Source organism: Elephas maximus, chromosome X (assembly GCF_024166365.1).
Source record: "Elephas maximus indicus isolate mEleMax1 chromosome X, mEleMax1 primary haplotype, whole genome shotgun sequence".
Classification (NCBI taxonomy): domain Eukaryota; kingdom Metazoa; phylum Chordata; class Mammalia; order Proboscidea; family Elephantidae; genus Elephas; species Elephas maximus.
The window spans coordinates 83087231-83375588 of record NC_064846.1 but is presented as its reverse complement, the minus strand read 5'-3'; the positions used below and the strand labels follow the sequence as shown (position 1 = coordinate 83375588).

At 38.7% G+C, this 288358-nt stretch overlaps 2 pseudogenes; one reads left to right on the top strand and one right to left on the bottom strand.

The window, feature by feature from the left end:
- Window positions 1-139067: 139067 nt before the first annotated feature.
- LOC126068738 (uncharacterized) lies at window positions 139068-142223 on the bottom strand (annotated as a pseudogene).
- Window positions 142224-243292: 101069 nt separating this feature from the next.
- On the top strand, window positions 243293-244339 carry LOC126069224 (archaemetzincin-2-like; annotated as a pseudogene).
- Window positions 244340-288358: the final 44019 nt, after the last annotated feature.

The window sequence follows — 288358 nt, the reverse complement described above, 5'->3', positions numbered from 1 at the left end:
TATTCATTGACTGGTGATGGCAGAAAGCACCAGTAGGAAACTTTATTTGAGGTCCTCAATGTCTTGTTACAATATGCATTAATGGAACATAGTCCTTGTCTTTGGGAATATCAAATTCATCAGAGAAAGATATAAAAAGAGAAAGGACATAAAGACCTGTCATTAGGGAATGGGGAATAAAAAGGAGAAATTTTAAGAATTATTTTGCATCTGGAGAGAGTAGGACCATAAAAGGATACGTTTTACATAAAGAAACAAGAGGAAACCAGAATATTAAATGTATCTGATGTTGTGAAGACAGAAAGGGCACCACAAAAGGCTAGTGAAAGGCAAACAGTGGAACTTTAAGGTCAGTCAATTTTATTTTCATTTCTGAATGATCTTTTAATGCCAACTTAAAGTGTAGCTCAAATGAAGAGGACACATTCCTTCTGGTTTATGAAATTCTGGGAAAGGTTTAGAAGTCTCATTGGAAATATGACCTTTGTTTATATACCATCTTCTCTTATTCACTTGCCGTCATCTTCTGCATTCTCAGTCTTTTGAAGCTGAATCATATTAAAGGAAGTAAATCCTCTTACCAGGAAAAAGGCTAAGTTTGATTACAAGTCTACTTCTCTCCAGCCAGCACTCAGAGGCTTGCCCAGCCAATAGGAGGACAGTGAAAACTTTGGATATCAATTTTAAAACATCGGTCCCTAATGAGCTGTATTCTTCTCCCTCAGAAGATGTGTGTGTGTGTGTATGTGTGTGTTTGTGTGTGTTGCTGTAGAAAAGTTTTCTGTACTGAGTTAAAGTGGAGATAGGGCAAAGGAACAGGAATGCTTGTAGGGACAAAAAGTCTGGCCTTGACTAGACCTGCCAGCTAAAATGCAAGACACTCAATTAAACTTGCATTTCAGATAAATAACAAATAATTTTTAGTATTAGTATTTTCCAAATATTTTATGGGGTACCCTTATATTAAAAATGGTTTGTTTTTCTGAAATTCAAATTTAACTAGACATACTGTATTTTTTACTCCTTAATCTGACAACCCTAGCATTGGTATAGTCGCAATGGTACATTCAGAGGGGTGGCATCTGGAGTTCTTGGTCATCTATGCTCTCAACAAAAGATGATCTGAGTGGCACATTTTCATAGCCTTCACAGTCTATCCCTTGCACCACGGAAGTCTACTTCCTCATGCATGTATAAAGAGTAGCTTCTCCATGGTTCTTGTGTGTAATGGGTTTAAACTTTTAGGGATCTTTGGATGGGGTCAATGTATTTCACATGTGGGATGAATGTAAATGTTGGGAACCAACATTATTCTGTGGTGGACAGAATAATGGCCTCCCAACCATGTCCACATGTTAATCCTCAGAACCTTGTGAATGGCAAAAGGGACTTTGTAGGTGTGATTAAATTAAAAATCTTGAGTTGGAGATATTATCCTGGGTTATCTGGGTGGGCCTGATGTAATCACAAGGATCCATTTAAGAGGGAGGCAAGAAAATTAGTGTCAGAGGAGATGTGATGATGAAAGTGGTGGGAGAGAAGGTTATATGATGGTGAAAGCGACAGCAGAGGTAGAGAGACAAAGGAAGAGATGTGACGACAAAGCACTTGAAGATGAGAAAGACTTGAAGATGCTAGGCAGCATCTAGAAGCTGGAAAAGGCAAGGACATGGATTCTCTCTTAGAGCTTCCAGAAGGAACCAGTCTTGTACATATCTTGACATTAGTTAGCCTTTTGAGATTTATTTTAGACTTCTGACCTTCAGACTGTAAGAAAATAAATTTGTGTTGTTTTAAGCCACTACATTGTCATAATTTGTTATAACAGCAACAGGAAACTACTATATTTACTGGGTTTATTATACCATGCTACCTTCTTCCTGAGGTGAGACTTAGAGGAAGGAGACGAGTGGAAGAAACTACAACTCTTGCCACTACAAGGAGCCCTGATAGTGCAGTGGTTAAGTGCTCGGCTGCTAACTGAAAGCTCAGAGGTTCGAACCCACCAGCCACTCCACAGTAGAAAGATGTGGCAATCTGCTTCTGTAAAGATTTACAGCCTCGGGAAATCCTATGGGGCAGTTCTACTCTGTCCTATAGGGTCATTATGAGTTGGATTGACTTGGTGGCAATGGATTTTGGTTTCTTGTCATTACAGTTGGTCTAAGGGCCACAAATGGTAATTCTCCTCTTCCATTATCCTAATTTCCCCCACTCTCTCAGCTATTACTTTTACAGGTTTTTGTAACTTATGTGGTGGTTTCACTGAAACTTTTATTCTGGAAGGGTCTAAACCTTGGCATTATACCTTTCTCAGGTAGGGACTATTGCACATGTCCATTCACACTTATAATTGAACGAGGGAATTTCAAGTGATTTCCTGGTGGAAATATGTGTTCTCTCTGTTCCCTTTGTGAAAAAAGTAGCTCTAGTTCCTCCTGTTGATCAGGGTCAATTACCTCTGCCTAAATGGCAAATCCTCTCCTCAACTGCTGGTCCCTAGACAGAAGGAGTCCAAAGTGCCTTGTCAGCAGCTGTGGCTTATAGTTCAATGGGGTCTTTGCCGTCTCATGGCAAACGTGTGCCCCCTTTAGGGACCAGGACCACCTACCTTTCAGAACTCGGAGTTGTAGTGATGGGAAAGCACAAAGTCCTCCAGTGAGTTATTGGGAGTGGGGATATTCCTAACCACTTTTGGTCCTATTAGGGACTTAGCACTATATAGAGGTTTCTGATTAAGTGCACATTCATCCTGAATCATGCACGATGGTGCCCAGCCTTTTCCGAGTATTATCTCTGACTGGACACTTCAACTGTCCCTGTAGTAAACTATTCTAGCACTCTATGAAGCCAGCTCCTTCTGGATGGTATGATACATGATACAACTCGTGGATTCCATGGCCATAAGTCCACTACCTTCCCTCCTTTACTATGAAGGGGGTCCCCTGATTGGATACTATATTTTGTGGCATTCTATGCTTATGGGTTAGAAACTTCATAAGCCCCAAGATAGGGATACTAGATGAATTTCTATGAGCAGAAAATGCACACCTATGCTCAGAACACGTATACATCCCTTGAGGATGAACCATTGGCACCTACAGGACAGGAGGAGCCCAATGTAGTTGACTTGCCACCAATTTGGCAGTGATCTTCTTGAGGAATAGTGTCATATTGGGGACTCAGTGTTGGTCCCTATTACTGACAGACTTGACATATAGAGGCTGCAGTAGTTAAATCATCCTTCATAAGTGGTAGTCCATGATGTTAGGACTATAAGTCGCTCCTTTCTCTGCCACTGTGGTCATTCAGTTCATGTGCCAACCATGCTAGTTCTGGTATGATCAGTGCTCAAGACTGGCAAATATAAATTGCCAGTTCTTTCTACCTGCTTGTTTGGTGCCTCTTTTATGATTTATAGTGGGCATTCATATGTGATTTTAAAAATATTCACAATTTCTGCCGACAACAATATGTCTGACCACATACCTATACCACAGACATCTTTGTCTCAAATACACCAGTCATTTTCCTTCTAGGCCCCTGACCAGATGGCCAGATCATTTAGCCACTGTCTAAGAATCCATATATATTCCCAGCATAATCCATTTATCCTTCTACACAAGATGGATGGCCACATTTATCACTTTGAAACCCAACCTTTGGGAAGCTCGTGTCTCTCTAAAGTGTTTCAAGGACACCTCTTACTGTGGCTGTAATGCAGTGGCCATCCATTTTTCATTGCACTCGTGTACTGAATTAACGCATCCATAAACCATCCTCCTACAGTCAACCTCTTAGATCCATCTTGTTTCATTATGGTAAATTAAGCAGAAATATTCATAGGACCACCACCATTGCATCATTTAGGGCATTAATGTTGACGCTAACCTCTGTCATCTCTCACGGGAGGTGATATTGTTTTGAGTTTACTATCTTGGCCAGGAGGAGGGCAATTGGAATTTCAAAGGTTTCCATTTGGCCTTCCCCACTTAGATAACTTTTACGCCAAAGGCCAAGGGCCCAATGTGGAGGATACTCCAATTGCCAAGTATATTGTCTCCAGTTATACACTTGGAGACGCATTGAGGAAATAATGACTATGTGGGTCCAGGTACACACAGTGTCCACTGTGAGCTTGACTTTAGGAAGGACTCCACTTATGACCTACCTCCTGTATACCCCACTCTTGCAAGGAGGCCATGATTATCCCTTGGGTATACAAGTACCAATGTCAACTCAAACTCTTGTCTAATACCCCTTGAAATAGCTATGCTTTCCCCTTTACTCAGGCTTCTAAGAGCCATCCTAGCTGTGAGTTTGCCACATTTCCAGGGAAATTGCTGGCTTATGATAGACAGCACTGGTAACCTCTGCAAGCCCAGAGGTCCCAGGAGAATTTACAGAATCAAAATCCTCAAGGGACTCCATCTAGATGTACCCATCCCACATTTCAGGGTCCTAATTTTTTCACAAACAGGGCTCTGGCCTTAACATAATGTACCTCTTTTACTGATAATTTAAATATCTTACTATTAAACCCAGTGTCTGCACCTTATATGTGTCCAGTCTTCCACTTCAGGAGATAAGCTTCTCTTTATAAGCTACCAAACAGATCCTCCTGCTTTTGCACTTAGTTTTTAACTGTTGGTTAACTACACTTGCTTAATCATTATCCCTCTGCAGGGTGTTACAACTTAGCAATAAGCAGCTAACTCCTCTGTACTGGTAGTCATTGTTTCTCTCAATTCTTCTAAATGTCTTAATCATTGCCACTACAAGGGTATTCTCTTACCCTGGGGAAAGTTTACTAGGTCACTACCAGTGAAATTGTCAGCAATTAAGCAGCCACTTTTCCCCAAAGACTGACACGTCCGCATATATCAGTAAGAATGGTATCCTTTTTGCCAGCTGGGTAGTAAGCAAGTCTCCCACACTACATCTTACTGGTACTACATATATAAGTTTGGGTCCTCTGAGAAGCAAGATGAGATTAGAGGTGCAAGAGATTTATGGGGGAGGTAAGCACCCATGATGGATAAAAGGGAGGGGGCAGGAGTAGGAAGCAAAGTTTTCACACTGCGATGTGTGTCTGACACCTGTGAAAGGAGAGGGGAAAAGGAGAACTGGGTAGGAGGAGTCTCAGAATGAAGAATTGTTCTGAGAAAGTTTGGGCAAGTCTGATGAGGAAAACTCAAAGTTGCCTCATAGAGGAATCCTACAGAAATAGCCCTGTACTAGCACACCTACCATGATAAGACATTGGCTGGGAGGTAACTTAGAGGAACTGTCACCTTAATGTGAATAAGGCAGTTATCCAGAAGTGTAGCAGTTAGGGCTTTTAGTCAAATACGCTTCCCACAGCATAAGATCTGAATGATGCATTTCTATAGCTGCCGCATGTGGTTAAAAGCATTTTTGTCAAACAGACTAAAGTCCAATTTCTTCACTTATCAGCTATTACATATTATCTGACCGCACCTTGCTTCACCTCCCAGTTTCCTTAAACATAACGTAAAAATTTCATTCTCATAGAACTATTTTGAAAAATGATAAAATACAAGTAAAAATATAAGTGCATATAAAATATATTTATAAGAAATAAAAAAATATAAGTTTTAGATACTACATAGATATTAGGATATTTATTTTCCTATATAATAACATTAGGTAAATTAAAGGAAGACTCCTATAATGCACATATTTACCTTTAAACCACAGAATTTAAATGACCAGTTATATCTCAGATGTAGCATCCATGTACCAATGAACCAGTTCATAGCTCAATGAAGAGATCTTAGTGGAATGGTGTATAATCCTGTGTTTTCTGTTCCAGGTTCTTGATTGAATTGAGCCTGTCCACTAACATTCTTCCTGGAACCAGAAAACATTCAGCCAATGGAATTAACCCTCTGTTTCTGGTGTTTATCCAGACTGCTCTTCTGCTCACTCATTTCAATTGGTTCTGCCTTACTCTCGTTTTATTCTGGCTTGCTCTCCTACCCCTTGACTTCACATCCTACCTCCAATTATTTGCCTTTGGGCCACCTTATTTTCATGGCTCATTTGGACAGGATTTTCTGGCTCTGATCTGCACTATCCATTAGTTTCCATTTAGCATTCACCCACTAGCTTCACATACCAACATCTTTGGAATGATATGTACTTCCTACTTCTGCATTGGCTCTGCACAGCTCATACTATACATACATTTATCCTTCAATGAAAAAATGGTAATCAGAAATTTGTTGGCTTGTGATTTCTGTCTTACACATATGTTAAAATTAAACAAGTTCCCAGAAGCCTGGACAATGCTCCAAAACTTCTAGGTGTTTCATCTTTAAGTATACCTTTGCAAACCAACATCGTTAATCCTTCAAGGGTGCCCCTTCTTTTTCCCAAGGAAAAAAGTAACAGATGGTAGATGTTTAACTTAAAAGTTTCTTTTTTCCAAGACCTGTATCTCTAGGATTTTGTGTATTCCATGTGACTTGTTCTTCTACACTACTGTATAACCTTCGAAGAACTAACTGTACATTCTTTGTTTTATCACAAGATTGTAAATGGCATATAAGCAAAAACCGCTTTGCAATAGCTACAGCAGTTTCTTTAGAACTGACTGCCCATTTACAAACATCTCTTTCTCTCTCATTATTAATAATTGATCTCTTTAATTTTGAAGTCTTATTGTTTCTAACATGTCTGTTTCTAACCCCTAATATAGTAAATGTGCAATGATTGTTTCTTAAGTGAATAAATGAATAATCAATTATCTTTCTCATATTTTGGGTGCTTTAATTAATAGGCACCATATCGGCCTCCCCAGTATCTACTTTTCCAGTTTTTTCTCAGTCTTACTTCTGCTAGCTGTCATTATGACATCCTTGCTTTAACTTTCCGTGTCTACCTGCTGACTTCAAAATTAAGAAAAGAGACCTCTTGTTATATAAATGAACCAAAGATGGCCTCTGTATTGGCCCCAGGTTGTTTATTTGATTATAGCAAGTTGAGGCCTGTTAGTCCCAAAAATCCCACTGGCACCAAACTCAAATTTATGCACACCAAATTGTTTTAAATAGAACCCAAATAAAGAGATTTTTAGCCATGTAGAGCCTGTTTGCTTTACATACCCTGTGACTCTGCACCCAACATTTGCCAGCCACAGATAAGACAAAACCCTAAGTAATAAGGAGCCCCAAGTTATTGCTATCCTCGGAGGCCTCTGACCCAGAGACCTCCCACCTTGTTGCAGAAGGACATTGCATAGACATGCATGAGCTTTACCTCCTCCTTCTCCTCTTCCCTGCGGGGTTTCATTGCCCTCTTCCCCTTCTGGTGGGTCCTTGTGCCCACTTGCCCCTGGGAGGCCTCCTGATGTGGGGGACAGTCCTCTGTATGCAGCAATTAATGCATTGACCCCAATAAATAGCTGGTTGTGCAATGCTGCTATCTTGTGGCCATATATTCTCCTTGATGAGCTCCAAACTCTCTTCAACGCACTACACCTCCATACTCAGAATTAGAATTTTATTTTTGATAGACACTGTCCTACTTCTATGCCTTTGTTAGTGCTGTCTTTTTCACCTGGAACAACCTCTCAAATATATAAAACTGTCTTACTTACATTTTTAAGACCTATGCCAAATGCCATATTCTTCATTATTCCCTTTTAATAATAAAGAAAAATGTTTTCGATATTCCTTCCTAAGGAGGGAATATTCATAAGGACCTTTGTTTGCTAAGCAGGGTGCATAATGGGTATGGGGAATAGAAGACTGGAGGAGCCTGGATAGAGTTTTGCTCTGCAAAATAAAACAGTGTTATATAGATATACCTTTTGCATTCCTCAGAGGAACTTGGGGGTGAACAGGAGGGCCTGAAATAAGGAATGTTTGAGGCTTTTAGGGGCAAGTGTATATAAAGGGAGACCTGGAGTCGTGTAGTTGAACTTAAGGAATATTCTGAAGGAAAGTAAAGACATCTATTTGAGAATTATTAAAAGAATTGCTGCATGATGTACAATGTAAACTATTTCCTTTTTACTCATAAAATATCAAATAAAATCTCCATTGTGTATACACAGAATAAATTGTCTTGAAAGAGTTAGCTGGAGGGTAATATGGGGTAGGGTGGAATACAACCAAGAATGGATTTCTGTTTCAGGGGTCTGTTAACCCTGGAATCAGTGGCTATCCACATGTAGGTTAAACAAGATCATCCAGTTGCATGTAATTTCTTCCTTCTTTGAACATCTCTAACATTATTTATATCTCTTGTTGGATTTGCCACATTCTGCCTTATGTTTTGAAACCCTGGTGGCGTCGTAGTTTCGTGCTAATGCTGCTAACCAAGAGTTCAGCAGTTCGAATCTGCCAGGCACTCCTTGGAAATTCTGTGGAGCAGTTCTACTCTGTCCTATAGGGTCACTATGAGTCGGAATAGACTTGACGGCAGTGGGTTTGGTTTTTGGTTTGGCCTTATGTTTGAACTTTGTTTTCTTGTCTTAGACTCTTTTCTCTACTACTAGGCTAAAAGCATTTTGAGTGCAGGAACTACATGTAACCCTTTGTATCCCTCAGAGAAATCCATTTTATGCAATGTACAACATATTTCCTTGATGCTACATGGACAACTCACAGGTGTGCTATGAAGGTTGGGAGAAATTTTTTCAAAATTAATTTTTATTATTGAAATTGATAAAAGGTTATGTTTTCATTTCTATGCCACTTAAATAAATTATTTTGATGTTTCTGAGTATTTTATTGTTTCATGTTTGTTTGACCATATCTGGAGGGGTAGAACATTTTGTTTTCCCACAAAAAATATTGCTTAATATTCTATGGTAATTTAGACTGTGGCTTGGCAGTCAGCATGGTTTGACTCCTATTTCTGCCACTCTCTAGATGTGACTGTGGTGTGATGGATAGCTTTTATATGGCCTTTCTTGCCATGATCTTGTAACTCCCACCTGACTGAATAAAAAAAAAAGAGATTTTTTTTTTACTGAATAGGACTATGCAAATAAGGTGCTTGTGTCCCACCAAATGGATTGGACAGTTTGCTAATAATACAAATAAGGTGTATGGCACCCTTACGGAGGTGGTACCACGCAAATAAGGTGTATGAAGCCCAAATGAGGGGATTGGTCAGTTTTACCATCCCACTAGGCTTAAAATGAGCCCTCCCAGAGGTGGAAAGAAGGGGATCTCAGTGCCACCAAGAAAGAAGAGTTAGGAGTGGAGCACATCCTTTGGGCCCAGGTTCTTTATTGAGACCCTCCTAGATCCAGGACAGAGACACAAAGAGGGAGAGCTGTAACACTGGAGACTGCACAAGGTGGTGAGAAGCAGTGGCAAAGAAGTGGTGGTAACAGAATCAGGAGACTGGCATGAGATGGTGCTGTGAGCTTCCTGGCCCACAGAGTATGGCAGTTACAGTGGGTGCGCTAACCCACAGAACTAGATTGCTGGGCACCTTTGGGTAGGAGGCTTCATGGCAGAGTGGGGTGCCTCTGGGCACTTGTCAGCAGAGCTAGACTTACTGACCCATGGAGTGAGAAAGCTGAGCACCTTTGGGCTGAGGCTTACTGGTTGAGTAGGGTGACCCTGGGCACTTATTGGCAGAGCTAAAAAGCTTTGTAACACTTGCATGAGCAGCGCAGAGGCTGAGCTGACCCAAGAGGCTGAGGACCAGAGAGAGTCCTCCCTGTGGGTATAGCTGAGAAGAGTCTGTCCTGATTGAAGAACAGTATCCTGACTCATCTCTGATCCTGAATTGTAACCTGTTACTTCCCTAATAAACTCCAGAACTGTGAGAATGGCCTGTGAGTTCTGTGTGGCTATTGAAATGAATTATCAGACCCAACAGAGAGGTAGGGAGAGCCATGGGAGGGATGGTTGGTGTCTGAATTGGTAAAAAGGTTAGAGAGAGGAGGTATGTCTGACCTCTACCTCATAGCGATCAGCCTTGGGCTATTGATGTTGATCTTGATTCTCCTTTTCCATTGTGAAGTTAGAGGAGATCTGATGCTACTGCCACATCATTTTCACAGTGACACTGGGCAAATTATTTACCCTCTCTTTGTTTTAGTGCCCTAATCTATAAATAAAATTGAAATGGTAGAAATACCTATCTTATACAGAAGCTTTGATGATGAGATGAGCTAGTCTTTGTAAATGGCAACCTAGCTAATTATTATTTTAAAATGCTGCATTACTGAACAAAGTGCCAGGCTTTGAACATACAGTACGTAAACAATGGACATTAGGAAATATATTTTGTGAGGAATTAAAATAAGGGAGAAGAATACTCACTACTTTTCATCTGCTCTCTCCCTTAAACTCCAGGGCCAACTTCTCAGGCATCGACCTCTCTCTCTCCATCTTACCCCTTTTGCATTCATTGCACTCTGTCCTCCCTTACTAACATTGTAGCAGCATATCAGAGAGGGAGCCAGGCAGTGCTAGGAGATATGGTCAGGACTAGGGGGTCCATACAGGACCAGGAGAATAATTTCAGCTTCCCCACCCTCAAATCTTTCTTGATTGCCTACATGGTAACCATTGAAAACACTCCTTAGTTACTTCATGTGACTGAGTATTTAACTAATGCAAAGTGTGTATAATTCCTCATAGCATTTGTCACTTCAGTAAAAATATCTCTATGAACATGAATACATAGTTCGAAGGAGAAAATCATCTACATTTTATTGTGAAGGTGTGTTATTTCAAAAGGCTACATGCAAATATCCATCTCTGTGTGGCACAGTTCTACTTTACCTTTACTACATATGTTCAAGTAATAAGAATACTTGGTTTCTAATTTTCTTTCCCCCAGTTACATAAAAAGCCCCACAAAACTAGCGGAAGAGGATAATGAGATACATATTGTCTTATTCTAGCCGTGAGAAATCCCAGAGCTTCATGGCTACAGTCCAATAGGAGGTTTTGAGAGGGTAGGGAGTATATGCACATATGGAATTCTTTGATAGGCTCTAGTGAAATAATCCTAACTAGGGAAACATGTTACATACAGCATAAGAGCACATCAGAAAATATTTACCTAAAGGATAGGCAGGCATCCATGGTGACAAGGAGCTGTTTTTATCTAGGGCAAGCTCTTACTTGAGAATAAAGATGTTATTTCTGCTACATGTCCTTGCAATAATAATTCTTCAAGTTGCATCCTCTGACCAAGGAACCATAATGAAGCAAATGATCCTCACTGAGGTAATCATAGCTGTGATTTTTGTGCCTTGTATTAACCCAGTGGATCTCAAACTGGAGTATGCATAAGCATCACCCAAAGGGCTTCTTAAAACACAGATGCTAGATCCCATCCCAAGAGATTCTGGTTCAGTAAACCTGCGGTTGTTGTTGTTAGGTGCAACAACACCACTGAGTCAGTGCTGAGTAATCTCAATTTCCAAATCCACCTTTTACTTGCTGAGGAAAATGAGGCCCTAAGAATGGAAGAGACTCTCCGAGGGACACAGTATGAGTTGGTGGGGAAACTGAGATCCAAATCTCCTTATTCCTGGTTCACTTTTTTCTGTTTCGTTTGTCATTCTTACTCTAAGTTATTGTGTCTCAAAATGCGGGGCACAGAACAACTCTCAACTTGTGAAATTCAGATACTTGGGCTCCACAGCAGCCATACTGAATGAGAAACCCTTGACACAGAGCCCTGGCATGTGCATATTTACTGAGTTTCTCTCTTGATTCTTAAAATCACTAGTTAAAAAAACAAAAAACTGAGTTTTCACATTTGAATGCTACATTACTACATTATTTTAATACCTGTGCTTTGGGGTGTTAAATCACAACAGACTACTTGGCACTGTGTTCTAAGTGGTTCTTTTGGGAGCAGCGTGGGCTTTGGAAGAACTGCTGCTAATGTGGCTGCTATTGCTGTCACTGCTGCTGCACAGGTGGAGTCTATGTTTTGCTAAGTTTCTGCTTTGTCGCCTCCTTGATTGGATAAAAACTACAATTTGGTGAAATGAAACTTTTACACTGGGACCTTGCTTCAAAACTGAGTCATTTAAAGCTGACAAAGGTGCTGATTTCAAAATATAATAGGGTATATACGTGAAAGTGAATTGTTTTTGTTGTGGTATAAAACATTTGCCATTTCAACATTTTTTGCATGTATAATTCAGTGACATTGATTACAATCTTCATATTGTGCAACATTTATCAATATCCTTTTCAGAATTATTCCACTACCATTAAAATAAATTCTGTGGCCCATACTCTTAGTTTTCCACTCCCCCTCACACCTGGTAAGCTCTAATAAGCTTTAGATTCCATATATTTGCCTTTTTCATATAAGTGAGATCATACAGCATTTGTCCTTTTAGACTGACTTATTTCATTCAGCATAATATTTTCAAAATTCATCCATTTGTGACATGTATCAGGGCTTTATTTCTCTTTACACTGAGTAATATTCCATTGTAAGTATATACCACATTTTGTTTATTCATTCATCTGTTGATGGATATTTAGGTTGTTTCCACGTTTGGGTTATTGTGAATAGTGTCACAATGAACTCTCGTGTACAGGTTTCTGTTTGCATTGCTACTTTCAAAGCTTTTGGGTATATACCCAGCTTTGGTATTGGTGGATCATGTGGTAGTTCTATGTTCAACTTTTAGAGGAACTGCCAAAATGTTTTCCATAGTGGCTGTACCATTTTGCATTCACCAGCAATGAATGTGGGTTCCAATTTGTCCATGTCCTCACCCACATTAGTTGTTTTCCTTTCTATTTTTTTTTAATTTTTATTGTGCTTTAGGTGGAAGTTTACAAATCAAGTCTGTCTCTTACACAAAAACTTATACACACCTTGCTACATACCCCCAATTGCTCTCCCCCTAATGAGACAGCCTGCTCCCTCCCTCCACTCTCTCTTTTTGTGTCTATTTCGCCAGCTTCTAACCCCCACTACCCTCTCATCTCCCCTCCAGGGAGGAGGTGCCAACATAGTCTCAAGTGTCCACCTGATCCAAGAAGCTCACTCCTCACCAGCATCCCTCTCCAACCCATTGTCCAGTCCAATCCATGTCTGAAGAGTTGGCTTCGGGAATGGTTCCTATCCTGGGTGAACAGAAGGTCTGGGGGCCATGACCACCGGGATTCTTCTAGTCTCAGTCAGACCATTAAGTCCTATCTTTTTATGAGAATTTGGGTTTTTTTTTTTTTTTTTTTATCCCACTGCTCTCCTGCTCCCTCAGGGGTTCTCTGTTGTGTTCCCTGTCAGGGCAGTCATCGGTTGTAGCCAGGCACCATCTAGTTCTTCTGGTCTCAGGATGATGTAGTCTCTGGTTCATGTGGCCCTTTCTGTCTCTTGGGCTCGTAATTACATTGTGTCCTCGGTGTTCTTCATTCTCCTTTGATCCAGGTGGGTTGAGACCAATTAATGCATCTTAGATGGCCACTTGCTAGCATTTAAGACTCCAGACGCCTCTCTCGAAGGGGGGATGGAGAATGTTTTCTTAATAGATTTTATTACGCCAAATGACTTAGATGTCCCCTGAAACCATGGTTCTCAAACCCCCGCCCCTGTTACACTGGACTTTGAAGTATTCATTTTATTTAGGAAACATCTTTGCTTTTGGTTTAGGCCAGTTGTGTTGACCTCGCCTGTATTGTGTGTTGTCCTTCCCGTCACCTAAAGTGTTCTTATCTACTATCTAATTAGTGAATACCTCTCTCCCACCCTCCCTCCCTCCCCCCTCATAATCATCAAAGAATATTTTCTTCTCTGTTTAAACTATTTCTTGAGATTTTATAGTAGTGGTCTTATACAATATTCGTCCTTTTGCATCTTACTAATTTCACTCAGCATAATGTCTTCCCGATTCCTCTATGTTATGAAATGTTGCACAGATTCATCACTGTTCTTTATCGATGCGTAGTATTCCATTGTGTGAATATACCGTAATTTATTTATCCATTCATCCTTTGATGGGCACCTTGGTTACTTCCATTTTTTGCTATTGTAAACTGCTACAATGAACATGGGTCTGCATATTTCTGTTCGTGTAAAGGCTCTTATTTCTCTAGGATATATTCCAAGGAGTGGGATTGCTGGGTCCGTATGGCAGTTCTGTTTATAGCTTTTTATGGGAGCACCAAAATGATTTCCAAAGTTGTGGTACCATTTTACATTCCCACCAGCAGTGTAGAAGTGTTTCAATCTCTCCACAGCCTCTCCAACATTTATTATTTTGTGTTTTTTGGATTAATGCCAACCTTGTTGGAGTGAGATGAAATCTCATTGTAGTTTTGATTTGCACTTCTCTAAAGGCTGATGATCGTGAGCATTTTCTCATGTATCTGTTAGCTACCTAATGTCTTCTTTAGTGAAGTGTCTGTTCATATCTGTTGCCCAGTTTTTAACTGGGTTATTTGTCTTTTTGCAGTTGAGTTTTTGCAGTATCATGTAGATTTCAGAGATCAGCTGCTGATCAGAAATGTCACAGCTAAAAACTTTTCCCCAGTCTGTAGGTAGTCTTTTTAATCTTTTGGTGAAGTCTTTGGATGAGCATAGGTGTTTGATTTTTAGGAACTCCCTGTTATCTAGTTTTTCTTTGGCATTGTTAGTAATGTTTTGTATACTGTTTATGCCATGTATTAGGGCTCCTAACATTGTCCCTATATTTTCTTCCATGATATTTATTGTTTTAGATTTTATATTTAGGTCTTTGACACATTTTGAGCTCATTTTTGTGCATGGAGTGAGGTATGGATCTTGTTTCATTTTTTTACAGATGGATATTCAGTAATGCCAGCACTATTTGTTGAAAAGATTGTCTTTTCCCCATTTAACTGTTTTGGGGCCTTTGTCAAATATCAACTGCTCATATGTGGATGGATTTATGTCTGGATTCTCAATTCTGTTCCATTGGTCTATGTATCTCTTGTTGTACCAGTACCAGGCTGTTTTGACTAATGTGGCAGTATAATAGGTTCTAAAATCAGGTAGAGTAAGGCCTCCCACTTTGTTCTTCTTTTTCAGTAATGCTTTACTTATCTGGGGCCTCTTTCCCTTCCATATGAAGTTGGTGATTTTTTTCTCCATCTCATTAAAGAATGTCATCGGAATTTGGATTGGAATTGCATTAAATGTATTGATTGCTTTTGGTAGAATAGGCATTTTTATAACGTTAAGTCTTCCTATCCATGAGCAAGGTATGTTTTTCCACTTATGTAGGTCTCTTTTGGTTTCTTGCAGAAGTGTATTGTAGTTTTCTTTGTATAGGCCTTTTACATCTCTGGTAAGATTTATTCCTAAGTATTTTTTCTTCTTCTGGGCTACTGTAAATGGTATTGATTTGGTGATTTTCTCTTCGCAGTTCTTTTTGCTGGTGTAGAGGAATCCAACTGATTTTTGTGTGTTTATATTGTATCCCGATACTCAGCTGAACTCTTCTATTAGTTTCAGTAGTTTTCTTGAGAATTTCTTAGGGTTTTCTGTGTATAAGATCATGTCGTCTGCAAATAGAGATACTTTTCCTTCTTCCTCGCCTATTTGGATGCCCTTTATTTCTTTATCTAGCCTAATTGCTCTGGCTAGGACCTCCAGCACAATGCTGAATAAAAGTGGCCATAAAAGGCATCCTTGTCTGGTTCCCAGTCTCAAGGGGAATGTTTTCAGGCTCTGTCCATTTAGGGTGGTGTTTGCTGTTGGCTTTGTATAAATGCCCTTTATTATGTTGAGGAATTTTCCTACTATTCCTATTTTGCTGAGAGGTTTTATCATGAATGGGTGTTGAACTTTGTCAAATGCCTTTTCTGCATCAATTGATAAAATCATGTGATTCTTTTGTTTTATATATGTGATAAAATGGATTTCATTAATTATTTTTCTAATGTTGAACCATCCCTGCATATCTGGTCTGAGTCCCACTTGGTCATGGTGAATTATTTTTTTGATATGTTGTTGATATCTATTGGCTAGAATTTTGTTGAGAATTTTTGCATCTAAGTTCATTAGGAATATAGGTCTGTAATTTTCATTTTCTGTGCTATCTGTACCCGGTTTTGGTACCAGGGATATGGTGGCTTCATAGAATGAGTTTGGTAGTATTCCGTCCTTTTCTATGCTCTGAAATATCTTTAGTATTAGTGGTGTTAACTCTTCCGTGAAAGTTTCGTAGAAATCTGCAGTGAAGCCATCCAGGCCAGGGTTTTTTTTTTTGGTGGGATTTTTTTTTTTTCCTCTTTCCAAGTTTTGGATTTTTTTTTCTTTTTCTTTTTTTTTAATAACTTTTATTAAACTTCAAGTGAACGTTTACAAATCCAATCAGTCTGTCACATATAAGTTTACATACATCTCACTCCCTACTCCCACTTACTCTCCCCCTCTTGAGTCAGCCCTTTCAGTCTCTCCTTTCTTGACAATTTTGCCTGCTTCCCTCTCTCTCTATCCTCCCATCCCCCCTCCAGACAAGAGTTGCCAACACAATCTCAAGTGTCCACCTGATATAATTAGCTCACTCTTCATCAGCGTCTCTCTCCCACCCGCTGACCAGTCCCTTTCATGTCTGATGAGTTGTCTTCGGGGATGGTTCCTGTCCTGTGTCAACAGAAGGTCTGGGGAGCATGGCCGCCGGGATTCCTCCAGTCTCAGTCAGACCATTAAGTTTGGTCTTTTTATGAGAATTTGGGGTCTGCATCCCACTGATCTCCTGCTCCCTCAGGGGTCCTCTGCTGTGCTCCCTGTCAGGGCAGTCATCGATTGTGGCCGGGCACCAACTAGTTCTTCTGGTCTCAGGATGATGTAGGTCTCTGGTTCATGTGGCCCTTTCTGTCTCTTGGGCTCTTAGTTGTCGTGTGGCCTTGGTGTTCTTCATTCTCCTTTGATCCAGGTGGGTTGAGACCAATTGCTGCATCTTAGATGGCCGCTTGTTAGCATTTAAGAGCCCAGACACCACATTTCAAAGTGGGATGCAGAATGATTTCATAATAGAATTATTTTGCCAATTGACTTAGAAGTCCCCACAAACCATGTTCCCCAGGCCCCCGCGCTTGCTCCGCTGACCTTTGAAGCATTCATTTTATCCCGGAAACTGCTTTGCTTTTGGTCCAGTCCAATTGAGCTGACCTTCCATGTATTGAGTGTTGTCTTTCCCTTCACCTAAAGCAGTTCTTATCTACTGATTAATCAATAAAAAACCCTCTCCCACCCTCCCTCCCTCCCCCCCTCGTAACCACAAAAGTATGTGTTCTTCTCAGGTTTACTATTTCTCAAGATCTTATAATAGTGGTCTTATACAATATTTGTCCTTTTGCCTCTGACTAATTTGGCTCAGCATAATGCCTTCCAGGTTCCTCCATGTTATGAAATGTTTCAGAGATTCGTCACTGTTCTTTATCGATGCGTAGTATTCCATTGTGTGAATATACCACAATTTATTTACCCATTCATCCATTGATGGACACCTTGGTTGCTTCCAACTTTTTGCTATTGTAAACAGAGCTGCAATAAACATGGGTGTGCATATATCTGTTTGTATGAAGGCTCTTGTATCTCTAGGGTATATTCCGAGGAGTGGGATTTCTGGGTTGTATGGTAGTTCTATTTCTAACTGTTTAAGATAACGCCAGATAGATTTCCAAAGTGGTTGTACCATTTTACATTCCCACCAGCAGTGTATGAGAGTTCCAATCTCTCCGCAGCCTCTCCAACATTTATTATTTTGTGTTTTTTGGATTAATGCCAGCCTTGCTGGTGTGAGATGGAATCTCATCGTAGTTTTAATTTGCATTTCTCTAATGGCTAATGATCGAGAGAATTTTCTCATGTATCTGTTGGCTGCCTGAATATCTTCTTTAGTGAAATGTGTGTTCATATCCTTTGCCCACTTCTTGATTGGGTTGTTTGTCTTTTTGTGGGTGAGTTTTGACAGAATCATGTAGATTTTAGAGATCAGGCGCTGGTCGGAGATGTCATAGCTGAAAATTCTTTCCCAATCTGTAGGTGGTCTTTTTACTCTTTTGGTTAAGTCTTTCGATGAGCATAGGTGTTTGATTTTTAGGAGCTCCCAGTTATCGGGTTTCTCTTCATCATTTTTGGTAATGTTTTGTATTCTGTTTCTACCTTGTATTAGGGCTCCTAGGGTTGTCCCAATTTTTTCTTCCATGATCTTTATCGTTTTAGTCTTTATGTTTAGGTCTTTGATCCACTTGGAGTTAGTTTTTGTGCATGGTGTGAGGTATGAGTCCTGTTTCATTTTTTTGCAAATGGATATCCAGTTATGCCAGCACCATTTGTTAAAAAGGCTATCTTTTCCCCAGTTAATTGACACTGGTCCTTTGTCAGATATCAGCTGTTCATACGTGGATGGATCTATGTCTGGGTTCTCAATTCTGTTCCATTGGTCTATGTGTCTGTTGTTGTACCAATACCAGGCTGTTTTGACTACTGTGGCTGTATAATAGGTTCTGAAGTCAGGTAAGGTGAGGCCTCCCACTTTCTTCTTCTTTTTCAGTAGTGCTTTGCTTATCCGGGGCTTCTTTCCCTTCCATATGAAATTGGTGATTTGTTTCTCCATCCCCTTAAAATATGACGTTGGAATTTGGATCGGAAGTGCGTTAAATGTATAGATGGCTTTTGGTAGAATAGACATTTTTACTATGTTAAGTCTTCCTATCCATGAGCAAGGTATGTTTTTCCACTTAAGTATGTCTTTTTGAATTACTTGTAGTAGAGCTTTGTAGTTTTCTTTGTATAGGTCTTTTACATTCTTGGTAAGATTTATTCCTAAGTATCTTATCTTCTTGGGGGCTACTGTGAATGGTATTGATTTGGTGATTTCCTCTTCGGTGTTCTTTTTGTTGATGTAGAGGAATCCAAGTGATTTTTGTATGTTTATTTTATAAGCTGAGACTCTGCCAAACTCTTCTATTAGTTTCAGTAGTTTTCTGGAGGATTCCTTAGGGTTTTCTGTGTATATAATCATGTCATCTGCAAATAGTGATAACTTTACTTCTTCCTTGCCAATCCGGATACCTTTTATTTCTTTGTCTAGCCTAATTGCCCTGGCTAAGACTTCCAACACGATGTTGAATAAGAGCGGTGATAAAGGGCATCCTTGTCTGGTTCCCGTTCTCAAGGGAAATGCTTTCAGGTTCTCTCCATTTAGAGTGATATTGGCTGTTGGCTTTGCATAGATGCCCTTTATTATGTTGAGGAATTTTCCTTCAATTCCTATTTTGGTAAGAGTTTTTATCATGAATGGGTGTTGGACTTTGTCAAATGCCTTTTCTGCATCAATTGATAAGATCATGTGGTTTTTGTCTTTTGTTTTATTTATGTGATGGATTACATTAATGGTTTTTCTGATATTAAACCAGCCTTGCATGCCTGGTATAAATCCCACTTGATCAGGGTGAATTATTTTTTTGATGTGTTGTTGGATTCTATTGGCCAGAATTTTGTTGAGGATTTTTGCATCAATGTTCATGAGGGATATAGGTCTATAATTTTCTTTTTTTGTAATGTCTTTACCTGGTTTTGGTATCAGGGAGATGGTGGCTTCATAGAATGAGTTGGGTAGTATTCCGTCATTTTCTATGCTTTGGAATACCTTTAGTAGTAGTGGTCTTAACTCTTCTCTGAAAGTTTGGTAGAACTCTGCAGTGAAGCTGTCCGGGCCAGGGCTTTTTTTTGTTGGGAGTTTTTTGATTACCGTTTCAATCTCTTTTTTTGCTATGGGTCTATTTAGTTGTTCTACTTCTGAATGTGTTAGTTTAGGTAGGTAGTGTTTTTCCAGGAATTCATCCATTTCTTCTAGGTTTGCAAATTTGTTAGAGTACAATTTTTCATAATAATCTGAAATGATTCTTTTAATTTCATTTGGTTCTGTTGTGATGTGGTCCTTCTCATTTCTTATTCGGGTTATTTGTTTCCTTTCCTGTATTTCTTTAGTCAGTCTAGCCAATGGTTTATCAATTTTGTTAATTTTTTCAAAGAACCAGCTTTTGGCTTTGTTAATTCTTTCGATTGTTTTTCTGTTCTCTAATTCATTTAGTTCAGCTCTAATTTTTATTGTTTTCTTCTGGTGCCTGATGGATTCTTTTGTTGCTCACTTTCTATTTGTTCAAGTTGTCGGGACAGTTCTCTGATTTTGGCTCTTTCTTCTTTTTGTATGTGTGCATTTATTGATATAAATTGGCCTCTGAGCACTGCTTTTGCTGTGTCCCAGAGGTTTTGATAGGAAGTATTTTCATTCTCGTTGCTTTCTATGAATTTCCTTATTCCCTCCTTGATGTCTTCTATAACCCAGTCTTTTTTCAGGAGGGTATTGTTCATTTTCCAAGTATTTGATTTCTTTTCCCTAGTTTTTCTGTTATTGATCTCTAGTTTTATTGCCTTGTGGTCTGAGAAGATGCTTTGTAATATTTCGATGTTTTGGACTCTGCAAAGGTTTGTTTTATGACCTAATATGTGGTCTATTCTAGAGAATGTTCCATGTGCGCTAGAAAAAAAAGTATATTTTGCAGCAGTTGGGTGGAGAGTTCTGTATAAGTCAATGAGGTCAAGTTGGTTGATTGTTGTAATTAGATCTTCCGTGTCTCTGTTGAGCTTCTTACTGGATGTCCTGTCCTTCTCCGAAAGTGGTGCGTTGAAGTCTCCTACTATAATTGTGGAGGTATCTATCTCGCTTTTCAATTCTGTTAAAATTTGATTTATGTATCTTGCAGCCCTGTCATTGGGTGCATAAATATTTAATATGGTTATGTCTTCCTGATCAATTGTCCCTTTTATCATTATATAGTGTCCTTCTTTATCCTTTGTGGTGGATTTAAGTCTAAAGTCTATTTTGTCAGAAATTAATATTGCTACTCCTCTTCTTTTTTGCTTATTGTTTGCTTGATATACTTTTTTCCATTCTTTGAGTTTTAGTTTGTTTGTGTCTCTAAGTCTAAGGTGTGTCTCTTGTAGGCAGCATATAGATGGATCGTGTTTCTTTATCCAGTCTGTGACTCTCTGTCTCTTTATTGGTGCATTTAGTCCATTGACATTCAGGGTAATTATAGATAAATAAGTTTTTAGTGCTGTCATTTTGATGCCTTTTTATGTGTGTTGTTGACAATTTCATTTTTCCACATACTTTTTTGTGCTGAGGCGTTTTTCTTAGTAAATTGTGAGATCCTCATTTTCATAGTGCTTGACTTTATGTTAGTTGAGTCGTTACGTTTTTCTTGGTTTTTATCTTGAGTTATAGAGTTGTTATACCTTTTTGTGGTTACCTTATTATTTACCCTTATTTTTCTAAGTAAAAACCTAACTTGTATTGTTCTATATCGCCTTGTATCACTCTCCATATGGCAGTTCAATGCCTCCTGTATTTAGTCCCTCTTTTTGATTATTGTGATCTTTTACCTATTGACTTCCATGATTCCCTGTTATGTGTATTGTTATTTTTTAATTAATCTTAATTTGTTTGTTTTTGTGATTTCTCTATTTGAGTTCATATCAGGACGTTCTGTTTTGTGACCTTGTGTTGTGCTGATATCTGATATTATTGGTTCTCTGACCAAACAATATCCTTTAGTATTTCTTGTAGCTTTGGTTTGGTTTTTGCAAATTCTCTAAACTTGTGTTTGTCTGTAAATATCTTAATTTCGCCTTCATATTTCAGAGAGAGTTTTGCTGGATATATGATCCTTGGCTGGCAGTTTTTCTCCTTCAGTGTTCTGTATATGTCGTCCCATTCTCTTCTTGCCTGCATGGTTTCTGCTGAGTAGTCAGAACATATTCTTATTGATTCTCCCTTGAAGGAAACCTTTCTTTTCTCCCTGGCTGCTTTTAAAATTTTCTGTTTATCTTTGGTTTTGGTGAGTTTGATGATAATATGTCTTGGTGTTTTTCTTTTTGGATCAATCTTAAATGGGGTTCGATGAGCATCTTGGATAGCTATCCTTTCGTCTTTCATGATGTCAGGGAAGTTTTCTGTCAGGAGTTCTTCAACTATTTCCTCTGTGTTTTCTGTCCCCCCTCCCTGTTCTGGGACTCCAATCATCCGCAGGTTATCCTTCTTGATAGAGTCCCACATAATTCTTAGGGTTTCTTCATTTTTTTTAATTCTTTTATCCGATTTTTTTTCAGCTATGTTGGTGTTAATTCCCTGGTCCTCCAGATGTCCCAGTCTGCATTCTAATTGCTCGAGTCTGCTCCTCTGACTTCCTAGTGCGTTGTCTAATTCTGTAATTTTATTGTTAATCTTTTGGATTTCTACATGTTGTCTGTCTATGGATTCTTGCAACTTATTAATTTTTCCAGTATGTTCTTGAATAATCTTTTTGAGCTCTTCAACAGTTTTATCAGTGTGTTCCTTGGCTTTTTCTGCAGTTATCCTAATTTCATTTGTGATATCATTAAGCATTCTGTAAATTAGTTTTTTATATTCCATACCTGATAATTCCAAGATTGTATCTTCATTTGGGAAAGGTTTTGATTCTTTTGTTTGGGGGGTTGGAGAAGCTGTCACGGTCTGCTTCTTTAAGTGGTTTGATATGGATTGTTGTCTCCGAGCCATCACTGGGAAACTAGTTTTTCCAGAAAATCCGCTGCGTCCAGTCCAAATCCCTGCGGGACGGTTCCCCGGCTCGGATGCTGCTCTTTCTGCTCCAAGACCAGTCACTGCCTCCCGGGGACTTCTCCTACCGGCTGCGTCCCACGCCGCCCGTGGAACCGGCTGGTCCCCCTCCCGGGGTTAGTTCAGGAGGGTGGAGCAGGTCTCTGTGCTTGTGCCGTACCTGACTGGTACGCTGGCTCCAGGCTCTGGAAACAATCGCTGCTTCCCCATATTAGTTCGTTCTCCGTCTCTAAATCTGTGTTTGTTGTTCAGGGTTCGTAGATTGTTATGTATGTGATCGATTCACTTGTTTTTCCGTGTCTTTGTTGTAAGAGGGATCCGAGGTAGCGTCTGCCTAGTCCGCCATCTTGGCTCCACCCCCCTCGGGATTTTTTGTTACCTTTTCAATCTCTTCTTTTGTTATGGGTCTGTTTAGTTGTTCTACTTCTATTTGTGTTAGTTTAGGTAGGTAGTGCGTTTCTAGGAATTCATTCAGTTCTTCTAGGTTTTCAAATTCGTTAGAGTACAATTTTTCATAGTAATGTGATATGATTCTTTTAATTTCAGTTGGGTCTGTCGTAATATACCCCATCTCATCTCTTATTCGGGTTATTTGCTTCCTCTCCTGTTTTTCCTTTGTCAGTTTGACGAATGGTTTCTCGATTTTGTTGATTTTTTCAAAGAACTAGCTTTTGGTATTTTTAATTCTTACAATTATTTTTCTGTTTTCTATTTCATTTAGTTCTGCTCTAATTTTTATTATTTGTTTTCTTCTGGTGCCTGTGGGATACTTTCATTGCTCTCTTTCTATTTATTCAAGTTGTAGGGATAATTCTTTAATTTTGGCCCTTTCTTCTGTTTGATGTGTGCATCTATTGATAAAAATTGGCCTCTGAGCACTGCTTATGCTGCATCGCAAATGTTCTGATAGGAAGTGTTTTCATTCTCATGGTATTCTCTGAATTTCTTTATTCCATCCTTAATGTCTTCTATAATCCAGTCTTTTTTGAGCAGGGTATTGTTCAGTTTCCAAGTGTTTGATTTCTTTTCCCTGCTTTTCCTGTTATTGATTTCCACTTTTATGGCCTTATGATCAGAGAGGATGCTTTGTAATATTTCAATGTTTTAGATTCTGCTAAGGCTTGCTTTATGATCTAATATTTGGTCTATTCTAGATAATGTTCCATGTGTACTAAAAAAGAAAGTGTACTTGGTTGCTGTTGGGTGGAGTGTTCCGTGTATGTCTATGAGGTTAAGTTGGTTGATTGTGGCAATTAAATCTTCCGTGTCTTTATTGAGCTTCTTTCTGGATGACCTGTCCTTCACCGAAAGTGGTGTGTTGGAGTCTCCTACTATTATTGTGGAGCTGTGTATCTCATTTTTTAATGCTGATAGAGTTTGTTTTATGTATCTTGCAGTCCTGTCATTGGGTGCATAAATATTTAATGTGATATATCTTCTTGGTATATTGTCCTTTTTATCATTATATAGTGTCCTTCCTTATCTTTTATGGTGGATTTAACTTTAAAGTCTATTTTGTCAGAAATTAATATTGCCACTCCCACTCTTTTTAGATTGTTTTTTCCTTGATATACTTTTTCCATCCTTTGAGTTTTAATTGGTTTGTGTCTCTAAGTCTAAGTTGTGTCTCTTGTAGGCAGCATATAGATGGATCTTGTTTTTTAATCCATTCTGGCACTCTCTGTCTCTTTATTGGTGCATTTAGTCCATTTACATTCAGCGCAGTTATGGATAGGTATGAATTTAGTGCTATCGTTTTAATGACTTTTTTTTGTGTGTTGTTGACAGTTTTTTATCCACTTAATTTTATGCACTGAGTAGATTATCTTTATATATTATCCTTTCCTCATATTAGTTGTTGTTGATTTTGTTCCTGGTGAGTCTCTATTTTTTTCTTGTATTTTCTTTTGATTAATAGGATAGTTTGTCTCCTTTGTGGTTACCTTATTATTTACCTGTATTTTTCTAAATATAAACCTTATTTTTATTTCTTTGTATCGCTGTGCCTTCCTCTTCATATGGAAGATTTATAATTACATTTCTTAGTCCCTCTTTATTGCTTTAATATTGTCTTCTTTTATATAACAACATCGCTATTACACTGTTTTGAGCTTTTTTTTTTTTTAATCTTGCTTTGTTTTTTTTTATTTCCCTGTCTAGGTTGACTTCTGATTGCTCTGCCCAGTGTTCTAGTCTTGGGTTGATACCTGATATTATTTATTTTCTAACCAAAGGACTCTCTTTGTATTTCGTATAGTTTTTGTTTGGTTTTTACGAATTCCATAAACTTCTATTTATCTGGAAGTGTCTTAATTTCATCTTCGTATTTAAGAGACAGTTTTGCTGGATGTATGATCTTGGCTGGCAATTTTTTTAGCTCAATTTATTTTCAATAAGTCATCCCATTGCTTTCTCGCCTGCATGGTTTCTGCTGAGTAGTCTGAGCTAATTCTTACTGGCTCTCAAAAAAATTTTTTTTTTCTTTTCTCCTTTATAGGTGACTTTTTATTTATCCCTAGCTGCTCTTAAAATTCTCTCTTTAACTTTGGTTTTGGCAGATTTGATTATAATATGTCTTTGTGATTTTCTTTTAATATTTACCTTATGTGGGGTTTGATGAGCATCTTGGATAGATATCTTCTCATCTTTCACGGTATCAGGGAAGTTTTCTGCCAACAAATCTTCAACAATTCTCTGTATTTTCTGTTATCCCTCCCTGTTCTTGTACTCCAGTCACTCGTAGGTTATTTCTCTTGATAGAGTCCCACATGATTCTTAAGGTTTCTTCTTTTTTTTTAATACTTTTATCTAATTTTTTCTTCAAATATGTTAGTGCCAAGTGATTTATCTTCGAGTTCAGAAATTCTGGCTTCTACTTGCTCAGTTCTGCTCCTCTGACGTTCTATTGAGTTGCCTACTTCTGTAATTTTATTGTTAATCTTCTGAATTTCTGATTGCTGTCTATGGATTTTTCCAGCTTATGAAATTTTTCCTTATGTTGCTGAATAATCTTTTGAATTTCTTCAGTTGCTTTATCTGTGTGTTCTTTGGCTTGTTCTGTGTATTGCCTCCTTTCCTTCCTGATGTATTCAAGGATTCTGTATATTAATCTTTTGTACTCTTGTTCTGGTAATTCCAGGAATGCGCTTTCATCTAGAAGATCCCTGGATTCTTTGTTTTGAGAGCCTGTTGAAGTGATCATGGTCTGTTTCTTTATGTGACTTGATATTGACTGTTTTCTCTAAGCCATCTATAAGTTATTGTATTAGTTTTTGCTTGCTTACTGTGTTGTAGCTTCTTGCTTTGTTTTGTTTTGATATACCCAAATGGGTTGCTTGAGTGAGCTAGCTTATTTTCGCCTCTGGAGCTCTGATGTCCTGTCCCCAGATGGCTAGAGCTGTTATCGGGTATATCAGTCTAGAAATACATTTACTTTTCTCATATGAATTCTGCTCAGGTGTCCAGGTAGCTAATCATCAACTGTGTGGTACAGGCTCTGTCCTACAGTCTTAGAGGGGCAGGGGTGATTGGTGTATGTACTGGTATCTGATTGCAGCAGGGGTGTCATGCTCTGAACAAGGCAGGGGGCTGAGAACCAACCCCGAGTGTCTCTGAGGAAAGTGCATCCCTGTTCCTTTAGCATGCATGTGGGTGGGTTCTGCAGATGGACAATGGGCACCCAAAGTTTTTGGTTGTAAGGACTGGGAGGTACTGCTTATCCTTGGACCCCCTATCGTGGGTGGCTGGGTCACCTGAGTGGAGCTACCAGTCCTTAGGTCCTTGATGTGGGCAGGTGAGGACCTTGTTCAATAGGCAAAGCTATGTCAAACATCAAACACCCACTTCTCCACTGCACAGCTGAAATGGTTGGAGTCTGCCAACAAGGGCCTGTTCTCCCAGAATAGGCCCTCACAGGTCCATGCAGAAGGAAAAGATGCTCAAAGTCCATGGACCGTTTATGCCTGGACAGGAGCCGCTTCTGTCCTGAGCTCCCCCAATTAGTGGAGCTGGCAAATTATCTTTTCCCCCTATTGCAATTTTTTTCCTTCTCCAAGGCTGGGAGGATGGCTCTAGGCGCTCAACAGGGCCTATCTCAGGCCCAGGGAATTCACCTGCGAAGCCCGCTTGGGGGTTCAAGGGCACAGTGAAATATATGCAAGTATTTAGCTTTTGCCAAGAGAGCCATTATTCTCTGGTTCCAGATGGGTAAGTAGGCTGTGTGTCTGGCTGCTTCTCTCTGAGGAAACTGCGGCCAAAAGCTAGGACCAGCCCACTGCCGCTGCTCCGGGAATGGTGTCCCCAGGTACTCCCGTCATTGCCTAATGGGCTCATGACTAAAGTGATCATGGTGGCAAGGAAGGAGTTTATGCATCGATCGGATCAGCAACACAGACTTTCATTCACCATGGCTTACTTGGCTACAGGCATACTGCTAAATGTCCAATTTGCCAGCAGCAAAGACCAACACTGAGCCCCAGATATAGCACCATTCCTTGAAGTGGTCAGCCAGCAACCTGGTAGCAGGTTGATTATATTGGACAGCTTCCATCATGGAAGTGGCAGCATTTTGTTCTTACTGGGATAGACACTTACTCTGTCTACAGATTTGCGTTTTTATCCACTGTCATGTTATCCCACACAGCATTGCTTCAGATCAAGGGACTCACTTCACAGGAAATGAAGTGAGGCAATGGGGCCATACTGATGGAATTCACTAGTCTTATCATGTTCCCCAGCATACTGAAGCAGCTGGCTTGATAGAATGATGGAATGGCTTCCTAATGACGTAATTACAGCACCATCTAGGTGGCAATACATTGAAGGGTAGTGGCAACATTCTCCAGGAGGCCATGTTTGCTCTAAGCCAGCATCCAATATATGGTGCTGTTTCTTCCATAGCCAAGATTCACAATTACAGGAATCAAGGGGTGGAAATGGGAGTCACACCACTCACTATCACCACTAGTGACCCACTCACAAAATTTCTGCTTCCTATCTCTGTGACCCTATGCTCTGCTTGTCTAGAGGTCTTACTTACAAAGGGATGAGTGCTTCCACCTGGGGACACAACACAGATTCATTTGAACTGGAAGTTAAGAATGCCAACCAGCCACTATGGGCTCCTCATGACTCTGAATCAACAGGCAAAGAAGGGAGTTACCATATTGCCTGCCGTGATTTATCCTGATAAGGGGAAATTCGATTGATGTTGCATAATGGAGGTAAGGAAGAGTGTGTGTGGGATGCAGGAGATCCCTTAAGGCATCTCATAGTACTACCATGCCCTGTGATTAAAGTCAATGGAAAATTATAGTAATTCAAGTCTTACATGACTACTAATGTCCCAGAGCCTTCAGGAATAAAGGTTTGGGTCAACCCACCAGGCAAAGAACCAGGACCAGCTGAGGTGCTTGCTGAGGGTACAGGGAATACAGAATGGGTGGTAGAAGAAGGTAGTTCTAAATACCAGTTACAACCATGTGACCAGTTGCAGAAATGAGAACTGTAATTGTTATGAATATTCCTTGTATGTGTGCATCACTTTTTTTTTCTCTTCACTTATATAAGATGTAAATGGGGTTAGTGCATTTTCAGTTGTACACATGTTAAATGTATCATGTTAGGAGCAAATATGACTATAATTGTCTTTATTTAGAGACTGTGTATGGTTTAAGGAGACGTGTACAGGTGCTAAGTTGACAAGAGGTGAACTGTGATGGCTAAGGTTGTATGTCAACTTGGCTGGGCCATCATTCTCAATGGTTTGGCAGTTATCTAATGATGTGGTTTGGCAGCTTTGTAGTGATGTAATTTGGAAGTTATGTAATGATGTAGTCATCCTCTATGATGTGATCCAATATGATCAGCCAATCAGTTGTAAGGGGAGAGTCCTTGTGGGTGTGATTTGCCTCCAATATATATATATATGATCATTCTGGCAAAGCTCGCTTGCTTGCTCTGGATTCTACATCTTTCTGAAAATCATCTGACCTCTGGTTCTTGGGAATTGAGCTAGGGGTTTGAAGTATTTCCTGCTGATCTTGGAATTTGTCAGCCTCCGTGCCCTGTGAGCCAGCAGCCTGCTGTCTGATCTCTCAATCTTGGGTTCATCAGCCCCTGCAGCTACATGAGTCTGGAGAAGCCTCCAGCTTGACCCATGTACTTGGGATTTGGCAGCCTCTACAACTGTATGAGCCATTTCCCTGAGATAAATCTCTATATATTTATATAAATTACACTGGTTTTGCTTCTCTAGGGAACCCAACCTAAGACAATATCTTTCTGATATTATCTGTTTTGGGCCAAGATGTATTTGACATCAGCAGTGATATCCCTCATATCACTTCCTCTTCTGAATCCAGCTTGAACACTGGATGTTCACTGTCAATACAACCAGTCTTCAAATATATTCAGCAAAATTTTTCTAGCATGTGATATTAATGATATTGTTCAATAATTTCAGCATTCCATTTCATCTTCTTTCTTTGGAATGGGTGCAAATATGGATTTCTTTCAGTCAGCGTCCGAGGTACTTGTATTCCAAATTTCTTGATGTAGATGAGGAAGCACTTACAGTATTGCATCTGTTTGTTGATGCATCTGAATTGGCACTCCATCAATTCCTGGAGCTCTGTTTTTTGCCAATGTCTTCAGTGCAGCTTGAACTTATTTCTTTAGTGACAGTCATTCTTGATCATATGTTACCTCCTGAAATGGATGAATGTCAACAAATTCTTTATGGTGCAGTCACTCAGTGTATGTCTTCCATTCTTTTTGATGCTTCTCATGTCATTTAATTTTTCGTCCACAGAATCCTTAAATATTGCAACTTGTGGATTGAATTTTCTCTCCATTTCCTTCAGCTTGAGAAATGTTGATTCTGTTGTTTCATTTTTGGTTTTATAACTTCATACATTTACACATTTAATCATAATACTTTACCTTGTCTTCTCAAGTCGCCTTTGAAATTTTCTGTTCAGTTCTTTTCCTTCATCATTTCTTTCAATTGCTTTAGCTACTCTGTGCTTAAGAGCAAGGTTCGGAGTCTCTTCTGACATCCATTTTGGCCTTTTCCTTATTTCCTATTTTTTTTTTTTTTTTTTTTTTTAGGACTTTCTTCATGTATGATGTCCTTAATTTCATCCCAAAACTCTTCTGGTCTTCTGTCATTAGTGTTCAGCTCATCAACTCTATTCTTGAGATAGTCTCTAATTTCAGGTGAGATGAATTCAGGGACCTAATTTGACTCTCAAGGAATTGGTTTAGTTTTTTCAGCTTCAGCTCAAACTTATATGTGAGAAATTAATGGACCATTCCATAGTCATCGCCTAACTTTGTCTTGATAGATAATATTGGGCTTCTTCATTATCTCTTTCCACAGGTGGAGTTGATTTGATTCCTATATAATTCATCCAGCAAGGTCCACATGTGTAGGCATCATTTGCAATGTTTAAAAAAAATGTGTTCTGATAATTAAATCATTGGTCTTTCAGAATTCCATCATGCCATCTCTGGCATTATTCCTATCACCAAGGCCATATTTTTGAACTACTTTCCTTCTTTGTTTCCAACTTTTCCATTCTAATCACCAGTAATTATCAGTGCATTTTGATTGCATGTTTGACCAATTTCAGACTGCAGCAGTTTGTAAATATCTTCCAATTTCTTCATCTTAGGCATTAGTGGTTGGTGCCTAAATTTGAATAATAGTCACATTAACTGATCTTCTTGCAGACATATGAATATTAGCCTATAATTGACAGCATTGTACTTCAGAACAGATCCTGAAATATTCTTTTTGATGATGAATGCAATGTCACTCCTCTTCAATTTTTTTTCTCCCATCATAGTAAACTACAGAGTCTCATGTGTCTACTTGATCCAAGAAACTCATTCATCAACAGTGTCATTTCTATCCCATAGTCCGGGCCAGTCCCTTGTCTGAAGAGTTGGCTTATTGAAAGGTTCCTGTCTTGGGCTAACATAAGTCTGGGAACAATGACCTCGGAGGTCTTTCTAGTCTCAGTCAGACCTTTAAATCTGCTCTTTTATGAGAATTTGGGGTCTACATCCCACTGCTGACCTGCTCCCTCAGGGGTTCTCTGTTGTGTTCCCTGTCAGGGCAGTCATCTGTTGTACCTGGGCACCATCTAGTTCTTCTGGTCTCAGGCTGATGTAGTCTCTGGTTTATGTGGTCCTTTCTGTCTCTTGGGCTCGTAATTACATTGTGTCCTTGGTGTTCTTCATTCTCCTTTGATCCAGTGGGTTGAGACTCATTGATGCATCTTAGATGGCCACTTGCTAGCATTTAAGACCCCAGATGCCTCTCTCCAAGGTGGGATGCAGAATGTTTTCTTAATACATTATATTATGCCAACTGGCTTAGATGTCCCCTGAAACCATGGTCCTCAAACCCCCGTCCCTGCTACACTGGCCTTTGAAGTGTTCACTTTATTCAGGAAACTTCTTTGCTTTTGGTTTAGTCCAGTTGTACTGACCTCTCCTGTACTGTGTGTTGTCCTTCCCTTCACCTAAAAGAGTTCTTAACTACCATCTAGTTCGTGAAAGTCTCTCTCTCTCCCTCGCTCCCTCCCCCATCTCGTAACCATCAAAGAATATTTTCTTCTATGTTTAAACTATTTCTCAAGTTCTTATAATAGTGGTCCTATACAATATTTGTCCTTTTGCAACTGACTAATTTCACTCAGCATAATACCTTCCAGATTCCTCCATATTATGAAATGATTCACAGTTTCATCATTGTTCTTTAACGATGCGTAGTAGTCCATTGTGTGAATATACCATAATTTATTTATCCATTCATCTGTTGATGGGAACCTTGGTTGCTTCCATCTTTTTGCTATTATAAACAGTGCTGCGATGAACACGGGTGGGCATATATCTGTTCGTGTAAAGGCTACTAACCAAAGGGTCAGCTGTTCGAATCTGCCAGGCGCTCCTTGGAAACTCTATGGGGCCAGTTCTACTCTGTCCTATAGGGTCACTATAAGTTGGAATCGACTCGACGGCACTGGGTTTCTTTTTTTTTTTTTTGTATATTCCAAGAATTGGGATTGCTGGATCATACGGAAGTTCTATTTCTGATTTCCAAAGTGGTTGTACCACTTTACATTTCTACCAGCAGTGTATAAGTGTTCCAAACTCTCCATAACCTCTCCAACATTTATTATTTTGTGTTTTTTGAATTAATGCCAGCCTTGTTGGAGTGAGATGGAATCTCATTGTAGTTTTGATCTGCACTTCTCTAATGGCTAATGATCGTGAGCATTTCCTTATGTATCTGTTAGCTACCTGAATGTCTTCTTTAATGAAGTGTCTGTTCATATCTTTTGCCCATTTTTTAATGGGGTTGTTTGTCTTTTTGTAGTTGAGTTTTTGCAGTACCGTAGATTTCAGATCGGGCACTGATCAGAAATGTCATAGCTAAAAACTTCTTCTCAGTCTGTAGGTAATCTTTTTACTCTTTTGGTGAAGTCTTTGGATGAGCATAAGTGTTTGATTTTTAGGAGCTCCCAGTTATCTATTTTCTCTTCTCTATTGTTGGTAATGTTTCGTATATTGTTTATGCCATGTATTAGGGCTCCCAACATTGTCCCTAATTTTTCTTCCATGATCTTTATTGTTTTATATTTTATATTTAGGTCTTTCATCATTTTGAGTTAGTTTTTGTGCATGGAGTGAGGTATAGGTCTTGTTTCATTGTTTTGCAGATGGATATCTGGTTATGCCAGCACCATTTGTTAAAAAGACTGTCTTTTCCCCATTTAACTGACTTTGGGCCTTTGTCAAATATCAACTGCTCATATGTAGATAGATTTATGTCTGGATTCTCATTTCTGTTCCATTGGTCTATGTATCTGTTGTTGTACTAGTACCAGGCTGTTTTGACTACTGTGGCGGTATAATAGGTTCTAAAATCAGGTAGAGTGAGGCCCCCCACTCTGTTCTTCTTTTTCCGTAATGCTTTACTTATCCAGGGGCTCTTTCCCTTCCATATGAAGTTGGTGATTTGTTTCTCCATCTCATTAAAGAATGTTGTTGGGATTTGGATTGGAATTGCATTGTATCTATAGATGGCTTTTGGTAGAATAGACATTTTTGCAATGTTAAATCTTCCTATCCATGAGCAAGGTATTTTTTCCACTTATGTAGGTCTCTTTTGGTTTCTTGCAGTAGTGTCTTGTAGTTTTCTTTGTATAGGTCTTTTATATCTCTGGTAAGATTTATTCCCAAGTATCTTATCTTCTTGGGGGCTACTGTAAATGTCATTTGGTGAAGGGGCAGCAGTTTTAATGCTGTATCATAAAAGATATGTCACCAAGAAGATATTTCTCTGTATCCAGTGAAGATGTGTTTTGACTTTGGTCCACAAAATATGTGATTTAAATAAGAAGTATTTAAATGTTTGAGTGCTAGCATCAAATCCCGCAACCAAACTCGTTGCTGTTGAGTTGATTCTGACTCATAATGACCCTATAGGACAGAGTAGAACTGCCCCATAGAGTTTCCGAGGAGTTCCTGGTGGATTTGAACTGCCAACCTTTAGGTTAGCAGCCGTGGCACTTAAACACTACGCCACCAGGGTTTCCAGTGCTAACATAGTGATTAGAAATCGTGGGTAACTGCCACAAGTTAAAGGAAAGGGAAGCAGACTCTGTATGAAGTCCTCAAGGGACAGAAGGGAAGTCTAAGGCCAAAACATTAAACTGTCACTAATCCAATGCTGTTTTTTCCTAAAACACTACCATGAAAGCTACCATGATCAATTTTTTTCCTTTTCCTTCAAACTGTCCTCTTACGACCATTTATCATCTGTCAATGCTTACCTTTTCTGAGCTTGCTGATATCGCATTCCACTGATTATCTTCCTGTCTGACTGCTACTTCTCTGCCTTTTTGACACATCATTTGAAAAAAGAAATATATCAATTCTTCAGCAAAAACAAACTTTACTCTGATGCTAAAATTACAAAGTAATTTATCACGGAAGACCTTTTCCGGAAGACGTTGATTGATATAATGGAGAATGTCTCTGAAAACGGATTGACAGCAAACGCATAAACAACTTTCCAGTGGCTTTTCTTGTATCGACCTTTGATAAAGGCCAAAAGCATAACATTAAAGGATAGTTCATCGGAGGCCATTCTGAGAGAGACTAGGCAACAGAAGTTCATGCATGTAACTTTTTGTTGATCAAGCTTCAGTTAGTGAAAGGATAGCGCATGTTTTCCTTTGACTGCCTTCCTAAAATACAACCTCTCTCAGCCCAAATTTTGATTAGCATGAATTCATGTATTTGATGGACAGCGAGCACAATACTTATTCATTATATATTTGTGGGAAATGAGCAAAAGGAATAGGAAAAAATAATTTTGGAAAATTTCAGCAACTTCCCATGTTCTCCGTAGATGTAACCCTGTAAACCAAAAGAGTTTATGTTTGGCTCTCTTTTTTTTGTTATATTTTTTTCCCTTTAAGTTCCTTTTCCTTGTTTATTTCTTTTCTACTAAGGCAGGTCAAAGATATATTTGTTAGCCAATGTGCTTGAATGAGGGTGTGTCTTATACTCTGTCTCTATAATGTATAATTCATCTCTAGCATTTAACAAATGTCAAATATTAATCATCACAATAATTCAAACGTACTGAAATTTAATTTAATTAAATAAGGAAGTCATATGCTGCCTAGATGATCTTGTGTAAATGAGAAACAAGAAAAATACTGATACAGCAAGACTTGCTTTTTACTTTTAAGTAATCTAATTTTAATTTGATTTGGCTTCCTATGTACTTGATAAGCTCTTTTTGTGTCTATCCCTTTGGCAATAAGCCCATGTGTTTAAAAGGGGAAGACAGTCATTGCTACTCTCCTTTGAATTAGCTGCTCAGAAGGGACCTTAGTCAGCTGTGATTCTCTTGTCTTATGTATAACATAGTGGTTAAGAGAGCTAGGTCCATAGACAACCTGTCTAGTTCAAGACCTGGAAGTTCCATTTTTTAACTGTGTGACCTTGGAGGCCAGTTATATATCTTCTGTCATCTGTAAAATCCCTCATCTATAAAATGGGGATATCATCTACCTTGTAGGTTTTTGTGAAAATTAAATGTTTTACAACATGTAAAGTGATTCGTACAGTGCTGGTAGGCAGTTAGTGCATGATAATGAATGATCTTAGTGATCTAGTTAAGTATCAAAGGTACCTGGCATTGATGTTGGTAACACGATGAAAAGAACCATTGTCACATATTTTACCAGCTGGTGGAGCCCTGGTAGGGCTGTGGTTAAGAGCTTGGCTGCTAACCAAAAGACTGGAAGTTTGAATCCAGCAGCTGCTCCTTGAAAACCATATGGGACAGTTCTACTCTGTCCTATAGGGTTGTTATGAGTCAGAATCGACTCAATGACAACGGGTTTGGTTTGGTTTTTGGTTTTGGTGGCTCTGGACTTGATAAGGCACTGCGGCCTGATCCTGCATGGTTCTACATTGGGTATTTCCTGGAAGCTTCCTAAAAAGCAGTACCCTTAGGGATTTCACAAAACCTTAGATAAGCATACTCCAATGACCAAATAAATCAACCTTTATATTCATATCTTTTATTACTATTTTTTTCATTCACTTGTTAGACATCGGCTAGAACTTACCAGGTGTCAAGCACTTTGATAGGCTTTTGACACACAGTGATTATTAAGATATAGTTTATAAACTCCAGTTGCTCATAATCTAGTAGGGGATACAGAAAACAGTAATCATAACTACAATTTCTCATGTTCTTATTATGTGTTTAGCTCAGAGATTAAGTCCCTTCTCCAGGCAGGTCTTAAAACTAGTGTGACAATTTAGGGGAAGTGGCATGTTTGTGGTTTGAACATCAACTGTTTGACTTCAAAGCTCATGAACTTGAGCACCATTGCCATATTGCCTCCATAAACAAACAATTTCAGTGCAATGTAGTTCATCTATAAATACAGCAACAAGAGCCTTAACCTCAAAGCTTTACTCTTGCTGTTCTTTTGCCAGGAATACTCTTCATCCTACTCTTTCTATGCCTGGCTCCTTCTCATTCATCAGGTTTTACCTTAAACATTATCTCCTCAAAGGCTTTCTGTACTCATTCTATCTAAAATAGTCCCATCCTCTTATTCTGTACCTCAATATGATATTATTTTTATTTATAGTTCTTATCATAATTTATAATCATTTATGTGCTTATTTACTTTTTAATGTTATGACTACCTCACTAAACTCCAGGCTTCATGAAAAATGGGACACTGTTTATTTTGTTCACCATTGTTTTCATAATACTGCCACAGGTGTCTGGCGTGTAGTAGGTGCTCAATAAATATTAAATCAACAAATGAATAAAAAGAGACCCAAATAGCAGTAGATCTAGAAAGGGTCTTATTTTTCTAGTTTAAATCTTTTCCATCTCTGAAATCCAGAGAACAGATCAGCTCATCATATCTGGTAATCTATGATGAGTCAATTTCCAGGTTTTGTCTTTGTGATTTTGTTAGAGCTAATTCATTTTTTTTTTAATTCCACTAAAGCAGCCCTCAGCCAAGGAGGTAAGTAATTTTCAAACTTGCAAGAGAAGTGATTTAGAAATGCTTTGTAACTGCTCCCAGATGATCAATCTTCAGGTTTTTTTTACAGCAAAGACTTATAAAGAAAGTACAGAGGTATGATCTTTTAACTTACGACAACAATAAATTTTTATAACAGAATAAATAGAAGCTCCAGCTTGTGATTTTCCATTTGTCACATAAAATGAAAATTGCTCAATGGATATTCCTTCAAGATTAACATTTTCTCACTTTAAATCATGCTAATAGAAGAATTTTAGACTTACATAATTAATAGTTTAATGTCCCTAATTTTTTTCTTTCATAGATCCTTTTTGAGCAGCCTATAACAGAGTCCAGACACTTTCCTTCCAGAATACAACTTATTCCATGTTTTCCAAAGTACTCTAGCACTTGAAAACTCCTTTTAGAAGACTTTTGGAGGACAGAAACATCACCTCACAAAACTCAAGAATTTCAATATCTTTATATTTCATCCCAGTGCATTAAACACAGCATTCACCTCCTCTTCTTCCCCAAACCCCTGTAGAATGACAGGAAGAAAAAAAATTAGATAGGAAATAATCCTATAACAGAAAGAGGTAACATGACTGTAATCTAATGAGAGCATATGGAGAAAATTAGAGCACAATATGTACACAAGAGTGGAGATGGGAGCCAATCTTGCCAGAAGAACATCAGAGATGCACCAAGGAAGTACAGAAAACGTGAGTGACATGGTCATCATCCCTCCACTCTCTCCCACATACCAATTCCAGAATAATTAGCAAGTTGGTATTTACCCCGAGGCAAAATAACCTCTGGGGCTGTTTTCTACAGAATTATAATAAATTACCTGCAGAGAACTAGGGCTTCTAGTGTGAGATTTGATGCACTTAAGTAAAGATCTCCTCATTCTGTCACTTGAGTGATTCCCATGAACCTAAACAAAATCTTGCAATTTGACACACCTTATTCATGTACACAGAGCTCACACTCAAACTTTACATTCAGGAAAGAGAACTATCACAGACACAGATTTATATGCACAAAAGCAGAGGAAACCCATAACAACTACTGATTAAAAAATGAACTATTCAGTCATTATTATTAAACGTGAACAGTGAACTGAGTATCAGCAGACATAAAAAAAGGTGTAAAATATCTGACCATAAGATTCCTGTTGTTGTTAGGTGCTGTCCAGTTGGTTGCAACTCATAGTGACCCTATGTGTAACAGAATGAAACACTGCCTGCTCCTGCACCATGCTCACAAACTTTGTTATCCTTGAGCCCATTGTTGTAGCCACTACCCCAATCCATCTAATTGAGGGTCTTCCTCTTTTTCCCTTACCCTCTACTTTCTCAAGCATGATGTCCTTCTCCAGGGACTGATCCCTCCTGATAACATGTCCAAAGTATGTGAGACTAAGTCTCACCATCCTTGCTTCTAAGGAGCATTCTGGTTATACTTCCTCCAAGACAGATTTGTTCATTCTTTGGCAGTCCATAGTATAGTCTTTTGAAGCAGATTTGCCCAATGCAATGTGTCTTTTGATTTCTTGACTGCTGTTTCCAAAGGTGTTGATTGTGGATCCAAGCAAAATGAGATCCTTGACAACTTCAATCTTTTCTCCATTTATCATGGTTTTTCTTATTGGTCCAGTTGTGAGGATTTTTGTTTTCTTTATGTTGAGGTGTACTCCATACTGAAGGATATGGCCTTTGATCTTCATCAGTAAGTGCTTCAAGTCCTCTTCACTTTCAGCAAGCAAGGTTGTGTCATCTGCATAACGAAGGTTGTTAACGAGTCTTCCTCCAATCCCGATGCCCTGTTCTGCTTCATATACTCCAGCTTCCTGGATTAATTGCTCAGCATACAGATCGAATAGGTATGGCGAAAGAATACAGCCCTAACGCACACCTTTCCTGACTTTAAACCAATCAGTATCCCCTTTTTCTGTCCAAACAACTGACTCTTGATCTATGTAAAGGTTTCTCATGAGCACAATTAAGTGTTCTGGAATTCCCATCCTTCACAATGTTATCCATAATTTGTTATGTTCCACACAGTTGAATGCTTTTGCATAGTCAATAAAAACACAGGTAAACATCTTTCTGGTATAGTCTACTTTCAGCCAGGATCCATCTGACATTAGCAATGATATCCCCGGTTCCGCATCTTCTTCTTAAACCGGCCTGAATTTCTCATGATCGCAATCAAGTTTTCTGCCTTTTCAATGTTATCCATAATTTGTTATGGTCCATACAGTTGAATACCTTTGCACAGTCAATAAAACACAAGTAAACATCTTTCTGGTATTCTCTGCTCTCATCTAGGATCCATCTGACATCAGCAATGACATCCCTCATTCTATGTCCTGTTCTGAATCCAGCTTGCCTTCGAAATTTCTTGGCATAGACAAGTGAGCACTTCCAGCACTGCATCTGTTTGTTGAAACATCGCATTTGTTATTCTGTCAATTCCTGGAGCCTTGTTTTTTGCCAACGCCTTCACTGTAGCTTGGACTTGTTCCTTCAGTACCATCAGTTCCTAATCATATGTTACCTCCTGAAATGGTTGAACATCAACCAATTATTTTAGATATAGTTACGTTCTGTATTCCTTTCATCTTCTTTTGATGCTTCCTGTGTCATTTAATATTTTCCCAGTGGAGTCCTTCGATGTTGCAACTCGAGGTTTCAAATTTTTCTTCAGTTCTTTCAGTTTGAGAAATGCTGAGCATGTTCTTACTGTTTGGTTTTCTATCTCCAGGTCTTTGTGCATGTCATTATAATACTTTGCCTTCTCAAGCTGCCCTTTGAAATCTTCTGTTCAGCCCTTTTACTCCATCATTTCTTCCATTTGCTTTAGCTACTCAACATTCAAGAACAAGTTTCAGAGTCTCTTCTGACATCCATTTTGGTCTTTTCTTTTTTTCCTGTCTTTTTAAAGACCTGTTGCTTTCTTCATGTATGATGTCTTTGATGTCATTCCACAACACATCTGGTCTTTGTTCATTAGTGTGTCTAGGAAGACAAAAGAAAACAGAGGCTAAAAAAAAAATCACAGAAGTAGCAGAAAAAAATGTTCACTGACCTAAAAATGACTCAACTTTTTAGACTGAAAAATCCCACAAAGTATGGAGAGGTTGGATAAAAGGGTCAACACACTGTGTGTTATGAAACATAGGCATACTCAAGAATGAAGAGAATATCCAAAAATTTTCCTGATAGGATGAAAAGTCAATAAAAAGGAATGAAAATCACACTGGCAGAAGATTTGGTATCACCAATAATGAATACTAGAAGATAATAGATAAATATCTTTAAAATGCAGACTGCAACGTCTGATAAAAATCTTCTATTTCTTCAACCCTAGTGATTGGTGCGTAAATTTGAACAATAGTCGTATTAACTGGTCTTCCTTGTAGGCGTATGGATGTTATCCTATCACTGACAGCACTGTACTTCAGGGTAGATCATGAAACATTCTTTTTGACAATGAATGCAACACCATTCCTCTTCAAGTTACCATTCCCAGCATAGTAGACTATATGATTGTCTGATTCAAAATGACCAATACCAGTCCATTTCAGCTCACTAATGCCTAGGATATCAATGTTTATGCGATCCATCTCATTTTTGACGAATTCCAATTTTCCTAGATTCGTACTTCGTACATTCCAGGTTCCGATTATTAATGGATGTTTGCAGCTATTTCTTCTCATTTTGAGTCGTGCCACATCAGCAAATAAAGGTCCCAAAAGCTTTACTCCATCCACGTCATTAAGGTCAACTTTACTTTTAGGAGGCATCTCTTCCCCGTCATCTTTTGAGTGCCTTCTAACCTGGGGGGCTCATCTTCCAGCACTATTTCAGACAATGTTCCACTACTATTCACAAGGTTTTCACTGGCTAATGCTTTCTAGTAGTAGACTGCTGGATCCTTCTTCCTAGTCTGTCTTAGCCTGGAAGCTCAGCGAAACCTGTCCTCCATGGGTGACCCTGTTGGTATCTGAATACTGGTGGCATAGCTTCCAGCATCACAGCAACACGCAAGCCCCCACAGTACAACAAACTGACAGACACTGGCTATTAGAATGTGAAAGTTGGAAACAAAGAAGAAGGATCAATAGTTGGAAAATATGGCCTTAGTGACAGAAACAATGCCGGGGATCGAATGATAGAATTTTGCAAGACCAACAACTTCTTCATTGCAAATACCTTCTTTCACCAACATAAATGTCGACTATACACTTGGACCTCGCCAGATGGAACACACAGAAATCAAATTGACTACATCTGTGGAAAGAGACGATGGAAAAGCTCAGTATCATCAGCCAGAACAAGGCCAGGGGCCGACTGTGGATCAAACCATTAATTGCTCATATACAAGTTCAAGCTGAAACTGAAGAAAATCACAGCAAGTCCATGAAAGCCAAAATATGACCTTGAGTATATCCCACCTGAATTTAGAGACTATCCGAAGAATAGATTTGATGCATTGAACTCTAGTGACTGAAGACCAAACAAGTTGTGCAATGACATTAAGGACATCATCCATGAAGAAAGCAAGAGGACATTGAAAAGACAAAAAGAAAGAAAAGACCAAGATGAATGTCAGAGGAGACTCTGAAACTTGCTCTCGAACGTCAGGAAGCTAAAGTTAAAGGAAGAACTGATGAAGTAAAAGAACTGAAGAGAAGATTTCAAAGGGCACCTTGAGAAGACAAAGTAAAGTATTATAATGACATGTGCAAAGAGCTGGAGATGGAAAACCAAAAGGGAAGAACATGCTCGGCGTTTCTCGAGCTGAAAGAACTGAAGAAAAAATTCAAGCCTCGAGTTGCAGTAGTGAAGGATTCTATGGGGAAAATATTAAATGACACAGGAAGCATCAAAAGAAGATGGAAGGAATACACAGTCGTTATACCAAAAAGAATTAGTCAATGTTCAACAATTTCAAGAGGTGGCATATGATCAGGAACCGATGGTACTGAAGGAAGAAGTCCCAGCTGCTCTGAAGGCACTGGTGAAAAACAAGGCTCCAGGAATTGATGGAATATCAATAGAGATGTTTCAACAAACAGATGCAGTGCTGGAGGTGGACACTCGTCTATGCCAGGAAATATGGAAGACAGTTTCCTGGCCAACTGACTGGAAAAGATCCATATTTATGCCTATTCCCAAGAAAGGTGATCCAACTGAATGTGGAAATTATAGAACAATATCAGTACTATCACACGCAAGCAAAACCTTGCTGAAGATCATTCAAAAGCGGCTGCAGCAGTATATCGATGGAACTGCCAGACATTCAGGCCAGTTTCAGAAGAGGACATGGAACCGGGGATATCATTGCTGATGTCAGATGGATCCTGGCTGAAAACAAAGAATACCAGAAGGATGTTTACCTGTGTTTTATTGACTATGCAAAGGCATTTGACTGTGTGGATCATAACAAATTATGGATAACATTGCAAAGAATGGGAATTCCAGAACACTTAATTGTGCTCGTGAGGAACCTTTACATAGATCAAGAGTCAGTTGTTCGGACAGAACAAGGGGATACTGATTGGTTTAAAGTCAGGAAAGTTGTGCGTCAGGGTTGTATTCTTTCACTATACCTATTCAATCTGCATGCTGAGAAAACAATAGAAGAAGCTGGAGTATATGAAGAAGAACGGGCCATCAGGATTGGAGGAAGGCTCATTAACAACCTGTGTCATGCAGGTGACACAACCTCGCTTGCTGAAAGTGAAGAGGACTTGAAGCACTTACTAATGAAGATCAAAGACCACAACCTTCAGTATGGACTGCACCTCAACATAAAGAAAACAAAAATCTTCACAACCAGACCAATGAGCAGCATCATGATAAAGGGAGAAAAGACTGAAATTGTCAAGGATTTCGTTTTACTTGGATCCAGAATCAACAGCCACGGAAGCAGCAGTCAAGAAATCAAAAGACACATTGCATTAGGCAAATCTGCTGCAAAAGACCTCTTTAAAGTGTTGAAGAACAAAGATGTCACCTTGAAGACTAAGGTGTGCTTGACTGAAGCCATGGTTTTTTTCAATCACATTATATGCATTTGAAAGCTGGACAATGAATAAGGAAGACCGGAGAAGAATTGACGCCTTTGTATTGTGGTGTTGGCAAAGAATATTGAATATACCATGGGTTACCAAAAGAATGAACAAATCTGTCTTAGAAGAATTACAGCCAGAATGCTTCTTAGAGGCAAGGATGGCGAGACTGCATCTTACATACTTTAGACATGTTGCCAGGAGGGATCAGTCCCTGGAGAAGGACATCATGCCTGGCAGAGTACAGGGTCAGTGGAAGAGTATAGTGTCAACGAGGTGGATAGACACAGTGGCTGCAACAATGAGCTCAAGCATTACAAAAATTGTAAGGATGGCTCAGGACCAGGCAGTGTTTCGTTCTTTGTGCATAGGTTTGCTATGAGTTAGAACCAACTCGATGGCACCTAACAACATTTTCAAAATTATAAGGGAAATTTATCTTGAACTTAGAATTCTGTACCCCATCAATGAGGCTTACAGTGGCTTAGAAACTTTTCCTCATGAAAGCACCTTTCTGAGAAAGTAACCACAGGTTATTACAGAAAAATAAGGAAAGAAAGCCAACTAAAAGGGAGGCTTGGGATCCAGGAACAGTGACTCCCACAGTAGTTCATTGAAGAAAAGTAGCTGGTTGACTACTGTGCAACACACTTAGAAAACAGAGAGTAAGAAGGCTCTTTTGAATAAAGCAGATTCCATGTAATAACACACCTAAGAGTCTGAATTATTTTTGAAGATATGGTGAAAGCAAATATTCTTAAGTGCAACAGAGAGGAACAAACACAATTTGGAACTCCATAGAAACCAAGAAGTTGTACATGGGCATTGTCAAAAAGAATATGAGGGTCTAAGAAAAAAAAAATGAAATGGTAGACTAGAGGCAAGGTTTGTGTAAAAATAGCAGGGTGGGGGCTTCTGACTTCCTCCAACTCTCAAGGGGGAGAGAGAATCACCATCAGCATCAGTCCAAGGCTGATTCCTATGAGGCAAAGATCAGACATACCCCCAACCTCCAACCTTTTTACCAGTTCTGACACCAGCCATCCCTCCCGTGTCACTCTCCATATCTCTGCTACGTTTGATGATTTGTTGCAATAGCCACACAGAACCCACAGACAATACTTAAAGCTATGGGGTTTATTAGGAAAGTAATAGTTGACAATTCAGGATACAGTTCTTTGATCAGGACAGCCTTTTCTCAGCCATGCCTGGAGGCAGGCCCCTCTATGGCCTTCAGCCCCTCAGCCCACCCTCTACCCTGCTTAATCAAGTGTTGCATAGCCCTTTAGCTCTGCCAGCAAGTGACAAGAGGCATCCCACTCTGCCAGGAAGCCTCCTGCCCAAAGGCACTCAGCTCTCTTGCTTTGTGGGTTGGCACATTCACTGTAATAGCCTTACTCTTTGGGCCAGGAAGCTCAATGTATCATCTCGCACTGGTCTCCTGGTCCTGCTGCTGCCACTTCTCTGCCACTTCTTCTCACTGTCTTGCGCTATCTCTCATGCTATAGTTCTCTCTCTCTGTGTCTTCTGGGTCTAGGAGGTTCTCAATACAGCGACTCCGTGTGGAAAGGATGCTCTCTGCTCTCATCTCTTCTTCTTGGTGGTAGAGAGGCTCCCGCTTGCTACTTCTGGAATGGCTCATTTTAAGCCTAGCAGGATGGCAAAACTGACCAATCCCATCACTAGGATTCCATACATATTATTTGCACGGTCCTACCTCCCCAAGGGTGCCATACGTCTTATTTTTGTTATTAGCAAACTGTCCAATCCCCTTGGCGGGCCACAATAACCTTGTTTGCTTAGTCCCACCAAATTATTTGGTGGGAGTTACAAGATCATGGCGAGAAAGGCCATATAAAAGTGATCCATTGCACCACAGTTTGAAAACTTCTTTAAGGGCCAGAGACCTAAGGAAATCCTCCACCTTTGGCTCTGGGAATGGCTGATACTCAGCTGGAATGTAGCAATATGGCTAATAGTTGTTAAAACATGAAAACATCTCTAGGCCTGGTGCTAACTAGTCATTGTCATGAACACCTTGAATATAACCCTCTACTTCTAGCCATCTCATGCAGGATCCACCAAGCCTCCCTTAAATTCAATAATGAAAAGATTAATAGCTGAAATAGCAGAGAGTATCTAGGCCCCTAATCCAGCCCTGTGGGAAGCAACCATTCTGAATGGTCCATATTTTTAATGTCACCCTAACCCAGTGCCATCGAGTCAACTCCAACTCTTAGTGACCCTATAGAACAGAGTAGAACTACCCTATAGAGTTTCCAAGGAGTGCCTGGTGGATTCAAATGGCCAACATTTCAGTTAGCAGCCGTAGCTGTTAACCATAATGCCACCAGGGTTTCCTGATATCACTGTAGGCCCTGGGAATGCTATTTTCAAATTCCAAGAGAGAAAATAGAATTCTCCAAAGGATCTCTTTACTCTCTTTTGCTTTTCTTCCCTTTGCTTTTTCTAGTCTCTTTTCTTACTATTTATTCTTTAATCATAAGACCATCTTATGTCAGAGTTAGAATTGACCCTGGTGATTATCTGATCCCATTGTCTATTTTTATAAATGAGGATGAACAGCCCCAGAGAGGGGAAGGGACTTACATACCTGGATTCTAGGTCGCATCCTGTACTTCCTGATATTTAATATATTTTAATAAATTACTCTCTTTAAATCAATGATTATGTGTTTTAAACATGTAATTTACATGGTGACCTATTAGATCCTTGTGGTGTTTATTATGCCAGTATTTTAAACCCAAAGATATCTTTGAAAAGAATTTTTTTAAGTTGAGCATGTATTTTAAAAGTGGTTACTGTAGGAGAGGAAGACAAGGGAATATAAAGAAATAAAAGTTAGGTTTAAATTTAGAAAAATAGGGGTAAATATTAAGATAACCACAAAGGAGACAAACTATCCTACACATCAAAATAAATATAAGAAAAAAATAGAGACTCAGCAGAAAAAAATCAATAACAACAAATAAGAAGAAAAGAAAATAGATAAACTATGCAGCACAAAAAATTAAATGGAAAAAAGAACTGTCTACAACACACAAAAAAGACATCAAAATGACAACACTAAATTCATAAAAAGTAATAAATAAATACCTACCCATAATTACACTGCATGTAAATGGACTAAATGCACCAATAAAGAGACAGAGAGTGGCAGAATGGATTAAAAAAAACATGATCCGGGGCGGAACCAAGATGGAGGAATAGACAGACACTTCCAGTGAGCCCTCTTTACAGCAAAGACCTGATAAAACAAGTGAAACGACTATTCTTGTGACAAGCTGGGAGCCCTGAGCTTCAAAGGCAAGCTTAGAAAATGAACTGAGGCGCAGAGGGAGGAAGAGACCATTCAGAAGTCGAGAGGAGTTACCGAACCTGAATCACGGGGAGCCCTCAGGCACCATTCCTGGAGCGGCAGCAGTGGGCTGGTCCTAGCTTTCAGCTGCAGTCTCCTCACGGAGAAGCAGCCAGCCACACAGCCTACTCAAACCTCCGGAACCAGAGAAGAATGGCTCTCTTGGCAAAAGCTAAGTACGTGTGTATATTTTACCGTGCCCCCCCACCTCCAAGCTGGCTTCAGCAGGTGAATTCCCTGGGCCTGAGATAGGCCCTGTTGAGCGCCTAGAGCCATCCTCCCAGCCTTGGAGAAGGAAAAAATTTGCAATAGGGGGAAAAGATAATTTGCCAGCTTCACTAACTGGGGGAGCTCAGGACAGAAGCGGCTCCTGTCCAGGCATAAACGGCCTGTGGACTTTGAGCATCTTTCCCTTCTGCATGGACCTGTGAGGGCCTATTTTGGGAGAATAGGCCCTTGTTGGCAGACTCCAACCATTTCAGCTGTGCAGTGGAGAAGTGGGTGTTTGATGTCTGATATAGCTTTGCCTATTGAACAAGGTCCTCACATACGCACATCAAGGACCTAAGGACTGGTAACTCCACTCAGGTGACCCAACCACCCTCGACAGGGGTCCAAGGATAACTGGTACCTCCCAGTCCTTACAACCAAAAACTTTGGGTGCCCATTGTCTGTCTGCAGAACCCACCCAACTGCATGCTCTAGGGAACAGGGACGTGCTTTCCTCAGAGACACTTGGGGCTCAGTTCTCAGCCCACTGCCTTTTTCAGAGCATGAACCCCTGCTGCAATCAGATACTGGTACATACACCAACCACCCCTGCCCCCCTAAGACTGTAGGACAGAGCCTGTACTGCACACTTGATGATCAGCTGCCTGGACACCTGAGCTGAATTCATACAAGAAAAGCAAATGGATTTCTAGACTGATATAACCAATAACAGCTCTAGCCATCAGGGGACAGTACATCAGAGCTCCAGAGGCAAAAATAATCAAGCTAGCTCACTCAAGCAACCCATTTGGGTATGTCAAAACAAAACAAAGCAAGAAGCTACGACACAATATGCAAGCATAAATTAATGCAATAACTTATAGATGGATCAGAGACAACAGTCAATATCAAGTCACATAAAGAAACAGACCACGATCACCTCAACAAGTTCTCAAAACAAAGAATCCAGGGATCTTCTAGATGAAAGTGCATTCCTGGAATTACCAGAACCAGAGTACAAAAATTAATATACAGAATCCTTCAAGACATCAAGAAGGAAAGGAGGCAATACACAGAACAAGCCAAGGAACACACAGATAAAGCAATTGAAGAAATCAGAAAGATTATTCAGCAACATAATGAAAAATTTCATAAGCTGGAAAAATCCATAGACAGCAATCAGAAATTCAGAAGATTAACAATAAAATTACAATAGAAAGTCAGAGGAGCAGAACTGAGCAAGTAGAAGCCAGAATTTCTGAACTTGAAGATAAATCACTTGGCACTAACATATTTGAAGAAAAATCAGATAAAAGAATTTAAAAATGAAGAAACCTTAAGAATCATGTGGGACTTTATCAAGAGAAATAACCTACAAGTGATTGGAGTATGAGAACAGGGAGGGATAGCAGAAAATACAGAGAGAATTGTTGAAAATTTGTTGGCACAAAACTTCCCCGATATCATGAAAGATGAGAAAATATCTATCCAAGATGCTCATTGCACTCAGCATAAGGTAGATGTTAAAAGAAAGTCACGAAGATATTTAAAATCAAACTTGCCAAAACCAAAGATAAAGAGAGAATTTTAAGAGCAGCTAGGGATAAATGAAAAGTCATCTACAAAGGAGAGCCAATAAGAATAAACTCAGACTACTCGGCAGAAACCATGCAGGCAAGAAGGCAATGGGATCACATATTTAAAAAATTGAAGGTAAAATATTGCCAGCCAAGAATCATATACTCACCAAAACTGTCTCTTAAATATGATGGTAAAATTAGGACATTTCCAGATAAACAGAAATTTAGGGAATTCGTAAAAACCAAACCAAAACTACAAGAAATACTAAAGGGGGTTCTTTGGTTAGAAAATCAATAATATCATGTATCAACCCAAGAAAAGAACACTGGGCAGAGCAAACAGAAGTCAGCCCAGACAGGGAAATTAAAAAAACAAAGCAAGATTATTAAAAAAAGCTCAAAACAGTGTAACAGCCATGTTATTATATAAAAGAAGACAACATTAAAACAATAAAGAGGACCTAAGAAATGCAATTGCAGATCTTCCATATGGAGAGGAAGACACGGCGACACAAAGAAATAATAGTTTTAAATTTAGAAAAATTGGGGATAAATAATAAAGTAACCACAAAGGAGACAAACTATCCTACTTTTCAAAATAAAATAAAATAAAATAATACAGAGTCAGCAGAAACAAAATCAACAACAACGAATAAGAGGAAAGGAAAATATGTAAAGATAATCTACTCAGCACATAAAATTAAGAGGGAAAAAAACCATCAACCCACAAAAAAAGACATCAAAATGACAGCATTAAATTCATAAAAAAATTCATACCTATCCATAATTACGCTGAATGTAAATCGACTAAATGCACCAATAAAGAGACAGAGTGGCAGAATGGATTAAAAAACAAGATCCATCTTTATGTTGCCTACAAGAGACACACCTTAGACTTAGAGACACAAACAAACTAAAACTTAAAGGATGGAAAAAAAATATATCAAGCGAATAAAAATAACCCTGTGCCATCGAGTCAATTCCAACTCATAGTGACTCTATAAGACAGAGTAGAGCTGCCCCATTGAGTTTCCAAGGAGCGCCTGGCGGACTTGAACTGCCAACCCTTTAGTTAGCAGCAGTAGCACTTAATAATCAAAAAAGAGCAGGAGTAGCAATATTAATTTCTGACAAAATAGACTTTAAAGTTAAATCCATCACAAAGGATAAGGAAGGACACTACATAATAATTAAAGGGACAATATACCAAGAAGATATAACCATACCAAATATTTATGCACCCAATGAAGGGGCTGCAAGATACATAAAACAAACTCTATCAGCACTGAAAAGTGGGACAGACAGCTTCACAATAATAGTAGGAGACTTCAACACACCACTTTCGGTGAAAGACAGGACATCCAGAAAGAAGCTCAATAAAGACATGGAAGATCTAAATGCCACAATCAAACAACTTAACCTCATAGACATACATGGAACACTCCACACAACAGCAACCAACCATACTTTCTTTTCTAGTGCACATGGCACATTCTCCAGACTAGACCATATATTAGGTCATAAAGCAAGCCTTAGCAGAATCTAAAACATTGAAACATTACAAAGCATCTTCTCTACCATAGGGCCATAAAAGAAGAAATCAATAACAGAAAAAGCAGGGAAAAGAAATCAATGACTTGGAAAGTAAAAAATACCCAGCTAAAAAAAAAAATGGGATTATAGAAGACATTAAGGGTGGAATAAAGAAATTCATAGAATCCAATGAGAATGAAAACACTTCCTATCAGAACCTTTGGGACACAGTGAAAGCGGTGCTCAGAGGTCAATTCATATCAATAAATGCATACATACAAAAAGAAGAAAGGGCCAAAATCAAAGTATTATCCCTACAACTTGAACAAATAGAAAGAAAACAAAAAAAGAAATCCTCAGGCACCAGAAGAAAACAAATAATAAAAATTAGAGTAGAACTAAATGAAATAGAAAACAGAAAAACAATTGAAAGAACTAACAATATCAAAAGCTGGTTCTTTGAAAAAATCAACAAAATTGATAAACCACTGGCCAAACTGAAAAAGAAAAACAGGAGAGGAAGCAAATAACCCAAATAAGAAATGAGATGGGCGATATACAACAGACCCAACTGAAATTAAAAGACTCATATCAGATTACTATGAAAAATTGTACTCTAACAAATTTGAAAATCTAGAAGAAATGGATGATTTCCTAGAAACACACTACCAACCTAAACTAACACAAACAGAGGTAGAACAACTAAATAGACCCTTAACAAAAGAAGAGATTGGAAAGGTAATCAAAAAATTCCCAACAAAAAAAAAAATCCTTGGCCCCGGAGGCTTCACTGCAGAGTTCTACCAAACTTTCAGAGAAGAGTTAACACCACTACTACTAAAGGTATTTCAGAGCATAGCAAACGATGGAATATTACCAAACTCATTCTATGAAGCCACCATATCCCTGATACCAAAACCAGGTAAAGACACCAGAAGAAAAAAGAAAATTACAAGAGTATATCCCTCATGAATGTAGATGCAAAAATCCTAAACAAAATTCTAGCCAATAGAATACAACAAATCAAAAAAAAAAAAAATTCACCATGACCAAGTGGGATTCATACCAGGTATGCAGGGATGGTTCAACATTAGAAAAACAATTAATGTAATCCATCATATAAATAAAACAAAAGACAAGAATCACACAATTTTATCAACTGATGCAGAAAACCCATTTGACAAAGTTCAACACCCATTCATGATAAAAACTCTCAGCAAAACAGGAATAAGAGGAAAATTCCTCAACATAATCCAATAGCCAACATCACCCTAAATGGAGACGGCCTGAAAGCATTTCCCTTGAGAAAGGGAACCACACAAGGATGCCTTTCATCACCACTCATATTCAACATTGTGCTGGAGGTCCTAGCCAGAGCAATTAGGCTAGATAAAGAAATAAAGGGCAACTAGACTGGCAAAGAAGAAAGAAAATTATCTATATTTGCAGATGACATGATCTTATACACAGAAAACCCTAAGGAATCCTCCAGAAAACTACTGAAACTAAGAGTTCAGCTGAGTATGGGGATACAAGATAAACATACAAAAATCAGTTGGATTTCTCTACACCAACGAAAAGAACATTGAAGAGGAAATCACCAAATCAATACCATTCACAGTAGCCCCCAAGAAGATAAAATACTTTGGAATAAATCTTAGCAGAGATGTGAAAGATTTATACAAAGAAAACTACAAAACACTACTGTAAGAAACCAAAAGAGACCTACATAAGTGGAAAAACATACCCTGCTCGTGTATAGGAAGACAACATTATAAAAATGTCTATTCTACCCAAAGCAATCTATACATTTAATGCAATTCTGATCCAAATTCCAATGACATTCTTTAATGAGATGGAGAAACAAATCACCAACTTCATATGGAAGGGAAAGAGGACCTGGATAAGTAAGGCATTACTGAAAACTAAGAACAAAGTGGGAGGCCTCACTCTACCTGATTTTAGAACCTATTATACCACCACAGTAGTCAAAACAGCCTGGTACTGGTACAACAACAGATACATGGACCAATGGAAGAGAATTGAGAATGCAGACATAAATCCATCCACATATGAGCAGCTGATATTTGGCAAGGTCCCCAAAATGGTTAAATGGGGTAAAGACAATCTTTTAACAAATGGTGCTGTGATAACTGGATATCCACCTGCAAAAAAATGAAACAAGACCCATACTTCACTCTATGCACAAAAATGAGCTCAAAAATGTATCAAAGAACTAAATATAAAATCCAAAACGATAAAGATCATAGAAGAGAAAATAGGGACAACGTTAGGAGCCCTAATACATGGCATAAACAGTATAAAGAACATTATTAAAAATGCAGAAGAAAAACTAGATAACTGGGAGCTTCTAAAAATCAAACTCCTATGCTCTTCCAAAGACTTCACCAAAAGAGTAAAAAGACTACCTACAGACTGGGAAAAAGTTTTTAGCTGTGACATTTCCGACTAGAGCCCAATCTCTAAAATCTACATGATACTGCAAAAACTCAACTACAAAAAGATAAATAACCCAATTGAAAAATGGGGAAAAGATATGAACAGACACTTATGTAATGAAGACGTTCAGGTAGCTCACAGATACATGAGGAAATGCTTATGACCATTAGCCATTAGAGAAATGCAAATCAAACACTACAATGATATTCCATCTCCCTCCAACGAGGCTGGCATTAATCCAAAAAAAAATGCTGGAGTGGTTTTGGAGAGACTGGAACACTTATGCACTGCTGATGGGCATGTAAAATGGTACAACCACTTTGGAAATTGATTTGGCACATCCTTAAAAAACTAGAAATAGAACTACCAGAACTACCAGAAACCCCGCTCCTTGGAATATATCCTAGAGAAATAAGAACATTTACATGAGCACATATATGTACACCCATGTTTATTGCAGCACTGTTTACAATAGCAAAAAGATGGAAGGAACCAAAGTGCCCATCAACAGATAAATGGATAAATAAATTATGGTATAGTCACACAGTGGAATACTATGATTCAATAAAGAACAGTGATGGATCTGTGAAACATTTCATAATTTGGAATCTGGAAGACATTACACTGAGTGAAATTAGTCAGTTGCAAAAGGATGAATATTGTACAAGACCACTATTATAAGAACTCGAGAAATAGTTTGAACATAGAAGAAAATATTCTTTGATGGTTATGATGTGGGGAGGGAGAGGGACTTCCACGAATTAGATATTAGATAAAAACTATTTTAGGTGAAGGGAAAGACAACACACAGTACAGGAGAGGTCAGCACAACTGGACTAAACCAGACACAAAGAAGTTTCCTGCATAAACTGAACACTTCAAAGGACAACGTAGCCAGGGCAGAGGTTTGGGGACCATGGTTTCAGGGGACATCTAAGTCAATTGGCATAATAAGCGCTATTAAGAAAACATTCTGCATCCCACTTTGGAGAGTGGTATCTGGGGTCTTAAACGCTAGCAAACGGCCATCTAAGATGCCTCAATTCATTTCATGCCACCTGGAGCAAAGGAGAATGAGGAACACCAAAGACACAAGGTAATTATGAGCCCAAGAGACAGAAAGGGCCACATGAACCAGAGACTACATCATCCTGAGACCAGAAGAACTAGATGGTGCCCAGCTACAACCAATGACTGCCTTGACAGGGAACACAACAGATAACCCCTGAGGGAGCAGGAGGGCGGTGGGATGCAGATGCCAAATAAAAAGACCAGACTAAATTATCTGAGACTAGAAGCACACCAGTGGTCATGGTCCCCAGACCTCCTGTTAGCCCAAGACAGGAACCATTCCCAAAGCCAACTCTTCAGACAGGGATTGGACTGGACAATGGGATAGAAAATAATACTGGTGAAGAATGAGCTTCTTGATTCAAGTAAACACATGAGACTATGTTGGCATCTCCTGTCTGGAGGGGAGATGAGAGGCCAGAGGGGGTCAGAAGCTCGCCGAATGGACACGAAAAGAGAGAGTGGAGGGAAGGAGTGTGCTGTCTCATTAGGGGGAAAACAATTAGGAGTAATATATCAAGGTGTATATAAATTTTTGTATGAGAGACTGACTTGATTTGTAAACTTTCACTTAAAAAAAAGCACAATTAAAAAAAGAAAGAAACCAACATGCAGAAGCTGAAGAGAGGAGGAACACAGGAAGCTGAGCTGCCTCAGTCTCAAAAGGTATGGCCATGACCTCAGGGGTTTCAAAGGGTGGAGCCATGGCCTCTGGTGTCTCTAACGGTGGAGTTGCCACTCAGATTGACTAGGAGATTGATGGCCTAGTCCAAGGGAGTGGAGTTGCTGTCCCAGTGGGACTGCAGTGCAGGGCCGAGGAGCCTCCACGCAGAATCCGGAAAGTGGCTGACGCCTAGAGTCTGGAGGGCAGGGTCATTGTGTAAATGGTCTCAGAGAACAGGGGATTATATTCAAAGCTTTTAGGGTTAATGTAATGTGTTCTGCTTACTTGCTTGGTGCCAGTTATCCCTTCTTTTCCTCCAGTTTCTCCCATTTGTAATGAAAATGTCTAGCTTGTGCCTGTTCTGCCATTGTGCCCTTGGAAGCAGATAACTTGTATTCTAGATTTCACAGATGAAGAGGGATTTTTGGATTTTGGACTTGAAGTTAAGACTTTTGCTATGATATGATGGAATGAATATGTTTTGCATGTTGCAAGGTTGTGATTTTTTGTGGTCCAAAGAGTGGATGTCACGGATTGAATTATGTCCCCCCAAAAATGTGTGTATCAATGATTCCCAGTACTGTGTGATTTTCCTAATAATGTTGTAAATCCTGCCCCTATGATGTTAATGAGGGAGGATGGGCGGCAGTTGTGCTAGTGAGGCAGGGCTCAATCTACAAGATTGGATTGTGTCTTGAGGCAATCTCTTGAGATAGAAAGAAGTGAGCAGAGAGTTGAGGGACCTCATATAACCAAGAAAGCAGTGCTGGGAGCAGAGTGTGTCCTTTGCACCCGGGGTCCCTTTGCAGAGAAGCTCTTAGTCCAGGGGAAGATTGGTGAGAAGGCTGACAGACAGAAAGCCATCCCCTGGAGCTGATGCCCTGAATTTGGACTTTCAGCCTACTTTACTGTGAAGAAATAAATTTCTCTTTGTTAAAAAAAAAAGTGGCTACTGTAGATTTAATATTAGGGCTTATGAAAAAAAATCAGTGCCATCGAGTCGATTCCGACTCATAGTGACCCTATAGGACAGAGTAGAACTGCCCCATAGAGTTTCCAAGGATCACCTGGTGGATTTGAACTGCTGACCCCTTGGTTAGCAGCCGTAGCACTTGACCACTGTGGCTTTTTTTTTTTTTTAACACAGCTCTAAATTTGTTACATTTGGTATTTCCTTTGCCAGTAGGCTAAACATGATTCTTGAGTAATTCTGAACTGGATGAGACTGGTTTCTCACAGATATTTCTTATTTAATTAAAGTCTTTCAAGACTTTTATCCATCTAAGGTATGGTTTACAGGTGACCAAAGCTCCAAGCCAAATGATTCAACAAGAAATAGCAGGCCCACATGGGAATACACGGTGCCTCTGGGAGTAGTGAACTAGATGGGAAAAGTTGGCAAGTTTTAAAGCAAGGTTACAGATATTTCTCTTTATTCAGTTTGCATTTTCTCATTGAAGAATGTTATCCAACATCTACTCCAGAACATTTAAGTAACAGAGAATAAAAGGCTTTAGAATCAGACAGTTCCAGAAGATCTACCACTTTCTAGTGTGTGATCTTTGCAAGAGATTCTATTAATATGAGCCTCAGTTTCCTTATCTGAAATATGGTAGTAGCAAAAATTTCCTGAGAAGGTTGGTGTGTGTAGTAACTGAGGTATGATATAAAACAACTAGCATAATGAATGGATGGCACAGTGGTTAAACATTTGCTACTAACCAAAAAGTTGGCAGTTAGAATCTACCAGCAGCTTCTTGAAAACTTTGTGGGGCAGTTCTACTCTGTCCTATAGGGTCCTATGAGTCGGAATCAACTTGACAGCAATGGGTTTGGTTTTGGTATGAATAGCATCCAGAACAGTAGTAGAATCATCCTCCTTTTTCTAAGATGGCTTCTTAATCTGTCACTATGTAACACCACCAAGTTAGGAGAATTTTGTCCTTTCCAGTCATGGAAAGCAAACCCTGGTGGCTTAGTGGTTAAGAGCTATGGCTGCTAACCAAAAGGTCAGGAGGTCAAATTCCCCAGGTGCTCCTTGGCAACCCCATGGGACAGTTCTTTTCTGTCCTATAGGGTCGCCATGAATCGGAATCGACTCAACGGCAGTGGGTTTGGTTTTTGGTTTAGTCATGGAAAAGAGAGATCAAATCTGTCTTTGGTTTAACTCCTGGGGTGACTTTAAGATCTAGGGATGAAAGAGCTCAAACTTTCTGCTCCCTGGTCTGAAAGTGACTACAGTTCTGCTGAAGGTGCAATAGAGAGAGGGTCAGGGGAACCTGAGGTTAATAATAGAATGTATTCTGTATTTCAGTAACTCAAATTCCAAATTATTAACTGTGAAACAATACTTAGAAATTGTGTTTGCACATCCTTTTTTCATAATGGCTGGTATAAATAAATACATACCTGTTCTTCAAATTTCTGTGCATTTCTCACCTCCTCCAAAGTATTTTTGCTGGTCTGTCTTTTTCATACTCAAAAAATTACTTGTGTGTGTGTGTGTCTGTTGCAGTTCTTAGCATAGTTTTCCTCAGGGCAGACTTTTTTTGTGTGTTTGTGCCTATTTCCCACACTAGATAAGGAGCCCCTTGAGAGAGAAGAGCTTCCATTTTCAGACATCTCATGTATCCTGAGTAATAACTAATACAGTAGCCAGGACACATTAGACCCTTAAATGTTTGTTGAACTGCCTCTGTTGTTTAATTACCAATATAACTAATTTGCATTACAGATTTGTCTTCATTGTCTGTCTCAAAATTCTTCAGTCCCTGGGATCGCTGAAGAACAATGCTAAAATAGCTCATCCAGCAAACTCTTCACCAACTTCATGTGCTTTACAGTTGTCACAGGAACATTTGTTACTAGAAGACAAGACTTATTCCTGTTCATTCGCTGCATAATCTATTTCATGAATTTACACCTCACCCAGCCACATACTCAAGGACCTGGAAAGCTCAAACTATTTCCTGCTGTGCTTTAAGCCTCCTTGCTCCTAGATACAAGGTAAGAGTGTGAGGGCTTTGTTACTGCACTGTTTTAATATCCAGGCATAAGTTATTGATATGGCAACAGAGAGCAGAGTTTCTTTGTGCTTCTCATTGGCTTCGGTTCACTGCCTTAAACGGACTGAGTCAAGGCCATGTTTTTATGCCATAGACATGCTATTCAAATACCAGTGTGACCACATTTGAAAAGCCACCCCATACCACTTCATTGCCGCAGATGTCTTTTACATCTGGCAAGGGCCGTTTCTCTGCATGTCAACAGTAATTCAGTTTAACAGCTGTCTCTTTTGACAAGCTTAGTGTCAGACTCTAAAATGACAGGGTGACAGTTTTCCTTTTCTTGAACAGAACATAGTGCAAATTAACCATTTGAATATAGGAGCACTGAATATATTTAGAACACATTTTTTTTTTCTGAGCAAGCTGAATAGGCTTTGGGAACTTATTTGTATGATTACATGGTCTATAGAGCCATTGAGGCTGATGATTCAAGGCATTTTTTTCAGGGTGCTTCACTCTATACCTGAAATCTGCTCATGTTGAACTAAAATCCTGAAATGAAGACAAAGTAGTTATTGAAAATAAGCAGTGGAATTTCAGAAACTGGTAGAATAAGTCCTTGAGTTGCATTGTCCAAACTCACCAGAGTTTTCTGTCAATTCAGGCCACAGAGTTAAAGCACTTGCTAATATCTCGGCTTATGGTATCCTAAACTACATCTTTGCAGTTGTAGACTTGCATGCATACCATCTTCCTTAAAGAAAGCCAACTACAAGATCTGGTACTGGGTGAAATCAAGAACATGATGATAACAGTGGCCTATGGTGCTTTCTTAACCTTCTTTTATGTGTTTTTCTTGCTTATTTTTACATCTACCTCTCTCCAAGTGAGAGCCAGGCACTTTACTTGTCTCCTGTTTGATTCTCTTGAGTTCAGAAAATCTTGATTAGGCAATTACTTTCTGCCAGGCACTGAGCTACACACTAGGGATACTATGGGAAACAAAAATGGATATAATGCCTGCCTTCATGGAGTTTTCAGTCTATTAGGGTATACTAAATTTCCACTGCTGCCATGACAAATGATCACAAAGAGTGATTTAAAGCAGCACAAATTCAGGGAACATCTAGCTCAATTTGCATAACAAATCCTTTTATAAGAAAATATTCTACATTTTACTTTGGTGAGTAGCGTCTAGGGTCTTAAAAGCCTGTAAGCGGCCATCAAGGACACTCCACTGGTCTCACCCCTTTGGGAGCAAGGAAGAATGAAGAAAACTAAAGATACAAGGGAAACATTAGTCCAAAGGACTAATGGGCTACATCTACCACAGCCTCCATCAGACTGAATCCAGTACAACTAGAAGGTGTCCAGCTACTGTCACTGACTGCTCTGACAGGGATCACGATAGAGGGTCTGGGACAGAGCTGGAGAAAAACATAGAACAAAGTTCTAATTCAGAAAGAAAGACCAGACTTGCTGACCTGACAGAGACTGGAGAAACCCTGAGAGTATGGTCCTCAGACACCCTTTCAGCCCAGTAATGGAGTCACTCCTAAGGTTCACCCTTCAGCCAAAGATTGGACAGGCCCATAAAACAAAATGAGACTAAAGGGGCACAGCCCTGGGGCAAAGACTAGAAGGCAGGAGGGGACAGGAAAGCTGGTAATAGGGTTGGGATGATCAAGAAGGAAGAATGTTGACGTGTTGTGGGTTGTTAACCAATGTCATTAAACAGTGTGTATACTAACTGTTTAATGAAAAACTACTTTGTTCGGTAAACCTTCATCTAAAGTACAATAAAAAAAGAGATTTGGGGGCTCACATGAGTCAAAACAGCTTGGTACTGGTGCAATGACAGGTACATAGACCAATGGAACAGAACTGAGTAAAAAAAAAAATCCACCTATGGTCAGTTGATCTTTGACAAAGGGCCAAAGTCCATTAAATGGAGAAGAGATAGTCTTTTTAACAAATGGTGTTGGCAAAACTAGATGTCCATTTGTAAAAAAAAAAAAAAAAAAAAAAAATTAAACAGGACCCATACCTCACACCATACATAAAAACTAACTCAAAATGGATCAAAGACCTAAATATAAAACCTAAAACTATAAAGATGGTGGAAGAAAAAATAGGGACAATGCTAGGGGCCCTAATATATGGTATAAATAGAATACCAAACATAACAAAAAATGCACAAGCAGCAGACTATGAACCAGATAAATGGGACCTCCTAAAAATTAAACACTTACATTTATCAAAAGACTTCTCCAAAAGAGTAAAAAGAGAACCTACAGACTAGAAAAAAAATTTTGGCTACAGCATATCCTACAAGGGTCTAATCTCTAAAATTTATAGAAAACTTCAACACTTCAATGACAAAAAGACAAACAATCTAATTTAGAAAGGGGCAAAGGGTATGAACAGACACTTCACCAAAAAAAGACATTCAGGTAGCTAGCAAATACATGAAGAGATGCTTGTGATCATTGCCCATTAAAACCAAAAACCAAACCCAGTGCTGTCAAGTCAATTTCGACTCATAGCTACCCTATAGGACAGAGTAGAACCGCCCCATAGAGTTTCCAAGGAGCGCCTGGCAGATTCAAACTGCCAACCCTTTGGTTAACAGCGTGACACTTAACCGCTACACCACCAGGGTTTCCCATTGTCCATTATAGAGATGCAAATCAATACTGCAGTGAGATACCATCTCACCCCGTCATTACTGGAACTAAAAACAAAAAACCCAGAAAATAACAAATGCTGGAGAGGAGGGTTGTGGGGAGATTGAAACTCGTTTACACTGCTGGTAGAAATGTAAAATTGTACAACCTACAACCACTGTGGAAAACAGTATGATGCTTCCTTAAAAAGGTAAAAATAGAAATACCATATGACCCAGCAATCCCACTCCTAGGTATATACCCTAAAGAAATAAGATCCATGACACAAACAGACATATGCACACCCATGTTCATTGCAGTAGTATTCATAATAGCAAAAAGATGGAAACAACCAAAATGCTCATCAGCAGGTGAATGGATTGACAAACTGTGGTACATACACACAATGGAATACTGTGCAATGATAAAGAATAATGATGAAGTCACCAAACACCACACAACATGGATAAATTTGGAGGACATTATACTGAGTGAAATAAGTCAATCACAAATATTGTATAAGACCACTAATATAAAGAAACAAGAAAAGGTTTACACACAGAAAAAAAAAATATTTGATTGTTACCAGGAATGGGCGGAGGAGGGAGGGAAAATTATCAAAAGATAGAAGACATGTATTAATATTGGTGAAGCGAAAGGCAATACACAATGTGGGTGAAGACAGCAAAACATGGTCAAGGCAAGGACACTGAGAAGAGTGCAAGAACGAAGGGCAACAACGGTAATACTGTAACATGGACAATACTGCAATGATAGTATTAACAAACAATAATTTATGAGTGGATACATAGGTAAGTAGATATGCCAAGAAGTGTGGGAGGGTGTAAGGGAGCACATCCACTTGTGGATGTAGGTTTGGTGGTGGATATTTCTACATACGTAATTGTAGATGTTGCTTATACATTAATATAGACAATAGAGCACACAAGGGTCATAGTCAGGGCAACCTCTTAGACATAATCGAACATCTCACGGGAGGAAGTTGCTAGGCTCAAAGGCAAAGGACCATAGACTCAGGGGACATCTACCTCAATTGGCAAAGCAGAGTTCATGAAGACAAAGCTCTGCATCCTACTTTGGTAAGTAGCATCTGGGGTTTTAAAAGCTTGTGAATAGCCATTTAACATACAACTACTGGTCTCTTGCCACCCAGAGCAAAGGAGAGTAAAGAAAACCAAAGACACGAGGAAAATATTAGTCCAGAGGACTAATGAACCACATGAACCACAGCCTACATAACCTTGAGATCAGAAGAACTAGATAGTGCCCAGCTACCACTACCGATCGCTCTGACTGGGATCGTGACAGAGGGTCCCAGACAGAGTGGGAGAAAAATTGTAGAACAAAAAATCAAATCCACAAAATGACCAGACTTATGGTCTGACAGAGACTGGAGAAACCCCCAAGACTATGGCCCTAAGGACACCCTTCTGAACTAGATCTGAAGCCATTCCCAGAGACCACCTTTCAGCCAAATCATAGACAGTCCCATAAAATAAACAATAACACCCAAGAGGAACATATTCCTTAGAACAATCAATTATATGAGATCAAAAGGACAACATTTACCCAAAAGCAAAGATGAGAAGGCAGGAAGGGGTAGAAAATCAGGACTAAAGGAAAAAGGGGAACCTAGGGCAGAAATGGGGAGTGTGCTGACACATTTTGGGTAATGAAACCAATATCATGGAACACTTTCTGTACAAACTACCGAACGGGAAACAAATTTGCTCTGTAAGCTCTCACCTAATGAATAATAATAATAATAATAATAATAATAATAATAAGCAGCACAAATTTATTATCTCACATGCCTGTAGGTCAGAAAAGTCTGGGTACTCAACTGGTTACTCGGCTTAGGGTCTCAAAACTAAAATCAAGGTTTTGGCACGACTCTGTTCCCTTCTGGAGGCTGTAGTAGAGAATGTTTCTTCGATGGTTCAAGCTATTGGCAGAATTCATTTCTTTATGGTTGTAGAACTGAGGTTCTTATGTCCTTGCTGGAAACTAAGGGCTGTTTCCAACTTCTAATGGCCTGTTCCACCATCTCCAAAGCCAGTAATGGAAGGCCAAGTCCCTCTCAAACTTTCAGTGTCTCCTGATTGTTCTGCTGCTGCATCTCTGACTTCAGCAGGAAAAGGTTCTTTGCTTTTAAGGACTCATGTGATTATATTGGGAAAACCCGTATTTCTAGGATAATAACCCCATATCAAAGACCATAAACTTAATCACATCTGCCAAGTCCGCTTTGCCTTGTAATATGGCAAGATAATTAAATTTATAGGATCTAGAGATTAAGTCATGGACATATTTTTGGGAAACATTATTCTGCTAATTTCATGGGGAAAATAAAAATAAAGCAAGTTTGACAAGTGAACTAGAAATAGAAAGCAAGTGAAGGAGAAGTACAGTATGCTATTTGGAACATGTTATAAGAAGCATCTAGCCTATAGGTGAAGGAAATATCTTTCTAAAGAAGTTATTTCTATGTTGAGACCTAAAGGATGAGTAGGAGTTAGCTGGGGGAAGAAAAGTTTCAGGAAGAAAGAAATCGGGTATAAAAGCCCAGGGATAAAAAAGTGACACTGAAGATAAAGTCCATTTAAGGAATTATCTTAGTTTTCTAGTGCTGCTATAATAGAAATACCACTAGTGGATGGCTTTAACAAAGAGAAATTTATTTTTTCACTGTCTAGGAGGCTAAAAGTCTGAATTCAGGGTGCCAGCTCCAGTGGAAGGCTTTATCTGTTGGATCTGGGGGAAGGTTCTTGCCATCAACCATCCCCTGCTCTAGGAGCTTTTCAGCACAGGGACCCCAGGTCCAAAGGATGCGCTCCCCTCCTGGTTCTTCAATATTGGTGGTGTGAGGTCCCTCTGTCTGTCTGCTCACTTCTCTTTTATATCTCACGAGATTGACTCAAGATACAACCTAATCTTGTAGACTGAGTCCTGCCTTATTAACATAACTGCCTCTAATCCTGCCTTATTAACATCATAGATGTAGGATTTATAGCACATAGGAAAATCACACTGGATGGCAAACGGGTAGATAATTACACATTTACTGGGAATCATGGCCCAGCCAAGTTGACACACATTGGGGGGGGGGCACAATTCAATCTATAACAAGAACTAAAACAAAATCAGTATTGCTGCATCAGTGTGAGGAGTAGAAGAGGGTAAGGTAATGAAGCTGGACACGAACAATGTTGTATTGGGCCTTTAGATCAGTTAAAGATTTATATCTTTAACCTAAAAATATTGAAAAGTTTAGGACAATAATGACATGATCAAATTTTCCCTTTAGAGAGCAAATATTCATTTGCTGGGATGGGTATCATTGGCAGGTAGAAAAGGGGACCAATCATTCCTTATAAGAATTCTAACCAATCTGTGTTTTCAGAACTTCCCACACTCCTGCCTTCAGATACTTGAGGCCTTGAATACCTGAGCCCTTCTAGGGTTCTGTACTTCTCATCGGCTTTCTGAACCTGTATGCCCTTGGTTTTCAGCTTTCTCAGTTGTGTTAAGTCATTTTCCATTCACTCATCTACTTTATAGCTTCCAAAGTATTTATATATTTCGTAAGTGTTGTCTTCTTTTTAATAATTTTTATTGAGCTTTAAGTGAACGTTTACAAATCAAGTCAGTCTGTCACATATAAGCTTATATACACCTTACTCCTTACTCCCACTTACTCTCCCCCTAATGAGTCAGCCCTTCCAGTCTCTCCTTTCATGACAATTTTGCCAGCTTCTAACCCGCTCTACCCTCCCTTCTCCCCTCCAGACAGGAGATGCCAACAAAGTCTCAAGTGTCCACCTGATACAAGTAGCTCACTCTTCATCAGCATCTCTCTCCTACCCATTGTCCAGTCCCTTCCATGTCTGATGAGTTGTCTTCGGGAGTGGTTCCTGTCCTGGGCCAACAGAAGGTTTGGGGACCATGACTGCCGGGATTCCTCTAGTCTCAGTCAGACCATTAAGTCTGGTCTTTTTATGAGAATTTGGGGTCTGCATCCCACTGATCTCCTGCTCCCTCAGGGGTTCTCTGTTGTGCTCCCTGTCAGGGCAGTCATCGGTTGTGGCCGGGCACCATCTAGTTCTTCTGGTCTCAGGATGAAGTAAGTCTCTGGTTCCTGTGGCCCTTTCTGTCTCGGGCTCATATTTGTCGTGTGACCTTGGTATTCTTCATTCTCCTTTGATCCAGGTGGGTTGAGACCAATTGATGCATCTTAGATGGCCGCTTGTTAGCATTTAAGACCCCAGATGCCACATTTCAAAGTGGGATGCAGAATGTTTTCATAATAGTATTATTTTGCCAATTGACTTAGAAGTCCCCTTAAGCCATAGTACCCAAACCCCTGCCCTTGCTCCGCTGACCTTTGAAGCATTCAGTTTATCCCAGAAACTTCTTTGCTTTTGGTCCAGTCCATTTGAGCTGACCTTCCGTGTATTGAGTATTGTCCTTCCCTTCACCTAAAGTAGTTCTTAGCTACTAACTAATCAGTAAATAATCCTCTTCCACCCTCCCTCCCTCCCCACCTCCTAACCACAAAAGTATGTGTTCTTCTCAGTTTATACTATTTCTCAAGATCTTATAATAGTAATAGTGGTCTTATACAATATTTGTCCTTTTGTCTCTGACTAATTTCACTCAGCATAATGCCTTCCAGGTTCCTCCATGTTAAGAAATGTTTCACAGATTCGTCACTGTTCTTTATCGGTGCGTAGTATTCCATTCTGTGAATATACCACAAGTTATTTAACCATTCATCCATTGATGGACACCTTGGTTGCTTCCAGCTTTTTGCTATTGTAAACAGAGCTGCAATAAACATGGTTGTGCATATATCTGTTCGTGTGAAGGCTCTTATTTCTCTAGGGTATATTCCGAGGAGTGGGATCTGGGTTGTATGGTAGTTCTATTTCTAACTGTTTAAGAAAACACCAGATAGATTTCCAAAGTGGTTGTACCATTTGACATTCCCACCAGCAGTGTATAAGAGTTCCAATCTCTCCGCAGCCTCTCCAACATTTATTATCTTGTGTTTTTTGGATTAATGCCAGCCTTGTTGGAGTGAGATGGAATCTCATCGTGGTTTTAATTTGCATTTCTCTAATGGCTAATGATCAAGAGCATTTTCTCATGTATCTGTTAGCTGCCTGAATATCTTCTTTAGTGAAGTGTGTGTTCATATCCTTTGCCCACTTCTTGATTGGGTTGTTTGTCTTTTTTGTGGTTGAGTTTTAACAGAATCATATAGATTTTAGAGATCAGGTGCTGGTCGGAGATGTCATAGCTGAAAATTCTTTGCCAGTCTGTAGGTGGTCTTTTTACTCTTTTGGTGAAGTCTTTAGATGAGCATAGGTGTTTGATTTTTAGGAGCTCCCAATTATCTGATTTCTCTTCGTCATTTTTGGTAATATTTTGTATTCTCTTTATGCCTTGAATTTGGGCTCCTAACGTTGTCTCTATTTTTACTTCAATGATCTTTATCGTTTTAGTCTTTACGTTTAGGTCTTTGATCCACTTGGAGTTAGTTTTTGTGCATGGTGTGAGGTATGGGTCCTGTTTCATTTTTTTGCAAGTGGATATCCAGTTATGTCAGCACCATTTGTTAAAAAGGCTATCTTTTCCCCAATTAACTGACACTGGGCCTTTGTCAAATATCAGCTGCTCATATGTGGATGGATTTATATCTGGGATCTCAATTCTGTTCCATTGGTCTATGTGCCTGTTGTTGTACCAGTACCAGGCTCTTTTGACTACTGTGGCTGTATAATAGGTTCTAAAATCAGGTAGAGTGAGGCCTCCCACTTTCTTCTTCTTTTTCAGTAATGCATTACTTATCCGAGGCTTCTTTCTCTTCCATATGAAATTGGTGATTTGTTTCTCCATCACATTTAAAAATGTCACTGGAATTTGGATTGGAAGTGCATTGTATGTATAGATGGTTTTTGGTAGAATAGACATTTTTACTATGTTAATTCTTCCTATCTATGAGCAAGGTATGTTTTTCCACTTAAGTAGGTCCTTTTTAGTTTCTTGTAGTAGTACTTTGTAGTTTTCTTTGTATAGGTCTTTTACATCCTTGGTAAGATTTATTCCTAAGTATTTTATCTTCTTGGGAGCTACTATGAATGGTATTGATTTGGTGATTTCCTCTTTGATGTTCTTTTTGTTGATGTAGAGGAATCCAAGTGATTTTTGTATGTTTATCTTATAACCTGAGACTCTGCCAAACTCTTCTATTAGTTTCAGTAGTTTTCTGGAGGATTCCTTAGGGTTTTCTGTGTATAAGATCATGTCATCTGCAAATAGAGATAACTTTACTTCTTCCTTGCCAATCTGGATGGTAAGTGTTGTCTTGACCCACTTCCTTTTTGACCTTGTAGATTTATGCCTTTTCAAATTAATTGCTACTTTGGTAGAGTTTTAGAAGGAGCAGAAATACATGTAGGTATTCAAACTTCCATGTTTAACTGTAAACTGAAAATTTATATTTAACTCTGATTAAATTTAATTTGGTGCTTTCTCACTAGTCTATCTTATCCAGAGTGTATGGATCCCAATATGTAAAAATTGTTGAATTGGAAAATGTTTCGTTAGATATATTTTTATCACAATTAAAAAAAAATGTATGGATCCTCCCCCCAATTTTTTTTTCCCTTTAGAGAAATAATTCTGACTGTTACTTGGTGCATGGATTAAAAGGGCAAAAAAATGTATGCAGGGGCACTACAGAGCAAGAGGTTGTTCTGTTTAGATGGTGTGCAAAAGGAAGCTATGGAACTCTTTGTCTACACAAAGCTTCGAACAATATGCTTTACACAAAACTGTCCTCCCTAGAAAAGTCTCATGTTTAAAGCCTAGGCCCATTTCCTCACTTACACTCTTAATCTGACCTTTAACTACTTATTAAGAGAACAGTGAAGATATAATAATAATAAATCACACTTAAGATTTTAGTGACAGATAACAATGTACACCTCTCTGCCAACCCCATTGTGTAGATGTGAACCACAAAGAATGATTTCTTAATTGTGAAACCATATCCATGTAACTAGAGTGGGAGAAATATTTGGGGTTGCAGGCTGTGCCGAGCACTCCTCATTATACAACATAAGCAATTGCATACCCATGCATAGAGTAAGCTATGGGGGTTAACTAAGAGAATTCTTCCAGGCCCAAAGTGGAGATTATATAACAATGCAGTCTTGTGCAAAGAGTCTAGAATCAGGAGTCAAGAAATTTAAGTTGCATACTCAGTTCTGTTATTAACTTGCAATATGACCTTAAAAAGGTCTTTTTTCTGCATTTCAATTTTTGTATCTGGAGAAAATCCACGAGGGGGTTAGATTCAATAGTGTCTGTGATCTCATTTATTTCTGATATTTTATGATTCTACAAAGACTCATGATTAAGAATTTAAAGAGACCAACTCCCTCCTGAAGCCAAAGACAATAGCAAGAGTAGTGCAGCCTGTTGGAAAGTGGTGAGTTAACTACAGCTCCTGCTTCTATGGTACAAGAGAGAGCTGTATGTTTTCAGTTATTCAGAGCACATAGAAAAAAAAATCAGATTTTACTTTTCACCTCTTCCAATAGCACCTTAACAGGGTTACTTGTCTGCCCCTGAGTTAATGCTTGATGTGATGTGACTGTACTGCAGTAAAATGACATAATTGAGAATTCATTTATAGGATTTCTTTGCTGAATTAGAAAAACTTTAAACAATTTGCACTTTTCCCACCTTAATCAGCTTCACGTAACAGGAAAAATAATACAACAGTGAACGATGATCAGATTTCAAAGGGTCAACCCTAAATTTGCTATACATCTCTGTTTTCTACCTAAGTTCCTGCAGTTTAAAATCTGCTCAATATCAAGCATCAACTTACCTTTCTTAAACTAGGAAGCAGTAAAGCTCCCAGGAGCTGAATTTAAGGGAGCTGAACAAATAACAACCATGGGTGTTCTACATTTTTATCTATGGTGTAAAATTGTGTCATCTGTTCCTGGAATAATGCAAAAATGAATGAAGACAGACTCATGGTTAGCTCTACCCTGGACTCTCTCTAAGAGGGCATCAAGATCATGGTTGACCTCTATCACAAGAGTCTCAGTACTCAGAAATGTATCTTAACCACCATGAGCTTACCCTTTATGTGTCTGTCATCTATAGATTTTTCTAAATTCTTAGGCTTATTTATATCTTCAGCCTGTATTTCTCATTGTAGTAAGTAGGAAAATACTGAACAAGCAAGGACAAAATTCTCTTTGCAAGATGAGGGTTAAAGTTGGTAATTGTCGCTTGTAAATAAAGCTTATACCATCACATACTTTTTTCTGAAAATTTAATCATGCTACGTGTCTGTTTATAATCTTTCAATAATCCCTCATTACCTGTCCTATATAACACATCTATGCTACTGAGCTGAACACATAAGGCCCTTTAAAGCCTACCTTTTAAAGTCTACAATAAAAGGATGTCCATTCTCAGCACAGGCATCAATATCGAAAGAAAAGAAGTAAAACTACGTCTGTTTACAGATGACATGATCTTGTATATAGAATATCCTAAGTTATTACCTAAAAACTATTAGAACTAATAAAAGCCTTCAGCAAGGTTGCAGGATATAGATCAATATACAAAAATGAATTGCATTTTTACACGCTTGTAATAAACCATCCAAAAGTGGAATTGAGAAAATCAGTCTACTTAAAATAGTGTCAAAAAGAATAAAATACTTAGTAATAAACTTAACAAAAGAGTAGAAAGCTTATACACTGAAAATTACAAAACACTTTTGAAAGAAATGAAAGATCTAAATACATGGAAAGATATTGCATGTGGTTGTTGATAGGTTCAGTTGACTCGGCTCCTACTCATAGCTACCTATGTACAACTAAACTAAACACTACCTGGTCCTTCGCCATCCTCAGGATGGTTGCTATGCTTGAGCTAATGGTTGTAACCATTGTGTCAATCCATCTCATTGAGGGTCTTCCTCTTTTTCACTGACCCTCTACTTTACCAAGCATGATGTCCTTCTCCAGGGACTGAGCCCCCCTGATAACATGTCCAAAGCATGTGAGACATCTCTTGCCATCGTTGCTTCTAAGGAGCATTCTGGCTGTACTTCTTCCAAGACAAATTTGTTTGTTCTTCACCAACACCATAATTCAAAGACATCAATTCTTCTTCAGTCTTCCTTATTCGTTGTCCAGCTTTTCCATGCATATGAGGTGATTGAAAACATCATGGCTTGGTTCAGGCCCATCTTAGTCTTCAAAGTGACATCTTTGCTTTTTAACACTTTAAAGAGGTCTTTTGAAGCAAATTTGTCCAATGCAATGTGTCCTTTGATTTCTTGACTGCTGCCTCCATGGGTGTTGATTGTGAATTCAAGTAAAATGAAATCCTTGACAACTTCAATCTTTTCTCTGTTTATCATGATGTTACTTATTGGGTCATTTGTAAGGACTTTTTTGTTTTCCTTATGTTGAGGTGTAATCCATACTGAAGGCTGTAGTTTTTGATCTTCATCAATAAGTGCTTCAAGTCCTCTACACTTTTAGCAAGCAAGGTTGTGTCATTTGCATAATGCAGGTTGTTAATGAGTCTTCCTCCAATCATGATGTCCTGTTCTTCATATAGTCCAGCTTTTTGGATTATTTGCTCAGCATACAGAATGAAATAAGTATCATGAAAAGATATAACCCTGACACACACCTTTCCTGACTTTAACCATGCAGTATCTCCTTGTTCTGTTCAAACGACTGCCTCTTGATCTATGTACAGGTTCCTCATGAGCACAATGAAGTGCTCTGGAATTCCTGTTCTTCACAACGTTATCCATAATTTCTTATGATCCAAACAGTCGAATGACTTTGCACAGTCAATAAAATATAGGTAAACATCCTTGTGGTATTCTCTGCTTTTAGCCAAGATCCATTTGAAATCGCAAGACATCCTCATTCCTCTTCTGAATCTAACTTGAGTTTCTGGCAGTTCCCTGTCGATGTACTGGTTCAGTCACTTTTGAATGATCTCCAGCAAAATTTTACTTGCGTGTGATATTAATGATATTGTTCGATAATTTCCACATTTAAGTGGATCACCTTTCTTTGGAATAGGCATAAATATGGATCTCTTCCAGTCAGTTGGGCAGGCAGCTGTCTTCCAAATTGCTTGGCATAGTTGAGTGAGCACTTCCAGCACTGCATCCATTTGTTGAAACATCTCAATTGGTATTCACTCAATTCCTAGAGCCTTGTTTTTCACCAGTGCCTTCAGGGCAGATTGGACACCTACCTTCAGTACCATAGGTTCCTGGTCATAAACTACCTCCTGAAATGGATGAATGTCAACCAATTCCTTTTGGTACAGTGACTCTGTGTATTCCTTCCATCTTTTTTGATGCTTTCTGTGTCATTTGTCATTTAATATTTTCCCCTTAGAATTTTTCAATATTGCAACTCGAGGCTTGAATTTTTCCTTCAGTTCTTTCAGTTTGAGAAACGCTGAGCGTATTCTTCCCTTTGGTATCCTATCTCTAGGTCTTTGCACATGTCATTATAATATTTTACTTTGTCTTCTTCGCCACTCTTTGCAATCTTCTGTTCAGCTCCTTTATTTCATCATTTATTTCATGTGCTTTAGCTACTCTATGTTCAAGAGCAAATTTCAGATTCTCTTCTGGCATCCCTTTTGGTCTTTTCTTTCTTTCCTGTCTTTTTAATGACCTCTTTCTTTCTTCAAGTATGCTGTCCTTGATGTCATTCCACAACTCCTCTAGTCTTCCATCATTAGTGTTCAACTAGTCAGATCTATTCTTGAGATGGTATCTAAATTCAGGTGGACTATATTTAAGGTAGTACTTTGGCTCTTGTGGACTTTTTCTAATTTTCTTCAACTTCAACTAGAACTTACATATGAGCAATTGATGGTCTATTTCACAGGCAGTCCCTGACCTTGCTCTGACCAATGATATTGAGATTTTTCATTGTCTTTTTCCACAGATGTAGTCAATTTGATTCCTATGTATTCCATCTGGTGAGCTCCATGTGTATAGTTGCCGTTTATGTTGTTGGATAAAGGTATTTGCAATGAAGAAGTCATTGATCTTGCAAAATTGTATCATGCAATCTCTGGCATTGTTACTATCACCAAGGCCATATTTTCCAACTACTGATCCTTCTTCTTAGTTTCCAGCTTTCACATTCCAATCACCAGTAATTATCAGTGCATCCTGATTGCATGTTTGATTGATTTTAGACTGTAGAAGTTGGTAAAAATCTTCAATTTCTTCATCTTTGGCCTAGTGGTTGGTGAGTAAATTTGAATAATATCCATATTAACTGGTCTTCCTTGCAGGCATACAGATATTATCCTATCACTGACAGCTTTGTACTGCAGGATATATCTTGAAATGTTCTTTTTGATGATGAATGCAACACTATTCTTCTTCAAATTGTCATTCTCGACATAGTAGACCATATGACTATTCAATCCAAAATGGCCAATATCAGTCCATTTCAGCTCAGTAATGCCTAAGATATCAGTGTTAGGTGTTCCATTTCATTTTTTTTGATTGCCAATTTTCCTGGATTTATACTTCATACATTCTGTGTTCCAAATATTCATGGATGTTTGCAGTTGTTTCTTCTCATTTTGAGTCATGCCACATCAGCAAATGTAGGTCCCAAAAGCTTGACTCCTTCCATGTCCTTAAAGTTGACTCTGATTTGGCAGCTCTTCCCTAGTTGTATTTTGAGTGCCACCCAACCTGAGGGGCTCATCTTCTGGCACTATATCAGACGATGTTTTGCTGTTATCATAAGGTTTTCACTGGCTAATTCTTCTCAGAATTAGACTGCTGGGTCCTTCTTCTTAGTCTGTCTTCATCTGGAAGCTCAGCCGAAACCTGACCTCCATGGGTGACCCTGCTTGTATTTGAATCCTGGTGGCATAGCTTCCAGCATTACAGCAACACGCAAGCCCCCACAGTACAACAAACTGACAGACATGTGGGGGATGGCATGTTACTGGGTGGAAATACTTAATACTGCTAAAATAGAGGCAATCCCTAAATCGAACTACATAGTAAATACAATCCCTTTCAAGATCTCAATTTTTTTTTGTAGAAAAAAAAATACTCAAATGCATACATAATTGTAAGAATGCAGAATAGACAAAACAATCTTGAAAAAAGAAGAACAAAATCAAAGGACTCACATTTTCCAATTTCAAACTTACTACAAAGCTTCAGTAATCAACACAATGTGTTACTGGAATAAGGGTAGACTTACACATCAGTGGGATGGAACTGAGAGTCTAGAAGTAAACCCATACATTTATGATCAACTGATTTTTGACAATGCCAATAAGACATTCATTTGGGGAAAGAATATTCTTCAACAAACGATTCTGGGACAACATGGAAAAGCAGGAAGCTGGACCCATGCTTCACACTATGCACAAATATTAATTCAAAGTAAATCAAAGCCCTAAATGTAAGAATTAAAATTATAAGACTCTTAGTATAAAACATAGGTGTTCATCTTTCTGACTGTGGATTATGCAATGGTTTCTTAGATATGAAACCAAAAGCACAAGTGACAAAAGGAAAAGTAGATATTTTGGTCTACATAAAAATTAAAAACTTTTATGTTTCAAAGGACACTATCGAGACAGTGAAAATATAATTGCAGAACAGAAGAAAATATTTGTAAATCATATATCTGATAAGGTAATTGTATTCAAAATGTTTAAAAACTAAACAATAAAAAGACAATCAATTAAAAAATGGCCAAAAATTTGAATAGACATTTCTTCAAAGAAGATATACAAATGACCAGTAAACACATGAAAAGAGTAAACACAAGAAAAGACCTCCACATCGTTAGTCATTAGGAAAATGCAAAACAAAACTATGATGAGAAGCTACTATACATTCTCTGGGATGGCTGACATCAAAAACACAAACAATAACAAGTGTTGGAAAGAATGTGGAGAAATTGAAACCCTCATACATTGCTGGTGGGAATATAAAATCTTGTCATGGCTTTGAAAACAGTCTGGCAGTTTCTCAAAATGTTAAACATAGAGTTATTATATGATTCTGCAATTCTACTACTGGTATATTACCCCCCCCCAAAAATTGAAGACACATGTTCACACAAAAATTTGTACACGGATGTTCATAACAGCATTATTTTAATAGCCACAATATGGAAATTACCCAATGTGGTATATACATATTCAGCCATAAAAAGGATTGAAGTAAGGATACATAGATGAATCTTGAAAATATTAACCTAAGTGAGAGAAGTCAGACACAAAAGGTCATTGCATGATACATCCAGAATTGGCAAATCCATAGACAGAAATTAAACTCATGATTGCCAAGAGTTTGGGGCAGGAGGAATGGGAAGTGGCTGCTAATGGTTTTTAGGAGGTGATGAAAATACTCTGGAATTAAGTAGTGGTGACGGTTGCACAGAGCCCTGGTGGCGCAGTGGTTTAGAGTTCAGCTGCTAACCAAAAAGATCAGCAGTTCAAATCCACCAGCTGCTCCTTGGAAACCCTATGGGGCAGTTCTACCCTGTCCTATAGGATTTCTATGAGTCGGAATGGACTCGATGGCAATGGGTTTGGTTTGTTTTTTTTGGGTGGTTGCACAACTCTGAAAATATGCTACAAACAACTGAATGGTACACTCTAAAGGTGGTAATTTTATATATGTGTGTTTTATCTCAATAAAGCTGGTATTTAAAAGTCAAAAAAGAGGAAGAGAGTGTGGAGAGAGAGAACAAACATTGTCGTAACTAATCCAGAGATCACAAAGTCATTCTTGCTACAACCACTGTTACCACTGTGTCATGGATTGAAATGTGTCCCCTCAAAATATGTGTCAACTTGGCTAAGCCATGATTCCCGGTTTTGTGTGATTACCCACCATTTTGTCATCTGAAGTGATTTTCCAACATGTTATAAATCCTGCCTCTATGATATTGATGAAGTAGGATTAGAAGCAGTTATGATAATGAGTCAGTACTCATTCTACAAGATTAGGTTGTGTCTTAAGTCAATCTATTTTGAGATATAAAGGAGAGAAGCAAGCAGAGAGACATGGGGGCCTTTTACCACCAACAAAGCAGTGACAGGAGCAGAGTGTGTCCTTTGGACCCACGGTTTCCTGTGCAGAGAAGCTCCTAGACCAAAGGAAGACTGATGACAAGGACCTTCCCCCAGAGTCAACAGAGAGAGAATGTCTTCTCTTGGAGCTGGCACCCTGAATTCAGACTTCTAGTCTCCTAGACTGTAAAAGAATAAATTTCTCTTTGTTAAAGCCATCCAATTGTGGTATTTCTGTTACAGCAGCATTAGATAACTAAGACAACTTCCATAGTTTTTTCTTGACTCCCATGAAATTGGTGATTAGTCAATGGAAATATGAGTCCAGTCACTGCAATTCCTTTTCAACCTTCACACATCCAGTATTTTTTTATTTTTTGGTAAAAAAAATAAAATACACAACAGGAAGAGGCCTTTGTCTTCTTTTTACTTCGCAAATCCCACAGGACTGCATATAATTAGTGAAACCTCTTTCTCACCCAGGTCTTTGAGAAATACAGTGTTTTGGTTGTTTTGTTGGTTTGTTTTGCTTTCCAAAATCTGTATTACAGGAAGCTAAAAGGAGAGTATAATGGAAGTTGAATGATCTGATACTCAGTATCCACTATAGAAGGTCCCTCCAAAGATATGACATTTAAGCTATAACCTCAATAATGAGAAGTGAAGACGACAAAATATAAATAAGTAATGAAAAGGGCCGAGCCATCAGACATGAAAATAATCTGGAGAAAATGCAGTGGGAATAGCATGTATGAGAATTTTGACATTAGAAACTATTTGACTTGTTTGAGTTCAGGAAGAAGTATTTTGCATCTCTATGTCTCTTAAGGGTAGATGTCTCTTAATATTCATTGTTTTCATGTTTTTCTTCTGTGTTGCGTTGTAGAAAAATTTCTTTTGGCCTAATTTCAAGTTTACTCTTCAAGATGCCAACTCGGTTTAAATGAACGAAATCTGTTATTGCATGGTTTTATTTTCAGAAGTTTGGATTGTTTTCAAATCTCTAGGACATTTTTTAGAAACTGCCCTATTCCTTGTAATATTTTTATTTTCTCAAACATTATTTCGCATATTTGTTTTATAATCTATCTGATAATTTAAATATTTGAGGTCTTTGTGAGTCTCTTTTTGCTGCCTTTTTTTTTTTTTTTGCTTTTTCTAACTTATGGCACTTTTTTCTTGTGTTTACTTATATTTTAATGGGTGGTGCTTGTCACTGAAAAATAATTCATGGGGATTTGAGGCCTAGGATGAAATGCTCTCCTCCAGAAGGGATTTATGTGTTTTTCTAGCACATGCATAAGGATACTACCAATTCAGGATCACATTAAACTATAATCATGTATAACACAGCTTGAGCCTTTTTTTTGTCCATCTATGTGATATGAATTTAGGTTGTAAATCCACAGGAGGGCCAATTTGTAGTTACAACTTCTCAGGGGTGTCCTACTCCAACTTCTGTCAACCAAAGCAAAATATTGTGGTCTTCTTAGGACTGAGGGATGGATTTATTTCTTGGGAATATTAACCTTCTGGGAATATATTTCTTTGGGATCCAGATTTTATTGGAGGAATGTCTTCTGTTAGGCTCCTTAACCTAAGAAGATCCTGGACTTTTGTCTCTTTCTAAAAGTCCAAATTCACCAGGAACGACAAATTCTTCAGAGAGAGACCAAAAAAAAAAAAAGAAAAAGCAGCTTCAGTGCTCTGTTTTCTTCTCTGAGTTTCCACTGGGAGTTAGATTTTGGTCTTTTAATTCCTTCCTATCTTGTCTGCTTTTCAATACCTTTTTAACTTTAAAAATCAATTTTATTTAAGATATTTTAGGGGGGGTTACTGGAGGGATTCAGCTGGTGGCATATTCTGAATAACCAAAAAAAAATGTCATAACCTAGCTGTGATTATTAAGTTTGTGTATCGATTTGGCTAGGCCATGATTCTCAGTGGTTTGGCAGTTATGATGTAGTTTGGCAGTCACATAATGATGTGATCACCTCCATCATGAGATTTGATATAATGTAATCACTTCCATGATGGAATCTGCTATGAGTAGCCAATCAGCTGAAAGAGAGTTTCCTTAGGGGGGTTGCCTGCATCCAATATAGGTGGATTTTCTGGCCAGACTTTCAGGCTTTTGCTCACTCTGGATCCTGCAGGTGGCTCCTGTTCATCTGACATCTGGTTCTTATGGTTTGAGCTAGCAGCATGCCTGCCAATCTTGGGATTCTTCAGCCTCTGTGGTCTGGATCTTGGATTTGCCAGGCCCTGCAGTCACATGAATGAGGAAAAGCCTCCAGCTTGACCCAGGGACTTCAAAATTTCTAGTCTCTCTCTCTCTTTAGAGAACCCAGCCTATGACACTAGTTTATCATCTAGCTCATCCAACTCTATATTAAATCAGATCTGCTTAAAATTTGCTATTAAATTAAATACTTCTTATAAAGCTAAATTTTAAAGACTGTCTTTAAGAAAGAATAGAAGGCAGGTCCAAGATGTCTGAGTAGTCAGACACTTAGTGTCATCCCTCTTATATCAACAACAACAACAAAAAAGCCTGTTGCTGTTGAGTCAATTCTGATTCATAGCAACCCTATAGGACAGAGCAGAACTGCTCCATAGGGTTTCCAAGAAGTGCCTGGTGGATTTGAACTGCCAATATTTTGGTTAGTAGCTGTAGCTCTTAGCTACTGCACCACCAGGGTTTTCTCTTACAACAAAGACCTGATAAAACAAGTGAATTGGATATATATAACAATCTCGGAACTCCAACCATCAAAGACAAAGCTGAAGAACTGGACTGAGTGATAGGTGGTTGGAGAGACAATTCAAAAACAGTAGAAATGGGGAATTACAGATTGCCGGCATCCTGCTAGCTCAATCTGCACAACTCACACAGGTTGAGGCAAGCAACAACATTCCAAGCCAAAACTCACCCCATCTGGAGCAGCCAAGCAGCAGTAATGTGCACATATGTCCAGAACCAAACAGGAACAACACCAGAGCTGAGAAAGTTAAGCGCAAGCTCCTAAACCACCACACGTGAACCATAACCCTTCCTCCCACCATGGCTTCACAGCTGAGGAGCACCCCCTTCTCCTCATTCATTGCCCTGCCCACCCCAACACCATTCCAGAAGCATTTAACACCACCACACCCCCTAAGCCAGATACTCCTCGCCTGGTCCAGAGGTACCTGCTCCTTTGCCCAGCCACTGGCATAGGAGGTTGACAGACTTGCAGCACCCTTCACCCCTGCTGATCACCCACACCAGTGCCTTGAGGGCTGAACCAACACTGCACACCCTCATTAGGATAAAAAAGGCAGGACATCCACTTGAAGCCCATTTTCACCTGCAGCAGCCAAGTGGGAGCTACAGATTTGTGACATTTGATACCACCTCCCCCAAGGAGGGGCCTGACCATCCACACCAAAGGCTTGAGGACTGTTAGCACAACCCACTCCATCTAGCAGCCCACGACAGGGGCCTGAGAATTAGTAGTGCCTCCCAATCCTACCAGCCAATGGAAACAGGTGCAAAAGGACCAGCTGCAAAACTGCTCCCCCACTACACACTGTAGAAGACAGGAGCTTGCCCTCCATCTAGGTACTCGGGGGCAGCCGACAGCCCCTTGCCTTGCCCCACATATCACCCCCCCACTGTAACTACAGAGAACTGTGCCTGCTCTGAATACCCCCACACAGACCTACCCACCAGGGCTGTAGGTGACAGTCTCCACATCACACACTAGGTGACCATCAAGCTGGGCACCTGTGCCCTGACCAACCGGTAAGTGGTGTAACACACAAAAAACAGCCAACCCAACAACCAGGGAGAACATCCCCTGAACCCATGGCCTGGTGACCAGCAAGACAGATTCATCAACTCCCCAAAAACTTCACCTATGTCTTCAGCACCCCCACAAGAACAGTGAACCGACTTCCAGGTTCACACACCTAGTTGCTGCTCTGACTACCTAGAGACAGGAGGCGAGAGCTTGAACAATGTCAATGACCAGAGTGGCACACATGCATGGCCCACTTGGACATATCAAAACAAAAATTCAGGATGCAGTAAACAAAAATACAATAAATAAAATAACTTATTGATGCCTTAGTGACAACTGTCACTATCAAACCACATAAAGAAACAGGACAGATGGCTCCAGCAAATGACCAGAATAAAGAATCAGAAAATCTTCCAGAGGAAGATAAGGCAATGGAATTACCTGATAAAGAATTCAAAAGACTAATGTACAGACCTCTCCAAGACATCAGGAAAGAGATCAAGCAAAACACAGACCAAGCCAAGGAACACACAGATAAAGCAATAGAAAAATTCAGGAAAACAACACAAGACTAAAATGACAAAATAAACAGCTTGCAAGAAACCATACAAAATTAGCAAACAGAAATCTGAGAGATTAAAAATAAAATTTCAGTATTAGACAAATCAATAGAAGGTCATGGGAGCAGAATTGAGATAATGGAAGTCAGAATTAATAAGATTGAAAATAAATCCCTTGCCACCAATTTGTTTGAAGAAAAATCAGGGAAAGGAAAGAAGAAAAGTGAAGAGAGTCTAAGAATTATGTGGGATACTATCAAGAGAAAAAACCTACCAGTGACTGGAGTACCAGGACAGGGAAGGTTAAAAGAAAACACAGAGAAAATTGTTGAAGATTTGCTGGTAGAAAAAATCCCTAACATCACGAAAGACAAAAAGATATCTATCCAGGAAGCTTAATGAATCTTATACAGGATAGACCCCCAAATAAAGTCACCAAGACATATCATAATCAAACTTGCCAAAACCAAACACAAAGAAAGAATCTTGAGAGGACCAGGGATAAACAAAAAGTCACCTACAAAGAGAACAAATAAGACTAAGCTCTGATTAATCAGCAGAAATCACGCAGGCAAGAAAACAATGGGATGACATATACAAAGCCTTGAAGAAAACAAAATAAAAATTGTCAGCCAAGAATCATATATCCACCAGCATTGTCTCTCATATATGATGGTGAAATTAGGCCATTTCCAGATAAACAGATACTAAGGGCATTTGTGAAAACCAGATCAAAATTACAAGAAATATTAGAAGTAGTCCTCTGATTACAGAACCAAAAACATCAAACAACAATCCAAGACTAGGACACAAAACAGATCAACCAGATACCAACCCAGGTAGGGAATTAAAAAAGCAAAACCAAGCTAAAAGACAGAAAATAGGGAACCAGAGAGATCACTATGTAAATGATGACAACGTCAAAACAAAAAAGAGGAAATAAACAGTGTAGTCATAGAACTTCCACATGGAGAGAAAATCAAGAAGGTATCAAGACATAAAAGACTGATTTAAAATTAGAAGAATAAAAGTAAATTTCAAGGTAACCACAAAAGAAGCTAACAGACCTACCCATCAAAATAAAAAAGAAGAAAGACATAAAGACTCAGCAAACACAAAATCAACAAATAATGAAAGAGATGAAAAGAAAATACATAAACAAAAAGAACTCAGCACAGAAATTAACTGGAAAAAAGAAACCAACAACACCATAAAAAAAAAAAGGAGAATCAAAATGACAGCAGTAAACTCATACCTATCAATAATTACACTGAATGTAAATGGACTAAATGCACTAGTAAAGAGACAAAGAGTGGTAGAATAGACAAAAAAAACATGATTCATCTATATGCTGTCTACAAGAGACACAACTTAGACACAAAGACATAAACAAACTAAATCTCAAAGGATGGAAAAAATATATCAAGCAAACAATGGCCAAAAAAGAGCAGGAGTGGCAATATTAATCTCCAATAAAATAGACTTTAAAGCAAAATCCATCATAAAGGATAATGAAGGGCACTACAAAACTATTAAAGGGTCAATGCACCAGGAGGCCATAATCATAATAAACTATTACACACTTAATGACAGGGCTCCAAAATACATAAAACAAACTCTAACAGCATTGAAAAGAGAAACAGACAATTCCATAATAATAGTAGGAGAGGCAGCACTCCACTTTTGGTGATGGACAGAACATCTAGAAAGAAACTCAGTAAAGATACAGAAGATCTAAATGCCACAGTCAACCAACTCTACCTCACAGAAATATACAGAACACTCCACCCAACAGGAGCAAAGTATACATTCTTTTCTCATGCACGTGGAGCATACTCAAGAATAAACCACGTTTTCGGCCAAAAAGTAAGCCTCAAAAAAATCCAAAACATTGAAATAATACAAAATATCTTCTCTTATCATAATGCCATAAAAGCAGAAATCAACAACAGAAAGAGCAAGAGAAAAAAAACCAAACTCATGGAAACTATACAACACATTGCTTTAAAAACTACTGGCTACTGGGTAGTAGAAGAAATCAAAGATGAAATAAAAAAAAAAATTCATAGACTCAAATGAGAATGAAAACACATCTTACCACAACCTTTGCGACACAGCAAAAACAGTGGCTAGAGTTTAATTTATAGCAAGAAACACACACATCAAAAAAACAAAAAAGGGCCAGAATCAAAATATTAACTCTACAACTCAAACAAATATAAACAGAGCAGCAAAAGAAGATCAGTCACCAGAAGAAAGGAAATAAGATTAAAGCAGAAATAAATGAAATAGAGATCAGAAAAACAACTGAAAGAATCAACAAGGCCAAAAGTCAGTTCTTTGAAGAGATCAACTATAAATTGACAAACTATTGGCCAAACTGACAAAAGAAAAACAGGAGACGAAACAATCTGAAGAAGCAATGAAGCAGGTGATATCACAACAGACCCAACTGAAATAAAAAGGATCATAACAGAATACTATGAAAAATTGTACTCCAACAAACTTGAAAACCTAGAGAAAATGAACAAATTTCTAGGAACATACTACCTACCTAAACTAACACAGAGGTAGAAAAACTAAACAGGCCCATAACAAGAGATTAAAGAGGTAAAAAATAAATAACTAAAAAGAAGAAGACCTCCCTTCCCCACCCTCCCCCACAAAAAAGAAGCCCTGACCTGGATGGCTTCACTGGAGAATTTTACCAAACTTTCAGAGAAGACTTAACACCAGTACTACTCAAACTATTTTAGAGCACAGAAAGGGAAGAAATACTCCTAAGCTCATTCTTGGTATCAGCACAACCCTGATACCAAAGCCTGGCAAAGATATCACACAAAAAAAGGACTACAGACCAATACACCTCATGAACATAGACACAAAAATTCTCAACAAAATTCTAGCCAATAGAATTCAACAGCATATGAAAAAAATAACACATCATGACCAAGTGGGATTCATATCAGGTATGCAGAGATGGTTCAACGTTAGAAAATCAACATAACACACTATATTAAAAAAAGAACCACATGATCTTATCAATGGTTGTAGAAAAGGCATTTGACAAAGTCTAACACCCATTCTTGATTAAAAAAACTCTCAGCACAAGAAAAGAAAGGAAATTCCTGAACATAATAAGGGGCATTTATACAAAACCAACAACCAACATCATTCGAAATGGAGAGAGAACGGGAACCAGACAAGTATGCCCTTTATCACCACTTTTATTGGACATTGTGCTAGAAGTCCTGGCTTAAGCCATAGGCAAGAAAAAGAAATAAAGGGCATCCATATTGGTAAGGAAGAGGTAAAACTATCCCCAGTCATAGATGATTTGGTGTTATACACAGAAAACCCCAAAGAATTCACAAGGAAGCTACTGGAACTAATAGAAAATTTCAACAAAAATAGCAGGATACAAGATTAACAAGCAAAAATCAGTTGGATTCTTCTACATCAACAAAGAGAACTTTGAAAAAGAAAATCTCCAAATCAATACCATTTACAACAGCCTCCAAGAAGATAAACTTAGGAATAAATATAACCAGGGATGTAAAAAGCCTATACAAAGAAAACTACAGTACACTACTGCAAGAAACTGAGAGAGACCTATGTAAGTGGAAAAACATACCATGCCCATGGATAGGAAGACTCAACATTGTGAAAATGTCAATTCTACCCAAAGTGATCTACAGATACAATGCTTTCCCAATCCAAATTTCAACAGCATCCTTTAATGAGATGGAGAAACAAATCACCAACTTTATAAAGAAAGGAAAGGGGCCCTGCATAACTAAAGCATTACTGAAGAAGAAGAACAAAGTGGGAGGCTTGACACTAATTTAGAACTTATTATATAGCCATGGTAGTCAAAACAGCCTGGTACTGGTACAACAGACACACAGACCAATGGACCAATACTGAGAACCCAGTTATAAATCCATCCATCTATGAGCAGATGATATTTCACAAAGGGTCAAATCCCATTATATGAAGAAAAGACAGTCTCTTTAACAAACGGTGCTGGCATAACTGGATGTCCAACTGTAAAAAAATGAAACAAAATCCATACCATATACCATACACAAAAACTAACTCAAAATGGATCAATGACCTAAATATAAAATCTAAAATGATAAAGATCATGGAAGAAAAAATAGGGACCATAGCATACAAATAATAACTAACAGTGCACAAACACCAGAAGAGAAACTAGGTAACTGAGAGCTCCTAAAAATTAAACACTTAGGCTGATCAAAAGACTTCACCAAAGGAGTAAAAAGAGAATGTACAGATGGGAAAAAAAATGTTGGCATATTGGACAAGGGCCTAGTCTCTAAAACCTACAAAACAGCTCAAAAACAAAAAGAAAAATAATCTAATTAAAAAATTGGCAAAGAATATGAACACACTCTTCACCAAAGAAGACATTGAGGTAGCCAACAGACACTTGGGAAATGCTCATCATCATTAGCCATCAGAGAAAAGCAAATGAAAACCACAAAGAAGTACAAAAGTTGTGGAGAGATTGGAACTCTTATGCACTGCTGGTGGGAATGTAAAATGGTACAGCCACTTTGGAAAACGATATGGTACTTCCTTAAACTAGTTATTGCCTGGTACCACCAATAACCGCTCTGATAGGAATCACAACAGAATTCTGGACAGACAGGAGAAAAAAAGTAGAGCAGAATTCAAATTCACGAAAAAAGACCCAACTTATTGTTCTGACAGAGACTAGAGGAACCCCGAAGACTATGGCTCCTAGACACTCTTCTAACCCAGAACTGAAACCATTCCCGAAGCCCACTTTTCAGACAAAGATTAGACAGGCCTATAAAACAAAAATTAATGCACGTGAGGAACGTGCTTCTTAGTTCAATCAAGTAAATGAGAACAAATGGCAACTCTCTGTCCAAAAGCAAGATGAGAAGGCAGGAAGGGACAGGAACTGGATGAATGGACACAGGGAACCTGGAGTGGAAAGGCGGAGCATACTGTCACATTGTGGGGACTGCAGCCAATGTCGCAAAACAATATGTGTACTAATTGTTTAATGAGAAGCTAGTTTGTTCTGTAAACCTTCATCTAAAGTACAAAAAAAATAAGAAAAGCCAAGTTTGTAAATATGTCATAGAAAATACGCGTTTAAATTTTAAAAAATATAGAAAGAACTGAATTTCATCAGCTTACTAACTCACAAACGCTAATTTTATCCAGTTTGTGTCTTTCTCCAGTGTTTGGTTAGAATGACCCTTAATACTTTTAAAATCCCTCTGAATCTTATCTTCAGGTGTTCAGGGCTCCTCTAATCCAGTTAGTAACTTTACAAAACTTAATTTCTAATCATGTCACCATCCTACTTGTAAGCATCAATGCCTTCTCATTTCTCTTTGTATGAAGTTCACAACAGTGACCATGGCCTTCCAAAACATTGGTAATCTAAGCCAACTTTCCGAGATTCATCTCTCACCACTTCCTGTTACTCACCATGCTTTAGGCACACTGCCCTTTTTTCGTGGGAATGCCTTCTTGTCTCAGGGGAGTCTCTGGGTGGTGCAAATGGTAAAGCTCAGTACTATTAACCGAAAGGTTGTCGGCTCAAACCCACTCAGTGGTGCCTGGGAAGTAAACCTGGCTCTCTGCTTCCAAAATGTCATAGCTTTGAAAATCCTACAGAATACAGTTCTACTCTGCATTCATGCGGTCTTCATAAGTCACATGAGTCAGAACTGACTGAATGGCAACTAACAATGACAATTACCTATGACAGTCTCTCTGCCACCCGACTTTACCTGTCTAATTCCTACTTACCATTTAGGTCTCAACTAAAACTTACTTCTTCAGATAAGCCTTCCTTGACTACCCCTTATGAGTTATATATATAAATGTTTTTGTTGTTGTTGTTAGATGCTGTCAAGTCTATTTCAACTCATAGCAACCTCATATGAAAGAGCAGAACTGGCCCATATGGTTTTCTAGTTTTAATCTTTCCAGAAGCAGATCACCAGGTCTTTCTCCTGTGGAGCTGCTGGGTATGTTTAAACCGCCTACCTTTTGGTTATCAGGTGAGCACTTAACCATTGTGCCACCAGCGCTCCTTGTTCCACCCTGTAATTTTCCTTCATCAAATGCAATTAAATTATTATTTAAATGATTTTTTAACGTCTCTCTCTCCTGTCAAGCTGTAAGCTCCCTTATGGTAGGAATTCTATTTTGTTCATGAATAAATTCAGGCCAACTTGATTTCACAGTTTCTTGCACATCAACTTATCTATGACTTCTTCCTTTCAGAGCCTATTACTGAAATGATTCACCGAAGTTTTAGGTGCCATCTATTATAACTTTTAACTCTTCTTTATTCAGCTATAGCAGGAAGCACACTGACAGCATAATCCCAATGCACCTTTGTGATTAGATTCTCGCCACTCATAAGGAAAATAATTTCTATTTTTACTTAGCAGTTATGAAATCACTTGCAAAAAAAATAGTATTACTTATCAGTGACTTAGCTTTGGTATTGAAACCTGCATCTTCTACAAATTATTTCACCAAAAGTATTTTTTACAAACTGTTTTTGACAAAACCTGTTTCCTGTATACCAAGTAAACATTTTTAATAATATTTCTGAACAGCAACTGCAAAGAGTTTCATGACAATAACAGTATATTCCTGACCAGATGAGACTTTCAACTGTCTGTAAGCATCTCAGTGTTTCTCAAGGCATTTCTGTTGAAGGAACTTTTAAAAAATATATTCAATCTGTCACAAAAGTATACTTTTGTAAAATATAATAAAAATAAGTTGCTAGAAAAATGAAATTAAGAAAAAAAAGATATACAAATTCAAGCTGACTGATCATATTTGGATGTTGCAGTAATGTCAAATAGCTATAAAAATTTCTAAATGCGAGGTGGAGCCAAGATGGCGGAATACACAGATGCTTCCATCAAGCCCTCTTTACAACAAAGACCGGAAAAAACAAGTGAAACGAGTACATTTGTGACAAGCTGGGAGCCCTGAGCATCAAAGGCAAGCTTAGGCAACGAACTGAGTGGCAGGGGAAGGAAGAGACCTTTCAGAAGTGGAGAGGAGATACTGGACCTGAATCGCAGGGAGCCCTAGGGACCGTTCCAGGAGTGGCGGCGGTGGTGGCGGCAGCGATGAGCTGGTCCTAGCGTTCAGCCGCAGTTTCCACAGGGAGAAGCAGCCAGCCTCACAGCCCACTCACACCTCCGGAACCTAAGAAGGGCACTCTCAGCAAAAGCTAAATACTTGCATATATTTACCGTGCCCCCCCAACCCCCAAGCCAGCTTCAGCGGCTGAATCCCTGGGCCGGAGATAGACTCTGGTGAGCACGTAGAGCCATCCTCCTGGCCTTGGGGAAGGAAAAAATTGCAACTGGGGGGAAAAGATAATTTGCTAGCTCCATTAACTGGGGGAGCTCAGGACAGAAGCGGCTCCTGTCCAGGCATAAATTGTCCTTGGACCTTGAGCACGTTTCCCTTCTGCATGGACCTGTGTGGGCCTATTTTGGGAGAAGAGGCCCTTGCTCGCAAACTCCAACCATTTCAGCAGTGCAGGGGAGAGGTGGGTGTTTGATATTTGACATTGCTTTGCCCATTAAGCAAGATCCTCACCTACCCACAACAGGGACCTAAGGACTGGTAGCTCCACTCGGGTCATGCGGACACTTGTGACAGGGGTCCTAAGATAACTGGTACCTCCCAGTCCTTACAACCAAAAACTTTGGGTGCTCATGGTCCATCTGCAAAACCCACCTACCAGCATGCTCTAGGGAACAGAGATGCGTTTTCCTCAGAGACACTTGGGGGTCAGTTCTCAGCCCCCTGCCTTGTTCACAGCGTGACCCCCTGCTGCAATCAGATACCGGTATATGCACCAATCACCCCTGCCCCTCTAAGACTGTACGACATAGCCTGTATCACACACTTGATATCAGCTATCTGGAAACCTGAGCTGAATTCATACAAGAAAACTGAATGGACTTCTAGGCTGATATACCTGATAACAACTCTAGCCAGCTGGGGACAGGACACCAGAGCTCCAAAGGCAAAAATAATCAAGCTAACTCACTCAAGCAACCCATAGGTGTATGCCAAAACAAAACAAACCAAGCAGCTATGACACAGTAAGCAAGTATAAACTAATACAATAACTTATAGATGGCTCAGAGACAACAGTCAATATCAAGTCACATAAAAAAACAGGCCATGATCACCTCAACAGGCTCTCAAAACGAAGAATCCGGGGATCTTTTAGATGAAAATACATTCCTGGAATTGCCAGGTGCAGAATACAAAAGTTTAATATACAGAACCCTTCAAGACATCAGGAAGGAAATGAAGCAATAAGCAGAACAAGCCAAGGAACACACCGATAAAAGAACTGAAGAAATTAGAAAGATTATTCAAGAACATAATGAAAAGTTTAATAAGCTGGAAAAATCTGTAGACAGACAGCAATCAGAAATTCAGAAGGTTAACAATAAAATTACAGAATTAGACAACTCAATAGGAAGAGGAGCAGAATTGAGCAAGTAGAAGCTAGAATTTCTGAACTCGAAGATAAATCACTTGATACTAATATATTTGAAGAAAACTCAGATAAAAGAATTAAAAAAAAATGAAGAAACCTTAGGAATCATGTGGAACTCTATCAAGAGAAATAACCTACAAGTGATTGGAGTCCCAGAACGGGGAGGGATAACAGAAAATACAGAGAAAATTGTTGAGGATTTGTTGGCAGAAAACTTCCCTGATATTGAGAAAGATGAGAAGATATCTATCCAAGATGCTCATCGAACTCCACATAAGGTAGATCTTAAAAGAAAGTCACCAAGACATATTATAATCACGCTTGCCAAAAGCAAAGATAAAGAGACAATTATAAGAGCAGCGAGGGTTATAAGAAAAGTCACCTACAAAGGAGAGCCAGTAAGAATAAGCTCGGACTACTCGGAAGAAACCATGCAGGCAAGAAGGCAATGGGATGACAGGTTTAAAAAATTGAAGGACAAAAATTGCCTGCCAAGAATCACATATCCATCAAAACTGTCTCTTAAATATGAAGGTGAAATTAAGACATTTCCAGATAAACACAAGTTGAGGGAATTTGTAAAAACCAAACCAAAACTACAAGAAATACTAAAGGGAGTTCTTTCGTTAGGAAACCAATAATATCAGGTATCAACCCAAGACTAGAACACTGGGGAGAGCAACCAGAAGTCAAACCAGAAAGGGAAATCCAAAAAATACGAAGCATATTAAAAAAAAAAAAGAGCCCAACAAAGGGTAATGGCAATGTTATTATATAAAAGAAAACAACATTAAAATAATAAAGAGGGACTAAGAAATGTAATCATACATCTTCCATATAGAGAGGATCCAGATTCCTTAGGGTTTTCTGTGTATAAGATCATGTCATCTGCAAAAAGAGATACTTTGACTTCTTCCTTGCCAATCTGGATGCCTTTGTCTTTATCTAGACTAATTGCTCTGGCCAGGACTTCCAGCACGATGTTAAATAAGAGTGGTGATAAAGGGCATTCTTTTGTGTTTCCTGATATCAATGGGAATGTTTTCAGGGTCTCTCCATTTAGGGTGATGTTGGCTGTTGGCTTTGTATAAATGTCCTTTATTATGTTGAGAAATTTTCCTTCTCTTTCTATTTTGCTGAGAGTATTTATCATGAATAAGTGTTGAACTTTGTCAAATGCCATTTCTGCATCAATTGATAAAATCATGTGATTCTTGTCTTTTGTTTTATTTATGTGATGGATTACAAGAATTGTTTTTCTAATGTTGAGCCATCCCTGCATACCTGGTATGAATCTCACTTGGTCATGGTGAATTATTTTTTCGGTATGTTGTTGAAATCTATTGGTTAGAATTTTGTTGAGGATTTTTACATCTAGATTCATGAGGGATATAAGCCTATAATTTTCTTTTCTTGTGGTGTCTTTACCTGGTTTTGGTATCAGGGATATGATGGCTTCATAGAATGAGTTTGGTAGTATTCCATCCTTTTGTATGCTCTGAAATACCTTTAGTAGTAGTGGTGTTAACTCTTCTCTGAGAATCCAGACATAAATCCATCCACATATGGGCAGTTGGTATTTGACAAAGGCCCCAAAACAGTTAAATGGGGAAAAGACAGTATTTTTAACAAATGGTGCTGGCATAACTGGATATCCATCTGCAAAAAATGAAACAAGACCCAGGCCTCACTCCATGCACAAAAACTAACTCAAAATGGATCAAAGACCTAAATATAAAATCTAAAACAATAAAGATCATGGAAGAAAAAATAGGGACAACATTAGGAGCCCGAATGCATGGCATAAACAGTACACAAAACATTATAACGCATGTGCAAGAAAAACTAGATAACTGGGAGCTCCTAAAAATCAAACACTTATGCTCATCCAAAGACTTCACCAAAAGAGTAAAAAGACTACTTACAGACTGGGAAAAAGTTTTTAGCTATGACTTTTCTGATCAGCTCCTGATGTCTAAAATCTGCATGATACTGCAAAAGCTCGACTACAAAAAGACAAATAACCCAATTAAAAAATGGGCAAAAGATATGAACAGACACTTCACTAAAGAAGACATTCAGGTAGCTAACAGATATGTGAGGAAATGTTCACGATCATTAGCTATTAGAGAAATGCAGATCAAAACTACAATGAGATTTCATCTCACTCCAAAGCTGGCATTAATCCAAAAAGCACAAAACATTAAATGTTGGAGAGGCTGTGGAGAGATTGGAACACTTATACACTGCTGGTGGGAATGTAAAATGGTATAACCACTTTGGAAATCAATTTGGCACTTCCTTAAAAAGCTAGAAATAGAACTACCATACGATCCAGCAATCCCACTCCTTGGAATATATCCTGGAGAAATAAGAGCCTTTCCATGAACAGATATATGCACACCCATGTTTATTGCAGCACTATTTACAATAGCAAAAACATGGAAGCAACCAAGATGCCCATCAACGGATGAATGGATAAATAAATTATGGTATATTCACACAATGGGATACTACGCATCCATAAAGAACAGTGAGAAATCTGTGAAACATTTCATAACATGGAGGAAGCTAGAAGGCATTATGCTCAGTGAAATTATCAGTTGGAAAAGGACAAATATTGTATAAGACCACTATTATAAGAACTTGAGAAATAGTTTAAACTGAGAAGAAAACATTCTTTTGTGGTTACGAGTGGGGGGTGGGAGGGAGGGTGGGAGAGGGGTATTCACTAATTAGATAGTAGATAAGAACTACTTTAGGTGAAGGGAAAGACAGCACACAATACAGGGGAGGTCAGCACAATTGGACTAAACAAGAAGCAAAGAAGTTTCCTGAACAAACTGAATGCTTCGAAGGCCAGCGTAGCAGGGGCAGGGGTCTGGGGACCGTGGTTTCAGGGGACATCTAAGTCAATTGGCATAATAATATCTACTAAGAAAACATTCTGCATCCCACTTTGAAGAGTGGTCTCTGGGATCTTAAACGCTAGCAAGCAGCCATCTAAGATGCATCAATTGGTCAATGCCCCTGGATGAAAGGAGAATGAAGAACACCAAGGACACAAGGCGATCAGGAGCCCAAGAGACAGAAAGGGCCACATGAACCAGCGACTACATGTTCCTGAGACCAGAAGAACTAGATGGTGCCCGGCTACAACCGATGACTGCCCTGACAGGGAACACAACAGAGAACCCCTGAGGGAGCAGGAGAGCAGTGGGATCAAAAAAAAGAAACCCAATTCTCCTAAGACCAGACTTAATGGTCTGACTGAGACTGGAAGGACTCTGGTGGTCCTGGCCCCCAAACCTTCTGGTGGCCCAGGACAGGAACCGTTCCGGAAGCCAACTCTTCAGACATGGATTGGACTGGACAATGGGTTGGAGAGGGATGCTGGTGAGGAGTGAGCTTCTTGGATCAGGTGGACACTTGAGACTATGTTGGCATCTCCTGCCTGGAGGGGAGATAAGAGTTTGGAGGGGGTTAGAAACTGGTGGAATGGACACGAAAAGAGAGAGTGGAGGGAGAGAGTGGGCTGTCTCATTTGGGGGAGAGTAATTGGGAGTGTGTAGCAAGGTGTATATGGGTTTTTGTGTGAGAGACTGACTTGATTTGTAAACTTTCACTTAAAGTACAATAAAAATTATTTGAAAAAAATTCTAAATGCTTGTTCTTCATTTCTGTATTCATCTTGCCATGGACTAGTTCACACATCAGCAGCAGTCCTGGGATATTTACTGAGTAACACTGATTGAGTGCTTTAGATCAGTGCTTCTCAAATTTTAATGTGCATATGAATAACCTGGGGATCTTGTTAACATGCAGGTTCCAATAAGTCTGAAGTTGGATCTGATAATTGGTATTTCTTGTAAGTTACCCAGTAAAGCCAACAACACTGCTGGTCTGTAGATGACACTTTCAGTAACAAATCATTAGACTATTAGCTCCCTGTGGGAAAGATTGTGTATATTCATTTCTATACATCCAGTACCCACTGCAGTGCCAGACACATAGTAGATGCATAAGAAATCTTTGGTGTGGAAAGAAATGGTCTTGACAACCCTTCCACTTCCATGGATTCATGGACTTTTTTATATTAAAAACTCCATAATTTTTTTAATTCTATTTTTTTTATTGTTGTAAACAGGTAGATACAAATTTTGCTAATTCAGCATTTTTTATATGTACAATTAAGTGAGATCTATTACATTAATTATGGTGCACAGCCATCACCAATAACATTTGTCAAATTTTTAACCCCTATGAACAAAAACTCCATGGTTCCTAAACAATAATTTCCCCCATGTCCCCTCTCTCCCAACCCAAGTAACCACTAATAAGCTCTAATTAAGTATATACCGATTCTGAGTACTTCATATTAGTGAGAGCACATGATATTTGTACTTCCGTGATTGACTAATTTCACTTACCCCCACACGTCTGTCAGTTTGTAATACTGTGGGGGCTTGATTGTTGCTGTGACTCTGGAAGCTATGCCACCGGTATTCAAATACCAGCAGGGTCACCCATAGTGGACAGGTTTCAGCTCAGCTTCCAGAGTAAGAAAGACTAGGAAGAAGGACCCGGCAGTCTACTTCTGAAACTAATTACTCATTGAAAACCTTATGAACAGCAGTAGAACATTGTCTGATATAGTGCCAGAAGATGAGCCCCTCAGGTTGGAAGGCACTCAAAAGACTGTGGAAAAGCTGCCTTCTCAAAATAGAGACAACCTTAACGACTTGGATGGAAGCAAGCTTTTGAGACCTTCATTTGCTGATGTGGCAGGACTCAAAATGAGGAGAAAGAACTGCAAACATCTATTAGCAATCAGAACATGAAATGTAGGAAGTATGAAACTAGGAAAAAAGGAAATCGTAAAAATGAAACATAAACATTGATATCCTAAGCATCAGTGAGCTGAAACAGACTGATGTTGGCCCTTTAGAACTGGACAATCATATGGACTCGACGGTACTGGGTCACTGGGTTTTATGGTCTACTATGCTGGATTAACAACTTGAAGAGGAATGGTATTGCATTCATCAACAAAAAGAACATTTCAAGATCTATCCTGAAGTACAAAGCTATCAGAGATAGGATAATATACTGGGAAGACCCGTTAATACAATTATTATTCAAATTTACACACCAATCACTAAAGTCAAAGATGAAGGCATTGAAGATTTTTACTAACTTGTGAAGTCTGAAATTGATCAAACATGAAATCAGGATACATTGATAATTACTGGTGATTGGAATGTGAAACAAAAAAGGATTGGCAGTTGGAAAATATGGCCTTGGTGATAGAAAGGATGACAGAGATCCCATGATAAAATTTTGCAAGACCAATGACTTCTTCATTGCAAATACCTTTTTTAAGCAACATAAATGGCAACTGTACACGTGGACCTCACCAGATGGAATACACAGGAATCAAATTGACTACATCTGTGGAGAGAGATGATAGAAAAGCTAAGTGTCATCAATCAGAACAAAGTCAGGGGACCACTGTGGAACAGACCATCAATTGCTCATATGCAAGTTCAAGTTGAAACTGAAGAAAATTAGGATAAGTCCATGATGGCCAAAGGTATAACCCTGAGTATATCCCACATGAATTTAGAGAACATCTGAGGAATAGATTGGATATGTTGAACATTAATGACTGAAGACCAGACGAGTTGTGGAATGACATCAAGGACATCACACATGAAGAATGCAAGAGGCCATTTAAAAGGCAGGAAAGAAACAAAAGACCAAAATGGATGTCAGGAGACACTCTGAACCTTGCACTTGAACATTGAGTAGCTAAAGAGAAAGGAACAAATGATGAAGCAATAGATCTGAACAGATGATTTCAAAGGGTGGCTCAAGAAGACAAAGTAAAGTGTGATAATGATATGTACAAAGACCTGGAGATAGAAATCCAAAAGGGAAGAACATGCTCAGCATTTCTCAAGCTGAAAGAACTGAAGAAAAAATTCAAGCCTCGAGTTGTAATATTGAAGGATTCTGCAGGGAAAATATTAAGCTACGCAGGAAGCATCAAAAGAAGATGGAAGGAATACACAGAGTCACTGTACCCAAAGTAATTGATGTTCAACCATTTCAGGAGTTAGCATATGATCAGGAACTGATGGTACTGAAGGAAGAAGCTCAAACTGCACTGAAAGCACTGACAAAAAACAAGGCTACAGGAATTGACAGAATGCCAATTGAGATGTTTCCACAAACAGATGCAGCACTGGAAATGCTCACTTGTCTATGTCAAGAAATTTGGAAGACAGCTACCTGGCCAGCTGACTGGAAGACATCCATATTTATGCCTATTCTCAAGAAAGGTGATCCAACCGAATGTGGAAATTATCGAACAATGTCATTAATAGCACACGCAAGTAAAATTTTGCTAAATGTCATTCAAAAGTGGCTGCAGCAGTATATTGAAAAGGATCTGCCAGAAACTCAAGCTGGATTCAGAAGAGAACGTGGAACCAAGGATATCATTGCTGATGTCAGATAGATCCTGGTTGAAAGCAGAGAATACCAGAAAGATGTTTGCTTCTGTTTTATTGACTATGCAAGGGCATATGGCTGTGTGGATTATAAAAAATTTTGAATAACATTGCGAAGAATGGGAATTGCAGAAACCTTAATTGTGCTCATGAGGAACCTGTACATAGATCAAGAGGCAGATGTTTGAATAGAACAAGAGGATACTGCATGGTTTAAAGTCAGGAAAGGTGTGTGCCAGGGTTGTATCCTTTCACCATACCTATTCAATTTGTATGCTGAGCAAATAATCTGAGAAGCTGGACTATATGAAGAAGAATGGGGCATCAGGATTGGAGAAAGACTCAGTAACAACCTGTGTTATGCAGATGATACGACCTTGCTTGTTGAAAGTGAAGAAGACTTGAAGCACTTACTGACAGCCTTTACCATAGATTACACCTCAACATAAAGAAAACAAACATCCAAACAACTGGACCAATTAGCAACATCAAGATAAACGGAGAAAAGATTTGATGTTGTCAAGGATTTCGTTTTACTTGGAACACCACAATCAACACCCATGGAAGCAGCAGTCAAGGAACCAAAAGATGCATTCCATTGGGGAAATATGCTGCAAAAGACCTCTTTAAAGTGTTAAAAAGCAAAGATTTCACTTGAAGACTAAGGTGAACCTGACCCAAACCATGGTGTTTTCAGTCACTTCATATACATGCAAAAGCTGGAAAATGAGTAAGGAAGACCTTACTTGTGGTGTTGGTGACTTATATTGAATGTACCATGGACTGCCAAAAGAACAAAAAAATTGTCTTGAAAGAGTACAACCAGAATGCTTTTTTGAAGCAAGGATGGCAAGACAACATCCCACATATTTTGGACGTGTTATCAGGAGGGCTCAGTCCCTGGAGAAGGAATCGTGCTTGGTAGAGGGTCAGCAATAAAGAGGAAAACCCTCAATGAGATGCATTGACATTTGGCTGCAACAATGGCCTCAAGCATAACAAGGACTGTGAGGATGGCACAGGACTGGGCAGTGTTTCATTCTGTTGAACATAGGGTCACTATGATTCAGAATGGACTCAACAGCACCTAACTACAAAAACAATTTCACTTAACCTAGTGTTTTAAAGATGACTTACGCTGGGTTCTTTAGAAAAGCAAAACCAGTTATACATCTATATATAGAAAGAGGCAGAGAGGGAGAGAAAGAGAGATTTATATCAAGGAAACATCTAACACAGTTGCAGAGACTGGAAAGTTGCAAGTCCATGAGTCAGGCTGGAGGCTTCTCCTGACTCACATAGCTGCAGGGCCTGGTGAACACAAGGTCCAGACTGAGGAGGCTGATTAATTCCAAGATCAGAAGGCAAGATGCTAGATCAATTCCCAAGAACCAGAAGTCAGATGAACAGAAGCCAGCTGCAGGATCCATAGTAAGCAAAAGCCAGTGAGCCTCACCAGAAAGTCCACCTGTATTGGATACAGGCTGGACCCCCAAGGAAACTCCCTTTCAGCAGATGGGATACTCACAGCAGAGCCCATCACGGAGGCAATTACATCGTTGTATGACTGCCGAACTACATCACAACTGCTAAACCACTGAGAACCATTGCCTAGCCAAGTTGACACACACCTAAGGATCACAAAAGGTTTATCCATGTTGTGACATGTATCAGGACTTCATTTCTTTTTATGGCAGTAGTGAAGAATCTTTTGGTTGAACAACGTGATGAACATAATGTCACTGAAATATACACGTGAAGATTGGTGAAATATCAAATGCATTGTTACATATATATTTACTACAATAAAAAATTGTAAAACTATAGTTTTAAAAATATAATAAAAATGGATTATTAGAAAAGTGAAATTAAAAAGAAAAACTATACAAAATCCAAGCCAACTGATCATGCTTGGATACTGCAGCAACGTCATGTTTCCTGTATTGTAATACTATCACTTATTCTAAATTCATGGAGCTATATTTTTTATATTTCAAGGAAGGAGTCCCTGGGTGACACAACCATTAAGCGCTCAACTACTAGCCAAAAGGTTGGAGCTTTATACCCATCCAGAGGTGCCTTGGAACACAGGCCTGGTAATTTGTGTTTGTAGCCTTGAAAACCCCATGGAACAGTTCTCTGCACACATTGAGTCACCCTGAGTTGGAATCAACTGGACAGCAAAACTAACAACAGCAAAATGTTTCAAGGAGGCTGAATCTACATGGTTCACTGCAACACCGATTCTCTAACAGTGAAGATGGATGGTTTCTTTAATATATAAAGGAGTCGTTTCCAATACACTGCCAGTATGACTGTCACTTTGAATGGATGTCATTGGAATTTTTTTGTTTATTTATTTATTTAATTATTTTCCTTTTCTCCTTTCACCAAGCTGGCCACATTGACTGGATTGATTGTGAAGTTGGTTACACATGCAAAATCGATTGAGTGTGATAGACTCTGAAAAGCTAACAAGCAAAGCTCCATGAAAGCTGTTCTGAGGGCTGTCTTAATAATTTCGAAAAGACATTATCTTCTAGGTGTGGCATTTTACCAAGTTTGTGATTCATGCCGCTGTCATCAAGTTTTTTTTTTTCTGTTTTATAGCTACCTTATCTTGGCAAATTGTGACATGGTGGTTTTAGCAAAAGAAGCTTTCAAAAAGCTTATAAAAGGGCTTGTGAGTCTTCTCCAGCTTCAAATAATTCTGTCAAAATCTGATTTTGATGTGTGCCACATAAATGAAACTGTTCTTTGAATTATAGCAAATGGCTTTCAAAATGAGATGGGAGAATGGTTGAACAAAATACAATATATTTAACTAATCATGTAAGAACTCATAAATGTTTCAAAAGGCAATGCTTCATGCTTGCGTACTTGCCGGAGGTGTTCTGTAAAAGCCCTGCATGTCCTTGATGCCATGGGACTCCTCCAGCACCTTTACTGAAGCCTTTGAAATCTTCCTTACCAAGATATACTGCAGAAATCAAGAAGAATCCTAGAGAATCCTTATTGTCAACAAAAAGCATTACATTCCCATAAAGGACAATCAGGGTTTTGCCTGTGGCTATTGGGTTAATCATAGCACTTCTAGTATTTCTGACATATATGCTACCATTTTATATCAAATATTTGTAAATTCATCACTCAAGAGTCCAGTTCTTTACTTTGTCACTTTACTTTTGGGAAATGTGAAGTACTTTAAAGCATGGTAGGTGTAGTGGTCAGGTAGTCATAGAAATTATCCCAATGTGTGTATCTTTTTCCAAATTATTTCAAATCTGCCTCTCCCACTAGAAGTAAGCTCCATGATGGCATGTTTCATTTATTGCTGCAATCCCAGCACCTAGAATAGTGTCTGATTAATGAAGTATACTTAATAAATATTTGTTAAATGAATGTTCAATTATTGTTTCAAACACCAAACTCAAATGTAAAAACACGGTTAATTTATATCATTGCCTGTAACTATATTTATATCTGTATCTATAACTACAGATAAATAGATATAGAAAGAAATATAAAACCAGGGAACCTGATTTTTAACATTGCTGAACTTAAGCAATATTAAAAAAAACTGCATTTAAAAAGATGCCACTCAATGCACGTGTAGGGTATTGCTATTCAGCTATATGCATCCCCTCCTAATGGAATCAGCTTTGCTCTTCCCCAAAGCATGCTGGGGATGAATTTGGGAGGGACTCGGTACAACACCGGGAGTGGCATGACTGGGCCAGCGGCCAAGGCCAAAGAATGCCTTAGCAACAAGAGGGAAAACATCTGGGCCTGGAGGTGAAGTCCCTGGGAACATTGACTGCCCAACGATGTGGGAGAAAACAACGAGCCCTGGTCCCAGCTAGAATGGTATATAAGCTTGGGTCCCTTGCTAGGTGGCTGCGGAAAATACTCCAGCCAGCCGCCACTGGAGAGCAGCTGCTTGCCCGAGTCAGTAAATTTCCCTGAAGGCATGAATCTCGAAGGGGCTACGTGTCAGTTCTTCAGATTATCTGCCAGGACACACAGTGAGGGTCTTTCCTTGCTGAGGTTGTCCCCTGACAAGTGGCGTAGTCAACAGGAATCCAGGGAGCACACCAGGCATCCCCAGATGGGTAGGGAAAAGCGGGATCCACTGGGGGAAATCCCAGGGTGGCCAGGGATGCATGCCCTGGGACCACCAGCCCAGGCTGTTGATGCCTGGGGAACTGTGCGTGAGTACGCGGACGCGCTGAAAATGCCACAGGGATTGTTGCAGTGACTAGAGTCTTTGCATGTTGAGAAAGAAAAGAAGGATGTTTGTGTTTTCATTGCAGGAGTTGCGTGACCGCTGTTGTGGGAATGGCGATATTCATGGGAGGCCCCAAAGCGAAAGCCAGATTTCCGTGCTGAGGCGGCTTGTGTGGGGTGGCTTCTACTGGCAGCATTGAGAGGGGCGTCCGATGCAGAGCCAGCTGCTAGGGCCCTAATTAGGCAGCTGGAAGCAGAGCTGCAGCTGGAGGATTTGCGTGCAGCATATTCCTTCTCTACTGAAATATTAGTGTCCCCTTTGCTGGAGCAAGAGGCATCTTCGGGGGAAATCCCGGGGTGGCCAGTGACCTCTATGTGGGGAGGTCTGGCCTATATGCTTTTCTGTGGGAGAAATCCCAGGTTGGCCAGCGAAACCGGGCTAGCTCAGTCAGTAGAGCATGGGACTGGAGCTAGTTGGAGGGGATAAACAGGTCCCTGGCCCTGAGAACACCCTGTAACACCCAGTGCAAAGCGAGGGTTAAAACAGCAGGGGAAAAAAAGAGGAGGAAAAAGCCCTTCAAGACAGCTTGTGTTGAGCGCCCTTGAAGAGACCTCAGAATTCTCTGATAGCTTCCCCGGTCAAGATAACTGAACAGCAAACTAGCTGCTGCTGCAATGGTAAGGGGAAAACTAAAAGAGGGGGGCCTACCTCCAGGTTACCAGGCAACTGGGCTGGACCCATGCTTGCACTTAGTGTGGTGGAGGCATGGCCCCACAAATGAGTGAGGGCTCTGCCAACTTCTCCCAGATCTTCTTTCAGAAATAATTAAGATTGAGGATTAAGCCTAATTTCTCTGTCACCAGCGAGGAGCAAAGGCCTTGTGTTACAATTAAAGTCCAGTGAGGTATATTTTGGGTCTGAGGTCACTATCATTGAGACACTTGCCCCAACCTGACTATGGATAAGTCCCTTAAAAAAAGTGCCCCTACAAATCCTTATTGTATGTACTGATGGTGTTGATGTATTAATGCACACCTTTGTAAATGTTTGCCTCCAAGTCCTGATGAGAATTGCTGCCGTTAGGGCCATTTTTAGAGGGGCACAAAGAAACTGTTACATGGGCTATAGCTAACAGCCTGGCCATTCAATCTGGCCACTGACAACACTTGGACTGACAGATAAAGCAAGCCCCTATGGAGATGAAACATCTGGACGAAAAAACAAACAAAAATAACAAAATTAGTTCTGCTCCTGAGAAACTTTTGTTACTTGTGTGGATAGTCATCAGAAAAGCCCCTATGCTGAGAGTGGAAAACAGTCAACGAGCAGACCGGTCTTACCAGCTGACTGCAGAGGCTGAAGCATTGCCTGCTCCAGAGTAAAGAGATGTGCAATCGACCACCTTCTGGATTTAAGAGAGGACGGTCCATGGAGATTCACACAGCATCCTAGACTGGGCCTATACGCATGGACTGCCACTGTCATCAGAAAACGCTGGAAAGCACATGAAAGCTGACCCGCCTACGAGACCCTGGCCAAGACTAAAACCTGTGCAGGGACAGATTCCCGAGCCAACAGGCCAGGGTATTCTTGGCCGGTAAATCATATCAGGGCTTTTTATCTTATACAGAGGCTTCCACCGGATCTTGAACGACCTCTTCACACTTTTTGTCACCCCAAGACATAGGGGCAATTGAACACTTCAATGGACTGGTTTAAATGGCTGATGCGAGGGGACAAGACAACCCCAGCCTGGACCATGCAACTCAGACAAGCAGCCTGGGGTCTCAATGCAGCAGTTCTCTGCAAGAGCATTTCTTATTTGTGCTGTATGTTTGATCAAACTGTCTAGTCTATAAAATGTGTTTCTTTGGTGTAGAATTGTTCCTGACAAGAGATCTGGTTTCCACAAAGGCACTGACCAGAGCCCATGAGAGGAAGCCAAGCCTATGGCTCCCCTCACCGAGGGATGGGAATCTCCTTCACCCCTTTATTAGAGGTGTGGCCAAGGTGCATCGCAGGTGTAGGAAGACCTCTGCTGGGTGACAGGGGACCGTAAGCCACACATTGAAATGATCATACACTGGACCCCCACTAACAAGCAACATGTTTTGGATTTGGTGGACACCGGAACAGAATGCAACCTGATGTATGGTAACCCAAATAGGTTTAAAGGGCCACTAACAGCTATTGATGGGTACAGGGGTGGGGCCGTCAGGGTATGCCAAATCAAACTAGTGCTGCAGATTGGAAGGCTATGCCCAAAGGCCTACCAAGTATACATAGCTCCAATACCCTATACATTCTGGGCAGAGATATCTTGTTGGGGCTGGAGCTGCAGACCTCCAGTGAGTTCCACCCGCAAGTTAAAGCCACAAAAACTGTAGTACAAGGTAATGCTAAAATGGTCTCCTGTGCAGTTGCACTCCCCAGCTCAGGTCATGGCCCTTAAGCAGTACCGCCTCCCTGGAGGGCACCAAGAAATCACTAAGGCTGTGCAGGAGCTACACCCAGTGGGTATTCTGAGACCTGCCAAGAGCCCCTTCAATAGTCCTGTCTGGCCAATGAGCAAGCCAGATGGTTCCTGTAAAATAATGGTAGACTACTGGGAATTGAATAAGGTGACTCCCCCCCTTGTTTTCAGCTGTACCCAGCATCTCGCAGATGATGGGGCAAATAGGGGAGGCATTGGGCACTTACCACTTTGTGCTTAACCTGACTAATGCTTTCTCTAGCATCCCTCTACACTGAGACCGGCAGGACCAGTTTGCCTTCAGTTGGGAGGTGAGGCAGTGGACGTTCACTGCACTCCCACAAGGATATCTGCATGGCCCCGCCATATGCCATGGCATGTTTGCCACTGACCTCAAGCGGTGGATTCCCCCTGCTGAGGTGGCCTTATTCCACTATATTGATGATGTCATGTGACCTCTGACTCATTTGCTTCTTTGCAGACTGCAGCTGGTGATGTAGGCATGCACCTCCAGCCGTGGGGATGGGTAGTGAACAAAGGAAAAATATAAGGCCTTGTTTGTTGGTCAAGTACTTGGGTGTTATCTGGCCAGGTAAGATGCAAATGATGCCTTAAGGGTGATAGATAAAGTCCAAACCTACACAACTACAGGCAATGGTCGGGCTCCTGCAGTACTAGCACCCCTTCACACCCCATTTAGCCCAAACTCTATGGCCCCTATATAGGTTAGTGAAAAAAGGAAGTGAGACTGAAGGAGAGAGAAACAAAAAGATTGGATAAGAAAGTGATACAGGGGTCTAGAGGGGAAGAGAATGAGTGAGAGAGAGAGAGAGGTGAAACTGGGGAGAGTTCTAGAAAGTGAGGGTGTGAGAAGAGAGACAGAGACACAGAGAATGTGAAGAAAGGAGTGGTGTGGGACTGAAAGACAAAGGAAGAGGAGGCCTTCCAGCAGGCGAAGCTCACTGTTAAACAAATACAGGCTTTAGGAGTGTTAATACAAGGTCAGCCATGCGAATTGGACCGTAGCCTGTTACCTCGAGAGGTACAGGTAGGGCCTGTGGCAACAGCAAAGCAATGAGAGAGTGCCATTGAGATTTTGGTCCCAGCTGTGGCAAGTTGTGGAAGAGAGGTACAGCATGTTGGAGAAAGCCATGTGCAGTGTATAATGCCCTACTGCAAGTGGAAGCAAGTTCTTATAAAGGACCAAGTTCCCTTTTACTGGGAGCGTCAGAATGGGATTAATGACTCTCGTGCCCTTAGGGTGATGAGTTGGACCCCTGACAAGAGTGTGTTAGAACCCCGCTAGTGGCCAATAGTTGGTTAGGGAAGCAAAAGCAAAGGCTAAGGGTAGCAGCATACCCATTGCCCAAGGGGTGGCTTTGGACATGTGGCTTGCATGGGTGGCCGTAACTGCCCTATGACTGGGTGGGGTGCTGCACCTGGGGGTGGCTGTACATAGCTGCTCATATTTACACCACCCTCCCCAGTGTTCCCAGCAATTGGCAAACTGTAACAGCCCAGGACAGATACCAATGCATATCATGGTGGTTTTACCCCTTGGCCCTGCTCTTGCCCTAGGCCACCACTGTGGCTGTGGAGTGGTAGGTAGAGGTGCTAGCCAGACATACCACAGTTGCACTTAACAACACCAGGCAGGCTAACTCCCTTCTGAATATAGAGACTCAACAATATGGAAGGTCGTCCTTCAGAGTAGGACGGCCTTTGACATCTTGACCACCACCCAGGGTGGCACCTGCGCCATGATAAAAACTAAATGTTGCACGTATAGCCCTGATGCTTCTAAAAATGTATCTTTGGCTCTGCAGGACTTGCAACAACACATTACCGCTATCAAACATGACGCCACTGACCCTGTCTCCAGCTGGCTGCAATCCCTTCCATTTGCCTGGCAGACAGGTGCCTGGGTGATATTGGGACTCTTATTACTTTGTCTTTTCCTGTGTTGCTGGTTATACTGAGTATGTGATCTGGTTTTGCAATGCTCCTCTGCATACCAAGTCTGAGGGCTATCGCAGAAGAGGGGGCAGTAAGATTATAAGGGCATTAGGAGGGTATGCGGGGTGGATTGCAGGGTAATGCTATTCAGCTATATGCATCCCCTCCTAATGGAAGCAGTTTTGCTCTTCCCCAAAGCATGCTGGGGATGAATTTGAGAGGGACTCGGGCTAAGGTACAACACCAGGAGTGGCATGACTGGGCCAGTGGCCAAGGTGGAAGAATGCCTTAGCAACAAGAAGGAAAATATCTGGGCCTGAACATGAAGTCCCTGGGAACATTGACTGCCCAAGGATGTGGGAGAAAACATCCCAGCTAGAATGGTATATAAGCTGGGGTCCCTTGCTAGGTGGCTGCAGAAAACACTCCGGCTGGCCGCCATTGGAGAGTAGCTGCTTGCTCGTGTCAGTAAGTTTCCCTGAACTCATGAATCTAGAAAGGGCAATGTGTCAGTTCTTTGGATTATCTGCCAGGACGTACTGTGAGGGTCTTTCCTTGCTGGAGCTGTCCCCCGACAACATGCTTTTAAAGAAGCACTCACTTATATCTAATATGTTACTTTCCTTACTAATCCTTAACATGTCACTCACAGGTTAATCTAACCTTGGTGTTATTCACGTATTACATTACAATAGTTTATAGCTCATTTTAAAGCTTATTTTAGAGTCAAATCTTTCCCATCTGTGGTGGTACACAGCTCTGAAACTCAGCTTTTGCCTCTGGGAAAAAGAACACCCCACTGTCAGCTGTGGGTTTCTTCCGCAGAACAGATTACTTCTAGAACTCCCTGTTTTATAGCATCAACTGAAACAGACACATCAGCAGGGGAAAACTAAAGGCACACAGAAAGTACCTGTGGTATTCCATACTCCCACCACCATCCCTTCCCCTAATCAGAAAGTCGATTTCTATTCTTTTCTTAAAGAACACCATCTTTTTCCCCAAGGCAGTCTTCATTTGTAGGTACTTAATACGTGCAGGTGTTTGCAATATCCTGGCAGTGTATAATTTCTGTTTGCTATTGATACACACACTTTATGAGTCTGCATCTAATCGCCATAGAACAAACCACATTGAACAGAAATGTGAAATTATTTCAATGGCCCCTACTACCTTCCCCCCTTTCTCATTCTGCTCAAGAAATATTAACTTCCTTGTTGTTTACTAGAACACCCCAGGCACATTTGTCTTCCCTGCCTTATTTTTTCTTTACAGCACTTATCATCATCTCTAAAACTATAAAAAAAAACTATAGGTTTTATTTGTTCATTTTCTGTCTTCTCCCACTATTTTTTTATTTAACAAACACATATATTGCTCTCTATAATATTTTACAAATATTAACTCTTTAGCCCTCATAATGTTGTGGGGAGTAGGCAGTATTAATGTATCCATTTTGCAGATGAGGTAAATGATCATAAATAGATTAGGAATTTGAACAAGGTCATACAAATAGTAAATGGTAGAGTTGGATTGAAACCCAAAAAATTTGGTCCCAGACTCCAAGCCCTTTAACAGAATATAAACTTTGTAAGGGCAGATATTTTTTACTGTTTTGTTTGCTGCTGTATTCCCAGTGCATAGAGGAGTGCCTGACTCATAGTATGTTCCCAATAAATATTTGTTGAATAAATGAATGTACCACTTTGAGGGTGAAGAAACAAGTTGCAATGTCCTTAAATTCTGGAGCTTTTCCTGGTATCCTGGAAAGATCGTATTTGTCAGCTACTTCATGAAATTTACTCAGTCCTGCCAGAGATAGGTCCATCCATATGGGCTGACACTTTTAAAATACTCACTGAGTTATACAGCAGCATAGTGTTATGCAGTGGTTCTTACACCGTGCTATTAGGTTCTCATGAGGGCATTTAAGGTTGTGAATGCAGGCAGGTAGAGGCTGAGGAGTGGACAGGTTCTGAGTTTCCAAACTCTTCTTCAAACAAAATATCTCTGCTTGTATCTGCTTTTTATCTTGGTATTCTGCATAAGGTTTTATTTGAACCAAAGACTAAAAATGTTTGAAAAGAATTGGTACAGTAGAAAGAAGATTTGTGTCCAATTTTTTATTCTCTCACTTACTAACTGTAACTCAGGCCCTGTCTTCTTCAGGAGATTACTATGAACATCAAATGAGATGATGATTGCAACAAATGTCTGTTGGTATGCACAGGGCTAGCCCTATGTGTAGACAGAATAGGTGATCCCCTACCTAGATTACTTGAGAAATCCCTAATAGCCCATCCTGCCACAAAATAAAATATCTTACCATTAGCCTGCTACAATGCCTATAATTCTAAACATTAGAGTTACTCCATTGGACTTCAAGAGACTCCTGGTAAATGTGCTAATAGGGAATTTAATTCAGTGCCACCAATTGATATTTATCAAATTAGCAAATTGTCACCCAACAAAGACCCTAAAGAAATGGGAACCTGAGATAGTAAATATCAAGAAAAGAGAAAGGAAGGACTTTGAGACAGCAAAAATAATAATTCCTCATATGGCTGAAACCGTCACAGTTTCCAAAGCATTTTCATGCCTTTCAACTATTAGATCTACACAGCAAGTATACAGAGTAGATATGCACGTAGAAATTTTACAGATTAAGTGGCTTGATCAGGAAGCTTAATCTTACCTCTACCAAACTGCACCTTTAGCTTGACATGCCCTCTTCCTAATTTATATTTGACTCTCTAATTCTTCTTTGTCAAATCAACTCAGCTTATAATATTCCTCTAAAGAGCATAACTTGATCCCTGGAGACTTGGTAAGACTATACTCCCGGAATTCTGTGCTTCTCCCAACTTAGCCAAATCAAATGATACTGTGATTTTCTGCTCAATAGGGTATCTCTACCATGAGTTATTAGGTATCGCACTATTGTTTCCCAGGGCCTAGTATGGTGCCTGGCCCATATGTAGTAGTTTCCCAACAGATCCTTACTGAATAAATGAATGATTGATAAATGCTCACAGGCAGCAGTCTACACTAGTGAGTAGAAGTTTGGCTCTCGTTGAAACTGGTCACCATTCCAATGAACATAAGTGATCTTTGGATAAAATTATTTAAAACCCAAGAATTTGGCCAAATGTAAATGCCATCTCCCTTTTCTTCACGGTTTCTTTCATATTCTTTTTAAAGAAATCTGATCAAAAACAATCTCTTATTATTTATACTTGTCAAATTAAAACCAAGCAAATTGGTGTCGTATGGTAGCTTAGGTCCAGAAAATATTATGTTCCTCTAGTTTCCTTCTTTTTTTTTTTCTGGCTTCCTTCTACTGTATTTATTCACATGTAGTTGCTGTTGTTAGGTCTCCTCGAGTCAGTTCCAACTCACAGCGACCCTATGTACAACAGAATGGAACACTGCCCAGTCCTGCTCCATCCTCACAATCATTGCCATGTTTGAACCCATTGTTGCAGCCACTGTGTCAATTCATCTCTTTGAGGGCCTTCCTATTTTTCACTGATCCTCTCCTTTCCCAAACATGACATCATTCTCCAGGGACTAGTCCTTCCTGATAACGTGTTGAAAGTACTTGGGACAAAGTCCTGCCATCATCCTTCTAAGGAGCATTCTGGCTGTACTTCTTCCAAGAGAGATTTGTTCATTCTTCTGGCAGTCCGTGGTGTATTCAATATTATTTGTCAACACCATAATTCAAATGCATCAATTCTTCTTCAGTCTTCCTTATTCATTGTCCAGCTTTTGCATGCATATTTCGTTAGGTGTTGTCTAGTCAATTCCAACTCATAGTGACCCTATGTACAACAGAATGAAACACTGCCAGGTCCTCTGCCATCCTCTGAGTCATTGCTATGTTTGAGTCCATTATTGTAGCCACTGTGTCAATCCATCTCATCCAGGGTCTTCCTCTTTTTTCAGTGACACTCTACTTTACCAAGCATGTCCCTTTCTGGGGACTGGTCCCTCCTGATAACATGTCCAAGGACCACTCTTACTGTACTTCTTCCAGGACAGACTTATTCATTCTTCTGGCAATCCATGTCCTCTTCTGAATCCAGCTTGAATTTCTGGCAGTTCCCTGTCAATGTACTGCTGCAACCATTTTTGAATTATCTTCATCAAAATATTCTTCACCAACACCATAATTCAAAGGCATCAATTCTCCTTTGGTCTTTATTCGTGGTCCAGCATTCGCATGCATATGAGGCGACTGAAGATATCGTGGCTTAGGTCAGGCACACCTTAATCCTCAAAATGATATCTTTGCTTTTCAACATTTTAAAGAGGTCTTATACAGCAGATTTGCCCAATGCAATATGTCATTTGATTTCTTGAGTATGTTGATTATGGATCCAAGTATAATGAAATCCTTGACAACTTCAATATTTTCTCCATTTATCATGTTGTTGCTTATTGGCCCAGTTGTGAGGATTTTTGGTTTCTTTATGTTGAGGTGAAATCCATACTGAAGCCTGTAGTCTTTGATCTTCATCAGTGCTTCAAGTTCAAGTCCTCTTCACTTTCAGCGAGCAAAATTGTGTCATCTGCATACCACAGGTTGTTAATGAGTCATCATCCAATACTGATGTCTCATTCTTTTTCATATAGTCTGGCTTCTTGGATTATTTGCTCAGCATACAGTTTGAATAAGTATAGCAAAGAATACAACCCTGATGCCCACTCTTCCTGATTTTAAACCATGCAGTATCCCCCCGTTCTGTCTGAATGACTGTCTCTTAGTTTATGTACAGGTTCCTCATGAGCACAATTAATTGTTGGCAATTCCCATTCTTCACAATGTTATCCATAATTTGTTATGATCCACACAGTTGAATGTCTTTGCATAATCAATAAAACACAAATAAACATCTTTCTGGTATTCTCTTCTTTCAGCCAGGATACATCTGGCATCAGTGATGATATCCCTCCTTCCATGTCCTCTTCTGAATCCAGCTTGAATTTCTGGCAGTTCCCTGTCAATGTACTGCTGCAACCATTTTTGGATTATCTTCATCAAAATTTTACTTGAATGTGATACTAGTGATATTGTTCAATAATTTCTGCATTCTGTTGGATCACTTCTCTTTGGAATTGGAACTTACATGGATTTCTTCCAGTCAGTTGGCCAGGTAGCTCTCTTCCAAACTTCTTGGCCTTAAACAAGTGAGCTCTTCCAGCATTGTCTTCATTTGCTGAAATATCTCAATTGGTATTACATCAATTCTGGAGCCTTGCTTTTCACCAACGTCTTCAGTGCAAGTTGGACTTGCTTCAGTACCATTGGTTTTGGATCATATGCTGTCTCCTGAAATGGTTGAATGTTGAACCAATATTTTTGGTACAGTGTCTCTGTATTCTTTTCATCTTCTTGTGATGCTTCCTGCATTGTTCGATATTTTACCACAGAATCCTTCAATATTGAAACTTGAGGCTTAATTTTTTTGTTCAGTTTTTTCAGCTTGAGACATGCCAATCTTGTTCTTCCCTTTTGGTTTTCTAACTCCAGGTCTTTGCATATTTCATTATAATACTTTTCTTTGTCTTTTTGAGCAACCCTTTGAAATCTGTTGAGCTCTTTTGCTTCATCATTTTCTCCATTCGCTTTAAAAAAAAAAGAATTTTTTTTTTTTTTTTTTTTTTTTAGCTACTGTTTATTCAAGAGCAAGTTTTGGAGTCTCTTCTGACATCCATTTTGGTGTTTTCTTTCTTTCCTGTCTTTTTAATGACATTTTGCTTTCTTCATGTGTGACATCCTTGATGTTATTCCACAACTCCTCTGGTTCCATCATTAGTGCTCAATATGTCAAACCAATTCTTGAGATGGTCTCTAAATTCAGGCAGGATATACTTGTTATGGATTGAATTGTGTCCCCCAGAAATGTGTGTCAATTTGGCTGGTCCATGATTCCCAGTATTGTGTGATTGTTCACCATTTTGTCATCTGATGTGATTTCGTATGTGTTGTAAATCCTGCCTCTGTGATTTTAATGAGGTGGGATTAGCAGCAGTTGTGTTAATGAGGTAGGACTCAATCTACAAGATTAGGTTGTGTTTTAAGCCAATCTCTTTTGAGGTATAAAAGAGAGAAGTGAGCAGAGAGACAGGGGGACCTCATACCACCAAGAAACGAGATCTGGGAGAATAGCGCATCCTTTGGAACTGGAGTCACTGTGCTGAGAAGCTCATCGACCTGGGGAGATTGATGACAAGGACATTTCCACAGAGCCAACAGAGAGAGAAAGACTTCTGCTGGAGATAGTACCCTGAATTCAAACTTCTAGCCTCCTAGACTGTGAGAGAACAAATTTATGTTTGTTAAAACCTCTGATTGCTACCACCACATAACAGAATGCTTTTATTTTCCATTTGTTAGGCACTGCCATAAAATGAACTTCAAAAGAAAACAAAATGGATTGTGTTTGATTTTCAGATTTTCTTTTCATCTCTCTAATATCTATCTATATTAGATAATATAGATAATTAATATCTACACTAAGCTTTAACTTTTCGAGGTTTATTGTTAAGTTCCATTATATTCTCTCATATCATTCCAAGTGAAAAATCAAGTTGCAGGAAAAAAAATCTGAAAAATTCAATCCACAAATAACGATACTGATTAAATTATCTGTGTAAATGAAGCTTTAATATCTGATACTTTTCCATGTATTTGCCATTTTTTATTACCTCATTCAGATTGTGTGTTATTTTAGCATAAGGATTGTCCCTTTTAATTCTTTGGGTCACTCACTCCACCTAAACACAGTGCTAGGCACATAATAAATAACCAGAATATTCTTACTCATTGAACTCACAAAATAGTTAATCATCCTAGAGAATAGCTAACAACTAGGTATATGTATTAACAAAACTTACCAAAATTCTAATTGACTCCAAAAATTTTCAAAAGAATCTGGGAAAAACTTCTCCAATACCATATTACTTATGCACAAAAATGGAATCCATTTGTGTGCATCTTTCCTAAGTTACAAGTGGTCATGTAAAGAGTCTAGTCTCCATGCTACATTCTAGTTTACACTCTGCAAAAAAGATTATAATCTATGTTATGGTATCATAAAATTGAGTTCTTTGGTATCTATAGTTGAATAGGGTCTAACGACAATCTCAAGAAAAGAATTGCCTGCATCATGTAGTTTATATTCAATTGAAAAAATGAAAATACCACAACTATAGAATGTGATAATGCTCACAGAACCATGAAGTTTTGCATTTTCAATACTTAATGTTTTAAACTAAAATATCAAAAGCTGATGTCAATAAGTAAATGCCTGAATCACATACTAAGTAGTGATCTAGCTTTCAGATTGTTGAAATTATGTAAAATTAAATATCCAAACATTATATTTACATATATATTTCTTAGTTTAATAATGTTAACTATATAACATTTAATGTGATTATCATTTATAAAGATTGAGGGAGAAAGGGTACAGGATTATATTACTCTTCAATAAACAGTTACAGTGTAATCTATTGATATTTAAGAAAATTTGAGAAGGGTTAAAGAAACAAAAATTGCAGTACATGCAGTTTTTCTCACATTAACTTTCTGTGGCTGGAGAACACAATTTCTGGAGTGTAAGATTTGATTTTCTGATCTGGGCATTAAATATTTACTTCTAATTATAGACTTATATGCCATACAAACAAAAACTAATTTGCATCATTAATGACGTAAGTAATGTGATGTTTAGTTTCTTAAGATTGGTAATAAAGAGATAAACACATTGGAAATTTACTTTATTTCCTTTTAAAAGCAAGTTAAAATGATAAAACTAATTTAATTAACTACTTAGGAATTACATGTTTCTTCCAACTAGAATACAAAGGGTGGGGGAACTGTCTGAAATGGAGTCGAGAATACAAAGCTTCCATTTTCAGCCGCAGAATCTCAAGGGGATATTCAAAACATTTCTTCTTTCAACAGTTTGGGTGAGATGATATTTTGAGATGTTGACAGCTGCCAAACTGCAAAAACAGTAAAGGAACTCTCCCAAAGAAATTTGTTTTTATCTTTGTGAATATTTGCATTTGTTTGGTCTCTCATCTTCTTATCTTCTTTTTTCATTTACAAAAAAAAGGGGGGATGCTAAGAATAAAGAATATTTGCCAGAAGAGAGTATGTCCGGTAACCACTCACCAAGGTATGCCTTCCCCCAGTCTCTTTTTGTATATAGTTTACCTGCTTGGTGATAGACAGCCCAATATGAACCAAGCTTAAAGACTCATTGTTTTTGTTGTTTTTAGGTGCCATCGGGTCAGTTCCAGCTCATAGAGACTGTATGCACAACAGAACAAAACACTGCCCGGTCCTGAGCCATCCTTACAACCATTGTTATGCTTGAGCCCATTGTTGCAGCCACTGTGTCAATCCACCTCTTTGAGGGTCTTCCTCTTTTCTGCTGACCATGTACTTTGGCAAGCATGGTGTCCTTCTCCAGAGAATGATCCCTCCTGACAACATGTCCAAAGTATGTAAGATACAGTCTCGCCATCCTTGCTTCTAAGGAGCATTCTGGTTGTACTTCTTCCAAGATAGACTTGTTCGTTCTTCTGGCAGCCCATAGTATATTCAATATTCGTCGACAACACCATAATTCAAAAGTGTCAATTCTTCTTCAGTCTTCCTTATTCATTGTCCACCATTCACATGCATTTGATGCAATTGAAAATACCATGGCTTGAGTCAGGGGTGCCTTAGTCTTCAGGGTGAGATCTTTGCTCTTCAACACTTTAAAGAGGTCCTTTGCAGCAGATTTACCCAATGCAATGTGTCTTTTGATTTCTTGACTGCTGCTTCCATGGCTGTTGATTGTGGATCCAAGTAAAATGAAATCCTTGACAACTTCATGTTATCTCCGTTTATCATGATGTTGCTCATTGGTCCAGTTGTGAGGATTTTAGTTTTCTTTATGTTGAGGTGCAATCCATACTGAAGGCTGTGCTCTTTGATCTTTATTAGTAAGTGCTTCAAGTCCTCTTCACTTTCAGCAAACAAGGTTGTGTCATCTACATAACACAGGTTGTTAATGAGTCTTCCTCCAATCTTGATGCCCCGTTCATCTTCATATAGTCCAGCTTCTTGTATTATTTGCTCAGCATACAGATTGAATAAGTATGGTGAAAGGATACAACCCTGACACACACCTTTCCTGACTTTTAACCATGCAGTATTCCCTTGTTCTGTCTGAACAACTCTCTTGATCTATGTAAAGGTTCCTAATGAGCACAATTAAGTGTTCTGGAATTCCCATTCTTCACAATGTTATCCATAATTTGTTATGTTCCACACCTTCGAATGCCTTTGCATAGTCAATAAAACACAGGTAAACATCCTTCTGGTATTCTCTGCTTTCAGCCAGGATCCATCTGACATCAGCAATGATATCCCTGGTTCCACATCCTCTTCTGAAACCAACCTGAATGTCTGGCAGTTCCCTGTCGATATAGTGCTGCAGCCGCTTTTGAATGGTCTTCAGCAAAATTTTGCTTGCCTGTGATATTAATGATATTGTTCTATAATTTCCACATTCGGTTGGATCACCTTTCTTGGGAATAGGCATAAATATGGATCTCTTCCAGTCAGTTGGCCAGGAAGCTGTTTTCTGTATTTCTTGGCATAGAGGAGTGAGCACCTCTAGCACTGCATCCGTTTGTTGAAACATCTCAATTGATATTCCATCAATTCCTGGAGCCTTGTTTTTCTCCAGTGCCTTCAGAGCAACTTGGACTTCTTCCTTCAGTGCCATCGGTTCGTGATCATATGCTTCCTCTTGAAATGGTTGAACATCGACTAATTCTTTTTGGTATGATGACTCTGTATATTCCTTCCATCTTCTTTTGATGATTCCTGCATCATTTAATATTTTCCCCATGGAATCCTTCACTATTGCACTATTCTTCCTAGTCTGTCTTAGTCTGGAAGCTCAGCTGAAACCTGTCCTCCATGGGTGACCCTGTTGGTATCTGAATACCGGTGGCACAGCTTCCAGCATCAGCAACACACAAGCCCCCACAGTACGACAAACTGACAGAAATGTGGGGGTTAAAAACTTACTTTTATGTAAATGAAAGGGGGGTCACTGGAGTACTCACTATAATATAATGGAATAAATGTTGGGGGATGGCGTTCTAATATTAATGATGTTTGGTGACTCACACTGCACCGTCCAAAATATTTACTCTCATTTTTTAGCCTAGACTTGTTGTTAGCTGTCCTGGAGTCATACCCTGACTCATGGTGACCCTATGCACAAGGGAACAAAATTCTGTGGTACCCTGCACCGTTGTCATGATCAGTTGTGGATCTCTGGTTGTGATTCATCACATTTTCATTGGCTGATTTTCTGAAGTAGATTTCTAGGCTTTACTTCCTGGTTCACCTTAGTTTGAAAGCTCCACTGAAACCTGTCCAGTATTGTAGCAACACAAAACCTCCAACTGACAAAGGAATGGTGGCTGTGTATGAAGTGCATTGACTAGGAATCAAACCTGGGTATCCCACATAGAAGGGAAGGATTCTACCACTGAACTACAAAGAGGCCAAAACCCACTGATACAAAGTAGAAAATAAATTATCTAGATACATTGTATTCATGATGTACAAACATTAACTGTTTCAAACTTCCTAATGTTTGGTATCTGTTATGAATTGAATTGTGCCCCTCCAAATATGTGTAGTAAATCCTAACTCCTGTACCTGTGGATGTAATTCCATTTGGAAATAAAATTTTCTTTGTTATGGTACTGAGGCCATATCGGTGTAGAGTGTGTCTTAAGCCAATCACTTTTGAGATATAAAAGGAGCAGATTAGGCACAGAAGAAAGCAAGCACGAATTGGGGAAAGATAGATGCTGTGTGGAGATAGCCAAGGAATTCCAGGAAAAATGCTAGAGAAGGTGAGACAAGTATTTTCCCCCAGATCTGACAGAGAAAGCCTTCCCCTAGAGCCAGTGCTCTGGGTTCGGACTTCTTGCCTCCTAAACTGTAAGAAAATAAATTTCTGTTCATTAAAGCCACCCACTTGTGGTATTTCTGTTACAGCAGTACTAAGAAACACAGGCAGTATAATAAACAATAAAAAAGAGAAATATTTAATACTCTTTAGTCATTACCCAGCTCTTTAGGATTCCACTTGGTCAGCAGGAAAAGTTGTCCTCTTTAGATACAGACAGACCTTGATTCATAAACACTTTTCTAGATGTGAAGCTTGGGTGAGTTATTAAAATCTCTGAATCTTGATTTCCTTATCTGTATAATAGAAATCACAAAACTGCCTGCCTCATAGGGTTCTCAGAATCAAACAGGAAAGTGTATCTAAAGCAAATATCACAATGACTGGAATACAGTAAATGCTCAGAAAGTGATAATTATTACTATTCTTGCCATGTCTGAGTATTAATGCTGCAGATAGCAGTATCTCCTAATAAAGGAATCAATTCTTGTCTTTTTCGTTATTATTAGAGCATTGGGAAGGTGGTTGTTCTGGACTGAATTGTGTTTCCTGAAAAGATATGTTGAAGTCTTAACCCTTGTACCTGTGAATGTGACCTTGTTTGGAAATAGGATCTTTGAAGATGTTATCAGTTAGGTTAACATGAGATGGGGTGTAGCTGAGTGGCACTAATGGCTAAATGCTTGACTATTAGCTGGAAGGTTGGTGGTTTGATCCCAGCCAGAGGTGCCTAGGAAGACAGGCCTGGCTGTCTGCTTCCAAAAGATCACAACCTTGAAAACTCTACAGAGCAATTTTACTCTGCACACATGGGGCCACCAGGACTTGGAACTGACTTGAGGACAGCTAACGACAACATGAGGTCATACTGGAAAAGGGTGGGTCCCAATCCAATCTGAGTTCTCATAAAAAAGGAGACATACAGAGACAGAGAGACAATGGAAGGATAAACATGTGACAATAGGGGTTGATACACCTGCAAGCCAAGGAAAACCAAGGACTGCCAGTAGTCACCAAACTTAGGAGAGGGGCATAGAACAGTTCTTTTCTCAAAGCCTGCAGATGGAATCAACATGGCTAATACCCTAATTTGAACTTTTAGCCTCCAGAACTGTAAGACAATAAATTTCTATTCTTATAAGCCACTTAGTTTGTGGCATTTTGTTTCAGCAGCCCTAAGAGACCAATATAATGGTTAACTCATTAATTTTTTTATCAACGTTTATTTTGAAATGTTGTGGAAAGGAGTCTTTTTGTTGAAATCCTCCTAGTTGATTGACAGTCCTACCATGTATTATCTTTAAAATGTTTCTTACCTCTTTGTGCACTGAAAATTATGGAAAGGTATATTTGGGGTAGAATAAGGCAATATGTTTTGGACGCTGATGTCCCATACAAATCTGGTCTATGAGTGTTGAAGTGTTTTTTGGTTTTGTTTCCCAAAATGTTAAGTATTAAGAAAATATTCTGTTGAGCCAATGTTCCGAGTAAATGTCTTATATTTTCCCTTGAGATAAAGTAGAAGGAAATAGCTTTGTGTAGCAAGGAGGTGGGGGTAAGGGATTAGGTTAAACTTTCACACAAATCTGAATAATGTAAATGTACATATCAGAATCATGAGATCCTCAAGGAGGCTTGGCGTTTCAAGGCTTTGGAAAGCCTAGCCATGCAAATTAGCACCGGTATTGACTAAAAGAAGGCTTGAAGAAACATGTCTTATGTTTGGTTTTATTTTTACCTTTTGATTTTAAAATAGTTTCAGACTGAAATAAAAGTTGCAAAAGTAGTATAAAGAATTGGAGCATACCCTTCCCCAGACACATCAAAATTTAACATATTAAATAATAACCACATTACAATGATCAAAATCAGGAAATTAACATCAATACAATAATCTGCAGACTTTATTCAAATGTCGCCAATTGACCCATTAATTTCCTTTTTCTGTTTCAGGAACTGATCTTAGATCACACATTCCATTAATTATCATGTCTCTTTAGTCTCTTTTAATCTGGAAGAGTTTCTCAGTCTTTGTTTAACGATTAAAGGCTAGTTATTTTGTGGAATGTCCCTCAAGTTGGTTTTACCTAATGCTTCCTAATGATATAACTCAGGTTGTGCATTTTTGGCAAAGATACCACACAAGTAATGTTTGTGTCCTCTCAATGAATCATATAAGGAGGTACATGATGTTGATATGTGTCATTACTGGTGATGTTAACCTTGATCCTTTGGTTAAGGTGGTGTCTGTCAGTTGTCTGCAATGCAAAGTTACTATTATCCCCTTCATAATTGTTAAGTGTCTTGTGGGGAGATCCTTTGAGACTTTGTAACTAACCTGTTTCTAGTAACATATGTGTCTGCTAATTTTGTCATCCACTAATCTTGACTAAAGCAGTTATTACTGTGGTGTTTTCCAATGGTGATTTTCTATTTCAATCATTCCTTCTACATTTATTAGTAGTAATTCTACTGCAGAAAGGCTTTCAATTCTTATTTATTCTATTTTTTATTTCTATCAGTATTGACTTATTTTATTCTAAGATTTGTAATCTATTACTTTTGATAATTGGAAGCCCCCTTGGGCTTCCAACCTGGTCCTGTGGATAGGTCTTAAATTTAACAATGTTTACATGCTGGAACCTGCTTTTCTTTGTGTTATTTTCAGGTGTCACAGGTGGGATGATGTGGCCTCTTAATTAGAAGGCAAACTACCTGTGTTCTATTCCTAGCTTAGCCAAGAGTCAGTTTACTGACTTCAATAAATATTACTTCCCATTCCTTTTCCTCAGCATTTCATATAAGTAAAAAAAAAAAAAAAGGCTATTTGACTTTTAGCAATAGATATATTTGAATCTAAAAATCTTTGACTCTTATCTGATAGAAAGAGGCTTTGGTAGTCAGTTTACGAAGGTTTTTTGTTTGTTTTTGTTTATTTGTTTCCAATAACTTGAAATGGTTTGGAGTTATTTAAAAGGAGTAAGGAAAGATTTTCTCTGGGATTACAAGTTAACACAGAAGTGCAAAGGCATGGACAATAAGACTTTCAAAAGAGGATTTGGAGTATATCTCTGATGAAAGAGGAGATGGAGTTCTTGGCCTTCTATGGCACGTGTATTTCTGTAAATGTTACAGTACCCCAAAAGATTAAGGGATAGTTATTTTGTGGAATAAAATCCCACCGTGCAGCTCAGGAAATGGCTGTAATGTTACAAATATAACAGTTATTGTTTCACATGCAGAATTAAAGGGAAAGCAACTTTGGATTCAGGAAAAAAATGTTATCGAAGAGTTGCAAAAAAAAGAGATACACTTGAACGTTTCTAGACAAGTAAATAAGATTTAAGGCTAACGGACATAAAAATATCATTTGAATAATACTTTGGCTAATTATTTCAGATGGAAAAAAATTACTTGTTATAGCACTTTGGTATTTTATATTCATTCTCAATGCGTGTATTTTATTCTTGTACGGAAAGTAGTACATGTTTAACAAAAGTTGAAAATAGGACATACAGAAAGAAGAATATACCATGAAACATCTTTGATGTCTCATGGGAATAAAATCCACAACGTCTTGTAGAGTTAAGTTTTTATTCCAGTCAAGATACTATGGTTCTAACTCATGATTTGTCAACTTTGTTTACAACAAAGATAGCTTTTCTTTAAGTCACAGTATGTTTCTTTATTATGGACACAGAGTAAGAACTTTTAAAATTATGGAGAAACACACACACACACTCAAATCTTTTTTAAAATTATTCTTAAAATACTTTATATCAAAGAAATTAATTCTTCATAGATTTAACAGAAAAGACACTATTTTTAGATTTTTATCCATTTTAATGAAGATATGAACATCAACATGAATTGTTTCAATGAAAATGTACTCTACAATGCTCTATTTATATTACAATGGATGTCGCCCATAAGGTAGTGACCCCTTAATATCTGATGTCAGTTAATTTCATGGGAATTCTTGTGAAAACTAAGACGTTTAATTAAATATTAGTTTTGATGGAATACTGATTTTTGCTAGAATGTAGGGTGATAGCCTCACTCAGCTTCTTAAAGGACAAAAACTTATTTTTCTATTGAGGTAAATATGTCATTCATCTTCAATCAGATCCTCATTTATACTTCATGGGAAATTTGAAATCACACTATGCCTGAGAGTGAGCTCTCACAATGTGGGCTGACCTGGTATAGCTTTGAATTATTTAGAAGGCTATGTAATCCACCTTGGACTTCAAATGGAACTTAAAGCTGTCAATTCTCAAAGATCTCAAGAAGTTTAATTTACCATAACAATCACTGTTTCCACTAACTGGTTTCATTTTCAGATGCCAAGGAAGATACTTACAGGAGCAGAAACTGTACTTTGGCCAGGGCTCAATCCAATGGCAGTTCAGATTTTAATTTCTTCTCAGACTAAAGTGATAATGAATAGGTCCATGGCAGCTTTGCCCAAACAGAAACATTTTTACCTCTGAGGATCCACAGTGTAGTAAACAACTGATCAGCAATACAAGAAAGTTTTAGTTTTCATGATGTAAATATCCAAATGTAGATGTTTTCATATTATAAAGAGTCCAACACATATTTCCAGCATTGTAAACAGCACCTGGAGACCAGGGAAGAAGAGGGAGTGATTTGCATCTGGCTCAGGCAACTCAAAATAGATGGACAGGAAAGGCAAGAGCAGTGGCAAGCTGCGTACTGTCAGCAATGATGAAAATAACAATTGAGCATATGTAGTCTATTATACGCATTTTACATCATCCAGCTCCCTTGTGAACCAACATTCCTGTGGATTAGGGAAGCTGCCCATTTTCCAATCAGCATGCCTGAGGCATGGGTAAATTTTAAGCATTCAACAAAACGTTTTATGGGAATCAAGAAGTCAGGCTATGCTTTTTAGATGGGGATTCCCAGGAAAATTCTGAGAGGGTAGGAAAAGAAGTATGGGCATGAAACAACAGAATTCTGAACAACTGTTTGGTAATAGCACCAAAAAACTAGAGATTATCAGAACTACAGCTCCCATTCTTTATCTCTTTGATTCTAGTATGTTCCCTTGAAACTTTGAGTACCTCTTAGGACATTAATAAGAAGATGAGAATAGGTCATTTTTAAAACAGATGAAAGATGTTTTGACACAACTTACTTATCCTTCAAAACCAGCTACATCACCGTAAACCAAAACTCAGTACTCCATAAGGGCAGGGTTGCAAAGCCAATTATTTTAAGTGCTGTCAATAAATTATACACTTGTAAAAAGTTGAATTGGAAAAAGCTGTGTGACAGACATATTTACAACAAAGACAAAAAAAAAAAAGAGTAGCTACTGAGGCTGCTTATATATGATTAATAACATCATGGGATTTGGTTCCTTGGTTTGGAGGTTTAGGGTCATGGGTTCATGAAACATCCCAGTTAATTGGCCGAATAACGTGTTTAGTGCTTCTGTTCTACCTCCTAGTTTGTTGTGTAATTTCTGGGGTCTTAAAACCTTACAAGTGGTCACTCAAGGCTCAATAATAGTTCTCTCTTTTTTTTTTTTAATCACCAGGAGTAACAGAAGTAGGAGGAGGAAATGAAACATGTGGCAAATTGACTCCATGAACAAATGCCTCCTTTGTCATGAGACCAGAAGAATGGGATGGTGTCTGGCTACCATTATTAAACATTTGGATAAAATATTCTATGGAAGAATCTTGATCAAAAGGAAGGACATGCAGATCAGAATTTCAAATTCTCGTGCAATCCAGATTTTCTGGAGCCATGGAGGCTGAATGAACCCCTGAAACTATTACCCTGAAATAAACTTTAAACCTTAAGCCAGAAATGTCCCCTGAAGTGTTTTTAAAAAGCAAACAATAGTTCAGCTTAGTAACTAGTAAAAATGTCTGCCTAGACCATTATGTTTTTTAAGAACTGTCTATATGAGATCAAGTTGACAACAGAAACTCAAAAAATTAGATAGAAACCTTAGGGGGCAGTGAGTTTTTGTAAATGGGGGAGGAACAACTCAGAAAAGGAGGGCGAGGAGTTGTACAACTCGAAGAATGTAAACAATGTCACTAAATTGTACACATGGAAACTTGAATTGGTGTATGTTTTGCCATGTATATTCTCAACAACAACAACAAACTAAATAAAATTTAGAAAAAAAGGAAGGAAACCACCAAAAAGAACAACTCCCCTGGAATCCCTAAAGATATTGAACCAGACCAAGAAACCGAAAGCACTTGACATAAAGTTATGGCCTTTTGGATATCTACTCAATGACTTTTTTGAATATGTTCTCATTTCTAGTTACTAAAGTTAATTATTTGCACATCCAATTTTAATTTAAATGTTACCGTGACAGTTAAGGGTGTGTGTCAACTTGGCTGGGCCATGATGTTCAGTGGTTTGGCAGTTATGTAATGATGTAGTTTGGCAGTTCTGTAATGATGTAGTCATCCTCCATGAGATGATCTGATGTGATCAGCCAATCAGTTGTAAGGGAAGTTTCCTTGAGGGTGTGGCCTGCTTGCTATGGATCCTACATCTGGCTCACCATCATCTGATCTCCGGTTCTTGGAACTTGAGCTGGCAGCCTGCCATACTTCTGGCCAATCTTAGGATTCATCAGCCACCGCAGCCTGTGAGCCAACAGCCTGCTGTCTTACGTGCCAGTCTTGGAATTCATCAGCTTCCACAGTCTGTGAGCCAATAGCCTGCTGTCTTACATGCCAATCTTGGGTATGTCAGCCTCTGCAGTCCATGAACCAGTGTCCTGCCTTCTGACTTGCCAATCATGGATTCATCAGCCCCTGCAGCCTGATGCCCAACCCACGGACTTGGACTTGCCAGTCTCCACAACCACGTGAGCCATTCCTTGAGATAAATCTCTCCATATAAATATATATGCTTTGCTGGTTTTTCCTTCTCTAGAAAACCCAGCTTAAGACAGTTTCCTTTGACATTGATCCTGAGGCTTTTTGAACGTTCTACTAATTGATTCTAAGCTCTCCTAATGCTCTTCTGGTGGTGTAGTGGTTAAGTGCTATGGCTGCTAATCAAAAGGTCAGCAGTTCAAATCCACAAGGTGCTCCTTGGAAACTCTATGGGGCAGTTCTATTCTACCTTATAAGGTCGCTATAAGTCAGAATTGACTCGACGGCAATGAGTTTCATTTGGTTTTGGTAATGTTTTTCTGGAAACCCTGGTGGCATAGTGGTTAAGAGCTATGGCTGCTAACCAAACAGTCAGCTGTTTGAATCTACCGGGCACTCCTTAGAAACTCTAAGGAGCAGTTCTACTCTGTCCTGTAGGTTTGCTATGAGTTGGGGTCGACTCAATGGCAACCTTTTTTTTTAATGCTCTTCTATTCTTCAAAACATATCAACTTCAAAAAATATTTGCAATTTGTGATGTAAAGGAACTATTTTGTCCACCCTAAATGTATTATTACTGGTGTGTGAAGCCTAGGGTTATTGCTGAGAAAACCCTTAATTTGTTAAATATAGGAATTTATCAAGTCAAAAACAAAATTTATTTTCTGTTTTGTGACAAATATTCCTTTTCCTCAGACAGCTTAACTTCTTAGACCTGCATATTAAGGACAAAACACAATCCAGTGGAGTTCAGTGCTCAATAAAACACTGAACAGAGAGCAGTGGAAATTAATATTGTCCACCACGTTTTGTTTTGTTAATTATTTATTTATTGTGCTTTAAGGGAAAGTTTACAAATCAAGTCAGTCTCCTACAAAAACTTATACACACTTTGCTATGTACTCTTAGCTGCTCTCCCCCTAATGAGACAACACACTCTTTTTCCTCTCCACCTTGTATTCCCTGCGTCCATTCAACCAGCTCCTATACCCCTCTGCCTTCTCATCTCGCCTCCAGGCAGTAGTTGCCCACATAGTCTCATGTGTCTACTAGTAAAAATGTCTGCCTAGAGCATTATGTTTTTTAAGAACTGTCTATACGAGATCAAATTGATAACAGAAACTCAAAAAATTAGATAGAAACCTTAGGGGGCAGTGAGTTTAAATTCTCTTTTCAGTCTCCTCTTTTGTTACAGGTTTATTCAGTTGTTCTACCTATGTTTGTGTTAGTTTAGGCAGGTAGTGTGTTTCTAGAAATTTGTCCATTTCTTCTAGGTTTTCAAGTTTGTTAGAGTACAATTTTTCATAGTAATCCGATATGTTTCTTTTAATTTCAGTTGGCTCTGTTGTGATGTCGCCCATCTCATTTCATATTTGGGTTACTTGCTTTGTCTCCTGCTTTTCTCTTTTCAGTCTCACCAATGGTTTATTGGGTTTTTTTAATCTTTTCAAAGAACCAGCTTTTGGTCTTGTCAATTCTTTCATTTGTTTTTCTGTTCTCTATTTCATTTAATTCTGCTCTAATTTTTATTTGCTTTCTTCTGGTGCCTGAGGGTTTCTTTTGTTGCTGTCTTTTTTTTGTTCAAGTTGTAGGGATAGTTCTTTGATTTTGGCCCTTTCTCCCTTTTGGATATGTGCATTTATTGCTATCAATTGGCCTCTGAGGACTGCTTTAGCTGTGTCCCAAATATTCTGATAGGAAGTGTTTTCATTCTCCTTTGATTCTATGAATTTCTTTATTCCATCCTTAATTTCTTCCATAACCCAAACGTTTTTGAGTAAGGTGTTCTTCAGTTTGCATATGTTTGTTATCTTTTCCCTGCTTTTTCTGTTATTGATTTCTACTTTTATGGCTTTATAGTCAGAGAAGATGCTTTGTAATATTTCAAAGTTTTAGATTCTGTAAGGCTTGTTTTATGACCTAATATGTGGCCTATCCTAGAGAATGTTCCATAAGCACTGTAAAAGAAAGTATACTTGTCTGCTGTTGAGTGGAGTGTTCTGTATATGCGTATGAGGTCAAGTTCGTTGATTGTGGCATTTAGATCTTGCGTGGCCTTATTGAGCTTCTTTCTGGATTTTCTGTCCTTCACCGAAAGTGGTGTGTTGAAGTCTCCTACTATTATTTTGGTGCTGTTAGAGTTCATTTCATGTATCTTGAAGCATTTTCGTTGGGTGCGTAAATATTTAATATGGTAATACTGTTCTGGTATATTGTCCCTTTAAGCATTATATAGTGTCCTTCCTTATCCTTTGTGGTGGATTTAACTTTAAAGCCTATTTTGTCAGAAATTAGTATTGCCACTCCTGCTCTTTTTTGATCATTGTTTGCTTGATATATATATTTTTCCATGCTTTGAGTTTTAGTTTGTTTGTGTCTTTAAGTCTAAGGTGTGTCTCTTGTAGGCAGCATATAGATGGATGGCATTTTTTTATCCATTCTGCCACTCTCTATCTCTATTGGTGCATTTAGTCCATTTACATTCAGCGTAGTTATGGATAGATATGAGTTTAGTGCTGTCACTTTGATGTCTTTTTTTGTGTTGATAGTTTCTTTTCTCCACTTATTTTTTTTGTGCTGAGTACTTTTTCTTTATATCATTTTTTCCTCCTTTTCATTGTTGTTGATTTTGTTTTTGCTGAGTCTTTATATTTTTCTTGTATTTTATTTTGATATGTAGGATTGTTAGTGTCCTTTGTGGTTAGCTTATTATTTACCCCTATTTTTTCTAAGTTTAAACCAAGCTTTTATCTTTTTATATCGCCTTGACTTCGTTTCCATATGAAAGATCTTAGACTACATTTTTTAGTCCTTCTTTATTGATTTAAGGTTGTCATCTTTTACATAATGACATCTCTGTTTCCCTGTTTTGAGTGGTTTTTTATTCTCGATTTATTTTTGTGATTTCCCTTTCTGGCTTGATATCTGGTGCTCTGTCCTGTGTTCTAGTCTTGGGTTTTTGTCCAAGGTTATAGATTTTCCAACCAGAGGACTCCTTTTAGCATTTCTTGTAGTTTTTGCAAATTCCCTAAACTTCTGTTTATCTGGAAATGTCCTAATTTGCCTTCATATTTGAGAGACAGTTTTGCTGGATATATGACTCCTGGCTGGCAGTGTTTTTCCTTCAAGGCTTTATATATGTCATCCATTGCCTTCTTGCCTGCATGGTTTCTGCTGAGTAGTCCAGGCTTATTCTTTTTAACTCTCCTTTGTAGGTGACTTTTCATTTATCCCTAGCCACTCTTAAAATTCTCTCTTTATCTTTGATTTGGCAAGTTTGATTATGTCTTGGTGACTTTGTTTTGGGATCTACTTTGTGCGGGGTTAAATGGGCATCTTGGATAGATGTCTTCTTGTCTTTCACGATATCTGAGCAAATTTCTACCAACAAATCTTAAACAATTTTCTCTGTATTTTCTGTTATCCCTCACTCTTTTGGTACTCCAATCACTTGTAGGTTATTTCTCTTGATAGTGGCACATGATTCCTAGGGTTTCTTCATTTTTTAAATTCTTTTACCTGATTTTTCTCCAAGTATTGGTGCCAAGTGTTTTATCTTCACCTCAATAATTCTGACTTCCATTCCCTCATTTCTGCTCCTCTGACTTTCTATTGAGTTGTCTAATTCTGAAATTTTATTTTTAATCTCCTGAATATCTGATTGCTGTCTCTCTATGAATTCTTGCAGCCTAATAATTTTTTGTTATGCTCTTGAATAACCATCTTAATTTCCTCTACTGCTTTATCTATGTGTTCCTTGGCTTGTTCTGCATTTTGCCTGATCTCTTGAAGAGTTCTGTATATTAATCTTTTGTATTCTACCTCTGGTAATTCCAGGATTACACATTCATCTGGAAGATTCCTTGATTCTTTGTTTTGGGAGCTTGCTAAAGCAATCATGGTCTGCTTCTTTATGTGATCTGATATTGACCTTTGTCTTCAAACCATTTATAAGGTATTGTATTAATTTATTATTTGTTTGCTTAATGTTTCCTAGCTTCTTGTTTTGTTTTGTTTTGATATACCCAAATCGGCTGCTTAAGTGAGCTAGCTTGATTATTGGAGCTTTTGAAGTTCTAATGTCCTGTCACCAGATGGCTAGAGCTGTTACCAGGTATATGAGCCTAGGTGTGCATTCACTTTCCTTGTATGGATTCAGCTCATGTGTCCATGTAGTCGGTCTTCAAGTGTGTGGTGCAGGCTCTCACCTATGACCACACACTTGAAGACCGCTTAGAGGAGCAGTGGTGATTCATGTAGGCACTGGTTTCTGGCTGCAGCAGGGAGTCACACTTTGAGCAAGGCAGCGGGCTGACGACCATGTTCTGAGTGTCTGTGGGGAAGAGTGTCCCTGTTCCCTAGAGTGCACAGGTGGGGGGGCTCTGCAGCTGTGCCATAGGGACCCAGTGATTTTAACTGTAAGGACTCAGAAGCATCAGTTATCCTTGGACCCCTGTTTCGGGTGGCTAGGTGGTGTGGGTGGAGCCAACGGTCCTCAGGCACCTGATGTGGGTAGGTGAGAACCCTGCTTAATAGGCAGAGTGGGTGTCAAACATCAAAAACCCACCTCCCCACTGCACAGCTGAAACAATTAAAGTCAGACCTCAGGCACATAAACCCTTGCACTGTAACAACAAAGGCCTAGCTACTGAAATGGGGCCACATGGGTCCATACACTGGTAAAAGGCATTCAAAGTCTGTGAACTGTTTGCACCTGGACAGGAACTGCTTCTGCCCTTATTTCCCAGCTTAGGGGGACTGGCAGGTTATTTTCCCCATTTGTTAATTTGTTCCTTCTCCAAGGCCAGGAGAATGGTTCAGAATGAGCAGCAGGACCTATCTCAGGCCCAGGGAAATTGACTGTCACTGAAGCTGGCTCGGGGCCTGGGGGAGAGGGGGGAGGGATAAGATAAATGGGAGAGAGTTTTTTCAACAGGGGTGCTATTAGATTCACGCAGTAAATTAGACACAAGCACTTAACTTTTGCTGAGAGCGCTGTTCTTCACTGATTCCTGAGGCATGAGTAGACTTTGCTGCTTGCTCTCTGTGGCTGAGAAAACAGCCTCCAACACACTACCATCAGCCAGGGGAACTGGGCTGTGCCTCTTGCTTGCCTTCTTTCGCTGAATTAGCCATGTCCCAAACACTATTGCCAGCCCCAATGTGGTCGCGCCAGGGGATCAGGACTGAGGGGTGCCAGTTCCCACCCAGTCAGGTCCAGCAACTCCTCACTGCTTCTGAACCATCTCTCCCTTCCCCTGCCACTCAGTCTGATTTCTGAACTTTGCCTTTGATATTCAGGGCTCTTAGCTTGTCATATATATAATCTATTCACTTGTTTCTTTGGGTCTTTGTTGTAAGAGGGACCACCAGAAGCGGCTGACTACTCAGCTATCTTGCCCCTGCCTCCTCCATCAACCATGTTTTTGAACACCCATAATGTCCAAGACTGTATGTGCTAAATATTTTACATGAAAAACTCTTACTCCTCATAATAACCCTGCGATGATAGTTACTCTTAGTAATGAGATTATTTTATAGATAAAAAAAACTGAATATAGAAAGGTTAAGTAAGATTACCAAGACCACACAGCTAGAAAGGTCTTAGAACTGCATTTGAACCCCATTTTGTCTGAACAGAAAGTTCATGTCCTTAGCTACATTATCATTCAGGAAAAACCACTGAAAGTTAATTGTCATAATTCAGAGAAGGACTGTCCACGGCCTTAATAAAGGAATGATTTTTGGCAGGCTAAACAGGGCCAGGAGATGGAAGTAAACCAACCAATATTGAGGTGCATGGTGGTTTAGGATAGGAGAGACAGACTCAGCTACAGGTGCTAAGAGAATCCTATCTGGAAACAGAATGTGTGTCCGAAGTATGTGATAACAGGCAACAGAAAATTCAGGCAAAATAATAACATGACTTACCTCAGGCTTGCTGTGGCGTATAAGTGATTTAATACTTTGAAATAGAATAGACCTTTTAGCATACATTTAACACTCAATTAATGTTGCCTTTATTATTTATTAAAAAAAACCCACTGCCATCGAGTAGATTTAGTATTATTTAAATATAGCTAATAAGGATTTTTTAATAGTAATTTTTTAATAAGGATAGCAGAACAGAGATAAGGAATCCAGTTGGCTGTGAAACTCTGAAGTCCAAGCAGAGAGCTGTTTAAAGAAATTTCTGTCAGCAACTATTGATCTGGGGTTCAGGAATAGAACTACTAGGATTTCAAAGAGGTGAGTTAGGATCCCAAATCTAGAGGGACAAGGAGAGTACAGCAAAGATTCACACATAGAAAATGAAAGCAAGTGTCCTGGCAAGAGTCCAGTTATCACACCTAGGGCCCAAGATTTTTAGCCAATAAATAGAAAGGGGATTTAATCTGGACTGAAACTTTATAGTTACCTCCTATCTGAGTCCATGTTTCTCATTAGGGGTTGGGAGTAGGGCTGACTTCAAAGGCCAGGTGACTTCCACTATTAGAATCATGTAAGGACTAGGAATCAACCTGACAGCAATACTTTTTGAGATTTTTTTCTCTGGTCTACTTTTTCTGCAGAACCAGTCCCTGTGATCTACCATAGTCTAAACTGAGAAGGTATAGCTTCCACATGACAGGAGCTGAGGTGAGAGAACAAGTACAGTTATTACACAAGGTTGTGAAGCATACACCCTGACTGCTACAGAGAAGTTCAGTATGAGGAAGCTAGAAAAGCAAGACTAAGGAGTAGAACAGAAGACTAAAAAAAAAAAAAAAAAACTCATTGCCATCGAGTTGATTCTGACTCATACTGACCCTACAGGACAGACTAGAACTGCCCCATAGTGTTTCTAAGGCTGTAATATTTGCAGAAGCAGACTACTGCATATTTCTCCCATGGAGCAGCTGGTGGGTTTGAACCACCCAACTTTCAGTGAGCAGCCAAGCACTTAACCACTGAGCCACCAGGGCTCCTAAATACCAAAAAGCTAGTCAAGTGTAAAATGTGCTGGGAGGTCATGCTGAAATAGGCAGAGGAAGGCAGTCAATTATTGTATGAAAAATTAAACACAGAAAGTCCAATCTTCACAGAAAAGACTATATGTTCCTGTGGCAAAGGATGCACCTATATGCAGATGTTCTGGAATAAATGGGTCAGTGGGAAATTGGCAAGGATTCAAAGAACATCTAATTTTTGCGTTCCCAGGGCAGGAACGCTTTCCATTGAAAAATGCTTGGAGAAATAAGTCCTTTCAGTAGTATTACTTGAGGTGCAATTCAAGGATTATTTGGGAGAAAATGGGGGTAACCTGTGGGCTTCTTTCCATGGTAAGACAGTACAATAATTTTACCTTTCTAGGCTCAATAAGGAGAATTGAGCTCATTAACTCTTGAGCTCAGAACTACCAATCTGTGACTCTGGAGCTACACGCACCTCTCTAGAGGCTCAAATGCAGCCTTTGAAGAAAGCCAGACAGAAAAAAAAGTAGATTATTATAATTCATATTAATGTTGTGAACAAGAATAATACCATGTACTTTGAAAAAACCAAAGAGAATAGAGTGAAATATTTAAAATACAGATGACAAATTTTGTAGTTTTTTTCAGTTTTTTTTCAGTATATGGCAAGGATCACAGCTTGAGAAACTTACTGTGTTCAATTTAGGATTCAGATATGCATCTATGGAAGCTCTATGGAGCTTTCTGACACTGAGTCTATTTTCATGAAGGCAGGAAAAACTTATTGGGGGAATAAAAACATATCTCACGAAAAAGAGAGAATACCAAAAGTTGCCCAAGGACAAAGGACCAGGTAAAATGGACTATTCCATATGTAGCAGGATGACTCATTCAGACTGTTCTACAGCCAGTCTGAGTCCCAGGATGAGGAATATTTCTGGTAATTCTCTTACTCACCTCCTGCCCATATCCCTTCAGATTACTTCTTTAAAGAAGACTGTTATGACCTCCCTTGCACTTAGTATCACTCTCACAGCACCAAACATTCCTTTTCAAGAGTGTTTATCACACTTGTTATTTGGCATTTATTCGTGTGATGCTTTGATTATTGTCTACCTCCCTGACTAGCATGTATGCTTCATGAGGACAGCAACTATGTCTGTTTCTGTTTGTTATTATATCTCCACGGGCTAGTGCAGTATCTGCCCTTAGTACTACTCACCATTCACTGATTTAATAAATGAACCAATAAAATCTAAAAAGTAAGACTTAACATACTCATCTCATTAAAATCTCAATAGGACATTAAAAGCTGCAAAGTGGCAGCAGTGGATTTAGTAGTGGGGGTACCAGCAGCTTCATGAGAAACCTAATCTGACAGAAACATTCAGTACCTGTAACTTCCAGGAATCAGCAGATTTTTAAAGCATTTTCACCTTTGACCTGGAAAAACAATATCTTCAACTGGGACATTGGCCCCTTAGGCAACAGACATTATAGACCTGAGCCAGAGCAGGGGAGGGTAAAATTGGAAGAATCTGCATGAGAATCAAGTGAATTAAGTATGTCCTTCTTGAAAGTGTTCATAAATAGCTAGAAGAAAACCTTGAAAGTTAAAATACTAAAATTACAACTGGAGGCAGATTCAGAAGAATATAGATAGCTTCATTATTCTTATTACGCCTTATTTTTGGCCTCCACACTGGTGTGGGCTTGGAAGCTTGAGTTACAATTATAGGAAATTTAGTTAGTTATTAAAATGATGAACAAAAATTTGACTGCAGTCTTTTGACAACAATACTTGTGAATCTAGGTCATTTATGGCCAGACTGGCCTCTTTTGTTAAATATCCTTTCTTGGCCAAAGCTGAACAAATGAGATAAAAATGTTGATAAGTATTGTGAGGTTATATATATATATTAATTATGCATATGACTGAGTTCACCGAGTATTACCAGGATTAATTTGGTTCTTGACGGTTGTTTGCAGATCTGAATAGCACATACTCTGGGCACCTTATTAAGTTTTCTATATCACACCCTCTTGCCATTGATATTATTATTTTTATTCTCAACTAAGGAGCTTAAATCTTATGTTTAAGACTTGCATCCAAGGATTTCAAAGTAAAAAATAAAGTTTTGTAGTTTTTAATCAAAATATTTTACATTTAACGTAATAGATTAAAATATAAGTTATGTAGTATAACCAAACCTATCTGTCAGTTTGTCATATTGTAGGGGCTTGCATGTTGCTGTGATGCTGGAAGCTATACCACTAATATTCGAATACCAGCAGGGTCAACCATGGCAGACAGATCTCAGTTGAGCTTCCAGACTAAGATAGACTAGGAAGAAGGACCCGGCAGTCTACTTCTGAAAAGAATTAGCCAGTAAAAACCTTCTGAATAGCAGGAGAACTTTGTCTGATACAGTGTCAGAAGATGAGTCTCCCAGGTTAGAAGGTACTAAAAACGCCACTGGAGAAGAGCTGCCTCCTCAAAGCAGAGTAGACCTTAATGATGTGGAAGGAGTCAAGACTTTTGGGATCTTCATTTGTTGTTGTGGCAATACTCAAAATGAGAAGAAACAGCTGCAAACATCCATTAATAATCAGAACGTGGAATGTACGAAGTATGAATCTAAGAAAATTGGAAGTCATCAAAAATGAAATGAAACATGTAAACATTGATATCCTAGGCATTAGTGAACTGAAATTGGCTGATATTGGCCATTTTGAATTGGACAATCATATCGTCTACCATGCCAGGAATGACAACTTGAAGAGGAATGGAGTTGCACTCGTTGCCAAAAAGAAAATTTCAAGATCTATCCTGAAGTACAATGCTGTCAGTGATAGGATAATATCCATATTTTTTGGCACAAGGAAGACCAGTTAATAAGATTATTACTCAAATTTACCCACCAACCACGAAGGCCAAAGATGAAGAAATTGAAGATTTTTACAAACTTCTGCAGTCTGAAATTGATGAAATGTTCAATCAGGATGCATTGATAATTGTTGGTGATTGGAATACAAAAGTTGGAAACAAAGAAGAAGGACCAGTAGTTGGAAAATATGGCCTTGGTGCTAGAAAGGATGACAGAGATCACACGATAGAATTTTGCAAGACCAACTTCTTCATTCCAAATAACTTTTTTAAGCAACATAAAAGGCGATTATACACCTGGACCTCACCAAATGGAATACACAAGAATCAAATCAACTACATCTGTGGAAAGAGACAATGGAAAAACTCCATATCATTAGTCAGAACAAGGCTGGGGGCCAACTGGGGAACAGACCATCAATTGCTCATATGCAAGTTCAAGTTGAAACTGAAGAAAATTAGAACAAGTCCACAAGAGCCAAAGTACAACATTGAGTATACCCCACCTGAATTTAAAGACCATGACAAGAATAGATTTGACGTGTTAAACACTAAAGAGCAGACAAATTGTGGAATGATATCAAGAACATCATACAGGAGGAAAGCAAAAGGTCTTTAAAAAGATATGAAAGAAAGAAAAGACCAAACTGGATGTCAGAAGAGATGTAAAAGGAGGAAACGATGAAGTAAAAAAACTGAACAGAAGATTTCAAAGGACAGCTTCAGAAGACAAAGTAAAGTATTAAAGCGACATGTGCAAAGACCTGGAGTTAGAAAACTAGTTAGAAAACCTGGTGTTAGAACACGCTCAGAATTTCTCAAACTGAAGGAACTGAAGAAAAAGGTCAAACCTTGAGTTGCAATAGTGAAGAACTCTATGCGGAAAGTATTAAAGCATGAAGGAAGCATCTAAAGAAGATGGAAGGAATACACAGAGTCACTATACCAAAAAAAAAATTGGTCGACGTTCAACCATTTCAGGAGGTAGCATATAATCAGGAACCGATGGTACTGAAGAAAGGAGTCCAAGCTGCACTAAAGACACTGCTGAAAAACAAGGTTCCAGGAATTGATGGAATACCAATTGAGATGTTTCAACAAATGGAGGCAGTGCTGGAAGTGCTCACTCATCTATGTCAAGAAACTTGGAAGAGAGCTACTTGGTCCACCAACTAAAAGAGATCCATATTTACATCAATTCCTACGAAAGGTGATCCAACATAATACGGAAATTATGGAACAATATCATTAATATTACACACAAGTAAAATTTTGTTGAATATCGTTCACAAGCAGCTGCAGCAGTATGTCAACACGGAACTGCCAGAAATTCAAGCCAAATTCAGAAGAGGACGTTGAACAAGGGATATCAATGCTGATGTCAGATGGATCCAGGCTGAAAGCAGAGAATACCAGAAATTTGTCTATCTGTGTTTTATTGACTATGCAAAGGCATTCAACTGTGTGGACTGTAACAAATTATGGATAACACTGCAAACAATAGGAATTACAGAATGTTTAATTGTGCTCATGAGGAACCTGTACATAGATCAAGAGGCAGTTGTTCAAACAGAACAAGAGGATACCGAGTGGTTTAAAGTCAGGATAGGTGTGCATCAGGGTTGTATCCTTTCACCCCACCTATTCAATCTGTATGCTGAGCAACTAATCCAAGAAGCTGGGTTCTATGAAGAAGAAAGGGCCATCAGGATTGGAGGAAGGCTCATTAACAACCTGCATTATGCAGATGACACAACATTCCTTGCTGAAAGTGGAGTTGAAGCACTTACTGATGAAAATCAAAGACCACAGCCTTCCGTATGGATTACATCTCAACATAAAGACAACAAAAATCCTCACAACTGGACCAATAAGCAACATCATGATAAATGGAGAAAAGGCTGAAGTTGTCAAAGATTTCATTTTACTTAGATCCACAATCAACAGCCATGGAAGAACCAGTCAAGAAATCAAAAGACACATTACATTGGGCATGTTCTTGTTGTTATTAGGTGTTGTCGAGTTGGTTCCGACTCATAGCGACCCTGTGCACAACAGAACGAAGCACTGCCCGATCCTGAGCCATCCTTACAGTTATTGTTATGCTTGAGCCCATTGTTGCAGCTACTGTGTCAATCCACCTCGTTGAGGGGCTTCCTCTTTTCCGCTGATCCTGCACTCTGCCAAGCATGATGTCCTTCTCCAGGGACTGATCCCTCCTGACAACATGTTCAAAGTATGTAAGACGCAGTTTTGCCATCCTTGCCTCTAAGGAGCATTCTGGTTGTGCTTCTTCTAAGACAGATTTGTTCGTTTTTCTGGCAGTCCATGGTATATTCAATATTCTTCACCACACCACAATACAAAGGCGTCAATTCTTCTTCGGTCTTCCTTATTCATTGTCCAGCTTTCACATGCACATGATTCGATTGCAAATACCACGGCTTGGGTCAGGCACACCCTAGTCTTCCAGGTGACATTTTTGCTCTTCAACACTTTCAAGAGGTCCTTTGCAGCAGATTTACCCAATGCAATGTGTCTTTTGATTTCTTGACTGCTACTTTCATGGCTGTTGATTGTGGATCCAAGTAAAATGAAATCCTTGACAACTTCAATCTTTTCTCCATTTATCATGATGTTGCTCATTGGTCCAGTTGTGAGGATTTTTGTTTTCTTTATGCTGAGGTGCAATCCATACTGAAGGCTGTGGTCTTTGATCTTCATTAGTAAGTGCTTCAAGTCCTCTTCACTTTCAGCAAGCAAGGTTGTGTCATCTGCATAACATAGGTTGTTAATGAGTCTTCCTCCAATTCTGATGGCCCGTTCTTCTTCATATAGTCCATCTTCTCAGATTATTTTCTCAGCATGCAGATTGAATAAGTATGGTGAAAGAATACAACTGTGATGCTCACCTTTCCTGATTTTAAGCAAATCAGTATCCCCTTGTTCTGTCTGAACAACTGCCTCTTGATCTATGTAAAGGTTCCTCATGAGCACAGTTAAGTGTTCTGGAATTCCCATTCTTTGCAATGTTATCCATAATTTGTTATGATCCACACAGTCGAATGTCTTTGCATAGTCAATAAAACACAGGTAAACATCCTTCTGGTATTCTCTGCTTTCAGCCAGAATCCATCTGACATCAGCAATGATATCCCTGGTTCCACAACCTCTTCTGAAACCGGCCTGAATGTCTGGCAGTTCCCTGTCAGTATACTGCTGCAGCCGCTTTTGAATGGTCTTCAGCAAAATTTTGCTTGCCTGTGATATTAATGATATTGTTCTATAATTTCCACATTAGGTTGGATCACCTTTCTTGGGAATAGGCATAAATATGGATCTCTTCCAGTCAACTGGCCAGTAAGCTTCCATATTTTTTGGCATAGATGAGTGAGCACCTCCAGCGCTGTATCTGTTTGTTGAAACATCTCAACTGATATTCTATCAATTCCTGGAGCCTTATTTTTTTTGCCAGTGCCTTCCGTGCAGCTTGGACTTCTTCCTTCAGTACCATCGGTTCCTGATCATATGCTGCCTCTTGAAATGGTTGAACATTGACTAATTCTTTTTGATATAATGACTCTGTGCATTCCTTGCATCTTCTTTTTATGCTTCCTGCATCGTTTAATATTTTCCCCATAGAATCCTTCACTATTGCAACATGAGGCTTGAATTTTTTCTTCAGTTCTTTCAGCTTGAGAAACGCTGAGCGTGTTCTTCCCTTTTGGTTTTCCATCTCCAGCTCATGGCACATGTCATTATAATAATTACTTTGTCTTCTCCAGTTGCCCTTTGAAATTTTCTGTTCAGTTCTTTTACTTCATCGATTCTTCCTTTTGCTTTAGGTGCTTGACGTTCTAGAGCAAGTTTCAGAGTCTCCTCTGACATCCATCTTGGTCTTTTCTTTCTTTTTTGTCTTTTCAACGACCTCTTGCTTTCTTCATGTATAATGTCCTTGATGTCATTCCACAACTCGTCTGGTCTTTGGTCATTAGTGTTCAATGCTTCAAATCTATTCTTCAGATGGTCTCTAAATTCAGGTGGGATGTACTCAAGGTCATATTTTGGCTCTCGTGGACTTGCTCTGATTTTCTTCAGTTTCAGCTTGAACTTGCATATGAGTAATTGATGGTCTGTTCCACAGTCGGCCCCTGGCCTTGCTCTGACTGATGATATCAAGCTTTTTCATTGTCTCCTTCCACAGATGTAGTCAATTTGATTTCTGTGTGTTCCATCTGGCGAGGTCCATGAGTATAGTCACCATTTATGTTGGTGAAAGAAGGTATTTGCAGTGAAGAAGTCGCTGGTCTTGCAAAATTCTATCATTTGATCTCCAGCACTGTTTCTATCACCAAGGCCATATTTTCCATCTACTGATTCTTCCTCTTCGTTTCCAACTTTCGCATTCCAATCGCCAGTAATTACCAATGCATCTTAATTGCATGTTGGATCAATTTCAGATTGCAGCAGCTGATAAAAATCTATTTCTTCTTCTTTGGCCCTAGTGGTTGGTATGTAAATTTGAATAATAATTGTATTAACTGGTCTTCCTTGTAGGCGTATGGATATTATCCTATCACTGACAGGGTTGTACTTCAGGATAGATCTTGAAATGTTCTTTTTGATGATGAATGCAACACCATTCCTCTTCAAGTTTTTATTCCCAGAATAGTAGACTATATGATTGTCTGATTCAAAATGCCAATGCCAGTCCATTTCAGCTCACTAATGCCTATGATATCGATGTTTATGCATTCTATTTCATTTTTGACGATTTCCATATTTGACATTGGGCATATCTGCTGCAGAAGACCTCTTTAAAGTTTTGAAAAGCAAAGATATCACCTTGAATTCTAAGGCATGCCTGACCCAAGCCACGGTGTTTTCAATCACATCATATAGATACATGTGAAAGCTGGGTGGTGAATAAGGAAGACCAAAGAATTGACAGCTTTAAATTGTGGTGTTTGTGAAGAATATATATATATATATTTTTTACTAAAAGGATGAACACGTGTGTCTTGGAAGAAGTACAGCCAGAATGCTCCTTAGAAGCAAGGATGATGAGACTATGTCTCACATACTGTGGACATGTTATCAGGAGGGACCAGTTCCTAGAGAAGGACGTCATGCTTGGTAAAATAGAGGGTCAGCAAAAAAGAGGAAGACTGTCAAGGAAATGGGCTGACACAGTGGCTATAATAAGGGACTGAAGCATAACAACAATTGTGAGGATGCCACAGGACAAGGCAGTTTTTCGTTCTGTTGTATACAGGGTCACTATGAGTGGGAACCAACTCGACAGCACCTAACAACAGCAAGAGTATAACCAAGGGAGGGAACTTAACTTCAAAATTATTATTGACAAATGTTCTAATTATCTTTTTTTTGGTAAATATATATGCAACAACATATTTGCCATTTCAACATTCTTCACATGTACAATTTAGTATCACTAATTATGGTCAGGATGTTGTGCAACCTTCACCATGATCTGTTTCCAATTTTTTCATCATCATTAACAGAAGCTCAGTATCTCCTAAGTAATTAGTCCCCCTTCCCCATCCCTCCAGCACACCCCTGGTGATCACTAATAACCTTAAGTTTATATACATTTGCCTATTTTGTAGATTTCATATAATTGGAATAATAGATTTTTTGTCCTTTTGGGACTGACGTATTTCACTTAGCATGACTTTTTAAAAAAATTTTATTGTGCTTTAAGTGAAAGTTTACAAACCAAGTTAGTCTTTCATACAAAAACTTATATACACCTTGCTATATACTCAAAAAAAATTTTTTTTATATATACTCCTAGTTTCTCTTCCTCTAATGAGACAGCACACTCCTTCTCTCCACTCTCTCTTTTTGTGTCCATTTGGCCAGCTCCTGACCCCTTCTGCCCTCTCATCTCTTCTCCAGACAGGAGCTTCCACACAGTCTCTGGGTCTGCTTCATTCAAGGAGCTTAATTTTCATCAGTATCATTTTCTATCCCATAGTCCAGTCCAATCCCTGTCTGAACAGTTGGCTTTGGGAAGGGTTCCTGTCTTGGGCTAATAGACAGTCTGGGGACCATGACCTCTGGGATCCTTCTAGTCTCAGTCGGACCATTAAGTCTGGTCTTTTTATAAGAATTTGGAGTCTGCATCCCACTGCTCTCCTGCTCCTTCAGGTGTTCTCTGCTGTGTTCCCTGTCAGGGCAGTCTTTGGTTGTAGCCAGGCACCATCTAGTTCTTCTGGTCTCAGGATTATGTACTCTCTGGTTTATGAGGCCGTTTCTGTTTCTTGGGCTCATAATTACCTTGAGTCTTTGGCATTCTTCATTCTTCTTTGGTCCAGGTGGGTTGCGACCAATTGATGCATCTTAGATGGCCGCTTCCTAGCATCTAAGACCCCAGACGCCACTTTCCAAAGTGGGATACAGAATGTTTTCTTAATAGATTTTATTATGCCAATTGACCTAGATGTTCCCTGAAACCATGGACCCCAAACCCCTGCCCCTGCTACACTGGCCTTCAAAGCATTCAGTTTATTCAGGGAACTTCTCTGCTTTTGGTTCAGTCCAGCTGCGCTGACCTCTCCTGTACTGTGTGTTGTCTTTCCCTTCACCTAAAGTAGTTCTTATCTACTATCTAATTACTGAATACCCCTCTCCCTCCTTCTCTCCCTCCCCCCTCTTGTAACCATCAAAGAATATTTTCTTCTCTGTTTAAACTATTTTTTGAGTTCTCGTAATAGAGGTCTTATACAATATTTGTCCTTTTGCAACTGACTAATTTCACTCAGCGTAATGCCTTCCAGATTCCTTCATGTTATGAAATGTTTCACAGATTCATCATTGTTCTTTATTAATGCGTAGTATTCCATTGTGTGAATATACTGTAGTTTATTTATCCATTATTCCATTGATAGGCAACTTGGTTGCTTCCATCTTTTCAGCATGATATTTTAAAGGTTCATTCATGTTGTAGCATTTATCAGGACTTCATTTTTCTTTATGGCTGAGTAATATCCCATTGATATCTATACCACATTTTTTTTCTCCACTAATGTGTTGATAATCATTTAAAGTGTTTCCATCTTTTGGCTATTGTGACTAGTGCTTCAGTGAACACTGGTGTGCACGTATCTGTTTGTCTTTCTGTTTTAAAGTATTTGGGCATATACCTAGAAGTGAAATTGCTGGATAGCATGGTAATTCTATGTTTAACATTTTGAGGAATCACCAGACTGTTTTCCACAGTGACAGTACCATTTTACAATTCCACCAGCAATGGAAGAGGGATTCTATTTCTCCACATCCTTGCTAACACCTGTTGTTTTCCATTTTTTTACCATAGCTATGTATGAAGTGATATCTCACTGTGGTTTTGATTTGCATTTCTCTAATGACTAACGATGTTGAGTATATTTTCACGTGCTTATAGATCATTTGTATTTCTCAGCCAAAGCTATGTATGAAGTGATATCTCACTGTGGTTTTGATTTGCATTTCCCTAATGACTAACGATGTTGAGTATATTTTCATGTGCTTATAGATCATTTGTATTTCTCAGCCAAATGAAAGAGATAAGGGGAGAGAGATCATATCTATGGAAGCTTGAATAATGAACAGATTGGAATACTATAATACAACAATATTAAGCTAGTTCCGAGAATTAAACACAAAGGACTAAAGGAAATCAGGAAATTGATACATGAACAAAATGAGGATTTAAATTTAAAAAAATAGACAATATAAAAATAAAAGAAATAAAAATACTGGAACTGAAGGAGATGATAACTGAAATTAGAGACTCAGTGGAAGGATTGATCAACAGATTTGAGCAGGCAGAAGGAAGAATAAGTGAACTAGAAGATAAGGTAATTGAAATTATGGAGGCTGCAGAGCAGCAAAGGAGAAGGCTCAAGACTGCTGAGCAGAGAGAGTTTAATGGAACTATGGGACAACATTAGATGAGCCAATATACACATCATGGGGATCCCAGAAAGATGAGAGTGAGAAAGTGACAGAATATTTAAAGAAATAATGGCAGAAAACTTTCCAAATCTGACTGTGGATATAAAGTTATAAATCCAAGAAGCTCAATGAACTTTAATTAATTTTTATTCAAAATGCAATTATGATTCTAAACCAATCTTATTTATCTTTGGAGATGTTCTATACATTGTTTCTTTTCCCCATAAACTGTTTCTTTAAGTTGAAAGTGAAAAAAAGGGGGGTGTCCTTTCTCCTTCAGTGGCTTTATATTTACTTTTCAAGAATGCACAGCTTCTTTCAAATGGCTTGTGATGGTTAATGTTATGTGTCAACTTGGCTAGGCTATGATTTGCAATGGTTTGGCAGACAATACGTAATCATCTTCCATTTTGTGATCTTATGTGAGCAGCCAATAAGTTGGAATGAGGAGTTTCCTTGAGAGTGTGGCCTGCGTCCAGTATATAAATGGATGTTTGGCAAAGCTCTCTCTTTTTACCCTGCAATCTTCTCATAGTCTGGCCTCTGGTTGTTGGGACTTAAGCCAGCAAAGGCCTCCAACCTATTGCCTGACCTATAAATTTTGGATTCACCAACCTGTACAACCCTGTGAGCCAGCAGAGGCCTCCAACCTGTAGTTTGACCTGCAAATTATGGGTTTGTCAATCCCTTCAACCACATGAGCCAGCAGAGGTCTTCAGCCTGATATCTGACTCATGGATTTGAGAAATGCCAGCCCCCTTTACTGTGTAAGCCATTTTTTCACAATGGTGTGAGCCATTTTCTTCAAGTAAATTTATCTCTATATATTTATATACACTTCACTGGTTTTGCTGCTCCACAGAACCCAGACTAAGACAGGGCCCAAGGAAAATTTGTACCCTAGAAGATCCTTCTGAGCCAGACATTATCTTGTATGTCTTCAATATGATTTTTTTATTCCTGTTGAATATTTATCAATTGGACGTTTGAGACATGAATTTACAATAAATAGAGTAACACTTAACCACCACGCCACCAGGGTTTCCATATATATGCCCTGGTTGCATAGTGGTTAAGTGCTACAGCTGCTAACCAAAGGTTCAGCAGTTCGAATCCACCAGGCGCTCCATGGGAACTCTATGGGGGCAGTTCTACTCTGTCCTATAGGGTCGCTATGAGTTGGAATCAACTCAGCGGCACTGGGTTTGGTTTTGGTTTTGGTTATATATATACAGAGAGAGAGAGATTTATATCAAGAAAATGGCTCACAAAGTTATAGAAGCTGAAAAGTCCCAGGTCCATGGGTCAGGCAGGAGGCTTTTCCTGACTCACGCAGCTGCAGAGGCTGGCAAACCCAAGATTGACAGGTCAGATAGTAGGCCACTGGCTCACAGGCTGAGGGAGTATATGAATCTCAAGACTGGAAGGTAAGTTGCTAGCTCAAGTCCCAAGAACCGGAGATCAGATGAGCAAGACCGAGCTACAGGATCCAGAGTGAGTAAAGCCATCATGTTTTGCCAGAATGTCCACATGTATTGGGTGCAGGACATACCCACAAGGAAACTCCATTTCGACTAATTGTCTGCTCATAGTAGGTCTCATCATGGAGGTGATTACATTATATCAGATCTCATTATGGAGATGATTGCAGTATTACACAGATGCCAAACTATATATCATAACTGCCAAACCACTGAAAATCATGGCCCAGCCAAGTTGACATACAAACTTAACCATCATAGTCTACCCCTTGTCAACTTGGCACCCATACATATCTCCCTAAACTATACATGGTCTCTAAATAAAGACAATTATAAAGTCACACTTGCACCTAACATGATACAACTAACACACACACAACCAAAAACGCACTAGTCCTGTTTGCATCTTACATTTGATAAGTGAAGAAAAAAATATTTGATGCACACATACAAGGAAGGAATACTCATAACAATTACAGTCCTTGATTCTGCAACTGGTCATGTGGTTGTAGCTGGTATTTATAATGCCTTCTTCCACCACTCATTCCATATCCCCTTTACCTTCAGCAAGCACCTCAGTTGGTTGTGGTTCTTTGCCTGGTTAGGTGACCCAGACCTTCATTCCTGAATGTTCTGGGCCATTAGTACTCATGTTGGACTTGGGTTGCCATGGTTTTCCATTGACTTTAATCATAAGGCATTGTAGTACTAACAGATGTCCTAAGGAATCTCCTGTACTCCAGACAAGCTCTCCTTTATCTCCATTATTTGGTATTAATCTGATTTCCTCTTGGTAATCAGGTCCAATCACACAAGCCAATACAGTAACTTCCTTCTTTGCCTGTTGATCTAGGCATGATGAGGTCAAAATAGCCGAGTGGCATTCTTAACTTCCAGTTCAGTGGAATCAGTGCTGTGTCTCCTGGTAGGAGCATTCCTCCCTGTGGAACTAAGACCTCTAACCCCACAAAGCACACGGTCATGGGAACGGGAACCAAAAATCTTGTGAATGGAAGGAACACTAGAGGTAATAGTGACTGGTGTCACTCCCATCTCCACCCCTTAATTCTTGGACCCATGAATCCTGGCTATGGGAGAAAGAGCACCATATATTGAATGCTGATTTAGAGCATATACATCATCCTGGAGAACATTGCCCCAACTCTGCTAGATCTTGCCACCTAGCTGACACTAATGTCTTTAGAAGGCCATTCCAATATTCTATCAAGCCATCTGCTTCAGGATGATAAGGAACACGGTAAGACCAGTGAAATTCATGAGTATGCACCTCTTGCCGCAAGTGGGATACGATGATGGTGGATAAGGTATTCTGTAAGTCAACAGATGTTAGTTTTGGCAGAAGTATTGTGAGCAGGGAAGACAAATCTGTATTCAGTGTGTCTATTTCAGTAAGAACAAGAGCTGCCCTTTCCATGATGGAAGTGGTCCAATATAATCAACCCACGATCAGGTTTCTGGCTGATCATTTGGAGGAATGATGCCATATCAGGGACTCAGTGTTGGTCTCTTCTGCTGGCAGATTGAGCACTCAGGAGTGCCTGTAGCCAAGTCGGCCTTGGTGAGTGGAAGTCCATGTTGCTGAGCCCATGCATAATCTCCATCCTCGGCCCCATAGCCACTTTTTTCATGAGCCCATTGGGCAATGACGGGTGTGGCTGGATAAAGAGGAAGACTGATTTCCACAGAATGCACCATCCAATCCACTTGATTGTTAAAATCCTTCTCTGCTGAGGTCTCCCTTTGGTAAGACACAAATATTTTCAATTCTTTGGCACGTTCAGAGATGTCTACCCACATTCCTTTTCCCCATAACTCCTTGTCATCAATTTTCCAATCATGTTCATCCAAGTCACTGACCATCCAGGCAAACCATTGCCCACAGTCCATGAATCAGTATACAATTGCACATCTGGTAATTTCTCCTTCCATGCAAAGTGAACACTGTATGAAGTTTTGCCCATTGGGAGGATCTCCCTTCACCACTGTCCTACAGGGAGGTTTCAGAATGGATCTATAGTGCTGCTGATGTCCACTTTGAGTGATGCCTGCATATTGCACAGAACCATCTGTAAACCAGACAGGAGTTTTCTCTTCCTCAGTCAACTGATCATAAGGAACTCCACATTAGGCCACAGGTACAGACTGGGAGTTAGCAGGTAATATAACAGGAGTGGAGACCATGGGCATTTAGCCACTTCCTCATGCAACTTACTTATGACTTCTGGTCCTGCTCAGGCATGATCTTGTATATACCACTTCCATTTAATGATGGAGTACTGCTGTAAACATCTAATTTTATGACTCTGTGTGTCAGAAAACATCCAGTTCCTGATGGGCTACTCAGGCTGCATGGTCAGTTGGTGGCCCATGGCTAAGCGTTCAGTCTCTACTAAAGCCCAGTAACAAGCCAAAAGCTGTTTCTCGAAAGGAGAATAGTAATCTGCAGAAGATGGCAGGGCTTTGCTCCAATATCCTAAGAATCTGCTCTGTGATTCACCAATAATGGCCTGCCAAAGATTCCAAAGTGTCACTGGCACTTCAAGCATTATCAGATTAGGTGGATCATATGGCCTAAGTGGCAGAGCAGCTTGCACAGCAGCCTAAACTTGTTGTAAAGCCTTCTCTTGTTCTGGGCTGCACTCAAAATTAGCAGCTTTTCAAGTCACTTGATAAATAGGCCAGAGTAGCACATCCAAATGAGGGATATGTTGCCTCCCAAATCCAAAGAGTCCCACCAGGCTTTGTGCCCCTTTTTAGTTGTGGCAGGGGCCAGATGCAATAACTTGTCCTTCACTTCAGAAGAAATGTCCTGACATGCCCCACACTACAGGATCCCTGGAAATTTCACTGAGGTGGAAGGGCCTGAATTTATGTCAGATTAATTTCCCACCCTCTAGCACATAAATGTTTTATCAATAAGTCCAGAGTCATTGACACTTCTTCCTTACAAGGTCCAATCAGCATGATGTCTTCAATGTAACGGACAAGTGTGATGTATTGGGGGATGGAAAGGTGATCAAGGTTCCTAAAAACTAAATTATGACATAGGGCTGGAGAGTTGACATACCAAAAAAAAAAAAAAAACCCACTGCAATCGAGTCAATTCCAACTCATAGTGACCCTATAGGATGGAGTAGAACTGCCCCCATGGAGTTTCCAAGGAATGTCTGGTGGATTCGAACAGCCAACCTTTTGGTTAGCAGCCATAGCTCTTAACCACTGTGCCACCAAGGTTTCCAAGAGTTGATATAGCACTGAGATAAGACATAAAAGGTGTATTGCTGGCCTTGCCATCTGAATGCAAACTCTGTGGTGGTCCTTCTAAAGAGGCATGGAAAAAATGCATTAGCCAGATCAATAACTGCCTACCAGGTACCAGGAGATGTATTGATTTGCTCAAGCAAGGAAACCACATCTGAAACAGCAACTGCAATTGGAGTCACCGCCTTGTTAAATCGTCGATAATCCACTTTCATTCTTCAAGATCCATCTGTTTTTTGCACAGGCCAAACACACAAGTTAATGGGGATATGGTCGCAATCACCATCCCTTCATCCTTTGACTTATTGCTGGTGGCAATAATCTCTTCAATCCATCCGGAAATGCTATATGTATTGCTTTTGGTTTAATATTTTCCTAGGTAGAGGCAGTTCTAATGGCTTCCACTTGGCTTTTTCTACCATAATAACCATTACTGAACTTGTCATGGATCCAATGTTCTACTTCTTGCTGAGTATATCTATTCCCATTATGCATTCTGGAACTGTAGAAATCACTACAAGATGGGTTCAGGGATCCACTGGACCCACTGTGAGCTGAACCTGCATTAAGGCTCCATTAATAACCTGACCGCCATATACTCTCACTCTGACTGGTGGGCGACGGTGACATTTTGGATCTCCTGGAATTAGTGTCAGTTCAGAGACAGTATTCAGTAATCCCCCAAAACTCTATTTCCTTTTCCCCAAGGAACAGTCACTCTTGTAAAAGACCATAGATCCCCTTTTGGAAAGCTGGGAGAAAGATTAACAGTATAAATTTTTGACAGTGTAGGGAAATTCTTCTTCAAGGGAACCCAGCCTCTCCCTTTTTCAAGGGGTTGTGAGTCTGTAAACTGTCTCAAGTCTGAGAACTGATTGAGATACTGTGACTGTCTATTCTGGTGATTTGAATTGGACTGTCATTCACTTGACCTAGATTTCTTCCACTTGTAAAAATGAAGTAAACATTTAGTAGATTTCTAATCTATTTCACTCCTAGGGGCACCATGACTAAGTAGCCCATGCCGTAAGTCCATATGAGTCAGACTATTCTGATTACTGCTTTGAGTTCACTGTTCATTACGGTAACCACACCCACATTCTTTTTGTTGATTGGGTGCCATCACTTGACCCCTACCACCATGTGGTCCAATCAGCCCCATTATAGTTAACTCATTGCCATCAAGTCGATTCCCACTAATAGCGACCCTACAGGACAGAGTTGAACTGTCCCATAACATTTCTAAGGAGAGGCTATGAATTTGAACTCCCAACCTTTTGGTTAGCAGCCAAGTTCTTACCCACTGCACCACCAGGGCACCCCATCTTAATTTAGTTAGGGCACATCCAGCTGCCAAAATCTGACTTACATAAAATAGCTATCACAGCAGTTTTAAAGGATGCTGGGGCTCCCTTCTCAAATTTGTTCCTCACTGTTGTAAAAAGTGTTTCCTCTGGGTACTCAATATGTGGGTCTGTGAGTCTAACCTGATAAATCCACTCTAACATGACAATTTCCCCAAGCCTTTGAATACCTTCTTCTACAGTATGCCAAGGCAGGTCTGGCAATTCAGCTTGATTTTGTGTGCACCACCACATAATCCATGCTTCGTTGAACCAACCAAATAAACTATTTGATCCTTTCCCAAGCCTTTGAGCTAAAATATTGAATGATGAATCTGTGCTTAGTTGGCCCATATCAATAAACTTAGGCTGACCAACTTTATGTTCCTTGCACCATTATCCCACATCCTTAATAGCCATTCCCACACATATTCCCCAGGTTTCTGTTTGTACAAATTAGAAGAGTCAAGTGGTTCTTTTGGAATGTAGCCTACTTCCTCCTGGGTCATGCTTTGTATTTCACCTTTTGGGGTTCATTGGGACTTAATTTGGGTTAGTACATGCTCTGAGAACATTCAGCAATATCTTATAAGGCATCTGCTTCAGGCAATGCTCCAGGAAATGATGCAGATGCCTCCTCAGGGGATGACTCAGACAAAGGCTCTTCAGACACAGCTTGGTTAATCTCATCAGATGAGTGTGGAGGGGCTAATAGTTTTACTTCGGAATGTGGCTTAGCAGACAAAAATGGAGTAACATCTTCAGATGGTAGTGAGAGGACTGGTCCTATTGGCAAAAGTGATTCAACAGAATTTGGGGGCTCAGCGTCCCCAGCTTCCTGATTATCTGCCCATATATCTCCATCCCAAGTTTTAGGATCTCATTTCTTCCCATCCAATGCCGTGACTTTAGCTTCGACACCATTTGAGCTTGAGAATTCAATTGACATTGAAATTCAGCCACTCTTACAGTAAGACTCTGGGTTTGGTTTTGGCAATTTAAGCTCTGTTACTGTAAGAAATAAGCCTTTTCTTCAAGGCATAAGTGGAAACTTTGAGGTTATTTATGTGGTGCTTGAGCTTTGACCATGAAATCATGAGCTTATCTCTTTTTTTCACCACTTTGTCTAGGGAAAGTAGGACCAATTATCCAGCTTCCTTATACTTTTTATTATGACAAAATCGTAGAAAAGTATCAAACATATGATCACCCAGAGACTCAACTTTCACTAATACCTGTTTCATTGGTGATGATATTTTGTGTACTTCTATTGCCACCTCACACTATGGATTGGCAGTGCCCTCTTTACTACAGAAATCAGAGTAATAAACATCTTTAAGACTAATCAGACTCTTGAAACAATTTGGAAAACACACCTTTACAATTTTTTTTTTCTAGAACCACTTTCGATACTAAATGTTTTAGTCTGGGTTCCCTAGAGAAACAAAACCAATGAGATATATATATATATATATATATATATATATATGTATATGTAAAAAAAAAAAGCTTTTTGTATATGTATATGTATATGTATATGTATATGTATATGTATATGTATATGTATATGTATATGTATATGTATATGTATATGTATATGTATATGTATATGTATATGTATATGTATATGTATATGTATATGTATATGTATATGTATATGTATATGTATATGTATATGTATATGTATATGTATATGTATATGTATATGTATATGTATATGTATATGTATATGTATATGTATATGTATATGTATATGTATATGTATATGTATATGTATATGTATATGTATATATGGATGTACATACACACACATATACATATATATAAATCATATATATACAGAGAGATATTTATATCAAGGAAATGGCTCATGGATTTGTAGAAGCTGGAAAGCCCCAAGTCCATATGTCAAGCTGGAGACTCCTTTTGACTCATGTGGCTGCAGGGGCTGGTGAACCCAATATCAGCAGGTCAGATGGTAACCTGCTGGCTCACTGGCTCTGGATGCTGATGAATGCCAAGATCAGCAGGTAAGCTGCTCGCCCAAGTCCCAAGAACTGGGGACAAAAGAACAGGGGCCAGGTGCAGGACCCAGAGCAAGCAGAAGTCAGCCAGCATTGGGGTGGAGTATAGACAGAAGCACCATGCTGTCCTGCTTTCACAAAGACCAAAAAAAAAAAAAAAAAACTAAGTAAAACAGACACTAACATCAATCCTGTAATTCTAAGCATCAAATGAAGGAATAAAGAACTTAAAGAACTCAACCAAGCACTGAATGGAATAAGAAACTGGTAGAAAAAAGAGAATGAGGAGAGCAACGGAGTGGAGCTCCCCTACCAGCTAACACAGCACAGACTTGCAATCTTGGACCCCTCTGCCACCAAAAGTGGTGGACAGAAAGTACAGGAAGGCAACTTCACAGAGTTCACAGCAGGAGACAGAGCACCCAGTAACCAGCCATACACGCTTTCCCAAGCCCCACCTTTTCACCCTCTGCTCAGCCTCCACTGATTTCTGGCGGGTTTGCTGCTCAGATTTGCCCCAATCCCACCAGTCAGCTGTTTCAGTGCTGTTTTTGCATTGTTGTTGTTGCTTTTTTTGGCTTATTTTTGTTTCTTCTGCCTCTCTCACTTCCTTCCTTTCCTTTAAGAAAAGGTACTTGGAATTGCCTGATAGAGAATTCAAAACTCTAAAATTTAGGACTCTCCAAGAGCTGAATGAAAACACAGACAAAAATAAGGAAAAAATAGGCAAAATCATGGAAAATACTGACAAAACCATGGAAAAGACAGACAAAACAATGGAAGAATCAGGAAAAATGATACAGGAACAAAACATCAAAATAAACAAACAACTAGAAATCATATAAAAACAGCAATTAGAAATCCAAAAGATAAACAAGATTTCAGAAATGGGCATTGCCATGGTAGGTTTTAGGAGCAAATTTGAAATAGCGGAATACAGGATCACCAAAATTGAAGACAAATCCTTGGATACCACTTTGTTTGAGAAAAAATCAGAGAAAGAATGAAAAAAATGAAGAAAGCCTGAGAGTGACATGAAATACAGTTAAAAGCAAAAATTTGTGTGTGATAGGCGTTCCAGAATAGAGTGAGAAAATGGAAACACAGAGAGAATCATTGAATATTTGCTGATAGAAAATGTTCCTAATATCATGAAAATGAAAAGCTGACCATCCAAGATCTCAACGAACCCCCCATAGGACAGACCCCAAAAGAAAGTCACCAAGACATATCATAATCTCACTTGCCAAAACCAAAGAAAGAATCCTGAGAGCAGTTCAAGAAAAATGAAAGCCATATGCAAAGGGGAAACAACAAGACTAAGCTCTGATTACTCACCAGAAACCGTGCACACAAGAAAGTACTTGCATGACGTATAAAACCTTGAAAGAAAATAAATGTCAACCAAGAATAATATATCCTGCAAAACTCTCGCTCAAATATGATAGTAAATTAGAAATTTCCAGATAAACAGAAATTAAGGGAATCTGTAAAAAACCAACCAAACTTACAAGAACTATTAAAGGGAGTCCTTCAATTAGACCAACAACATCAGACAACAGCCTGAATGTAGGATGCAAGACCACATCAGCCAGATATCAACCTAGGTACTGAACTCTCAAGGATAAAACAAAACTAAAAGATTTACAACAGGAACCAGAGAGGTTAATCTGTAAATGACAATAATGTCAGAACAATAAAAGAGGGAATAAATGCTGTAGGTATAGAACTTTCAAATGGAGAGGAAGTCAAGGCAATTACCAAGTAATAAAAGACTGGTTCAAACTTAGGAAGACAGGGCTAAATTGCAAGGTAATAACAAAGAAAGTTAACAAACCTACTCATCAAAATAAAGAATAACATAAAGTCTCAGTAAACACAAAATCTACAAAAGTGAAGGAAACAAACAAAAATTCCACAAGCTAAAGGAATTCAGCACAGGAGAGTAAGAGGAACAAAGAAAACATCACCACCACAAAAAAAAAAAAGAAAAACACTACAAAATGACAGCAATAAACTCACACATATCAATAACCACGCTGAACATAAATGGCTTAAATGCAACCATAAAGAGACAGAATGGATAAAAAAAGCAGGACCCATCAATATGTTGTCTACAAGAGACATACCTTAGAAGCAATGACACAAATATATTAAAAAGAATGGAAAAAAACGTGTCAAGCAAATAGCAACTACAAAGAGCAAGAATGGTAATACTAATCTCAGATAAAATAGACTTTAAAACAAAATCCACTCATAAAAGAAAAAGGACTTTATATATTGATTAAAGGGACCATACCCGATGATGATGTAACCATAATAAATATCTACCCACCCAGCAACAGGGCTCAAAATACATAAAAGAAAGTGTAACAGCACTGAAAAGAGAAATTGGCAGCTCCACAATAATAGTAGGTAACTTCAACACACCACTCTTCGTAAAGGACAGAATATCTAGAAAGAAACTTAACAAAGTTACAGAAGATATAAAGGCCACAGTCAACCAACTTGACCTCTAGACATATATGGAACACTCTACTCAACAGCAGCAATGTGCACATTCTTTTCCAATGCACACATTCTTTTCCAATGCACATGGAACATTTTCCAGAATATGCATCTTAGGCCACAAAGCAACCCTCAAAAAATCCAAAACACTGAGATAATACAAATCATCTTCTCTGACCAAAATACCATAAAAGTAGAAATTAATAACAGGAAGAGCAAAGGAAAAAAATCAAATACATGGAAACTGAATAATACCCTGGTTAAATACCACTGGGTAATAGAAGAAACCAAAGATGGAATAAAAAAGTTCCGAGAATCAAATGAAAAGAAAACACATCATACCAAAACCTTTAGGACACAACAAAGGCAGTGTTCAGAGGTCAATTTATAGCAATAGATGCACACATCAAAAAAGAAGAAAGGGACAAAATCAAACATTAGCTACATAACTTGAACAAATAGAAAGAGAAGCAAAAGAAGCTCACAGCCACCAGAAAAAGGAAATAATAAAGATCAGAGGAGAAATAAATGAAATAGAGAATAGAAAAACAATAGAAAGAATCAACAAAACCAAAAGCTGATTCTTTGAAAGGATGGACAAAACGCTGGCCAAAGGGATTAAAAAAACAAAACAAAACAGGAGAGACACAAATAACCCAAGTAAGAAATGAAATGCGAGACATTACAACAGATCCAACTGAAATAAAAGGGATCATAACAGAGTATTTTGAAAAACTCTACTCCAACAAATTTTAAAACCTAGAGGAAGTGAACAAATTTCTAGAAAAATACTCTTGACTCAAACTTACACAAGCTGAAGTTGAAAATCTGAAGAGACTCAGAAAATGAGAAGAGATGGAAAAGGTGATCTAAAGAAAAAAAAAAGAGCCTACAAACAAACAAAATAATCCCTGGCCCAGATGGCTTCACCAGAGACTTCTTCCAAACATTCAGAGAAGAGTTTACACCAGTACTACTCAAACTATTTCTGAACATAGAAAAGGAATGGATAAAGCTCAATTCATTCTAAGAAGTCAGCACAACCCTGATACCAAAACCAGGCAAACACACCACAAAAAAAGAAAATTACAGACCAAAATTGCTAATGAATATTGATGCAAAAATTCTCAACAAAATTCTATCAAATAGAATCTAGCATCATATCAAAAAAATAATACACCACATCCAAGTGGGCTTATACCAGATATGCAAGGATGGTTCAACATTAGAAAATTAATCAATGTAATCCACCACATAAAATAAAAGAATCACAAGACCAAATCAATCGACACAGCAAAGGCATTCAACAAAGTCCAATACCCATTCCTGATAAAAAAAAAAAAAAACTCTTAATAAAATATGTATAGAAGGGAAATTCCTCAACATTATAAGGGGCATCTATACAAAACCAACAGCCAACATCATTCTTAATGTTTAGAGGGTGAAAACATTCCCCTTGTGAACAGGAACAAGACAAGGATGCCCTTTATCACCACTTCTGTTTAACATTGTGCTGGAAGTTTAAGCTAGAGCAATAAGGCAAGAAAAAAGAAGTAAAGGGCATTCAAATTGTCAAGGAAGAACTAAAACTGTCCCTATTTGCGAATGATATGATACTATACATCGAAAGCCCAGAAGACTTCATGAGAAAACTACTGGAACTAATAGAAAGATTCAACGGAGTAGCAGAATACAAGATAAACATACAAAGATCAGTTGGATTCCTATACACCAATAAAGAGAACTATGAAAAAGAAATCAGGAAAACAATACCATTTATAATAGCCCCTAAAATGTAAAATAAATAACTCAGGAATAAATCTAACCAGGAATGTGAAAGTCGTATACAAAGAAAACTACAAAACACTACTACAAAAGAGACCTACGTAAATGGAAAAAACATACCATACTCATGGATATGTAGACTCAACATTGTGAAAATGTCAATTCTACCCAAAGCAATCTACAAACGCAATGCAATCCTGATCCAAACACCAACAGCATTCTTTAAAGTGATGGAAAAACTAATCCTTAAATTTATATGAATGGAGAAGTGGCCCTGGATACGTAAAGCACTGTTGAAGAAGAAGAAAAAAGTAGGGCAACTCTCACTACCTGAACTCAGAACCTATCACACCCCTACAGTAGTCAAAACAGCCTGGTACTGGTACAATGACAGACACATTGACCAATGGAACGGAATTGAGAACCTAGATGTAAATGCACCAAGCTATGGTCACCTGATCTTCAACAAAGGCCCAAAGACCATCAAATGGGAAAAGACAATCTGTTTAACAAATGGTGCTGGCAAAACTGAATGTCCATCTGCAAAAAAAATGAAAAAAGACCCATACCTCACACCATATAAAAAATCTATTTTAAAAATGGATCAAAGACCTAAATATAAAACCAAAAACTATAAATATCATAGAAGAAACAATAGGGTCAATGCTAGAGGCCCTAATACAAGGCATAAACAGGATACAAACCATAATTAACAATACACAAACACCAGAAGATAAGCTAGATAACTGGGATCTTCTAAAAAATTAAACACTTAGGCCCATCAAAAAAAAAAAAAAAAGACTTCACCAAAAGAGTAAAAAGAGAACTTACAGACTGGGAAAAATAATTTGGCTAAGACAAGTCCAACAAAGTTCTAATCTCTAAAATCTACAGGAAAATCCAACAAAGAGACAAATAATCCAACTAAAAAATTGGCAAAAGATATGAACAGACACTTCACCAAAGAAGATATTCAGGCACTGATAAGCACATAAGGGAATGCTTGAGATCACCAGCCATTAGAGAAATGCAAATCAAAACTACAATGAGATACCATCTCACCCTGACATTACTGGCATAAATCAAATAAACTGAAAATAACAAATATTGGAGAAGCTGAGGGGAGATTGGAAATCTTATGCAATGTTGATGGGAATGTATAATGGTACACCCATTTTGGAAAATGATATGACGCTTCCTTAGAAAGCTAGAAAGAGCAATAAGATATGATCCAGCAATCCCACTCCTAGGAATGCATCCTAGCCAAATAAGAGCCATCACACGAATAGATATATGCACATCCATGTTCATTGCAGCATTATGCACAATAGCAAAAAGATGGAATGGGTAAGCGAACTATGGTACATACACACAATAGAATACTATGCAACGGTAAAGGACAATGATGAATCTGCAAAACATCTCACAACATGGATGAATCTGGAGGGCATTATGCTGAGTGAAATAAGTCAATCATAAAAGGACAAATATTATATGAGACCACTATTATAAAAACTCATGGAAAGGTTTACACACGAAAAGAAACAATCTTTGAGGTTACAACGGAGGGTAGGGGTGGGGAGGGAAAAACACTAAATAGACACTAGATAAGTGGTAACTCTGATGAAGGGTAAGACAGTACACAGTACTGGGGAAATCAGCAAAACTTGACCAAGGCAAGATCGTGGAAGGGCCATAGACACACCCAAACTCCCAAGTGACCAAACTACTTGGCTGAGACCTGGGAAGCATGGTCTCAGGGAACATCTAGCTCAATTGGTATAACCGTTTATGAAGAAAATGTTCTACATCCTACTTTGGTGAGTAGCGTCTGGGGTCTTAAAATATTGTGAAAGGCCCACTACTACTAAAGGTATTTCAAAGCATAGAAAATGACAGAATACTGCCTAACTCATTCTATGAAGCCACCATATCCCTGATACCAAAACCAGGTAAAGACATCATAAAAAAAGAAAATTACAGACCTATATTCCTCATGAACATAGATGTAAAAATCCTCAACAAAATTCTAGCTAATAGAATTCAGCAACATAGCAAAAAAATAATCCACCACGACCAAGTGGGATTTATACCAGGTATGCAAGGCTGGTTTAATATTAGAAAAACCATTAATGTAATCCACCATATAAATAAAACAAAAGACAAAAACCACATGATCTTATCAATTGATGCAGAAAAGGCATTTGACAAAGTCCAACACCTATTTATGATAAAAACTCTCAACAAAATAGGAATTGAAGGAAACTTCCTCAAAATAATAAAGGGCATCTATAAAAAGCCAACAGCCAACATCACTCTAAATGGAGAGAGCCTGAAAGCATTTCCCTTGAGAACGGGAACCAGACAAAGATGCCCTTTATCACCACTCGTATTCAACATTGTGCTAGAGGTCCTAGCCAGAGCAATTAGGCTAGACAAAGAAATAAAGGGCATCCGGATTGGCAAGGAGGAAGTAAAATTATCTCTATTTGCAGATGACATGATCTTATACACAGAAAACCCTAAGGAATCCTCCAGAAAACTACTGAAACTAATAGAAGAGTTTGGCAGAGTCTCAGGTTATAAGATAAACATACCAAAATCACTTGGATTCCTCTACATCAACAAAAAGAACATCAAAGAGGAAATCACCAAATCAATACCATTCACAGTAGCCCCCAAGAAGATAAAATACTTAGGAATAAATCTTACCAAAGATGTAAAAGACCTATACAAAGAAAACTACAAAGTACTACTACAAGAAACTAAAAAGGACCTACTTAAGTGGAAAAACATACCTTGCTCATGGATAGGAAGACTTAACATAGTACAAATGTCTATTCTACCAAAAGCCATCTATACATACAATGCACTTCCAATCTAAATTCCAGTGACATTTTTTAATGTGATGGAGAAACAAATCACCAACTTCATATGGAAGGGAAAGAAGCCTCAGATAAGTAATGCATTACTGAAAAAGAAGAAGAAAGTGGGAGGCCTCACTCTACCTGATTTTAGAACCTATTATACAGCCACAGTAGTCAAAAGAGCCTGGTACTGGTACAACAACAGGCACATAGACCAATGGAACAGAATTGAGATCCCAGATATAAATCCATTCATATATGAGCAGCTGATATTTGACAAAGGCCCAGTGTCAGTTAATTGGGGGAAAGATAGTCTTTTTAACAAATGGTGCTGGCATAACTGGATATCCATTTGCAAAAAAATGAAACAGGATCCATACCTCACACCATGCACAAAAACTAACTCCAAGTGGATCAAAGACCTAAACATAAAGACTAAAACGATAAAGAGCATGGAAGAAAAAATAGGGACAACCTTAGGAGCCCTAATACAAGGCATAAACAGAATACAAAACATTACCAAAAATGACGAAGAGAAACCAGGTAACTGGGAGCTCCTAAAAATCAAACACCGATGCTCATCTAAAGACTTCACCAAAAGAGTAAAAAGACCGCCTACAGACTGGGAAAGAATTTTCAGCTGCGACATCTCCGACCAGCGCCTGATCTCTAAAATCTATATGATTCTGTCAAAATGCAACCACAAAAAGACAAACAACCCAATCAAGAAGTGGGCAAAGGATATGAACACACACTTCACTAAAGAAGATATTCAGGCAGCTAACAGATACATGAGAAAATGCTCTCAATCACTAGGCATTAGAGAAATGCAAATTAAAACTACAATGAGATTCCATCTCACTCCAACAAGGCTGGCATTAATCCAAAAAACACAAAATAATAAATGTTGGAGAGGCTGCGGAGAGATTGGAATACTTACACACTGCTGATGGGAATGTAAAATGGTACAACCACTTTGGAAATCTATCTGGCGTTATCTTAAACAGTTAGAAATAGAACTACCATACAACCCAGAAATCCCACTCCTCGGAATATACCCTAGAGAAATAAGAGCCTTCACACAATCAGATATATGCACACCCATGTTTATTGCAGCTCTGTTTACAATAGCAAAAAGTTGGAAGCAACCAAGGTGTCCATCAATGGAAGAATGGTTAAATATATTGTGGTATATTCACACAATGGAATACTACGCATCGATAAAGAACAGTGACGAATCTGTGAAATATTTCATAACATGGAGGAACCTGGAAGGCATTATGCTGAGTGAAATTAGTCAGAGGCAAAAGGACAAATATTGTATAAGACCACTATTATAAGATCTTGAGAAATAGTATAAACTGAGAACACATACTTTTGTGGTTACCAGGCGGGGAGGGGTGGGAGAGGGTTATTTACTGATTAGTTAGTAGCTAAGAACTACTTTAGGTGAAGGGAAGGACAATACTCAATACAGGGAAGGTCAGCTCAAATGGACTGGACCAAAAGCAAAGAAGTTTCCGGGATAAACTGAATGCTTCAAAGGTGAGCGGAGCAAGGGCAGGAGTTTGGGGACTATGGCTTAAGGGGACTTCTAAGTCAACTGGCAAAATAATTCTATTATGAAAACATTCTGCATCCCACTTTGAAATGTGGCGTCTGGGGTCTTAAATGGTAACAAGCGGCCATCTAAGATGCATCAATTGGTCTCAACCCACCTGGATCAAAGGAGAATGAAGAACACCGAGGTCACACGACAAATACGAGCCCAAGAGACAGAAAGGGCCACAGGAACCAGAGACTACATCATCCTGAGACCAGAAGAACTAGATGGTGCCCGGCCACAATCAATGACTGCCCTGACAGGGAGCACAACAGAGAACCCCTGAGGGAGCAGGAGATCAGTGGGATGCAGACCCCAAATTCTCATAAAAAGACCAGACTTAATGGTCTGACTGAGACTAGAGGAATCCCGGCGGTCATGGTCCCCAAACCTTCTGTTGGCCCAGGACAGGAACCACTCCCGAAGACAACTCATCAGACATGGAAGGGACTGGACAATGGGTAGGATAGAGATGCTGATGAAGAGTGAGCTACTTGTATCAGGTGGACACTTGAGACTTGTTGGCATCTCCTGTCTGGAAGGGGAGATAGGAGGGTAGAGAGGGTTAGAAACTGGCAAAATTGTCATGAAAGGAGAGACTGGAAGGGCTGACTCATTAGGGGCAGAGTAAGTGGGAGTATGTAGTAAGGTGTATATAAGCTTATATGTGACAGACTGACTTGATTTGTAAACGTGCACTTAAAGCTCAATAAAAATTATTAAAACAAGAAAAAAATATTGTGAAAGGCATCTAAGATACTCTACAGGTCTCACCCTGTTGAGGCAAAAGAGAATGATGAAAACCAAAGGCACAAGGGAAAGATTGTCCAAAGGTCTAATGGACCACAAGTACCACAGCCTCCACCAGACTTAGTTCAGTACTACTAGATGGCGCTCAGGTACCACCACAGACCACTCTGATAGGGATCAGAGTAGAGTGTCCCAGGCAGTGCTGGAGAAAAATGTAGAACAGAATTCTAACTCACAAAAGAAAAAGAAAAAAAGACCAGACTTGCTGGTCTGACAGAGACTGGAGAAACCCTGAGAGTATGGTCCCCGGACACCCTTAAAATCAGTACTAAAATCACTCTTGAGGTTCACCCTTCAGGGAAAGATTAGACATGCCCATGAAACAAAACGAGACTAAATGGACACACCAGCCCAAGGGCAAGGATGAGAAGGCAGGAGGAGACAGGAAAGTTGTTAACGGGGAAATCAAGGTCAACAAGGGGGGAGTGTTGACATGTTGTCGGGTTGCCAACCAATGTCACAAAAACATTATATGTATTAATTGTTTAATGAGAAAAAAATTTGCTCTGTAAACCTTCATCTAAAGTACAGGAAAAAAAAATGAAGTCAGAGAGCTTTGCCAGAGTATCTACCTATATTGGATATGCAGGCCACTCCCCCAAGGAAACTCCCTTTCAGTTGACTGACCCCTCATAGCATATCTCATCGTGGAGGTGATTACATTATATCTTATCTCATTATGGAGATAATTACATCATTACATAGATGTCAAACTACATCGTAACTGCCAAACCACTGAGATTCAGGGCCCTGCCAAGCTGACATACAAGCTTAACCACCACATCTACTGAGAGAGCCTAGAAGCAATGACACCCAATTAGTAATAAGCTCACCTAGCACCCATATCTTGGTTTCCAAATACCATTATCCAATAAAAGGAAACAAAGCTACTTGGTGAAGTGGTTGATCCCAAGGCTGGGAGAGGGAAAATAAAAGATGAGGCTGCTGCATTTTACAGTGCCATAAAGTAGTGAAGTGTTCCACAAGAACAACAAAAACAAAGGGAGCATATTAAAATAACAGCAGAGCCAATCTGAAAGAGTTCTCAATGACCAAAGTTTGCACAATTTGAGTAAGAAAATAACCATGGTATTATATTATAAATCAAAGAATAACATAAATACCCTTTAATTCATACTGATAAAAATAAGTGATTGAATAAATAAATGGCAGAATTTATTTCTTACAGAATTTCAATTTATAAATGTAGAAGGAATTAAAGAAATAGAAAACCACCATTACAGCGTAACAGGATTTACGATAATAAGTGAATGCTAAAATTAGTGGGCAAGTTTAAGAGAAGTGTGATGTTTGCACAGGCTCAAAATATCTCTCCCAGAATATTTATTAATTACAAAGGGGAAGATAGTGACTTTAAAATGGAGCAATCTTAAAGACATCATCTTAACCATGTGGTTATGGTTAAAATAATCAAGAATAAAATATATTGACATTAACCCAGTGAACCCAGTGCCATCGATATTGACATTATATACCCAATAATATAATGTTTTGAGAAGGACAAAACACCATTTCTGTGTTATTTTTGCCAAAAAATAATGCATAATTTCAATCTAATCATTGGAAACGTCAGACAAACCCAAATTGAGGGATATTGCATACAATACCTGACTAGGACACCTCAGAACTGTCAAGGTCATGAAAAATAAGAAAAGACTGGGAAATTTTTTAGGCCAGATGAGGCTGAGGATCAGAATAAGGACGTGCATTGTGGAAACCTGGATAAGATCATAGAGCAGAAAAGGAACATTAGTGGCAAAAGTGGAAATCTTAATAAAGACTGCAGTTTAGTTAATAGTATTGGGCCAATGTTAATTTCTTAATTTTGTTAATTGTACCCACAGATACATTAGATGTTATCATTAGGTAAAGCAGGATGAAAGTATATAGGCACTGTCCATAAATCTAACATTATTTAATTATAATTTTCTTTTTTAATTTTTATTGTGCTTTAAGTGAAAGTTTACAAATCAAGTCAGTCTCTCACATAAAAACTTATAAATACACCTTGCTACGTACTCCCAATTACTCTCCCCCTAATGGCACTAGTTTTTTTTTTTTTTTTTTAATGAGACAATATATAAATGAGACAGCCTGCTCTCTCCCTCCACTCTCTCTTTTCATGACCAGAACGCCAGCTTCTAACCCCCTCTACCCTCTCATCAACCCTCCAGGCAGGAGATGCCAACATAGTCTCAAGTGTCCACCTGATCCAAGAAGCTCACTCCTCACCAGCATCCGTCTCCAAACCATTGTCCAGTTCAATCCATGTCTGAAAAGTTGTCTTTGGGAATGGTTCCTGTCCTGGGCCAAGAGAAGATCTGGGGGCCGTGACCACAGTGGTCCTTCCAGTCTCAGTCAGACCATTAAGTCTGGTCTCTTTGTGAGAATTTGGGGCCTGCATCCCACTGTTCTCCTGCTCCCTCAGGGGTTCTCTGTTGTGCTCCCTGTTAGGGCAGTCATCGGTTGTAGATGGGCACCATCTAGTTCTTCTGGTCTCAGGATGATGTAGTCTCTGGTTCATGTGGCCCTTTCTGTCTCTTGGGCTCGTAATCACCTTGTGTCCTTGGTGTTCTTCATTCTTCTTTGATCCAGGTGGGTTGAGACCAATTGATGCATCTTAGATGGCTGCTTGCTAACGTTTAAGACCCCAGATGCCACGCTTCAAAGTGGGATGCAGAATGTTTTCTTAATAGATTTTATTATGCCAGTTGACTTAGATGTCCCCTGAAATAATGGTCCACAAACCCCTGCCCCTGCTACACTGGCCTTCGAAGCTTTCAGTTTATTCAGGAAACATCTTTGCTATTGGTTTAGTCCAGTTGTGCTGACCTCCCCTGTATTGTGTGTTGTCTTTCCCTTCGCCTAAAGTAGTTCTTATCTACCATCTAATTAGAGAATGCCTCTCTCCCACCCTCCCTCCCGCCCTCCTTTCTTAACCACAAAAAATGTTTTCTTCTCAGTTTAAACTATTACTCAAGTTCTTATAATAGTGGTCTTATACAATATTTGTACTTTTGCAACTGACTAATTTCACTCAGCATAATGCCTTCCAGGTTCCTACATGTTATGAAATGTTTCACAGATTTCTCACTGTTCTTTATCGATGCGTAGTATTCCATTTTGTGAATATACCATAATTTATTTATCCATGCATCCATTGTTGGGCACCTTGGTTGCTTCCATCTTTTTGCTATTGTAAATAGTGCTGCAATAAACATGGGTGTGCATATAATATCTGTTAGTGTAAAGGGTCTTATTTCTCTAGGATATATTCCAAGTAGTGGGATTTCTGGGTTGTATGGTAGTTCTATTTCTAGCTTTTTAAGGAAGTACCAAATCGATTTCCAAAGTGGTTATACCATTTTACATTCCCACCAGCAGTGTGTAAGTGTTCCAATCTCTCCACAGCCTCTCCAACATCAATTATTTTGTGTTTTTTGGATTAATGCCAGCCTTGTTGGAGTGAGATGAAATCTCATTGTAGTTTTGATCTTCATTTTTCTAATGGTTGATGATCGTGAACGTTTCCTCATGTACCTGTTACCCACCTGAATGTCTTCCTTAGTGAAGTGTCTATTCATATCCTTTGCCCATTTTTTAATGGGGTTATTTGTCTTTTTGTAGTTGAGTTTTTGCAGTATCATGTAGATTTCAGAGATCAGACACTGATCTGAAATGTCATAGCTAAAAACTTTTTCCCAGTCTGTAGGTAGTCTTTTTACTCTTTTGGTGAAGTCTTTGGATGAGCATAGGTGTTTGATTTTTAGGAGCTCCCAGTTATCTAGTTTTTCTTCTGCATTCTTAATGATTTGTATGCTGTTTATGCCATGTATTAGGGCTCCTAATGTTGTCCCTATTTTTTCTTCCATGATTTTTATTATTTTAGATTTTATATTTAGGTCTTTGATCCATTTTGAGTTCGTTTTTGTGCAAGGAGTGAGATATGGGTCTTGTTTAATTTTTTTGCAGATGGATATCCAGTTATGCCACCACCATTTGTTAAAAAGACTGTCTTTTCCCCATTTAACTGTTTTAGGGCCTTTGTCAAATACCAACTGCTCATATGAGGATGGATTCTCAATTGTGTTCCATTGGTCTATGTATCCCTTGTTGTACCAGTACCAGGCTGTTTTGACTACTGTGGTGGTATAATAGGTTCTAAAATTAGGTAGAGTAAGGCCTCCCACTTTGTTGTGTTTTCTAGTAATGCCTTATTTATCCAGGGCCTCTTTCCCTTCCATATGAAGTTGGTGATTTGTTTCTCCTTCTCATTAAAGAATGTGGTTGGAAGTTGAATTGGAATTGCATTGTATCTATAGATCGCTTTTGGTAAAATAGACATTTTAAAAATGTGAAGTCTTCCTATCCATGAGCAAGGTATGTTTTTCCACTTATGTAGGTCTGTATTGGTTTCTTGCAGTAGCGTATTGTAGTTTCTTTTTATAGGTCTTTTATATGTCTGGTAAGATTTATTCCTAAGTATTTTATCTTCTTGGGGGCTACTGTAAGTAGTCTTGATTTGGTGATTTCCTCTTCAATGTTCTTTTTATTGGTGTAGAGGAATCCAACTGATTTTTGTATGTTTATATTGTATCCTAATACTCTGCTGAACTCTTCTATTAGTTTCAGTAGTTTTCTGGAGGATTCCTTAGGGTGTTCTGTGTATAAGTTCGTGTCATCTGCAAATAGAGACACTTTTACAACTTCCTTGCCAATCTGGATGCCCGTTACTTCTTTATTTAGCCTAATTGCTCTGGTTAGGACTTCTAACATAGTGTTGAATAAGAGTCGTGATAAAGGGCATCCTTGTCTGGTTCTTGATCTCAGTGGGGATGCTTTCAGGCTCTCTCCATTTAGAGTGATGTTGGCTGTTGGCTTTGTATAAATGTCCTTTATTATGTTGAGGAATTTTTCCTTATATTCCTATTTTGCTGAGAGATTTTTTTTTATCAAGCATGGGTGTTGATCTTTATCAAATGCCTTTTCTGCATCAATTGATAAAATCATGTGGTTTTTGTCTTTTGTTTTATTTATGTGGCGGATATTAATTGTTTTTCTAATGTTGAACCATCCCTGCATACCTGGTATGAATCCCACTTGGTCATGGTGAATTTTTTTTTTTTTTGGTATGTTGTTGAATTCTATTGGCTAGAATTTTATTGAGGTTTTTTGCATCTAGATTCAGGAGGGATATAGGTCTATAATTTTCTTTTCTTTTGCTGTCTTTACCTGGTTTTGGTATTAGGGATATAGTGGCTTCATAGAATGAGTTTGGTAGTATTCCGTCCTTTTCTATGCTCTGAAATACCTTTAGTAGTAGTGGTGTTAACTCTTCTCTGAAAGTTTGGTAGAACTCTGCAGTGAAGCCGTCTGGACCAGGGCTTTTTTATTTTGTTGGGAGTTTTTTAATTACCTTTTCAATCTCTTCTTGTGTTATGTATGGGTCTATTTAGTTGTTCTACCTCTGTTTGTGTTGGTTTAGGTAGGTAGTGTTTTTCCAGGAATTCATCCATTTCTTCTAGGTTTTCAAATTTGTTAGATTACAATTCCTCATAGTAATCTGATATGAATCTTTTAATTTCAGTTGGGTCTGTTGTAATATCGCCCATCTCATTTCTTATTTGGGTTATTTGCTTCGTCTCCTGTTTTTCTTTTGTCAGTTGGGCCAGTGGTTTATCAATTTTGTTGATTTTTTTTTTAAAAAAAACACCTTTGGTCTTGTTAATTCTTTCAATTGTTTTTCTGTTTTCTATTTCCTTTAGTTCAGCTCTAATTTTTATTGTTTTCTTCTGGTGCCTGTGGGTTTCTTTTGTTGCTCTCTTTCTATTTGTTCATGTTGCAGGGATAATTCTTGGATTTTGGCCCTTTATTCTTTTTGGATCAGTGCATTTATGGATATAAATTGGCCTCTGAGCACCACTTTTGCTGTGTTCTAAAGGTTCAGATAGGAAGTGTTTTCATTCTCATTGGATTCTCTGAATTTCTTTATTCCATCCTTAATGTCTTCTATAATCCAGTCTTTTTTGAGTAGGGTATTGTTCATTTTCCAAGTGTTTGATTTCTTTTCCCTTCCTTTCCTGTTATTGATTTCCACTTTTATGGCCTTATGTTCAGAGAAGATGCTTTGTAACATTTGAATGTTTTGGATTCTGCTAAGGCTTGCTTTATGACCTAACATGTGGTCTATTCTAGAGAATGTTCCGTGTGCACTGGAAAGAAATTATAGTTGGTTGCTGTTGGGTGGAGTGTTCTGTATATGTCTATGAGGTCAAGTCGGTTGATTGTGGCGTTTAGATCTTTTGGGTCTTTACTGAGCTTTTTTCTGAATGTCCTATCCTTCACTGAAAGTGGTGTGTTGAAGTCTCCTACTATTATTGTGGAGCTGTCTCTCACACTTCTCAATGCTGATACAGTTTTGTTTTATGTATCTTACAGCCCTGTCATTGGGTGCATAAATATTTAATATGGTTATATCTTCTTGGTGTATTGTCCCTTTAATCATTATATAGTGTCCTTCCTTATCCTTTCTGATGGATTTAACTTTAAAGTCTATTTTGTCTGAAATTAATACTGCCTCTCCTGCTCTTTTTTGATTGTTGTTTGCTTGATATATATTTTTTTAATTTTTTAAAATAATTTTTTATTGAGCTTTAAGTGAACATTTACAAATCAAGTCAGTCTGTCACATATAAGCTTATATACACCTTACTACATACTCCCACTTACTCTCCCCCTAATGAGTCAGCCCTCCCAGTTTCTCCTTTCATGACAATTTTGCCAGTTTCTAACCCTCTCTACCCTCCTATCTCCCCTCTAGACAGGAGATGCCAACAAGTCTCAAGTGTCCATCTGATACAAGTAGCTCACTCTTCATCAGCATCTCTGTCCTACCCATTGTCCAGTCCCTTCCATGTCTGATGAGTGAGTTGTCTTCGGGAATGGTTCCTGTCCTGGGCCAACAGAAGGTTTGGGGACCATGACCGCTGGGATTCCTCTAGTCTCAGTCAGACCATTAAGTCTGGTCTTTTTATGAGAATTTGGGGTCTGCATCCCACTGATCTCCTGCTCCCTCAGGGGTTCTCTGTTGTAATCCCTGTCAGGGCAGTCATCGGTTGTGGCCGGGCACCATCTAGTTCTTCTGGTCTCAGGATGATGTAGTCTCTGGTTCCTGTGGCCCTTTCTGTCTCTTGGGCTCATATTTGTCGTGTGACCTCGGTGTTCTTCATTCTCCTTTGATCCAGGTGGGTTGAGACCAATTGATGCATCTTAGATGGCCGCTTGTTACCATTTAAGACCCCAGACGCCACATTTCAAAGTGGGATGCAGAATGTTTTCATAATAGAATTATTTTGCCAGTTGACTTAGAAGTCCCTTAAGCCATAGTCCCCAAACTCCTGCCCTTGCTCCGCTCACCCTTGAAGCATTCAGTTTATCCCGGAAACTTCTTTGCTTTTGGTCCAGTCCAGTTGAGCTGACCTTCCCTGTATTGAGTATTGTCCTTCCCTTCACCTAAAGTAGTTCTTAAAAAACTTAGCTACTAACTAATCAGTAAATAACCCTCTCCCACCCCTCCCCCCTTGTAACCACAAAAGTATGTGTTCTTCTCAGTTTATACTATTTCTCAAGATCTTATAATAGTGGTCTTATACAATATTTGTCCTTTTGCCTCTGACTAATTTCACTCAGCATAATGCCTTCCAGGTTCCTCCATGTTATGAAATGTTTCACAGATTCCTCACTGTTCTTTATCGATGCATAATATTCCATTGTGTGAATATACCACAATTTATTTAACCATTCGGCTGTTGATGGATACCTTGGTTGCTTCCATCTTTTTGCTATTGTACACAGTGCTGCAATAAACATGGGTGTGCATATGCCTGTTCGTGTAAAGGCTCTTATTTTTCTAGGATATATTCCGAGGAGAGGGATTTTTGGGTTGTATGGTAGTTCTATTTCTAACTTTTTTTTTAATTGACTTTTATTGAGCTTCAAGTGAATGTTTACAAATCAAGTCAAACTGTCACATATAAGTTTATATACACCTTACTCCGTACTCCCACTTGCTCTCCCCCTAATGAGTCAGCCCTCCCAGTCTCTCATGACAATTTTGCCAGCTTCCAACTTTCTCTATCCTACCATCCCCCCTCCAGAGAGGAGATGCCCACACAGTCTCAAGTGTCCACCTGATACAAATAGCTCACTCTTCATCAGCATCTCTCTCCTACCCCTTGTCCAGTCCCTTTCATGTCTCATGAGTTGTCTTCGGGGATGGTTCCTCTCCTGGGGCAACAGAAGGTTTGGGGACCATGACCGCCAGGATTCCTCTAGTCTCAGTCAGACCATTAAGTCTGGTCTTTTTATGAGAATTTAAAGTCTGCATCCCACTGATCTCCTGCTCCCTCAGGGGTTCTCTGTTGTGCTCCCTGTCAGGGCAGTCATCGATTGTGGCCGGGCACCAACTAGTTCTTCTGGTCTCAGGATGATGTAGGTCTCTGGTTCATGTGGCCCTTTCTGTCTCTTGGGCTCTTAGTTATTGTGTGACCTTGGTGTTCTTCATTCTCCTTTGATCCAGGTGGGTTGAGACCAATTGATGCATCTTAGATGGCCGTGCTTGATATATTTTTTCCCATCCTTTGAGTTTTAGTTTGTTCGTGTCTCTAAGTCTAAGGTGTGTCTCTTGTAGGCAGCATACAGACAGATCTTGTTTTTTAATCCATTCTGCCACTCTCTGTCTCTTTATTGGTGCATTTTAGTCCATTTACATTCAGGGTAATTATGGATAGGTATGAATTTAGTGCTATCAGTTTGATGTCTTTTTTGTGTGTTGTTGACAGTTTTTTCCCCACTTAATTTTATGTGCTGAGTAGATTTTCTTTATATATTGTCCTTTCCTCATATTTGTTGTTGTTGATTTTGTTTCTGCTGAGTCTCTATTTTTTTCTTGTATCTTATTTTGATGAGTAGGATAGTTTGTCACCTTTGTGATTACCTTATTATTTAACCCTATTTTTCTAAATTGAAACTTAAGTTTTATTTCTTTGTATCGCCGTATCTTCCTCTCCATATGGAAGGTGTACTATTATATTTCTTAGTCCCTGTTTATTATTCTAATGTTGTCTTCTTTTTTATAATAACATGGCTGTTACCCTGTTTTGAGCTTTTTTTTTTTATAATCTTGCCTTGTTTTTTTGGATTTCCCTGTCTGGGTTGACTTCTGATTGCTCTGCCCACTGTTCTTGTCTTGGGTTGATACCTGATATTATTGATTTTGTAACCAAAGAATTCCCTTTAGTATTTCTTGTACTTTTGGTTTGGTTTTTATGAATTCCCTCAACTTGTGTTTATCTGGAAATGTCTTAATTTCACCTCCATATTTAAGAGACAGTTTTGCTGGATATATGATTCTTGGCAGGCAATTTTTTTCCTTCAATTTTTTAAATATGTCATCCCATTGCCTTTTTGCCTGCATAGTTTCTGCCGAGTACTCCGAGCTTATTCTTATTGGTTCTCCTTTGTATGTGGCTTTTCATTTATCCCTTGCTGCTCTTATAATTCTCTCTTTATCTTTGGTTTTGGCAAGTTTGATTATAATATGTCTTGGTGACTTTCTTTTAAGATCTACCTTATGTGGAGTTTGATGAGCATCTTGGATAAATATCTTCTCATCTTTCACGATATCAGGGAAGTTTTCTGCCAACAAATCTTTAACAATTTTCTCTGTATTTTCTGTTATCCCTCCCTGTTCTGGTACTCCAATCACTAGTAGGTTATTTCCCTTGATAGAGTCCTACATGATTCTTAAGGTTTCTTCATTTTTTTAATTCTTTTATCTGATTTGTCTTCAAGTATATTAGTGCCAAGTGATTTATCTTCGAGTTCAGAAATTCTAGCTTCTACTTGCTCAATTCTGCTCCTCTGACTTTCTGTTGAGTTGCCTACTTCTGTAATTTTATTGTTAGTCTTCTGAATTTCTGATTGCTGTCTGTCTATGAATTTTTCCAGCTTATTAAACTTTTCCTTATGTTCCTGAATAGTCTTTCTAACTTCTTCAACTGCTTTTTCCTTGGCTTGTTCTGCGTATTGTCTCATTTCCTTCCTGATGTCTTGAAGGGTTCTGTATATTAAACTTTTGTATTCTGCATCTGGTAATTCCAGGAATGCACTTTCATCTAGAAGATCCCTGGGTTCTTTGTTTTGAGAGCCTGTTGAGGTGATCATTGTCTGTTTCTTTATGTGACTTGATATTGACTGTTTTCTCCAAGCCATCTAAAAGTTATTGTATTAGTTTATGCTTGCTTACTGTGTCATAGCTTCTTGCTTTGTTTTGTTTTGGTATACCCCTATGGGTTGCTTGAGTGAGCTTGCTTGATAATTTTCACCTTTGGAGCTCTGGTGTACTGTTCGCAGATGGATAGAGCTGTTATCAGGTATATCAATCTAGGAGTCCATTTAGTTTTCTTGTATGAATTCAGCTCAGGTTTCCAGGTAGCTGATTATGAATTGTGTGTTACAGGCTCTGTCCTACAGTCTTAGAGGGGCAGGAGTGATTGGCATATATACCGGTATCTGATTGCAGCAGGGGGTCACACTCTGAACAAGTCTGGGGCCTGAAAACTGACCCCTGAGTGTCTGTGAGGAAAGTGCATCCCTGTTCCCTATAGCGTGCAGGTGGGTTGGTTCTGCAGAGGGACCATGGGCACTCAAAGTTTTTGGTTGTAAGAACTGGGAGTACTAGTTATCTTTGGACCCCTGTCGTGGGTGGCTGAGTGACCTGAGTGGAGGTACCAGTCCTTAGGTCCCTGATGTGGGTAGGTGAGGACCTTGTTTAATAGGCAAAGCAATGTAAAACTCAAACACCCGCCTCTCCACCGCACAGCTGAAATGGTTGGAGTCTGCCAACAAGGGCCTATACTCCAGAAAAAGGCCCACACAGGTCCACACAGAAGGGAAACGTGCTCAGATTCCACAGACGGTTTATGCTTGGACAGGAGCTGCTTCTGTCCTGAGCTTCCCCATTTAGTGGAGTTAGCAAATTATCTTTTCCCCCGAAATGCAAATTTTTTCCTTCCCCAAGTCCGGGAGGATGGCTGTAGGTGCTCAAAAGGGCCTATCTTAAGCGCAGGGAATTCAGCCACTGAAGCCGGTTTGTGGGTGGGGGGGGTGTGCGTTAAAATATACGCTAGTACTTAGCCTTTGCCGAGAGCACCGGCCTCCTCAGGTTCCAGAGGTGTGAGTAAGCTGTGTGGCTGGCTCCTTCTCCCTAAGAAAAACTGTGGCCAAACGCTCTTAGCAGCCCGCTGCCGCCGCCACCGCCACTGCTCCGGGAATGGTGCCTGAGGGCTCCCCACGATTCAGGTTCAGTAACTCCTCTCCGCTTCTGAACCGTCTCTTCCTCCCCCCCCCCCCCCAGTTTGTTTTCTAAGCTTGCCTTTGAAGCTCACAGCTCCCAGCTTGTCATAAATATGCTCGTTTCACTTGTTTTTTCCGGTCTTTGTTGTAAAGAGGGCTCGCAGGAAGCGTCTGTCTATTCTGCCATCTTGGCTCTGCCTCCTTAAATTATAATTTTTCTAATTACAGGCTACATTTCTTTAGAAAAAATGTAAGTTTTTTCATATCAATAAAACTTTTCTCAAGCATTTGAAAGATATATTTGGTTATTTAAAAAAAATTTTCCTAAAATGATTGCAGGCTGCATTGCTTGAAAGTCAAAATAATTTTTTTATTGTCAGTAAAAGTTTTTTCTCAAATATTGAACAAAAATTTAGTAAGAAGGGAACCTTTTCAAGGTCCTCTTCAACTCTAAACTGTTGTACAAATACCTACTTTCTTTCTGATGAGAGCTGGAAACACGGATAATGGCATCACCATGCCAAATGGCAAAATAAGCATAGGTTGCCTTGTGGCTGATTATATGCCAAGAGTCATTTTTGCTGTCTGCATCTATGATTGAGGACATATGTTACATGCCCTTAAGTTAGCCTTGAAGGAATCATTGCCATGAGCCATGAGGAATGTACAGATATATGCTCTGTGAGTGACCCTTTGCAGGATTTCTTTCCCATAAACCATCCTAACAGCATCAACTAGGAAACCACTCCAAAGATACACTAATTGTTCCTGAACAATTTGCTGACAACTGAAAAGCCCTTCCTGAAAACAATCAGTCCAAATTCTTATGAATTTTTTAATTGGATTTCTTCCTACCAGTCACTCTGGCTCCCAACAGCTGAAGCTGACATGCAGTGGGCAGTGAGTATGTGCACTGGGACAGGAAGGCAGAGAGATGTTCTCTTGAGTGACATGGAGAGTACCAAAAATTCCGTTTTTTTTTTTTGAAAATTCATCTCTACCCCAGATCTGTTTCCTTAAATTCTATTGGATAATTAATTATGGGCTACTTGCCATGGATATCTTACTTAGGTAAATGCTATCTGGAGAATATATACAATTTATAACTTATATACTTTATGTTATGTGTAAATTATATATATATATATCTCCACTGCTGTCCAGTCGACTCTGACTCATAGCGACCCAATAGGACAGAGCAGAACTGCCCCAGAGAGTTTCCAAAGAGTGCCTGGTGGATTTGAACTGCAGACCTTTTTGTTAGCAGACATAGCTCTTAACCACCATGCCACCAGGGTTTCCAAATATTATATATGGTAACATCCACTATATAAATATATATATGTATACATATGTGTGTATATATATATATATATTTCTTGTTTGTTGCTGTAAATACATATAATACAATGTTTGCCAATTCAACATTTTTCAGGTGTACAATTTGGTGATATCAGGGACGTTATTCATGTGCAAAAATCATCCATAATCCTTGCCAAATTTCCCATCATTATAAACATTCACTGCTTCCCATACAATCATTCCTCCTTTTCACTTTCCCTCCCACCCCAGGTGTTGTTATTGTTGTTGTTGTTAGGTGCCATTAAGTTCTGACTCATAGCGACCCTATGTACAACAGAATGAAACACTGCATTGTACCGAACCACCCTAACAATCATTGTTCTGCTTGAGCCCATGTTGCAGTCACTGTGTCAATCCATCTCACTGAGGGTCTTCCTTTTTTCGCTGACACTTTACCAAGCATGATGTCCTTCTCCAGGGACTGAACCCTCCTGATAACATGTCCAAAATATGTGAGATGAACTCTCGCCATCCTTGTTTCTAAGGAGCATTCTGACTGCACTTCTTCCAAGACAGATTTGTTCATTCTTCTACCAGTCTATAGTATATTCAATATTTTTTGCCAACACCATAACTCAAAGGCGTCAATTCGTCTTCTGTCTTCCTTATTCATTGTCCAGCTTTCGTATGCATATGAGGCAATTGAAAACACCCTGGTTTCAGTCAAGCGCACCTTAGTCCTTGAAGTAATATCTTGGCTTTTTAACACTTTAAAGAGGTCTTTTGCAGCAGATTTGCCCAAGGCAATGCATCATTTAATTTTTTGACCACTGCTTCCATGGGTGTTGATTGTGGATCCAAGTGAAATGAAATCTTTGATGATGTCAATCTTTTCTCCGTTTCTCCTTGTTCCATTCGAACTAGTGTCTCTTGGTCTATGTACAGGTTCCTCATGAGTATAATTAAGTGTTCTGGAATTCCCATTCTTAACAATGTTGTCCATAATTTGTTATGATCCACATAGTTGAATGCCTTGGCAAAATCCATAAAACACAGGTAAACATCCTTCTGGTATTCTCTGCTTTCAGCCAGGATCCATCTGACATCAGCAATGATATCCCTCATTCCACATCGTCTTCTGTATCTGGCTTGAATTTCTGGAAGTTTCCTGTCAATGTACTGCTGCAACCGCTTTTGAATGATCTTCAGCAAAATTTTACTTATGTGTGATATTAATGATACTGTTCAATAATTTCTGCATTCTGTTGGATACCCTTTCTTTGGAATAGGCATAAATATGGATGTCCTCTAGTCAGTTGGCCAGGTATCTGTCTTCCAAATGTCTTGGCATAGATGAGCGAGCACTTCCAGCACTGCATCTGTTTGTTGAAACATCTCAGTTGGTATTCTGTCAATTTCTGGAGCCTTGCTTTCACCGATGTCTTCAGTGCAGCTTAGACTTCTTCCTTCAGTACCGTCAGTTCTTGATCAAATGCTATCTCCTGAAAGAGTTGAACATCTACAATTTCTTTTCGGTATAGTGACTCTGTGTATTCGTTTGATGCCTGCTGTGTGGTTCAATATTTTGCCCATGGAATCCTTCAATATTGCAACTCGAGGCTTGAATTTTTCTTCAGTTCTCTCAGCTTGAGAAATGCTGAGCATGTTCTTCTCCTTTGGTTTTCTAATTCCAGGTCTTTGCATGTGTCATTAGAATCTTTACTTTGTCTTCTCAAGCCGCCCTTTAAAATCTTTCGTTCAGTACTTTTACATCATTTCTTCCCTTGGCTTTAGCTACCCGATATTCAAGAGCAAGTTTCAAAGTCTATTCTGACATCCATTTAGTTTTTTTCTTTCTTTCCTGTCTTTTTAATGACTTCTTGATTTCTTCACGTATGATGTAGTTGCTGTCATCCCACAATTCGTCAGGTCTTCAGTCATTAGTGTTTAATGAGTCAACTCTATTCTTGAGACAGTTTCTAAATTCAGATGGGATATATTCAAGGTTGTACTTTGGCTTTCATGGGTTTGTTCTAATTTTCTTCATCCTCACCATGAACTTGCGGGAGTAATTAATGGTCTATTGCACAGTTGGTGATTGGCCTTGCTCTGACTGATGATATTGAGGTTTTCCATTGTCTCTTTCCAGAGATGTAGTCGATTTGATTCCTGTGTGAAGACCACACGTATAGCTGCCGTTTATGTTGTTGAAAAATGGTATTTGCAATGAAGAAGTCATTGGTATTGCAAAATTTTATCATGTGACCTCTGGCATCATTTCTATCACCATGATCCTATTTTCCAAATACAGAGTCTTCTTCTTTGTTTCCAACTTTCACAGTCTAATCACCAGTAATTATCAATGCATCTTGATTGCATGTGTGATCAATTTCAGACTGCAGAAGTTCGTAAAAATCTTTAATTTCTTCATCTTTGGCCTTAGTGAGTTGTGTGTAAATTTGAATAATAGTCATATTAACTGGTCTTCCTCGTAGGCATATGGATATTATCCTATCACTGACAACATTGTATTTCAGGATAGATCTTGAAATATTCTTTTTGGCACTGAATGCAACTCCATTCCTCTTCAATTTTCATTCCCGGCATAGTACACCGCATGATTTTCTGATTCAAAAAGGCAAATACCAGTCCATTTCGGCTCACTAATGCCCAGGATATTGATGTTTATGTATTCCATTTCATTTTTGAGGATTTGCAATTTTCCTAGATTCATACTTCATACATTCCATGTTCCTATTATTCAATGGGTGTTTACAGCTGTTTATTCTCATTTTCAGTCAGGCCACATCAGCAAACAAAGGTCCCAAAAGCTTGACTCCATCCATGTCATTAAGGCCAGCTTTTCTCCACATGTATTTGAGTGCCTTCCAACCTGAAGGGCTCACCTTCTGGCATTATATTAGACAATGTTCCAATGCTTTTCATAAGGTTTTCACTGGCTAATTTTTTCAGAAGTAGACTAAATGGCCCTTCTTCCTAGTCTGTCTTAGTCTGGAAACTTAGCTGAAACCTGTTCACCATGGTTGACCCTGCTGGTGTTTGAAAAGCGGTGGCATAGCTTCCAGCATTACAGCAACACAAAAGCCACCACAGTGCAACAAACTGAGAGATGTGTGGGGCCACCACAGATAACCACTAATAAACTTCGATCTCTATACATTGGCCTATTCTGGATATTTCATATGAGTGAGTTCATACAGTATTTGTCCTTTTGTGATTATTTCACTGAACATAACGTTTTCAAGTTGCATGCATGTCGTAGCATGTATCAGGACTTCATTTCTCTTTATGTCAAAGTAATATTCCGTTGTATATATGTATCACATTTTGTTTATCCATTCATCCATTGATGGACATTTAGATTGTTTCCACCATTTGACTATTGTGCATAGTGCTCCAATGAACACTGATGTACGTGTGTCTGTGTCTCTGTTTTCAAGTCTAGTGGGTATATACATAGCAGTGGAATTGCTGGATCATATGGTAGTTCTATGTTTAACTTTTTGAGAGATTGAAAAACTGTTTTCCACAGGGGTTGTACTATTTGGCATGCCTACCAGCAATGAATAAGATTTCCAATTTCTCCACATTTTTGCCAACATTTGTTGTACTCAGATTATTTGAGTTTAGACCTCCTAAACCCAGTGCCATCAGTGGGAGTGAAATAGTGTCTCATTGTGGTTTTCATTTGTGTCTCCCTGATAGCTCATGGAGAGCCTTGGTAGCACAGTGGTTAACAGCTCCGCTGTTAACTAAAAGGTCAACAGTTTGAATCCACCAGCCACTCCTTGGAAACCCTATGGGGCATTTATACTCTGTCCTATAGGATTGCTATTAGTAGGAATCAACTTGAAGGTGATGGGTTTGGTTTGGGTTCTTGGAATGGTTGATGATTTTCAGTATGTTTTCTTATCCTTGTTTCCATTTGCACAATTTCTTTAGTGAAATGTGTATTCTAATCTTTTGTCCATTTTTAGATTGGGATGTTTGTCTTATTGGTGTTAATTGTAGGAGTTCTTTATATATTCTGGATATTACACAATTCTTTGATATATGGTTCCCAGAAATTTTTTCCCATTCTGTACATTGTCTCTTCACTTGGTTGTTAAAGTCCTTTGCTGAACAAAAATTTTAATTTTGATGAAGTGCAACATGTCTATTTTGTCTTTTGCTACTAGTGCTTCTAGTACAAAGTCTAAGATTTCATTGTTAAAATCCAGGCCCTGAAGACACACCCCTATGTTTTCTTCCAGAAATTTTATTTTTTATATCTAGGTCTTTGATCCATTTTGAGTTAATTTTCATGTATGGTGTGAAGTATGAGTCAAGCTTATTTTTAATGTTCAGTTGTCCAACTACCATTTATTAAAGAAACTATTCTTTCCTCATTGCATTGATTTAGCACCCTTGTAAAAAATCATTTGACTGTAGATGTACCAGCTTATTTCTGGGCTCTCAATTTTATTTCATTGGCCTATGCATCTATTATTATGCCAGTTTCAAGTTGTTTTGATTACTGTAGCTGTATAGTATGTTTTGAAATCAGGAAGTGAGGGTTCTCCTACTTTGTTCTGAAAAATTGCTTTGGCTATTTGGGGCCTCTTGCTATTCCATATTAATTTGAAGATTGTTGTTTCTATTTTGTAAAGAAGACTGTTGGGATTTTGATCTGGATTGCATTGAATCTATAGATTGCTTTGGGTAGTATTGACATCTTAACAATATTAAGTCTTCCAGTTCGTGAACATGGAGTGTCTTTCCATTTATTTAGGTAAACTTTATCTCTTTCAGCAGTGTCTTAAACCATTTTCATTGCATAAATCTTTCACATTCCTGTTTAAATTTATTTCTAGGTATTTTTTTTCTTATAGACTCTTATTTGGAATTTCTTAATTTACTTTTCATATTTTTCATTTCAGGTGTACAGAAGAAAGCTTAGTTTGCTCTTCTTTTTCTAGTTCCTCAAGTGATTTGAGATCTTCTTTTTTAATACAGGTAGGTGTTTATTGCTGTAAATTTCCTTATGAGCACTGCCTTGTACCTTGCAACTTTACTAAATTCCTCTATTAGTTATAGAAGCTTTCTTCTCTACTGTTTTGGTTTTTTATATATGGGGTCATGTCATCTACAAATAGAGATAATTTTACTTCTTCCTTTCCAATTTGATTACTTTCATTTCTTTATTTTTGCCTTATTGCCCTGGCTATATATAGAGTCACTATCATTATGAGTCAGAATCAACTTGATGGCAATGGATTTGTTTTGTGATTTGCTCTGGCTAGGACTTCCAGTACAATATTGAATAGAATTAGAGTGGTGACAGCAGGCATGCTTTTCTTGTCCCTAGTCTTAACAGGAACGCTCTCAATCTTTCTCCCTTGAGTATAATGCTGACTTGTTGATTTTTCACAAATACCATTTTTTACCATTAACCATATTGAGGAACTTTACTTCTATTCTTATTTTACTGAGTTTTTTTTTTGTTGTTGTTTTAATCACAAAAGGGTGTTGGATTTTAACGAATACCTTTTCTGTATCAATTGAGATAATCATGTAATTATTTTCCTTTGTTCTATTAATGTGCTGTTTTACATTGATTGATTTTCTAATGTTGAACCATCCCTGCATTGTTGGAATAAATCCCACTTGGTTATGGTGTATTGTTGTTGTTGGGTGCTGTCAAGCCAATTCCAACTAGTACAGAATCCATAAAATATGCTGTTGGATTCTGTTTGCTAGTATTTTGCTGAGAATTTTTGCCTATATATTCGTAAGTATAATGGTCTTCGGTTTTCTTTTCTTGTGGTGTCTTTCTCTTTGTTATCAGGGTACAGCTGGATTCAGAGAATGAGCAGGGAGTATTTTGGAAGAGTTTGAACAGGATTGGTGTCAATTCTTTAAATGTTTGGTAGAATTGCCAGGGTAGCCAACTGGTCTAGAGCTTTTGTTGTTGTTATTGGGATATTTTCATTTACTGTTTCATTCTCTTTACTTTTATGGGTAGGTTGAGATTTTCTACTTCCACTTGAATCAGTTTAGGTACAGTATGTGCTTGTAGAAATTTGTCCATTTCATATAAGTTATCAAGTTTGTTGGTTTACAGTTGTTTATAATATTCTGTTATGATCTTTTTTATTTCTTTTGGATTGGTTGTAATGTCTCCACTTTCATTTCTTTTTTTGTTATTTGCATAGTCTTTTTTGCTTTGTAAGCCTAGCTAAAAGTTTTGTCAGTTTATTGATCTTTTCAAAAAGAACCAACTTCTGCTTTTGTTGATGCTGTCTGTAGATTTTCTATTTCATTTATTTCTGCTCTTATCTTTATTATTTCCTTTGTTTCGGTAGCTTCCTGCTTAGTTTACTCTTCTTTTTCTTGTTCCTTGAGTGATTTGAGATCTTTTTTTTAAAACTTTTATTGAGCTTCAAGTGAACGTTTACAAATCAAGTCAGTCTGTCACATATAAGTGTATATACACCTTACTCTGTACTCCCACTTGCTCACCCCCTAATGAGTCAGCCCTTCCAGTCTCTCCTTTCATGACAATTTTGCCAGTTTCTAACCCTCTCTACCCTCCTATCTCCCCTTCCAGACAGGAGATGCCAACACAGTCTCAGGTGTCCACCTGATACAAGTAGCTCACTCTTCATCAGCATCTCTCTCTAACCCATTGTCCAGTCCCTTCCATGTCTGATGAGTTGTCTTCGGGAGTGGTTCCTGTCCTGGGCCAACAGAAGGTTTGGGGACCATGACTGCCGGGATTCCTCTAGTCTCAGTCAGACCATTAAGTCTGGTCTTTTTATGAGAATTTGGGGTCTGCATCCCACTGATCTCCTTTTTTAATATATTATATATATTATTTTTTAATATATAATATATTAAAAATATACATATCTTTTTTAATATAGGTGTTATTTGCTGTAAGTTTCCTTGTGAGCACTGCCTTTGCTGTATCCCATATGTTTTTTTTTAATAACTTTTATTAAGCTTCAAGTGAACGTTTATAAATCCAATCAGTCTGTCACATATAAGTTTACATACATCTCACTCCCTACTCCCACTTGCTCTTCCCCTCTTGAGTCAACCCTTTCAGTCTCTCCTTTCGTGACAATTTTGCCGGCTTCCCTCTCTCTCTATCCTCCCATCCCCCCTCCAGACAAGAGTTGCCAACACAATCTCAAGTGTCCACCTGATATAATTAGCTCACTATTCATCAGCCTCTCTCTCCCACCCGCTGACCAGTCCCTTTCATGTCTGATGAGTTGTCTTCGGGGATGGTTCCTGTCCTGTGCCAACAGAAGGTCTGGGGACCATGGCCGCCGGGATTCCTCTAGTCTCAGTCAGAGCATTAAGTTTGGTCTTTTTATGAGAATTTGGGGTCTGTATCCCACTGATCTCCTGCTCCCTCAGGGGTCCTCTGCTGTGCTCCCTGTCAGGGCAGTCATCGATTGTGGCCGGGCACCAACTAGTTCTTCTGGTCTCAGGATGATGTAGGTCTCTGGTTCATGTGGCCCTTTCTGTCTCTTGGGCTCTTAGTTGTCGTGTGGCCTTGGTGTTCTTCATTTTCCTTTGATCCAGGTGGGTTGAGACCAATTGCTGCATCTTAGATGGCTGCTTGTTAGCATTTAAGACCCCAGACGCCACATTTCAAAGTGGGATGCAGAATGATTTCATAATAGAATTATTTTGCCAATTGACTTAGAAGTCCCCGCAAACCATGTTCCCCAGACCCCCGCGCTTGTTCCACTGACCTTTGAAGCATTCATTTTATCCCGGAAACTTCTCTGCTTTTGGTCCAGTCCAATTGAGCTAACCTTCCATGTATTGAGTGTTGTCTTTCCCTTCACCTAAAGCAGTTCTTATCTACTGATTAATCAATAAAAAAACCCTCTCCCACCCTCCCTCCCTCCCCGCCTCGTAACCACAAAAGTATGTGTTCTTCTCAGGTTTACTATTTCTCAAGATCTTATAATAGTGGTCTTACACAATATTTGTCCTTTTGCCTCTGACTAATTTGGCTCAGCATAATGCCTTCCAGGTTCCTCCATGTTATGAAATGTTTCACAGATTCGTCACTGTTCTTTATCGATGCGTAGTATTCCATTGTGTGAATATACCACAATTTATTTACCCATTCATCCGTTCATGGACACCTTGGTTGCTTCCAACTTTTTGCTATTGTAAACAGAGCTGCAATAAACATGGGTGTGCATGTATCTGTTTGTATGAAGGCTCTTGTATCTCTAGGGTATATTCCGAGGAGTGGGATTTCTGGGTTGTATGGTAGTTCTATTTCTAACTTTTTAAGAAAACGCCAGATAGATTTCCAAAGTGGTTGTACCATTTTACATTCCCACCAGCAGTGTATGAGAGTTCCAATCTCTCCACAGCCTCTCCAACATTTATTATTTTGTGTTTTTTGGATTAATGCCAGCCTTGCTGGTGTGAGATGGAATCTCATCGTAGTTTTAATTTGCATTTCTCTAATGGCTAATGATCGTGAGCATTTTCTCATGTATCTGTTGGCTGCCTGAATATCTTCTTTAGTGAAATGCGTGTTCATATCCTTTGCCCACTTCTTGATTGGGTTGTTTGTCTTTTTGTGGTTGAGTTTTGACAGAATCATGTAGATTTTAGAGATCAGGCGCTGGTCAGAGATGTCATAGCTGAAAATTCTTTCCCAATCTGTAGGTGGTCTTTTTACTCTTTTGGAGAAGTTTTTAAATGAGCATAGGTGTTTGATTTTTAGGAGCTCCCAGTTATCGGGTTTCTCTTCATCATTTTTGGTAATATTTTGTATTCTGTTTATACCTTGTATTAGGGCTGCTAGGGTTGTCCCAATTTTTTCTTCCATGCTCTTTATCGTTTTAGTCTTTATGTTTAGGTCTTTGATCCACTTGGAGTTAGTTTTTGTGCATGGTGTGAGGTATGGATCCTGTTTCATTTTTTTGCAAATGGATATCCAGTTATGCCAGCACCATTTGTTAAAAAGGCTATCTTTTCCTCAATTACTTGACACTGGTCCTTTGTCAAATATCAGCTGCTCATACGTGGATGGATCTATGTCTGGGTTCTCAATTCTATTCCATTGGTCTATGTGCCTGTTGTTGTACCAGTACCAGGCTGTTTTGACTACTGTGGCTGTATAATAGTTTCTGAAGTCAGGTAAAGTGAGGCCTCCCACTTTCTTCTTCTTTTTCAGTAGTGCTTTGCTTATCCGAGGCTTCTTTCCCTTCCATATGAAATTGGTGATTTGTTTCTCTATCCCCTTAAAATATGACATTGGAATTTGGATCGGAAGTGCGTTAAATGTATAGATGGCTTTTGGTAGAATAGACATTTTTACTATGTTAAGTCTTCCTATCCATGAGCAAGGAATGTTTTTCCACTTAAGTATGTCCTTTTTAATTTCTTGTAGTAGAGCTTTGTAGTTTTCTTTGTATAGGTCTTTTACATCCTTGGTAAGATTTATTCCTAAGTATCTTATCTTCTTGGGGGCTACCGTGAATGGTATTGATTTGGTTATTTCCTCTTCGGTGTTCTTTTTGTTGATGTAGAGGAATCCAAGTGATTTTTGTATGTTTATTTTATAACCTGAGACTCTGCCAAACTCTTCTATTAGTTTCAGTAGTTTTCTGGAGGATTCCTTAGGGTTTTCTGTGTATATAATCATGTCATCTGCAAATAGTGATAACTTTACTTCTTCCTTGCCAATCCGGATACCTTTTATTTCTTTGTCTAGCCTGATTGCCCTGGCTAAGACTTCCAGCACGATGTTGAATAAGAGCGGTGATAAAGGGCATCCTTGTCTGGTTCCCGTTCTCAAGGGAAATGCTTTCAGGTTCTCTCCATTTAGAGTGATATTGGCTGTTGGCTTTGCATAGATGCCCTTTATTATGTTGAGGAATTTTCCTTCAATTCCTATTTTGGTAAGAGTTTTTATCATAAATGGGTGTTGGACTTTGTCAAATGCCTTTTCTGCATCAATTGATAAGATCATGTGGTTTTTGTCTTTTGTTTTATTTATGTGATGGATTACATTAATGGTTTTTCTGATATTAAACCAGCCTTGCATACCTGGTATAAATCCCACTTGATCAGGGTGAATTATTTTTTTGATGTGTTGTTGGATTCTATTGGCTAGAATTTTGTTGAGGATTTTTGCATCAATGTTCATGAGGGATATAGGTCTATAATTTTCTTTTTTTGTAATGTCTTTACCTGGTTTTGGTATCAGGGAGATGGTGGCTTCATAGAATGAGTTGGGTAGTATTCCGTCATTTTCTATGCTTTGGAATACCTTTAGTAGTAGTGGTGTTAACTCTTCTCCGAAAATTTGGTAGAACTCTGCAGTGAAGCCGTCCGGGCCAGGACTTTTTTTTGTTGGGAGTTTTTTGATTACCGTTTCAATCTCTTTTTTTTTTTGTTATGGGTCTATTTAGTTGTTCTACTTCTGAATGTGTTAGTTTAGGTAGGTAGTGTTTTTCCAGGAATTCATCCATTTCTTCTAGGTTTGCAAATTTGTTAGAGTACAATTTTACGTAGTAATCTGAAATGATTCTTTTAATTTCATTTGGTTCTGTTGTGATGTGGTCCTTCTCGTTTCTTATTCGGGTTATTTGTTTCCTTTCCTGTATTTCTTTAGTCAGTCTAGCCAATGGTTTATCAATTTTGTTAATTTTTTCAAAGAACCAGCTTTTGGCTTTGTTAATTCTTTCAATTGTTTTTCTGTTCTCTAATTCATTTAGTTCAGCTCTAATTTTTATTATTTGTTTTCTTCTGGTGCCTGATGGATTCTTTTGTTGCTCACTTTCTATTTGTTCAAGTTGTAGGGACAGTTCTCTGATTTTGGCTCTTTCTTCTTTTTGTATGTGTGCATTTATCGATATAAATTGGCCTCTGAGCACTGCTTTTGCTGTGTCCCAGAGGTTTTGATAGGAAGTATTTTCATTCTCGTTGCTTTCTATGAATTTCCTTATTCCCTCCTTGATGTCTTCTATAACCCAGTCTTTTTTCAGGAGGGTATTGTTCAGTTTCCAAGTATTTGATTTCTTTTCCCTAGTTTTTCTGTTATTGATCTCTAGTTTTATTGCCTTGTGGTCTGAGAAGATGCTTTGTAGTATTTCGATGTTTTGGACTCTGCAAAGGTTTGTTTTATGACCTAATATGTGGTCTATTCTAGAGAATGATCCATGTGCGCTAGAAAAAAAAGTATATTTTGCAGCAGTTGGGTGGAGAGTTCTGTATAAGTCAATGAGGTCAAGTTGGTTGATTATTGTATTTAGATCTTCCGTGTCTCTATTGAGCTTCTTACTAGATGCCCTGTCCTTCTCCAAAAGTGGTGTGTTGAAGTCTCCTACTATAATTGTGGAGGTATCTATCTCGCTTTTCAATTCTGTTAAAATTTGATTTATGTATCTTGCAGCCCTGTCATTGGGTGCATAAATATTTAATATGGTTATGTCTTCCTGATCAATTGTCCCTTTTATCATTATATAGTGTCCTTCTTTATCCTTTGTGGTGGATTTAAGTCTAAAGTCTATTTTGTCAGAAATTAATATTGCTACTCCTCTTATTTTTTGCTTATTGTTTGCTTGATATACTTTTTTCCATCCTTTGAGTTTTAGTTTGTTTGTGTCTCTAAGTCTAAGGTGTGTCTCTTGTAGGCAGCATATAGATGGGTCGTGTTTCTTTATCCAGTCTGTGACTCTCTGTTTCTTTATTGGTGTATTTAGTCCATTTACATTCAGGGTAATTATAGATAAATAAGTTTTTAGTGCTGTCATTTTGATGCCTTTTTATGTGTGTTGTTGACAATTTCATTTTTCCGCATACTTTTTTGTGCTGAGGCGTTTTTCTTAGTAAATTGTGAGATCCTCATTTTCATAGTGTTTGACTTTATGTTAGTTGAGTCGTTACGTTTTTCTTGGCTTTTATCTTGAGTTATAGAGTTGTTATACCTTTTTGTGGTTACCTTATTATTTACCCCAATTTTTCTAAGTAAAAACCTAACTTGTGTTGTTCTATATCGCCTTGTATCACTCTCCATATGGCAGTTCAATGTCTCCTGTATTTAGTCCCTCTTTTTGATTATTGTGATCTTTTCCTGTTGACTTCCATGATTCCCTGTTATGTGTATTTTTTTTAATTAATTTTAATTTGTTTGTTTTTGTGATTTCCCTATTTGAGTTGATATCAGGATGTTCTGTTTTGTGACCTTGTGTTATGCTGGTATCTGATATTATTGGTTCTCTGACCAAACAATATCCTTTAGTATTTCTTGTAGCTTTGGTTTGGTTTTTGCAAATTCTCTAAACTTGTGTTTGTCTGTAAATATCTTAATTTCGCCTTCATATTTCAGAGAGAGTTTTGCTGGATATATGATCCTTGGCTGGCAGTTTTTCTCCTTCAGTATTCTGTATATGTCGTCCCATTCCCTTCTTGCCTGCATGGTTTCTGCTGAGTAGTCTGAACTTATTCTTATTGATTCTCCCTTGAAGGAAACCTTTCTTTTCTCCCTGGCTGCTTTTAAAATTTTCTGTTTATCTTTGGTTTTGGTGAGTTTGATGATAATATGTCTTGGTGTTTTTCTTTTTGGATCAATCTTAAATGGGGTTCGATGAGCATCTTGGATAGATATTCTTTCGTCTTTCATGATGTCAGGGAAGTTTTCTGTCAGGAGTTCTTCAACTATTTTCTCTGTGTTTTCTGTCCCCCCTCCCTGTTCTGGGACTCCAATCATCCGCAGGTTATCCTTCTTGATAGAGTCCCACATAATTCTTAGGGTTTCTTCATTTTTTTTAATTCTTTTATCTGATTTTTTTTCAGCTATGTTGATGTTGATTCCCTGGTCCTCCAGATGTCCCAGTCTGCATTCTAATTGCTCGAGTCTGCTCCTCTGACTTCCTGTTGCGTTGTCTAATTCTGTAATTTTATTGTTAATCTTTTGGATTTCTACATGTTGTCTCTCTATGGATTCTTGCAACTTATTAATTTTTCCACTATGTTCTTGAATAATCTTTTTGAGTTCTTCAACAGTTTTATCAGTGTGTTCCTTGGCTTTTTCTGCAGTTATCCTAATTTCATTTGTGATATCTTTAAGCATTCTGTAAATTAGCTTTTTATATTCTGCATCTGATAATTCCAGGATTGTATCTTCATTTGGGAAAGATTTTGATTCTTTTGTGTGGTGGGTTGGAGAAGCTGTCATGGTCTGCTTCTTTAAGTGGTTTGATATGGATTGTTGTCTCTGAGCCATCACTGGGAAACTAGTTTTTCCAGAAAATCGCTAAAAAAAAATGCAGTCAGACCCCTATCAGAGTTCTCCCTCTGGCTCAGGCTATTCGGATGTTAATGAAGCTGCCTGGGGAGGGTGGGGGAGGGAACAGAGAGATAGGAGGGTAGCGCCTCAGAATATAGCCAGAGTTGCTTGTCTTGCTTGGAATGACTATTATATCTGAGATTCCCGCGGGCGCGTCGCCTATGTGTGCTGGCTGTGTGGAGATTGCCCGGGGGGTCTGGCCCGCTGGAGTCACGGTCAGATCCTCCGCTTCCAGCCCCACGCCCAGCGTCAAGGCTCCCCTACTGGGACGGTGCACTCTCGACTCCAAAATCAGTCGCTGCCTCCCGGGGACTTCTCGTCCCTCCAGCCGCGTGGCCGTGCCCCCTCCGCGAACCAGATGGGCCCCCTCCCGGGGTTAGTTCAGATGGGTGGAGCAGCTCCCCGTGCTTGTGCTGTGACCGAGTGTCCCGGCTGGGACGCTGTTCTCCCCGCTCCAATACCAGTCGCTGCCTCCCGGGGACTTCTCCTATCGGCTGCATCCCACACTGCCCGCGCGACCCGGCTGGGCCCCTTCCCGGGGTTAGTTCAGGGGGGTGGAGCAGCTCTCCGTGTTTATGCCGTACCTGCGTCCAGTCGAAATCCCGGCGGGACAGTTCCCCGGCTCGGACGCTGCTCTCCCCGTTCCAAGACCAGTCACTGCCTCCCGGGGACTTCTCCTACCAGCTGCGTCCCACGCCGCCCGTGGAACCGGCTGGTCTCCCTCCCAGGGTTAGTTCAGGGCGGTGGAGCAGCTCTCTGTGCTTGTGCCGTACCTGACTGGTATGCTGGCTCCAGGCTCTGGAAACAATCGCTGCTTCCCCGTATTAGTTCGTTCTCCGTCTCTAAATCTGTGTTTGTTGTTCAGGGTTCGTAGATTGTTATGTATGTGATCGATTCAGTTGTTTTTCCGTGTCTTTGTTGTAAGCGGGATCCGAGGTAGCGTCTGCCTAGTCCGCCATCTTGGCTCCGCCCTCCACACTATTGCTCCATATGTTTTGATATGTTATGTTTTCATCTTCATTCAACTCCAAATTCTTTTTTTTATTTCTCCTTGATGTATTATTTGCTTAATAATGTGTTGCTTAATCCCACATATTTGTTTTCCAATTTTTCTTCTGCTGTTAATTTCTAATATTAGTCCCTTGGAGTTGGAGAAAATACATTGTATAATTTCAATATTTTTAATTATTGAAGGAACCCTGGTGGTGCAGTGTTTAAGTGCTCAGGTGCTGACCAAAAGGCTGGCTGTTTGAACCCACCAGCCATTCTGTGGGAGAAAGATGTGGCAGTCTGCTTCCATAAAAATCACAGCCTTCAAAACCCTATTGGGCGGTTCTACTCTGTCCTACAGGGTTGCTATGAGTCAGAATTGACTGGATGGCAGCAGGTTTTGGTTTTGGTTTAACTTATTGAGACTTGTTTTGTGACCTAGCATATGGTGTATTTTGGAGAATGACCCATGTTCACTGGAGAAAAATGTGTATTATTCCGTTGTTGGGTGGAGTGTTCTATATATATCTGTAAGGCCTAATTCATTTATAGTGTTGCTCAAGTCCTCTATTTCCTTACTAATCTTTCTAGGTGTTCTTTCCAATATTGAAAGTGATGTATTAAAGTCCCTAATTAATATTGTGGTGTCTTCTATTACTCCTTTCAGTTCTGTCAATGTTTGCTTCACATACTATGGGGCACTGATATTAGGTATATATTTATAATTGTTATAGCTTCTTTATAAGTTGACACTTTTATCATTATATAATGTACTTCTTTATCTCTTATAACATATTTTGACTTAAAATCTGTTTTGCCTGATATCATTATAGCTAACACTGCTCTCTTTTGGTTACTATTTGCATGGATTTTTCTTTTCCATCATTTCTCTTTCAGTATGTTTGTATCCTTGGGCTTAAGATGTGTCTCTTTTAGACAGCATATGGATGGATCTTTTTTGTTTGTTTGTTTCTTCGTTTACCTATTGATCTATTCTCTGCCTTTTGCTTGGAGTGTTTAATCCATTTACATTTCAGGTAACTACCCATATGGAAGGACTGACTTCTGTCATTTTGATAATTGTTTTTTGCACGTCATACATATTTTGTACTTTGTTTTATTTAATATTGCCTTTGTGTTTAGTTTAACTTGATAGCAACAAGTAACGTACAAACAACAAGCGACATACAGCATTAACATACAAACCCTCTGTTTCTATTTTATTCCTTCCTCCTCCATCTCTGTTGTTATCATCTATTGCATCATTGAATATCCTATGCCCATTAAGATAAATTTACACTTATTTCTAATGCATTTGCTGTTATGAAGCTGGTAGAACATAACAATTCATCAGTTAAAAATAACATAAAACTGACCCTTTTATTTGCCATGACATTACCTTTACTGGATATTTCTCTCTCTCTTTTTCTATTTTTCACCATTTACAGCTTTGAGCAGCTATCTAATGTCCTTTCCTTCTGAAGAACTCCCTTTTGCAGTTCTTTCAAAGCAGGTCTTATGGTAACAAATTCCCACGTCTTTTGTTTATCTGGAAATGTCTTGATTTCACCCATGTTTTTGAAGGACAACTATGATGAATAAAGAATTCTTGGTTGAAAGTTCTTTCCTTTCAGTGTATATTATATCTCTATATATATTTAGTTGCATTGCCTCCTGACCTCCAAGATTTCTGAGGAGAAATTGGCAATTAACTTTATTTAGGATCTCTTACATGTTATACTAAGTTTCTCTCTTGCTGCTTTCTTTTGTTTTTAAAAGGTTTAATTACAATGTGTCTAAGTGTAGATCTCATTGGAGAGCTACTTGGAGTTTGTTTAACTTCCTGAATTTGCTGGTTCAATTCCTTACTCAGGGCTGGAAAGTTTTCTGCCATTATTTCTTCAAATATTCTTTCCGTCTCTTTCTTTCTCTCTTCCTCTTCCAGAATTCCCTTGATGAGTATGTTGGTTCACTTGATGGCGACCCACCTTTTCATTTGGCTTTGCTCATTTTTCTTTTCTCCTGTTTCTCCTGGGATTTGGTAAGCTCAATTACCATGTCCTCTAGTTCACTTCTTTCTTTGGCTTGCTCAAATCTATTGTTGAGTCCCTCACTTGCATTTTTTTTTTTTTTATAATAACTTTTATTAAGCTTCAAGTGAACGTTTACAAATCCAATCAGTCTGTCACATATAAGTTTACATACATCTCACTCCCTACTCCCACTTACTCTCCCCGTCTTGAGTCAGCCCTTTCAGTCTCTCCTTTCTTGACAATTTTGCCGGCTTCCCTCTCTCTCTATCCTCCCATCCCCCCTCCAGACAAGAGTTGCCAACACAATCTCAAGTGTCCACCTGATATAATTAGCTCACTCTTCATCAGCGTCTCTCTCCCACCCGCTAACCAGTCCCTTTCATGTCTGATGAGTTGTCTTCAGGGATGGTTCCTGTCCTGTGTCAACAGAAGGTCTGGAGAGCATGGCCGCCGGGATTCCTCCAGTCTCAGTCAGACCATTAAGTTTGGTCTTCTTATGAGAATTTGGGGTCTGCATCCCACTGCTCTCCTGCTCCCTCAGGGGTCCTCTGCTGAGCTCCCTGTCAGGGCAGTCATCGATTGTGGCCGGGCACCAACTAGTTCTTCTGGTCTCAGGATGATGTAGGTCTCTGGTTCATGTGGCCCTTTCTGTCTCTTGGGCTCTTAGTTGTCATGTGGGCTTGGTGTTCTTCATTTTCCTTTGCTCCAGGTGGGTTGAGACCAATTGCTGCATCTTAGATGGCTGCTTGTTAGCATTTAAGACCCCAGACGCCACATTTCAAAGTGGGATGCAGAATGATTTCATAATAGAATTATTTTGCCAATTGACTTAGAAGTCCCCGCAAACCATGTTCCCCAGACCCCCGCGCTTGCTCCGCTGAGCTTTGAAGCATTCATTTTATCCCGGAAACTTCTTTGCTTTTGGTCCAGTCCAATTGAGCTGACCTTCCATGTATTGAGTGTTGTCTTTCCCTTCACCTAAAGCAGTTCTTATCTACTGATTAATCAATAAAAAAACCCTCTCCCACCCTCCCTCCCTCCCCCCCTCGTAACCACAAAAGTATGTGTTCTTCTCAGGTTTACTATTTCTCAAGATCTTATAATAGTGGTCTTATACAGTATTTGTCCTTTTGCCTCTGACTCATTTCGCTCAGCATAATGCCTTCCAGGTTCCTCCATGTTATGAAATGTTTCAGAGATTCGTCACTGTTCTTTATCGATGCGTAGTATTCCATTGTGTGAATATACCACAATTTATTTACCCATTCATCCGTTGATGGACACCTTGGTTGCTTCCAACTTTTTGCTATTGTAAACAGAGCTGCAATAAACATGGGTGTGCATATATCTGTTTGTATGAAGGCTCTTGTATCTCTAGGGTATATTCCGAGGAGTGGGATTTCTGGGTTGTATGGTAGTTCTATTTCTAACTGTTTAAGATAACGCCAGATAGATTTCCAAAGTGGTTGTACCATTTTACATTCCCACCAGCAGTGTATGAGAGTTCCAATCTCTCCGCAGCCTCTCCAACATTTATTATTTTGTGTTTTTTGGATTAATGCCAGCCTTGCTGGTGTGAGATGGAATCTCATCGTAGTTTTAATTTGCATTTCTCTAATGGCTAATGATCGAGAGCATTTTCTCATGTATCTGTTGGCTGCCTGAATATCTTCTTTAGAGAAATGTGTGTTCATATCCTTTGCCCACTTCTTGATTGGGTTGTTTGTCTTTTTGTGGTTGAGTTTTGACAGAATCATGTAGATTTTAGAGATCAGGCGCTGGTCGGAGATGTCATAGCTGAAAATTCTTTCCCAATCTGTAGGTGGTCTTTTTACTCTTTTGGTGAAGTCTTTAGATGAGCATAGGTGTTTGATTTTTAGGAGCTCCCAGTTATCGGGTTTCTCTTCATCATTTTTGGTAATGTTTTGTATTCTGTTTATACCTTGTATTAGGGCTCCTAGGGTTGTCCCAATTTTTTCTTCCATGATCTTTATCGTTTTAGTCTTTATGTTTAGGTCTTTGATCCACTTGGAGTTAGTTTTTGTGCATGGTGTGAGGTATGGGTCCTGTTTCATTTTTTTGCAAATGGATATCCAGTTATGCCAGCACCATTTGTTAAAAAGGCTGTCTTTTCCCCAGTTAATTGACACTGGTCCTTTGTCAAATATCAGCTGCTCATACGTGGATGGATCTATGTCTGGGTTCTCAATTCTGTTCCATTGGTCTATGTGTCTGTTGTTGTACCAATACCAGGCTGTTTTGACTACTGTGGCTGTATAATAGGTTCTGAAGTCAGGTAAGGTGAGGCCTCCCACTTTCTTCTTCTTTTTCAGTAGTGCTTTGCTTATCCGGGGCTTTTTTCCCTTCCATATGAAATTGGTGATTTGTTTCTCTATCCCCTTAAAATATGACATTGGAATTTGGATCGGAAGTGCGTTAAATGTATAGATGGCTTTTGGTAGAATAGACATTTTTACTATGTTAAGTCTTCCTATCCATGAGCAAGGTATGTTTTTCCACTTAAGTATGTCCTTTTGAATTTCTTGTAGTAGAGCTTTGTAGTTTTCTTTGTATAGGTCTTTTACATCCTTGGTAAGATTTATTCCTAAGTATCTTATCTTCTTGGGGGCTACCGTGAATGGTATTGATTTGGTTATTTCCTCTTCGGTGTTCTTTTTGTTGATGTAGAGGAATCCAAGTGATTTTTGTATGTTTATTTTATAACCTGAGACTCTGCCAAACTCTTCTATTAGTTTCAGTAGTTTTCTGGAGGATTCCTTAGGGTTTTCTGTGTATATAATCATGTCATCTGCAAATAGTGATAACTTTACTTCTTCCTTGCCAATCCGGATACCTTTTATTTCTTTGTCTAGCCTGATTGCCCTGGCTAAGACTTCCAGCACGATGTTGAATAAGAGCGGTGATAAAGGGCATCCTTGTCTGGTTCCCGTTCTCAAGGGAAATGCTTTCAGGTTCTCTCCATTTAGAGTGATATTGGCTGTTGGCTTTGCATAGATGCCCTTTATTATGTTGAGGAATTTTCCTTCAATTCCTATTTTGGTAAGAGTTTTTATCATAAATGGGTGTTGGACTTTGTCAAATGCCTTTTCTGCATCAATTGATAAGATCATGTGGTTTTTGTCTTTTGTTTTATTTATGTGATGGATTACATTAATGGTTTTTCTGATATTAAACCAGCCTTGCATACCTGGTATAAATCCCACTTGATCAGGGTGAATTATTTTTTTGATGTGTTGTTGGATTCTATTGGCTAGAATTTTGTTGAGGATTTTTGCATCAATGTTCATGAGGGATATAGGTCTATAATTTTCTTTTTTTGTAATGTCTTTACCTGGTTTTGGTATCAGGGAGATGGTGGCTTCATAGAATGAGTTGGGTAGTATTCCGTCATTTTCTATGCTTTGGAATACCTTTAGTAGTAGTGGTGTTAACTCTTCTCTGAAAATTTGGTAGAACTCTGCAGTGAAGCCGTCCGGGCCAGGACTTTTTTTTGTTGGGAGTTTTTTGATTACCGTTTCAATCTCTTTTTTTGTTATGGGTCTATTTAGTTGTTCTGCTTCTGAATGTGTTAGTTTAGGTAGGTAGTGTTTTTCAAGGAATTCATCCATTTCTTCTAGGTTTTCAAATTTGTTAGAGTACAATTTTTCATAATAATCTGAAATGATTCTTTTAATTTCATTTGGTTCTGTTGTGATGTGGTCCTTCTCATTTCTTATTCGGGTTATTTGTTTCCTTTCCTGTATTTCTTTAGTCAGTCTAGCCAATGGTTTATCAATTTTGTTAATTTTTTCAAAGAACCAGCTTTTGGCTTTGTTAATTCTTTCAATTGTTTTTCTGTTCTCTAATTCATTTAGTTCAGCTCTAATTTTTATTATTTGTTTTCTTCTGGTGCCTGATGGATTCTTTTGTTGCTCACTTTCTATTTGTTCAAGTTGTAGGGACAGTTCTCTGATTTTGGCTCTTTCTTCTTTTTGTATGTGTGCATTTATTGATATAAATTGACCTCTGAGCACTGCTTTTGCTGTGTCCCAGAGGTTTTGATAGGAAGTATTTTCATTCTCGTTGCTGTCTATGAATTTCCTTATTCCCTCCTTGATGTCTTCTATAACCCAGTCTTTTTTCAGGAGGGTATTGTTCATTTTCCAAGTATTTGATTTCTTTTCCCTTGTTCTTCTGTTATTGATCTCTAGTTTTATTGCCTTGTGGTCTGAGAAGATGCTTTGTAATATTTCGATGTTTTGGACTCTGCAAAGGTTTGTTTTATGACCTAATATGTGGTCTATTCTAGAGAATGTTCCATGTGCGCTAGAAAAAAAAGTATATTTTGCAGCAGTTGGGTGGAGAGTTCTGTATAAGTCAATGAGGTCAAGTTGGTTGATTGTTGTAATTAGATCTTCCGTGTCTCTGTTGAGCTTCTTACTGGATGTCCTGTCCTTCTCCGAAAGGGGTGTGTTGAAGTCTCCTACTATAATTGTGGAGGTATCTATCTCGCTTTTCAGTTCTGTTAAAATTTGATTTATATATCTTGCAGCCCTGTCATTGGGTGCGTAAATATTTAATATGGTTATGTCTTCCTGATCAATTGTCCCTTTTATCATTATATAGTGTCCTTCTTTATCCTTTGTGGTGGATTTAAGTCTAAAGTCTATTTTGTCAGAAATTAATATTGCTACTCCTCTTCTTTTTTGCTTATTGTTTGCTTGATATACTTTTTTCCATCCTTTGAGTTTTAGTTTGTTTGTGTCTCTAAGTCTAAGGTGTGTCTCTTGTAGGCAGCATATAGATGGATCGTGTTTCTTTATCCAGTCTGTGACTCTCTGTCTCTTTATTGGTGCATTTAGTCCATTGACATTCAGGGTAATTATAGATAAATAAGTTTTTAGTGCTGTCATTTTGATGCCTTTTTATGTGTGTTGTTGACAATTTCATTTTTCCACATACTTTTTTGTGCTGAGGCGTTTTTCTTAGTAAATTGTGAGATCCTCACTTTCATAGTGTTTGACTTTATGTTAGTTGAGTCGTTACGTTTTTCTTGGTTTTTGTCTTGAGTTATAGAGTTGTTATACCTTTTTGTGGTTACCTCATTATATACCCCTATTTTTCTAAGTAAAAACCTAACTTGTATTGTTATATATCGCCTTGTATCACTCTCCATATGGCAGTTCAATGCCTCCTGTATTTAGTCCCTCTTTTTGATTATTGTGATCTTTTACCTATTGACTTCCATGATTCCCTGTTATGTGTATTTTTTTTTAATTAATCTTAATTTGTTTGTTTTTGTGATTTCCCTATTTGAGTTGATATCAGGACGTTCTGTTTTGTGACCTTGTGTTGTGCTGATATCTGATATTATTGGTTCTCTGACCAAACAATATCCTTTAGTATTTCTTGTAGCTTTGGTTTGGTTTTTGCAAATTCTCTAAACTTGTGTTTGTCTGTAAATATCTTAATTTCGCCTTCATATTTCAGAGAGAGTTTTGCTGGATATATGATCCTTGGTTGGCAGTTCTTCTCCTTCAGTGTTCTGTATATGTCGTCCCATTCCCTTCTTGCCTGCATGGTTTCTGCTGAGTAGTCAGAACATATTCTTATTGATTCTCCCTTGAAGGAAACCTTTCTTTTCTCCCTGGCTGCTTTTAAAATTTTCTGTTTATCTTTGGTTTTGGTGAGTTTGATGATAATATGTCTTGGTGTTTTTCTTTTTGGATCAATCTTAAATGGGGTTCGATGAGCATCTTGGATAGATATCCTTTCGTCTTTCATGATGTCAGGGAAGTTTTCTGTCAGAAGTTCTTCAACTATTTTCTCTGTGTTTTCTGTCCCCCCTCCCTGTTCTGGGACTCCAATCACCCGCAGGTTATCCTTCTTGATAGAGTCCCACATAATTCTTAGGGTTTCTTCATTTTTTTTAATTCTTTTATCTGATTTTTTTTCAGCTATGTTGGTGTTGATTCCCTGGTCCTCCAGATGTCCCAGTCTGCATTCTAATTGCTCGAGTCTGCTCCTCTGACTTCCTAGTGTGTTGTCTAATTCTGTTATTTTATTGTTAATCTTTTGGATTTCTACATGTTGTCTCTCTATGGATTCTTGCAACTTATTAATTTTTCCAGTATGTTCTTGAATAATCTTTTTGAGTTCTTCAACAGTTTTATCAGTGTGTTCCTTGGCTTTTTCTGCAGATATCCTAATTTCATTTGTGATATCATTAAGCATTCTGTAAATTAGTTTTTTATATTCTGTATCTGATAATTCCAAAATTGTATCTTCATTTGGGAAAGATTTTGATTCTTTTGTTTGGGGAGTTGGAGAAGCTGTCACGGTCTGCTTCTTTAAGTGGTTTGATATGGATTGTTGTCTCCGAGCCATCACTGGGAAACTAGTTTTTCCAGAAAATCCGCTAAAAAAAAACTGCAGTCAGATCCCTATCAGAGTTCTCCCTCTGGCTCAGGCTATTCAGATGTTAATGAAGCCGCCTGGGGAGGGTGGGGGAGGGAACAGAGAGATAGGAGAGTAGCACCTCAGAATATAGCCAGAGTTGCTTGTCTTGCTTGGAAAGACTATTATATCTGAGATTCCCGCGGGCGCGTCGCCTATGTGTGCTGGCTGTGTGGAGATTGCCCCCGGGGGGTCTGGCCCGCTGGAGTCACGGTCAGATCCTCCGCTTCCAGCCCCACGCCCAGCGTCAAGGCTCCCCTACTGGGACGGTGCACTCTCGACTCCAAAATCAGTCGCTGCCTCCCGGGGACTTCTCGTCCCTCCAGCCGCGTGGCCGTGCCGCCCCCGTGAACCAGGTGGGCCCCCTCCCGGGGTTAGTTCAGATGGGTGGAGTAGCTCCCCGTGCTTGTGCCGCGACCGAGTGTCCCGGCTGGAACGCTGTTCTCCCTGCTCCAATACCAGTCGTTGCCTCCCGGGGACTTCTCCTACCGGCTGCGTCCCACGCCGCCCGCACGACCCGGATGGTCACCTTCCCGGGGTTAGTTCAGGGGGTGGAGCAACTCTCCGTGTTTATGGCGTACCTGCGTGCAGTCCAAATCCCTGTGGGACGGTTCCCCGGCTCGGGTGCTGCTCTTTCTGCTCCAAGATCAGTCACTGCCTCCCGGGGACTTCTCCTAACGGCTGCGTCCCACGCCGCCCGTGGAACCGGCTAGTCCCCCTCCCGGGGTTAGTTCAGGGGGGTGGAGCAGGTCTCTGTGCTTGTGCCGTACCTGACTGGTATGCTGGCTCCAGGCTCTGGAAACAATCGCTGCTTCCCCGTATTAGTTCGTTCTCCGTCTCTAAATCTGTGTTTGTTGTTCAGGGTTCGTAGATTGTTATGTATGTGATCGATTCACTTGTTTTTCCGTGTCTTTGTTGTAAGAGGGATCCGAGGTAGCGTCTGCCTAGTCCGCCATCTTGGCTCCGCCTCCCTCACTTGCATTTTTTGTTTCAGTTATTTTATTCCTCAGTCCAGTATTTTGGTTTTTCTATGTTCTCACTGAGATTCTCATTTTGTTTCCTGATTCCTTTTGGTTCTTTGTCTGTACGTTCTTTAAATTCTTTGAGCATAGTTAATGTTGTTTGGAAGTTCTCTATTTTGCTCATTATCTTGGGTTCTGTAGGGCTGATTTCTGTTTCTTTGTATTCTTCTTTCAAATGTACCATTCTTTCCCGTTTCATTGTATGTCTTATAATTTTCTGTCTGAACTTTGACAATTTGAATATTATACTGTGGAAGTCTTCAAATCCAAGTCTTTCCTTTCCCTATGGATTGTCATTGTGTGAGTGTTTCTTTCTTTCTTCTCTCTCCCTAATTGAGTCTGTAATAGTGCTTCTGCTCAGCAACCTCCTGTAACTATTATTAAAAGGACTGCTCTCCAGAATATATGTGGTTATCAAGGACTTTAATCCAAAGCCTTTGTTCTCATAGTGTTTGGAAGACAAACAGCAGAGTACAGAAAGTATCTGATTCTTCCACTCATCAGGGACAACTGTCATTACTTGATGCGGACTGTAGCTGACTGTATGTTTACTGTCTTTTCCAAGCTACTTAAGTAATATGTGAGTTCCAATTCTGTTATCTACGTAGTCAGTCAGTTGCCAGGCTGATTCCACTAGTAGCTACTCTGATCCTTTGATTCTGCTGGCAATAAGAAAAGACTGAAATTTCTTCACTTGTCTGAACCCTTCAGCACACCATCAGATGAACCTTTCTCTTCAAAATGTGAGACCTCAAAGCCTTGGAGGAGATTATCTCCACTTCCAAACATGGTGTCAGCAAGTTGTTCTGGGAACACAGGCTGAAGCCCCCACATCCATGACAGGACTGAGAAATGGGGGATGCTAGCTGGTTGGTGCACATAGTTCACCTAGGAAAGATCAACAGCCCATCCCTTCCTGAGGCACTTCCCTAGTTAAGTATATGATCTTCTTCCAGAGCCCCTAAATAGTCCCAATAGCTCTTTCATGAGCTACTGGTGATTTCACAGAGAGGTGGGCCTAACCATGTATTTGTTTAAAAAGTTTCAAATATCCAGAAGCAGGTTCTTCTCAGAGTTCTGTCCTTGGGAAACTATTGTTTGTAACCATTAAATTAAATCAGTCCCATTTGATTCATGGAGCCTGGAGTTATTACTCTCTTCGATTTGCATGTGACTACTAACCTAAAGGTTGGTGGTTTGGACCCCTTCAGCTGTGTCATGAAAGAAAAGCCTGGCAATGTGGTGCCATAGAGATTATAGCCAAGAAATCTCTGTGGAACTATTCTACTCTTTAACCCATGAGATCACCATAAGTTGAACTTGACTTGAGGGCAATGGTTTTTGTTGTTGTTGTTGTTGTTCAGTCCTGCTTGGAGGAGTATGGAAAGTGGCATCCATGTGAGGATCCTGCATTACCTCAGTTTTTCTGGGTGCCCTCAGACTAATTTGAAGAATCTCACACAATGGATTATCAGCAAAAGCTAAGTCTATTCACCACAATCCTGGGCCAAAAGGAGATCAGTTCACGGTTTGTAGTTCACAGCTTGCAGCTTGCAGTACACAGTTCACAGTTTAAAGCCAGATGCTCTGGCCTCACTGCTGCTGGTACTGTATGGGAGAAATGCTTATGTGATAAGAGGAAAATTGTTCCTGCCTTGTTGGGGAGCTCATTCTTTTTTCAGCTTTAGGGTAGGTACTTTATCTCTTGGATTGGTTTCCAGGGATCTGAATCTGATTTTTTTTTTTTTTTTTGCTTTAATTGTTGTGGGGAGATGGAGGCACTCGACTGCCTGCATCACCATATTGGGTAGGATTCTATTTATTCCTTTTTGATCCTCACAAAAACCTGGTATTATTATATGGGTTAAAAAGATAATGAAGCAAAAGATCAGGGAGATAAAGTGACTTATTTAAAGTCACAGAGTATAATACTGAGCTGGGACTAGTGTTCGGATAGTTGGCTGCTGTTACACTGGAACAGAATATAAGCAAATGTTTTCAAAGTCCCAACACTTTGCCTTCCCAACTCACAGGCACAATTTTCCTTAGTTTCTCAACTAGAGCATTTGAAGAGTGGTAGGCCTAGATAGGTAACTTCTCATAAACTAAACCAGTTGTTGCCTAGTCAGTCTCAACTCATGGTGACCCCATGTGTGTCAGAGTAGAGCTGTGCTCCGTAGTGTTTTCAGTGGTTGATTTTTTTTTTTTGGACTTTCTTCCAATTGTTTGGTTAGGAGCAAAGTGTAATAATTTGCACCACTCAAGTTAGTGTTAAATAGTTACCAAGCTCATTGTCCAGGACTACTTCTTTCCTTCTTTTCTCACTCCTAAAAATATTCTTCACAAATGACAGAGTAATAGAAAAAGGACTCTGGGCCAGAAATTCCTGTCCATGCTATGAGCTTTGTCCAAGCTGAAGTTCAAAATGTCTTCCCCACAATGTATTTCCCCAAACTAGTGGTCATGTGTGTTTGTACTAAAATTTAGAAAGTAATGAGTTAAGCTTCTTTCTGGTAATTGACCAAGAAATCTATCATCTACCACCTAAATTTGGATTCAATGCACAAATGCATCCCAAGATTCAAACAAGGGTACAATAATCATTTTTTATATATAATAACCTATCCATACATTGGAGATAGATTATATACACTTAAATTGCATATTTTTCTTATTTCTCATACTGTTTGCATTATTATCATACACAGGTATATTTAGCTCTAAAATATAAAGGCTCTTAGTGGGCAGATACTAAGCAAGATGTACTTGAAAGTACTGTCTATCTATCAAATTCAAACAAGGTAAACATCATTTATTTCAAAAAACAGTAAATTGTTTTCCATCTTCTTACTGTAAAACATTGGTGTGGATTAACTTACATTCATTCTATGACACATTTGATTACAGCATGATTATGATATCACTGCCATAAATGTTAGGCTCTTATTTTTCTTAAAATGATTTAAGTGTTAATAATATAGTTGCTTAATCATTAAATAAGTTTTTATTGAGTAACTACAAGAGAAATGTCCAACTAATTTTAAAAATGACACGTTTTTTAAGGTAAGCTTTGCTCCTGTCCCAATCAGAGTCTTCCCAGATGTCCTTTGAATTTACTTTTGGACATGTGCATCAATAAAGTAAACAAATAATACTAAAAGAGTGGACTGGCTACCATTTAATAAAAGTTTACTATATGATAATAACTTTATAAATACTGGTTTAGTTGATCTGGAGTAGGGTCTAGTTATTCATATATTTTAAAAACTTCAGCTACACACTGAAGACTGAGAACCACTGATTTAAATTGTTCAAGGTGCGCTTTCTCCATGGTCTTCCATTATTCTGGTTTATGTGACTCTATCTCCTCAGAATTTGTACTTTTCTTGTAGGCACACCTGTACAATAGTGAACTGTGCTTTAATTGTCTCATGTATATCAATTTGTTAATTCTAGCTAGAATATAATCTTTCTGTAAATAAGAATATTGATATATTTTCTCCCTATTCACCGTAGCACTTAGGTAACGAACATGCATCAACTGCCTAGTGTTTGCCAGATGCTGTTATAGGTTTGTGTTTTTACTTATATAATCTTATTTCATTTTATACACGAGCAACTATGTGAGATATATATTATTGTCTACAATTTAGAAATGGGGAGTATGTGGCTTAGACAGTTTAAATAAGTTTGCCTAAGGATATTCAGATAGAAAGTGATCAAACAATATTTGAATTAAGGTTTTTCTGGCATTAATGCCCTTGTCTGATATTTCTAAAATACCTGTAATTTCTAACCATTTACTTAGTAATGGATCCCTTTCTTCAAGAAAAATCTAACACAAAAGAAGATAGAAGGAATACACAAGGTTACTGTACCAAAAAGAATTGGTTGATGTTCAAACATTTCAGAAGGTAGCATATGATCAGGAACTGATGGTACTGAAGGAAGAAGTCCAAGCTGCACGGAAGGCACTGGCAAAAAAATAAGGCTCCAGGAATTGACAGAATACCAATTGAGAAGCTGATGTTTCAACAAATGGATGCAGCAGTAGAAGTTCTTCTCACTCATCTATGCCAAGAAATTTGGAAGTCAGCTATCTGGCCAACCGACTTGAAGAGATCCATATTTTTGCCCATTCCAAAGGAAGGGGATCCAACAGAATGCAGAAATGATTGAACAATATCATTAATATCACATACATTTTTCACAAGTAAAATTTTGCTGATGATCATTTAAAAGTGTTCCCAGCAGTACATTGACAGGAAACTTCCAGAAATTCAAGCCGAATTCAGAAGAGGACATGTAACAAGGAATATCATTGCTGATGTTAGATGGATCTTGAATTAGACTGCCAGAAAAACAAACAAATCTGTCTTGGAAAAAGTACAGCCAGAATTCTCCTCGAAAGCAAAGATGGCAAGACTTCGTCTCCCTATTTTGGACATGTTATTAATACTAACCAGTCCCTGGAGAAGGGCATCATGTTCGGTAGAGGGTCAGTGAAAAAGAGGAAGACCCTCAAAGAGATGGATTGACACAGTAGCTTCAACAATATGCTCAAGCATAACAACAATTGTTAGGATGACACAGGATGGTGCAGTGTTTTGTTCTGTTGTACATAGGGTCACTATAAGTCGGAATCAAGTTGACGACACCTAACAACATAACAATAACACTGTCCTGTGAAAGAGGTTCAATATAGAGTAGAGAAGAAAACCCTTTGTTTAAAGATGTTAATGTAAAAAAAAAATAAATAAATAAAAAGTGAAAAACATATGAATGAAAGGCCTAATATTTTAAAATAAGGAGAGAGAGAGAGAATGCTAAGCCTTTTTAGACCCATAGAATCAATATAAATGAAAAATAAGCAGCTTGACTTTTCTACAGACCTCTGGTATTGAAATCAGTCCTTGTGAGGCTCCAAGCACAAATTCTTGGCATAGTAAGTTCTATCAACAAAACTTAGTCATCACTTGTTCTAGAATAATGTAGGGAAGGTTACTCCAGGAGGTTCTTGGGCTATAAAAGAAGGAAATGGCTACAGCTAGCAACCATATGCTTCCCTTCTGACAGCTGCTAAGAGGTCCTGTCTTGCCAAATGAAAGTAGGTTTCTATTCTCTGTACGTAAACTTTTGGCCATGTCAAAAAAAAAAAAAGACAAACCTAAGTCGCCATTTGAGCACATCCTTGGCAATATGTAAGCAGATAAGCTGATCCGACTTAAATTTTTACCTCTGCCAAAGTACTCAACAGGCTGAGGAAAATTGTTCAGAATGTCAGATCGGAGACAGTATATCAAACTCATGTCAGCAGCAAATAATACCACTTTACGCTGGTCTTTTTTTGCCAAAAGCCTTTGGTTTTACATGACCAGACTACAACAAGGACACCAAGTTCTGAATAGGATGCTACCTAGTAGCTCAAGAGGTATTAAGTAATAATCCATTTTAATTCACCCTAATTTTTTGGAAAATAGATTCGATACTATAATTTCCTAGATAGATGATTTTAAAAAGTATAAATATCAGGACATCAGACAAATTTCAGAAATACAAAAATGAATTAGACTGACAATTTTTAGATTAGGAGGTTTTTTTTTCTTCCAGATTAAGCCCTCTGAGTGTATAGTTCTGGCTTAAGGCTTCCAGTAAGTCATGGTCAGTGTTATAGATACTACATTTCAGCATAATTGGCAGTCTTCTTATGTTTCGAATATCAAAGGACACTAAGTTCCACCCTTCCTTATATAGGGCAATGGGCACGTGTTTCCTCAAAGTATTTGAAAGGCAGTAGCTTATCTATAATCATTCATTCAAAACCTAGTTATTAAGTACCTACAACAACTATGAAGGAGCCCTGGAGGTGCAATAGTTAAGCACTTAGCTGCTAACCAAACGGCTGACAGTTCAAACCCACTCAGCATCCCCACGGGAGAAAAATTGGCAATCTATTCCCATAAAGATTACAGCCTAAAAACACTATGGGGGCAGTTCTACTTCTGCCACGTGAGGTAGCTATGAGTTGAAATCAATACTACAGTACCTGACAACAACATCAACTATGTACTAAACACTGTCCTACTACTGAGGGTACAGCAGAGAATGAGACAGACAAGGTATCTACTCACAGTTAATTTTCATTTTAACAGAAGACAAACAATGTACAAATAAACAAGATAATTTCAGATCAAGACAACTGCCAAGACAAAAATAAAAGAGGGTAATAGATTAGAGAGTTGAGAGTTACATTAGAGTCAAGAAATACCTCTCTGAAAAAGAGATATTTAAACAATAACCTAAATTATAAGAAAGAAATAAGAGGGCATTCAAGCAAAGATCCTGGAAGAGAGCAGTTCAGACCTAGGGAACAGAAAGTGCAAAGGTTTTGAAGCAAGAATGGTGTATTTGGGGAAAACAGGAACACTGTGTGGCAGGTGTATTGTGCATGAAGAAGAAGGTAGGATGAAATGAGTTTGGAGAAGTAGGCAAAGATCAGACCATGTGGGGCTATACCACACTGTTTACATTTTTTTTAAGCAAAAAGGAAAGTTTTATTTGGCATATGTTCAAAAAGGCAAAAGTGCAAAGCAGACAAGCATGCTGCCAGAGCCATGCCTGCCCAAGTCCAAGGAAATATTACAGAATAAGCAAGAATGGGAAAACAGACAAACATGCTGTCACAGCCATGTCTGCCCAAGTCCAGGAAATATTACAAAATAAGCAAGAATGGGAAAACAGACAAGCATGCTGTCACAGCCATGTCTGCCCTAGTCCAAAGGACTTCACAGAATCATCAATATATATTAACATTACAAAATGCGCAAAACCATTGAAAGCTTCACCTTTTCACAGATTGGCTAGAAACTGTGATCCTACATTTTGAATTGCCTTTCTTAACAATCATTGGTACAGGTTTCAGTAATGACAGTCAGGAGGGTCTTCACTGGTCCAACAAATTTTCTATTCATTAAATAATAGAAAAATATAAAAGTGGAAAGTCTGTGCTCTGTTTAATTGGTTTATGTGAAAGGTTCCCTAAAATATATTTTCCAAGATTATCCTAGTTGATGTGTCCTTGTGATTCCTTGTGAGCCCTTGTGAGCCCAGCTCCAGCTAGGTCACATTCTCTATGCTCAAGGACTGGGAATAATGATTCCAATGTTATTTTCTAAATCATTCCCTCCTTTTAATCGGAGATTGGAGATAACACATCGATGATCAATACCTGGGCTTAGTCGAGCTCCTAAATGGTGGCCATTGCAGGCTCTTTAAACTCACAGTGCTGGTTTTCCACCAGATGTCATCTGGTTCTTCACAAGGATCTTAAGAGCAATGTTCTCCTCAATTGCATTGCCAGAGTGAGAGGACTCGATGTGCATCAACATTTTAGTCTGAGGACTTCTTTTGTCTTTTAAGTGTGTAAGACAATAGAAGATAAGTTTTATTATACCTAATGCTATCAGGATGCAGACAACAAATATTACTATCCCTTGCAATAGTGATCTAGTCCATGTACTTATTCTTGACGATAACCAAACAAATAAATCTGGTGTTCGTAAGGATGTTACAGTGTGTAACCAAGTAGCTTGCAGTCTAATACTATATATATCTTGTTTTACTTCTCCTGTGTTATTTATCCAAATACAACAAGAGGTATTTGCTACAATACAGATTATACTTTCTTGGGCTAATAAAAAAATCTAAGGCTATTCTCTTATATAATGCCACTTTGACTTAATGAGGTCAGATATCACTCTTGTGTTTCTATCACACTAGCAATTTCTCCAATAGTAATTGATAAATTTCTTAAAGGTTTCTTCAATTCAAATATACCATAAGTAGGAATTAAAGCTACCAACCGTACCCTGAGTGTTGGACCAATGAGTTTTCTTCTGACTTTCATTTTACAATATGTAACAATTTAACATTACCTTTCTAATATTTACTAGTACCATTACTATGAATATCTAAAGTAATCCCAAAGTTCCCAAAGTGCACTGTCCACACATTCACCAGGAATCTAAATAAGAGATTGCCCACATAAATTCACTGTCAGTTTGAAAGGGATCACCTAAATTAGTATAGTTGGATCTACCACACAAAAACATGTATCCATAAGAAGCACAGAAATTTTTTCTAGAGAAAACAGAAAATATAGAAAAACTTACATGTGACAACAAAGTTTCCATTAGAGAATTAATGATTAGCAAAGTAATACAGGATGGACCTCTTCTGTAGGAGGTCTTCAGTTAATCTCTTTAAAACATACTAAGTGTTCTTCCTGAGGGCAAGCTACCCCTCCTTGGTTTACCTATTAACAGTCATCGGTCACTTTCTCAGAAGCAGAAGTGGAACCTAAGACAAAATGGAGTCTGATCTATGAGGTCAATCTCTTCTGAGAACCTGGTTTCTTTAAGATACATGATTTTCTGCATCATAAGATGGTGAGTTTGATTACAAACATTAGGCAAGTATTTCACATAACATTGTCTTGAAGACTAACCCATTTACTGATTTGCCTTAAACATAAATCTCAGTCTGATTTTTGGAGTCAGTTTCACAAAACAGACTGAATTCTTTTTTAAAAAACCACAACGCCCAGAGCAAAAGGTTCTTACTAGTTTACCTGGACTATTGTTTGACTCAAAGCAGCTTCAGGAACCAGATTTTTTTCTATCTCAAAACTCAAGTTTAAAAGGACATGCAAAGGCGATAGCCTGTCTGGGTTACTCTAAATTCCCTGAAAGCCAGAAATCTGGATTCCAGGAGAATTACATACAACTCTCTCATGATTCCCTCCTTTGGATCATGATCTTGCTGTAGAATCTATTATCAAAAACGCTCAGTAAATGATAATTGGGAACTATCTGATTTTTAACATCCCAGGCACCATACAGCGAACTAGGAGGTAGAATAGAAACACTAACAATAATATTAGGCCAATTGTCTGAAATAACCAATGAAACCATGACCCCAAGGTCTTTGAACCAAGGCAAGAAATCTCATGAGGTGTTGTTCTATATATAACCAGCATCAGTAATGGCTTTTCACGTGCCTCAGCAGCAACTACATTTTGCAAAGCCTCAGGTTGATATTAATATAGACACAGCAACATTTATCTATTTAGGCACAAAACTGTTCCTTGAGAGAACTAATAGAAAATCTAATGCTGTTCTATTTTGAAAAATCATAGGCCAAATTTCAGACACTTCTCTGGCTATGATATTTACAACTTTGCTAAGTTTACCAATGGAAACTTCTAATTTAAGAGTTATAATATCTAAACCCATTAGTTAATTTATGAGAAAGCAAAATGGTTTCTTATATCCAGAAAGTAGGACCTTAAAACATCAGCAATATTCCCACATAAAAACCCATAGTTTCCTTTAGTTTACTCAGTCTTATGTAGTTAATTTCTGTTCCATGTGATACTGGGTCAGCCGAAGTCTGTGAACCCACCAGCTTTTGTTCAGAGTTCTGGAAATCTTGACTGAGCCTAGTCACAGTCTTTTTCATAAGTCCAATATAGTCCTTTCTTTTTGTTGAGATATTTTGGTCAAATGTTCTCAGCAAATCAAAGTAAAAACCTGCAGATGGCAAAACTTAATATGGCCATGATTAATTTATAAAAATAAAACTCTTAAAACTGAAAGACCTAATAGAAATTAGTTACAGGCATAACGTAAAGGCCAAATAAAGTCAGTTAAAAAAAAACCTTTAGATAAAAAATATTTCTAAATATAATCATTAAAGTTATTTTCAAAGAACTTCAGATGTAATACACAATGATCTTGAGACACAATACCATATAATCAGGATATACCAAGATTATCAAGTCTCTGAATACCTGAACAGTAATGAAAAATAATTTCATAGGTAAATGACATGAATTCCCCAGTCAAACCATTGGCTTTGATGATGCTAGATTAAAAAAAAATAATAATAAATTGTGACCAAGTTAACAATAAAGAAATAATAATAAAATTATGATATAATATTAAGCATTTGCTGTCTAATATTAGGCATAAACTTAAGAGGAAATACTAACATATAAATTTTAACCCAAAGAGAATCAGGCACTCCTCTTGATTTCGACACCTTCCATGTAATTTATTAAATAAAACTTTTTAGCACTTTTCCTTTATAAAAGTTTTTTTTTTTTTTTATCGCTTTCCTTGAAGCTTTAAAGTTGTCAGGAGTGGACTTCCAACCAACATGGCACCAGAGACAGAAGCACCACACCGTCCCTCCAAAGGAAAGACCAAAAAAACTAAGTAAAACACAGACAAATGTCATTCCTGGAACCTGAAGTGCCAAATGAAGAGGTAGAGAACTCAGCTAACCACCGAATGGAATAAGAAACTGACAGAGGACAGAGAACAAGGAGAGAGATGTGTGGAGGGCCCCATCAGCTAACACTGCACCTATTCTCCATTTTGGACTCCTGTCGGGGATGGGCAGACAGGGAACACAGGAAAGCAGCTTCATGGAATTCCCAGCAGGAGACAGGGCACCCGGTAACCAGCGATACATGCTTTCCCACCCCCCATTCTCTCCCCACTGCTCTACCTCCAAGCTTCCTGGCTGGCTGTGGTGGCTCAGCCGGCTGGGAAGTGCAGCATCCATGCCACTTGGATTTACCCCACCCACATCAGAGATCAGTAGACAGGAAGTACAGGAAAGTAGCTTCATGAAATTCCCAGCAGGAGACAGAGCACCCGATAAGGAGTGATAAACACTTTCCTAGCCCAACCCCTTCTCCCCCTCTTTTGGCCTCCTCTGCTTCCGGCCAGCCTCAGTCTCTTGGCTGGGAGGCAACTGCCTTGGACTCAGGCTGTTTGGATTCACCCTGCCCACACTGGCCAGGCCCCTGAGCTGATATTGCTTCTGTCTCTCTTGGTTTCTTCTGTGCCTCCTGCCACCTCCCCCTCCTTTCTCTGGAACACCTGGCTCCGTGTGCCATCTTTGTTTCTTCTTGAAAGGCTGTGAAGCCACGCTGGACTGAGGAACCCTCCCCCGGCCCAAGACACCATGCTGGTGGGATCCCTGGGGCTTTTTTCCCCCTTGTTTTGCATTGTTTTGTTTGTTTGTTTTCTTTTTCTTTTCACAGCTTGGGAGCCCCTTCTAGCCAGGCTGCACTGCACGGCTTAGAAGCCACTCCCCCAATCTGTGCATCCCTGTAGGTGGCATCCCTGGGGGCATTTCTTTTTCTTTCCTCTGTTTCTTTTCTCTCTTTTTCCCTTTCTGTTTCATTTCTCAGTTCTTGTCTCTCTACACTTCTTTTCCTGTCTCCTGAATACCTAGTGCTGTGTGACATCTATAATCCCTCTAGCCAGGCTATACTGTGCAGCCCGGGAGCCACTTCCCCAGTCTTAGCAGCCCCATCAGTGGGACTCTGAGACTCCTGGGGGCTTTTCTTTTCTTTTTTGCTTTTACAAAGTTTTATCTAGTTATTTTTTTTCTATTTCCATTTTTCTTTTTTTTCCATTTCTCAGTTTCTCATTTCTCCATACCAACAGCACTCTCCTTTAGTGCTCTCTCTCTCTCTTTGCTTGTTTGTTTTTAGCTCCTGTTTTTCTCTCCTCTCTCTCCTCTTTCCCATACCCCTATTAGTTCCACACATCACAACCTCCCCGTCTTTCCTGCCTACCTGTACCGTGCACTAAACATCACACCTACAAGCAGTACAGGCATGGCCTACTGGAACCTTCCCAGCACTGATTCCTGCCCCCCCATCGGCCCTAGTATGTGCCATAAACAACCCATCCCAGCCCCTCTGCTCCAGCTGGACCTGTCCTGCTGCACCATAGCTGAATGACTGGTCTTGCCCATTGGACATGGACATGAAAAATATCTTGACTACAGACAACCAAACAACAAAGCACACACAACCCATCTGCTCAGACATAACCAAATAAAACAAAAAAGCAGGATGAAACAAACAAATCTACAATCAAGAAATGAAGAAAATAACTACTGACTGTCTGGAAGACAGCAGACAATATCAAAACATATTTAAAAAATGGGACAGGATGGGTCCAGCAAGCATCCAAAATAAAATACCAGATGACTTTCCAGTAGAAGAAAAGGCACTAGAACTACCTGACAGGGAATTCAAATCTCTAATATTCAGAGCAATCCAAGAGTTGAAGCAAAAAGCAGACAAAAGTGAGGAAAAAATAGACAAATTTTTGGAAAAGGCAGACAAATTCATGAAAAATACAGACAAAGAAATGGAACAATTCAGGAACAAAATGCCAAAATAAAGTCACAACTAGAAATCATACAAAAACAATAATTAGAAATCCAAAAAATAAACAAGAAGATTTCAGAAATGGACAGTGTAATAGAAAGGCTGAGGAGCAAGTTTGAAATGATGGAAGACAGAATCAGTGAAATGGAAGATAAACACTTGGATACAGCTCTGTTTGAGGAAAAATCAGAAAAAAGAATGAAGGAACCCTGAGAATTATGTGGAATACAATCGAAAGCAAAAATTTATGAGTGATCAGAATTCCAGAACAGAGAAAGAAAACGGAAAACACAGAGAGGGTCATTGAAGAATTGCTGAAAGAAAACTTCCTTAATATCATGAATGATGAAAAGCTGACCATTCAAGAAGCTCAACAAACCCCTATAGGATAGACCCCAAAAGAAAAACACAAAGGCATATCATAGTCACACTTGCTAAAACCAAAGACAAAGAAAAAATCCTGCGAGCAGCTTGAGAAAAACAAAAAGTCACATACAGAGGAGAAACAATAAGACTAAGCTCTGATTATTCAGTAGGATACATGCAGACAACAAGGCAATGGGATGACATATATAAAACTTTGAAAGAAAAAAACTGCCAATGAAGAATAATATATTCTTCAAAACTTTCATTCAAATACGATGGTGAAATTAGGATATTTCCAGATAAACAGAAATTTAGGGAATATGTAAAAACCAAACCAAACTTACAAGAATTATTAAAGGGAGTCTTTCGGTCTGAGAACAAACATCAGACCCCAGCCTGAATCTAGGGCGCAAGATTGTACCAGCCAGATACCAATGTAGGAAATGAACTCTCAAGGGCTATCCAAAACCAAAACAATTACAACAGGGAACCAGAAAGGTTAATCTTTAAATGACAACAACATCAGAACAATAAAAGAGGGAATAAACGGTATAGAACTTTCTAATGGAGAAGAAGACAAGGCAATACCAAGTAATAATAGGAAACTCTCCCCTAGGAAGACAAGGGTAAAATTCAAGGTAACCACAGAGAAATTTAACAAACCTACTCATCAAAATAAAGAAGGAAAACACAAAGTCTCAATAAGAACAAAATTTACAAAAATGAAAGAAATCCGCAAACAAAAGGAGCTCAGCACAGAAGAGTAAGAGAAACAAAGAAAACGTTAGTACCACAAAAAAAAGCACTATAAAATGACAGCAGTAAACTCAATGATAAAAAACAACAATGGATCTGTGAAGCATCTCACAACATGGATGCATTTGGAGGACATTATGCTGAGTGAAATAAGTCAATCACAAAAGGACAAATATTGCGTGAGACCACTACTGTAAAAACTCATGAAAAGGTTTACTTACAAAAAGAAACAATATTTGATGGTTATGGTGGAGGGGAGGGATGAAATGGAAAAAAACTTAATAGACAAAAAATAAGCAGTAACTTTGGTAAAAGGTAAGACAGTACACAATACTGGGGAAGCCAGCACAACCTGTACAAGGCAAGGCCACGGTAGCTCCACAGACACATCCAAACTCCCTGAGGGACCGAATTGCCGGGCCAGGGGCTGTGGGGACCATGGTCTCTGGGAACATGTAGCTCAATTGGCATAACAGAGTTTATAAAGAAAATGTTCTACGTTCTACTTTGGTGAGTAGCGTCTGGGGTCTTAAAAGCCTGTGAGTGGCCATCTAGGATACTCCACTGGTCTCACCCCTTCGGGAACAGGAAGAATGAAGAAAACTAAAGACACAGGGAAAGATTAGTCCAAAGGACTAATGGACCACATCTACCACATCCTTCACCAAATCAAGACTAAAGGGGCGCACCAGCCCTGGGGCAGGGACTGGAAGGCAGGAGGGAACAGGAAAGCTGGTAATAGGGAACCCAGGCCTGAGAAGGGAGAGTGTTGACATGTCGTGTGCACTGTTTGATGAGAAACTAGTTTGTTCTGTAAACCTTCATCTAAAGTTCAGAAAAAAAAAAGTTCTCAGGAGTTTATTATAGGTCATTGTGAAACAATAGTTAAATTATTTAACCAAAGATCATAAAGTAAAAACCTTAGTTTTTTTTTTGTTTTTTTACTAAACCTATATCGCTTGGTTTTCGACTCAGGAATCTTATCCTAACGAGAGATGAACCTTTGTCTTCGAGGCAGATTATACAAAGAATAAATTAATCCTTCATCTCAGAAATCAAAGAAAATTTTGTTATTTTGACAGCAAGAAACCCAATTCTTTGTTTTACACGCTATTTAACATTCAATCTCCTACAAATGTCATAAATTAAACCATTAAGCTTCAGTCAGACAGATAAAACTGTTGACCATTATCAAATAAATTTCTTTTTTCAATAAACCTCTTAAATGTTGTCTTTGTTGCATATGTCTTATAATAAAAAATAGGTATGGTGAAAGGATACAACCCTGATGCACACCTTTCCTGAAATTAAACCAATCAGTATCCCCTTGTTCTGTTTGAACAACTGCCTCTTGATCTATGTTAAAGGTTCCTCGTGAGCACAATTAAGTTTTCTGGAATTCTCATTCTTCACAGTGTTATCCATAATTTGTTATGATCCACACAGTCGAATGCCTTTGCATAGTCAATAAAACACGGGTAAATGTCCTTCTGGCATTCTCTGCTTTCAGCCAGGATCCAGCTGAGACAGCAGTGATATCCTTGGTTCCACATCCTCTTCTGAAACCAGCCTGAATTTCTGGCAGTTCCCTGTCAATATACTGCTACAGCCATTTTTGAATGATCTTCAGCAAAATTTTGCTTGCATGTGATACTAACGATATTGTTCTATAATTTCCACATTCAGTTGGATCACCTTTCTTGGGAATAGGCATAAATATGGACCTCTTCCAGTCAGTGGGCCAGGAGGCTGTCTTCCATATTTCTTGGCATAGACAAGTGAGCACCTTCAGCACTGCATCCCTTTGTTGAAACATCTCAACTGATATTTTGTCAGCTCCTGGAGCCTTGTTTTTCTCCAATGCCTTCAGAGCAGCTTGAACTTCTTCCTTCAGTACCATCAGTTCCTGATCCTATGGAACCTCTTGAAATGATTGAACATCAACTAATTCTTTTTGGTGTAATAACTCTGTGTATTCCTTCCATCATCTTTTGATGCTTCCTGCGTCATTTAATATTTTCCCCAAAGAATCCTTCACTATTGCAACTCGTGGCTTGAATTTTTTCCTCAGTTCTTTCAGCTTGAGAAACAATGAGCATGTTCTTCCCTTTTGGTTTTCTATCTCCAGTTCTTTGCACATGTCATTATAATATTTTACTTGGCCTTCTTGAGCTGCCCTTTGAAATGTTCTGTTCAGTTCTTTTACTTCATTACTTCTTCCCTTTGCTTTAGCTGCTTGATGCTCAAGAGCAAGTTTCAGAGTCTCCTCTGACATCCATCTTGGTCTTTTCTTTCTTTTCTGTCTTTTCAGTGACCTCTTGATTTCTTCATGTATGATGTTCTTGATGTCATTCCACAACTCATCTTGTTTTCGGTCACTAGTGTTCAATGCGTCAAATCTACTCTTGAGGTGGTCTCTAAGTTTGGGTGGGATATACTCAAGGTCATAGTTTGGTTCTCATGGACTTGCTCTCATTTTCTTCAGTTTCAGTTTGAAATTGCATATGAGCAATTGATGGTCTGTTCCACAGTCGGCCCCTGGCCTTGTTCTGACTGATGATATTGAGCTTTTCCATCATCTCTTTCCACAGATGTAGTCAATTTGATTCCTGTGTGTTCCATCTGGGGAGGTCCATGTGTATAGTGGCTGTTTATGTTGGTGAAAGAAGGTATTTGCAATGAAGAAGTCATTGGTCTTGCAAAGTTCTATCATTCAATCTCTGGCATTGTTTCTATCACCAAGGCCATGTTTTCCCACTACCGATCCGTCTTTGTTTCCAACTTTCGCATTTCAATCACCAGTAATTATCAACGCATCCTGATCGCGTGTTTGATCAATTTCAGACTGCAGCAGCTGCTAAAAATCTTCAATTTCTTCATCTTTGGCCTTAGCGGTTGGTGGGTAAATTTGAATAATAGTCTATTAACTGATCTTCTTTGTAGGAGTATGGATATTTTCCTATCACTGACAGTGGTGTACTTCAGGGTATATCTTGAAATGTTCTTTTTGACAATGAATGCTACACCATTCCTCTTCAAGTTGTCATTCCAGCATAGTAGACTATATGTTTATATGATTTAAAATTGCCAATACTGGTCCATTTCAGCTCACTAATGCCTAGGATATCGATGTTTATGTGTTCCATTTCATTTTTGATGATTTCCAATTTTCCTAGATTCATACTTCATACATTCCAGGTTCCGATTATTAATGGATGTTTGCAGCTATTTCTTCTTATTTTGAGTCATGCCACATCAGCAAATGAAAGTCCCGAAAGCTTTACTTCATCCATGTCATTAAGGTCAACTCTACTTTGAGGAGGTAGCTCTCCCCCACTCATCTTTTGAATGCCTTCCAAATTGAAGGGCTCATCTTCCAGCACTATATCAGACAATGTTCTGCTGCTATCCATAAGATTTTCACTGGCTAATGCTTTTCAGAAGTAGACTGGTGGGCCCTTCTTCCTAGTCTGTCTTAGTCTGGAAGCTCAGCTGAAACCTATTCTCCATGGGTGATCCTGCTGGTACCTGAATGCTGGTGGCATAGCCTCAAGTATCACAGCAACACGCAAGCCCCCACAGTACAACAAACTGACAGACCCAAATATATATATATACTTATATATATACATATATATATATCTCCTTTTTCTTGTGGCATAAAATGCAAAAGCATAAAAGCTTAGATTAAGACAAATGTGTATTAACTTACATTAATATCAGTAAGTTACCTAAAATTCTTAGAAATTATTTTAAGCCTGTATACAATAAAACATAATTATAATTGAAATAAAGTCTTTAAATGTTCTAAGTTTCCACTCAACTTTTACTATTTCTCATAATTTTCCCAATCTAATTTTAGCCCTTAAAGATTTTATTGACTGGCTTTGGAAATCACAATGTGTCTGCTCAACTGAGCAATTCATTGATATGGATATAACCTGAAGTGGTTGGAAACATTTTTCCAGGCCATTTCTGGTGTGTCTCATTGTGATTTCCTTTTTTTTTTTTTTTTTGGCTTTTTAAAGTTCCCCTCAATAGAGAGAACTTGTCTATGGTTCTTTTAAGATTGGGATCCACCCAATTTCTGATAACTATAGCAAAGCAGCAATTGTTTCCTATCTTCTTTTTGTCTTAAAAGGATTCCCACCTAGTTGGAAAGGGTCCTTCAAAAGCTTCACTGGAGCTATACAACCTTGGAGACTGGGGGCTGGGGAGGCCTGATCCAACCCCACCCTCCCTATTTTCGATTCATGGTAGAAGACAAGATTAATAAAAACAAACAAACAAACCAGTTGCCATCAAGTCAATTCTGACTCATAGCAGCCCTATAGGACCCATTAGAACTACCCTGTAGTGTTTCCAATGAGTACCTGGTGGATTTGAACTGCTACCTTTTGGTTAGCAGCCATAGCTCTTAACTACTATGCAACCAGGGTTTCCAAGACAAGATTAGGTCATTCCAATGCATTTTTCATATGTTTAAGTTGACCTAGACATTTTGAAAGGCAAAAGATAACTAATTCTCTGTTACTGTTCTGGAACTGTTACTGTTACTTTAAGACAGAACTATCCTTTTTCTTTAAATAAAACACATTTCATGTAATATCTAGCTTAAATTACTTAGAAAGGCTTTGCTTTTAAGACAGGCATACATAACATAAAGTTCTTAGTGTACCTTTCAAATAGGCCAACTTATATAAAATTTCTCCAAGTTGCTATTAAAAATCTAATTCATAAGACAGACACAAGACACTTTTTCTGGGCAAGGAAACAATTGAGTTTCTAAGACAGCCTTAAAAAAAAAACAGAAATTCTCAGCCATAGCCACCAACCTAATACAAAACAGAAACTAAGACACAATGCTCTAGAACAGAAGCAAGCTGTCAGAACAAAAGGAGACAGAAAGATCACATAAACTCACCGAACAATACCACACAAAACAAGGATATGGTGATCCTAGTTTCTTAAAGTGTATATAGCAATTTTTGGTAAGATCAACTCAATTCAATGGAAAAAACAGGTTCTAGATAAAACTTATTAACTTGCCAGAGCTTCAGATGGAGGAATATTAGACCTTTTGACAAAACCTGAACATCAAGTATAAGTTGCCTAGAGAGGAAAAGACAACACAAGTTAAAGCTCATTTTCCCAAAATGGTCACAGAAATTCCAAATTACTTCTAGTATATTCAGTTTATAGCTTTTTTTAAATATGAAAACCGGTGTCTCTAGGGTGGAAATCTAGGCTCATTATCAAAGATGTTAAGCTGTATGGTTCAAGCTTTTGGTTTACTTCTTTTTGAACTTAATTCATTCTGCAGCTAAAGACCTAGTCTCTTATTTTAGACCTTAAATACACTAGCTCCTCCAATGGGCAAGTAAAGTAGCTACTGATGATTTTAATTTTAACGTTATGATTCTTTTTTGAGAAACTATATCATTAAAAAAGTTATGAAACTATCACTTCTCCCTTAAATTTCATAACACAGGTCAGGAGCTGCCACGTCCCCGTGTGAATTTCATAACCACAGATCAGGAGCTGCCACCGCCACCTGAGAATTTGACAAAACAGAGTACTATTTTCCAGGTTTTCTCTGAGCCACAAAACGAACCCTAATGAGGAACTCTGTGGGGTTTGGACAGTGTTTTGCTTAGATCAATGTGTACCTTCATTTCACAAGAGTTTTCTTGCGCGTGGCAGGCAGCCTAGTGCTCTAGCCTCTCTTGTGACCACCTTATCCTGTCACAGGAGACTTTAACGATCATGATGAGTGCCGGAGACTGTCCTAATGGCTTTTACTAATTGACCTGTGCCCAAATTTTTGTGGCTTGTAGTGGCTTAAAGTTCTTTGAAAATAGGGCTACCTCTTTAATGTTTCAAATGCCTGAATTTGGACCTAAACTGCAGTTCACCAAAAGAGTTACTAAATGCACTCTTAACCAAATGATCAAATAAAAATCTCAAGAAAGATTCTCCTTAATCAACCAGCTTTTCAAACAAATATGCCAAATAAAACTTAAGAAAACAAGAGACAGAGAACAAAAAAGACTAAGCAATGGCTCATTTTCTGAGAACACTAACCCTGTCAGTGTCAAAAGAACATGGAGTGGGAACACATGGGTATAGAACATAAGACCTCTCTTTTGCTGGCTTCTGCTCCGCAGTCCAGGTCTCCTTAAGTTCGACTGGATTCGTAGCTTCAGATATCCTTGACAACTACACCATTAACTGTTGTAGGGAAAAAACATTACGAAGTTTAGTAAAGCAAAAAGAGAGTTTTATTCAGCATATATTCAAAAAAGCAAAAGTGGAAAGCAGACAAGTATGCTGCTAGAGCCATGTCTGCCTGAGTCCAAGGATTACAGAAAAATCAAGAAAGGGAAAACAGACAAGCATGGTGCCACAGCCAGGTCTACCCAAGTCCCGCTGTTTACAGTTTATTATAAGTGCAATGGGTTTAAACTTCAGTTTTAAGCAGAAAGATGACTTTACAATTTTATTTTATTTACAATTTTATTTAAAATTTTAAGATTGAATTAGATCCTTCATGGAGAAGAAACTGCAGGGGAGTACACCAATGTTCCTTGCAGCACTATTCACAATAGCCAGATGGTGGAAACAACTCAAATGTCCATTAACTGATGAATGGATAAACAAAATGTGGTACATACACACAGTGGAGTATTATTCTGCCATAAAAAGACATGAAATCCTGATACATGCTACAAGTTGGGCAAATCTTGAAAACATGCTGAGTGAAATAAATCAATCACAAAATGACAAATATTATATGATCTCACTCATGTGAAATATCTAGAATAAGCAAATTTATAGAGATCAGAGTTTAATAGCGTTTACCAGGGGCAGAAGGGATGAGGAATGGTAGCATAGAGTTTTTGTCTATGGGGACGGAAAATTAGGCAATGGATATTGGTGATGGTTGCACAACATGATTGAAGTAATTGGTTTTATTGACTTATACACAGAAAAAATGTGAAAAAAAAAAGACTGTAGGGGAACAGGCTAGAAACAGAGCTATCAGTTAGGAGGCTATTGCAATCATCCTGAAAAGAGATGATGGTGGTAGCAATAGAGATGATAAGAAGTGAACTAAATCAGATTATGTTTTGGAATTAGAGCAGACTAACAAATCAAATTATGGAAGTGGAAGCATGCATGCTGGCAAAAAAATAAGATGCATTTATCAAGCGAATAATCCAATTCAAATTACATTTTCATATTTATTTTATATACATTATTTGATTAAAATTAATATTTCTATCCTACTTATTCTAAAAATATGATTTTGGATGCCTTAAAAATGCAGACAGAATATGACTATTAGTATAATGATGAAAGTACAAGTTCAAAGAAATACATACAAAATAAAAGCCTGATTAACAATTGTTTTCTGCAACTGAGCACACATTTTCATTTCAAGTTTCTTATTAGCCAAGACAAAAATGAAAACATAATGAATTAATTTTTATTATCTGATAAATAAATACATTTACCGGGTAGAATACCATTTATCAGGAGGAATACATTTTACCCCTTAGTACTCGAGGGTAACGTTATCTTGAAAATCCTTATATAAAGACATTAACCAACCCAATAGATGGTTTTAGATAATTTTAGAATTATTTTTAGTACAGTTATTTCTTTGGCCCTCTTCGGATATAAAAACTATAGTTAACTGAATAAGGATGCTGACTCATATAACTTCACCAAACCAAAAAAAAAAAAAGTTGCTGTTGAGTGGATTCCTACTCATAGCGGCCCTGTAGGACAGAGTAGAACTGCCCCATAGTTCTAAGGAGCACCTGGTGGATTCAAACTGCCAACCTTTTGGTTAGCAGTGGTAGCACTTAACTACTACGCCACCAGGGTTTCCATACATCTTCACCTGATTTGATCAGATTCTGTTTTTAGTATATGCTGTGTGAATATATCTTCACAACATATACTGAAAACAGAATCCTACCAAATCAGGTGTTCATCTGAATTTTAATTCTCAAGCAATCACCTTCCTCTCATAATGAACTACTTACCTTTTTCAAATCAGTATGATAGCAATGATAATATGAATAGCTATTGCATTTACTTATGGGGCCCTGGTGGCACAGTGGTTAAGACCTACAGCTGCTAACCAAAATTCCGACGATTCGAATCCACCAGCCACCCTTTGAAAACCCTATGAGGTAGTTCTACTCTGTTATGTAGGGTGGCCATGAGTTGGAATTGACGAAAACCGCGTTTTTGTTTTTTTTTTTAAACTATGCAGTACTCACCTTATATGGAGTGGTATCTATTACCATTATCCATATTTTACAAATTGGACTTTAAAATGAAGAAATATTAAGTGACTTAAACTCAAGGTCACAGCTAGTAGGTGGCAAAACTGGCACCCAAACTCAGGTATGAATTGGAAGTCCATGATCTTAGTCATGATTTTGTCTACATGGAGAGCATTTTTTTTGAAAATAGAAAGAATGAGGTTTTGTGAAATTAGCCAGTGTCAAATGATGGCAACCTCTGTGGAATTAATCTAACCTTTGGCTGCCCTCTCCCTTCCCCAGTGGACATCTGAGTTAGGTAAGGCTATACTCTGCTTTCTTTAACACTGTGTTCCGTGTTTTTTAGTATGATCACACATTTCAGTCTGTCTGGGACAGCCCCAGTTTCTGCCTGTTGTCCCAATATAAGTATCAACAGAATCCCTGTTCAATGTTAAAGGTATTCTGGTTTGGGGAAAATTAACTCATCATGAGACTCTGACCCATAGCAACGAAAATCATTACTGGAAATAAAATTAAAAATCAAAATCTTTTCCTCATTTGAGCTTTCTCCTATTTAGGTAAGAATAACATTCTCAAATAATTTTGACATAAGTTTTCCTCCTTTATCATTTATCAAATGTTTACTAAATATCTCAGAAGAAGGGATAGCTCACAGAAATAGAAAACATAGCGGGCGTGAAGTTACTTCTTGCTAGCACAATTTTGCTGAAAGCTAGGGCCCTGGTTGGCTCTCTTACATACTTTTACCTAGTTAATCAATTTCTCCTTCTTAATTTCTTAATCAATTTCTCCTTCTCTGTATGTTTTGTCTGCACTTTAAAGTAACGGTAATATTTTCTACTATTAGTAAACTCTGTGTTACTAATTTAAAAATATCAAATTGGAATTCTGCCTTGAGCCCTTGTGAATCTTAACTTTGTATACCAAAAAAAAAAAAAAAAACAAAAAACGAAACCCACTGCCGTCGAGTCGATTCTGACTCATAGCGACCCTACAGGACAGAGTAGAACTGCCCCATAGAGTTTCCAAGGAGCACCTGGTGGATTCGAACTGCTGACCTCTTGGTTAGCAACCATAGCACTTAACCACTACGCCACCAGAGTTTCCTAACTTTGTATAAAATTACATTAATTCTCATCTGGATAGTAAACAAAGGACATTGTTTAACAAAAGGATCTTAATGAAAAATTCATTATTGGCCAGTTCACGATTTAGTAAATGGCATTCATTAGGAGGCAACATGACCTATATAGTAGGAGACAGGCTGATCTGGAATATAGGAAATATGGAATCTAATCCTGTCTCTATCCCAACTCTGTATGTCCTTGGGCACGTCACATACTTGCTATGAACCTAAGTTCCCTATCTGTAAAATGGAGGGGAATTGCACTTAATGATCTCTAATTTCCCTCACACTTTAGATTTTCTTTTATTTTACTGACAAAAATTAGTGAAATGGTTATTCTCCAAGTGAAAATTGTGATTGCAAAAGCTTTGGAATAATTCTACCGGAAGTACAAACTGGACCGTCTGACTGATAGAACGGGGGGTTTGTGAGTAAAATCATGTAAGCATGATTACCAGGGGCATATTTATCCCCCTTAAAAGATCAAACTGTTTTCAAGCACTTTTGATGCATGCATTTACATACAAATCCATTTACATACAAATTCCTGATGACAAATAATTCTCAATTCATTACACTAGTTCCCAGAGGCCCTCTACTTGGCAACACTTTGTTAGCCTGGTTTGGGCTGCTCTAGCTCCTTGAGTGTAATAAAACTGCCTTTCAAATATTCTATCATTTTTTAATTAAATTTTTTTAATTAAAAAAATTATTCAGGCCCCCAATTAAACTGAATTAGCAAGGTTTTGCGTTACCACATTTTTGTTCATTAAGCTCTGCCAAGACGCTTGCCACTGAATACCCATCTCCAGCTGCGTCCTGGCCTCTTCTCCAACTCAGTGAGTGTGAGAGGCCCTGTTGCTCCCTAAGTGCCTGTTCTGCCAGGGGTAGCCACATGGACCTAATTGGAAAGGGCCTGCTCCTGTCCCCCTCAAATCTTTTCTTTCCTTCATAATCATTAATCCTTACTTCCCATTCTGGCTGACTTTATGGGAATCTTTCCCAGACTTTTCTTCTCAAGGATGTCACAGTTGGTTTGGGATGATCTTGGGTGGATATGGAAAACAATCCAGAAAACCACTGTATTAGTAAAAGGCAACTGGAGAATTTCTAGGCTGTATTTTCTCAAAAAGTGGTCAAAGAATCACCTGTATTAGCACCATTTAGAATGTGTGCTTAAAATTCATCTTTTGGAGGCCACTTCTAAAGCTGCTAAATCAGATACTTTGGAGACAGTACCAGAAGGTATATTTTTTACATGTTCCACAGGTGATTCTGACACATACTACACTATGAGAATTACTGTGAGTTTTTAACACCAGACCTGGAATGGCCTATATAGGAATGAAGAAGAAAAAACACTGGAAAACTTCTGAGATGGCTAATACTAGTACACCTTTAGGCAATGTAGCCCTCTCAGCTCTGGATTAACAAAAGCTATAACCATATATGTCAGTAATAATTGCTTATAACAGGTAATAATTATTCAGCACTTACCCTGTGCCAGGCACTATCCTAAGTGCTTCATCATTGCCATTATCCCAACTAATAACAGGTACCATTTATAGAGCTCACTTCATTCTTTACCACCTTTATCTCACTGAATCCTCTCAAGAACCCTGTGAAGTAGGCACTGTTATTATTCTCTTTTTCCAGATGAGAAAAAATGAAGCTCAGAGAGGTTAATGACTTGCTCAAGGTTGAGTACCTAGTAAAGTGGCAGAGACTGGAATTGAAGTATCTATGTGGACCAAATTCTCCAGGAGGGCAAGGACAAGGCTTGCTTTGCCTGAGCCCTACTACTCAGCCCACAGCTTGCACACATGCTAAGATGCTTCAGTCTGCATCCTGGCTATGGAAACGACATCCCCCCACCCCCCCCGCCCCGCTCAACCTCAACTGAGGACTTTTTTTCTGCTTACCAATTGATTTAGTTATCTAGTGCTGCTATAACACAAATACCACAAGTGGATGGCTTTAACAAATAGAAATTTATATTCTCACAGTTTAAAAAAACCAGGCTAGAATTCTGAATTTAAGGTGTCATCTCTGGGGGAAAGTTTTCTCTCTCTGTCAGCTCTGGGGGAATGCCACTCTCTCTTCAGCTTGTTTCTGAATTCATTGGCGATCTCCTTGTGGCTTGGTATCAATCTTCATCCATTTCTTTCTTCTGGTATTTTACCATAAGTGGCAAGGAGAAACGACGTGGCCGCTTTAAGATCTTGCTTAGAAATCTCATCAGCCAGATATCCAAGTTCATCACTTACAAGTTTTACCTTCCAATAAGCATTTGAACATAATTCAGACAAGTTCTTTGCTACTGCATAAAAAGCATCACCCTTCCTCCCTTGTCCATGCACATGTTGATCATTTCCTTTTAAAACCTCACCAGAAGTACATTTAGCATTCACATTTCTAGCAAAATTCTGTTGCTGGCATCATGTGTGTTCTCTAAGACAACAGAAAGTTTCTCTATAGCTCTCCTTACTTTTTTTCGAGCCCTGGCCAGAATTGTCTTTGATGTCGATAATTCTACCAAAAGTCTCTTCAAGGCAATCTAGGTTTTTTACTATTAGGCACCTTAAAATTCTTTCAGTCTTTACCCACTACCCAATTCCAAAAGTGCTTCCACATTTTAGGTATCTTTTAGAGCAGCACCCTACTCTTGGCACCAAATTCGTAGTTATCTAGTGCTGCTATAACATAAATACCACAAGTGGGTGGCTTTAACAAGCATGAACTTATTTTCTCACATTTTAGGAAGCTAGACGTCTGAATTCTGAGAACCTGCTCTAGGAAAAGGCTTTCTCTATCTTTGGCTCTGGAGAAAGGTCTTTGTCTCTTTGAGCTTCTGCTTTCGGGTGATTTTCATGTGGCTTGCATCTTTCTTCCCCAATCTCTTCTCTGTTCACTTATTTAATTTCTTTTATATCTCAAAGAGATCGACTCAAAATATGACCTATACTAATCCTGTCTCATTAACATAACAAAGACAACCCCTTTCCCAAATGGGATTCTAACCACAGACATAGAGGTTAGGATTTACAACACATATTTTGGGGGGACATAATTCAATCCATAACACCAATTTTTTCAATCTCTATCTTATAGCATCTTCTCCCTCTTGGGCATGTGGAACTAATGTAATAAACCAATTGAACTAAGGATATTACAGTTAATAAAGACACTATATTAACTTTCTACTATGTATATGGAGATTTCCAAACCCTTTATCCAAAGAGTAACTAAAGGTGGGAATTTTTGGACATTGTTGCTACCATTATGGAAGATAATTTTGGTCCTAGATGGAGGGGGAAAGTGGATATGTTGATGCATAAAATGTACTATAAATCTATTGACATCTGATTTTCCTCCAAATTGAAGGGTTGTCTATCTATGATATTCCAAATAACATAAAAATGATTTTTTCCTATTTTTAGAATGTTTATCATCTTTTTAACTTTTTCAGAATTAGGTGAAATGAAGATTCTGTGGGAAATATTTTGTGCAATTTGTTCACATTCATGGGATGCCATAGTCAATAACAGAGAAGTGATGTCTTCCACCTTCTGAGGCTAAAATTACATACTGATAGATTCACGTGAGAAAGTCTCACAAGCTCTCATGGGCTAGTAGCATATAGAGAATTTCAATAACGTAGATATACTCTGTAATATATGCTTGAAACAAGCAGTATGAAAACAGTGCAGTTTGTGTCAAAAGAAAGGGAATCAATTAAACATCAATTAAGTGGTGCTTAATTACATTCATGAATGACCACAAAAGTGGAGTAAAGAAAGCTGACACAAGCAGATAATTCTGCCCTAGCTGTGCTCTGAGAGTGCCATGTCCTCCTTGCTTCCTGCCCACAAGCATTTGAGAAATGCACAGGACCTGGAGGCTCCAGGCTCTAGTGTGAAGGAGGGATGAGAGCTTAAAGATAATTCCTCTTGTTTTCATGCCTTGGATCTTTCTCCAAGAGAAAGTTAATACCTTGTAAGAAACCCCAAATTTTAGGAGATAAAATGTGCAGATTATGGACTTAACTTTGTGGTTTCCTCATCAATTATCTGACTCTGAATGAAACATGGCTTTTAGTTTCCTTATTTACCCCACTATCACTTTTTTTTATCACTTTATCCTATTTCAGTATTTTGTTCTTAAAAATTAAATTCTTTTAAGTTTGTAATAACCAGTCCAACTAATACGAAGATATAATTAAATGACATGCTTTCTGAACTGTCTATGGAAGAAACACACCAAAGAACAACAGATCTTATATAGCAGAAAGTTTTAACAAATTTCAGAAGAGAAGAGGTGACTATTTCAAAATAATAGTACATTGGGCAGACCATCTTGTGAGCACTGTGATGCCCTTTATCACCACTCTTATTCAACATTGTGCTGGAAGTCCTAGCCAGAACAATTAGGCTAGATAAAGAAATAAAGGGCATCCAGATTGGCAAGGAAGAAGCAAAAGTGTCTCCATTTGCAGATGACATGATCTTATACACAGAAAACCCTAAGGAATCCTCCAGAAAACTACTGAAACTAATAGAAGAGTTCCGCAGAGTCTCAGGTTACAAGATAAACATACAAAAATCACTTGGATTCCTCTACATCAACAAAAAGAACATCGAAGATGAAATCACCAAATCAATACCATTCACAGTAGCCCCCAAGAAGATAAAATACTTAGGAATAAATCTTACCAGAAATGTAAAAGACCTATACAAAGAAACTACAAGACACTACTGCAAGAAACCAATAGAGACCTACATAAGTGGAAAAACATACCTTGCTCATGGACAGGAAGACTTCACATTTTAAAAATGTCTTTTTTACCAAAAGCGATCTATAGATACAATGCAATTCCAATTCAAATTCCAACGACATTCTTTAATGAGATGGAGAAAGTAATCACCAACTTCATATGGAAGGGAAAGAGGCCCCGGGTGAGTAAAGCATTACTGAAAAAGGACAAAGTGGGAGGCCTCACTCTACCTGATTATTCCACTACAGTCGTTAAAACAGCCTGGTACTGGTACAACAACAGATACATAGACTAATGGAACAGAATTGAGAATCCAGATATAAATCCATCGATATATGGGCAGCTGATACTTGACAAAGCCCTAAGTCAGTTAAATGGGGAAAAGATAGTCTGTTCAACAAATGGTGCTGGCATAACTGGGTATCCATATGCAAAAAAATGAAACAAGACCCATATCTCACACACTGTACAAAAACTAAGTCAAAACGATCAAAGACCTAAATGTCAAATCTAAAACAATAAAGATCATGGAAGAAAAAATAGGGACAACGCTAGGAGGCCTAATACATGGCCTAAACAGTATATGAAACATTACTAACAATGTAGAAGATAAACTTGATAACTGCGAGCTCCTAAAAATCAAACAGCTATGCTCATACAAAGACTTCGCCAAAAGAGTAAAAAGATTACCTACAGACTGGGAAAAAGGTTTTAGCTATGACATTTCAAATCAGCATCTGATCTCTAAAATCTACGTAATACTGCAAAAACTCAATTACAAAAAGACAAAAAAACCAATTAAAAATGGGCAAAAGATATGAACAGGCACTTCACTAAAGGAGACATTCAGGTAGCTAACAGATACATGAGGAAATGCTTACGATCATTAGCCGTTAGAGAAACACAAATCAAAACGACAATGAGATTCCATCTCATTCCAACAAGGCTGGCATTAATCCAAAAAACAAAATAAATATTGGAGAGTTTATGGAGAGACTGGGATACTTATACACTGCCAGTGGGAATGTAAAATGGTTCAAATACTTTGGAAATCAATTTGGCGCTTTCCACAAAAACTAGACATAGGGTTACTATATGATCCAGCAATTCCACTCCTTGAATATATCCTAGAGAAATAAGAGCCTTTACACAAACAGATATATGCACACCCATCTTTATTGCAGCATTGTTTACAGTAGCAAAAAGATGGAAGCAACCAAGGTGCCCATCAATGGATGAATGGATAAATAAATTATGGTATATTCACACAATGGAATACTATGCATCAGTAAAGAACAATAATGAATCCGTGAAACATTTCATAACATGGAGGAATCTGGAAGGCATTATGCTGAGTGAAATCAGTCAGTTGCAAAAGGACAAATATTGTATAATACCACTATTATAATAACTGGAGAAATAGTTTAAACAGAGAAGAAAATATTCTTTGATGGTTAAGAGAGGGGGGAGGGAGGGAAGGAGAGGGGCTTTCACTAATTAGATTAAAAAAAAAAGGGAAAGACAACATAATACAGGCAAGATCAGCACAACTGGACTAAACTAAAAGGAAAGAAGTTTCCTGAATAAACTGAACACTTCAAAGGACAGTGTAGCAGTGGCGGGGTTTTGGTGACCATGGTTTCAGGGGCCATCTAAGTCAATTGGAATAATAAAATCTATTAAGGAAACATTCTGCATCCCACTTTAGAGAGTGGCTTCTGGGATCTTAAACACTAGCAAGCGGCCATCAATGAGTCTCAACCTACCTAAAACAAAGGAGAATGAAGAACACCAAAGACACAAGGTAATTATGAGCCCAAGAGAAAGAGAGGACCACGTAAACCTGAGACTACATCAGCCTGAGACCAGAAGAACTAGATGGTGCTTGGCTACAGCTGATGACTGCCCTGACAGGGAACACAACAGAGAACCCCTGAGGGAAGAGGAGAGCAGTGGGATGCAGACCCCAAATTCTCATAAAAAGACCAGACTTAATGGTCTGACTGAGACTAGAAGAACCCCAGAGGTCATGGTACCCAGACCTTCTGTTAGCCCAAGACAGGAACCATTCCCCAAACCAACTCTTCAGACAGGGATTGGACTGGACTTTGGGATAGAAAATGATACTGGTGAAGAGAGAGCTTCTTGAATCAAGTAGACACATGAGACTATGTTGGTATCTCCTGTCTGGAGGGGAGATGAGAGGGCAGAGGGGGTCAGAAAGTGGCCGGATGGACACAAAAAGAGTGGCAGGAAGGAGTATGCTATCTCAAATTGGAGGGGGGAGCAATTAGGAGTACATAGCAAGGTGTATATAAATTTTTGTGTGAGAGACTGACTCAATTTGTAAACTTTCACTTAAAGCACAACTGACATTAAAAAAAAGAATTAGATTTATTCTAGGTGCCTGCATAAGGCATAACAACGACCTGTGGTCGAAATCACAAGAAGACAGAAAAATGCAATGTAATAAGAAAGAATTTTCTTTAAAAAAAATGCCATGGAAGGGTTGGCTTTGGAAGTGTTTTAACGTGTGGATTTTGTGTAGGTGATACATACTGTATATCTCTGCTTGGATGTGTCACGGCCACTTTCACTGAAAACATTCAGAACTGAACTTACTTGTCTTCCACCAAATGCTAGTCTTTTGCCAGCTGTCCCTTTCTCAGGAAATTGTCCATCTGTACACAAGCCAGAAACTTAGACGTCATCATTGACACCTCCCTCTCCATGATGGCATCTTCCAAACATCAAGTCTTACTGATTATATCTCCTACATTTATTCTGAATACATCCAGTTCTCACCATCTCCAGTGCCGCTCTCCTAGTCCAGGCTACCAGTTTCTTTAGTCTGAGTTGTGGAAAAACCTCTGATTTGTCTCCCTACATCCAGTCTTACCAGCCTTGAATACGTTCTCCACAAGTAGCCAGAGTATTCTTTATAAAACACAGAGCTGATTACACCATTCTCCTGATTGAAATGCTTCAATGGTTCCCAACTGACTTTAGGATAAAGCACAAACTCCTAAATATGGGTTATAAGGCCCTTTGTAATCCAATCACTGCCCACTTCTATAGCCTCTTACTGGAACATAGTCAACCTTCTACCTCTCCATTGTTTTCCATATACACCAGCCTATCCCTCATTCTTCACTTTGCAAATCTTATCCCTACACTTACATTTCACCACATTCCCAAATCTTGTTTTTCCTGGGTAATTTCCGCTTAATTTTTAGATCTCATCTTAGATGTAACTTCCTCCAGGAAGTTCCCCTAATCCAGTAAGATTAAGTGTCCCCTGATATGGTTCCATCTTGTAATAGTAAATGCTATGTTGTTGTAACATATTGTTTTACTTGTCTGTTTCCCCTCTAGATTGAAAGCTCCTTTAGTGTAGTGCCCATGTCTCTCTTGTTCATCAGTGCATTTCCAGCACACAGAACAGTATCTGGCATATTATATACTCTAAATATTTGCTGAATGGATGAATGAGAGTTAGAAGATCTCTAAGGCCCGTTTAATTCCGATAATCATGATTTCTATTCCTTGTCCTTTTTCAACTCTAGTCCTGGGCAGCAAGAATATGTGTGTGTAATGATTGATACTCAGGAAAGAAGTAAAATCATAATCATGATCATTAGACCCAGATTACTAAGACAAGAAAGAAAACTCTCAGACATTCTAGGAAGAATTTCCACTAAAATTTTAAACCAGGAGAGTTTTCTTATAATTGTCACTTATGAAAAAATCATATTTTAACCTTAATAACTTATTTTCTGGGCATTTCAAATTTTCATATTGGACTGTTTATAGTAACATCAGGAACCAAATAATGTTGTTAGAATAATAGACGATCTCATGGTATCCGGCTTCATTTCCTGCAGTGCTAAAAGAAACATTTGAGTTTCAGCAGATTTCAAGATAAATCACAAAATGTATTGGTAATCTACGGCATCAAAAGAGACTCTGAAAAGTTCAGTAATTATGAGTGCAGAATAGCTGAAGTGAGTGGAAGAAATAATGCAGTAAAAGAGCTGAACAGTTGATTTCAAAGGGTAAATTGAGAAGACAAGTTAAAGTGTTATAATGAAATGTGCAAATACCTGGAGTTAGAAAATCAAAAGAGAAGAGAACACGGTCAACATTTCTCAAGCTGAAAGAATTGAAAAAAATCAAGCCTTAAGTTGCAATATGGAGTCCTGGAGTGCAGTGGTTAAAGTGCTCGGCTGCTAACCACAAGTTTGGCAGTTTGAACCCACCAGCTGCTTCACGGGAGAAAGATGTGGCAGTCTTCTTCCATAAAAATTTCAGCTTTTGAAATCCCATGGGGCAGTTCTATTCTGTCCTACAGGATCTCTGTGAGTCAGAAATGACTCAACAACAATGGGTTGCAACACAGAAGAATTCTATGGGAAAAAATTGAACAATGCGGAAAGCACCAAAAGAAGATGGAAGAATAGAAATGAAGGTCTGATATATGCTACAAAACAGATGGAGTTTGAAGACATTATACTGAGTGAAATAAGTCAATTACAAAAGGACACATATTGTATGAGACCAGTACTATAAAAACTCATGAAAAGATTTACACACAAAAAGAAACAATCTTTGATGGTTTCGAGGGAGGGGAGGGTGGGAAGGGAAAAACGCTAAATAGACACTAGATTAGTGTTAACTTCGGTGAAGGGTAAGACAGTACACAATACTGGGGAGGCCAGCAAAACTCGTCCAAGGCAAGGTCATGGAAGTTCCATAGAAACATACAAACTCCCTGAGGGACCAAATTATTGAGCTGAGGGCTGTGGGAAGAAAGCTGGTTTTGGAGAACCTCAGGTTGAGAAGTGGAGAGTGTTGACATGTCGTGGGGTTGGCAACCAATGTCACAAAACAATATGTATGTTAATTGTTTAATGAGAAGCTAGTTTGCTCTGTAAACCTTCATCTAAAGTACAATAATAATAAAAAAAATTAAAAAAGACAAATATTATATGACCTCACATATATTAAAAAAAAAAGAACAGGCAAAGCTATAGAGTGCAAAGTCTATTAGTGATTACCAATAGCCAGAGGGAGGAGAAAAGTGGGGGGTGTTAATGTTTATGGAGCACTGAGTTTCAGCCTACTGTGATGGAAAACTTGCATTGATTAAGGGCAAGGGTTGCACAGTCCATTAATGTAATTGATGTCAGTAAGTCACACACCTGTAAAAAGTTGAATTGGCAAATGTTGTGTGATAGATTATTTACCAAAACAGACAAACAACAACAACAAAAAAGCAGCTGCTGAGGCTGCTTATGTACCATGAAACACCTCATGGGATTTGTTTCCTTGATTTGGAGGTTTAGGGTCATGGTTTCATAAGACATTCCAGTTAATGGCCTAATATGTTCAGTGCTTCTGTCCTACTTCTTAGTTCCTGGTAGATTCCCTGGGGTCTTAAAAGCTTGCACGCAGCCATCCAAGGTACAACAATCGATCATATTCATCTGGAGCAACAGAAGAAAAAGGAGAGCCATGAATAGGGGAAGGAAATGGAATGCCTGGCTAATTGCCTCCATGAACAATTGCCTCCTCTGCTCTGAGACCAGAAGAACTGTGTGGGGCCTAGCTACCATTACTGAACATTTTCATCAAAGATTCTGTGGAAGAATCCTGATCAAAAGGAGGAAAACGCAGAACAGAATTTCAAATTCTCATGGAATCTAGACCTTATAGAGCCATGGAGGCTTGATAAGCCCATGGAAATTTTGCCATGTGATAATTTTCAATCCTTAAACCAAAAATATTCCCTGAAGCCTTCTTAAAAGCAAATAATAGTTTACCTTAATTAGTAAAAAATGTCTACCTTTAGTGTTGTGCTCTTTTAAGGACTATCTATATGGGACCAAACTGATAACAGCAACTCAAAAGATTAGATAGGAAACTTAGGGAGCAGAGAGTTTATGTTAATGGGGAGGAAAAATTTGGAAAAGGAGGCTGAGAATGGTTTCAAAAATTGAACAATGTAATCAAAGTCAATGAAGTTTACATGTAAAAATTTTTGAATTGGTATATGTTCTGCTGTGTATATCCTCAACAACAATAACAAAATTACATATACATATTTTTTAAGAGCTTAACACAGAGCCTGGCACATAGTAGGTACTCAATAAACATTTTCAATTCCTGTTTAAAAAGAAAAAGATGGAAGGAATACACAGAGTCACTGTATCAGAAAGAATTGGTTGACTTTCAAAAATCTCAGGAGGTAGCATATGCTCAAGAGCTGCTGGTACTGAATGAAGAAGTCCAAGTTGAACTGAAGGCATTGTCGAAAAACAAGGCTTCAGTAATCGACAAAATAACAATTGAGATGCTTCAACAAGTGAATATAATACTGGAAGTACTCACTCATCTATGCCAAGAAATTTGGAAAACAGTTAACTGGCCAACCTACTGGAAAAGATCTGTATTCCTGCCCACTCAAAAAAACCGTAATACAATGGAATGTGGAAATTATTGAAAAATATCATAATGTCCCGTGCAAGTAAAATTTTGCTGGAAGAAAATTCAAAAACAGCTGCAGCCATACAGGGAACTGCCAGAAATATAAGCCAGATTCAGAAGAGGACTTGAAACCAGGGATATCATTGCTGATGTCAAATGGATCTTGACTGAAAGCAGAGACTATCAGAAAGATGTTTACCTTTGTTTTATTGACTATGCAAAGGCATTTGACTATGTGGATCATAACAAATTATAGACATCATTGCTAAGAATGGGAATTCAGGGACACTTAATTGTGCTCATGCTGAACTTGTATGTAGATCAAGAGGCAGTCATTTGAACAGAACAAGGGGATACAGCACAGTTTAAAATCAGAAAAGGTGTGTATCAGAGTTGTATCCTTTCACCATACATGGCATTGGGTTTTTTTTTTTTTTTTTTTGGATTACCTAAAGATCCTTGGTAGCGAAGTGATTAAAGCACTTGGCTGATAACTGAAAGGTCGGCAGTATGAACCCACCTGCCAATGTGCAGCAGAAAGACATGGCAGTCTGTTTCTGTATAGATTTATAGCCTTATATACCCTGTGGAGAAATTCTACTCTGTCCTATAGGGTCACTATGAGTCGATATTGGCTCCATGGCAATATTTTCTGTGGGAGGGAGTGGGGAGAGTTGGGCCATGTTGTTGTCTTTAAGTGCCTTCAAGGGGATTCCAACTCATAAAAAAAATGACCCCTAAATCATGATAAACAATAAACAACATCATGATAAATGGTGAAAACATTGAAGTTGTCAAGAGTTTTTGGATCAACAATCAACACCCATGGAAGCAACAATCAAGAAATCAAAAGACACATTGCATTGGGCAAATCTGCTGCAAAAGACCTCTTTAACGTGTTAAAAAGCAAAGATGGCACCTTGAACACCAAGGTGCGCCTGATCCAAGCCATGGTGTTTTCAATCGCCTCATATACATGGGAAAGCTGGACAATGAATAAGGAAGACCAAAGAAAAATTGTCACCTTTGAATTGTGGTGTTGGCAATGAATATTGAAAATACCATGGACTGCTAAAAAAACAGACAAAACTATCTTGGAAGAAGTACAACCAGAATGCTCCTTAGAAGCAAGGATGGCAGGACTATGTCTCACATACTTTGGATACATGGTCAGGAGGGACCAGTCCCTGGAGTAGGACATCATGTTTGGTAAAGTAGGGTTCAGTGAAAAAGAGGAAGACCTTCAAGGAGGTGGATTGATTACAACAACGGGCTTAAGCATAACAGCGATTGTGAGGATGATGCAGGACCAGGCAGTGTTTTGTTCTGTTGTACATAGGGTCGCTATGAGTCCGAACCAACTCGACAGCACCTAAAAACAACAGTATACCCAAACAACAGTATAGCAGTCCATGGTATATTCAATATTATTATTGACAAATGTTCTAATTAATTTTTTTTTATTTTCGTTAAGTATATATGTAACAAAACATTTGCCATTTCAAAATTCTTCACATGTACAACTCAGTATCATTAATTGCAGTCAAAATCTTCAGTTTCATTAAATAAGACAATAGATAAGTGGTTACTCTGGTGAAGGGCAAGACAGTGCAGAATACAGGGGAGCCAGAACAACTTGACCAAGGCAAGGTCATAGAAGCTCCAAGGACAAATCCAAACTCCCTTAGGGACCGAATGACTAAGCTGAGAGGGCTGTGGGGACCACGGTCTCAGGGAACATCTAGCTCAATTGGTATAGCATAGTTTATAAACAAAATGTCCTACTTTCTACTTTGGTGAGTAGCATCTGGTGTCTTAAAAGTCTGTGAGTGGCCATATAAGATACTTCACTGGTCTCACCCCTTCAGGAGCAAGGGAAAATGAAGAAAACTAAAGACACAAGGGAAAGATTAGTCCAAAGGACTAATAGACCACGACTACCACGGCCTCCACCAGACTGAGTTCAGTACAACTAGATGGTACCCGGCTGCCACTGCTGACTGCTCCGATGGATCAAAATAGAGGGTCCCAGACAGAGCTGGAGAAAAACATAGAACAAAATTCTGACTCACAAAAAAAGACCAGACTTACTGGCCTGACAGAGACTGGAGAAACCCCAAGAGTATGGCTCCCAGGCACCCTTTTATCTCAGTAATGAAGTCACTCCTGAGGTTCACCTTTTAGCCAAAGATTAGACAGACCCATGGGAAAAATGAGATTAAAGGGGCACACCAGCCCAGGGCAAGGACTAGAAGGTAGGAGGGGACAAGAAAGCTGGTAATAGGGAACCCAAGGTCCAGAAGGGAAAGTACTGACATGTCATGGGGTTGTCAACCAAAGTCATAAAACAATATATGTACTAACTCTTTAATGAGAAGCTAGTTTGTTCTGTAAACCTTCATCTAAAGTAAAATTAAAAAAGAAAAAAAGATTGTAATGGCAAAAAAAATCTGTATAATTATTGAAGTTTCTTAGCAAATATGTAAGAAAAAAACAACAAAACAGTGCCTTTAAAAAAATTATTCCATTTAATTAGCAAGTCTGTCTAATGAATCCAAGAATAAAGATTAATCCTTCCTTTAAAAAAAAATAAATCAAACGACACGTTGCATTGGGCAAATCTGCTGCAAAAGACCTCCTTAAAGTGTTAAAGAATAGATGTCACTTTGAGGAGTAAAGTGCACCTGACCCAAACCATGGTATTTTCAATTGCTTCATATGCATGCTTAAGCTGGACAATAAGAAGAATGAAGAAGAATTGATGAATTTGAAATGTGGAGTTGGTGAAGAGTATTAAATATACCATGCACTGCCAGAAGAATGAACATATTTGTCTTAATGGAAGTACAGCCAGAATGCTCCTTAGGGGAGATGATAGTGAGACTTCATCTCAATTATTTTGTACATATTATCAGGAGGGACCAATTCCCTGATAAGGACATAATGCTTGGTAAAGTAGAGGGTCAGGGGAACGAGTAAGACCCCCAACATGGATTGACACAATGGCTACAACAATGGGCTCAAACATGCACACAATTGTCTGGATAGTCCAGGACCATGCAACGTTTCTGTTATAGATAGGTTCACAATGAGCTGACACCTACTTGAAGGCACCTAATGACAACAACATGGCCTGAGATGGGGTAAATAGAGAAAGTGTGTGTACTACCAGTGGATTCTCTGGGTTCTAAAGTCTCTATTTCTCATAGACTGTATACCTGATGGAAACCATGGTGGCATAGTGATTAAGAGCTATTGCTGCTAACCAAAAATTCTTCAGTTTGAATCCACCAGGCGCTCTTTGGAAACCCTATGGGGGCAGTTCTACTCTGTCCTATAGGGTCGCTATGGGCTGGAATTGACTCAACGGCAACAGGTTTATATTGAAATACAATTGATTTCTGGATGTTAATTTTGTGTCCTATGAAATTTCTTTTTGTGTGTGTGTGTTTTAGGTGAAAGTTTACAGAGCAAATTAGTTTCTCATTCAACAATAAATATACAAATTGTTTTGTGGCATTTGGTTGCCAACCCTGTGATGTGTTTTATATGTGTATATAAATATATTTTGTTTGTTTTATATATATATATATGTATCCCAAAAGCCTACCAGAACTAGTAGACATGTGTAGAGAAAATTCACAGGGGAGTGGGGCAGATCCAAGATGGAGGATTTGTCAGATGCACTAAGCCATCCCTCTGCAATAAGTACCCTAAAACCAGGTAGGACAGATACACACGTCAATCCTAGAATCCTAAACCTTAAATGAAGAAATAAAGTATTAGATCAGAAGCCACTGTAAAGAAGAAACTGATCAAAAACAGCAAAAGAGTAGAGATATTGAATTGAGGCTCCCTGCCAATGAGCACGGCATAGCATGGTCATCTTGGGATAAAACCAACAACCCCATGTGAAGAGTGCGGAAAAGGTACCTCCACAGAATTCCCAATAGGAGAGAGAGGAATGGCATGGTCACACCCAGAGGAAAGTAAGAACACATTTGGCTGCACCTCAAGGAGAATTGCCCAGACACTCTCACATGGTAGCCAGAGAAGCACACTCCTACAACTTCTAATCTTCTGGTGACTAGCAGCATGAATCGCCCCATCCTGGCAGCCCCAACTGCCAGGGACCACGGCATGAACCTCCCATTCCTCTATACCACCTAGCTCCAACTGCAGCTTCCTTCATCCCCCTTCCTGCTTCTTTCCTCCGCTCTGCTGTGCCACAACCCCAAGAGGAACTGGCCCTGCTTCACCATCTAGTTCTTCTAGTCTCAGGATGATGTAGTTTCTGGTTCGTGTGCCCTTTCTTGTCTCTTGGGCTCGTAATTACCTTGTGTCCTTGGTGTTCTTCATTCTCCTTTGATCCATGTGGGATGAGACTCATTGATGTATCTTAGATGGCCGCTTGCTAGCATTTAAGACCCCAGATGCCACTCTTCAAAGTGGGATGCAGAATGTTTTCTTAATAGATTTTATTATGCCAATTGACTTCGATGTCCCCTGAAACCATGCCCCAGACCACTGCCCTGGCTACTCTGGCCTTCGAAGGGTTCAGTTTATTCAGGAAACTTCTGTGCTTTTGGTTTAGTCCAGTTGTGGTGACCTCCCCTGTATTGTGTCTTGTCTTTCCCTTCACCCAAAGTAGTTCTTATCTACTATCTAATTAGTAAATACCCCTCTCCCACCTCCCTGCCTCCCCCCCATAACCACAAAAGAATGTTTTCTTCTCAGTTTAAACCATTTCTCAAATTCTTATAATAGTGGTCTTATACAATAATGCCTTCCAGGTTCCTCCATGTTCTGAAATGTTTCACAGATTCCTTACTGTTCTTTATCAATGCATAGTATTCCATTGTGTGAATATACCATAATTTATTTATCCATTCATCCGTTGATGGGCACCTTGGTTGTTTCCATCTCTTTGCTATTGTAAACAGTGCTGCAATGAACATGGGTGTGCACATATCTGTTTGTGTAAAGGATCTTATTTCTCTAGGGTATCTTCCAAGGAGTGGGATTGCTGGATCATATGGTAGTTCTACTTCTAGCTTTTTAAGGAAGTGGCAAATCGATTTCCAAAGTGGTTGTACCACTTTACATTCCCACCAGCAATGTATAAGTGTCTTTTTACTATATTTTTAAATTATTTTCTTAGTTTCCTGAGAATTAAAGTTAACACATTAACTCAAAACAATTTAGTACAAATTAAAACTAACATAATTTTTTTGATTGTGATAAAAAGTACATAAGAAAGAATATGCCATTTCAAAATTTTTTACATGTCCAATTGAGTGGCATTAAATGTGTCCATCATGTTGTGCAATCATCATCACTATCCATTTCCCAAATTTCTCCAACACTCCTAACAAAAACTGAGTGTTCTCTAAGCAATGATTCTTGCTTTCCCCCTCCTTCCCATCCCAGGTAACTATTAATGAAATTAGGTTTTTATACATTTGCCTATTCTAGATATTTCACAGAAGTGGGGCCATACAGTATTTGTCCTTTTGTGACTGACTTATTTCACACAGCATAATGTTCTCAAGGTTCATCTATGTTGTTGTATCATGTACCAGGGCTTTATCTGTCTTTACGACTGAGTAGTTTTTATTGTATTAAATACCACATTCTGTTTATCCATACATCTGATGACAGTCATTTTTTTAATAATATACAGAATTTTTTGTTTCAATGTATCTCTGTTCGCTTCCTCTTTTGTGCTATTATTGTCAACAAATGTATAATTTGTATGTATGTCAAAAGAAATTTGTAACCATATCAAAAGAAATTTATCATTATTGCTTTATTAAGTTGTTTTTTAAATCAGATAGTAGACAAAAACAATTACCAACAAAATACGTTCGTATTGTTCTTTTACATATGTATAATATTTTCTTGTGTTTTTGGTGAAAGTTTAGACAGAAAGTTAGATTCCTATTTAGGAATTTCTGTACAAATTATTCAGTGACATTGGTTACATTTTTCACAGTGTGTCAACATTCTCATTATTTCCTTTCTGATTGTTCCATTTCCATTAATCTAGTTTTTTGCCTCCCCTTACATTTTCATCTTCGTTTTAGAGTAAATATGGACTGGTTGGTCTCATATAGAAGATTTTTTCTTTAAAGGAGCACAGTACTCACAGGTGATATTGTTTATTTTATCAGCCAATATGCTATTTAGCTGAAAGGTGACATCCAGGAGTAGTTTTTGTTCCAAGTTTAAAGGGTATCTCAGGCTAATAGTTCCAAGGTTTCCTCTAATCTTGACTGGTCCAGTAAGCCTGAACTTTTTAAGAATCTGAATTTTGTTCTACATTTTTCTCCTAGTCCATCGGGGTCCATCTATTGTATCCCTCATCAGAATGATTAGTAGTGGTAGCAGGGTACCATCTAGTTTCTCTGATCTCAGGGTACATGAGGCTGTGGTTTGTGTAGGCTATTACTTCTGTAAAGTAGTTTCTTCTTTGAGCCTTTGGTTTTCTTCTTTATCTTTTGCTCCAGATAAGTAGAGACCAATAGTTGTATCTTAGATGGCCACTCCCAAGCTTTTGAAACTCCAGACACTATTCACCAAACTAGGATGTAGAACATAAGCTTTATGAACTATATTATGCCAATTGAACTAACTGTTCCACAAGACTGTTGTCTTAAGCCTTAAAACCCAGTAAACCAATCCCATGAGATGTTTGGTTATGTTGAGGAAGTATCCATAACTGTGCCACCATGTGTAGCACACACATACATGTTGTATTGTTTTTTATGTGTTCCTATTTTTTTTTTTATGTAGTTACTTTTGCCAGTGTTCTTTATTTCTTCTTGTGGATTTGAGTTACTGTTTAGTGTCGTTTCATTCCTTCCTGAAAAATTTTTCATAAGGCAGGCCTGCTAGTGACAAGTTCTCACCATTTTTGTTAATCTTTAAATGTCTTAATTTCTCCTTAATTTTTAAAGGATAATTTTTCTATAGAATTCTTGTTGACAGGTTTAACACTCTGTTTTAGCCTTCATCTCCTGCTTTCATAGACTCTCAAGGTCAACCAGATGTGATATATTGGGGCCCTGTCAAGCCTTATCTGACATGCACACAGCCTTGTACATTTGTGTAGCCTTCCAGATCCCCAGGAATAGCTCAGAGATTTTCAAAGCCCTTGATGGACTCTTGTTTTTGAATACTTTCAGTATCTCATTCCACTGTCAGTGTTACTAGAGACCCCTTGTAGTGATGAGTCACTGCTGTCTTGCTGCTCTCTGTCTTAGTTTTTCAAAATTTTGATGATGATATATTTACGTGTGAATCTAGATATATTGAGCTAATGATTGCATAAATATTTTCTTAAGGGCTTTGAACCAATATATGTTCTTCCCTTTGATAAGGGGTCCTGTATGTGCATTCATCCAACTTCAAATTTATGTTTTGGGTTTGTAGATTGATGTATTTTGTCACATTTGGGAAGCCTTTCATCATTATTTCTTCATATATTCTTTCTGGTCCCTTTTTTTGCTCCTCTCCTTCCAGGACTGTAATTACGCATACATTGGTATGCTTGATGGTATCCCACAGGTCTATGAGACTTTGCTTATATATCTTCATTCTTTTTCATTTTTTTCCCCTTGGTCTGAATAATCTCAGTCAATCTATCTTCGAGTTGCTGAGTCCTTATTTACCAGTTCAAATCTCCTGCTGAGTACATCTAGTGAATTTTCCAGTTCAGTTATTGTACTTTTAAACTCCAGAATTCCTATTTAGTTCTTGAAAAATTTCTTTCTCTTTATTGATATTCTGTATTTAATTAGACATTGTTCTCATAGTTCTCTTCAATTTTACAAATCTAGTTTCATTTAGTTTTTTAAACATATTTATAATAGCTCACTTGAAGTCTTTGTCTAATAAGTCCAAAGTCTGGATTTCCAAAGGAAAGTTTCTATTAATTTCTGTTTCTTCTGTGTATGGGCATACTTTCTCCTTACTTGCATGCTTCATAATTTTTTGTTGAAAAGTGAACTTTTAAAATATTACATGGGAATACGATTTGGCAGCTCTAGAAATTAAATCCCTCCAAAGATTTCTTGTTGCTGTTTCTTAAGTGACTCTTTCCTGGATTAATTTGGTAAAGTTTGTATTCTTCAGTGCCTGCGGCCACTGAAGTTTCTGCTTGATTATCACAGTGGTGAGCTTATGACTGCACAGATATTTTCTTCAGTGCTTTGAACCAATATATGTTCCTCCCTTTGATGAGGGGTCCTGTATGTGTATTGGAGCACACCTTTAACACTCTGTTTTAGCCTTCATCTCCTGCTTTCATAGACTCTCAGGGTCAACCAGATGTGATATATTGGGGCCCTGTCAAGCCTTATCTGACATGCACACAGCCTTGTACATTTGTGTAGCCTTCCAGATCCCCAGGAATAGCTCAGAGATTTTCAAAGCCCTTGATGGACTCTTGTTTCTCAGTTCTTCCTTTTATATTTTTGCCACAGTAATATAAATCCCAACTAGCATCACAGTCTCAGACAGCTGTAATGTTCGCCAACTACAGCTGATTGTTTTCTACAAACACCCAGGGGATAGGAATTTTCCTATGAAGTGAGCTCTGAGTTAGGTCAAATAACAATAATACCCTATGAATTGGGCATTTCCACGAAGCTAGGAGGTAGTTTTAATAGTGACAGTGCTATTGAAGAGATTTTTTCAGGGGTCCCAAATGTGGTCTGCTTCTCCAGTGGTTGTAAGGCTACTGTTTTCCACAGATACTGTAGTTTCCAGGTTGCTATTTTTAAGACTACCTGGAAGTCCAGGAAGGGAGGGGACGGCATCAAGTTAAACTGCCACAAACCCTGTTGTTCTTACCAAAATTCAGCGGTTTTTCTTAAATAAATGCTCTTCAAATTTTTGGAGAACTCTGATTAATTACAAGGGTTCTGAAAAAGGTAATTCTGAAAAATTTTGCCAGGTGCTTTTGTTATTTTTATGAGGAAGTAGAGTTATAAAGGTTTTCACACCACTATTCTGGAAGATATGTTCTCTATGTAATTTAATTTTAACATGTAAGAATAGTTTTTTGGCCAAGAATAAGTATAGATAATATCGTGCCCACTTACTAAAGTAAACCTGCATTCCATTATTCATCACTACATATTGGCATATAAATATACACATTGTACTCTGAGCTGGGAGAAAATTAATTCTGAATTCCCAATCATATGATCTCATAACAATATGTTCTTCAGAATTATACATGACATTTCATAGTACAGTTAGCCAGTGAATCTGTCTAATTCTCAATCAATAAGTGGTATTCCCATAGAGAATGAAAACCACATATAGATAAAGGAGGAGGTAATCACTCTCAGTTTTTGCATCATATCTTACATCCTTGCTGCTCCTTGAGCAGACTATTACAGCAAGGAATAGAACAAGTTTCCTTGCTGCAAGAAGCAGAACGATTTGTACCAGTGCCAATAAGGACATGGTTACTGATCAGATTTGTCCCATCATTGGATAGGAGAAGGTGCCACAAAACCAAAAATACACAAAAGAGTTGATTGACATTGTATTAAAAAAAGTACCATACTGCCTATTTCTATTCTGGCTGTGCCATTTACTAGCTGCATGATACTGGGTATTTACTTAACCTCACTGTACCTCAGTGGCCTCTCAATAAAATGGAAAAAATAATAGTATTTTTCTCATCATGTTGTTGTGAGGATTACAAGAAATATTGTAAATTGGTTAACCCAATGCCTGATTCATAGTAATCCATCCGTAAATGCCAAGCACTATTATTATTACCATTTTAAAATATTAAATGCAATAACATATTTTATATAGCATAGATTATACTATCTGGCACACACCATATTACCTGGCATGTTACGTTATTTCAGTTAATCTTTAAAATAATGTTGTTGCTGTTGTTAGCTGCTGTGGAGTTGGCTTCGACTTATGGTCTCCCCATGTACAACAGAATGAAACATTGCCTGAGTCATCTTCATGATAATTTGTGTACCCACATCTATTATTTCAGTCACTGTGTATTTTGAGTGCTTTCCAACCTAGTGGTTCATCTTCCAGCACTATACTGAACAATAGTTTGTTCTGATCCATAAGGTTTTCATTCTCTAATTTTCAGAAGTAGGTCACCAAGCCTCTCTTCCTAGCTTGTCTCAGTCTGGAAGATGCACTCAAACCAGTAAACCATGGGTGACCCTGCTGGTATTTGAAATTTCGGTGGCATACTTTCCCAGCATCATAGCAACACGCAAGCTAAAACTATTCTTTGAGGTAGTTATACATTCCCCCCATTTCAGGTGAAGAAACTGAGGTTGAGAGATGCTAATTCTAGGAAGCTGGATCTGAGGCAAAACTGGGTACTTAAAGGGACTTTCCCCCAAAAACCCAAATCCATTGCCAATTCATAGCAACCCTATAAGACAGAGTAGAACTGCCTCATAGGGTTTCCAAGGAGCAGTTGGTGGATTTGAACTGCCGACCTTCTGGTTAGCAGCCATAACTCTTAACCACAGTGCCACCGGGGCGCCAAGACTATGCTACAAAAAAAAAAAAAAAGTACCTGCTTTATAGTGTTTATGAAGATTTTTATTATATATGTAAAATGCCCAGTACAGGGCTAGGCATATAGAAATTGTTCTTCAAAAGTTAGCTATTACTTATTATAAATAAGAAATACATATATTCCATGAGGTTTTATTTTCACAAGCAATTATCTTTCCAGGCATTTTTTCTAGCTTAGAATCATAACATGCTGACATCACACATAAAGCTGACACACTTGGACCACCCAAAGCAAAGCATGTACTTTGAATTTTTTTACCTCTATAGTAGTAGTAGATTTGTTGGAAACCATCCCCATCACTTCATCTAGTCTTCACACTAAATAAGGTCTCCTCTTGCCAGATGGGGAAACCCTAGTGGTGTAGTGGTTAAGAGCTACACGTGCTAACCAAAAGGTTGGCGGTTTGAATCTACCAGACAGTCTTTGGAAACTCTACGGGGCAGTTCTACTCTGTCCTGTAGGGCACTATGAGTCGGAATCAACATGACGTCAATGGATTTTTTGTTTGTTTGTTTGTCTTTTGGTTTCGCCAGATAGAGCCCTGGTGGTGCAATAGTTAGGAGTTCAGCTGCTAACCAAAAGGTTGGCAGTTTGAATCCACCAGCTCCTCCTTGGAAACCCTATGGAGCAGTTCTACTCTGTCTTATAGGGTCGTTATGAGTCAGAACCAACTTGATGGCAATGGGTTTGAGGTTTTTTGGTTTTTGCCAGATAATCAGCTGGGATCAAGAGGGCTTACCTTGCCCTTAAAATGCTTAACCTCCTGAATAGAATATTTCAAAGTTATCCTAAAAGCCACAGAGACAAAATAATAGCCAATCAAAATTACTTAGCCTTTCTGTTTTCTGAGACTTTCTTGAAATTTAGCTTCTTATTAAATGTCAGTCATCACTGATGATACTTTATCAAAAGCAAAATATCTGTTCTACAGTCCATTAATACAGACAAAAAAGAATCTACTCTGTCAAGTAAACTTAGGAATGTTGATGAAGTGAGGCAGTTAGATTTTCAAAGGAGGAGACATACTGTCACCATTCCCCTTCATCATGGTCATCATCACCTGCTTCATCCCTTTCATCTGCAACATCCAGTGCTTCCTCATTTTCCACTACCATGTCAGTGTTGTTGTTCCTATCTTTAGAATATGCTGTAAATTCCACAAGAACAATAAGCTCTTCTGAGGCATTTCAAACTCTTCACCTTCCTCATCCAAGCAGTCCTCATTGTTGGGTAGAGAAAATTAATAATCTAGAATTTCCTGAGGGTTTCTAAATCTCTTTGCCATTTCTAAAACAGAGGGATGTTCCAAAAAAAAATAATAATGATAATTGTTGGTTCTGCAAAACTAGGATAATACCTAAAGCACACCTCCAAACAAACATGAGAATACACACAGCAAATTGCCTAATTCAAGACTTTTGTCCAAATAAGTAAAACCAAAGGAATTTGTGCCTCAGGAAAATTACCACTACAATTCATTCTTCCTTATTTTAAAGTAGTACTTACAGCTCAGATACAGGAAGAGCAGTCCTGGAAGATTGCAAGACAGCAACTCACAGCTGAGAAATGATGCATAACACCTGGATGCAATGAAAAGCATATGGGAATGAATGGTGACTAAGAATGAATGGTGCCTAAGAATAGCTTATTCTTGTGAGAAATACATTCCTGTGAGCACACAGACACCAGGGAATATACTTAGGAGGCTTATCTCCCACTAAAAAAGGCAGAGACAAAAGTTTTGCAAAATCACACCTCCAGGATGCAACACCTAATACAATACCCCATCAACACAGTAATGAGGTGCCATCTCCTGTTTCTTCAATTCCGCAGATTTAAACAGGGCCCCACTTTGCAGTAGAACATACTAAAACCAGGAAGCAGCTTCTCAAGAAATGCAAAAGTCAGAAAATGTTAGTGGGCAATGTTACATCCCACCAGTCACGAAAGGGTTATTAATAATGCATATATGTAAAAATAAGTGTGTTTTTCATCTGGAAGGGAAGGACTCTCTAAATTCAGAAGAAGAATTACATTCTTTGCTTTAACAAAGAAAGAATAAATGTCCTGAGTTCAATAAATGAGTTTGAAAATAATTGAGTTCCTTTAAAAATATTACAGTTTATTGAACTAATTGAAATAAAACTAATTAAAACCAGTTAAATTAGATATTATTAAATTATTTTAATTTTTTTAATGAAGCTTAGATCTGTATTAGTAGTAGTAGTAGTATTTTCCTTCAGTAATCAAGAAATAAGATTTCTCTGAATTTGGCCAGGCTTTGTGCACCAGTTTAAAAATGGAGTTTTCTAACGCTGTTGGGCCCTGAAACATAGAAACAGTTCATATCTGTGAGATATATCATTTTCACTGTTATCTGGCTATGAAACCACTCTCCAACTGTCATATTTACTATACCGGTGGCAAATAAATAAATTGACACTGGAAAATAAACAGTGAAGGTGGTGGTTTAGCTAGATGCAGGGCCCAACATACCCCTACAACAAAGACAAAAAAACAAGAGAAATGGATACAAACAAGGACTCCAGATCCCTGAATATCAAAGGGAAGTTGGTAGAATTGGACAGAGCACCAATTGGAAAGAGAGTTAGAATGACATCAGCAGGAATGCAGAGACTGTTTGAAAGTTCATACCCAGCTGACTGGCCTGGCATAATGTGGCCATTTTCAGATGGCATCAGGCAACATCATTGGGCAAGGAACCTGGAGAGGCAGCTTCATGTAAAACACAGCTGGAGGCAGAGATGCTGAGTGAACAAATCTGAAAAGAAATGAGGTAGGCAGGTCATGTGCCCAGTTCAGGCTAAACCAAGAATGAGACATGAGGGAGTAAAATAGATTTGAAACTAGGGAAACATAGGGAAGTGCCACTGGAGCAAAATAGGTTGGACCAAATTGTTAGAGCCTCAGGACAGGAAACTGATAAGACAGGGAGTGCACTTCTGTGGAGGGACCAAGGTGAGTGCACGACAGTGGATGAGAGCTTCAGAATTCCTGATGAATGCAGACAAGGGAGGGAAATAGAAACAAGTGACTATCAATACTAGTGTATGTCCAATTGCCAGGAGATATCCATTTAATAGTGAAACAGCAGAGCAATAATCACAAGTTTCTCCCTTGAACAACGTCCTGCTGATCCCCCTTCCCCTCCCATCTGAACAGCCTTTACTCTCCCCCACCCCCAGCGCCCACACAGCGAGGTGACCTCAGCAATTTGCCCATCATTGGCCACGCCCACAGCCTCTCCCTGCCCAGCTCTGGTCGAGAAAAGCCCCAGAGATATGCCAACAGACCCTCCCATTCCATCCCAAGCAGATAGAATCCCAGGAGACACACCCACAGCCTCTCCTGCCTGTCCTGGGCAGAAAAGCCACAGAGATATGCCCACAGCCTGTCCTGCCCTACCCTGCACAAATAGCAGCCCAGGAGACACACCCACAACCCTACCCATTCAGCCTCACAGAGAGGAGCCTCAGAGAACCTCCCAGTCATCTTCTAGCCCAGCCTGAATCCACCTTGCACCCCACCTAGCCTGTGTTGCAAGACATCCAGGTGGCTCTTCCCCTTCACTGCTCACCCCACCCTGCTGTAACCTACCCTGCACATTTCCCAGCACATGAGGCAAGACATTCCTGGTAACCTGCCTACTGTGTGCCCCTCCCACACTCTGTCTATTCCCTCAGGATGCCTGAGCATATGCAGAGACCTCTAGCACTCCCCCAGTCACTAGGACACCAATCCATAACTAAGCAAAAGTCCTGCTTCAACTATTAGAGTTCTACAGCCTCTCTTAGTCTATGAAGATGACTCATCTGTTCTCCAGAGGCTACACTAACAGCACACACCAATGTGGAAGGATGACACAACCCCACAACTGCTGTGGAGGGATCCTGACAATCAGACACCTGAAGCCCACAATGGGCAAGGTCCTGACACCTCCATGCAATCCTGCAAGGGAAAATATATGTGTCCAACAACAGAGAACTCCTGTGTGTATGCTACCCATCATACCCACCACCCACTACCACCACTGCTGTCGAGTCAATTCCGACTCTAGTAAGAGAAAATTAGTCCCAACCAACGAGCAGCATCATAGTCATATACATACCAACACTACAAAGCAACATCAATTAAAATAATACAAAGGAAAGTGGACAATATAAACAGAAAGGGAAAAAGCTAAATTCCACATATATCCTAATGAAAGTAAAACAATACAAAAAAGATGAGCAGATATGCAATCAATAAAGAGATATGTAGAAAAATAAAATAAAATAGAACCTTAATGCCTCAAAGATCGCAATCAATTACAAATTATATAAAAAACCAAAAACAGGATAAGATGGCTCAAGCAAACGAGGAAAATAGAGACGGAAAACCTTTCTGAGGAAGAACTGATAATAAAACTACCTGACAAGGAATTCAAAAGACTCTTATTTAGTATTCTCGAAGAGATCAAGAAAAAAAAAAGAATTCAACAAAACAATAAAGGAACAAAAATGACAAACTCAGTAGAGAAATAGAAGACATACAAAAACAATAACTAGACATTCAGAAGGTTAATAATAAAATAACAGAAATAAACAACTCAGTGGAGGGACACAGAAGTAGAATTGGATCAACAAAAGAAAGAATAGTGAAATAGTGGACAAATCCTTTGATACTAACTTGTTTGAGGAACAATCAGAAAAAAAGATTGAAGAAAAATGAAGAAAGCCTAAGGATTATGTAGGACACCATCAAGAGGAATACCTATCACCATTGAGTTGATTCTCACTCATAGTGACCCTATAGGACAGAGTAGAACTGCCCCATAGGGTTTCCAAGAAACAATTTGTGGATTCCAACTGCTGACCTTTGGGTTAGCAGCCGTAGCTCTGAACCATCAAGAGCAATAATGTACGCATATTAGGAATTACAGAAGGTGAAGAGAGAAAAAAAGAATACAGAGAGAACTTTTGGAGACATAATCATAATAGCAGAAAACTTCCCAAATATGAAAGAAAAGAAGATCTCCATCCAAGAAGCTCAACTAACTCCATACGGAATACATCCCAAAAGAAAGCCAACAAGACACGTCATAATCAAATTTTTCAGAACCAAACACAAAGAAAGAATTTTGAAAGCAGCTCATGAAAAGCAAAATATTACTTATGAAATGGCTTTAATAAGACTAAACACTAATTTATCATTAGAAACCATGCAGGTCAGAGGGGCAGTGTGATGACATATACAAAGACTTGAAAGAAAAGAACTTTCAACCAAGAATCATATATCCAGCAAAATTGTCTTTCAAAAATGAGGGTGACTGAGGGAGCGGAGAACAGTGGGATGCAGACCCCAAATTCTCATAAAAAGACCAGACTTAATGGTCTGACTGAGACTAGAGGAATCCCGGTGGTCATGGGCCCCAAACCTTCTGTTGGCCCAGGACAGGAACCATTTCTGAAGACAACTCATCAGACATGGAAGGGACTGGACAATGGGTTGGAGAGGGATGCTGACGAAGAGTGAGCTACTTGTATCAGGTGGACACTTGAGACTATGTTGGCATCTCCCGTCTGGAGGGGAGATAGGAGGGTAGAGAAGGTTAGAAACTGGCAAAATCATCACAAAAGGCGAGACTGGAAGGAGGGAGCGGGCTGACGCATTAGGGGGAGAGTAAGTGGGAGTATGGAGTAAGGTGTGTATAAGCTTATATGTGACAGACTGACTTGATTCATAAACTTTCACTTACAGTACAATAAAAATTATTAAAAAAAATAGGGGTGAAACTAGGACATTCTCAGACAAGCAGAAATGAAGGGAACTTGAAACCACAAGAGCAGCCCTACAAGAAATATTAATGGAATTCCTTTGGATAGAAAGCCAATGACATCAGACAAAGACCCACAACAGCATAACCCAGATAGCAAGGCAGTTAAACACTTCACAAAGGTAAAGCAAAGCTACAAAATTGATTAAAGAGAACCAGAGATATAAAGGTATAAATGATGACAACTAAAAAAAGGGGGGGGGATCAATGGTATCATTACAGAACTTCCATATGAAGAGGAAGTCAAGGTGATTTCAGGACATAGCAGATTGCTTTAAATATAGGATGATAAATGTCAACTTCAGGATAACCACCAAGAAAATTAATAAATCTGCTCATAAAAATAAAGAAAAAAAAGATTCAAAAACACAAAAAACAATAATGACAAATGAAAGGAAAGGAAATCTATATGCAAAAAGAACTCAACACAGAAAGTAAAGAAGAACAAAAAGCCATTCACACCACAAAAATAGTATAACAAACCGACAGCAGTAATTGTTACCTATGGATAATCACACTGCATGTAAATAGATTAAATACGCCAGTCAAGAGATAGTGCCAAAATGGCTAAAAAAAAATTACCCATCAATATGTAGTCTACAGGAGGCACATCTTAGACACAAACACATAAAAAGGTTAAAAATGAAAGGGTGGAAAAAATTATACTGAGCAAAAATCAACCAAAAGAGAGCAGGAGTGGCAATATTAATATCTGACAAAATAGACTTTAAGTCAAAATCCATTATTAGAACCAAAGAACGACAGTATGTAATGATTAAAGGACCAATTCATGAAGAAGATATAACAATTATAAATATTTATGGACCCAATGCCAGAACTCCAAAATTTAAAAAACAAACTAACAGAACTGAAGGAAGAAATAGTTCTACAATAATAGTGGAGCCCTGGTGGTGCAGGGGTTAAGATCTTGGTTGCTTAACCAAAAGTTCAGCAGTTCGAATCCACCAGACACTCCTTGGAAACCCTATGGGGCAGTTCTACTCTGCCCCATAGGTCCGCTATGAGTCAGAACTGACTCCATGGCACATAACAACAACAAAAACAACAGTAATAGTAGGAGAATTTAACACACCACTTTGACTATGGATGGATCAACTAGAAAGAAAATAAGGATACAGCAGACCTAAATAACAGTATCAAGCAACTGCACCTCACAGACATATATAAAACATATCACACAAACAGCAGCACAATACACATTCTTTTCCATTGCACATGGAACATTCTCCATAACAGACCATATTTTTGGCCCAAAGCAAGCCTGAATAAATTTAAAAAAACATCAAAATTATACAGAGCATCTTCTTGAAGCATAATGGCATGAAACAAAAAAAAAAATCTGCAACAGGAAGAATAAGGAAAATAAATACATGGAAACTCAATAACAGATTACTAAAAAACTATTGGGTCACAGAAAAAATCAAAAGTGAAATTAAAAAAAAATACTTAGAATCAAATGAGAATTAAAACAACAGAAGAAAACCTTTGGGACTCGGGAAAAATAGTGCTCAGAGGGAAAGGTATAACAACACACGAATAGATTAAAAAAAGAAGGTCTCAAATCAATAACCTGAAAACTTGAACAAATAGAAAAAGAAGAGCATGCACACAGGGGCCACCGCAGAAAGCAGGCAGGTGGTGTAGGGGCCTGTGGGGCTGAGGGCCTCGTTGTGGCTCGAGTGAAGGGACCCTGTGCACCACTTCCAGGGTCAGGTCCAGATATGCCAGTCAGTCCTTGCAAGGTAAAAACTTCAATGGGAGCCTCATTTTCTAAAGATGCAAACCGTATGACACTCTGAACAGACACTGAAAACAGCTCTCATCTCAAAGACCCCAGCACTTGTGTCGCAGTATGAGAACTCAGATGCTGTGGAACGGTGCTTGATGAACAAAGCCTTTCAGCCAAACAGTGCTCACTTTGAACCTATTACTTTGCATTCAGAGTTAGATTGGACTACCTCTCACCCTGAGGCCTCTCAAGACTTTGAACATTTTTTTAAATGGTCCTAAAGAGAGACATCGCCTCCAGAGAAATCCAGTATCTATATACAGTCTATTGAACCTCTAGGGAACACCAGGATTATCAGTGAAGAATATATTAAATGACTTAAGGGCTACTGTGAAGCATTTTTCTATGGTTTGACAGTAAAACTCCTAGAACCTGTTCCTGTTTCTGCAATGAGATATGCCTTCAGGGTCAATGATAACATCCTGAAGTTCTTAAAAAGGAAGAAACCAGAAAATGCCTTCTGTGTTGTGGGGATAACAATGATTGATCTTTACCCAAGAGACTCCTGGAATTTTGTCTCTGGACAAGCCTCTTTGACAGATGGTGTGGAAATATTAAGCTTTGCCAGGCATGGCAGTGATTTTTATAGCTCACACTATGAAGGCAAAGTGAAGGCACTGGAGAAATCATCTTCAAGTGAGTATTCAGTTTTTGATAACTACTAAATTCCTGAAATCACTGGTATTTTTCTGCCTTGATCCTGTAAGGCTTTAACCCATGAGACTGGACACGTCTTTGGAATTTGACACTGCCAGTAGCTCTCATACCTGATGCAAGGCATCAAAACCTTGGAAGAAGCTGACCTGCACTCTCCAAACCTTTGTCTTATCTGTTTAAGCAAGTTGCAGTGTGCCATTGGCTTCAAAAAGTAGAAAGATATAAAGTGCCGTTGAGGTGAGGCTGAATCTTCCAACACACCTGGGATAATGCCAAAACATAGTCGTGAAGGGAGTATGAATTTGCCAAAATGTGTGCAAGCCTTTAAAGAATGGAAAGAGTGGATAATGAAATGCCTTGCTGTACTCCAAGAATAAAAGCCTTCAAATAGGAGTAATTAAAATAAAATATTTGTTTATTGTGAAAAAAAAAAGAAAGGAAGAAAAAAGAAGACCAAAGCTACCAGAAGAAAGGAAAAAATAAAGATTAGAGCAGAAATAAATGAAATCAAAAACACAAAAACAAGACTAGAAGTAGGAGACATTATATTAGATCCAGCTGAAATAAAGACGGTTATAACAGATTACTATGAAAAATTATACTTCAACAAATTTGAAAACCTAGAACAGACAAGTTTCTGGAAACACACTGCATACCTAAAATAGCACAAATAGAGGTTATTGTTATACGCCTTCCATTCTCCAGGTTCTGACTCATAGCGACCCTATGTACAAAAGAAACACTGCCCATTCCTGCATCATCCTCAAAAGCTTTGTTATGCTTGAGCCCATCGTTGCAGCCGCTGTGTCAATTCATCTCCTTGAGGATGTTCCTTTTTTTTTTTTTTTTATTGGCTGACCCTCTGCTTTCCCAAGTATGATGGCCTTCTCCAGGGACTGGTCCCTCCTGATAACACCTGCAAAGTTCTTGAGATGAAGTCTCGTCATCCTTGCTTCTAATGAGCATTATCGCTGTACTTCTTCCAGGAGAGATTTGCTCATTCTTCTGGCAGTCCATGGTATTTTAATATTCTCTTACACTGTAATCCAAAGGCATTAATTATTCTTTGGTCTTCTTTATTCATTGTCCAGCTTTCACACACATACAAGGTGATTGAAAACACCATGGCTTGGGTCTGGCTCACCTTAGTTCTTAAAGTGGCATCTTTATTTTTTAACACTTTGAAGATATCTTTTGCAGCAGATTTACCCAATGCAATTTGCCATTGGATTTCTCTTTTTATATATAATTTTTATTGTGCTTTAAGTGAAAGATTAAAGGCTCTTATTTCTCTAGGATATATTCCAAGGACTGGGATTGCTGGATCGTACAGTAGTTATATTTCTAGCTTTCTTTTTTTTTTTTTAATAATTTTTATTGTGCTTTAAGTGAAAGTTTACAAATCAAGGCAGTCTCTCACACAAAAACCCATATGCACCTTGCTACACACTCCCAATTACTCTCCGCCTAACGAGACAGCCCATTCTCTCCCTCCAGTCTCTCTTTTCATGTCCATTTAGCCAGCTTATAACCCCCTCCACCCTCTTATCTCCCCTCCAGGCAGGGGATGCCAGCATAGTCTCAAGTGTCCACCTGATCCAAGAAGCTCACTCCTCACCAGCATCCCTCTCCAACCCATTGTCTAGTCCAATCCATGTCTGAAGAGTTGGCTTCAGGAATGGTTCCTATCCTGGGCCAACAGAAGGTCTGGGGCCATGGCCACTGGGGTCCTTCTAGTCTCAGTCAGACCATTAAGTTTGGTCTTATGAGAATTTGGGGTCTGCATCCCACTGCTCTCCTGCTCCCTCAGGGTTTCTCTGTTGTGTTCCCTGTCAGGGCAGTCATCAGTTATAGCCAGGCACCATCTAGTTCTGGTCTCAGGATGATGTAGTCTCTGGTTCATGTGGCCCTTTCTGTCCCTTGGGCTCCTGATCACCTTGTGTCCTTGGTGTTCTTCATTCTCTTTTCACCGAGTGGGTTGAGACCAATTGATGCATCTTAGATGGCTGCTTGCTAGCGTTTAAGACCCCAGAGACCACTCTTCAAAGTGGGATGCAGAATGTGTTCTTAATAGATTTTATTATGCCAATTGACTTAGATGTCCCCTGAAACCATGGTCCCCAGACCCCTGCCCCTGCTACGCTGGTCTTCGAAGCATTCAGTTTATTCAGGAAACTTCTTTGCTTTTGGTTTAGTCCAGTTGTGCTGACCTCCCCTGTATTGTGTGCTGTCTTTCCCTTCACCTAAAGAAGTTCTTACCTACTATCTAATTAGTGAATGCCCGTCTCCAACCATCCCTCCCTCCCCCCTCTCGTAACCACAAAAGAATGTTTTCTTCTCAGTTTAAACTATTTCTCAAGTTCTTATAATAGTGGTCTTATACAATATTTGCCCTTTGGCAACTGACTAATTTCACTTAGCATAATGCCTTCCACGTTCCTCCATGTTATGAAATGTTTCACAGATTCCTCACTGTTCTTCACTGATGCGTAGAATTCCATTTTGTGAATATACCATAATTTATTTATCCATTCATCCGTTGATGGGCACCTTGGTTGCTTCCATCTTTTTGCTATTGTAAACAGTGCTGTAATAAACAAGGGTGTGCATATATCTGTTGGTGTAAAGGATCTTATTTCTCCAGGATATATTCCAAAGAGTGGGATTGCTGGATCGTATGGTAGTTCTATTTCTAGCTTTTTAAGGAAGTGCCAAATCGATTTCCAAAGTGGTTGTACCATTGTACATTCCCACCAGCAGTGTAGAAGTGTTCCAATCTCTCCACAGCCTCTCCAACATTTATTATTTTGTGTTTTTTGGATTAATGCCAGCCTTGTCATAGTGAGAAGAAATCTCATTGTAGTTTTTATCTACAATTCTCTAATGCCAAATGATCGTGTCATTTCCTCATGTATCCGTTAGCTACCTGAATGTCTTCTTTAGCGAAGTGTCTATTCATATCTTTTGCTCATTTTTTAATTGGGTTATTTGTCTTCTTGTAGTGGAGTTTTTGCATTATCATGTATATTTTAGAGATCAGGCGCTGATCAGAAATGTCACAGCTAAAAACTTTTTCCCAGTCTGTAGGTAGTTTTTTTACTCTTTTGGTGAAGTCTTTGGATGAGCATAAGTGTTTGATTTTTAGAGCTCCCAGTTATCTAGTTTTTCTTCTGCATTCTTAATAATGTTTAGTATACTGTTTATGCCATGTATTAGGGCTCCTAAAGTTGTCCCTATTTTTTCTTCCATGATCTTTATCGTTTTAGATTTTATATTTAGGTCTTTGATCTATTTCGAGTTAGTTTTTGTGCATGGAGTGAGGTATCCGTCTTGTTTCATTTTTTTGCACATGGATATCCAGTTATGCCAGCACCATTTGTTAAAAAGACTGTCTTTTCCCCATTTGACTGTTTTGGGGACTCTGTCAAATATCAACTGCTCATATGTGGATGGATTTATGTCTGGATTCTCAATTCTATTCCATTGGTCTATGTATCTGTTGTTGTACCAGTACTAGGCTGTTTTGACTACTGTGGTGGTATAATAAGTTCTAAAATCAGGTAATGTAAGGCCTCCCACTTTGTTCTTCTTTCTATAATGCCTTATTTATCCGTGACCTCTTTCCCTTCCATATGAAGTCAGTGATCTGTTTCTCCATCTCATTAAAGAATGTTGTTGGGATTTGGATTGGAATTGTATTAAATGTATAGATTGCTTTTTGTAGAATAGACATTTCTATAATTTTAAGTCTCCCTACCCATGAGCAAAGTATGTTTTCCCACTTATGTAAGTCTCTTTTGGTTTCTTGCAGAACTGTATTGTAGTTTTTTTTTTATAAGTCTTTTACATCTCTGGTAAGATTTATTCCTAAGTATTTTATCTTCTTGGGGGCTACTGTAAATGCAATTGATTTGGTGATTTCATCTTCGATGTTCTTTTTGTTGCTGTAGAAGAATCCAACTGATTATTGCGTGTTTATCTTGTATCCCGATACTCTGCTGAACTCTTCTATTAGTTTCGGTAGTTTTCTGGAGGATTCCTTAGGGTGTTCTGAGTATAAGATCATGTCATCTGCAAATAGAGATACTTCTACTTCTTTCTTGCCAATCCGGATGCCCTTAATTTCTTTATCTAGCCTGATTTCTCTGGCTAGGACCTCCAACACAATTGTGAATAAGAGTGGTGATAAAGGGCATCTTTGTCCAGTTCCCCATCTCAGTGGGAATGCTTTTAGGCTCTCTCCATTTAGGATGATGTTGGCTGTTGGCTTTGTATAAATGCCCTTTGTTATGTTGAGGAATTTTCCTTCTATTCCTATTTTGCTGATAATTTTTATCATGAGTCTTGAGCTTTGTCAAATGCGTTTTCTGCATCAATTGATAAAATCATGTGATTCTTATCTTTTGTTTTATTTATGTGGTGGATTACATTAATTGCTTTTCTAAAGTTGAACCATCCCTGCATACCTGGTATGAATCCCACTTGGTCATGGTGAATTATTTTTTTGATATGTTGTTGAGTTTTATTGGCTGGAATTTTATTGAGGATTTTTGCATCTACATTCATGAGGGATACAGGTCTATAATTTTCTTTTCTTGTGGTGTCTTTACCTGGTTTTGTTATCAGGGATATGGTGGCTTCATAGAATGATTTTGGGACTATTCCGTCCTTTTCTATGCTCTGCAATACCTTTAGTAGCAGTGGTGTTAACTCTTCTCTGAACGTTTGGTAGAACTCTGCAGTGAAGCCGTCTGGACCAGGGCTTTTTTTTTGTTGGGAGTTTTTTGATTACCTTTTCAATCTCTTCTTTTGTTATGGGTCTATTTAATTCTACCTCTGTTTGTGTTAGTATAGCTATGTAGTGTGTTTCTAGGAATTCATCCATTACTTCTTGGTTTTCAAATTTGTTTCAGTGCAGTTTTTCATAGTAATCTGATATGATTCTTTTAAGTTCAGTTGGGTCTTTTGTATTATCGCCCATCTGATTTCTTATTTGGGTTATTTGCTTCCTCTCCTGTTTTTCTTTTGTCAGTTTGGACAGTGGTTTATCAATTTCGTTGATTTTTTCAAAGAACCAGCTTCTGGTCTTGTTAATTATTTCAATTGTTTTCCTGTTTTCTATTTCCTTTAGTTCAGCTCTAATTTTTATTATTTGTTTTCTTCTGGTGCCTGTGTGTTTTCTTTCATTGCTCTCTTTCTATTTGTTCAAGTTGTGGGGATAATTCTTTGATTTTGGCCCTTTCTTCTTTTTGGATGTGTGCATTTATTAATATAAATTGGCCTCTGAGCACCGCTTTTGCTGTGTCCCAAAGTTTCTGATAGGAAGTGTTTTCATTCTCTTTGGATTCTCTGAATTTCTTTATTCTATCCTTAATGTCTTCTATAATCCAGTCTTTTTCGGGCAGGGTTTTATTGTTCAATTTCCAAGTGTTTGATTTCTTTTCTCTGCTTTTCCTGTTATTGATTTCCACTTTTATGGCCTTATGGTCAGAGAAGATGCTTTGTAATATTTCAATGTTTTGGATTCTGCTAAGGCTTGCTTTATGACCTAATCTGTGGTCTATTCTAGAGAATGTTCCATGTGCACTAGAAAAGAAAGTATACTTGGTTGCTGTTGGGTGGAGTGTTCTGTATATGTCTATGAGGTAAAGTTGGTTGATTGTGGCATTTAGATCTTCCGTGTCTTTATTGAGCTTCTTTCCGCGTGTCCTGTTCTTCACCAAAAGTGGTGTGTTGAAATCTACTATTATTATTGTGGAGCTGCCTATCTCACTTTTCAATGCTGATAGAGTTTGTTTTATGTATCTTGCAGCCCTGTCATTGGGTGCATGAATATTTAATATGGTTATTTCTTCTTGGTGTATTGTCCCTTTAATCATTATATAGTGTCCATCCTTATCCTTTATGATGGATTTAACTTTAAAGTCTATTGGTCAGAAATTAATATTGCCACTCCTGCTCTTTTTTGATTTTTGTTTGCTTCATATATTAGTTTTAGTTTGTTTGTGTCTCTAAGTCTAAGGTGTGTCTCTTGTAGCAGCATATAGACGGATCTTGTTTTTTAATCTATTCTGCCACTCTCTGTCTCTTTATTGGTGCATTTAGTCCATTTACATTCAGAGTAATTATGGCTAGGTATGGATTTAGTGCTATCATTTTGATGTTGTTTTTTGTGTGTCATTGACAGTTTCTTTTCCCCACTTGATTTTATGTGCTGAGTAGATTTTCTTTATATATTGTCCTTTCCTCACATTTGTTGTTGTTGTTTTTGTTTCTGCTGAGCCTCTATTTTTCCCTTGTATTTTATTTTGATGAGTAGGATAGTTTGTCTCCTTTGTGGTTACCTTATTATTTACCCCTATTTTTCTAAATTGAAGCCTAACTTTTATTTCTTTTTATCGCCGTATCTTCCTCTCCATATGGAAGGTGTATGATTACATTTTTTAGTCCCTCTTTATTATTTTAGTGTTGTCTCCTTTTATATAATAACATCACTGTTACCCTGTTTCGAGCTTTTTTTTTTTTTAATGTTACTTTGGTTTTTTTGGATTTCCCTTTCTGAGTTGATTTCTGGTTCCTCTGCCCAGTGTTCTAGTCTTGGATTGATACCTGATATTATTGATTTTCTAACCAAAGAACTCCCTTTAGTGTTTCTTGTAGTTTTGGTTTGGTTTTTATGAATTCCCTCAACTTGTGTTTATCTAGAAATGTCTTCATTTCACCTTCATATTTAAGAGACAGTTTTGATGGATATGTGATTCTTGGCAGGTAATTTTTGTCCTTCAATTTTTTAAATATGTCATCCCATTGCCTTCTTGCCTGCATGGTTTTTGCCAAGTAGTCTGAGCTTATTCTTATTGGCACTCGCTTGTAGGTGACTTTTCATTTATCCCTCGCTGCTCTTCTAATTCTGTCTTTATATTCGGTTTTGGTGAGTTTGAGTATAATATGTCTTGGTGGCTTTCTTTTAAGATCTACCTTATGTGGAGTTTGATTAGCATCTTGGATAGATATCTTCTCATCTTTCACAATATCAGGGAATTTTTCTGCCAAAAAATCTTCAACAATTTTGTCTGTATTTTTGGTTATCCCTCCTGTTCTTGTACTCCAATCACTCATAGGTTATTTCTCTTGATAGAGTCCCACATGATTCTTAAGGTTTCTTCATTTTTTTTAATTCTTTTATCTAATTTTTCTTCAAATATATTAGTGCCAAGTGATTTATCTTTGATTTCAGAAATTCTAGCTCCTACTTGCTCAATTCTGCTCCTCTGACATTCTATTGAGTTATCTAATTCTGTAATCTTATTGTTAATCTTCTGAATTTCTGATTGCTGTCTGTCTATGGATTTTTCCAGCTTATTAAACTTTTCATTTTATTCCTGAATAATCTTTCTAATTTCTTCAATTGCTTTATCTGTGTGTTCCTTAGCTTGTTCTGCATATTGCCTCATTTCCCTCCTGATGTCTTGAAGGGTTCTGTATATTAAACTTTTGTATTCTGGCTCTGGTAATTCTGGGAATGCACTTTCATTTAGAAGATCCCTGGATTCTTTGTTTTGAGAGCCTGTTGAGGTGATCATGGTCTGTTTCTTTACGTGACTTGATATTGACTGTTGCCTCTGAGGCATCTATAAGTTATTGTTTTAGTTTATGCTTGCTTACTGTGTTGTAGCTGCTTGCTTTCTTTTGTTTTGGTATACCCCTATGGGTTGCTTGAGTGAGCTAGCTTGATTATTTTCATCTTTGGAGCTCTGACGTCCTGTGCCCAGATGGCTAGAGCTGTTATCAGGTATATCAGTCTAGGAGTCCATTCAGTTTTCTTGTATGAATTCAGCTCATGTTTCCAGGTAGCTGATCATCACGTGTGTGTTACAGGCTCTGTCCTACAGTCTTAGAGGGGCAGGGGTGATTGGCATATATACCAGTACCTGATTGCAACAGGGGGTCACTCTCTGAACAAGGCAGGGAGCTGAAAACTGATCCCGAGTGTCTCTGAGAACAACGCTTCCCTGTTGCCTAGAGCATGCTGGTGAGTGGGTTTTGCAGATGGACCATGGGCACCTGAAGTTTTTGGTTGTAAAGACTGGGAGGCACCAATTATCTTTGGACCCCTGTCACGGGTGGCTTGGTGACCTGAGTGTAGATACCAGTTTTTAGGTCCCTGATGTGGGTAGGTGAGGACCTTTTTTAACAGGCAAAGCAATGTCAAACATCAGACACCCACCTCTCCTCCGCACAGCTGAGATGGTCAGAGTTTGCCAAAAAGGGCCTATTCTCCCAAAATAGGCCCGCACAGGTCCATGCAGAAGGGAAAGTTTCTCAAGGTCCACAAACAGTTTATGCCCATACAGGAGCCGCTTCTGCCCTGAGCTCACCCAGTTAATGGAGCTAGTGAATTATCTTTTCCCCCCAATTGCAAATGTTTTCCTTCCCCAAGGTCGGGCGAATGGCTCTAGGTGCTCAACAGAGCCTATCTCAGGCCCAGGGATTCACCCGCTGAAGCCAGTTTGTGGGTGGGGGTGGTGCAGTAAAATATACGCAAGTACTTAGCTTTTGCTGAGAGCGCTGTTCTTCTCAGGTTCCCGAGGTGTAAGTAGGCTGTGTGGCTGGCTGCTTCTCCCTGAGAAAACTGCGGCCGAATGCTAGTAGCAGCCTGCCACTGCTGCTGCCAGCACTGCCGCCACCGCCGCTCCAGGAATGGCGCCAGAGGGCTCCCGCGACTCAGGTTCGGTAACTCCTCTCCGCTTCTGAATGGTCTCTTCCTCCCCCTGCCCTCAGTTCATTGTCTAAGCTTGCCTTTGATGCTCAGGGCTCCCAGCTTGTCACAAATATACTCATTTCACTTGTTTTTTTTGTGTCTTTGTTGTAAAGAGGGCTCCCCAGAAGTGTCTGTCTATTCTGTCATCTTGGCTTCGCTCCCTCATTTGATTTCTTGACTGCTGCTTCCATGGACATTGTAGATCGAAGTAAAATAAAATCCTTGACAACTTCGATGTTTCCTCCATTTATGATGATGTTGCTTATTGATCCAGTTGTGAAATTTTTTGCTTTCTTTTCAATGACGTGTAATCCATACTAAAGGCTTTGGTATTTGACTGTCAGCAGTAAGTGCTTCAAGTCCTCTTCATTTTCACCAAGCAAAGTTGTGTCATCTGTGTAACACAGGTTATTAATGAGTCTTCTTCCATCCCTGATGTCACGTCATTCTTCCTCATATAGTCCAGCTTCTCAGATTATTTGCTCAGCATACAAACTGAATAAGTATTTTGATAGGCTACAACCCTGACACCCAACTTTCTTGGCTTTATACCACACAGTATACTCTTACTCTGTTTGAACAACTGTTTCTTGATTTACATACAGTCTTCTCATGAGCACAATTAAATGTTCTGAAATAGAAAACCTAAAAAGACCCATAATAAAAGAAGAGGTTGAAATTGTCATCAAAATATTTTCAACAAAAAAAAAGCTCCAGACCAGATGGCTTCACTGGGGAATTTTACTAAACATTCAGAGAATAGTTGACACCAAGTCTGCTCAAACACTTCCAAAACATAGAAAAGGAAGGAATACTCCTTAACTCATTCTATGAAACAAGCATCACCATGATACCAAAGCCAGGTAAAGACATCACAAAAAAAAGAAATAAATAATTACATACCAACATCTCTCATGAATATAGAAGCAAAAATTCTCAACAAAATTCTAGCCAACAGAATTCAACAGCATATCAAAAAAAAAAAAAAAACAAACATCATGATTAGGTGGGATTCACACCAGGGATGCAAGGGTGGTTCAGCATTAGAAAATCAGTCAATGTAATTCACCACATAAATAAACCAAAAGAAAACAATCATATGATTGTGTCAATTGATGCAGAAAAGGCATTCAATGAAATTCAACATCCTTTCCTGATGAGAACTTTCAGCAAAAAAAGAAATAGAAGGGAAATCCCTCAACATAATTAAGAACATATATACCAGCAGCCAACATTATTCTCAATTAAGAAAGATAGAGAGCCTTACACTTGAGAACGGGAATGAAACAAGAATGCCCACTATCACCACTCATTCATATCATATTGAAAGTCTTGTTGTTGTTGTTAGGTGCTGTTGAGTAACTTCTGACTCATAGCGACCCTATGCACAACAAAATAAAACACTGCCAAGTCCTGCACCATTCTCACAATGGTTGCTACGCTTGAGCCCACTGTTGGAGCCACTGTGTCAATCTATCTTGTTGAGGGTCTTGCTCTTTTTTGCTAACCCTCTTCTTTACCAAGCATGATATTCTTCTCCAGGGACCGATCTCCCCTGACAGCATGTCCAAAGTATGTGAGACATAGTCTTGCCATCCTTGCTTCTAAGGAGCACTCTGGCAGTCCCTGGTATATTCAATTTTGGCAGTCCCTGGTATATTCAATTTTCTTCACCAACACAGCAATTCAAAGGCCTGATCCTGCACCATCCTCACAATCCTTGGTATATTTGAGCCCGTTGTTGCAGCTACTGTGTCAATCCATCTCCTTGAGGGTCTTCCTTTTTTTTTGCTGACCCTCTACTTTACCAAGCATGATGTCATTCTTCAGGGACTGGTCCCTCCTGAAAACATGCCCAAAGTATCCTCACTATCCTTACTTCTAAGAAGCATTGTGGATGTAGTTCTTCAAAGACACATTTTTTTCATTCTTCTCGCAGTCCATGGTGTATTCGATATTCTTCACCAACACCATAATTCAAAGGCATCGATTCTTCTTCAATATTCCTTATTTATTGTCCAGCTTTTGCATGGTACACCTTAGTCCTCAAAGTGACGTCTTTGCTTTTCAACACTTTAAAGAAGTCTTTTGCAGCAGGTTTGCCAAATGCAATGCATCGTTTGATTTCTTAAGTGCTGACTCCATGGCGTTGATTTTGGATACAAGTAAAATGAAATCTTTGACAACTTCAATCTTTTCTCCATTTATCATGATGTTAGTTATTGGACCAGTTGTGAAGTACTACTCACCTACAAAGACTAGTGATAAATTCTCAAAACACATTCTAATATAGATGAATCTGGAGGACATTATGCTGAGTTTAATAAGTCAATCACAAAAGGATAAATATTGTATGACCTTGCTTTTATAAAAAGACGAGAATAGGTATACATACAGAAAGCACGTTCTTTGGTGGTTAAGAGGGATGGAAGACGGAGGGAGGGGGAATCACTTTCTAGAGAGTTGTTGCTGCTGTTAGGTGCCATCAAGTCAGTTCTGACTCATAACGACCCTATGTACAACAGAAAAACACTGGCCGGTCCTGTGGCATTCTCACAATTGTTATGCTTGAGTCCTTTTGTTCCAGCCACTTTGTCAATCCATTTTGTAGAGGGTCTTCCTCTTTTTTGCTGACCCTCTTCTTTACTACGCATGATGTCCTTCTCCAGGGACTGGTCCCTCTTGGTAACATATAAAAAACATGTGAGACGAAGTCTCCCCATCCTCGCTTCTAAAGAGCATACTGGCTGTACTTCTTCCTAGACAGATTTGTTCATTCTTCTGGCAGTCCATAGTATATACAATATGCTTTGGCAATAATGTAATTCAAAGCCATCAATTCTTCTTTGGTCTTCCTTATTCATTGTCCAGCTTTCTCGCATGCATATGAGGCAATGGAAAACACCATGGCTTGGGTCAGGTGCACTCTTAGTTCTTAAAGTGATATCTTTGCTTTTTAACACTTTAAGGAAACCTTGTAGCAGATTTCCGTATGCAATGCTTCCTTTGATTTCTTGACTGCTGCCTTCATGGGCATTGATTGTGGATCCAAGTAAAATGAAATTCTTGACAGCTTCAATTATTTTCTCCATTTATCATGAAGTTGCTTATTGGTCCAGTTGTGAGGAATTTTGTTTTCCATATGTTGAGGTGTAACCATACTGAAGGCTGTAGTCTTTGATCTTCATCAGTAAGTGCTTCAAGTCCTCTTCACTTTCAGCAAGCAGTGTTGTATCTTCTGCATATCCCAGGTAGTTAATGAGACTTCCTCAAATCCTGATGCCATGTTCTTCCTCATATAGCCCACCTTCTTGGATTATTTACTCAGCATACAGATTGAACAAGTATGGTGAAAGGATCCAACTCTGACGCATGCCTTTTCTGACTTTAAACCATGCACTATCCCTTTGTTCTGTTCGAACAATGGCCTCTTAGTCTACGTACAGGTTTCCTCATAAGCACAATTAAGTGTTCTGGAATTCCAATTCTTTGTGATGTTATCTATAATTTGTTATGATTCATATAGTCGAATGCCTTTAAATAGTTGATAAAACAGAAGTAAACATCTTTCTGGTATTCTCTGCTTTCAGCCAAGATCAATCTGACATCAGCAATGATATCCCTCATTCGATGTCCTTTTCTGAATCCAGCTTCTATTTCTAGCCATTGCCTGTCAATGGACTGCTGGAAATTTTTTGAATGATCTTCACCAAAATTTTACTTGTGCGTGACATTAGTGATATTGTTGGATAAATTCCACATGCTGTTGTATCACCTTTCTTTGGAATGGGCACAAATAGGGATCTCTTCCAGTCAGTTACCAGGTAGCTGTCTTCCAAATTTCATCGCATAGATTAGTGAGCACTTTCAGTGCTGCATCCATTTGTTGAATCATCAACATCTCAATTAGTATTCTGTCAAATCCTGGAGACTTTTTTCTCACCAATGCCTTTAGTGCAGCTTGGACTTCTTCCTTCAGTACCAAGCAGCTCTTGAACATATGCTACCTCTGGAAATTGCTGAACATAGATCCATTCCTTATGGTACAATGACTGTGTATTCCTTTCATCTTCTTTTGATTCTTCCTGCATCGTTTAATATTTTTCCTGTAAAATCCTCAATATTGCAACTGGAGGCTTGAATTTTTTTCTTCAGTTCTTTCAGCTTGAGAAATGCCAAGCATGTTCTTCTCTTTTGGTTTTCTAACTCCAGGTCCTTATACATTTCATTATAATATTTACTTTGTCTTCTGGATCTGCTCTTTGAAATCTTCTGTTCAGCTCACCTATGTGATAATTTCTTCCTTTCACTTTAGCTACTCTATGTTCAAGAGCAAGTTTCAGAATCTCTTCTGAGCATCCAATTTGGCCTTTTCTTTCTTGTTTTTTAATGACCATTTGCTTTCTTTGTGTATGATGTCATTCCACGATTTGTCTGGTCTACAATATTAGTGTTCAATGTGTCAGATCTATTCCTGAGATGGTCTCTAAATTCAGGTGGAATATACTCAAAGTTGTATTTTGGCTCTCCTGGACTTGTTCAAATTTTCTTCAGTTTCAGATTGTAGCTGCATAGGAACAATTTATGGTCTGTTCTATAGTCAGCCCCTGGCCTTGTTCTGATTGATAATATACAGCTTTTCCATCATCTGTTCCACAGATACAGTTGATTTGATTCCTATGTATTCCATCTGCTGAGGCCCAAGTGTAGAGTCACCATTTATGTTGTTGTTTGTCAGTTTGTCATACTGTGGTGGCTTGTGTATTGTTGTGATGCTAGAAGCTTTGCCACTGATAATTCAAATACCAGCAGGGTCACTCATGGTGGACAGGTTTCAGCTAAGCTTACAGACTAAGACAGACAAGAAGAAAGACCTGGCAGCAGGCTTCTGAAAATATTAGCCAGTCAAAATCTTATAAATAGCAGTAGAACATTGTCTGATATAGTGCTGGGAAATGAGCCCCTCAGGTTGGAAGGCACTCAAACCACAACTGAGCAACAGCTTCCTCCTCAGAGTAGAGCTGACCTGAATGATATGGATGAAGTCAAGCTTTGGGGACCTTCATTTGCTGAAGTAGCACAATTCAAAATGAGAAGAAACAGTTGCAAACATCCATTAATAATCAGAAAGTGGAATGTATGAAGTATGAATCTAGGAAAATTGGAAATCATCAAAGATGAAATGCATAAATCAATATTCTAGGCATTAGTTAGCTGAAATGGACTGGTATTTACCATTTTGAATTGGACAATCATGTGGTCTACTATGCCAGGGATGACAAAATGAAGAGGAATGTTGCTGCATATATGGTCAAAAAGAACATTTTAAGGTATATCCTGAAGTACAACGCTGTCAGTGGTAGTATAATATCTATATGCCTATGAGGAAGACAAGTTAATATGACTATTATTCAAATTTATGAACCAATCGCTAACGCCAAAGATGAAGAAACTGAAGATTTTTTTTACCAACTTCTGCAGTCTGAAATTGATCAAACATGCAATCAAATGCATTGATAATTACTGGTATTTGGAATGTGAAAGTTGTAAACAAAGAAAAAGGATCAGTAACTGGAAAATATGGCCTTGGTGATATTTTGCAAGGACAAAGACTTCTAGAGAGTAGACATTTTTATTTTTGGTGATGGGAAAGGGAATACCAAATGCAAGTGAAGTCTACACAACTTGAACACAGTAAATGATGACCCTAAGAAGTACACAAGAATAAGGACATTTTTGGTAAACACTAAAACATATACAATTTTGCAAAAACAGCTATAACAACCAAAATGTATGTGTATGGTTACATAGGTAGATATGTATGAATACATGTGTATAGGAAGGTACATATGAGTATATACATGTGCATGTATACCTGTATCTGTAGACATATGCAGATATATGTTTATGTGTGATACATATATATCCATATATATATATATATAAAAGCACACGTGGGACAGAGTTACAGACACTTTCTAGACATAACCAAACACCACTCAATATTGGTTTACTGGATTTGAAGGCTTAGGCCCATAGTTTTTAGGACAAGTCAGTCAATTGGTGTAATGTAGCTCATAAAGTTTATGCTCTACATTCTAGTTTGGTTGAGTATTGTCTGGGGTATTAAAAGCTTGTTAGTAGCCATCTAAGATACAGCTCTTGGTCTCTACTTGTCTGGATCAAAAGAAAAAGAAGGAAACCAAAGACTCAAAGAAGAAACTACAGGGCTAATAGCTCACATGAACCACGTCTTCATCTATCCTGAGACTAGAACTAGATAGTGCCTGGCTACCACTACTGACCATTCTGACCAGGAACACAATAGATGGTCATGGATAGAATGCGAAAAAAAAATATAGAACAAAACTCAAATTATTAAAAAAAAAAGCCATACTTACTGAACCAGTAGAGACTAGAGAAACTCCAGAGCCTGTCGCCCTGAGATACCCTTTAAACATGGAACTGAAACCACTTCCAGAGGTCACCTCTCAGCTAAAAACAGATTGGCTCATAAAATAAACAATATAACCAGTGAGTACAGCATTCTTTTCAGAAAAATCATCTCTACGAGACCAAATGACCAACATTTACCCTGAAGCAAAGAGGAGGCAGGGAAACTAGATAGATGAAAATGAAAGATCCAGAATGGAAATAAAATGAGACTGTTGACATACTGTAAAAAATGCAACCAATGTCACTGAACAATATGTAAAGAAATTGTTAAATGGGAACCTAATTTGCTGTGTAAACTTTCACCAGAGATACAATAAAATATTATTAAAAAAAAATAAACATCATAGCCAATTGTGAACTGAAGTCCTAGAGCATGAGGAGAATAAACTGTTAAAAATACCAATAACAAGAAAACGAATATCAGCTGTCCCTTAGGGAGAGTTTGTAATTGCTGCACTCAGTGGATTTTCAAAAGAAGCTATGTGGATGAACACATGCCAAAACAAGAAAGACACATTTCAAACATTCTTGTACATGCAAGATGCATAAAAAAATCTTTGATGCCAAGTGACAAGCTCCATGTTAACCAACCATAGCTAATAGGGGTAATGTCAGGACATCCTGGCTGATGCACATACTTTTGTCCATCAGTCAGTCCCACGGAGGAGATAATAATTTACGGAAAGGCCTCCTAGTCCAAACGTTGAGTTTGCATTTGAATTTTGAGTTTGAATTTTTGCTTTCTCTCCACCAAGGAAATAAACCAAATGATACCTATGTTTGGAATACTTAGGCTTAGATTTCAATGTTCTAGTTTAGTTCCAGTTTAATAGCTTTAAACATACGGAGAGATTTGGCTCTAGCTCAAATTAAATTCTGTGTGTGTGTAAAACATGTTCATTCAGTTCATAACTCAGTACAATCTATGAATATTTTGTTTTTTGCTGTGGGGCTTAGCCAACCAGCAAAATTTCTTTTGGCTACAAGGTCATGTCTACCTCAGTTCATGCCCTGCCCTCCACAAAACAGAAAAGCAGCTAAAAGTTTTTTAAATAAGGGCTTTCAACAAATTCTTATTCCAACCATTTTCCTCCCCCCTAGTGTGGTGCAGTGGTTAAGAGTTCAGTTGCTAACCAAAAAGTCAGCAGTTCAAATCCACCAGCCACTCACTGGAAACCATAGGAGGCAGTTCTACTCTGTCCTATAGGTTCACTATGAGTTCAAATCAACTAGATGGCAACGGGTTTTGGCCTTCCTCCCAATGATGAAGGTAAGCAAGGTTCTAAATACGTTTCAAGTCCTGCATCCTCTGATTGGTCCCAGACAAAGAGTTGCATATCTGGAGAAGCAAACTGGAGCATCGTTTCCTGTGTGAGCCAACCAACATCTTCAGACACAGCAAGCGTCTATGTGGTCAAATTATGTGCCAGAAGACAAGGTTGGGCTGAGAAAATGCAAATGCAGGGGATCTAAAATGTTAAGAGGCTGACTAGTAATATCATTGTATAAAAAATTTGTTAATAGGAGGCGAGGCTAAGATGGAAGGGTAGTCAGATGCTTCCAGTGATCCCTTTTACAACAAAGACCCCCCCAAAAAAAACAAGTGAAATGATTATACATATAACAAGCTATCAGTGGGTTATAACAAGCTAGGAGCCCTGAACACCAAAGGCAAAATTAGAAAACAGGCTGAGCAACAGGGGGAGTAAGAGATGGTTCAGAAGCAGAGAGAAGTTGCCAGACCTGAATCAACAGGAACCCTCAGGCACCATTTCCTGGTGCAACTGCAGTGGGGCTGGCAGTATTGTTCCAGATGCAGTTTCCTCAGGGAGAGACAGCCAGCAGCACAGCCTGCTGACATCTCCAGAAGCAGAGAAGAAAAGCGCTCTTGGCAAAACCTAAGTACTTGCATATATTTTACCACACCCCAGCCCCCAGCCAGCTTCAGTGGCTGTCAATTTCCCTGAGCCTGAGATAGGTCCTGCTGAGCATCCTGAGCCATTCTTCTGGCCTTGGAGAAGGAATAAATTCACAATTGGGGGAAAAGATAATCTGCCACCTCCACTAAGCTGGGGAGCTCAGGACAGAAGTGGCTCCTGTCCAGGTATAAATGGTCCATAGATTTTGAATACCTTTCTCCCTGCATGAACCTGTGTGGGCCTATTTCAGGAGAATAGACCCTTGTTAGTAGACTGCAATTGTTTCAGCTGTGCGATGGAGAGGTGGGTGCTTGATGTTTGACACCACTTTGCCTATTAAACAGGGTCCTCACCTGCCCACATTGGGGGCCTAAGGACTGGGGGCTCCACCCACATCACCTAACCAACTGATACAGGGGTCCAAGGATAACTGGTAACTCCCAGTCCTTACAACCAAAAGCAATGGGTGCCCGTGGTCCGTCTGCAAAACCCACCCACCTGTGCACTCTAGGAAACAGGGATGTGCTTTCCTCACAGATACTCAGGGGACAACTGTCAGCTCCCTGCCTTGTTCAGAGCATGACCCACTACCGCAACCAGATATCAGTGCCTACACCAATCACCCTTGCTCTTCTTAGACTGTAGGACAGAGCCTGTACCACACAGTTGATGACCAACTACCTGGACACCTCAGCTGAATCCATACAAGAAAAGTGAATGGACTCCTAGGCTCATATACCTAATAAGAGCAGTAGCCATCTGGTACAGGATGTTAGAGCTTCAAAGGCAAAAAATAATCAAGCTAGCTCACTCAAGCAGCCTATTTCGGCATAACAAAATAAAACAAGAAGCTAGGGTACAGTAAGCAAACATAAAAAACACTAATACAATAACTTATAGAAGGCTCAGAGACAATGGTCAGTACCCAATCACATAAAGAAGCAGACCATGATCAGTTCAACAAGCTCTCAAAACAAAGAACCAAGGGATCTTCTGGATGAAGGTGACTTCCTGGAATTATCAGATACAGAATGCAAAAGATTAATATACAGAACTCTTGAAGACATCAGGAAGGAGATAATGCAATATGCAGAATAAGCCAAGGAACACAAAGATAAAGCAGTTGAAGAAATTAAAGGTTACTCAAGAACATAATGAGAAATTTAATAAGCTCCAAGAATCCATGGAGAGACAGCAATCAGAAGTTCAGAAGAAACAAAAAAATTTTTTTTAAATGCAGAATTAGACAACTCAATAGAAAGAGGAGCAGAATTGAGCAAGTGGAAGGCAGAACTGATGAGCTTGAAGATAAAGCACTTGGCACTGAGATATTTGAAGAAAAATCAGATAAAAGGATTAAAAAAAGAAGAAAACTTAAGAAACATGTGGGATGCTATCAAGAGAAATAACCTACGAGTGATTGGAGTAACAGAATAGAGAGGGATAACAGAAAATGCAGAGAGAATTGTTGAAGACTTGTTGGCAGAAAACTTTCCTGATATTGTGAAAGATGAGAAGATATCGATCCAAGATGCTCATAGGACTCCACATAAGGTAAATCTCAATAGAAAGTCACCAAGACATATTATAATCAAACTTGGCAAAACCAAAGATAAAGAGAGGATTTTAAGAGCAGTTAGGGATAAACAAAAAGTCACCTACAAAGGTGAGTCAATAAGAATAAGCACGGACTACTTTTTTTTTTTTACTCAGCAGAAACCATGCAGACAAGAAGACGAAGGGATGACTTATATAAAGCATTGAAGGAAAAAAATTGCCAGTCAAGAATCATATATCCAGTAAAACTGTCTCTCAAATATGAAGGATAAAATAGGACATTTCCAGATAAACAGAATGTTAGAGAATTAGTAAAAAAAAAAAAAACAAGAAATACTAAAAAGAATCCTCCAGTTAGAAAATCGGTAACATCAGATAAAATCCCAAGACTAGAGCACATGACAGAGCAATGAGATGTCAACCCAGATAGGGAAATCACAAAAATAAATCAAGATAAAAAAATGCTCAGACAGGGGAACAGAGATGTCATTAAGCAAAAGTAGACAACATTAAAACAAAAAAGAGGGACTAAGAAATGTAGCCACAGATCTTTCATATGGAGAGGAAAACAAGGCAATATAAATAAATAAATAAAAGTTTGGTTTAAACTTAGAAAAACAGGGGTAAATATTAAGGTAACCACAAAGGAGACTCTTCAAAATAAAAAAAAACAAGAAAAAAACAGACACAGCAGAAACAAAATCAACCACAATGAATAAGAGAAAAAGACAATATATAAAGATAAATTACTCAGCACAAAAAATTAAGTGGGAAAAAGAAACTGTCAACAACACACACAAAAAAAAAACATCAAAATGACAGCACTAAACTCATCGCTATCCATAATTATGTGAATGTAAATGGACTAAATGCACCAATAAAAAGACAGAGAGTGGCAGAATGGATAGAAAAACATGATCCATCTATATGCTGCTTACAAGAGACACACCTTAGACTTAGAGACACAAACAAATTAACACTCAAAGGATGGAAAAATATATCAAGCAAACAACAATCAAAAAAGAGCAGGAGTGGCAATATTAATTACTGACAAAATAGACTTTAAAATCCACCACAAAGGATAAGGAAGGACACTATATAACCACTAAAGGGACAATATACCAGGAAAAAAAGGGTCCACCAAAAACCAAACCCATTGCAGTCGAGTCAATTCCTACTCATATCGACCCTATAGGATAAAGTAGAACTGCCCCATAGAGTTTCCAAGGAGCACCTGGCAGGTTCAAATTGCTGACCCTTTGGTTAGCAGCCATAGCACTTAACCACTACGCCACCAGGGTTTCCACCAGGAGGGTATAACCATATTAAATATTTATGCACCCAATGACATGGCTGCAAGATACATAAAGTCTAAAAGCATAGAAAAGTGAGATAGACAGCTCTAAAATTACAGTAGGAGACTTCAACACAACTTTCGGTGAAGGACAGAACATCTAGAAAGGAGCTCAATAAAGACATGGAAGATCTAAATGCCATGATCACCCATCTTGATCTCACAGACATATACAGAACACTCCACCCAACAGCAGCCAAGTAGACTTCATTTTCCAATATACATGGCACATTCTCCAGAATAGGCCACATATTATGCCACAAAGCAAGACTTAACAGAATCCAAAACATCAAAAATTTTACAAAGCATCTTTTCTGATCATAAAGCCATGAAGGTAGAAATCAACAACAGAAAAAGCAAGGAAAAAAATCAAAATACATGGAAACTGAACAACACCTTGTGCAAAAACTACTGGGTTATAGAAGAAATTAAGGACAGAATAAAGAAATTCACAGAATCAAATGAGAATGAAAACACATTCTACCAGAACTTTGGGGACACAGCAAAAGCAGTGCTCAGAGGTCAATTTATAGCAATAAATGCACACATCCAAAAAGAAAAAAGGGCAAAAAGCAAAACATTAACTCTACAACTTGAAAACAAAGAAGAAGAGAGCAGCAAAAGAAGCCTTCGGGCAACAGAAGAGAGGAAATAATAAAAATTGAAAAGATAAAATTGATAAACCATCGGCCAAACTGACAAAAGAAAAACAGGAGATGAAGCATATAAGCCAAATAAGAAATGAGGTGGGTGATATCACAACAGACCCAAGTGAAATTAAAAGAATCATAACAGAATACTAGAAAAATTGTACTGTAACAGATTTGAAAACCTAGAGGAAATGGCTAAATTTCTTGAAACACACTACCTACCTAAACAAACACAAACAGAAGTAGAACAACTCAATAAACCTATAACAAAAGAAGAGATTGAAAAGGTAATTTAAAAACTCTTAAGAAAAAAAAAAAAAAACCCTGGCCCTGATGGCTTCACTGGAGAATTCTACCAAACTTTCAGAGAAGAGTTAACACCGTTGCTATTAGAGGTATAGAAAAAGCATAGAAAAGGATGGGATACTCCCAAACTCACTCTATGAAGCCACCAGAGCAATTAGGCTAGAAAAAGAAATAAAGGACGTTCAAATTGATACGAAAGAAGTAAATGTATCCCTATTTGTGGATGATATGATCTTATACAGAGAAGACCAAAAAGAATTCACAGGTTTCAGCAAAGTATCAGGGCACAAGACGTTGTTGTTGTTAGGTGCCGTCGAGTCAGTTCCGATACATAGCAACCCTATGCACAACAGAACGAAACACTGCCCAGTCCTGAGCCATCCTTACAATCATTGTCATGCTTGAGCCCATTGTTGCAGCCACTGGGTCAATCCACCATGTAGAAGGTCTTCTTTTCTGCTGACCCTCTATTTTACCAAGCATGATGTCCTTCTCCAGGGACTGATCCTTCCTAACAACATGTCCAAAGTACGTAAGACACAGTCTCACTACCCTTACTTCTAAGGAGCATTCTGGTTGTACTTCTTCCAAGACAGATTTGTTCGTTCTTTTGGCAGTCCATGGTATACTCAATATTCTTCACCAACACCACAATTCAAAGGCATCAATTCTTCTTCAGTCTTCCTTATTCATTGTCCAGCTTTCACATGGGTATTATGCAATTGAAAATACCATGGCTTGGGTCAGGCACACCTTAGTCTTTGTGACATCTTTGCTTTACAACACCTTAAAGATGTCCTTTGTAGCAGATTGGCCCAATGCAATGCATCTTTTGATTTCTTGACTGCTGCTTCCATGGGTGTTTGTGGATCTAAGTAAAATGAAATCCTTGACAACTTCAATCTTTTCTCCATTTATCATGATGTTGCTTATTGGTCCAGTTGTGAGGATTTTTGTTTTCTTTATGTTGAGGTGTAATTCATACTGAATGCTGTGGTCATTGATCTTCATTAGTAAGTGCTTCAAGTCCTCTGAAGTGAAAATCTTATGAATAGCAGAGGTTACAAGATAAACATACAAATTCAGTTGGATTCTTCTATACCACCAAAGAGAACATCAAAGAGGAAATCACCAAAGCAATAGCATTTACAATAGCCCCAAAGAAGATAAAATACTTAAGAATAAATTGAACGAGAGATGTAAAAGAACTATACAAAAAGAACTACAAGACAGTAGAGCAAGAAACCAAAAGAGACCTACATAAGTGGAAAAACATACCTCACTCATGGATAGGAAGACTCAACATTGTGAAAATGTCAATTCTACCCAAGCGATCTACAGATACAATGTAATCCCAATCCAAATTCCAATGACATTTTTTAATAGGATGGAGAAACAAATCACCAACTTCATATGGAAAGGGAAGAGACCCCGGATATGTAAAGCATTACTGAAGAAGAACAAAGTGAGAGGTCTCACACTACCTGATAGTAGAGTCTATTATGCAGCCACAATATTCAAACAGCCTGGTACCGGTACAACAATAGATATATAGATCAATGGAACAGAATTGAGAATCCAGACATAAATCCATCCACATATGAGCAGCTGATATTTGACAAAGACCCAAAGTCAGTTAAATGGGGAAAAGAGAGTCTCTTTAACAAATGGTGCTGGCATAACTGGATATCCATCTGTAAAAAAATTAAACGACCATTCCTCACACCATGCACAAAAACTAACTCAAAATGGATCAAAAACCTAAATATAAAATCTAAAATGATAAAGATCATGGAAGAAAAAATAGGGACAATGCTAGAAGTCCTAATACATGGCATAAACAGAATATAAAACGTAACTAAAAATGCACGAACACCAGAAGAGAAACTAGATCCTTATGCTCATCCAAAGTCTTCACCTAAAGAATAAAAAGACGACCTACAGACTGGGCAAAAATTTTTGGCTATGATATATTCATTCAGGGTCTAATCTCTAAAATCTACGAAATACTATGAAACCTCAACCACAAAAATACAAATAACCCAATTAAAAATGGGCAAAGGATATGAACAGTCACTTCACCAAAGACGACATTCAGGCAGCTAACACATACTTGAAGAAATGCTCATTGGTCATTAGAGAAATGCAAATCAAAACTACAATGAGATACCATCTCACTCCAACAAGACTACCATTAATGGAAGAACACAAATAATAAATGATACAGAGGTTGTGGAGAGACCGGAACACTTATACACTGCTGGTGGGAATGTAAAATCGTACAATCACTTTGGAATTAATTTGGTGCTTCCTTAAAAAGCACCATACTATCCAGCAATCCCATTCCTTGGAATATTTCTAGAGAAATGAGAGCCATCACGGGAATAGATATACACACACCCATGTTCATTGCAGCACACTTCACAATAGCAAAATGATGGAAACAACCTAGGCGCCCATCAATGGACGAATGGATAAACAAATTATGGTATGTTACGCAATGGAGTACTAAGCAATGATAAAGAACAACGACGAATCCACAAAACTTCTCATAGCATGGATGAATCTGGAAGGTATTATGCTGAGTGAAATTAGTAGCAAAAGGAGAAACATTGTATGAGATCACTATTACAAGAACTCATGAAAAGCTTTAAACACAGAAGAAAACGTTCTTTGATGGCTACGAGGGTGGGGCGGGAGGGAGAGTGGTGTTCACTAACTAGATAACCCGTAAGAGTAGACAAGAATTATCTTAGGTGAAGGGCAGGACAACATACAATACAGGGGAAGTCAACAAAACTGGACTAAAGCAATAGTTAAGAAGTTTCCTGAATACAATCAAACACTTCGAGGAACAGAGTAGCAGGGACAGGGGGTCTGGAGATCATGGTTTTAGGGGACATCTAGGTCAATTAACATAACAAACTTTATTAAGAAAGTGTTCTGCATCCCACTTTGGTGAGTGGCGGCTGAGGACCTAAAAGCTAGTGAGTGACTATCTAAGATGCATCAAGTGGTCCCAATCCACCTGGAGCAAAGGAGAATAAAGAACACCAAAGATACAAGGAAAATATTAGCCCAAGAGACAAAAGGGGCCAAATAAACCAGAGACTCCATCAGCCTGAGACCAGAACTAGATGGTGCCTGGTTACCACAAATGACCACTGTGACAGGGAGCACAACAGGAGTCCCTGACAGAGCAGGAGAAAAGTGGGGTGCAGAACTCAAATTCTTGTAAAAGTCCCAGATTTAATGGCCTGAGACTGGAGGATCCCCAGAATACATGGACCCCAGACTCTCTGTTAACCCAGAACTAAAACCATTTCCGAAGCCAGCTCTTCAGACAAAGAATAGAGTGGACTGTAAGATATAAGACAATGCTCGTGAAGACTGTGCCTCTTAAGTCAAGTAGATACCCAAAACCAAACCCACTGCCATCGAGTCGATCCCGAGTCATAGCGACCCTATAGGACAGAGTAGAACTGCCCCATAGAGTTTCCAAGGAGCACCTGGTGGATTTGAACTGCCAACCTCTTGGTTAGCAGCTGTAGCACTTAACTACTACGCCACCAGGGTTTCCAGTCAAGTAGATAAAAAAAAAGTAGATACAGGAGGCTAAATGGGAAGCTCCTGTCCAGAGGTGAGATAAGAAGGCAGAAAGGGATGGGAGCTGGCTGAATGGACACAGGAAAGCCGGGGTGGAAAAGAGGAATGTTCGGTCACATTATAGGGATAGCAACATAACAATGTGTGTGTAACCTTTTGTATGAGAAACTAACTAACTTGAGCTGTAAACTTTCACCAAAGCACAATAAAAAAAAAGAAAGAGAGAAAAAAAATCCCTTACTCCCTTGACTAGGTCAAATCTTCCACATATATGGTTTACAAAGCACTATGGCTCTCTCTGGTAGTTGCAGTTGACAGTTATTTGTATGATTATTTGATATAACATATGTTTCTTTTCCACCAACAATCAATTTTTAGTTCTGTGGAAGAAAGAAACTGTATTTGACCATCATTTTATCCAAAGCACATAGAGTAGTACCTTGGAGATAGTAAGTGCTCAATAAATATGTGATGAATGAGTGAATAGATTAATGAAGGGATTTGTCTTTATTTTCGTAGCAATTAGCATTACCTGGTGATGTAGTGGTTAAGAGTTCGGCTGCCAACCAAAAAGTCAGCAGTTCACATCCACCAGGCTCTCCTTGGAAACCCTGAGGGGCAGTTCTGCTCTGTCATATACGTTTGTTATGAGTCAGAATTGACTCGACAGGCAACGGGTTAGCTGAATAGATACCAAGGGCAAAATCAATTCTTGTTAGTCTGTGGCTTGATAACGGACCTTGTTATTGCTCTTAGGTGCCCTCAAGTCATTTCCAACTCATAGTGACCATGTGTGCAACAGAACAAAACACCTCCCAGACTTGGCCCACTCTCACAATCATTATTATACTTGAACACATTGTTTCAGCCACTTTGTCAATCCATCTCTTTGAGGGTCTTCCTCTTTTTTGCTGACAGTCTACTTTACCAAGCATGATATCCTTCACCAGGGACTGGACTCTCCTGACAACATGTCCAAAGCACGTGAGAAGAAGTCTCGCCGTCCTTGCCTCTAATGACCATTCTGCCTGTACTTTTTTCAAGACAGATTTGTTTGTTTTTATGGCAGTCTATGGTATATTCAATATTCTCCACCAACACCATAATTCAAAGGCATCAATTCTTCTTCAGTCTTCACTATTCATTTTGTCCAGCTTTCACATGCATATGAGACAATTGAAAATACCATGGCTTGGGTCAGGCACACCTTAGCCCTCAAAATGACATCTTTGCTTTATAACACTTTAAAGAGGTCTCTTGCAGCAGATTTGCCCAATGCAGTACGTCCTTTGATTTCTTAACTGCTGCTTTCATGGACATTGATTGTGGATCCAAGTAAGATGAAATGTTTGGCAAATTCAGTCTTTCTCTGTTTATCATGATGTTACTTATTGGTGAAGTTTTGAGGATTTTTGTTGTCTTTATGTTGAGGTGTAATTTAGTCTTTGATGTTTATCAGTAAATGCTTCAAGTCCTCTTCACTTTCAGCAAGCAAAGTTTTGTCATCTTCATATTACAGGTTGTTAATGATTCTTCCTCCAATCCTGATGCCCCGTTCTTCTTCATATAGTCCAGATTCTTGGATTATTTGCTCCTCATACAGATTGAATGAGTACAGTGAAAGGATACAACCCTGACACACACCTTTCCTGACTGTAAACCATGTAATATCTCCTTGTTCTGTTTGAACAACTGCCTCATGGTCTATGTACAGGTTCCACATGAGCAGTTATGTGTTCCGGAATTCCCATCCTTTGCAATGTTATCCATAATTTGATATGATCCACACAGTCAAATGCCTTTGAATAGTCAATCAAACACAGGTAAATATCTTTCTGGTATTCTCTGCTTTCAGCCAAGATCCATCTGACATCAGCAATAATATCCCAAGTTCCATGTCCTCTCCTGAATCCAGGTTGAATCTCTGTCAGTTCCCTAACCATGTACTGCTGCAACCCCTTTTGAATGATCTTAAGCAAAATGTTTCTCGTGTGTGATATTAATGATATTATTTGATAATTTATGCATTCTGTTGGATCACCTTTCTTTGGAATGGGTGCAAATATGGATTTCTTCGGTCGGTTGGCCAGGTAGCTGTCTTCCAAATTTCATGGAATAGAAGAGTGAGAAATTCCAGTGCTGCATGCTTTTGTTAAAATATCTTTACTGGTAGTCCATCAATCCCTGGAACCTTATTTTTCGGCAATGCCTTCAGTGTAGCTTGGATTATTTCCTTCAGTACCATTGGTTCCTGATCATATATTACCTCCTAAAATGATTGAATGTCTACCAATTCTTTTTGGTATAGTGACTCTGTGTATTCCTTCCGTGTCTTCTTTTGATACTTCCTGCATTGTTCATTATTTTCTCCATAGAATCCTTCAATAGTGCAACTCAAGGCTTGAATTTTTTCTTCACTTCTTTCAGCTTGAGAAATACTGAGCGTGTTCATCCCTTTTGGTTTTTGTCCCTAGCTCTTTGCACATGTCATTATAATACTTTACATTGTCTTCTCCAGCTGCCATTTGAAATCTGTTCAGCTCTTTTACTTCATCATTTCTTCCTTTTGCTTTAGCTACTTTACATTCAGGAGCAAGTTTCAGAGCCTCTTTTGACATACATTTTGGTCTTTTCTTTCTTTCGTTTCTTTTTAATGACCCGTTGTTTTCTTCATGTATGATATCCTTGATGTCATTCCACAACTCACCTGGTCTTCGGTCATTACTGTTCAATGCAACAATTCTATTCTTGAGATGTTCTCTAAATTCAGGTGGGATATACACTTGGTTGTATTTTTGCATTCGTGGTCATGTTTTAATTTTCTTCAGCTTCGACTTGAACTTTCATATGAGCAATTACTATTCTGTTCAGTAGTTGGCTGCTGCCCTTGTTCTGACTGATGATATTAAGCTTTTCCATCATCTCTTTCCACAGATGTAGTTGATTTGATTCCTGTGTATTCCATCCAATGAGGTACACATGTATATTTGCTGTTTATGTTGTTGAAAAAAGGTATTTGCAATGAAAAGGTCAGTGGTATTGCAGAATTCTATTATGCAATCTCCAGTGTCATTTCTATCACCAAGGCCATATTTTCTAACTACTGCTCCTTCTTCTTTGCTTCCAACTTTTGCATTCAAATCACCAATAATTACCAATGCATCTTGATTGCATGTTTGATCAATTTCAGACTGCAGAAGTTGGTAAAAATCTTCAATTTCTTCATGGTTTGTTCAAAAATATGAATAATAGTGGTTTGTTCATAAATTTGAATAATGGCCTTAGTGGTTGGATTGTAAATTTGAATAATATCGTATTAACTGTCTTTCTTGAAGGCTTATGGATATTTTCCTATCACTGACAGTGTTGTACTTCAGGATAAATCTTAAAATGTCCTTTTTGACAATCAACATGATGCCATTCCTCTTCAATCTCTCATTCTCAGCATAGTAGACCATATGAATGTCTGATTCAAAATGGCCAAAACCAGTCCATTTCAGTTCACTAATACCTAGGATGTCGACCTTTATGCATTCCATTTCCTTTTTGATGACTTCCTATTTTCCAAGATTCATAATTCATATATTCCATGTTAATTATTAATGGATGTTTGCAACAGTTTCCTCTCATTTTGAGTTACACCAAATCAGCAAAAGAAGGTCCTGAAAGCTTGACTCCATCCATGACATTAAGATAGACTTTACTCTGAGGAGGCAGCTCTTCCCCAGTCATATTTAGAGTGCCTTCCAACCTGAGGGGTTCATCTTCTGGCACTATATCAGACAATATTCTACTGCTATCTATAAGGTTTTCACTGACTAATTTTTTCAGTAGACTGCCAGGTTCTTCTTCCTAGTCTGTTTTAGTCTGGAAGCTCTGCTGAAACCTCTCCATCGTGGGTGATCCTCCTGGTATTTGAGATACCAGTGGCATAGCTTCCAACATCACAGCAGCACACAGCCACCTCAGTACAACAAACTGACAGAAGAGTAGTGATATTGGGCCTAAGGTTGAACAACAACAAAAAAGTGGCCAGTGTATCCACACTTGCTGTTCAACCAGGAACGTCAGTTAGAGTTGAAAATCAAAAACAGGAAATCCAGCAGAATATAATGTCTAAACCCCACTGCCATCGAGTCAATTCCAACTCATAGCGACCCTACAGGACAGAGCAGAACTGTCCCATAGAGTTTCCAAGGAGCACCTGGCGGATTCGAACTGCCAACCTTTTGGTTAGCAGCCGTAGCACTTAACCACTCTGTGACCAGGGTTTCCATACAATGTCTAGTTTCTTAAAAATGCAAAAGGTTTGACGAAAACACAGAAAAAATTAGAATATCAAATCAAATACAATAAGTGTCCTTTTACATGAAGAAATTGAGATATGAAACATTCTGTTTTAACACATTTTTGGTTACCAGGGAGTTTGCACATTTATCATACAAGGATGCCCAACTTTCAAAGACCTATAATAATATAAATAAAAGAAAATCATACAACACTAAAACTGTACTGAGCGCACCTACATTTTAAGAAGCCCTGGTGACACAGTGATTAAGCACTTGGCTGCTAACCAACAGGTCTGAGGTTAGGCCACTCCACAGGAGAAAGATGTGGCAGTCTGCTTCCACAAAGACTATAACCTTGGAAACCCTATGGGGCAGTTCTACTCTGCCCTATAGGGTTGCTATGAGTTGGAATAAACTCGATGGCAACCAAAACTGCATTTTATTTGGGGATTCAGTGCACCAGAATTGTCATTATAAACACGAGTTATCACTACCTTCCAGACTGTCTGAATAGAGTTTTTTTATTAAAACATTCTAGTTAAGAGAGTATACCTCAATGATTTCCCATAGCAATAGGTCTAGTTATGACTAGAAGAAAGAATCTGAGGGTGGTCTTCATTAACATATATACATATTTTCTTAGTAGCAAGTGTCAAAACAGTATACAATTGGGTGTGGATTTGTACAAATTCATATTTGCTTTTGGCAGAAAGATGGGTGCCCTCCAAAAGGTCTGGTCTGCAGATGGGTATTCCATTGCAAGTTGCCAAGCTCTAGTAACTAGACATTGTGGGAGAAACGTTTTAATGTCTATACTGTTTTTTGTACAGGGCTAAAGAGTTTCCTCCCTCCATTTACTACAGTATTCAATATGGTTTAGTTTAATTATTATTTCCAAAGCTGCTAATGGAGATAGTGAAATATATCAACTGAGTCATGGATATGAGAAAATGTAAAGGGAAGACCTATGCTTAAGAAGGACAAATTAGAATGATAGAATAAAACCTATCTTTCATTTGATGTTCATTTAACATACAACACTGTGTGGAAGCATTAACAAAGGAAAGACATTTTTTGAGGGAGAAAATATGTTTCAGCAAACATGTATGAAAACCCTATTATATAAACAGTTTCTAGTAAATGAAGCCAGTGTTTTATCAGCTGAATGAGTTGTAGAATTCATTGTGCTCTCTTACACAATGGGGCTTTGAAGAGTTACTTAATTCATCAAAAAATTCACAGTGATCTACCTGCTTTGATTTTTTTTTTTCGGCCCCCTCCTCCCAAGTGGCCCTAAGTCTTGGCTAGTCCACATTTTGAGCTAAGCCCATATCATGTGTTCTGGCCACAAATTCTAGTACCCAAAAAATGTTGCCTTATCAGTCCAATATCCCCTAACCCAGTCTCTCATCAGATCAATTGGAGACACCAAAAGGAACAGGCAGGAGGGAAAGGAGTGATGTTTGGTCATCAGGGTGGAGGAATATGGAAAGGAGTTAGATTGGAGCTAGAGTAGGAATAGTACTGGCAGTGAATGACAAGTTTAGCAAAGGAACAAAAGGAACTTCCAGGCAAGGAACAAAAACAAGACATCCACATAAGTTTTCCTGAATAATTTTGGCCATTTACTACACACATACACACACACACACACCCAAGTCACTCAGGTAACCTATTAGCTTTCTGGACCCTTGTAGATTCATGAAGAATCTACATCAATTTTTCTGTAATAGTTAAAATAGCTTCGATATGTTGGGTTTGATAATATTAAAACTGAACTCTTTGAATCACCAGATAGTAATTGTCATTTAGCTATTTAAGAGTGCAGAAAATCCTTGTAAGGATTTTGAGCCTTGTTCACTATGCCAGTATATTTCAAAGTGTGGTAAAGAAACATCATGCATTATAGTCACCTAAAAGCTTGTTAAAATTCAGATTCATATGTTTAACTCCATGAACCAGAATCCCTGGGGATGGGGCCTAGGTATTTACATTTTAGAAAGCTACCCAGGTAATGCTGATTTACAGTGATTGTTAAGTACCTCTTCTTGGAAAAACGTGTTCCCACTCAGGTTTTGACTTTGATGTGAGGAAAAGATTGGAGTAGGGAGAAATTGGAATCATGGAAACATGTTAAGAGGTTATCTCAATGATCCACGTGAGGGATAATGCAGGGCTGAACATTTCAGAGGTGGAATCAAGAAAGTTTTCTAATGCAATTTGATCATGGTTCAAAGTTCCATTGAAAGAAAATTCTAGATTAAAACATTATCTGATTATATGTAGGAGTTATCTGTCGATGTACGGTTAAAAACCACTTTTGAATGATCTTCAGCAAACTTTTACTTGCCTGTGATATTAATTATATTGTACGATGATTTCCACGTTCAGGTGAATCACCTTTCTTTGGAATAGGCATAAATATGGATCTCTTCCAGTTGGTTGGCCAGGCAGCTGTCTTCCAAATTTCTTGGCACTGCCAAAAGAACAAACAAATTTGTCTTGGGAGAAGTACAGCCAGAATGCTCCTTAGAAGCGAGGACGGTGAGACTTCATCTCATGTACTTTGGTCATATTATCAGGAGGGATAGGTCCCTGGAGAATGACACCATGCTTGGTAAAGTGGAGGGTCAGCGAAAAGAGGAAGACCCTCTACAAGATGGATTGACACAGTGGCTGCAACAATGGGCCCAAACATAACAACTATCATGAGGATGGCACAGGACTGGGCATTGGTCCATTCTGTTGTACACCGGATCGCTATGAGTTGGAACCAACTATGAGTTGGCACCTAATAACAACAACAACATCTAAGAGTATCTGTACATAAAAGAATTGTGAAAGGTTTTTCAGCTATTTCCCTAAGCCACGTATCACTTTAAGTAAAATAACAGTTAAAGTCCAATAACAGATTCAACTCAAAGCAATTGAGGCAGAAGATCTAATATCCTACCCTCCCATAATCCAGTATATTAATAACAGGATTGGGTCTACACATAACCAGTTAAGGAGATCCAAACATAAGCAAACTGTCTATAATCTTCACTATTACCACAAATCTTGTTTTTTAGGGACCACAAAAGGCATTTTTAATAGATTGTGGTTCATCCTTACAATTCTTTGACATGACAATAAAACTGTCATTTTAAAGACATTTTTTGTAACTAGGTTACTACCCTATTGCACTGGGTAAAACTTCCGTAGATTTAAGATCAATGGACTTCCTTAAAGCAAAACTCCTGCATTATTACATCTTTACCAACGTCTTCTCTTAATATTAATCTCTTCTCTAAATATTAATCTCTTGTATTTTGCATACATAATGGAAAGAGGGGCAGTAAGAAAAAAAGAGAAGGGGTAAATTCACAACAAAATCACTGTAGCAGTACTACCTAAAGTTCATCAAAGAATGTCCTGTATTTGCTTCTGGTCCCATTTTCCTAACAAATGGCTTTCCTAAGATTCAGTTGTGGCAGTATCAAATTTTGTTGTTTCCCCTCCAGAACCTAGGAAACTTTCCCTGAATCCTAGTCCTTTAACTGAGGCAATAATATCTACTAATTACTTCCTTGATGCCAGATTCCTGACCTCTCATTTGCTTATTGCTAAATGACACCTGTTTCTAATTTCCCCAGTGTTGTGGTCAGATAACCTGTCAAGGTAAGCTGTTGCTTCTTGTTGGATCCTTTTTTGCCAATTTCTGTATTAGACTTTTCCCTTCTTTAAATAAATTTAAATAAAGAATAAAAGTTACCATTTCAACAACATAGGAAACCCTGGTGGCATAGTGGTTAATGCTACGGCTGTTAACCAAGAGGTCGGCAGTTTGAATCCACCAGGTGCTCCTTGGAAACTCTACGGGGCAGTTCTACTCTGTCCTATAGGGTTGCTATGAGTCGGAATTGACTCGACAGCAGTGGGTTTTCAACAACATAAATGGCAACTATATACGTAGACCTCACCAGATGGAATTCACAGGAATCAAGTCGACTACATCTATGGAAAGGGACAATGGAGAAGCTCAATATCATCAGTCATAAAAAAGCCAGGGACAGACTACTGAACAGACCATCAATTGGTCATATGAGATTTCAAGTTGAAGCCGAAGAAAATTAAAACAAGTCTACAAAAGCCAAAATACAACCTTGAGTATATCTTAGCTGAATTTAGAGACCATCTCAAGAATAGATTTGACACATTGAACACTAATGACCTACGACCAGACCTGTTGTGGGATGATATTAAGGGCATCATACATGAGGAAAGGAAGAGGTCATTACAAAGATAGGAAGGAGGAAAAGACCAAAATAGATGTCAGAAGAGACTATGAAACACAGTCTTAAATATAGTGTAGCTAAAGTAAATGGAAGAAATGATCACATAAAAGAGCTAAACAGAAGATTTCAAAGGGCAGCTCCAGAACATAAAGTAAGGTATTATAATGAAATGTGCATGGACCTGGAGTTAGAAAACCAAAAGGGAAGAACAAGCTCAGCATTTCTCAAGAACTGTGGAAAAAACTCAAGCCTCGAGTTGCAATACTGAAGGATTCTATGGGGAAAAAATTGAACAATTCAGAAAGCATCAAAAGAAGATAGAAGGAATATACAGAGTCACTGTACCCAAGAGGATTGGTCAATGTTCAACCATTTCAGGAGGCAACTTATGAAGAACTGATAGTACTGATGGAAGAAGTCCAAGCTGCACTGAAGGCATTGGCAAAAAAACAAGTCTTCAGGAATTAACAGAATACCAATTGAGAAGTTTCAAAAATTGAATGTAATGCTGGAAAGTGTTCACTAATCAATGCCAATAAGTTTGGAAGACCTGGACAGCCGACTGGAAGAGATCAATATTCATGCTCATTCCAAAGAAAGGTAATCCAACAGAATGCAGAAATTATCAAACAATATCATTAATATCACATGAAGTAAAATTTTGCTGAAGAAAATTCAAAAATGTTTGCACCAGTATAGGGACAGGAAACTGCCAGAAATTCAAGCCATATTCAGAAGAGGATGTGGAACAAGGGATGTCATTGCTGATGTCAGAAGAATGTTGGCTGAAAGCAGAGAATACCAGAAAGATGTTTACCTGTGTTTTACTGACTATACAAAGACATTTGACTGTGTGGATCATAACAAATTATGGATAACATTGTTAAGAATGGGAATTCCAGAACTCTCAATTGTGCTCATGCGGAAAGGAACCTGTACATTGACCACAGGCAGTCGTTCTAACAGAACAAGGGGATACTGCATGGGTTAAAATCAGGAAGTCTGTGAGTCACATGTGTATCCTTTCACTATACTTACTCAATCTGTATGCTGAGCAAATAACCTGAGAAGTCAGACTATATGAAGAAGAACACGGCATCAGGATTGGAGGAAGACTGATTAACAACCAGAGATATGAGATGACAAAGCCTTGCTTGCTGAAAATGAAGAGGACCTGAAAAATTTACTGATGAAGATTAAAGACTACAGCCTTCAATATGAATTACACCTCAACATTAAGACAACAAAAATCCTCACAACTGGACCAATAAGCAACATCGTGATAAACGAAGAAAAAACCGAAGTTGTCAAGGACTTCATCTTACTTGGACCCATTATCAATGCTCATGGAAGCAGCAGTCAAAAAAAATCAAAAGATGTATTGCATTGGGTAAATCCACTGCAAAAGACCTCTTTTAAAGTGTTCAAAAGCTAGGATGTCACTTTGAGGACTAAGGTGCCCCTAACCCAAGCCATGGTATTTTCAATCAACTCATATGCATAATAAAGCTGGACAATGAATAAGAAAGAGAGAAGAATTGATGCCTTTGAGTTATGGTGTTGGTGAACAACATTGAAGACACCATGGACTACCAGAAGAACAAACAAATCTGTCTTGGAAGAAGCACAGGAAGAATGCTCCTTAGAAGTGACGATGGCAATATTTGGGCCTGTTTTCAGTAGGGACCAGTCCCTGGAGAAAGTCATCACTGTCATGGACTGAATTATGCCCCCCAAAAATCTGTCAACTTGGTTAGGCCGTGATTCCCAGTATTGTGTGGTTGTCCTCCATTTTGTGATTTTCCTATGTATTGTAAATCATAGTTTCTGTCTGTGGTTAAAGAGAATTAGGGTGGGATGTAACACCCTTGCTCAGGTCACATCCCTGATCCAATGGAAAGGGAGTTTCCCTGAGGTATGGCCTGCACCACTCTATCTTACAAGAGACAAAAGGAAAGGGAAGCAAGCAGAGAGTTGGGGAGCTCATACCACCAAGAAAGAAGCACTGGGAGCAGAGCATGTTCTTTGGACAAGGACCTTCCTCCAGAGCTGACAGAGAAACCCTTCCCCTGGAGCCGAAGCCCTGAATTTGGACTTCTAGTCTACTAGACTGTGAGAGAATAAACATGTTTGTTAAAGCCATCCACTCATGGTAGTTCTATTATAGCAGCACTAGATGACTTGGTAAAGTAGAGAGTCAGAGAAAAAGAGGAAGACCCTCAAGGATATGAATTGACACAGTGGCTACAACAATGGGCTCAAACATAGCGATGATTGTGAGGATGGCATGGGACCAGGTAATATTTGTTCTGTCGCACAGAATGGACGCGATGGCACCTAACAACAAATAACAACAAACCATGTATTTATTGTCTTACTATATACATACATTAACTTCTTTAACTCATAACCAGTTCTATGACATATGCCACTATTCTGAGATTTAGATGAGAAGATTAGATTTATAGAGTGTAATGGATTGAATTGTGTCCCCCCAAAATATGTCAATGTAAAGGGAGTTTCCCTGGGGTGTGGCCTGTACCACGTTTTATCTTAAAAGAGATAAAAGGAAAGGGAAGCAAGCAGAAATTTGGGGACTTCATACTACCAAGAAAGAGCACCAGGAGCAGAGCTTGTTTTTTGGACCTGGGGTTCCTGCACTGAGATGCTCCCAGACCAAGGGAAGACTGATGACAAGGACCTTCCTCCAGAGCCAACAGAGAGAAAGGCTTCCTTTCCCTGGAGCTGGCACCCTGAATTCGAACTTCTAGCCTGCTGGACTGTGAGAGAGTAAACTTCTCTTTGTTAAAGCCATCCACTTATGGTATTTCTGTTATAGCGGCCCTAGATGACTAATACAGAGAAATTAACTAGTTTGCATGAAGTGAGAGAACTGACAAATGGTCTAATTTCATCTATTTCCTTCTAGGAGCCCTGGTGGTGCAACGGTTAAGCACTCAGCTGCTAATTGAAAGGTTGGCAGTTCAAACCCAACCAGTGGTTCTGCAGGAGGAAGACCTGACGAACTGCTCAGGTAATGATTACAGCCTTGGAAACCCATGAAGCTGTTGTACTCTGTCACAATGGGTCACTATGAATGGGATTCAACTTGATGGTACCTAAAAACATTCCTTTCTAGTCAACAAATTCTACTGTAGTAACAAAGGCATGCCCACCCTTGTCCCAAGAAGTAATGGATAATTGTTAAATCTAAAGCATAAATTTTAATATCAACAGGTATCCCTATTCCGAAACACACAAACTCTCACACACTCCTCTGAGTTCTTCAGTTAAAAGAACCAATTAAACATTCAAACTTCCTTTATTCCAATTTGGAAATTGCAACTTTATTGTTTGCTTAGCTTGATATTTTATTTGGTGGGTTCAATCTAAAACTTAGTCTATTCCTGGGGAGGGGGAGAGAATTGGCTAAAACACAACTTTCTGAAGAAGAAATGCCATCACCCCAAGAGGAATTGAACTATGTAACTGCCATGAAATACAAAGATGCCTAAAAAATATTTAATCCATCTGTAGACAAGAATATAGGTCTGCAAATTAAAAGCGGGTACACATACCAATATATAAATGCCTATTTGGATGGCTTCAGAGAAAAGAGGATCAGCATGCATTCACATATGGGGAAAGAGGGCTCTAGTATCTTCCAAAATCCAACCGAATTAAATTCAGAGGCCTCACTGAATTTGAAAAAAGTCACATTTCAGAAAATGGCCTTTATATTCTTCTTCAATTGTGCTGCTGGGTGTAAAAACGGTGTGTGTGGGAGAGTAGTGTCTGACCTCCCCTAACTTCACAAGGGGGAAGGAAAATCAACATCAATATCCAAAGGCTGATTCCTCTGAGGTGGTGGTCAGATATACTTCCTCTCTCCACCATCTTTACCAACTGTGACACCAACCACCCCTCCCACAGCATGCTCTACTTCTCTGCTGGGTTCAATAATTCATTGAAGTGGCCACACCAAACTCAAAGACCATATTCATGATTGTGGGGTTTATTAGAAAATAACAGTCTGCAATTCAGGCTCAGGAACACTCAAGGACACAGTTCTTCCATTACGACAACCTCTTCCCAGCCATGCTTGCAGGCACGCATGTCCCTGACCCTCAGTCTCTGCCCAAAGGCACACAGCATTCTCATTCCATGGGCTGGGAAGCCCACTGTGCAATCTCCTTTGGGTCTTTCCTGTCAGTCTCTCCTTCCTTGGTGGTAGTAGACTCTTCTTTCTCACCTCTGGGGTGGCTCATCTCAAGCCCAGCAGGAGGGAGGGCAAAACTGATCAATCCCTTGGGTGGGCCAAAATTACCCTATCACAAAGTCCAGCTCAATCACTTGGGTGGGTGTTATAAGACCATGGCTAGAAAGGCCACACAAGCTATCCATCACACCACACTGGGATCAGAGCTACATCCTACCACTTCAGTCTTGATGTTTGTTTTGCCCTTTTTTTTTTTTTGCCAAGTGAACAACCACAATTACTGTAATTTTTCAGCAATACCTATGAATATGCCTATCAGCATATGTAGACCAGGGTATCGCACCAATATCACTATTGACATATGGGGCTCAACGATTCTATGTTGTGGGGATAGTCCTGTGTGTTGTAAGATGATTGGCAGCATCAGTGGCCTCTACCAACTAGATATCCATAGCACCTTTCTCAAAGTTGTGACAACCAAGTATGTTATCATTGTTGTTGTTGTTAGGTGTCATCAAGTCAGTTTTGACTCATAACGACCCTATTTACAACAGACAAAATACTGCCCAGCCCTGTGCCATTCTCACAATTGTTACCATGCTTGAGCCCATTGTTGCAGCCATTGTGTCAATGTATCTTATTGAAGGTCTTCTTCTTTTTCACTGGCACTCTCTTTTGCCAAGCATGATGTCCTTATCCATGTTCAAAGTAGGTGAGATGAAGTTTTGTCATCTTCACTTCCAAGGAGCATTTCACCTGTGCTTCTTCCAAGACAGATTTGTTTGTTCTTCTGGCAGTCCATGGTACATTCAATATTCTTCACCAATACCATAACCCAAAGGCATTAATTCTTCTGTCTTCCGTATTCATTGTCCAGTTTTTACATGCATATGAAGTGATTGAAAATACCATGGCTTGGGTCAGGACACCTTAGTCCTCAAAGTGACATCTTTGCTTTTGAACACTTTAAAGAGGTCTCATACAACAGATTTACCCAATATAATACGTTGTTTGATTTCTTGACTGCTGTTTCCATGGGCATTGATTGTGAATCTAAGTAAAATTAAATCCTTGACAACTTCAGTCTTTTCTCCATTAATCTTGATGTTACTTATTGGACCAGTTGTGAGGATTTTTCTTTTTGTTGAGGTGTAATCCATGCTGAAAGCTGTGGTCTTTTATCTTCACCAGTAAGTACTTCAAGTTCTCTTAACTTTCAGCAAGCAAGGTTTTGTCATCTGCATATTAAAAAAAATTGCAGGTTATTAATAAGTCTTCCTCCAATTCTGATGCCATGTTCTTCTTCATATAGTCTGGCTTCTCCGGATTAAGAGTTCAGCATACAGATTGAGTAAGTATGGTGAAAGGATAAAGCGTGACTCACAAACCTTCTGATTTTAATCCACACAATATCCCCTTGTTCTGTTCGAACGACTGCCCCTTGGTCTATGTACAGGTTTCACATGAGCACAACTGAGAGTTCTGGAATTCCGTTCTTGACAATGTTATCCATAATTTGTTACAATCCACACAGTCAAATGCTTTTGTGTAGTCAATAAAAGGCAGGTAAACATTTTTTTGGTGTTCTTTGCTTTCAGCCAAGATTCATCTGACATCAGCAATGATATTTCTTGTTCCAAGTCCTTTTCTGAATCCAGCTTGAATTTCTGGCAGTTCCCTGTCTATGTACTGCTGCAACCATTTTTGAATTATTTTCAGCAAAATTTTACTTGCATGTGATATTAATGATGTTGTTTTATAATTTCTGCATTCTATTGGATCACCTTTCTTTGGAATGGGCACAGATATGGATCCATTCCAGTTGGCCAGGTAGCTATCTTCCAAATTTCTTGGCATAGATAAGTGATTGCTTCCATTTGTTGAAACACCTCAGTTGGTATTCCTTCAATCCTGGAGCCTTGTTTTTTCACCAGTGCCTTCAGTGTAGCTTTGACCTCTCTCTTCAGTACCATCAATTCTTGATCATATGCCACCTCCTGAAATGGTTGATCCTTGACCTTTGGTACAGTGACTGTGTATTCCTTCCATCTTCTTTTGATGTTTCCTGCATTGTTCAATATTTTGCCCATGGAATCCATCAATATTGCAACTCCAGGCTTGAGTTATTCAGTTCTTTCAGTTTGAGAAATGTTGAGCTTGTTCTTCCCTTTTGGTTTTCTAACTCCAGGTCCTTGCACATTTCATTATAATAATTTGGCTTCTCAAGCTGCCCGTTGAAGTGCTCTGTTCAGCTCTTTTATGTGACCATTTCTTCCATTCACTTCAGTTATTCTATGTTTAAGAGCATGTCTCAGAGTCTCTTCTGACATCTATTTTGGTCTTTTCTTCATTTCCTGTCTCTTAATGACCTTTTCCTTTCTTCATGTATGATGTCTTTGATGTCATCCCACAACAGGTCTGGTCTTAGGTCCTTAGTGTTCAGTGCATCAAATCTGTTCTTGAATGGTCTCTAAATTCAAATTATACTTAAGGTCTTACTTTGGTGCCTGTGGGCTTATTTTAATTTTCCTCAGCTTCAATTTGAACTTTCATGTGACCAGTTGATGGTCTATTTTGCAGTTGGCCCCTGGCCTTGCTCTGACTGATGACGTTGAGCTTCTCCATTGTCCCTCTCCACAGATGTAGTCGATTTGATTCCTGTTTATTCTCTCCAGTGAGGTCCAGGTGTATAGTTGCTGTTCATGCTATCGAAAACAAAGTTATTTACGATAAATAAGTCTTTCGTCTTGCAAAGTTATATGTCTGTAGACATTGCTAAATGTTCTCTGGAAGACACAGTCACCCCTGGTTGAGTACCACTGCTCCAGACAGAAAATTAGAGTTACCTAAATTTTTTCAATTACTCATTCAACATATTGACTCTGCCTTCCAAAAGAATAATTGGTTTTTCATGGCCCAATAATGGGTACTAGCTGTAAATTTTGGAATACAGTTAAAGAATGGAAGCTTTTCTACTGTGTAAAGCTGATCTTAGCTATTAATTTAACTTGGGTTTTAAATAAAGCATGAATATTGATTCGAGTGTTTATTCTGTGTTCTCAGGCATAGAAAAACACATATACACAAAAAATGAATCATTAATGTATATCTTTTATATAATTTGTTTTATTTTATTGTTTTTGAGAATATACACAGCAAAAACATACACAAATTCAAGTTTCTACATGTACAATTAGTGATATTAATTACATTCTTCGATCTGTGCAACCATCACCCTCATTTTCTGAGTTGTTCCTCCCCCATCAACATAAACTCACTTCCCCCTTTCTAGTTTATGCCTTCTATTTGCACAAACACATCTCCATTGATGACTGCATGAACGTGATTTGTAAATACTCAATATACTAAAAAATATAGGGCAAGACATTTTTCTTTGACTCATTTCTTTCTCCTCTCATCATTTTCCCTGACAATTACTTCCCTAAGGTTCATCTGTGGCAGAGATGGAGAAGGGAGTCCTTCGTGGAGAACTCCTTCAGCTACTTAGACCAACAGCATAAATTTGATCTTGTAATTAGTATTCAACTCAGCATCCTGGACAGAAACCAGTGTTACAGCCAAGAGGTGGTTTAAATCACATAAATCATAGATCAATGACAGAACTCAAAGCACTGGATAGATTACAAAAGTAAAGCTTTAGTTAAAAATAAATTAACTGTTTCCCTTCAGGAATTCTTTAATCCCCCCAAATATACATAAAACAAATAAAATTAGATCTGATATTTTTTTCCTAGCATATGCACATGTTGTAAGTTGAAATGTACTTTCCCTCAACAATTGCACTGATGTTTCAGAAATGTGTATGTACTCTTTACCCATGAGAATATTCTACATTTCTAAGAGTTTATTTATGGATGATGTTATAAGAGAAACAAAATACATTTGTTTTAATAGCAACTGTGCATTAGTGACATGAAAACTATTTTGAATTACTTCTTGAGCATCAGATTTTTAACTTAAAATGCAAACAAAAAATATGTTTCTGTTTCTCAAACAACAATGGATATCTTTCCATACAAATCTTGTAACTATCAAAGTGCATATAAATTTTTAGGTTAAAGTAAATAAAACATTAAAAAGGGGAAAGTGAATGAGTTTTATAAATAAGAAATCACCCCTTTATCAAATAATCATTTTGTTTGCTCTTTCCCTTATTCTTCTTTTGGAACTCAGAATTATTTAAAAATACGCAAACATCACTTTTGTAAATCATGTAAATGTATATGTCTTCAAATATGGCATATACAATGTTCTTGTTAAAATTGACAATTCAATTTTAAGTGCCATTAAACATTCCTTTGTTTTGGAAATCCAAGCCCTTCTTCTTTAAGCGAGAAATAGGTTTTATTCCTTACTGAAATACATACTCAAAGTAAGAAAGAAAGCATTTCTAATACAACTTCAGGCAGCTAAAAAAATCAAATAAACAAAATTCAGATAAAAGTTTAGACACCTAAACAGGTCACTTTAGACAATCTCCTGGAGTAGTTAAATGAACTTTCAGATTAAGTTAGCTGGAAAAAAATATCAGATATACTAAAGAAACTAATACTATAGCATTTTATAAATGTTATTGTAAAGGAAAGAAAAATTAATTAATTTTTTTCCAGTATGCACCATCTATCGAATTAGTACCAACATATTAAACACGTCTTTGTATTAAAGGTCAGAATCGACTCGACAGCAGTGTGTTTGGTTTGGTTTGGTTTTTTGTATTAAAATGAAGACAACATATATGTAAACTGTTTTTCATCATTTTTCTTCTCAATTTTAAAACTTATGAAATATTCTTGTGTCTCTTTTCATGAAGAAAACGCAAAACCCTGTAGATCATAATGACATTAGTAAACAAGAGGGCAAAAAACATTGTGTTCTGCAATATAGCTTTTTTTTGTGTATGTTTTGTAAAATAGGGATAATCAAAGGGGTAAACTTTAAACAGTGTTGCTGCTAGTGGCTACATAAAAATAAAATCTCTACCAATCAAGATTGGTTGAGAAATTATGCTGCTACCTATTACTTCACTATATATTATTGACTATTTAGTCAAGTTAGATTTTATGAACCTTTCTTTTTGTGCGTTTCAGAAAGAATCATATGAAATTCGAGCATATTCTTGATGTTGCGGTTTATTTATGTAAATATAGAACTAGTAAATAAGAAAAAATAAATAATTTTATGTGAAAGTATACATTTTCTTTTTGAATCCAAAGACTGAATCTGTCTGTGGTTAACTTGCTCCAAACTGTATCAATTCCCACTCTGTGTCTATTGTAATCAAGCCTTAACATTTGTGTAAAAATGCAAAGCATGTATTAGAAAACATTTGTCACATTACTAGAGCTTCACTTAAGGAATGTCAAATATCCACAGGGTGCTCAACCATGCTCCACCAACTGGTTACCTTCTTGTGATAGTTTCAGATGATAATTTTTCAAGGTCTTGGCTGTTCAAATATCATAGTTAATGGATAATGTAAACAACAGATACACTCAAGTTCAAAATAAAACATGATTTCTCAATTATACAAGTCTTTTTTACCTAAGGTAAAAAGAAATTTGGAATAAAATAGAATAGAAACCACTATTTCAGGGAATGGACATTCAAAACTAGCATTTGAAATATTTCTTTTCACCTATTAGGAAAGAATATTCCAGAGTCAGAGAGGTTTACAGCAATTAAATCCCCTGTGTAGTTTGTAAGAAGTAAAAGGATGCCACATTGCCTTCAGTATTCACCTGACGGAACCTGTGAGATAGCAAATGAATGGAGGAGCAAATGCAGCCATGAAAGTTCAGCATATTATCCAGTGATACCATTATGTCAGCTTCTAAGCCAAATTTTTCATCCAAAATGAAAATAGCTAATATTCAAAGGGATTCAGACTCACAAATTTCCATGTGTTTTAATGAGCCTGGATAACACATAAGGAAAAAAAAATTTAAAAAGAGAGAAGTATTTGGAAAACTCTACCAGATCTGTTGCAGTCTAATGGAATTTTTAAATACCACCTAATGCAAAGATCACTCCATGGCTAGTCATAAGATTAAAAGCTTTCCAAGTTGCTATCTTGGGAAATTTCTTTCAAGGAAATTACTACAAAGCCTTGTTTTAGTATGTTCCCCTACTGTGCTTCCCACTGTGTTTTTTTAATAAGGAAAGCTATCCATCCATAGAGGTGTATCCTGTTCTCCATGCTTCAGTGTCTAGCAGCAGGCAGATACAGTAGACACTCGGGTGTTTGACTCTTTAATTTTCACTCCATAATGCTGATGCCTGCTTTTGCCGACTGATGCATGTAACTTCATGGTTGTTTAATTATGAGTAGGCACAGATTTCCCTAGTCCCATAACCCCTCCTTTCCAGTCACCTCTTAGCCAAAACAATACATAATCTGAAGTGCCTCTATGTAAATAAACTAGGAGATGTTTGGTGGAATCAAAACAAAAAAAAAAGTCAACCTTTTTGGTTTACATTATTGGAAAACAGAAAGGAAATTACATAAAAAGGATCAAAATATTTCTATTATTAATAACTCAAATGTAAACACCAAAGCTGATTTTAAAATTCTAGGTTTTTATTTTTTTATATTTCCATATTATACAGATAAATGGACATCCAATAAAGATTACTGAAAAAATATCATTAAGGTCTCAAATAGTAGCTTATCAAAATTCAGACTATCAGAATTAAATTAATGGAGAAGGAAAATATTGTTTTTAGCTGATAAAGGATCTCTTTTTTTAAGTTGAAACACCAATTGTGTCTTTTCTGAAAAAAAAGAAGTACACAAAGATCTTTTATGAAATGACATCACTAAATGGTGCTTTACACCTAACTAGAACAAATAAATTCGTACTGACAAATGAGAAGACCTGTTGGGAATTTGGTTCTTTGCAGATTATTTTATCCTCTTTTTAGAGACACTTTCTTACATTGGATGATTAAAAAAAAATTCTTGATAAATCCTAAAATCCTTGT